At 40.9% G+C, this 217,701-nt stretch overlaps 3 protein-coding genes across 12 annotated transcripts; 1 reads left to right on the forward strand and 2 right to left on the reverse strand.

Moving 5' to 3' along the window:
- Positions 1-45,978: 45,978 nt before the first annotated feature.
- On the reverse strand, positions 45,979-69,952 carry DBR1 (debranching RNA lariats 1). 2 transcript variants are annotated; one of them, XM_043873561.1, is made up of 9 exons: positions 69,669-69,952; positions 56,760-57,194; positions 55,798-55,922; positions 54,064-54,144; positions 52,229-52,314; positions 50,900-51,124; positions 47,747-47,827; positions 47,349-47,494; positions 45,979-46,876 (listed from the first exon to the last, which is right to left on the reverse strand). In XM_043873561.1, the coding sequence occupies exons 2-9, from the start codon at positions 56,954-56,956 to the stop codon at positions 46,183-46,185; spliced, it is 1,635 nt and encodes a 544-aa protein (XP_043729496.1). In that variant the 5' UTR covers positions 56,957-57,194; positions 69,669-69,952; the 3' UTR covers positions 45,979-46,182. The 2 variants fall into 2 exon arrangements, with proteins under 2 accessions (XP_043729496.1, XP_043729497.1); XM_043873562.1 differs by lacking the exon at positions 54,064-54,144.
- Positions 69,953-70,151: 199 nt separating this feature from the next.
- ARMC8 (armadillo repeat containing 8) lies at positions 70,152-173,958 on the forward strand. 7 transcript variants are annotated; one of them, XM_043873554.1, is made up of 22 exons: positions 70,155-70,281; positions 96,942-97,018; positions 108,745-108,816; positions 110,172-110,314; positions 110,419-110,516; positions 113,764-113,856; positions 117,576-117,656; positions 119,972-120,047; positions 120,144-120,234; positions 121,872-121,932; positions 124,534-124,734; positions 127,860-127,955; positions 146,913-146,995; positions 147,307-147,388; positions 151,055-151,141; positions 153,460-153,552; positions 155,885-156,034; positions 157,441-157,536; positions 161,646-161,741; positions 165,952-166,024; positions 167,391-167,484; positions 171,429-173,958. In XM_043873554.1, the coding sequence occupies exons 1-22, from the start codon at positions 70,237-70,239 to the stop codon at positions 171,460-171,462; spliced, it is 2,022 nt and encodes a 673-aa protein (XP_043729489.1). In that variant the 5' UTR covers positions 70,155-70,236; the 3' UTR covers positions 171,463-173,958. The 7 variants fall into 7 exon arrangements, with proteins under 7 accessions (XP_043729491.1, XP_043729489.1, XP_043729495.1 ...); XM_043873560.1 differs by lacking the exon at positions 124,534-124,734; XM_043873555.1 differs by lacking the exon at positions 171,429-173,958 and having other exon boundaries at positions 166,215-167,484.
- A 5,263-nt stretch (positions 173,959-179,221) lies between these two features.
- Positions 179,222-202,478, reverse strand: NME9 (NME/NM23 family member 9). 3 transcript variants are annotated; one of them, XM_043875255.1, is made up of 12 exons: positions 202,449-202,478; positions 201,971-202,007; positions 198,886-198,943; positions 194,006-194,109; positions 192,283-192,354; positions 190,573-190,689; positions 189,429-189,504; positions 186,684-186,766; positions 184,258-184,350; positions 183,203-183,357; positions 181,194-181,333; positions 179,222-179,439 (listed from the first exon to the last, which is right to left on the reverse strand). In XM_043875255.1, exons 2-12 carry the CDS (start codon positions 202,001-202,003, stop codon positions 179,342-179,344), a joined length of 1,029 nt encoding a protein of 342 aa, XP_043731190.1. In that variant the 5' UTR covers positions 202,004-202,007; positions 202,449-202,478; the 3' UTR covers positions 179,222-179,341. The 3 variants fall into 3 exon arrangements, with proteins under 3 accessions (XP_043731190.1, XP_043731191.1, XP_043731192.1); XM_043875256.1 differs by having other exon boundaries at positions 202,461-202,474; XM_043875257.1 differs by having other exon boundaries at positions 181,194-181,292; positions 202,461-202,470.
- Between the last annotated feature and the right edge of the window lie 15,223 nt (positions 202,479-217,701).

Raw genomic sequence — 217,701 nt, forward strand, 5'->3', positions numbered from 1 at the left:
AAGATGGCCAACACCATCACACAAGCGGTCAAGGTAGAGAGCAGGGAAGTAGTTGGTGATCTTTGTCACAGTCACAGGGATGAAGGTGAGCACGAGTAATGCAGTTAAATCTTTTTTTCTCACTCAAGGAATTTTATTTAATATTGGAAAAGTGTAAACATCAATTCATTACACCTTTACAAGTCTAGTATTTCCCCCCATCTATTAGGCTCACATTTGATATATTTTTTAAATTTTTAATTGGAGGATAATAGTTTTACAATGTTGTATTGGTTTCTGCTCTACAGCAACATGAATCAGCTACAAGTATACATATATCCCCTTCCTCTTGAGCCTCCTTCCTCCCCTCTAGGTCATCACAGAGTGCTGAGCTGAGCCCCCTTGTGCTATACAACAGCTTCCCACTAGCTAGCTATTTTACTCATGGTAGTGTAGTCATGAAATTAAAAGACGCTTACTCCTTGGAAGGAAAGTTTTGACCAACTGAGACAGCATATTAAAAAGCAGAGACATTACTTTGTCAACAAAGCTCCATCTAGTCAAGGCTATCCATACAGTGGTCAGGTATGGATGTGAGAGTTGAACTATAAAGAAAGCTGAGTGCTGAAGAATTGATGCTTTTGAAGTGTGGTGTTGGGGAAGACTCTTGAGAGTCCCTTGGACTGCAAGGAGATCCAACCAGTCCATCCTAAAAGAGATTAGTCCTGAATATTCATTGAAAGGACTGATGTTGAAGCTCAAACTCCAATACTTTGGCCACCTGATGCGAAGAGCTGACTCATTTGAAAAGACCCTAATGCTGGGAAAGATTAAGGGTGGGAGGAGAAGGGGACGACAGAGGATGAGATGGTTGGATGGCATCACCGACTCAATGGACATGGGTTTGGGTGGACTCCGGGAGTTGGTGATGGACAGGGTGGCCTGGTGTGCTTCGGTTCATTGGGTCACAAAGAGTAAGACACAACTGAGCAACTGAACTGAACTGAACTGAGTGTGTATATGCCAATGCTACTCTTTCAATTCATCCCACCCTCTCCTTCTCCAACCTGTATCCACATTTCCATTCTCTACATCTGCGTCTGTATTCCTGCCCTGATGCAGGGAAACCTTAAGCACAAAACATAGGACCTGTCTGACCAGGGACCAAGTAGAGGGTATAATGGAAAGAGCACTGAGCTTGGAATCGTGCCTCTACCCACTATAGGTCGAGGGGGCCAGGGCAAATCCCCAAGCTTCCCAGAGCCTCTGCTCCTCTGTACAGTGCTGATCTCAGGCTCATTGTGAAGACAGAAGGCTCTAAAAGCCAAAGAAGTGATTCCCCCTTTCCACCGAGGCTAAGAGGAGAAAAATAGAACACTAGTACTGTAGATGACATAGATTCCCTGATGATAAACATTAAGTCGTTACTGTTTTCAGATGAATGAAATCTTCATACTTTCCAGTGAACAGTTAAGAAGGAAATTCTCAGCCCTGTGTGAGAATTGTTGAAATGGGTGCAGAGGCCAGCAGTCAGCCTCTGGTGCCTGGGGTCTTTTTAGGATCACAGCGTGATGAACTTATAGAGTCTTTCCAAGGAGGTCTCCTGTCATCTGAGCTTCTCTACCAGGAACATCCCCAGATTCTCCCAGCCTTCCCTCTCATGTTCAGAGCAGAACTGCCTTCCCTTCTGTCTGCTCCCATGTCTGCCTCCTCTGGCCTGTACCACACTAACTTTCTGTCTGTGCAGCCAGCTGCCACAGCGGCAGCTCCTATCCCGAACTCCATAGACCCTTAGGGGCTCAAGGATGGGCTTCAGGAGACCCTAGATGCTGAAGCCATGGCTTCCATCAGTACCTTTACCCTGGATGCCACTTATCCACGGCTTCTCCTACCTATCACATAAGGAATGTCCCTACTCTTTGACCCTCTATGACATTAATTCTGTTTAAAATTCCTGCAGATATCTTCACCATCCAATCTAAGGTCTTCTCCAACCAGCCAAACAATCCTTGGGAACCTCAACACAAATATCTGAGTAGAGATGGTCCCAGAGTTCTTTATCTTTACGCAATGGTTGGGTCTGAATGCACTGGTAACAGTCACATATGCATCCAGGTCTATTTTGTCTCCTTTCCTAGAGTTTTGGCCTCCTGTAAGAGAGTTCTTACTTCCTATACTGCAATGTAAGACAGACTTGGTCAATCCAGTAGATTATGGAGCCTGGGTAATTGTTGCCGAGTGATGAGACCTTAGGAAATGTGGATTGGTGTAGCCTCAAATGGGGCTTCCCTGGTGGCTCAGAGGATACAGAATCTGCCAACAATGCAGGAAACCTGGGTTCAAACCCCGGTTTGGAAGCACACCCTGGAGAAGGGAATGGCTACCCACTCCAGTATTCTCGGAGCTTCCAAGATAGCTCAGACAGTAAAGAATCAGCCTGCAATAAGTTAACAGGATGCAGAGAAACTCTGAATCCATGTTCTTTCTAGCTTATAAGACTGTTCTTTGGATGCGTGAAGCTAGTGCAAAGACAAGGGAGTACAGGGAAGAAAATAAAAGAAGAGCCTAGTTTTCCCCCACTTTTTGGCCCTACAGATAACCTCTGATAACCTCAATTGGAAATAGTTTGGTGTTTGGATCTGAACTACCTCTATTGTAAAAGATCCACTGTGTCAAGAAGGAAACATTAAAGGAATTTTTAAACAATAAATGTTTGTCGAGTGCAATTACACATGGAAAGCCTACCTCTTAATTCTGTAGTTTCTTTGAACTCTGATTTACTGCAAGAAGGAAATATTCAAGCCAACAATACGTGTCCTGTTTTCTTTGGAGCCGTTGGAACCCCAGTTCCTGTTTTTAACATATGTGTCAGACCAGTGGGGCTGATAAACTTGTTAAAGCATTTAGCTATTAGCAGGGTAAAACCAATACACAGAGTGATATCTTATCAACCTTGCCAATTCCTTTCACCACTGTTCTGAAGCTGAAACAGAGGCTGGTGTGTTGGTTTTCCATGACTGGGGAGCAGATCGCTGGACAGAGGCAGTTCACTGCTGCAGACTGAGAAAGAATCCACAGCCTAACCCTTGGCACACACTGAGGAGTGACATTATCAACATCAAATCTTGAAAAAAATTTTTGTTACTAAAAATCAGTGAGTTTGTGCCAGAGTAAAATCTCCTTTTCCCATGGCAATAATTTAGACTATTCTGCATTTCCAAGAAAAATGCTTCTAGCCTCGTGTTTCTGGAGATAATGTTTTTTTTTCCTCCACACAGCCATACTAGTCAAACATGCTCCTGTTGACAAAACCTTATATAGCTACCAAGAATGTGCTCCTGGGCTTATCCTGGAAATTACTCTATTCACACATGTAATTTCCCCCCTTTTTAAATTTACTTGCAGATAAAAGAAAGGGTGGGGAATAAGGGCAGGGATACAAGGGGAAATAATTGCTCTCCATAAATCAGCTCTGCCACAGACGCCACTCTTCCAGGCTAGAGAACAGGATCTGCAAGAAGCCCACAAAAGTCAGTGCAACCAGCCTGATCCTGGTGGGTTGTTCAAAGGGACTTTGCTGTTAAGTTCTATTTGTTGTTGTTTAGCCCCTAAGTCATGTCTGACTCTTTTGCAACCCCTTGGACTGTAGCCCACTAGGCTCCTCTGTCCATGGGCTTTCCCAGGCAAGAATACTAGAAAGGGTTGCCATTTCCTTCTCCAGGGGATCTTCCCCACCCAAGGATCGAAACTGTGTCTCCTGCATTGGCAGGTGGATTCATTATCACCGAACCACCAGGGAAACCCCATTAAGCTCTAGAAGTCAATGCTTAATTTCTTCTTCCTGTAAGGAACTGGGGACATCTTGGAGCCATATATGCCAAGAGTCCACATGATGCAGGGCCTTTATAAAGACTGTGGCCTTGAGAGTGAACACTTCCCATTCTCACTGAAAGAAACTCTTATGGACTGAATATTTGTGGAGGATAAACTCCCCCACCACCAAAATTCATATGTTGAAGCCCTAAGCCCAATGTGATGATATTTGGAGGTAGGACCTTTCAGAAGTCATCAGGTTTAGATGAGATCATGAGGGTGGGATCCTTATAAGGAGAGGAAGACAGAGAGTTCCCTCTCTCTACAAGCACACACAAGGAAAAGCCATGTGAGAATACAGCAAGAAGGCAGCAGTCTACAAACTTCAAAGAGGGTCCTCACCAGGAATCCAGTCTGTACCTTGATCTTGGACTTCCCAGCCTCCAGAACTGTGAGCAGAAGGTTTCTGTTGAAGAAACCACCAGTTGGCAGTATTTCGTATAGCAGCCCAAGCTGACTAAGACAGAAACCTCACAGTAAGCTACTGCTCTCTGATCTCCATCCATATATTTTTCTGAGAATATGTTTTTGCAGTTGGAGCTACTCTTAAGGTTTGGAGGACTGACACCAAGCCTCCAGTGTGGAAAGGGCAAATTTAACTGCAACAGACACCTGTACCACCTGAGACTTCTCTGCCTTCCCTTCCTTTTGTCCTTCCACACACCCCACAATCTGCCCTTTTTACAACTTCTCTTTTTAAATGGAAATCCCTGGTCTCTCTCATCTCATGCCTGACAGTCACCAGGCACCCACCATCCAAGTCAGAAATCAGGGACTGATTCTTTTTTTTTTAATATTCTTTTTTAAATTGAAGTATAATTGATTTACAATATTACTTTAGTTTCAGGTGTATAACATTTTTATAGATTATACTCCATTTAAAGTTATTACAAATAATAGATATATTTCCCTCTGCTGTATCATATATCCTTGTTGCTTATCAATTTTATACATAGTAATTTCCACCTTTTAATGTGCATGCATACTAAATTGCTTCAGTCAAATAAATAACCTAACTCTACACCTAAAGCAACTAGAGAAGGAAGAAATGAAGAACCCCAGGGTTAGTAGAAGGAAAGAAATCTTAAAAATTAGGGCAGAAATAAATGCAAAAGAAACAAAAGAGACCATAGCAAAAATCAACAAAGCTAAAAGTTGGTTTTTTGAAAAGGTAAATAAAATTGACAAACCATTAGCAAGACTCATTAAGAAACAAAGGGAGAAGAACCAAATTAACAAAATTAGAAATGAAAATGGAGAGATCACAACAGACAACACTGAAATACAAAGGATCATAAGAGACTACTACCAGCAGCTCTATGCCAATAAAATGGACAACTTGGAAGAAATGGACAAATTCCTAGAAAAGTATAACTTTCCAAAACTGAACCAGGAAGAAATAGAAGATCTTAACAGACCCATCACAAGCAAGGAAATCGAAACTGTAATCAGAAATCTTCCAGCAAACAAAAGCCCAGGACCAGATGGATTCACAGCTGAATTCTACCAAAAATTTAGAGAAGAGCTAACACCTATCTTACTCAAACTCTTCCAGAAAATTGCAGAAGAAGGCAAACTTCCAAACTCATTCTATGAGGCCACCATCACCCTAATACCAAAACCAGACAAAGATGCCACAAAAAAAGAGAACTACAGGCCAATATCACTGATGAACATAGATGCAAAAATCCTTAACAAAATTCTAGCAAACAGAATCCAACAACATATTAAAAAGATCATACATCATGACCAAGTGGGCTTTATCCCAGGAATGCAAGGATTCTTTAATATCTGCAAATCAATCAATGTAATATACCACATTAACAAATTGAAAGATAAAAACCATATGATTATCTCAATAGATGCAGAAAAAGCCTTTAACAAAATTCAACATCCATTTATGATAAAAACTCTCCAGAAAGCAGGAATAGAAGGAACATACCTCAACATAATAAAAGCTATATATGACAAACCCACAGCAAACATTATCTTCAATGGTGAAAAATTGAAAGCATTTCCCTTAAAGTCAAAAACAAGACAAGGGTGTCCACTCTCACCACTACTATTCAACATAGTTTTGGAAGTGTTGGTCACAGCAATCAGAGCAGAGAAAGAAATAACAGGAATCCAGATAGGAAAAGAAGAAGTAAAACTCTCACTGTTTGCAGACGACATGATCCTCTACATAGAAAACCCTAAAGACTCCACCAGAAAATTACTAGAGCTAATCAATGAATATAGTAAAGTTGCAGGATATAAAATTAACACACAGAAATCCCTTGCATTCCTATACACTAACAATGAGAAAACAGAAAGAGAAATTAAGGAAACAATACCATTCACCATTGCAACAAAAAGAATAAAATACTTAGGAGTATATCTACCTAAAGAAACAAAAGACCTATACATAGAAAACTATAAAACACTGATGAAAGAAATCAAAGAGGACACAAACAGATGGAGAAATATACCATGTTCATGGATTGGAAGAATCAATATTGTCAAAATGACCATACTACCCAAAACAATCTATAGATTCAATGCAATCCCTATCAAGCTACCAATGGTATTCTTCACAGAACTAGAACAAATAATTTCACAATTTGTATGGAAATACAAAAAACCTCGAATAGCCAAAGCAATCTTGAGAAAGAAGAATGGAACTGGAGGAATCAACCTGCCTGACTTCAGACTATACTACAAAGCCACAGTCATCAAGACTGTATGGTACTGGCACAAAGACAGAAATATAGATCAATGGAACAAAATAGAAAGCCCAGAGATAAATCCACGTGCCTATGGACACCTTATCTTCGACAAAGGAGGCAAGGATATACAATGGAAAAAAGACAACCTCTTTAACAAGTGGTGCTGGGAAAACTGGTCAACCACTTGTAAAACAATGAAACTAGAACACCTTCTAACACCATACACAAAAATAAACTCAAAATGGATTAAAGATCTAAATGTAAGACCAGAAACTATAAAACTCCTAGAGGAGAACATAGGCAAAACACTCTCCGACATAAATCACAGCAAGATCCTCTATGACCCACCTCCTAGAATATTGGAAATAAAAGCAAAAATACACAAATGGGGCCTAATTAAACTTAAAAGCTTTTGCACAACAAAGGAAACTATAAGCAAGGTGAAAAGACAGCCCTCAGAATGGGAGAAAATAATAGCAAATGAAGCAACAGACAAAGGATTAATCTCAAAAATATACAAGCAGCTCCTGCAGCTCAATTCCAGAAAAATAAATGATCCAATAAAAAAAATGGGCCAAAGATATAAACAGACATTTCTCCAAAGAAGATATACAGATGGCTAACAAACACATGAAAAGATGCTCAACATCACTCATTATCAGAGAAATGCAAATCAAAACCACAATGAGGTACCATTACATGCCAGTCAGGATGGCTGCTATCCAAAAGTCTACAAGCAATAAATGCTGGAGAGGGTGTGGAGAAAAGGGAACCCTCTTACACTGTTGGTGGGAATGCAAACTAGTACAGCCACTATGGAGAACAGTGTGGAGATTCCTTAAAAAACTGGAACTAGAACTGCCATATGACCCAGCAATACCACTCCTGGGCATACACACCGAGGAAACTAGATCTAAAAGAGACACGTGCACCCCAATGCTCATCGCAGCACTGTTTATAATAGCCAGGACATGGAAGCTACCTAGATGCCCATCAGCAGACAAATGGATAAGGAAGCTGTGGTACATATACACCATGGAATATTACTCAGCTGTTAAAAAGAATTCATTTGAATCAGTTCTAATGAGATGGATGAAACTGGAGCCCATTATACAGAGTGAAGTAAGCCAGAAAGATAAAGACCAATACAGTATACTAATGCATATATATGGAATTTAAAAAGATGGTAACAATAACCCAATATGCAAAACAGAAAAAGAGACACAGATGTGCAGAACAGACTTTTGGACTCTGTGGGAGACGGCGAGGGTGGGATGTTCTGAAAGAATAGCACTGAAACAAGTATACTATCAAGGGTGAAACAGACCACCAGCCCAGGTTGCCTGCATGAGACAAGTGCTCAGGGTTGGTGCACTGGGAAGACCCAGAGGGATGGGATGGGGAGGGAGGGGGGATCAGGATTGGAAACACATGTAAATCCATGGCTGATTCATGTCAATGTATGGCAAAAACCACTACAATATTGTAAAGTAATTAGCCTCCAACTAATAAAAATAAATGAAAAAAAATTGAAGTATAATTGATTTACAATATTACTTTAGTTTCAGGTGTACAATATTTTTATAGATTATACTCCATTTAAAGTTATTACAAATAATAGATATATTTCCCTCTGCTGTATAATATATCCTTGTTGCTTATCTATTTTATACATAGTAATTTCCACCTTTTAATGTGCATGCATGCTAAATTGCTTCAGTCATGTCCAACTCTTTGCAACCCTATTCCATGGTCTTCTCCAGACAAGAATACTGTGGTGGGTTGCCATGCCCTCCTCCAGAGGATCTTCCCAACTCAGAGATTGAACCCACATGTCTCCTGCCTTAGCAGGCAGATTCTTTACCACTAGTGCCACCTGGAAATCCTGTACCTCTTAGTATCCTACCCCTATCTTGCCCCTCCTCCCTTCCACCATCTCGCTGGTGACCACTACTTTGTCCTCTGTATCTGTGAGTCTGTTTTGTTATATACATTCATTTGTTTTATTTTTCAGATTCCACATATAAACAATATCATACAGTATTTGTCTTTCTCTGACATTACACTAAGCATAATATTCTCTAGTTCCATTCACATTACTGCAAATGTGGCAGAATTTCCTTCTTTCTAATGGATGAGTAATATTACATTGTGTATATGTATATGTACACAATGTAATAATACTATATGTACACAATGCAATAATACTATATATATTATACATTACATATAATGTATATTATTTATAATATATAATATAATGTATATATATAATATATATACACACATATAGATACATCACATCTTCTTTATCTATTCCTCTATTGATGGATATGTATTACTTCCATATCTTAGCTATTGTAAATAATGCTGCTATGAGCATTGAGAGCTTGTACCTCTTTGAATTAGTGTTTTAGGTTTTTTTAGATGTATATACCCAGGAGTGAACTTGCTGGATTGCATGATAGCTCTATTTTTATTTATGAGGAACTGCCATACTATTTTCCACAATGGCTATACCAATTTACAGTCCCACCAGCAGTGTGCTTGGATTGCTTTTTTTTTTTCACATCCTTGCCAACATTTGTTATTTGTAGACTTTCTGATGTTAGACATTCTGAAAGGCATGAAGTGATAGATGTGGTTTTGATATGCATTGCTTTAAAATAACTAATGATATTTAGCACATTTGCCTGTTAAAAATCTGTATATCCTCTTTGGAAAACTGCCTATCCAGGTATTCTGGCCATTTTATAAGCACCTTTTATATGGTATTTGCTTTTTGGTATTGAGTTGTATGAACTGTTCATATATTTTGGATGTTAACCCCTTATTGATTATAATATTTTCAAATATTTTCCCCCATTTAGTATGTTGTCTTTTATTTTCTTGGTGGTTTCCTTTGTTATGCAAAAGCTTTTAAGTTTGATTGGTCCCATTTATTTATTTTTGCTTTTATTTCTTTTGCCTTAGGAGACAGATCCAGAATAATATTGCTACAATTTATGTCAAAGAGTGTTCTGCCTATGTTTTCTTCCAGGAGTTTTATGGTTTCAGGTTTTACATTTAGATTTTTAATGCAGTTTGAGTTTGTTTTTGTATGTGGTGTGAAGAAATGTTCTCATCACAGTCTTTCACGTGTAGCTGTCCAGTTTTCCCAGCATGACTTATTGAGGAGACTCTCTTTTCTCCTTTGTATATTCTCACCTCTGTTATTGTAGATTAATTGAACATGGATGTGTAGGTTGATTTCTGAGCTCTCTATTCTATTCCATTTAATCTGTTTTTGTGCCAGTACAATGCTGTTTTGATTAATGTAGCTTTGTAGTATAGTCTGAAATCAGGGAGTATGATACCACCAGGTTTGTCCTTTTTTCTCAAAGCAATTCAGGGTCTTTTGTGGTTTCACATAAATTTTAGGATTATTTGTCCTAGTTCTATGAAAATTTTCTTCTTTTGATAGAGATCATCTTAAATCTGTAGATTGCTTTGGGTAGTATGGACATTTTCACAATATTAATTCTTCCATTCCAGGAGCACAAGATACCTTTCTATTTCATCTTATTATCTTTGATTTCCTTCATCACTGTTTTACAGTTTTCAGAGTATAGATCTTTCACCTCCTTGGTTAAGTTTATTCCTAGATATTTTTTTTAAAGATCATGGCATCCAGTCCGATCAATTCATGGCAGATAGATGGAGAAACAGTGGAGACGGGGGGCAGACTTTATTTTGGGGGGGTGCTCCAAAATCACTGCAGATGGTGACTGCAGCCATGAAATTAAAAGACTCTTGCTCCTTGAAAGAAAAGTTGTAACCAACCTAGACAGCATAGACATTACTTTGCCTACAAAGGTCCATCTAGTCAAAGCTATGGTTTTTCCAGCAGTCACATATGGATGTGAGAGTTGGACTCTAAAGAAAGCTGAGTGCCAATGAATTGATGCTTTTGAACTGTGTTCTGGAGAGTCTCTTGGACTACAAGGAGATCCAACCAGTCCATCCTAAAGGAAATTAGTCCTGAATATTCATTGGAAGGACTGATGTTGAAGCTGAAACTCCAATACTTTGGCCACCTGATACACAGAGCTGACTCATTTGAAAAGACCCTGATGCTGGGAAAGATTGAGGGCTGGAGGAGAAGGGGAAGACAGAGGATAAGATGGTTGGATGGCATCACTGACTCAATGGACATGAGTTTGAGTAAGCTCCGGGAGTTGGTGATGGACAGGGAGGCCTGGTGTGCTGCAGTCCGTGGGGTCACAAAGAGTTGAACACAACTGAGTGATTGAACTGAACTGAACTGAATCTGATTTTAAACAAGATTGGTTTTTTGCTTTCTTTTTCTGATAGTTCATTATTAGTGTATAGAAAAATCAACAGATTTTTGTATGTTAATCTTATATCCTGAAGCTTTACTGAAATCACTTATTAGTTCTTATAGCTTTTTGTTGGATATTTTCTATATACAGTATCATGTCATCTGCAAACAGTGACAGTTTTACTTCTCTTCCAATTTGGATGCCTTCTATTTCTTTTCCTTACCTGATTGCTGTGGCCATGGCTTCCAGTACTACATTAAATAGAAATGGCAAGAACAGGAATTCTTGCTTCATTCCAGATTTCAAAAGAAAGGATTTCAGTTTTTCATCATTGAGTATGATATTAGCTGTGGACTTGTCATAAGTGGCCTTTATTATGTTGAGATATGTTCCCTCTTTGCCAACTGAGATGAGAGTTCTTATCACGGAATGATGTTGAATTTTGTCAAAAGCTTTTCCTGCATCTATTGAGATAATCATGTGATTTTTATCCTTCCTTTGCTAATGTGGTTATCACATTGATTGATTTGCAAATGTTGAGCAATCCCTGGCATTGATCATGGTGTATACCTCTTTTTATGTATTGTTGGACTTGATTTGCTAATATTTTTTGAGGATTTTTGCATCTATATTCATCAAGAATATTGGCCCCTAATTTTCTCTATTTTTGTTGTATCTTTGGTACAGGGTTATGGTGGCCTTATAGAATGAATTTCGGTGTGTTCTGTCTCTTCTATTTTTAGGAATAGCTTGGGAGAATAGATATTAGCTATTCTCTATATGTTTGGTAGAATTTACCTGTGAAGACATCCAGTTCTGGACTTTGGTTTGCTGTGAGTTCTTTTTTACTACAAACTCAGTTTCACTACTAATGGTCAGTCTGTTCAAACTGTATTTCTTTTTGGCAGGTTGCATTTTTCTAGAAATTATCCATTTCTTCTAGGTTGTCCAATGTGTTGTCATATAACTGTTCATAGAATTCTCCTATGATTTTTTTGTCTCTCTGTGGAAATGGTTGTTATTTTTGTTCTTTCATATCTTATTTTATTTATTTTGGTCCTCTCTCTTCTTCTTGATAAGTCTGACTAAAAGTTTATCAATTTTGTTTATCTTTTCAAAAAATCAGCGATTAGCTGAACTCATCTTTTCTATTAAGCCCAACTGGTCTGTTGTGTCATTTATGGCTGTTGCTTTATTGATTTTCTTTTATTTTTTTTTTAATTTTTTTGCCATCCTGCATGGCATGTAGGATCCCCAACCAGGGATCAAACCCATGCCCCTGGCACTGGAAGTACAGAGTGTTAACCACTGGAACTCCAGGGAAGTCCCTATTGATTTTCTTTCTAGATGATCTGTCCATTGATGTAAGTGGGCTATCAGAGTCCCCTACAGTTATTGTGTTATTATTAATTTCTACCTTTATGTCTGTTAGTATTTGCTTTACATATTAAGGTGCTCCTCTATTAAGTACATATATGTCAATGAGTGTAATAGCCTCTTCTTATATTGGCCCCTTTATCATTATATAATGCCCTCCTTTATCTTTTGCTATAGCTTTTGTTTTAAAATCTACTTTATCTGATATGAGTATTCCTACCCCTGTCTTCTTGTCATTTCTGTTTGCATGAAATATCTTTTTCCAGCCCGTCATTTTCAGTCTGTGTGTGTCTTCAGCTCTGAAATGTGTCTTTTGATGGCAGTATATAGAAGATTCTTACTTTCTTATCCAATTAGCCATTCTCTATCTTTTGATTGGAGCATTGAGTCCATTGACATTTAAGTAATTATTGGTAAGCGTGTACTTATTACCATTTTATTACTTGCTTTCTGATTGTTTTTGTAGTTCTATGCTTCATGTCTTTTTCATTTGTTTGTTTCTTCCCTTGTGGTTTGATGATTTTCTTCAGCAGTATACTTGTATTTCTCTCCTTTAAGTTTCTCTGTATCTATTACACCTTTTTAATTTGTAATTACCATAGGGTTCATATATGTAGGCCTATAACTATATCTGTTTGCTTTAACTATAGTCATTTAAGGTCAAACACATTCTATAAGATCTACCTTTTTTACTCCCCTTCCCATTTTGTGTTTTTGATGTCATGTTTTACATCTTTGTGTTTATCCCTTAACTGCTTATTGTAGTTATAGCTACTTTAACAATTTTTTGTCTTTTGATATTCACACTGGCTCTTTTAAGTGGTTGAGCCTCAATCCTAACTATATATTACCCTTTTCTACTGGGATTTTCCCCTTTCCTACTACTTCTTACTTCTTTTCCACTTAGAGAAGACCATTTAACATTTATTTTAGGGTAGATTTAGTACTGATGAACTGTTTTCCTTTGGGCTTGTCTGAGAAATTGTCTCTCCTTCCATTCTCATGATAATCTTCCTGGGTAGGGTATCACAGGTTGCAGGTTTTTCCCTTTCAGCACTTTGAATATATCATGCCACTTCCTTCTACTTGTGAAGTTTCTGCATAGAAATCAGTTGATAGCCTTCTGGGGATCCCCTTTTACATGACTCTGTTTTTCTCTTGCTGCCTTTAGATTTCTCTCTAACTTTTGCCATTTTAATTATGACTTTATTGGTGTGGTTCTGTTTGGATTCATCTTGTTTGGGACCCTCTGTGCTTCCTATGATACCTGGATAGCTGTTTCCTTCTTTGAATTTGAGAAGTTTACAGCCATAATTTCCTCAAACACGTTTTTGACCCCCTTCTCTCTCTCTCTTTTCCTTCTAGGACCTCTACAATGCAAGTGTTGGTATACTTGATATTATTCTAGAGACCTCTTAAACAGTTATTTTTATTTGTTTGGTTTTGGTTTTTTTTTTTTGCTATTCTGGTTGGATGATTTCCAACCAGATTTGGAAGGTTTCCAAATCACTTGTGTGTTCTTCAATATCACTTAGTCAGCTATTCATTCCTTCTAGTGTGCTTTTCACGTCAGCTATTGTATTCTTCAGTCCTAATTCATTCCTTTTTATATTTTCTGGTTCCTTATTAAAATTCTCACTGTTTCCATCTGTTCTTTTCCATAATTCAGTTGGCTGTCTTATTACTAGTGCTTTGATTTCTTTATCTTAAAAATTGTTTATTTCTGTTTCATTATTTTTTCAGGGGTTTTCGCTTGCTCATTCAGTTGAGACCAGTTCCTCTGTCTTTTCATTTTGCTTAACTTTCTCTGCCTCTATGAATTTAGGTGAAACAGTCACCAATTGCAGGGGTATTCTTGAAGGGGTATTCTTTGGGGGCATCCCTATGCAATCTGTGTGTTGTTGTTCAGTTGCTATGTTGTGCCCAACTCTTTGTGACCCCATGCACGCCAGGCTTCCATGTCCTTGATGTGAACAGGAGAATTGATGTGAACAAGAGTCACATCAGCTAGATTTGATGTGAACAGGAGTCACATCTCTCCTCAGGGTGTGCTGGCAGCTCTCACCTTGGTAGGAGGTAGGGCAGGAGATGGAGGGAGCAGGGCCAGAACCAGGTATGAGGCAGTGCTTCTCCTCTGCTCAGGGACCATCACCACCCTATTGGGAGCAGGGGCAAATCCCAAGTTGATTCAGAAGCAGGCCACCAGATGACATGAGACTGAGATGAGATGAGGTTAGCTGTGCAAGGATTTTATTAGGAGAAATGCCAGCATGAGAATAGGAAGCAAGATGTATACAGCTGGGAGAGCTGTCAAATCATGGGGCAAGTCTGAGAGAAGCTGGAGTGGAAGTGTCCTAGGCTGTCTTGCCCAAGGCTGTGCTTGTTTAAGGAAGGCTCAGCAAAGTCATCAGAGTCTTCAAACCAAAGTCAGCCACTAGAGGGGTCTTGTGTCTCCCGGGAATGAGTCCCACACACAGTGACTTCTGGGAAAAGCTGGTGGAAAGAGTGGCCCCAGCACAACTCAATGATGTATTTCATAGTGCAGTAGCTGGGGCTGTTGGTCACTTGTGCTCCCTCCAGTTGGAAAGCCATGAGGCACAGTCTCACAACTGCCACAGTGCACCCCTTGAGATGCACACATTTACTTTTCTGGATAGTTTCAGGGAGCAGTGTTTCCATGGTTCCCACGGACCTCTCTTACTGAGGGGAAACTAACAAGAAGCAGGTTAGAGCAGTGAACTACAGGCCCTGTCACTGTAGTTGAAGTTGATCTCAGGGCTGCAACTCATCCTCTCCCTCGTCTAATGTCCATTGCCTTCACCCCCAGAGATCACCTCATCATAATGTAGCTGGTTGTGCAACTTATTTCCCTGAAGTGCCTGGACCTTTCATAGTCATACTCTTCCTCAGGTCAGGGATGCTGCACCTGCCTGTTAATTTATCATGGGGCCAGGGAATTCCAGGAAGCCCCACACTGAATCTCCTGAGTTCAGTACATATTCCTCCCCGGTACCGTTATGTGAAAGTAGCCTGACCTCCTCCTTCTCATTAGAGTCAATTACCTTCACCAGTGTAACTGTTCCCTTTACTTGCTGGTCTCTGGACACGAGAAGTCCAATGTGCCCTTGCAGCAATTTGTAATTCAATGAGACACTTGCTGTATCACCTGGCAAGAATCTGCTTTACTGGGGACCAGAACCTATAACACTGAAGAGTCCAGATTTACAGGACCAGAAGCACAATATCCTCTAATAAGGTCATTTGGAGTGGTGATCAGTGGGCCCACTCCTATTTACAGCCCTTGATTCCCAGATCCATCTATGCTTTCTATTAGGAACAGAGCATCATACACAAGTCTCTGAATTGACATGAATATGCTGTGTACTGAAGGATAGTATTCAGTTCTCTCATAGTGTTTTCTCCAAGCTAGAACTTCAGCTGCTCCTTTAAGAATCTCTTTTCAGAAAACCATCCCTGGATGGTGCAAAATATGACACAACCAGTAGATCCCATGATAGTGGAGCCACTCCTGCACCTCCATAACTGCAGAGTGAGTCCTCTGTTCAAATGCTATGCTATATGAGATCCCGTGTCTGTGGATCACGCAGTACATAACCCCAAACAGTGTTGTAGCTGAAGCCTACAGACAGGAAAGGCAAACTCATACCTGGACTATTCATTCCTGTGACAATGAAGCATTAGTGCTTCCAATGGAAGGAGCCTGATACAGTCAACCAACTGGGCACCAAGTAGCCAGCTGGACTCAAGAAATAATGCCAAACCAAGGATTCGGTGGTGATCTCTGTTGCTGACAAGTTGGATCAATCTTGGTAAGTGGGAGTCTGTACTATTGGATGATGTATGGCTGCTATCTTTGTCACCATATCCATCCTGTTGGTGTGCCCATTCACGTGCCCATTATGCCAGCTCGAGGCTGGTAACCAGTTGTTAGATTGTCATCAGTGCACCGGCATTCTGTGAGGTATCTCACCATTGCTGTGAATTGCACTTCTCTGATAACAAATGAGTTTGAGTACCTCTTCACATATGTTAGCTATTTGTTTTCCTCTTCTATAAATTGCTTTCCCATATGCTTTGCTGGTTTGTCTGTCATTTGTTTTTGCTCTGCCTTCTTCTTATAAATCTACAAATCCCTTGTGGAATCTAGATATTAGCTTTGTGTTGTTTTAAACACTGTAATACTCTTTTCCCAAAATGTCATCTGGATTAATTTGTCTTTGATGTCCTCTATTTAACACATATTCTCATCTTGATGCAATAAATACAGCAGTTATATTTTGTTGAATGATTTGCTTTTGGGGAATCCTATTAAAGAAAACCTTCCACACTCCTAAGTGACAAAGATGTTTTCCCACATTTAAAAATAGTTTTTCTTTATGTCATAGTTCACATTAAGTTTATTCATCCACTTGGAACATACATTTATACGTGGTAGGATATAAAGATTGATTGTTCTTTTTTCTCCATGTAATGAACCAGTTTCTCCAACATCATCTACAGTATAGATGTGCTTTCTCCATTGGGCGGTGATAGCGCTGTCATGCAGCAAGTCACCACATGTATGTCCCCATATATATGTATGCACACCTGGCTTTGAGTTTTCCCTTCTGTTCCACCGGTCTGATTCTTCTGTTCCCATAACTGTACTTGTTAAATTCTGTTGGCTTTTTTTTTCAATCTGTGGTAGGCATTGAAGAAGTACTCCCTTTTCTGATTTCCCCACAAGCCTTTGGAGAAGCTGCCCTGGCAGCACAAAATAGCTGGAAGAATGACGGTGAAACTTGTCCTTAGAATAAATTGATGGAAATAAAGAGTTAAGAAACAGGCAAAAAAGTTGTGACTGGATGGAACATATTCTTGGAGGAAATGAAAGAGAAAAGAGGAGGGGGCAAAAAAGGAGAAAAAAGAGCAAGCAACCATACCTTCTTGGCGGGGGTGAAGAATTTGAAGAAGAATTTAAATTATGCAGAAGGAGAAAACATTGGTGAACTATTAGTGAAAAGCAGTGGGCCAAAAGAAGTACATGACATGATAAAAACATAAATTCCTCTTGAGGGATTTCAGCAGGATTCTGGGAAAATGATAATAGCAGCAGTGTAAAATCTAAATCCAAATCACTGTGTAAAAACAGGCAGAACAACTAAATTATAAAGTCAAAAATCCCACAGACAACATTTACAGCGAAACTAGGTGGCAAGGTATCTACTTAAATCCCAGAATACAAGTGGATGGTGACAAATCACCAGTAGCCCCCAGAGCTCCACGGTTTCAGGCTCTGTGGTAGAGAAGGCAGAGGGAAGCAGCCAAACCTGAGAGGAGGGAAAAATCAAAGTATCCAGTTGATACTTACTGGAAAGAGTGGCCGCACTGAGACAGGGAGGTGTTTTATCCAGTATGATAGTAGATGAGGCAGGACTTCCCTAGTGGTCCAGGGGCTAAGACTCCACATTCCCGATATAGGGGGCCCAGTTTCAACCCCTACCCAGGGAACTAGACCCCACATGCCTCAACTAAGACCTGGCACAGCCAAATAAATAAATAAAAACAGGGACAAGGGCAAGGATGAGGGCTCCCAGTAAGATCTGAAGCAGGTGGAACAGCTCTGTGAGCTTTCTCTTCAACACAGAGCCTCACACAGAGGAGATTACTGATATGAATGGAACAATCAAAAACACACAGGATAAGGAATTCCATTTCCAGAGGCAGAATAAAGGAACCAGGCTTATCCTCCCACCTGAAACAAACAAAATGTAGAACGTATGAAACAGTGATTTTCAAGACACTGAGCATCAGGCAATAAAAGACAATCATCCCTGATCAATGGGAAACGAACAAGGTAAGCCTGGTTAACCCACCTTCCTGAGAATTTCTAGCCTCAGTGCAGAGTGGGAGCCCAGGCAGAACCCACATTTTGTACTGGGGAGAAAAAAGAGAGCTGAGAATCCAAAAGACTGAGGTAAGCAGAGTATTAGAGAAGAAAGAGTCACAGAGCAAAAATTCCAGAGACCTACAGACAGGGTTATGCTTGAGTATTCAGCAAAGCAGTAATCAGAGCAGGTGTGTGAGATAACCATCTGAGGCTGAGGAAAGAACTACCAAAGGGGATCAGAGGAAGAGTACGTGGCATTCACACAGGGCCAGAAATAGCGCCCGGGCCCACCAGCCAGGCTGAGAAACCTGATAATTCATAGGATATGGGGTAGAGAACTCAGAATGCTCTTGTCTCAGTACTGGGGGAAAAAATTACCCTTACACTAAACACAGCTCTGATGCTGCCAAACAGATTTTTTTTTTTTTTCTGCCTAACAAATTCTAAAAGCAAGACCTGAGAGGATGGAGCAGAGGAGATGGCCAAGACGGCAGAGTAGGAGGACCCTGAGCTCAACCCTTCCCACAGGCATGCAACATCGCAACTATTTACAGAGGAACTATCACCGAGAATGACATGGAAACTAACAGAAGAGATGGTCAGGGCTTCCGTGGTGGCCCCGTGGTTAAGAATCCACCTTGCAATGGAAGGGATACCCTGTTCAATCCTTGGGTCCTGGAAGATCCCACATGCCGCAGCACAACTAAACCCGTGTGCCAGAATTACTGAGCCTGCATCTAGAGCCCCACAAGCTGCAACTACTGAGACTATGTGCTGCAACTATGAGCCTGCATACCCTAGAGCCTAGGCTCTGCAGCAAGAGAAACTGCTGTAATGAGAAGCATTCTCTGCAACTAGAGAAAACTTGCATGCAGCAACGAAGACTCATCACAGCCAAAAAATAAATAAATAAATCTTTGGAAAAAATATTTTAAAAATCTATTAAAAAATTTTTTTTTTCCACAACTAAAAATATAAAGAAGAAACACAGTCATTCGGATAACAGAGGTGAGATGGAGTATAGTCAAGACCCACACCCCGGGGAAGGCAACCCACAAGAGGATAAACAAAATATGAAGGGTTTTCCCCGAGGGAGGGGTCCAATCAGGCTTCAATCAGGCTTCCCAGCTAGGGGGTCCTGCACCAGGAAGATGATTCCCAGAACATCTAGCTTGGAAGGCCAGTGGGACTTCTGTTTGGGAGAGGCAGAGGTCTGTGGGAAACAGAGACGCCACTCTTAAACTGCACACAGATCTCACACTCTCTAAGAATCAGCACAGAGGCAGTAGCTTGAAACAGCACTGAGTCAGACTGACTTGCTGGTTTTGGATATCCTCCTGGAGAGACAGGAGGCAACCAGGACTCCCCTTGGGGACATAGACGCTGGTGGAACACAGCTACCACAGGGAAACAGGTTCTAGCAAGTGCCATACTGGAGTCCTCCCTCTAACCTATGAATGCTGGGGGCCTACCTGCTCAGCAGCAGCCCAGAAGCAGTCCTGGGCCTCCCCAGCCATCCAAGACCAAGCCCTTCTGATCAGTGGGCCAGCATCAGTGCCAGCCCACTCAGGCCCCCGGCCAGATGCCCCAGGTTCTGGCCCATCTCCCAGGAGGTAAGCTCCACTCCCAGAACCCCAGGCTCTGTGGCCAGCCACACAGGGCCCAACCCTGCACACCAGTGAACCAGCCCTGGGATACTACCCCACCCCCCAGATACGTACCCAGCCACACCAGGACCCAGCCTACTCCATAGAAGGCCAGTACCAGCCTGGGATATCCTGGGCCACACAGTCAGACATAACAAGACCCAGCCCCACCTACCAGTGCACCCACATTAGTCAGCCCAATCACAGCAGAAGGGCTCTCTCAGCCCAATAGCTGGCACTCGTACAGCATATAGCTCTGGTGAGCAGAGAGGAGTGTGCTGCTGGGTCCCCTAGGAAGTCTCCTACATAAGACCACTTCTCCAAGATCAGTAAACATAACCAACCTATCTAATACACAGAAAAAAAGCACAGAAAATTTGGCAAAATGAGGAGACATTCTTATATATTTCTCTAAGAAGACAAAGGAATATGTTCCAGATGAAGGAACAAAACAAAACTCCAGAAGAAGGACCAAGCAAACTGGAGATAAGCAGTCTAACCAATAAGGCATTCAAGGTCGTGACCATAAAGATGCTCCACAAACTCAGGAGATAAACACAGTGAGAAGCTTAACAAAGAGTCAAGAAATACAAAGAACAGCCAAATAGATTTAAAGAAAAAAGTAACTGAAATAAAAAATACACTGCAAGGAATTAACACTAGGTTAGATGATAAAGAGGAATAGATTTAAAAAAAAAAAAAAAAAGAGGAATAGATCAGTGAACTGGAAGACAGAGTAGTGGAAGTCACCCAAGCAGAAAAGAATTTTTTAAAAATGCTAGCAAGATCATTCTCAAAATCCTCCAAGCTAGGCTTCGACAGTACATGAACTGAGAACTTTTAGATGTAGAAACTGGATTTAGAAAAGGCAGAGGAACCAGAGATCAAATTGCCAACATCCATTGGATCATAGAAAAAGCAAGAGGATTCCAGAAAAACATCTACTTCTGCCTCATTGACTACGGTAAAGCCTTTGATTGTGTGGATCACAAAAAACTGTAGAAAATTCTTAAAAGAGATGGGAATACCAGACCACCTGACCTGCCTCCTGCAAAACCTGTATGCAGGTCAAGAATCAACAGATAGAACTGGACATGGAAAAACAGACTGGTTCCAAATTGGGAAAGGAGTACATTAAGCTGTATATTGTCACCCTGCTTATTTAACTTATATGCAGAGTACATAAAGAGAAATGCCAGGCTGGATGAAGCACAAGCTAGAATCAAGATTGCTTGGAGAAATAGCAATAGCCTCAGATATGCAGAGGCTACCACCCTTATGGCAGAAGTGAAGAGGAACTAAAGAGCCTCTTGATGAAAGTGAAAGAGGAGAGTGAAAAACTGGCTTAAAACTCAACATTCAAAAAACTAAGATCATGGCATCTGGTCCCATCACTTCATGGCAAATAGGTGGGGAAACAGTTGAAACAGTGACAGACTCTATTTTGGGGGACTTTAAAATCATTACAGATGGTGACTGTAGCCATGAAATTAAAAGGCGCTTGCTCCTTGGAAGAAAAGCTATGACAAACCTAGACAGCGTATTAAAAAGCAGAAACATTACCTTGCTGACAAAGTTCTGTATAGTCAAAGCTATGGTTTTTTCAGTAGTCATGTATGGATGTGAGAATTGGACAATAAAGAAAGCAGATCACTGAAGAATTGACACTTTTGAGCTGTGGTGTTGGAGAAGACTCTTGAGAGTCCCTTGGAAAGCAAGGAGATCAAACCAGTCAATCTTAAAGGAAATCAATCCTAAATACTCTTTGGAAGAACTGATGCTGAAACTGAAGCTCCAATACTTTGGCTACCTGATGCATAGAGCCGACTCATTAGAAAAGACCTTGATTCTTGGAAAGATTGAAGGCAGGAGGAGAAGGGGACAACAGAGGATGAGATGGTTGGATGGCACCACCAACTCAATGGACGTGAGTCTGAACAAGCTCCAAGAGATGGTGAAGGGCAGGGAAGCCTGGAGTGTGCTGCATCCACCAGGTCGCAAAGAGACACTACTGAGCTACTAAACAGCAACAACAATATACATGGAAACTCCAATAAGCTGACTTTTCAGCAGAGACTTTATAAGCCAGAAGGGAGTGGCATTAGAAAATCAAACTAACAGGAGAAAAAAACCTACATCCAAGAGGTTAAGGGAAACATCCTGCAATCCTTGACTTTGAATTGGAAGTATCAGTGTGAATGTGTGAGGTGGCTTTTTTTTCCCCATTTATTTTTGTTAGTTGGAGGCTAATTACTTTACAGTATTGTAGTGGTTTTTGTCATACATTGACATGAATCAGCCATGGATTTACATGTATTCCCCATCCCGATCCCCTCTCCCACCTCCCTCTCTACCCGATCCCTCTGGGTCTTCCCAGTGCACCAGGCCTGAGCACTTGTCTCATGCATCGAAACATGTATATTATCTATGGTGTGTGAGGTGTTTTGATGTGTGTGTGTGTGTATATACACTTTTCCTAGCTCTGTCCATTTAAGAGGCCTAGAAACAATGACCAATTCAATCATAAGTAACTATCCTTGTACTCAGATTATGGTCTTGAAATATCATGTCTCACCAAGAGAAACAAGGACTTTTGGGGGAAAATGATTCATTTCATGCCTGAGGCAGAAAAACATATAAGGTAAGTCTGAAATATATTCTCATACCAGATAGCAAGGAAAGAGTCATGTAAGATGATTCAGTGATAGGGGTTTCTACTAACAGAAATTGGATACTCTTCTATTTACAAGGCATAAATGAAACTGATTGAAACTCAGTATGTTTTAACCCATAGGTTTTAAAAACTTATTGACCAGTTTTAGATTGTGGTGGTGTTGTTCAGTCACTGACTCATGTCCAACTCTTTGCAGCTCCATGGACTGCAGCACACCAGGCTTCCCTATACTTTACTATCTCCCAGAGTTTGCTCAAACTCATGTCCATTGAGTCAGTGATGCTCTCTAACCATCTAATTCTCTGTGCCCCTCTTCTTTTTCTGTCCTCAATCATTCGCAGCATTAGGGTCTTTTCCAATGAGTCAGCTCTTCCCATCAGGTAGCCAAAGTATCAGTTTAAATTTTAGCATCAGTCCTGCCAATGAATATTCAGAGTTAATTCCTTTAGGATTGACTGGTTTGATCTCCTTGCAGACCAAGAGACTCTCAAGAGTCTTCTCCAGCACCACAATTTGAAAGAACCAATTCTTTCATAGAAAAAGCATTCAGTCTTTTCTATGGTCCAGCTCTCACATTCATACATGACTACTGGAAATAACTTTGACTATACAGCCCTTTGTCAGTAAAGTGATGTCTCTGCTTTTTAATACACCGTCCAGGTTTGTCAGAGCTTTCCTTCCAAGGAGCAAGTGTTTTTTAATTTCATGGATACAGTCACTGTCTGCAGTGATTTTGGAGCCCAAGAAAATAAAGTCTATCAATGCTTCTACTTCTACTTTAGATTGTGATAGGGAATCTATTCACTATGTGAAGATTTGTAAGAGAAAGAATCAAATATTCATCCTATATTTCCCATATAAAATTGCACTATTGGTTACTGGCTATATAGATAGCATTGTTATAAAAGATATTCCAACTAATAAGTGAAAAATACATTCTTGAATTAGAATATCACTATTTTTCAACACCCAATAAATGACTGGATCTATGCACTGGGCATGAAACATAGCTAATATCACAGAAAGAATGAAAACCAGACATGTGTACCTGCTAATGAAGGAACACAGCACCACCTATGGTCTTTTCAAAGGAATTTCCCCTTAAGTCTGATAAAGCATCTGGCCTCAGCTGCCAATTTGCAGGAAAAACAGATAGGGGAGTATGTTGAACTGCAACAAAAACCAAATCTACATTGTGGGAAACTACACATCAAAGTCATAGATTTTTTCATCTGAAATATCTAAATAAAAGCAAAAATAGACTGAAGTCCTGAAGATTGAAAGCCCTTTAAACACATAATTTTTGAATGGACAAAACTGTAGTATCAAGGATTGCTCACAGATGAAAAACTACAAAGAAACAATAGAGTGATTACTATAAAAGACAGGATAATGGATACTTTTGGAAGAAGGAAGGGTATTGAGATCAGAATGGAGCCATGGAATGGAGCTTCTGGGGCGAATGGCAAAGTTCTAGTCACCTGAGTGTCCTAGATTATACTTATAAGGTTGTTCACCTAACAATAATTCAGTAACAACACCTTTGTCTTATGAGGTATTCTGATTCTGTGTTTTATTTGATTTTATAATTTTATTTTATAGAAAGACCTGCAGACCCTACAGTGATTACAAACTCCTTAATAATAAGTCAGAGATAATCAAATTGTAAAGTTAAAAATTGCCTGTTATATAAAAATTTTATAAATAAGTAAGAAATTAAACTTCAATTCAGTAGAAAATTAGGGAAAAACTATGACCAGGAAGTCTACAGTAAGAGAAATCCAAATAGATTGCAATATATGAAGACAGTCTTACTCACAAGATAATTAAAAGCTGCCCTGAGATACTATTTTTCATCTCTCAATGCCTATTAAGTTTAATAACATAAGGTGTTGGGAAACGTGTGGAGAAACAGTCACTCACAAGTTGCTGGGAGCATAAATCTGTATAGCTTCAGCAGAGGACAGTCAAGTTCTACTTATCAAAATTACAAACCAATGTATCTTATGTCCAGGAATTCTATTTCCAGGAATTTGCCCTAGAAATCTAGTTGTACCTGAGAGAAATGATATGTTTTCATTTTTGTTGAGTTTATGTTCAAAGGGTTGTAAAAAACTTAATGTCCATCAAATGACCTGGTGGCTCGGACAGTAAAGAATCTGCCTGCAATGCAGGAGACCAGGGCTCGATCCCTGGGTTGGGAAGATCCCCTGGAGAAGGAAATGGCAATCAACTCCAGTATTCTTGCCTGGAGAATTCCATGGACAGAGGAGCCTGGTGGGCTAGAGTCCCTGGGGTCGGAAAGAGTCAGATACGACTGAGCAAAACACTTTCACTTTTGTAAATTTAGAAGCATCCACACAATGGAATTGGAGGAGGAAATGGCAAACTGCTTCAGTATTCTTTTCTGTGAAATCCCGTGGACAGAGGAGCCTGGTGGGCTACAGTCCATGGTGTCACAGAGTTGGACATGACTGAGCACACACACATACAATGGAATAATGAGCTTCCATAAAAACACAAGGAAAACATTTTATATAGAGACATGGAATCATCTCCAAGATATATACTTTAAGTGATTAAAAAAAACACAGTAAAGAAGAGAACCACTATCATTCTTAAAAGAAAACAAAGCAATCAAGTGACTCGGAAATAGACACACAAAGAGATTTTTCATCATATGCATCTAGTACTATTGGAATTCAATTCTATATGAATATATAAGCAATTCCCCCAAAAAAAGTTTGAGTAAGAGCAATTGAGTATCCCAACAGAGTGATAAATGGATTTTATGATAAGGGTTCAAAAGTTTGGTACAATTACTAGTGAAGGATTCAGGAAATCATCAGGAACTTCCTATCTTGGATTCAGTAAGTCAATAGGTAGAGAAGTCCAAAGTGGACAAAGCAAAGCAACTGAAATGCTTTGGAATCCTTTGATATTCTTCCCTAACCTTTCCTCAGCAGACTGGTTCCAAATCGGGAAGGAATATGTCAAGACTGTATAGTGTCACCCTGCTTATTTAACTTATATGCAGAGTACATCATGCAAAATGCTGGGCTGGATGAAGCACAAGCTGGAATCAAGATTGCCGGGAGAAATATCAATAACCTCAGATATGCAAATGACACCACACTTATGGCAGAAAGCGAAGAACTAAAGAGCCTCTTGATGAAAGTGAAAGAGGAGAGTGAAAAAGCTGGCTTAAAACTCAACATTCAGAAAACTAAGATCATGGCATCTGGCCTCATCACTTCATGGCAAATAGATGGGGAAACAATGGAAACAGTGACAGACTATTTTGGGGGGCTCCAAAATCACTGCAGATGGTGACTACAGCCATGAAATTAAGACACTTGCTCCTTGGAAGAAAAGTTATGACCAACCTAGACAGCTTATTAAAAGTAGAGACATCTACAGCATACTGACACATATATATGGAATTTAGAAAGATGGTAATGATAACCCTATATGCAAAACAGAATAAGAGACACAGAAGTACAGAACAGACTTTTGAACTCTGGGAGAAGGTGAGGGTGGGATGTTTCAAAAGAACAACATGTATATTATCTAGGGTGAAACAGATCACCAGCCCAGGTGGGATGCATGAGACAAGTGCTCGGGCCTGGTGCACTGGGAAGACCCAGAGGAATCGGGTGGAGAGGGAGGTGGGAGGGGTGATCGGGATGGGGAATACATGTAACTCCATGGCTGATTCATGTCAATGTATGACAAAACCCACTGAAATGTTGTGAAGTAATTAGCCTCCAACTAATAAAAAAAAAAAAAAAGTAGAGACATCACTTTGCCAACAAAAGTCCATCTAGTCAAAGCTATGGTTTTTTCAGTAGTCATGTATGGATGTGAGAGTTGGACTATAAAGAAAGCTGAGTGCCAATGAATTGATGCTTTTGAACTGCAGTGTTGGAGAAGACTTGTGAGAGTCTCTTGGACTGCAAGGAAATCCAACCTGTCAATCCAAAAGGAAACGAGTCCTGAATATTCTTTGGAAGGACTGATGCTAAAGCTGAAACTCTGATACTTTGGCCACCTGATGCAAAGAACCAACTAATTGGAAAAGACCCTGATGCTGGGAAAGATTGAAGGTGGGAAGAGAAGGGAACAACAGAGGATGAGATGGTTAGATGGCATCACCGACTCAATGGACATGAGTTTGAGTAAACTCCAGGAGTTGGTGATGGACAGGGAGGCCTGGCATGCTGCAGTCCATGGGGTCACAAAGAGTTGTACACAACTGAGTAACTGAACTGAACCTTTCCTCTTCACATTTTATACATTAAAAATGAAAATAATGGTCACATCAATAATTCACAGCATTCTTCCTTGTTACCATACTTTTATATACTGTTAGGAGCTGATTCTGAGTCTTCTTTATAATTTCAGTACTATAATTTATATTAAAATTTAATTTTCCAGATTTGTTAAATTCCCAGGATGGAGTCAATATTTTCTCCCAGTGGTTTGGGATAATTGGTACCTGTTGATACAGCAAAAATTGACACCTTTACAATGTTAAGCTATCACATCTGGAATCCTAGACCATTCCCTCATTCATTTAAATCTTAAATTATTTGCTTTAAAACAGTTTTTGGTTTTTCCCTACTGAAGCCTTGTGCAATTTTGATAAATTATTTTTCATAAATGTTCTCATTTTTCTTGTTGCTGTGCTGTTATATCTATCTATCACTTTTGCTGACTGATTATTGCTATTTTAGAAAATAAACACTGGCAGTCTGGTGTTTAAGACTCCATGCTCCCAATGCAGGGAGCACAGCACACAGCCAAAAAATGTTTTTTTAAATGCTATGATTTTTATTTATTTTTTTAAGACATTAAAAATTTTTTTTCATTTATTTTTATTAGTTGGAGGCTAATTACTTTACAATATTGTAGTGGTTTTTGCCAAACATTGACATGAATCAGTCATGGATTTACATGTGTTCCCCATCCTGATCCACCCTCCCACCTAACGCTATGATTTTTAAAGTTTTCTTTGAACTGGCAACTTTCATCAATCTTGTTCATTTCTATAAATCTTTCTATTTTGCTTTTTTCCTTTCTGTATAGATGATCTAGATATAGATGGTCTGCAAATAATGATGCTTCTTTTCCAAACTTCATATATTTTCTTTCCATTTTTTAAAGATACATCTTATTATTTTATATCTACTTAGAGCATAAATATACATTCATTTGCTTATCTTTTGCTATATGGCAAAGCTTTTTTTATTTTTATATAATTTTTAAAGGTTACTTTCCATTTACAGTCATTACAAAATATTGGCTATATTCCCCATGTTATACAACTTTCCTTATTTTATAGCTTGAACCAAGACCCTGGTCATTTATATTATACTGTGAATATATCTCTCCTTTTGATTTGCTCCTATGGTACTGTGTTCCTCTCATTTGTCACACTGCCATAGCTGGAACTCAGTTATTGATGTGATTAGTTAATTAATGTTAAATTCCCTCATTGTACTTTATATAACTCCATGAAAGCTGGAGTTATAACCAGGTGTAGTGACTGGGACATATATCCCTGGTGTAGGGACTGGGACATATTTACCTCAATAAATATTTCTTGAATGAATAAATAAATAAATGGCATAAGTTGATAAAGAAATGCATAATAGATGGCCTGACTTTTCTTATTTTGCTTTTTCTTCGCCTATTCCAGTTACAACCCCATTAACATCCAAGAGCATATGTATCAGTCAGGATATTTGCATTGCAAGCACCAAACCTCATACTGACTAAATTAAATAAGAGGAGAGGACTGGGGCTGGGGACGCGGAGGGCGGAAGGCGCGCGCACCCGACTGGCGCCAGCGGAAACTGAGACTGGGTCCGCGGAAGGGAGTGAGTGCGCCACACCTGGGGATAGCGCGCCCACCAAGCCCCTCGCTGCCTGGACCGCTCTGACGGGGAAGGCACAGAGAGCAGGCGCAGCTTTTCCTTCCGCGCTTTTGTGTAACATCCGAGGGCTGGAACCTAGCGCAGCGCGGGGCGAGCTCCATATAGAACAGCCGGGAGCCTGAGCAGCGCAGACGGAGAAAGCAGCATCAGCCCCTCCCGGCAGCGCCAGCCCGCCCCCGCAGGGCCAGCCCCTCCCCGCAGCGTCAGCCCCGCCCCGCAGCGCCAGCCCCGCCCCGCAGCGCCAGCCCCTCCCAGCAGCGCAACGGAACTAGCTACCTGAATAAGAGTCCACCTCCGCCCGCCTGTGTCAGGGCGGAAATGAGGCTCTGAAGAGACCGGCAAACAGAAGCCAAATAAACAAAGGGAACCGCTTCAGAAGGGACTGGTGCAACAGATTAAAATCCCTGTAGAAAACACCGACTTCACCGGAAGGGCCCTGTAGATATCGAGAAGTGTAAGCTGGAACGAGGCGCTACCTGAAACTGAGCCGAACCCACACTGACCGCAACAGCTCCAGAGAAATTCCTAGATATATTTTTACTTTTTTTTTTTTCTAAGTAAGGAAAAAAAAAAATTTTTTTTTTCTTTTTATATTTTTTCTTTTTTATTTTTTCTCTTTTATTTTCCTTTAAAATTCCCTATTACTCCCCCATTACTCCTTAACTTTCGTTTTCATAGATTTTTACGATTTTTTTAATTAGGGGAAAAAAAATTTTTTTTTTCTTTCTTTCTTTTTTTTTGTTTTTTTTCTTTTTTCTTCTTTTTTTTTCTTTCCGTTTTCTCTTTTATTTTCTATTTTTCTTTTTCTCTTATTTCTTTTAAAGTCCTCTAGTACTCCTCTACTACTCTTCATTTTCATTTTCACTACACTATAACCTTACAAAAAAAAAGAGAAGCCCTATCTTTAAACCAAAGATTATTCTCTCCCAATCTTGACTCTCTGTTTTCTACCTCAGAACACCTCTATTTCCTCCTTTCCCCTTCTCTTCCCAATCCAATTCTGTGAATCCTTGTAGGTGTCTGAGATACGGAGAACACTCTGGGAACAGACAGCTGCGTAGATCTGTCTCTCTCCTCTTGAGTCCCCCTTTTTCTCCTCCTGCTCATCTCTATCTCCCTCCTCCCTTTTCTCCTGTTCATGTAACTCTGTGAACCTCTCTGGGTGTCCCTAACGGGGGAGAATCTTTTCGCCATTAACCTAGAAGTTTTATTATCAGTGCTGTATAGTTGGAGAAGTCCTGAGACTACAGGAAGAATAAAACTGAAATCCAGAGGCAGGAAACTTAAGCCCAAAACCTGAGAACACCAGAAAACTCCTGACTACATGGAACTTTAAGTAATAAGTGACCGTCCAAAAGCCTCCATACCTACACTGAAACCAACCACCACCCAAGAGCCAATAAGTTTTAGAGCAAGACATACCACGCAAATTCTCCAGCAACACAGGAACATAGCCCCGAATGTCAACATACAGGCTGCCCAAGGTCACACCTAACACATAGACCTATCTCAAAACTCATTACTGGGCACTCCATTGCTCTCCAAAGAGAAGAAATCAAGTTCCACACACCAGTACACTGACGCAAGCTTCCCTAACCAGGAAACCTTGACAAGCCAATCGTCTAACCCCATCCACTGGGTAAATCCTCCACAATAAAAAGGAACCACAGACCTCCAGAATACAGAAAGTCCACTCCAGACACAGCAATCTAAACAAGATGAAAAGGCAAAGAAATACCCAACAGGTAAAGGAACATGAAAAATGCCCACCAAGTCAAACAAAAGAGGAGGAGATAGGGAATCTACCTGAAAAAGAATTTAGAATAATGATAATAAAAATGATCCAAAATCTTGAAAACAAAATGGAGTTACAGATAAATAGCCTGGAGACAAAGATTGAAAAGATACAAGAATTGTTTAATAAAGACCTAGAAGAAATAAAAAAGAGTCAATTAAAAATGAACAATGCAATGAATGAGATCAAAAACACTTTGGAGGGAACCAAGAGTAGAATAACGGAGGCAGAAGATAGGATAAGTGAGGTAGAAGATAAAATGGTGGAAATAAATGAAGCAGAGAGGAAAAAAGAAAAAAGGATCAAAAGAAATGAGGACAACCTCAGGGACCTCTGGGACAATGTGAAACGCCCCAACATTCGAATCATAGGAGTCCCAGAAGAAGAAGACAAAAAGAAAGGCCATGAGAAAATACTCGAGGAGATAATAGCTGAAAACTTACCTAAAATGGGGAAGGAAATAGCCACCCAAGTCCAAGAAACCCAGAGAGTCCCAAACAGGATAAACCCAAGGCGAAACACCCCAAGACACATATTAATCAAACTAACAAAGATCAAACACAAAGAACAAATATTAAAAGCAGCAAGGGAAAAACAACAAATAACACACAAAGGGATTCCCATAAGGATACCAGCTGATCTATCAATAGAAACCCTTCAGGCCAGAAGGGAATGGCAGGACATACTGAAAGTAATGAAAGAGAATAACCTACAACCTAGATTACTGTATCCAGCAAGGATCTCATTCAGATTTGAAGGAGAACTCAAAAGCTTTACAGATAAGCAAAAGCTGAGAGAATTCAGCACCACCAAACCAGCTCTTCAACAAATGCTAAAGGATCTTCTCTAGACAGGAAATGCAGAAAGGTTGTATAAATGTGAACCCAAAACAACAAAGTAAATGGCAACGGGACCACACCTATCAATAATTACCTTAAATGTAAATGGGTTGAATGCCCCAACCAAAAGACAAAGATTGGCTGAATGGATACAAAAACAAGACCCCCATATATGCTGTCTACAAGAGACCCACCTCAAAGCAAGAGACACATACAGACTAAAAGTGAAGGGCTGGAAAAAAATATTTCATGCAAATGGAGACCAAAAGAAAGCAGGAGTCGCAATACTCATATCAGATAAAATAGACTTTCAAATAAAAGCTGTGAAAAGAGACAAAGAAGGACACTACATAATGATCAAAGGATCAATCCAAGAAGAAGATATAACAATTATAAATATATATGCACCCTACATAGGAGCACCGCAATATGTACGGCAAACACTAACGAGTATGAAAGAGGAAATTAATGGTAACACAATAATAGTGGGAGACTTTAATACCCCCCTCACAACTATGGATAGATCAACTAAACAGAAAATTAACAAGGAAACACAAACTTTAAATGACACAATGGACCAGCTAGACCTAATTGATATCTATAGGACATTTCACCCCAAAACAATCAACTTCACCTTTTTCTCAAGTGCACACGGAACCTTCTCCAGAATAGATCACATCCTGGGCCATAAATCTAGTCTTGGAAAATTCAAAAAAATTGAAATCATTCCAGTCATCTTTTCTGACCACAGTGCAGTAAGATTAGGTCTCAATTACAGGAAAAAAAATTGTTAAAAATTCAAACACCTGGAGGCTAAATAACACGCTTCTGAATAACCAACAAATCATAGAAGAAATCAAAAAAGAAATCAAAATATGTATAGAAATGAATGAAAATGAAAACACAACAACCCAAAACCTATGGGACACTGTAAAAGCAGTGCTGAGGGGAAGGTTCATAGCATTACAGGCTTACATCAAGAAACAAGAAAAAAGCCAAATAAATAACCTAACTCTACACCTAAAGCAATTAGAGAAGGAAGAAATGAAGAACCCCAGAGTTAGCAGAAGGAAAGAAATCTTAAAAATTAGGGCAGAAATAAATGCAATAGAAACTAAAGAGACCATAGCAAAAATCAACAAAGCTAAAAGCTGGTTTTTTGAAAAAATAAACAAAATTGACAAACCATTAGCAAGACTCATTAAGAAACAAAGAGAGAAGAACCAAATTAACAAAATTAGAAATGAAAATGGAGAGATCACAACAGACAACACTGAAATACAAAGGATCATAAGAGACTACTACCAGCAGCTCTATGCCAATAAAATGGACAACTTGGATGAAATGGACAAATTCTTAGAAAAGTATAACTTTCCAAAACTGAACCAGGAAGAAATAGAAGATCTTAACAGACCCATCACAAGCAAGGAAATCGAAACTGTCATCAAAAATCTTCCAGCAAACAAAAGCCCAGGACCAGATGGCTTCACAGCTGAATTCTACCAAAAATTTAGAGAAGAGCTAACACCTACCTTACTCAAACTCTTCCAGAAAATTGCAGAAGAAGGTAAACTTCCAAACTCATTCTATGAGGCCACCATCACCCTAATTCCAAAATCAGACAAAGATGCCACAAAAAAAGAAAACTACAGGCCAATATCACTGATGAACATAGATGCAAAAATCCTTAACAAAATTCTAGCAAAAAGAATCCAACAACATATTAAAAAAATCATACACCACGACCAAGTGGGCTTTATCCCAGGAATGCAAGGATTCTTCAATATCCGCAAATCAATCAATGTAATACACCGCATTAACAAATTGAAAGATAAAAACCATATGATTATCTCAATAGATGCAGAGAAAGCCTTTGACAAAATTCAACATCCATTTATGATTAAAACTCTCCAAAAAGCAGGAATAGAAGGAACATACCTCAACATAATCAAAGCTATATATGACAAACCCACAGCAAGCATCACCCTCAATGGTGAAAAATTGAAAGCATTTCCCCTGAAATCAGGAACAAGACAAGGGTGCCCACTCTCACCACTACTGTTCAACATAGTGTTGGAAGTTTTGGCCACAGCAATCAGAGCAGAAAAAGAAGTAAAAGGAATCCAGATAGGAAAAGAAGAAGTGAAACTCTCACTGTTTGCAGATGACATGATCCTCTACATAGAAAACCCTAAAGACTCTACCAGAAAATTACTAGAGCTAATCAATGAATATAGTAAAGTTGCAGGATATAAAATTAACACACAGAAATCCCTTGCATTCCTATATACTAACAATGAAAAAACAGAAAGAGAAATTAAGGAAACAATACCATTCACCATTGCAACAAAAAGAATAAAATACTTAGGAGTATATCTACCTAAAGAAACAAAAGACCTATACATAGAAAACTATAAAACACTGATGAAAGAAATCAAAGAGGACACAAACAGATGGAGAAACATACCGTGTTCATGGATTGGAAGAATCAATATTGTCAAAATGGCTATTCTACCCAAAGCAATCTATAGATTCAATGCAATCCCTATCAAGCTACCAACGGTATTTTTCACAGAACTAGACCAAAGAATTTCACAATTTGTATGGAAATACAAAAAACCTCGAATAGCCAAAGTAATCTTGAGAAAGAAGAATGGAACTGGAGGAATCAACGTGCCTGACTTCAGACTCTACTACAAAGCCACAGTCATCAAGACAGTGTGGTACTGGCACAAAGACAGAAATATAGACCAATGGAACAGAATAGAAAGCCCAGAGATAAATCCACGAACCTATGGACACCTTATCTTTGACAAAGGAGGCAAGGATATACAATGGAAAAAAGACAACCTCTTTAACAAGTGGTGCTGGGAAAACTGGTCAACCACTTGTAAAACAATGAAACTAGAACACTTTCTAACACCATACACAAAAATAAACTCAAAATGGATTAAAGATCTAAATGTAAGACCAGAAACTATAAAACTCCTAGAGGAGAACATAGGCAAAACACTCTCCGACATAAATCACAGCAGGATCCTCTATGACCCACCTCCCAGAATATTGGAAATAAAAGCAAAACTAAACAAATGGGATCTAATGAAACTTAAAAGCTTTTGCACTACAAAGGAAACTATAAGTAAGGTGAAAAGACAGCCCTCAGATTGGGAGAAAATAATAGCAAATGAAGCAACAGACAAAGGATTAATCTCAAAAATATACAAGCAACTCCTGAAGCTCAATTCCAGAAAAATAAATGACCCAATCAAAAAATGGGCCAGAGAACTAAACAGACATTTCTCCAAAGAAGACATACAGATGGCTAACAAACACATGAAAAGGTGCTCAACATCACTCATTATTAGAGAAATGCAAATCAAAACCACAATGAGGTACCATTACACACCAGTCAGGATGGCTGCTATCCAAAAGTCTACAAGCAATAAATGCTGGAGAGGGTGTGGAGAAAAGGGAACCCTCTTACACTGTTGGTGGGAATGCAAACTAGTACAACCACTATGGAAAACAGTGTGGAGATTCCTTAAAAAACTGGAAATAGACCTGCCATATGACCCAGCAATCCCACTCCTGGGCATACACACCGAGGAAACCAGATCTGAAAGAGACACGTGCACCCCAATGTTCATCGCAGCACTGTTTATAATAGCCAGGACATGGAAGCAACCTAGATGCCCATCAGCAGATGAATGGATAAGGAAGCTGTGGTACATATACACCATGGAATATTACTCAGCCGTCAAAAAGAATTCATTTGAACCAGTCCTAATGAGATGGATGAAACTGGAGCCCCTTATACAGAGTGAAGTAAGCCAGAAAGATAAAGAACATTACAGCATACTAACACATATATATGGAATTTAGAAAGATGGTAACGATAACCCTATATGCAAAACAGAAAAAGAGACACAGAAATACAGAACAGACTTTTGAACTCTGTGGGAGAATGTGAGGGTGGGATGTTTCAAAAGAACAGCATGTATACTATCTATGGTGAAACAGATCACCAGCCCAGGTGGGATGCATGAGACAAGTGCTCGGGCCTGGTACACTGGGAAGACCCAGAGGAATCGGGTGGAGAGGGAGGTGGGAGGGGGGATCGGGATGGGGAATAAGTGTAAATCTATGGCTGATTCATATCAATGTAAGACAAAACCCACTGAAATGTTGTGAAGTAATTAGCCTCCAACTAATAAAAAAATTAAAAAAAAAATAAGAGGAGAATTTAGTGGAAGAAGATCAAATAGGGGGTCGGGATTAGAAGATGAAAGGAAGGCTGAAACACTAGGTTAAGAAAAGAGTAATTCTGAGGGTGTGGAGCAGATAGTAGAAACTGCTCCAGAGTATTGTCTGGGTACTGCCACTGGAACAACTATTTTCCTCCTTTTCTCTCTCTAATCAAGAGCCATATTCCAAGGAGGGAGCATCCAACTGGTGTCACTTGAGTCACATGACTGTCTGTGGACAGCGAGGGCAGGGCACCAGTGCAGAAGTGGTGATTCCCAAAGAAATAATGTGTGGTGCCACCACCAGAAAGAGGAAGTGATCCTTGCAGGCCATAAATCAATGGGCTCCACAACTTACAAGTTTTGGGTGTCTACCACTTTAAAGATCTACCTGGAATATCATCATTTCAGACACTAGGATAAAATAGAAAATAACAAAAAGAGTTGGGGAAGAAAAAAAAAAAGAGTTGGGAAGGAGTAACAGAATGAAGAGGCTCAGGATTGAAGGAAGACATCTCTGAGTATACCTTTTAAATATAGTTTGACAACTACATTAAGGTGTCACCTCGCACTGGTCAGAATGGCCATTATCAAAGTCTATCAGTAATAAATGCTAGAGAGGGTGTGGAGAAAAGGGAACCTCCCTATACTGTTGGTGAGAATACAAATTGGTGCAATCACTATGGAAGACAGTATGGAGGTTCCTTAAAAAACTAAAAACAGCCACATATGATCCAGCAATTCCACTCCTGGGCATATATCCAGAAAAGATGAAAGCTTCAATTCAAAAAGATATATGCACCCCAATGTTCATAACATCACTATTTACAATAGCCAGGACATGGATGCAACCTAAGGGTCCATCAACAGATGAATGGATAAAGAAGATGTGATATATATATATAATGGAATATTATTCAGCCACAGAAAAAGAATGAAATACTGCCATTTGCAATAAGTGGATGGACCTAGAAAATACCATACCAAGTGAAATAAGTCAGACAGAGAATGACAAATGTTATACGATATTACTTACAGGTGGAATCTAAAAAATAATACAAATTAATTTATTGACAAAACAGAAACAAACTCATAGATACAGAAAACAAATTTATGTTTATCAAAGGGAAAAGGAGGGAGTGGGGAGGGATAAGTTAAGAGCATAGGATTAACAGATACACACTACTATATGTAAAATAAATAACAAGGATTTACTATATAGCACAGGAAACTATATTCAGTATCTTATAATAACCTACAATGGAAAATAATCTGAATATATACATATATATAAATCACTTTGCTATGCACCTGAAACTAACACAATATTGTAAATCAACTACACTTCAATTTTTTTAAAAAATGTTTTGACTTTTGAGGCATGTAAATGTTTTACAAATTCAAACCTAAAAGAGAAACAAGGAAGCAAGGGAGTGAAATTTTCCTCCTCACACGAAAATATACACTGCTCTCTACTTTGATTTTTTTAAACTTAATATAACCTAAAATTCACTCTGTATCAGTTCATGAATCTCCCTTTTTTTAGTGTACAATTCAATAGTTTTTATATTCACAGCATATTCACAGAGTTGTGTAAATGTTACCATAATCTAATTTCAGAACACTTCTGTCACCCCAGGAAGAAATCATATATCCATTAGCAGTCATTCCTCATTATTACAGACTCCATTCCCCAAGTCCTACTGCTGCTGCTGCTGCTAATCCGCTTCAGTCGTGTCCGACTCTGTGCAACCCTATAGACGGCAGCCCACCAGGCTCTGCCGTCCCTGGGATTCTCCAGGCAAGAACACTGGAGTGGGTTGCCATTTCCTTCGCCAATGCATGAAAGTGAAAAGTGAAAGTGAAGTTGCTCAATTGTGTCCCATTCATAGCGACTCCATGGACTGTAGCCCACCAGGCTCCTCCGTCCATGGGATTTTTCTAGGCAAGCGTACTGGAGTGGGGTGCCATTGCCTTCTTCCCCCAAGTCCTAGGCAACCAATAATCTACTTTCTGTTTCTATGGATTTGTCTATTGAGGACATCTCATATAAATGGAAATCAATTAACAAACAATTCTTTTTGTATCTGGTTTCTTTCGTTTATCATAATGTTTTCAAGTTTCATCCATGTTGTAGCATATGTCAGTACTTCATTCCTCTTTATTGGTGAATAATATTCCATTGTGTTGATATGTATTTTATGTATTCATTCATCAGTTGATGGACATTTGGGTGATCTCTACTTCTGGCTATCATGAATAATGTTGCTATAAACATTTGTGTACATGTTTTGTGTTCCACGTTTTTTTTGTACTAATCTCTCAAACTTTTATTAGTGAAACAGATTTTTTAAGCTTTTTATTTTATATTGTAGTTGATTAACAATGTTGTGTTAGTTTCAGGTATACAACAAAGTGATTCAGTTATACATATACTTGTATCTATTTTTCAAATTCTCTTCCCATATAGGTTGTTATATAATATGGAGCGGAGTCCCCTGTGCTATACAGTAGATCTTGTTGGTTTATTTATTTTAAATACAACAGTGTGTATATGTCAGCTTCCCTGGTGGCTCAGTGGTAAAAAAACTCGCCTGCCAATGCAGGAGATGTGGGTTGATCCCTGCATCAGGAAGATCCTCCGGAGAAAGAAATGGCAACCTGCTCCAGTATTCTGTGAAAATCCTAGGACACAGGAGCCTGGTGGGATACAGTTCAAGGAGTCACAATGAGTCAGACACAACTTTAGTGACTGAGCACACACAGAATCACATGTCAACTCAAACTCCCTAATTATTACCCCCACCCTCCAACCATAAATGCATTCTCTAAGTCTGTGAGTCTGTTTCTGTTTTGTAAATAAGTTCATTTGTATCATTTTTATTTTACCTTTTCCATATAAGTGATACAATATTTCTCTTTGTCTGGCTTATTTCACTTAGTGGGGTTTCCCTGTAGCTCAGCTGGTAAACAATCCACTTGCAATTCAGGAGACCCTGGTTCAATTCCTGGGTAGGGAAGATCTGCTGGAGAAGGGATAGGCTGCCCACTCCAGTATTCTTGGGCTTCCCTGGTGGCTCAGTTGGTAAAGAATCTGCCTGCAGTGCAGGAGACCTGGTTTTGATCCCTGGGTTGGGAAGATCCCCTGGAGAAGGGAACAGCTGCCCGCTCCAGTATTCTGGCCTGGCGAATTCTATGGACTGTATAGTTCATGGGGTCAGGAAGAGTCAGATGAACGTGACTGAGCAGCTTTCACTTTCACTTTTCACTTCATTTAATATGACAATCTCTAGGTCCATCCATGTTGGTGCAAATGGCATTATTTCATTCCTTTTAATGGCTGAGTAATACTTCACTGTATGTGTACCACATTGATTCTTTACCATCTGAGCCACCAGGGAAGCCTCTGTATCCATTATATAGATGCAAAAATCTTCAACAAAATACTAGCAAACTGAATCCAACAACACATTAAAAGGATCATACACCATGATCAAGTGAGATTCATCCCCAGGGATGCAAATATTTTTCAGTATCCGCAAATCAGTGTGTAATACACTATATCAACAATTTGAAGAATAAAAACCATATCATCATATCAATAGAGTCACATTCTTTCTTAAACCTGTGTGTACATCACGGTAATCCAAGCCTACGCCCCAATCAGTAATGCTTAAGAAGCTGAAGTTGAACGGTTCTATGAAGACCTACAAGATCTTTTAGAACTAACACCCAAAAAAGACGTCCTTTTCATTATAGGGGACTGGAATGCAAAAGTAGGAAGTCAAGAAACACCTGGAGTAACAGGCAAATTTGGCCTTGGAGTACGGAATGAAGCAGGGCAAAGGCTAACAGAGTTCTGCCAAGAGAATGCACTGGTCATAGCAAACACCCTCTTCCAACAACACAAGAGAAGACTCTACACATGGACATCACCAGATGGTCAACACCGAAATCAGATAGATTATATTCTTTGCAGCCAAAGATGGAGAAGCTCTATACAGTCAGCAAAAACAAGACCGGGAGCTGACTGTGGCTCAGATCATGAACTCCTTATTGCCAAATTCAGACTTAAACTGAAGAAGGTAGGGATAACCACTAGACCATTCAGGTATGACCTAAATCAAATCCCTTATGACTATACAGTAGAAGTGAGAAATAGATTTAAGGGACTAGATCTGATAGACAGAGAGCCTGATGAACTATGGATGGAGGTTCGTGACATTGTACAGGAGACAGGGATCAAGACCATCCCCATGGAAAAGAAATGCAAAAAGGCAAAATGGTCATCTGAGGAGGCCTTACAAATAGCCGTGAAATGAAGAGAAGCGAAAAGCAAAGGAAAAAAGGAAAGAGATTCCCATTTGAATGCAGGGTTCCAAAGAATAGCCAGGAGAGATAAGAAAGCATTCCTCAGCAATCAATGCAAAGAAATAGAGGAAACAATAGAATGGGAAAGACGAGATCTCTTCGGGAAAATTAGAGATACCAAGGGAACATTTCATGCAAAAATGGGCTCAATAAAGGACAGAAATGGTATGGACCTAACAGAAGTGGAAGACATTAAGAAGAGGTGGCAAGAATACACAGAAGAACTGTACAAAAAAGATCTTCACGACCCAGATAATCACAATGGTGTGATCACTCACCTAGAGCCAGACATCCTGGAATGTGAAGTCAAGTGGGCCTTAGAAAGCATCACTACGAGCAAAGCTAGTGGAGGTGATGGAATTCCAGTTGAGCTATTTCAAATCCTGAAAGATGATGCTGTGAAAATGCTGCACTCAATATGCCAGCAAATTTGGAAAACTCAGCAGTGGCCACAGGACTGGAAAAGGTCAGTTTTCATTCCAATCCCTAAGAAAGGCAATGCCAAAGAATGTTCAAACTCCTGTACAATTGCACTCATCTCACACGCTAGTAAAGTAATGCTCAAAATTCTCCAAGCCAGGCTTCAGCTATACGTGAACCGAGAACTTTCAGATGTTCAAGCTGGTTTTAGAAAAGCCAGAGGAACCAGAGATCAAATTGCCAACATCTGCTTGATCATCGAAAAAGCAAGAGAGTTCTAGAAAAACATCTATTTCTGCTCTATTAACTATGCCAAAGCCTTCGACTATGTGGATCACAATAAACTGTGGAAAATTCTGAAAGAGATGGGAATACTAGACCACCTGACCTGCCTCTTGAGAAACCTGTATGCAGATCAGGAAGCAACAGTTAGAACTGGACATGGAACAACAGACTGGTTCCAAATAAGAAAAGGAGTATGTCAAGGCTGTATAGTGTCACCCTGCTTATTTAACTTATATGCAGAGTATATCATGAGAAACGCTGGGCTGGAAGAAGCACAAGCTGGAATCAAGATTGCTGGGAAAAATATCAATAACCTCAGATATGCAGATGACACCACCCTTATGGCAGAAAGTGAAGAGGAACTAAAAAGCCTCTTGATGAAAGTGAAAGAGGAGAGTGAAAAAGTTGGCTTAAAGCTTAACATTCAGAAAACTAAGATCATGGCATCTGGTCCCATCACCTCATGGGAAATAGATGGGGAGACAGTGGAAACTGTGTCAGACTTTATTTTTCTGGGCTCCCAAATCACTGCAGATGGTGATTGCAGCCACGAAATTAAAAGACGCTTACTCCTTGGAAGGAAAGTTATGACCAACCTAGATAGCATATTAAAAAGCAGAGACATTACTTTGCCAACAAAGGTCTGTCTAGTCAAGGCTATGGTTTTTCCAGTGGTCATGTATGGATGTGAGAGTTGGACTGTGAAGAAAGCTGAGTGCCGAAAAATTGATGCTTTTGAACTGTGGTGCTGGAGAAGACTCTTGAGAGTCCCTTGGACTGCAAGGAGATCCAACCAGTCCATCCTAAAGGAGATCAGTCCTGGGTGTTCATTGGAAGGACTGATGCTGAAGCTGAAACTCCAATACTTTGGCTACCTCATGCGAAGAGTTGACTCATTGAAAAGACCCTGATGCTGGGAGGGATTGGGGGCAGGAGGAGAAGGGGACAACAGAGGATGAGATGGCTGGATGGCATCACCGACTCGATGGGCATGAGTTTGGGTAAACTCCGGGAGTTTGTGATGGATAGGGAGGCCTGGCGTGCTGCTATTCATGGGGTTGCAAAGAGTCGGACACGACTGAGCGACTGAACTGACTGACTGATTACTCCATTGAGTATTTGTTCAATCAGTCCTCTCCTGGTGAACATTTAGACTGTTTCCAATAGTTTGTTATTACAAATAATGCTACAATGAATACTCCTTATGCTTCCTTTTATTTTGAAGACAGAATGGCAGCCCACTCAAGTATTCTTGTCTGGGAAGCCCATGGACAAAGGAGCATGGCGGGTTACAGTCCATGGGTCACAAAGAGTCAGACACAACTTATCGACTAAACTACATCTTTAGGACCTATCCTACAAGTGTAATTACTGGGTCTATATAAAGAGTTCTTTATGTTTTGCAAAGATGACCCCTTTATCTGTGATATGAGCTGTAAATATATTCTTCCAGCTTGTCATTTTTCTTTTAACATTGTTTATGGTGCTTTGTTTTGTTTGCCATGAGAAAGGAATCTATTTTTGTATATAGTCACATGTGTCAGTCTTTGTTTCTGGATTCAGAGACAGAGTTACAAAAGTTTTCCTCAGTTCCAGACTATAAGAAAATGTACCCATGTTTTCATCTGATATTTTTATGGTTTGATTCTTTACATTTACCTCTCATATTTTTGGATTGAATTTTGCTATATGAAAAAAAAAAAAAAAAAACATGTTTCTTTCCAAGTGGATATCCGGAGAGCCAATCTTATTTATTTAAAATGTCACCTTTTCCCCCACTGATTTGAGATGCCATTTGAATAATATATTAAACTCTTATATATGTTTGGGCCTATGTCTTGTCTTTCTGTTCCACTGGCCTGTCCACTAATGGAATAGTACTGCATTGTTTAATTACTATAGAGGCTTTATGGTATGTTTTAATAACTGATGTGGCCAGGATACGTCCATTACTCTTTGAGGGGTGGGATTTTCCTGTCTATTTTAACTTATTTATCCATATGCACTTTAAAATCAACTTGTCTAGCTACAGAAAAGCAAACAAAAAAGCATGTATTGTTTTGATTTCTAACTAAAGCTAAATTTATGTATTGAGAATTGGCATCTTTACAGTACTGAGTTTATCTATCCAAGAATAAGAAATGGTTTTGTATTCAAGTCAACTTTTGCATTTCTGGGGTACATTTTAAGGGTTTCATTGTAGGCTTCGCACATTTCTCATTAAGTATTTCTTGTTATTGTTTTGCTTATACCATGCCACTCATTGGTAATTTCATATGTGAAAACCATTGATTTGCAAGTTAATTTTATATCTTATTACTTTGCTGTACTGCTTTATTTACATATTACTTTAGTGGTATTGATATATTAGGGTTAGTTTTGATATTCTGATGTTTTAATATTCCATGGAAACATTCAGGTCATCCATATAAAGATGTTTTTGCCTTTGCAATTCTGATTCCCCTCATTGTTTTATCTGAGTGCTTTGCTCTTTTCACCAATATTAAAATATAATGGAGATAGTAGGTATCTTATTCCTTTATTTCATTCTTACTTTCCTTTGATGGGAATGCTTATAGTATTTCCCTGTTAAACAAGATGCCAGATTTTACTTTTTAAAAAAATCAGAGGGTTCACCTTTGTCAAAGGCCTTTTCATCATCCATGATCATATTTGTCCTTAGATCTATTGATATCACTGTGTAAATTCTATGAACAGATTTTCTAATATTGAACCATCTTTGTATCAGTCATGCTGTATCTTAAAATGTGCTATAGATTCTGTTTATTAATATTTTATTTAGGACTTTACTTAGGACTCAATATTCATATGTAAGATTGGTTTGTAGTATTTTTGTACAATCTTTGTCAGATTTAGGTATCAATGTTATATTAGCTTCATGAAAAGAAACTGAATTTTCCTTCATTTTCTTTATTTTGGAACACTTCACATAATGTTAGGGATTACCTGGCCTTTAAAAGATTTGGTAGTTTCTCCTGAAACCATGTAACAAGTAGTCCCTTGATAACTCTATTCCCTCTTCAGAAATTATTTTCACTTTCTGCCTCCACTAGGATTTCAGTAAATTCTATTTTCCTATGAAATTAATCATTTATTTAAAAAATTCACTTGTACCAAGCTATGTATAGTAATTCTATTAGTTTGCTTGAATATCCTGTTTCAGTGGCCATTTCTCACTTTTATTTATTCTTTTGGTATTTGTGCTTACTCTTTCTTGATTGGGTAAGCTAGGGATTATCTTTTTCTTTTTTTTCCTTGAGAACCAGAACTTATCAACTCTATTATTTATTTTATATTAATTACTTTCTGCTTTAAACTTTATTAAAAATTTCTGAAAAAGAATAATTGAAAAAAAAAAAAAAGAAGAATTGTCAGAGTTTATGGAAATTCAATTATATCAGTGATGGGGAAAATCCATAGTTTTAAAATATTTTATGTGAGAATTAAAATCAGTGAATTATTCAACTCAAAAAAGAAAGTAAACAAGAAGATGGAAAGCAATAAAGATAAAACTCCCAAAGTAAGACCTTTTTCAAGTCAGATGTTGACAAGACAGAAGCAAGTGCCAGCACATTCTCTTTGATTAGCTCCTGAATTTCAACTGCTGTGGGAGGATGGAATCCTGGAACAGTCTTTGGATTCCATGAGTTCTGACCCAAGTGCTGGGTGACAATCTCCTCTGGTGGCCCAGGCATTCTAACCAGAGACAGAACAGAATGCAGTTTCTCCACATGGATCTTTACACAGTCTTTAATATTAGTAACCTGTTATGCAGCATGAGAGGCAGCACTGATGCAACTCGATCCCTACTAATAACTTCTTTTTAAATGTGGTGTTAGATCATAAATTTTTTTATTTTTTTAATTGAAGTATAGTTGATTTACAATGTCATGTTAGTTTCAGATATACAACACAGTGATTCAGTTTTGTATGTATATATATATATATGTGTGTATATATATATATATATATGCTTCTCTTGTGGCTTAGCTGGTAAAGAATCCGCCTGCAATGCAGGAGACCTGGGTTTGATCCCTGGATTGGGAAGATCCCCTGGAGAAGGGAAAGGCTACCAACTCCACCATTCTGGCCTGGAGAATTCCATGGACTGTATAGTTCATGGGGTGGCAAACAGTCAGACACGACTGAGTGATTTTCACTTCACTTCATGTATATACATACATACATATATTCTATTTAAAATTCCTTTATAGGTTATTACAAAAATTTTTTCTAAAGAATTTTATTTTTGGCTGTGAGGTCTTTGTTGGGCAGGCTTTTTTCTCTAGTTGTGGAGAGCGGGAGCCACTCTATAGTTACAGTGCAAGGGCTTCTCATTGTGGTGGCTTCTCTAGTTGCAGAGTATGGGCTCTAGGACACACAGGCTTCAGTAGTTATAGCTCCCAGGCTCTAAAGCATAAGCTCAATAGTTGTAGCACATGAGCTTAGTTACATTAAAATTAAAGCTAAAGTTAAATATAATATGTAAATGTCAACAGGTTTACATTAATCTCGGCAAATAAGTATACGATTTTATGTTTGCCAATGTTGAGTACTTATTTCCTGAAATCTTACCTACCCTCTTCAGTTTCAATTATATTTGACAGACATTAATGGGGAAACAGTGGAAACAGTGGCAGACTTTATTTTGGGGGGGGAGGGAAGCTCCAAAATCACTGCAGATGGTGATTGCAGCCAGGAAATTAAAAGATGCTTACTCCTTGGAACAAAAGTTATGACCAACCTAGAGAACATATTAAAAAGCAGAGACATTACTTGCCAACAAAAGTCCATCTAATCAAAGCTATGGTTTTTCCAGTAGTCATGTATGGATGTGAGAGTTGGACTATAAAGAAAGCTGAGCACCGAAGAATTGATGCTTTTGAACTGTGGTGTTGGAGAAGACTCTTGAGAGTCCCTCGGACTACAAGAAGATCCAACCATTCCATCCTTAACCAAATCAGTCCTGAGTGTTCACTGGAAGGACTGATGTTGAAGCTGAAACTCCAATACTTTGGCCACCTGATGCGAAGAACTGACTCATTTGACCCTGGGATTAAGAGTCCCACGCTCTACCAACTGAGCTAGCCGGGCGCCTTGACTCGTTTGAAAAGACCCTGATGCTGTGGAAGATTGAAGGCGAGAAGAGAAGGGGATGACAGAGGATGAGATGGTTGGATGGCATCACCGACTCAATGGACATGAGTTTGAGTAAACTCCAGGAGTTGATGATGGACAGGGAGGCCTGGTGTGCTGCAATCCATGGGGTCGCAAAGAGTCAGACACAACTGAGCAACTGAACTGAACTGAAATGAAGAGCTGACCAGAGAAAATATTTATAACAAATGAAAAGAGAGCACATATAAGTATAGATACAATAATGACTTAACTCTGTAAAACAAAATATAAATATGCCATTATTTTATACACCAAAATACTTAGAGTGGTAGTAACTCTATGAAGGCAAGAATCCTTGTCTTACTCATCCCTGTAGTGCCATCTTATAGAAAAGTACCTGATACAAAGTATGTGTTCAGTAAGTGCTTGCTGAAAAAAAATGAAAGTGAATAAGTTCTCAGAAAAAGGGGTACTCAATCAAGTAAATATATGAAATTTTAATATCTTTTTCATCTGAAACATACAAAGTTCAAAAGATAATACCTAAAGTCAATACCTAACTAAAATCTTCTTATATAACTTCATTATTACAAACTTAAGTCTTGAGTCAAAGATCCAATTCTAAAAATATAGTCTTAAAAATCATGTATCTACATATAATACTAAGACAAGTAAACTGTCTCAGGCTGTACCATTATCATCCACTGCAGCATAGATGGCTTGATTCCTTCTCTTGATTTTCTTTCTTTGTTCAGGTTCATGTTCATCACTCAGCCTCTTCAATGGCACCGTGGTTAAGTCCTTTCCATCCCCCAAGTCCACAGGGTCACCGGAATTCCCCTCCTTGCACACTGGGGACCCTGATGTATCGTCAGAAGATACAGTCATGGAACTTGGCAAGATCCTGATGTCAGAGAAGCTTGCAGAAAAGTCAGAAGCTTGATCAGAAGACAGCTCTACAGACGGTATATTCAAGTCACTCTGTGCACTTACAATACTATCATCACACTCCTCTTCTTCATCTAACATGATCTCATCTGGATTAATAGAGGACAGGGCAGATGTGTCTGTGTTATATTCACTAGGCTCTTCTCCAGAGTCATTACCCTCCACGTCATCCTGCCCTTCATAGTCACCACACAAGTGCTGGTCTTCCTTGGCCTTCTGAAGCCTGACGTTAATGTCTGTGATGCCAAGTTGGGCACAAAATTCAGTCGTCTGAGGATTGATCCTATGAACCAACTGCATCTGTGTCTGTGGCTTGCTAGGGTCATAACAAGCAGCTGTTATACTAAAGTTATTTGGAACTTTGAGGTCATGATTCAATTTCTCCAGTACTTCGTTAATAGCTTCTTTTGTTGCACTGTAATCCCATCTAAAAAGTTCAAAACAATAGCTTTTTACATTTTATCAACCTCAGCAATAAATGATGAGATCTAACTATGGACTGCAGGTGCTAGAATTTAAAAATTAACCATAGTTCAAAATTAATAAAATTATAGTTAACTTAGCAAAGGGCCATTTTTTAAATTAAAACAATTCTTAGAAAAAGCTGTCCTTAACTCACACCCTAAAACAAGTACAAATTATTTTAATGTGTGAACCAAATCTCCACCATCTTACAGTTTGATGCACTTATACACTTGTTAGAGCTGGTGCTCAGCAGTCCATTTTCTTGGATTTCTTAGATGGAAAACATGCAGTTTTCATACCAGTTGGTAAACTCTGAATTGTTTTGACAGTCATTTAACAATAACTCCTTTGATTAAAAAAATTATAACAAGGTGGAGGGGACAAAAACTGTGCATACAATGGAGATAGCAAATCCTAAATAAGGCCAGACCTACCTTGTATGCAGGCCATTATTTTCAGGCATATTCCACAGGCGTTCAGTCACATTAATAAGATCATTAGTAGCCCTGAGAATAGTGAGCCATTCAGCATCATATTCCAAGTAATCAGGAGCACTGGGGTCATGTTCTACTTCTATTACCTACAGGAAGAAATCAGTAATTTTAAGAAATACATGCCTATTCTTATATTCTAGGAATATCAATATAACAATACAGTTTAGGAATTTAATTTAGTAGCTTAAAAACATTAACATAACTTAAACATTCCCAAAGAAATCTCAGAATATATAAATTACAAAGAACAACAATAAATTCTGAAAGAATAGTAATTTTTTTTTTTTAATCATTGGAAGAGCAAACTACATGGCAAAGCTATTTCATTTTCTCTTTACCTGAAGAAAGTCTCTGTGTGGTAAGCACTTGTCCAGGGCTAGAAATTTGGTTGCTTTGGTTGACTGTCCTTTATCCATGGTCTAGAAAATATGAACCATGATTTAATAAATAATGTTAAAACATTACCTCAGGTGGGTGGGGTGGGGAGAGGTCATATATACCTACGGCTGATTCATGTTCCTGTATGGCAGAAACCAACACAACATTGTAGAGCAATTATCCTCCAATTAAATATTAAAAAAAAAAATCTCAGGCAAGTCATACATTGAATAGGACGGAAATAGTCTTTATTACCCATACCTCTAAGTTGTGTGTTAAAGGAACTGTTACTTTTCCAAAAACAAGTTAGCTCTATTTCTACTTGTACAATGGCAAGCAAGGCACTTACATTCTCTGGGCTTCAATTTCCTTACAACAGGACTTCCCAGGTGGTCCAGTGGTTAAAAGTCTGCCTGCCAGTGCCGGGGACACAGGTTTGATTCCTGGTCCAGGAAGATCCCACATGCCACAGAGCAACTAAGCCGGGGTGCTCCAATTACTGAGCCCACACACTGCAACCACTGAAGCCCACACACCGCAACTAGAGCTGTGCACCGCAACGAGAGGAGTCCAGGCAAAGCAATGAAGACCCAGACAGCCAAACGAAAAAAAAGTCCTTACAGTAGTCAGAGCAGAAAGTAACGGTGGTAACGATAATGTTAAAGCAAGTAAAACTCACAAACCAAAGCATATAACACAAAGGTTAAAGACCAGACAAGAGAAGAGCTTAAAAGTAAACTGGCAGAGCTAAAACCATAAAACTTGTAGAAGAATTAATAGAAAATTTTTGTAATCCTGGGTTAGGCAAAGATTCTTAGATATAACACCAAAGTAGATATAGATATATATATCTCCACACGATAAAATACTATTCACCAATAAAAATGATAGAAAGAGTGACACATGCTACAGGAATGATCCTCAAAGCAAGCAAAAGAAAGAAACCAGAAACCAAAGACTATATATTTTATGATTCCACTTATATGAAATGTTCAGAAAAGATAAATCCACAGAGATAAAAAGCAGTGGTTGGCTGCAGCTGAGGGCAGGAACACAGATTGACATCAAAGAGGCACAAAGGATCTTTTGGGGTGATGGAAATGTTCTAAAATTGGATTATATATGATATTTGCACAACCTCTGAAAATGTACTAAGAATCACTGAATTCTACACTTAAAATAGGTGAATTTTTTGATATGGAAATAAAAATCCAATAAGGCTCTTTTTAAAAAGTGAACTGGCAGAAAGCAACATGGGGGGATCACAAACATGAAAGTCACACTGGAAGAAGTAAAAAGTGACTCATAAGAACAGCAAGGAAGCAAGCTCTTCGATACCCTGCTGAGAGTTTTGATTCCGTGGTGGGGAGGGAGTGGGCAGCAGGAAGCACGGAGACCATGGGCAGATCCGGGAAGTAGGGTGGTTCTGAGGATGGATGATCTCTGGTGTTGGTTAAAGAGCTCAAACAGAAGACTGGTGAAGTCAGAGGTGCCAAGAAAAAGGAGATCAAACATAGCTTTAATTCAGAGACACAAGCTCCTGAGGTTGATACCAGAAGACTGAGTTGGGCAGGTGGGGGCGGGGGTGGAGTATCAAGCCAGGTGCTTCAGTAAGAGTCCAAGAAAGTCACAAGCCCAGAAGAGATTGACAGAGATGCGATGAGGGGCAGGTGACTGACAGAAACAGAAGACTTGGAGGTGAGGATAATCACGTTGGCAACAGCCCAAAGGAAAATGAAAGAGGTCACCTCGCCTCCTTCCCCCAGTGAAGCTGGGGAGTGAGAAGAAGAGAGGGCCCACAGGCATGTTTTCAGGCAGAACCTTCCAGACTGTGTTTGAGGAGCATCACTGAAGTACGCCTCTACCATAGCAGAGGATTTGGTCCAGGAAGTTCAGGAAGCGCTGCATACCCCATCCCTGATCCTGGAGAAAGGTGATGCCCATTAGGACATTAAAGACTCCCAGGTTGACTTCCCAGGTCGTCCAGTGGTTAAAAAATCCACCTTCCAATGCAGGGGACACAGGGGTTAGGGTTAGGGAAATAAGATCCCACGTGCATGGGGCAACCAAGCCCACATTGCAACTACTGAGCCTGAGAGCATGCTCTGGGGCCCATGCACCATAAACCAGAGAGAAGTCCAAGTGCCATGCACAATCCCACGTGTTGCAACTAAGACCCAATGCAGCCAAGTAAATAATAAAGATGCTCAGAAATTCTAGAGAAGCTTCTGAGAAGGTACCTCTGTTAACCCAGCATTTTCTAAACATTTTCCCTAGGGAATACTTTATGGGAAAGTCAGAATTAAGTCAGAATTGGAAGTGAAAGGAAGAACCATGTATTTCCATAAAAGCCTAGCTCTGAAGTCTGTATTATCTACCTGCCATCAAGCACAATCAGCTATGCAGTTACCCAAGGAGCACTCTGGGAGGTTTCCTTCCTCTGTGACTAAATCCTGATGATTCTGCTTCCAAAATCTCTCTGGAGCCTGTTTCGTTCTGTGTTCCCTTTTTGCCATAGGTTAGAACCTCATCTTTTACTTATATAGCCCCCTCTGTCTCCCACTTTACATACTCCAACCCACACACAAAACTGTTGCCAAACTAATCCTTCTGAAATGAAACTCTGATTATCTCCCAACTTTCCCAAACTCCAGGGCATGGCTGGAAGGCAGCTATGATCTAGCTCCAGCTCTATCTCTCCCTGTGCCTCAACCCTAGAGACAAATTGCACTTCCCCAAAGACACCACACTCTCAGACTTACAGCCTGTGCACACACTGGCCCCTCGGCCTAGATTACCCTGATAACCTACTTCTTCCTGGCAACATCAATTCCTTTCGAAAACCTCCTCTATCCCTTCATCTCTCTGTCCGCATCCCCATCTTACCATGGCCTGGTTTAGGAGTTCCCACAGTACCCTAGCACTTTTTGTCACAGACTTACTACACTATTCTATAATTGACTGCTTGTCCCTTCTCCCGATTGGATGCTGAGTTACTCACAAAAGGAAACTTATCTTTGATTTCTTTCACTGACTTCCCAACTGTGCCCATGGTACCCATAGACGTTCAGTAAGCGCTTATTAAATCAAAGAATAAGCATTTTGGTTCCTACCTGGTGCTGCATCAAGGCTGCAAACTTTACATGGAGATGGGCAGAAAACCAGTAAGTAGGTTTTAAGTGCTCTAAAAGCTCGGAGGCAGCAGGACTTCCTAGTGTGTTATTTTCCACTTCTTGTCGGAAAAAAGATTTAGTCTTAAGAAGTTGCTTCTTGTTTCCATAATGATAGATACTTCTCGGCCAATCATGAGATAAGAATATGTCCATAGGCTGCTTCAGCTTTAACAGAAAAAGAAAAGAAAGCAAGCTCTTAAAAAGAGATTAAACAAAAGGAATTCCCTGCCTTCCTTCTGCTACCACACAACCACTTACCCATGGAGTTCTCTAAATTTCAGTGTAATTCATCCTAGGGACATTTTAATGAAGTTATAGAAATACTGAGCTACTCACTCATCAAGGCAAAGAGAAATAACTTTCTCTCTACCTCATAAATGATCCTTATTTTCTATGGCAAGGCAGCTCAGTAGAGACACACTTTGATTAGACTGCCAGGCTCAGTTCAGCCTAGCAAACTACCACGTAACAGTTCGGGAAGTCTCCGGCAGGTGACTTTCCCTAACTGAGCCTTGGCCTCTCACCCTTAGTGTGACAAAGTTGAGTAATATATATCTCACAGAATCTGAGTGACATTTATATGAACTATCACAGATGAAAATTGCTAGCCCAGTGTTAAGCACTGAAAAGTGAAAGTGAAAGTCAGCTCAGTCGTGTCCAACTCTTTGTGACCCCATGGGCTACACAGTCCATGGAATTCTCCAGGCCAGAATACTGGAGTGCGTAGCCTTTCCCTTCTCCAGGGGATCCTCACAACCCAGGGATCGAACCCAGGTCTCCCGAATTGCAGGCAGATTCTTTACCAGCTGAGCCACAAGGGAAGCCCAGGCACTGAATGGGATCACAAACAAAAACCTAGTTTCACCCACTATTCAATTAAGCCAGTGTTTCAATATGACCTTCACGATTTTCCCATATCCTCTACTATCACTATTATTTTCTATTTAATATCACTATTTAAAATAAAAAAGTAATACTTGCTGTAAACTATCACTTTTTTCCAATATATATTCTTCAACCTTACCTTAAGGAATAGTAGCTGAAATCATGGATCAAATATTTTATTATTAATCACTAAAATAAATGTATAGTCATTAAAAATTTATAAATGTTCATCTGTGAACCTCCTAAAAACAACTCAAGATCCAAATTTTAGAAATACAGGATTAAGCTCTTCTTGGAAGTAGTAGACTAAACTGATCAAAATACATTCTGGTACACAATTTCTTTACATTTTTTCAAGTCTGCCATAGTGTAGTTTTTACATACCTGTTTTAATTTGTAGACTTCAATATTTCTCACATGATATATACTCCTTATTGTAGCTGCATTATAAGGGGGGCGCTCAAAATGACCTTAAAGAAGAGACGTTGTATTCAACTCCTTTAAATACTGAAAATATAAATACATACATATACTTCTCCAAAACTGATGTTTGTCATCAATATTTTTGGTTCTTAAAAATTTTATTTGAAAAACCCTGCTCTCAAAATGCTGGTATTTTCTAATAAGTAACCACAAAGTATAAATCTAAATGACTAGAGGGGCTTCTGATTTTTAAATTAAATTATATTTAATTTTGGAATACACTGACACTGTTTATTCACATAGTTTAAGATTTGAAAGATACCATATGAAAGGTATAGGGGAAGGCGAAAGAGAAGTGAGGGAAGGATGGATGGGGAATTTGGCATATGGCATGTGGGATCTTAGTTCCCTGACCATGGATTAAACCTAAGCCCCTTGCAGTGGAAGCTGGGAGTCTTAACCACTGGATCACCAAAGAAGTCCCTATATCATGATATGCTTAATTAGTTCCCATCTTTTGCTATTACAAAGAAGACTGAAATAAATAAATTTGTTTATATCATTTTGCACTTGTGGACTATATCTGTAGATAAATTCCTTGGTCAAAATACTTGTATAATTTCCACAGATATTACCAATTATCCTCCAAAGAGTGGTTTCTATTTGCATCTACACCTGCTACATATGAGATGGCCTATTTTTGTAGACCTGTTCCAACAGTTTAGAACAGGGAGCAGGGCAGCAAGGAACAGACTTGAATTTAACAATTACACTGAGGATATAAATCTTAGCTGCCAACTTAATTCATGAAAGTTTAAAATCAATGGGAATCCAAGCTATTTCTTTAAAATCAAGGTATGATTCATTCAGATACAGTGTGGTATACTTATACAATGGAATACTATTCACAAATTAAAATGAATACAGTTACATGTATCAACATGGATTTCAAAAACATATAAACAAACACATTGCAGAAAAATATATGTAAAATGATACACTTATAATGAAGTTTAGAGTATGCTATATAATACATTGTTTAAAGCTATTAACTGATATGGTAATGACATAAAATAATCAAGTGAATGATAAACACCAAATTCAGAATAGGGACTCCCTGGTGAAGTAAGAGAGGAATAAAGGGGAGAGATGGGGCTGACGACAGACAAAGAATGAATTTTGATTTTATCTGCACTCCTTTTTTTCTTAAAAATCAAAACTGAAAATGGCAAAATACCAAATAAAACTAAAAGGTGGATACACAGATGATACATTCTAATGTTCTGTATGTTTTCATATGTATATAATATTTTATAAATTTAACAATAAATCTGTTCATAGAAGAAATTCAATGAAAAAGTCAAACTATATATTACGTTTAAGTTACTGTGCGGCATACAAGTTCTAAAGTTTAAAAACAATTCTCAAGGGACCACCCTAGTGGTCCAGCGGTTAAGAATCCACCTTCCAAAGCAGGAGACATAGGTTTGATCCCTGGGTGGGGAACTAAGGCCTCACAGCCACGAGGCAACTAAGTCCACAAGCCACAACTAGAGAAGCCCCCACAATGAAACTAGAGACACCCTCACACCACAACAAAGACTAGAGCAGCCAAAAAATAAAATAATAATAAAAATAAATAAGAAGAAATTAAAACAATGTTCAGAATAACAATACCCACTTAGCTGTACACCTGAAATTAATGTAACAATGTAAGTCAAGTATACTTCAATTTTTAAAAAAAGAACACAATGTTTTCTGTTTTGTTTTTGTTTTTTTTTAAAGGATAATAATACCTTTTCGATAGTCATGAGACTTAAAGATACCAGAGATTCCACCAATCCTTACTCCTCGGTATTTTACTACTCCTGCCAAACCTGAAAAATTACACAATTAAATAAAATTACTATGGGAAAAAGCAATCTCTTTACTAACTGAACGGTTTAGAGGCCAAGAATACCATTCAGTCCTAAAATTATGTGAAAATTAAGTATCATGATGAGGTTACCCTTTTACATAGAAATATGCCAACAATATATAAGGTGGACTAGGAAGAGGGGACTAGAAGCAAACCAGGCAAGAAACTGAGCAGAGAGGAAGGAACAAATGAGACAGGGTGTGTGAAGAGGGAAATTGCTGTTTTGTTGTGTAGTCATCAAGTCCTGATCGACTGTTTTGTGACCCCATGGACTGAAGCCTGTCAGACTCCTCTGTCCATATGATTTTCCAGGCAAGAATACTGTAGTAGGTTGCCATTTCCTTCTCCAAGGGGTTTTTCTCACCCAGGGATCAAATTCATGTCTCCTGCATTGGCAGGCAGATTCTTTACCACTGAGTCACCTGGGAAGCTTGGTACCTAATGGAATATGGGGATGGGGTGGGAGAAATAGGGGAAATGTTCTATGATGGATTTATATGTTATAAACCTGAAAGTCAAAGGTGTAAAGTATAAAGAACCTGCAGTTTCTATATTTCATTTCTGATTGATCATCTTCAATTTCACCTTTTCACAATACTACAATTGTCAAAAGAAGATCAATCAGTAATAAAGAAGAATGAAGTTTCTAAAGTTTAGAAACACCTGTAAACATTTAAATAAAGACATGAAAAGACTGTATAGTTCAAAAGGGTTAAAAATGAACCTGAACCTAATCAGGACTATAAACCTAAATGCAAATTACAGGCAACACACAGGATAAAAGGAGTGCTAAACAACACGAGGGAATCCAATCAGCTAAACCTAGAAAGCAGGAAAGTCAATTACAGCCAGATAAATTCCCCATTTTCTTCAACAAATAAATAGCATGGGGGGTGGGGAGGAAAGTGAAAAGGGACAGTTATGAGATTTCAGAATCATGACAATCAAATAAAATGTGCAGACCTTGTTTAGATCCTATGTGAATAAGTCAACTGTAAAACAGACTTCTTTGTGATAATCAGGGAAATATGAACATAAACTAGGTAACAGATGATAATAGATAACTGGTGCAATCCTGGTACTGCAGTAGTGGTATTTTTAAAAATCTTCATCACTTAAAAATATGTGCTAAAGTATTTACAGGTGAAATAATCTGATGGCTAAGATTTGCTTTAAAATACTCCAATCACCTCCTCCCACAAAAGAGTTTAGTGGGGTAAAGAAGGAACACAATGATAATCGTTGTTAAAGCTGGTTAATAGGTACAGAGATTCATTATACTGTTCTCTATTTTATGAATGTTTAGCAATTTCCATTATTAAAAATTTGTTTTAATTTAATAAGAGGAATAGGAAAAATATAAAGAAAATGCAAATAGGGTAGAAGCTCTTTGCAGTTACATTAAGCATTGCTTAAAACACTAAATGATGCACAGGCATATTCTCAAGATTGCCTACTTATTTGAAATATTTTAGTTAAATTTTCATAATTAACTATTTAAATCAAGAGAGTCCCCAAACACCACACATCTCAAGACGTTGATCAACTGATATACAAATCCTGGCAGGCTCTTCCATGCCATCAGACCAATAAATTACCTATAAATACATACCTAAATAATAAATGTTTGGTGCTACCCAGCCACCATAGGGTAACTCTTGCAAATGATTTGAGGCTTCATGGTTTCCCCCAATGAAAATCGTGAGAACTGGGGCCTTTTTCTCCCCAGAGTAATACCTAGAACATAAAGGTAAAAGTTGTCAATTGGTATTGCAGAAATGAGACACAGAGAAGAGCAAGTGGGCATGCCTATACAATTAGTCACAGCAGAAAAGCAAAATGATCTCAAGGAAAAAAATCTGAGCTCATCATAAAAACTTTAAAAGCTCTTCCTAAACGAATTCCCCATCCTTTTCCTTAAGAATGAAGAGCTGCCACTTTGGGTTTCAAGCCAACGTATGTTCAGTGAGGTCAAAAACTTTTGTCAGTTCACTGCTCATTCCAGAATGAGGGCTGTGCTGTGTGTGCTGTGTTTAGTCCTCAGCCGTGTCCGACTCTTTGTGACCCCATGGACTGTAGCCCGCCAGGCTCCTCTGTCCATGGAATTCTCTAGGCAAGAATAATGGAGTGAATTGCCATGCCCTCCTCCAGGGGATCTTCCCAACCCAGAGATCGAACCCAGGTCTCCTGTATTGCGGGCGGATGCTTTACCGTCTGAGCCATAGGGCAAGCCCTGAATGAGGACTAGCACACAGCAAGGGTCCAATAAAAACTCTTGGATCATTAAATGAACAAGTCCCAGAATCTTATGCATTAAGGTAGAGGAACCTGTCAATTTCTTTCTTCAGGTGTCCCTCTCAGGCTGCGATTCCTTTCGAAACAAATAAAACAGATGAATAGAAAGAAGAAAAGTGACATTTACTAAGCGCCACTTCCTAGATACACAGCACGAACAAAGACGAGAAACGAGAACTAAGAGAGACAGCTGGTCAGAGGTAGGCAGACGGGATTGGAACCCAGCCCCCACCGCTGCTGCCCCATACCTCGTACCGCGGGCCGGGCCGCGTCCCTCACCTGTAGAAGGTTTGCATGTGGCGGTACTTGGGCGGCACGGCCATGCAGCGCAGGTCGGCCTCGTTGCGCACTGCCTGGAAATCGCCGCAGCAGAGCAGAAGGTCTATCGGCCCCGGGCCGCGCCGCTCCGCCAACGCCAGGGTCTCATAGATCTTGTCCAGCTCGCCGTGGCAGCAACCGGCCACAGCCACGCGCATCCTGCCGGTCCGAAGAGGGGAGCGCTGGCCGCAACCCCTTAATCAGAGCCAGCCCAGGACAGACAGCGAAGACCAGACTGAGCTCAGCACCCGCCCGCCTTTCTTGACATGCCGCCTCCTGCAATTGAGTCTCCAGTAGTATAATTCACTTCCGGTTTCCAAATCTCGCGAGAAAGGGATCGGCAGGGCAAATCCACTCAGGGATTCCAGGGAACTTTCAAATAGACTCGGATTTTGCCTGTCTTGGCGGGTTTTAGAGTCCGAAGAGATTGACAGATGTTAGAAATTAAAACCAGAAAAGTAAAATAAACATTCCCGGAAATAGTAGTTTGATAATATGAAACCAAACTTGTGTACCCTTCACGGCAAAGATAGTTGCCTGAAAGTGATAAGAAATTAAAAGGTTTCTAAGAGACACTCCAAAATAAAAACAGATTTAAAATAACACTTAAAAACCCACCGACGATTTTGAAATTTTCTCTTCGAAGAGTTTCTAAAATTGTCAGGTTTTTTTTTTTTTTTTTTTTTTCAAAGGGGACCGGGGACTCTTCATTTTCCTACCAGTTGTTTGCATAACTAGATAGCAAACTCAATGAAAGCGGAAGAATGTCTCGAAAACATCCAGGAGGGAAAAGGACCAGATTGACAATTGATGAATTAGTGGCCAAGGCAGAAACAAGTAAACAAATAAAACCCTTATGGCAAATTTAATCAAAAAAGAATCGAACTTCCTGAGATCAAACCCAAGTTTCCTGCATTGCAGGCAGATTCTCTTATCTGAGCCACCAAGGAAGCCCAAGAATACTGGAGTGGGTGGCTTACCCCTTTTCCAGGGGATCTTCCCAAGGCAGAAACAAGTAAACAAATAAAACCCTTATGGCAAATTTAATCAAGAAATTAATCTATTCGAACTTCTCTGGTGATCCGGTAGTTAAGACTCTATTCTAACCTCTGTCACCATGGATCAGCTTTACTTGTTTTTAAATTTGATAGAAATGTTAGTGTATATTATGTATTCTTTTAAGTCTGGCTTCTTTCACTTAATACCTGTGAAATTCATTCATGAATCTTATGTAACCAAGCAAGACTATGGGGTCTTCCTAGGGCAGAGGACCACACCCCCCCACCCCCAACCCCCACAATGTCCTCCGCCTGCACCTTGCTTGTAGAGACGCTAGCCTCCTAGGTCTACCCCAAATTCCAAAGAATACATTTAATTAAAGTGAGAAAATGTGGAAGCAAAGGGAAGCAATCAAACAAGACAAAATAATAATTGGTTAGCTGTTAAAGTGAGGGACCTTTAGTTCCTCAAGGACTATTAGAGATAATATCTTGAGCCATACCCTTTGAACTGTTTTGCAGCTACTGAAACCCCAGGTGGAAGAGGTTAACTGTATGCTGCCCACAAGCACAGAGACCTCAGGCTGGTTGGAACCAGAAGGTTGATGATATGTCTCCTGATTGCTTCACCACCAACCAGTCAGAATGTCCATGAGCAAATCATGCACCCCACAACCCTCTCCCTCAGCCTGTCTTTAAAAACCTTTCCCTTAGCCATCAGGGAGTTCGGATCTTTTGAGCACTAGCTATCTGGACTCCCGGCTTGGCACTCTGCAATAATTGCTGTTCTTTCCTTCCTCACAACCAATAGATTTGGCTTTACTAGAAACAGGCAAGCAGACCCAAGTTTGGTTTGGTATCATCTTTACTATGGATAGATACAACCATAGTATGCTGTTTTATATTACTGTGTAGCATTCCATTGTGTGAACATACCACAGTTCATGGATCTATTTTTCTGTTGAAGGACATTTGGATTGTTTCTAACTTGGGGCTGTTATGAATAAAGCCACCATTCATATTTGTGTAAATCTTTTGGTGGACATAGCACTTTTTCTCCTTGGATTATGGCCAGGAATGGAAGCTCTGAGTAATGTGATAGGTATATATTAGTCCCTCAGTTGTGTCTGACTCTTGGCGACCCCATGGACTGTAGCCTACCAGGGGAGTTCTCCAGTCAATAATACTGATTCTGATGGGCCAAAGAACTAAACAGACATTTCTCCAAAGAAGACATACAGATGGCTAACAAACACATGAAAAGATGCTCAACATCACTCATTATCAGAGAAACGCAAATCAAAACCACAATGAGGTACCATTACACGCCAATCAGGATGGCTGCTATCCAAAAGTCTACAAGCAATAAATGCTGGAGAGGGTGTGGAGAAAAGGGAACCCTCTTACACTGTTGGTGGGAATGCAAACTAGTACAGCCACTATGGAGAACAGTGTGGAGATTTCTTAAAAAACTGGAAATAGAACTGCCATATGACCCAGCAGTCCCACTTCTGGGCATACACACTGAGGAAACCAGATCTGAAAGAGACACGTGCACCCCAATGTTCATCGCAGCACTGTTTATAATAGCCAGGACATGGAAGCAACCTAGATGCCCATCAGCAGACGAATGGATAAGGAAGCTGTGGTACATATACACCATGGAATATTACTCAGCCGTTAAAAAGAATTCATTTGAACCAGTTCTAATGAGATGGATGAAACTGGAGCCCATTATACAGAGTGAAGTAAGCCAGAAAGATAAAGAACATTACAGCATACTAACACATATATATGGAATTTAGAAAGATGGTGACAACCCTATATGCAAAACAGAAAAAGAGACACAGAAGTACAGAACAGACTTTTGAACTCTGTGGGAGAAGGTGAGGGTGGGATGTTGTGAAAGAACAGCATGTATATTATCTATGGTGAAACAGGTCACCAGCCCAGGTGGGATGCATGAGACAAGTGCTCGGGCCTGGTGCACTGGGAAGACCCAGAGGAATCGGGTGGAGAGGGAGGTGGGAGGGGGGATCGGGATGGGGAATACGTGTAAATCTATTGCTGATTCATGTCAATGTATGACAAAACCCACTGAAAAAATAAATAAATAAATAAATTTTAAAAAAAATACTGATTCTGTCAGAGCAAAGACAATATCTAGATAGAGGCACTCATTTTGTTTAGTCACTAAGTCATGTCCACTCTTTTTTGACTCAATGGACCATAGCCCACCAGGCTCCTCTGTTCATGGAATTTCCCAGGCAAGAATACTGGAGTGGGTTGCCATTTCCTTCTCCAGAGGATCTTCCTGACCCAAGGATCGAACCTGTGTCTCCTGCTTGGCAGGCAGATACTTTGCCTCTGAGCCACCAGGGAAGCCAATACTCAATGATGAGCAAAATGAAAAAAGAAACCACATGTGAACTATGGAAACATGCTAAAAAGAACCTAATCTAGGGTAAATCTGAGCAGATATTAATTAAAACTTTGTAGATACAACCAGACCTTTCTCCTCTAAATCAAGTCTGCTTGTTGAAGCGGTTGATTCCAAGGCAGAGAAAGTACATGAGTCTGGATCATCTTGTGCCACAAAACAAAGGTGTGCTCCTTGAAAATATGTGAGTTATTTTCAAATATCTTTTGATATTAATTTCTAACATAATTCCACAGTGATAAGAGAACAGAGTCTGTAGGATTTCAATAACTTTAGACCATGAAATTTTTGCACCTTGTTTTATGTCCCTGGATATGTCCCCTATTTTTCAGTCTATGGGAACTTGAATAGAATTTGTATCCTACTGTTGTATGAAAATTGTATTTTCACCTAATTGTGCTTTTTAGGCCTACTGTATCCTTCTACATTTCTGTATATTCACTCTAATAGTTTTTAAGAGTTTTATAGTGAAATTCCAACTAAAAGTCTTAATTTATCTACTTAAAAAATAATTGTAATATATAGTGGAACTGTATGTAACTCTGTTCTGTATTTTCCAAGTCTCCTATAAATGTGTTATCATACTTTCATAATTTAAAAAATAAAAAAGAAAGAAACAAAAAGAAAATGAAAACAGGGAGTTCTCAAAGAATCTGGAACAGCAAAATGACATTGACTGAAGGCTTTCTTACAGGCCAAATCTGAAACAATTTCAGCATCAAAATGAAATTATAGTAGCAGACATTAGCCTATTGAATAAAGTAAGAATACACTATTTCTTCCTGGCAGAAGTAAATAAACAAATGTGTAGGAAAAGAGAATGCTTATTTACATAAGAATGCTGATTGATAAATGTAGAAGGAAAGTTGGAGTTAAAAATTACCATTTACCATCATCATCATCATCACTGTTTCAAGCAAGAATTTTCAATGAATGTTAAAACACCTGGGAAAAACTTTGAAGAGTAACAGGATACTTATAGGGCTTCCCTGGTAACTCGGCAGTAAAGAATCCACCTACAATACAGGAGACACAGGAGACCCAGGTTCAATCCCTAGGTTGGGAAAATCCCCTGGAGGAGGGCATGGCAACCTACTCCAGTACTCTTGCCTGGAGGATGCCATGGACAGAGGAGCCTGGGGAGCTACCGTCCATGAGGTCGAGAAAAGTCAGACACAACTGAAGTGACTGAGCACACACGCACATACACACACACAGGATACTTATATAGTCTCAACATATCTATTATTTGAAGCTATTTATATGATCTCAATTATTGGAGAAGGAAATGGCAACCCACTCATTTATTCTTGCCTGGAGAATTCCATGAACAGAGGAGCCTAACAGGCTGCAATCCATGGGGTCACAGAGTCTGACAGGACTGAGCCACTTTCACTTCACTTATATGATCTCAAAGTATCTTTCCAAAAGATACTTTTTTTAACAAAGAGACAAATAGGGGTTTTACAGGAGAGGAACCTGACAGACACCACTTAATACAGTGATCAAAGTTAATCTCAGTTCAGTTCAGTCGCTCAGTCATGTCCGACTCTTTGCGACCCCATGAATCGCAGCACGCCAGGCCTCCCTGTCTATAATAAACTCCTGGAGTTTACCCAAACTCATGCCCATCGAGTTGGCAATGCCATCCAGCCATCTCATCCTGTCATCCCCTTCTCCTCCTGCCCCCAATCCCTCCCAGCATCAGGGTCTTTTCAATGAGTCAACTCTTCGCATGAGGTGGCCAAAGTATTGGAGTTTCAGCTTCAGCATCAGTCCTTCCAATGAACACCCAGGACTGATCTCCTTTAGGATGGACTGCTTGGATCTCCTTGCAGTCCAAGGGACTCTCAAGAGTCTTCTCCAGCACCACAGTTCAAAAGCATCAATTCTTCGGCGCTCAGCTTTCTTCACAGTCCAACTCTCACATCCATACATGACTACTGGAAAAACCATAGCCTTTGGACAAATCCATATCATGTGCCTCCTGAGATGACTTACATTATTTCTGTGGTATTCCTACAAAAAATACATAACCATAATCTAATCTTGAAAAATAGGAGATAAATTGAAATTGACAAAAAATATTAAACTACCTGGCCCGTCTTTTATTTCTAATATGATTGTTGTGAAATACAAGGACAGACTGAGAAAGATTAAAAACTAAAGGATACTGAAGGTTTGTGAGAACTGAATGCTATGTGCTGCTATAAAAATACATTATTAGGATAATTGCAAAATCTGAATAAAATTGGTAAATTTGATAGCACTGTATCAGTGTTAATTTCCTGATCTTGATCATTTTACTATGGCTACATAAAGGATTCCCTTGTTTTTAGAAAACACACACTGAAATATTTAGAAACATATGTATCTGCCCATTCCTGTGTTGCAGGGGCTAGAAGCTAAGAAACTACATTTCTTAGAGTCCCTTGCCAGCTGAAGTCTGGATTAGGTTTTGCAAATGAGAAACATTTGTGTAAAGTTAGAAGGTAGAAGAAAAGTAAAAACTATTTCTTTTCTCTCCTGGCTCTGGCAACAGTTGTGGCAGCTCAGAACCCCAAGCTCATTTAGTGATGGTAAATTTGCTGTTCCTGATCTCCAGTAAACCATTCCCTCCCTGTTTACCCAATAATTTTGTAATCTTTTTGCTTAAAATACCTAAAATGGGTTCTGTATTCTTGTATGTTATACCAGCCTAGATATCATTCAAGTTAAAGGCAACAAGCAAGATATTTTCAGCCATGAAAAGCCTCCAAGGAGACAATACCCATGAGCCCCTCTTGAAAAAAAAAATGACTTGACAATGAAATCCAGCCAGATAAGAACTGAATAAAAATAAATGACACAGGAAGGAAGAACTGCATTTAAAAGATGGATGATTTAGAACAGAGTGAGGGAATCAGAAATGCTGTGGTAGGGGTAGGGCACTTAATGAATATAGGGTGGTTCTGCAAGACTATGTTGATAGGGTGACATTGAGCTTCATGAAATGAGAGAATGAGCTATGGAGCTATCTGGGCAATGAGTTTTCTAGTCAGTTTATAAATAAAATGTTATAGACATTGAGATAAAACATCCATCCCTGCTATCTGCATTTTGTAATTGAACTAGGTGATTGTGGCACATACCAGACCTGATGGCAATACACTACTTGCAAGAAACAAGTGAGCAAGTCTGCAGTGGGAAAACTAGAGAGGCAAACATCACAGAGATATATTAATAAAAAGAGCTCTGTGGCGACTGTAGGCTCTGCATTTTTAACTTGTCAGACATTCCATCCGACTTCCTGATTTTATCAGACTTCTTTATATAAAGCTAGCAATATCTCTTGTTTATAGATTTGATGACTTCCAGATTCCATTCCTGTCTTGTAAATGGTGAAGATTGGATTGACTTTGCCTAACTTGTCACCTTTACATCTCCATTTTCAAACTCATTTGCCTACCATGGTCATTATCGCTTGGGGTGGGGGTGTGGGTGTCTTTTAGTCCCCAGTAATCCAGAAGATTGGTAAGCCATCTGAAGCCCTGCTGGTTTTCTAGTGTCTCTCTTTTTTTTTTTTTTTTAGTGTCTCTTTTCTATAAATAATTGAGGTTCTTGTCCTAGCATCGATCTTGGAAGATCTGTCAGTGTTTCCACAGCTAAATGCAGAGAAATGGTGTCTTAATTGTTTCATTAGACTAATATCTATGGAAAAGCCAAGCTCTGTGTGGAGCAGCACATAGAGCTTTGCCTGGTCTGTTTCTGTTGACCCTTTAGGTCAGAGCTTGGGAGCCACCTCTACTAGAAGGACGTCTTACGACTTTAGCCCTGATGAGGTATCCTCGTAGACCCTCTCTTAGCCCCACACCCTTTCACTAGTCATCCTACATTCTAATGACTTGTCTCCCTTCTTCTCCACCCTCCCCCAGACAGTGCCACAAATGTGATCTTAGTTCCCTGACCAAGGATTGAACCCATGCCCCCTGCAGTGGAAAGTGGAAGCAGAGTCCTAACCACTGGACCACCAGGGAAGTTCCTCTCTTTTCCTTTTTTGAAAGCTCTGTGATAACAGGGAATGTGTCTCTCTTGTTCATTGTATTACCACCCCTGACCACAGTTCCTGGCATATAGTAGGTACCTAATAAATACATTTTGTTGAGTGAATTAATTTCCAGGATCCTTGGTCTTCTGATTATTATTCTCTAAATGAGTTCCTTTCTCATTATTAAAGAAAAAACAGTTGCTTAACCCACAGTGACACCGTTTTTACACTTAAATTCTTCACTCTGTGTTCCCTAAGAACAAAGATATTTTCTTCATAACAGTACAGTTATCAAAATCAGTACATTAACAATGATACCTCATCCACAGAATTTGTTCCCACTTAGCCAGTGTTCCCATTTATGTGCTATGTAGCAAGAGGGAATTTGTGTTTTTTTGCAAGAGGGAAATTTTACTTTTTCAGGATTCAATCCTAGAACACAAATTGCATTTAGTAAATGCCATGTCACTTTAGTTTCCTTTAATCTATAACAGTTTTTCAGCTTTTTTTGTCTTTCATGCCAGTTTTGAAGGATGTAGATGTGTTGTTTTATTGTATATCCCTCAAGGTTTGTCTGATGTTGGCAGGAATACCACAGAACTGATGTTATATCCCTTTCAGTGAATAATACCATGGGATGTCCATTTATCCCACTAGTGGTATTATTAATTATAATCACTATAATAAAGTGGTATCTACCAAGCTTTTCTACTATCATTAGTAACTTGTGGGGAGGTTCTGTTTCTCATCGTATTTCTCCCTATTAGTTTGAGCATTCATTGTTGACTCTTGCCTCAATTATAACTCCTATGGTTGTCAAAAGAGTGGTTTTCAAATTCATCATTTCTTCTATATTTGTAAGTTGAAATTTAGCCATAGCAGCTACCTAGTTATAAAAAGTGCATTTTGTGGACTTCCCTGATTGTCCAGTGGCTAAGACTGTGCTCCCAGGGCAGGGGGCCTGGGTTCAACCTGTGGCTAGGGAACAAGATCCCACAGGCCACACCTAAAAGATTCCACATGCCACAACTAAGACCCAGCACAACCAAATAAATACAGAAAGAAAACAAAAAGTGCATTTCCTTTTTTACTGTTGTTTCTAAGACTTTTTAAACGTCTTACTAATTCTGCTTTACGTGTATACATGTTTTACATCCTCCAAGCACCTGAATTATGGATGCATTATTTCTCATTGCAAAGCTCTTGTAGATTTTCTTTAATTGGTTGCTTGCTTAAGTGCTCTGTAATCCCATGTGGGAGAGTCCTATTGGGTCCCAGAAGACTTATGTATTACAGAGCAAAGTACTGAGCCTCTCAGAGACTCACTCTTTTTGCTGTCTGCGTGAAGGCAGGAGCCACATCTTTATTCCACTTTGAATCCCTAGGACAATGTGTGCACCAGTAAACCCACAGTTAGTGTCTGTGGAACTGAACTATATCTCCTCTGTACCACTGTTAGTCCATTTTTTTCTTTTTAATTGATTTAAGAAATCTCTTCTGTTTTCAAATCTTTTAAAGGGTCTTCTAAATTCCTTTTGGGATCATTCCTTTTTTTGTTTAGTCGCTAAGTCGTGTCCGACTCTTGCAGCCCCATGGACTGTAGCCTGCCAGGCTCCTCTGTCCATGGGATTCTCCAGGCAAGAATACTGGAGTGGGTTGCCATTTCCTTCTCCAGGGGATCTTCCCGACCCAGGAATTAAACCCAGGTCTCCTGGATTGCAGGCAGATTATTTACCAGCTGAGCTATGAGGGAAGATCTTTCTACACCAAAGCTTTCTTTATAATTTTTTTTTCTTTATCATAGGTATGATTCTACTTTCAAAAATATGGCTTAATTTTTCTACCCTGGGAATTTGCTTTAGACATTTATAAATACTTTTCAGATTTCATTCCTGCTGTGCTGTGCCTAGTTACTCAGTCACATCCAACTCTTTTTGACCCCATGGACTGTAGCCTACCAAGTTTCTCTGTCCCTGGGGATTCCCCAGGCAAGAATACTGGAGTGGGTTGCCATGCCTCCTCCAAGGTTTTTTCCCAACCCAGAGATCAAACTGCATTGCAAGCAGATTCTTTACTATCACCTGGGAAACCCAAGAATACTGGAGTGGGTAGCCTATCCCTTCTCCAGGGGAACTTCCTAACCCAAGAATTGAACCAGGGTCTCCTGCATTGCAGGAGGATGCTTTACCAGCTGAGCCACCCTTATTTTCAGTTGTGTATTCCTACTTTTTCTTTATTAAACTCACACATCGTTGCAATTTTTTTCATAAATTAATACTGCTCTGAGAAAGGGAAGGAAGGGGTGAAATTTCATTCCTATTTGTTGAGGAGTCTGTGTGGCTATTCCCAAAGTTAACTGTTTTGTTGTTGCTGTTCCATGGAGGCTGAAAAAATTTTTTTAAATTACCCCTAAATTTCTACTCATTATTTAGGTTTGAAAGATGTACTTAAGATTCAGTTCAGCTCAGTTCAATTGCTTACTCGTGTGTGACTATGACCCTGTGGACTGCAGCATGCCAGGCTTCCCTGTCCATCACCAACTCCCAGAGCTTACTCATACTCATGTCCATTAAGTCGGTGATGCCATCCAACTATCTCATCCTCTGTCATCCCTTTATCCCCTCGCTTAAGACTATTTATTAGCAAAGTTTGGACTAGAAATGGGATGCCTGATCCCCAAGCTTAGGGCTTTGCTAATCAATACTTCCTTCCTGTAAAACAGCCGTGTCATATTCTAGAAATAAAACAGAAAAGCCTGGATGTTTGATTTTAGCTGCGGCTGTAATGAGGGTTCTGTTGCAAGTTTAGATGCATGCTATCTAAATGCGTGCATGCTCAGTCGCTTCAGTCATGTCCAACTCTTTGTGACCCCATGGACTATAGCCCACCAGCCTCCTCTGTCCATGGCAAGAATACTGGAGTGGGTTGTCAGGCCCTCCTCCAGAGGAACGTCCCGACCAAGGGATCAAACCTATGACACCTTCATCTCCTGCACTGCAAGCGGATTCTTTACGGCTGACCCACCAGGGAGATGTTCTCCACATTCTACCCCAAATGTGAGCCTGCACATTCTGCTTTTCTACATCAGGTTAGGGAATTCCTCTCTGTTCTGTGCATAAGTACAATCCAGGAGGGTAGAGAATTAAAAGCTGTGGGAAACCCTCAACCAATACAGGATGGGAGTGGTGGATTAATGCTCCAACCTCACGATGGCTATCCAGGATTGGGGGCATGCTGTATGTTTCCTTAAGGAATAAGCGGTGACTTCAACAATGGACCCTTATACTGACTTTTTCTTCTTTCTCATCTCACTCTTTCTGATCCATCAATTCTGTTCCATGGAAACACTTTCCAAATAAACTAGATGCACCCAAATCATTGTCCCCAAGATCTACCTTTGGGAGTGCCCAAACTAAGCCACCTGGAGGAGGGCAAGGCAACCCACTCCAGTATTCTATACTGGGAAATCCTGTGGACAGAGGGGCCTGGTGGCTACAGTCCATGGGGTCACAAAGAGTCGGATATAATATGAATGCAAACTAAGCCAACAATTCATTCAACAAACATTTACTAAATGACTTTGTTGTTGTTTAATCACCCAGTCGTGTCTGACTCTTGCCACCCCATGGGCTGTAGCCCACCAGGCTCCTCTGTCCACAAGATTTCCCAGTATAGAATACTGGAGTGGGTTGCCATTCTCTTCCCCAGGATATCTTCCCAACCTAGGAATCCAACCCATGTCTCTTGCATTACAGGCAGATTATTTACCATTGAGCCACCAGGGAAGCCACTAAATGACTAGTCTATGATAAACTAGTGCCTGCTCTGAAGTGTATAACAGGGAGACAGAAAAGTAGAACATTACCTCAAAGTTACAGTCTGTTGTTGGAGATGCTATGTTAGAGGCAAGAACAGAATTATGCATCAAGACATAGGGTAGTTTATTTGTAAAGTGTTTCCGCAGAACAGGATTGATGGATCAGCAAGAGTGAGACAAGAAAGAAGAAAGAGTCAGTATAATTAATGAATTAACGAATGAGCTAATTAATGAAATGTGAATCAAATATACATCAACAACTGTACACCATGCAAATGACAACTATTGAGTTGATACCTTTGTATGCTCTGTATAGGGCTTCCCAGGTGTTGCTAGTGGTAAAGAACCTGCCTGCCAATGCAGGAGGTGCGGGAGATGCTGGTTGAATCCCTGGGTCGGGAAGATCTCCTGGAGGAGGGCACGGCAACCCATTCCAGTATTCTTGCCTGGAGAATTTTGTGGACAGAGGAGCCTGGCGGTCTGCAGTCCGTAGGGTTGCAAACAGTTGGACATGACTGAAGTAGCTTAGCAAGCACGCTCTGTACAAGGGTTATGCTCTGCTCTTTTGTGGTTTGTGGTGGTACATGGTATGAACCTAGGTGATACATGGATGGACATTTAGACATTTTTGTAGTTATTATGTTAATGTGTACTAGACTAAAAATACACTTGACTTTTCAGAGCCTTATGGTTTAGGATGAGGCTAAAATTAATGAGTTGAAATTGGTTTTAAAGAAAAACACTGAGGGAATAATACCTGGGTGCAGACTGGCAAACATTGTGTGGGTGGTATGCAGGGTAATGAAATGTGGGAAATTTCTTCCTGCAGGAAGGAAACCCGAAACGAAATCCCTGCTTTCTAGAAGGTCAACAGTGAGGGAACACTGGGCCACAAGCAAGAATGATTAGTACCACAATAAATTTGGAAACCAAATACAGGGAGAAGATAGGAAAACAGTGAGGAGCAAAGTGAAGGCTATACTAGAGCTACAACCTCCATCGGAAGGCTATTACTCCAGTCCAGGGGAGAGGTAATACCAGCTTGCATTAGGGAGTGTCTTCAACAATGGCATAAAGACGAGTAATATAATAGGTTCATTGCAATCATCCTGTGAAAACCTCGCTGGTTGCGAACAGCATGAAGTTGAAACCTGTTCAGCCAAATCCAGAGCAGCTTTGTCCACATATACACACAACCACACAAATGGAATGAGAGAGCTGAATTCGTCACTCAGAAAATAGAATTAGAAGCACATTTTTATTTGGCTTCAACGATCAGAGCGGTAGTGTGAATTAGTCAGATTCTTGCCCCCATTCTTTTTTTTTGTGTGTGTGTGTGTACTTGACTCAGAGGCTCGAGAAACGCTAACACATTTACAGCGCTTTCTATGTCTCAGGCATGTTCTAAAAGCTTTACATTTTCCATTCTTCTAACCCTTTATTTGACACAAGAGGAAACTGAAGCACAGGAGGTCCCCAAGTAATGCCTCTCTGTGAAACAGCAAGGATTAAACTCAGGCATTCTGGCTCTAGAGTATCTATTCTTTACACTAGAATGAAAGAGTCGGATAATGCTGAAACAGCTCACCCTTCAGCATCGGATCGTGAAACACTCTTACTTGGCTCTGGGATCACAGTTTGTCCTTCTGTAAGATGAAGATAATAACGACGCTAGGAGTTTGGTGCAAAGAAGGAGTGAGATAATGAATGCGAAAGTGAACTTCAAATTATGTAGGTGGCTCCACACACCAGTCTTTTGGGATAATGAGAACGGGAACTCAAGAAATTGTAACGAATCAATCTACGAATCTTGTAGCGAGACTCCGCCCCTGACGCTCCGCCCTCCGCGAGCCGCAGGTGGGGCCGGCCGATCTTCTTTGCGCATGCGGGAACTGCTGCCCGCTCCCACCTCTATCCCAGGCTGAGAGTAGCTGCCGTTTCTGAGAGGACGATTCGTAAGGAGACCCCTGGCGCGGTTTCCCATTGCTCGTCCCTCTGCTGGCTTTGGCCATAGTTCAGCGGTGTCTAGAGGGTGGTCTGTCCTCGTCTACCTGCCAGACCTTCTGCAGAGGTACCTGTGGTTGGCCCAGTAGTCGGCTGTCGAAAGTGCCGGCCCCCGCGCCGGCGCCGGCTGTAGCCGGGTGGGAAGGCTCAAGATGGCGTGCCTGTTGGAGACCCCAATCCGCATGAGCGTCCTCTCGGTGAGTGACCCGCCGCAGCCGCTCGCTTGCCCGCGCGGGAGCTCGGGCCCAGCCCGCGCCATTCACCAGCAACGCCGTCTGCCTCTTGGGCACCACCCCTTGGGGTGGCCTCTGGCTCAGGTCTGGGCCGGGGAGTGAGAGAGGGTGGGCGGGCGGGATAGACTGGATCCCAGCCGAGCCCGAGACGTCTCCAACTCCGGGAGCGCTCACCGGTGCTGGTTCTCAGGACGGCGTCCGGCGGGCGGGGTGGCTGGGCATACGGGCAGCTGGCCCAGCGGCGCGGCTTGGGCTTTGCCAGTTGTTTCACCGAGCCCTCCTCTTAGCGATGCCGCTTCCCCGGGGCCGAGCACTCTGCTCCGTGAGGCGCCCGGCTTACCGCTGACCTGGGGATGAGTGCCCACTTAGCCACCCCATCCTCCCCACCCCCAACCGCTGTGGCAAAAAAAGATAGAGGCTCCTTGGCCCCCACAGACTCGGGGCTACCACGCCAGATCTGTGTGGCTTCTATCGCTTCCCAGCACCCGGTTACGGGCTGGAGCTGCTTGCTTCTTGGCAACGGAGATTTCATATCAGTTGCAACGTCTCCTAGTCTGTATAGTTATTTAAGCCCCCTTTCTCCGCTCTGCTGTGACGGTCTCAGCCCTGTGAGTCTGCAGGAACCTGTGCCTGGCATTCCTTTTTCCTTCAAGAGGAGTCAAACGTTAAAAAAAAAAAAAAAACACGAATGTATTGACATGCCAGCAAGCAAACCTAGTTTGCTTGTTGAAGTTTAAAAATAAAACCAAATCGCGACTTTCACCGTTTACTGTGTTGCTTTTGAGAGAACCAGGACCAGGGGTGAAAGTTACTAGAAGGTACCTTAGAAGGGTTTTGCAACAAATGAGAGCTGTCCAACTGAGAATCGTCAGTTTACCAGAGGCCCATTTGTTGTAGTTGGAAACCAGCCGGCAAAGACTGGTTGACCATCTTTTAAACTTCTCGTGGAAGTCAGTCTGATGTTGAGACGGTGGCTGGATTGTACATGACTTGTCAGATTCCTTGAGTCTGTGGCTCCAGCTGGTTCCTTTTCTATTCAGTGGCTTCTCCCACAAACATACTCACCTGTCTGGAGGCACTTAGCTCACTTGCAACAATTCGCGGTTAGAGCATTGTTGTGGTTAGAGCATTGTTGCAGTTACAGAACTGTGCTATATTCCACTTTGATTTTTTTTTGGAAGGGGGTGAACTGTACAGAAATATTTTCTCTGATCCATTTTAGTAATCCCTTTTTTAATTTTTAAACTGTGACTGGGGAAATACTGTTCACCTAAGCATTGAATTAGATTCAGTTACCACACCTCTGACTGACCTAGTAACACACCTAGTAACATTTTATGGGAGAACAGGCCAATGTCTTTAACGTCATTATGCTCCTGTTGTTTTTAAGTCACTTTTCTCAATTCCCTTTAATTATTCTCATTTATCCTTAACTTCACTTGAAGCTTTTTTATTTTTGTACATTGTCAACTCGTATAGTGTACAGTTGAATTTTTTGTTGTTGTTTTTTGTTTTCACCCCCTTAGTAATATTTCCTATTTAACTTTGTGCAAAAACTTCTTGAAGAGTGTTCTCTACTTCTTGTGGGGATTTGCTTTAGCCCCAGTCTCATTGGGCCTCTCTTCCCTTCCACCTCTAACCACTTTTTTTTTTTTTTTTAAGGTTTTCAGAGTCTCAGGGTCTGGTCTTTCAGTTCATCAGTTCTGGTGCCTTGGGAAAGCAGAGCTTTGGATAAATGATTTAAACTGTCCAGACTTATTGATTATAATAATTTCAACTGAAGCCTGGATCTTTCAAAGTTCTACCTAGGGCACCACTTTTTGAAATACAAAGTGCAGATGGACCAGGAATTAATAATGAAAAATTATCTTGAAAATAATTGACCCCTTTAATAGGCTACTTATTTTGCACCAGCTGTGTACAACACTGTTTAATGTATGCTTTAGGGTATGCTTGATTGAGCTCAGCTATACCCTCAGGGAACTCACTGGTCTGAATGACTCCATAACTTGAAAAACATAATTCACACCAGGGGCAGATCAAATGGTTTAGAGAATTTCCCTTCAAGGCCCTTTATATCTACTTCTCTCTAGTGGCTTAGATGGTAAAGAACTCTACCTGCAAGGCATGAGACCCGAGTTTGATCCCTGGGTTGGGAAGATCCCCTGGAGAAAGGAATGGCAACCCACTCCAATATTCTTGCCTGGAGAATTCCATAGACAGAGGAGCCTGGTGGGATACAGTCCATGGGGTCACAAAGAGTCAGACATAACTGAGCAACTAACCACAACCTCTCTGAGAGATCTTATTCATTCTAAAATGTTAACTGTAGTCAACTCACACATCTGCATTGTCAGCCTTGGCTGTTCTCCATCTGGTGTCATGTCCTCAGTTGTGTGGATGTTAGCCATCACTTCCAACAAAGCACATTCCTTCTCCTAAGAGAACTTAGTCCTGACTTCCCATTTCTGTTAATGGTACTGTCTTTCATGGATCACCCACCATTAAACTGCTTGAATCATCTTTTTTTTTTTTTTAAATTTATTTATTTATTTATTTATTTTTTCAGTGGGTTTTGTCATACATTGACATGAATCAGCAATAGATTTACACGTATTCCCCATCCCGTGCTTGAATCATCTTTGACTCTTCCCTCTTTCGTGCCTCTGGAGCTAATCAGTCGTTAAGTTCTTTTAGCTCTTCATTCTCGGTGTTATCTGTCTGTTCCTGTGACCACCTTCTCTTTCAGGACCTTATCATTTTATGCCTGCATTACCACAGTTCCTTGCAGTTTATTTTACAGCCTCTAATAGTTTGTATTGCCTCTAGTAGTCCAGTTCTCCACATTAATTTTCCTATACAGCACACAGGACACACAGTTTCCTTGTTTCAATTCTTCAGTGGATTCCTATTGATGAAAGGATGCTATTCCTAGTCAGTTTTGGATATAAGATTCTTTCTCCTCTGCATGAACCTCCTATCCCATATAAACTGGCTTTCTCAAGTTAAAGTGGTCTTGGATTCTTACAAACCCCAGTAGCCCTTGTCTGCCTGCTCATTTGCACACATGAATTCTAGCTTTGTATGTAACACATTTTGAGCTTCTGTCATTTGCTGAGCTTGGCATTGGGTTTGGGAATACAGTGGTGAACTGCACAGACTGTCTTTGCCTTCTTGGAGATTAGTCTAATGGGGGAAAGAGATATCAAAATGTCACAGAGTTCTTTGTGAATGATGATTAGTGTTACGAATGAAAAATATAGGGTGCTGTACCAGCATGTAATAGAGGAATGTGTTCAAATATGGAGGTCAGTGAGCTAGGAAAGGTTTCCCTGAAGAAGTGACAATGAGCTAATAGTTCAAGGACAAGTAAGAACTAACTCGAAAAACAGAAGAGCATTCCAGGCAAGCTGGAATCCAGCTGAAATCAAGATTGAAATTAAGCTGGAATCAAGATTGCCAGGAGAAATATCAATAACCTCAGATACGCAGATGACATCAGCTTCCTGATAGCTCAGTTGGTAAAGAATCCACCTGCAATGCAGGAGACCCTGGTTCAATTCCTGGGTTGGGAAGATCCACTGGAGAAGGGATAGGCTACCCACTCCAGTATTCTTGGGCTTCCCTTGTGGCTCAGCTGGTAAAAAATCTGCCTGCAATGCAAGAGACCTGGGTTCGATTCCCGGGTTGGAAAGATCCCCTGGATAAGGGAAAGGATACCCACTGCAGTATTCTGGCCTGGAGAATTCCATGGGCTGTATAGTCCATAGGGTCATAAAGTGTTAGACACGACTGAGTGACTTTCACTTTATGGCAAAAAACAAAGAAGAACTAAAGAGTCTCTTGATGAAAGTGAAAGAGGAGAGTGAAAAAGTTGGCTTAAAACTCAACATTCAAAAAACTAAGATCATGGCATCTGGTCCCACCACTTCATGACAAATAGATGGGGAAACAATGGAAACAGTGACAAACTTTATTTTCTTGGGCTCCAAAATCACTGCAGATGGTGACTGCAGCCATGAAATTAATAGACATTTGTTCCTTGGAAGAAAAACTATGACCAACCGAGACAGCATATTAAAAAGCAGAGACATTACTTTGCCAACAAAGGTCGTCTAGTCAAAGCTATGGTTTTTCCAGTAGTCATGTATGGATGTGAGAGTTGGACTATAAAGAAAGCTGAGCGCCAAAGAATTGATGCTTTTGAACTGTGGTGTTGGAGAAACTCTTGAGAGTCCTTTGGACAGCAAGGAGATCAAACCAGTCAATCCTAAAGGAAATCAGTCCTGAATGTTCATTGGAAGGACTGATGCTGAAGCTGAAACTCCAATACTTTGGCCACCTGATGCAAAGAACTGACCCACTGGAAAAGACCCTGATGCTGGGAAAGAGTGAAGGCAGCAAGAGAAGGGGGTGACAGAGAATGAGATGGTTGGATGGCATCACTGAGTCAATGGACATGAGTTTGAGTAAACTCCGGGAGTTGGTGATGGACAGGGAAGCCTGGTGTGCTGCAGTCCACGGGGTTGTAAAGAGTCGGACATGACTGACTGAACTGAACTGATTCCAGGCAAAGGAAACTTGTGTTTCAGAGGTCCTAAGGCTTTTAGTAATTATTCTGTTTTATCTTCTTAGAGAGTAAAGTAATTCAGAGGTAAATGCTGGACCTTGCCTTCTTTTTAATCCAGCTACCCTTTATAGAGCTTCCTTGGTGGCTCAGATGGTGAAGAATCTGACGGCACTGCCGGACACCCAAGTTCGATCCCTGGGTAGGGAAGATCCCCTGGAGGAGGGCGTGGCAACACACTCCAATATTCTTGCCTGGACAACCCCATGGACAGAGGAACCTGGTGGGCTATAGTCAATGTGGTGGCAAAGAGCCACCACACAACTGAGCCACTAACACACTTTCACTTTCTACAGCACTGTGTCTTCTGTATGCTAGATTCTCAATAAATATTTGATTGAACTGTTTATTTGGAGGAATTGGATGAAATCTCCAGGTGTCTTTCTTGGTCATGGCCATGACCACCCTATCCCTCTTTGGTTTGCATTTAGCATTACGACGTCACTGTTTTCAACACCATTTATACATTTCCCCAAACTTCTGGGTGGTTTTACACTGATTGCATTTTTAGAAGTTTTTATTTTGAGATAGCTACAGATTCACAGGAAGTTGCACAGATAGTAGAGAGAGATGGTTGTGTGTACTCTGCCCAGCTTCCCCTTTGGTCACATTTTATTTAAGTGTTGTATAATATCAAAACCACATAACTGTTGTTGGTATAAATATGTATGTACTTCTGTATCATATTATCACATGTGTATATTTGTATAACAACACAGTCAAGATCTCCCTCATGCTACTTCTTTATAGTTACACCTTCCTACTCCCCCACACCCAGTATCTCTAACCCTGGGCAACAATTAAACTCTTCTCCATCTCTATGATTTTGTCATTTTTCTATAACGTTACTTAAGTGGAGTCATATGGCGTGTGACCTTTTGAGATTGTCTTTTGTCATTGAGTGTAATGCCCTGAAGATCCATCTAAGCTGTTGTGTATGTATCAATAGTTCCTTCCTTTTAATTGCTGAGTAGTATCCCATGATATGGATTTATAATATGGATGTCTGAAAGATAGTTTGCTTAACTGTTCTATTAGAAATTTCGGTTGTTTGTAGTTTTTGGTTGTTAAAGCCTGCTATGAACAAACATGTACAGGCTTTTCTGTGGACATAACTTTTTGTACCTCTGAGATAAATGCCCAGTGGTGCAATTTTAGGTTGTGTGGTCAGTGTATGTTTAGTTCTTAAAGAAACTGACAAACTTTTCCAGAGTCACTGTACCATTTTACATTCCCACCAGTAATATAGGAAAGATCCAGTTTCTTTGTGTGCTCACTAGCATTTGGCACATCATTAGTTTTTATTTTAGCTGTTGTAATAGATGTATAGTGATATCTCATCATGGTCTTTAATATACATTTCTGTAATGTCAAATATATTTTCATTACTTGCCATTCATATTTTATTGAAATATGAATAAAATATTGTAGTGAAGTATTTTTTCATGTCCTTTTGCCCACTTTCTAATTGGACTGTTTGGTTTTTGACTGTAGAGTTTTGAAAGTTCTTTGTATATTCTAGATATGAGTCCTTGGTCAGATAGGTGCTTCAGAAATATTTTCTCCCAGTGTGTAGCTTATCTTTGCATCCGCTTAGACATAGCTTATAAAATGAACTTTGATCTCAATTTCACACCAGAAATTAATTCAAAATGGATCATAGATTTAATTGTAAAATATAAAATAACACTTCTAGAATAAACAGAAAATTTCCAGAACCTTGGGTTTGGTAAAGAATTGTTAGATATAACATCAAAAGCAGGATCTGTTTTTTTAAAAAATTGATAACTGGACTTAAAATGAAAATTTATGCTTTTTGAAAGACCCTGTTAAGAGGATGATTACACTGTGGTCACTTTGTAATGGTTTGAGAGACAAAATGATAAAATACCTTTGAATCATACTGTAGGCTGCATAGACAGGTAAGGCCTTCCTTACAATCTTTTTCCATTGCCATTATGCCTATTTGATAAGCAGCTATTTGACCTGTATAGGATATTCCAAATCTGGATATTCCTTGATTTTGTTCTGTTCCTGATGATTATAAACATTTGTTGGTCTAAAAGTGCATAGTGATTTGCTTTCTTACATGGACAACTGACAAGAGTTTTAAAAAGTTGTTCTTTTCTGTGAAGTTAAGCCCAACCATCCTCTAAGTATGAATTTGGTCTCTGGGTTTTTAGCAGTAAATGCAAAGTAAAATCTCATAAGCACATTTAAAGTTTTCTCTTTGCTTACTCTACAAAACACCAGTGAGCACAGGGTATGTCAGGAGTTGGTGCTAAAAGAAAACCAGTATGAACTTCCTAATCTTTAATGGGAATGTGTGAAGAACAGAAGATGCTCATTCTATGTTTTTGGACATCTTGCTATCTTTTTAAGTAAAGATTGCCACCTGAATTCAGACATCAAATGCTCAAGAAGTCATTTATGCTTTACCAAGAATTAGGTAGGGTCTTCCAGTTTCACTTGGAGATCTGGTCTTATTTCCTCCTATTCTCATCAAGAATTTTTAAAGTAGTGCCAAGAGCCAGGAATTTCAGTTACTTTGATTTTTAGCTTTTTGATTTCAACAGTTGTTTTGCAGTGCTATGTATCGTGTTGGCTTCTAAGTAAAGGTGTGGAATTATTGACAAAGGAGGATTTCTGTTATTTTCTGGAAATTGGAGAACAGCTACCCTCACTGAGCAGTAGTGCTGTGATCCTTAGGACTATTTAGATAGGAATGAAAAGTATTCCAAATAAGAGCTGTTTTGCAGAAACAGCTCCCACTTGTCACTTCAGTAAAAGAAAACTGTTTTGATCTCATTTCATAAACTCAGAAGAATAAAGAGTTAGCTGCATTCTCTGGTATAGTCATAAAAAAGTTATTGGGGGAGGGGAATGATGAGACAGAGTTGTGCTTTCTATTAAAAATGAAAAGTTCAGATTCCAGCCTGTAGAATCTGTTAACATTTGGAAGTCTTTACCACCTGCAGAATGATTACAGAATACACAATTCTTTTGTTTCAGGAAGAATTTTTTAGGCTTTCAATAAGTTGTAAGACATGACTGATTGAATAAGGGGAATGAAGAAAAGGAAAGAGTCATAATCATGATCAAGTATGATTGGCAAGATTTTTAGCTTTATATCTAGGTGATATCCTCTACTGAGATGGTGAGGATTAGAAGCAGAACATGTTAGAGGAAAGTGAAAGTGAAAGCCACTCAGTTGTGTCCGACTCTTTGCGACCCCATAGACTATATAGTCCCTGGAATACTCCAGGCCAGAATACTGGAGTGGGTAGCTGTTCCCTTCTCCAGGGAATCTTCCCAACCCAGGAATCAAACCCAGGTCTCCCACATTGCAGGCGAATTCTTTGCCAGCTGAGCCACCGGGAAAGCCCAGAAATACTGGAGTGGGTAGCCTATGCCTTTTCCAGTGGATCTTCCCGACCCAGGAATCGAACCAGGGTCTCCTGCATTGTAGGCAGATTCTTTACCAGCTGAGCTACCAGAGAAGCCTGTGTTAGAGGAATAAGGAAGGAAAATGAGTTTCATTTTGGACATGCTGCGTTTGAAGTGTTTTCTGGAAATTCATTTAGAGGTGTCCAATAGGCAGTTGGATATTCTGAAATGTTTTCCATAGCAGTTTTCTCCAGTCCTCTATGGATATCAGCTAGGTGCCCTACAGTTTAGCCCAATTCTGATACTATTTACATGGAAATAGTATCAGATTCCACAGGTTAAGTCCTGCAAGACTGTCCCCGCTTCAGACAGCAGTTGCAAGTCCACATTGTTTTCCTGTCCTCTGACTGACCAGATATAAATCAAGGGATTGTACTATTCCCTTCTTGGATTCAGTTATTTGTCAGAATGGTTCACAAAACTCAGCAAAACACTTACTTCTGTTAACCAATTTATTATAAAGGATAGATGAATAAATAGCCAGGTGAAGAAGTACATAGGTCAAGATCTAGAAAGGTCCCAAGTTCAGGAGCTTCTGTCCCTGTGGAACTGGGGTGCAAAATCTTCCTGGCCTGTGGATCCATTCACCTACCTGGAAATTCATTATGTTTTATTCAGGAATGTTTACAGAGCTTTAATCTCCAGCCTCCATCTCTTCCATTTCCCAGAGGTTGGTGAATGGGACTGAAAGTTCCAGCCCTCTAATCACTTGGTCTTTTTGGTAACCAGTCCCATCTTGAGGCTGTCTAGGGCCCCAGCCTGATCATTCATTAGCATAAGCCCTTGAAGGGTATTCCTTATGAATAAGTAAAGACACTCATATAATGCAGGAAATTTTTCAAGAGTTTTCAGAGCTTTGTGCCAGGAACTGGAAGAAAGACTGGATATACTGGGATGACCCAAAAGTTCATTCAGGAATGGAAAATCGAATGAACTTTTTGGTTAACCCATTATTTATTAAGCTACAGGTATAAAGGTCTAGTGGGCTTTCCAGGTGGCACAATGGTAAGGAATCCACCTGCCAGTGCAGGCGATGCAGGAGACACGGGTTTTGATCCCTGGGTCGAAAAGATTTCCTGGAGGAGAAAATGGCAACCAAGTTCAGTATTGCCGGGAAAATCCTGTGGACAGATGAACTTGGTGGGCTACAGTTCATGGGGTCACAAAGAGTTGGACACGATTGAGCATACATAAAGTTCTAGTGCTTAAACCTGGGGAGATGATTATTATTGGGAGTCATCAATACATTGATCTGTGGATCTTCGCCTTTTAAGTTTTAAGAGGCTCAACACCATCTTCCCCAGAAAAACATGCATCTGCCTAAAGAATCACATAATTTCAAGAGGCTTATGAATTCCCTGAAACCCACACATAAATCTTGAGTTAACAGTTCCTATTCTTTATTCATTCCAGTCAGTCAGAAAAACATATCACAAAATTTAAAACTCATTTAGAATAATTTTAGAATGGTAAAAAATTATAACACAGGGTTTTAAAAGTCATGTAAGGTACCATATGGGAGACTTGGCTCTGAAGAACTATAATCTTTTGCCCAGAATATACCAGTGATCTTCCCCAAGGTGCACTGTATCTGCAGAAAGGACTTTGTTGTAGCAAATGGTGTAGCAGACCTGGGAGACAGAGCTAGATGAGAAATTTCAGTAGGACAAAGTAAGTTCTGGACTCAGGCAAAGTGGAATAGATTAAAGTTACAAGTGGCCCATGATATTGGCATAATAGTCACAGGCCTCAATGTGGATGATGGTCAGGCAGATCCTGAGTGGTACTATGATCGGAAGGTTAATGCAGCAGTTGCTGGAAGGGACAGACTGAGTATGGGTCAAGCACCATGGATAGCTCCAAGGCAAGGGTATTTACTACCTCTAAAACTCTGAAACAAATAAAGCCTTTTTTTTTTTTTTTTTTCTTTTTTAAATAAGGAGGCAGGTAGCCTGTCTGGACTGTGTCACCTCTGAGGTGTACCTTGAGAGATGGTACCTTGGATCTCTAAGTCATTACATGACTTTAGTCTTGAAGAATAATTCAAACTATTCTTATGGTCAAGGACGATATCACACCCATGTCTGAATAGCCTCACTCTGTTATGTCAGGATTGAGAAGTAGGCATTTCAATGCCCCCTACTGAATTTCCTGGGCTATCTTAACATCTTATTTTATTTTATTTATTTATTTATTTTTCTTTAGTTACATCTCAATTTCTCTTTACTTAGTATCTCTCATATTAAGCTTCTATAGAACAAGCAAAAAGTGAGCGTGTGTCTAGTCCCTTAGTGATATCCAACTCTAAGCGGCCCCATGAACAGTATAGCCCCACCAGGCTCCTCTGTCCATGGGATTTCCCAGGAAAGAATACTGGAATGAGTTGCCATTTCCTCCTCCATATCTTAACATTGTAGAAGGCATCTAAATAAACCTTTGCCAACTCAGAGGATATCTCAATCTCTGTAAAACTCCTCACAACCCTTGTCACTCCAGTGAGAAGGTTCTTGCTCCCTTGAACTTCCAGATTCTCCTGTTTGGCACCATAAATCGTTACATGATTCATTTATTCTATCCAGAGGGATCTCTTCTTGGCCCTCAGTCATCAGACATTTTTGTCTACACTGAAGAGTAAATGAATAGAATTTAATAATGAGAACGAATCTTAAAAATCATCTAGACTCAAATATATAAAGAAAGCTGAGTGCCGAAGAATTGATGCTTTTGAACTGCGGTGTTGGAGAAGACTCTTGAGAGTCTTTGGACTGCATGGAGATCCAGCCAGTTCATCCTAAAGGAAATCAGTCCTGAACATTAATTGGAAGGACTGATGCTGAAGCTGAAACTCCAATACTTTGGCCACCTGATGCAAAGAACTGACTCATTGGAAAAGACCCTGATGCTGGGAAAGATTGAAGACGGGAGGAGAAGGGGACAACAGAGGATGAGATGGTTGGGTGGCATCACTGACTCAATGGACATGAGTTTGAGTAAGCTCCGGGAGTTAGTGATGGATAGGGAAACCTGGCGTACTGTAGTCCATGGGGTCACAGAGTTGGACACGACTGAGCAACTGAACTGAACTGAGACTCAAATAGCTGTTTGTAATTTGTACCATACTTTAAAAAGATAAACATTGCAGTACCTGATTAGAAAGAAGCATGCATATTAAATTGCTTCCAGTTCTTCAGACCACCTAAGCATACTCACAACATTTTGATACTATATGCAAGAGCTGTAATAATATTTTATTACATTAGAAACTCACTACAGAAAAAGTAGAGGCTGTTCTTTATATTTCTTTTTATATTTCTTTTAAACTCTCTTCTGATTTTCCTATTGTGAAAAAAAATCCTCTCTGTGTGAGTAAAATTATGGAATCTTGGTGAGAAAGAAGCCTGCAGACAGTCTTTAGTTTGTCCTAGTTACTTTCTTATTGGGAAAAACTGAGAACCAGAGAGGTTGGCCTGTCCACTGTCGTATACTATTATCTATAAAGTGTCAGAGTCAGGTTTCCAAACACATAATTAGAAAAATATTTTGTGTGCACGACCTTACATTTTAGTATTTTATTTTCAGACTTTCTGTGAGTATTGACTGACTTGCTACTTATCTTAAAATAAGTTCTTTTAATATGTAAAATCTGATTTTCAGTCTTAATCATTTACTAAGAATTCCAGCTGCCTCTTATCCAAGTAGGTTAAGTTAAAAATTACATATTTAAGTATTTTCATGATTGCATTTATGAGATTGAAACAGATTATATTCTAGGAATTTTGGCTGTCATAAGTGTGTTATATTCTATGTGGATGGGATCTGGCCAGACTCAAGTGCCATTTTGTAAACTTTGAAAGTTGCTAGAGACTGCAGAAAAGAAGGGCTTTGGTGAATTTTGGGAGGGAGGATGCTTCAAACCTCTAGAATCACCAGAGAATGAATCCCATGATTTTTTAAAAAGTAAAGATAAAAGTAGTTTAAAAAATACTATGTGATAGGTCTGCAAAAACTGAATGAGAATCTGATTGAGTCCTAATCAGGCTAAAAGTTTACTAGAATACAGAAAAGTAAAGAAAAACCAAAATAGCTGCAAAATTTTGAATTTACTTAGGCATTTTCTTCTAATTTTTATTCCTTTTGGAGGCAGGTGGGAATTTTTTTAATATACAGGAGTGTATGATAGCTGCAAGGAAAAGGTCAGTCTTTGTTGATTAGAGCTGAAACTCCAATACTTTGGCCACCTGATTCGAAGAACTGACTCATTTGAAAAGACCCTGATGCTGGGAAAGATTGAAGGCGGGAAGAGAAGGGAACGACAGAGGATGAGATGGTTGGATGGTTTCACCAACTCAATGGACATGAGTTTGAGTAAACTCTGGGAGTTGGTGAAAGACAGGGAGGCCTGGTGTGCTGCAGTCCATGGGGTCGCAAAGAGTCGGACATGACTGAGCGACAGAACTGAACTGTTGATATTATCCTTTTTTGTATTGTTCCAGAGGGAGGTAGATTTTACCCTGTCAATATTAGGGAAAAAAATTCTCCAGCTGTTAGTTTTCTTTAATGGTGAAATTAACTCTATGGCAGAGAAATATAGTGTCATTAGAACTCTTCAAGTAGCAATGAGGCAGTATTTAGGATATTGTGACTTTATCTCACCAGAACACAGTCAGAACATGGGGAAGGGGTGGCATATGATTTGATAGTAAAGCACAGTTGAGTAAAATTTCAAAGTATCAGATTTCTGATGTTCTGGATTGTGACAGCCCGAATCTCTTTAGTGACAATATACAAACACATCAGGGACTTCCCAGGTGGTGGTAGTGGTAAAGAACCCACCTGCCAATGCAGGAGACCTAAGAGACACTGGTTCGATCCCTGGGATCAGGAAGATCCCCTGGGGGAGGGCATGGCAACCCACTGCAGGATTCTTCCCTGGAGAATCCCATGGACAGACGAGCCTGGCTGGCTACAGTCCATAGGGTCGCAAAGAGTCGGACATGAGTGAAGGGACTTAGCACACATGCGTGCACAAACACATCAAGTGTTCTTGGACTTCAAAATGAATAATTGTGAATCTGTGACTGATCTAGGCAGTACAGTTATTTGGGAGTTCAGAAAATTGGGAAGCATTTGTTTGGACTGAGTTTTGGAGACATCAGAAAATCATATCTTGGCTTTAAATTGGGATGGAGAAGAGGTTCTGAAGCTTGCAGTTGACTGGAGTGTTAAGAGCTGTTTCATTTAGTGGTTCTCAACCCTACCAGACTCCATACCCTCTTCTTAAAACATATTTAGAAGCACCTCTTTGGCAGTCCTGAAGTGAAATTCATTGGTAACTGTTCTCACGTGTAAATTTTTAAGGGTTGGCATGATGCCTCAGCTGTGTTAAGGGAGAAAGAGTAGGAAACTATGCCATTTAAATGAGTAAATACTCAGGTCCTGGAAAGAAGTAATAAAGTAGTGCTGTGCTGTGCTTAGTCATGTCTGACTCTTTGCGACCCCATAGACTGTAGCCCACCAGGCCCCTCTGTCCATTGGGATTCTCCAGGCAAGAATACTAGAGTGGGTTGCCATGTCCTCCTTCAGAGGATCTTCCCAACCCAGGGATTGAACGCAGGTCTCCCACATTGCAGCCAGATTCTTTACTGTCTGAACCACCAGGGAAGCCCAAGAACACTGGAGCGGGTGGCCTGTCCCTTCTCCGGGGAAACTTCCTGGTCTGGGAATCTAGCTGGGGTCTCCTGCATTGCAGGTGGATTTTTTACAAGCTGAGCTACCCAGGAAGCCCAATAAAGTAGTGATATATTTGCATGTAAGGTTAGTTTAGCTATAAATATGACTGCTGTATGACAGATTGATATAGGTATGGTGTGTATATATGGTAGGTATAGGTATATATGTTACTTAAATGTAATAAATGATATTAATTTTGATGTGACTTTCTGAAACAAAAGGTACTTTTGGTAAAGTACCTAATAAGACAAAGTTCAAGTCCAGCCTTTTCTATTTTCTTTTGGGAATTGCATTTTTGGAAAATGTTATAGTAAAATGATGCTGAACACATATTGTGTTTATATGTAAAATGGAGTTAGAGTCTAGGCTCAGGATATTAAAATAAAGTTTATTTTGCTACATGACTATAATGGAAAGACTTTTGGAATGTGGGCCTGTTGTCCCACTCACAGGACATGTAGCGCCCTCGGTGCTTGCCCACTAGATATTAGTAGCATCTACTGTCGTTTTGACAGTCCCAAATCACTTCCATAGATTTACAGAACGTATTTTAGGCAGTAGTGCTGTCCCTGTTGAGAACCACTGAGATGCTGAAGGTATGGGGTTCTCTGGTGATGCATGTGTATTAGTATGCCTCCCTCTTTCTCTTCTGCACTTCCCTCCCCCCAGCTTGTGCAGTGTATAGTATAAGGAGGTGGAAAGAAAATGTGCTGTTAAACATTTCCCCCCATAGAATGTTTAGCCCTCTAATATCCTGCATCTTTTATTTATTATGTTTATTGCTTTTTATCATTCTTCCCTTGCTGAAATGTCAGTTCAGCAAAGGTGGACATTTTTTGGTCATTGCCTAGGCTGTATTGTTGTTTAACTCTTTGTTGACTGAATTAAAGAGTACAACTTTAGCTTTGTTTTGTATTCCCAAGTGTATACTATACATATAATATGTATACTATATATATATATAAAAGTATATATACAGTGTCACTGTAGTACTAAATTGCATTTCTCAAACACACCAGATTGCTTCAGAACTCTTTTGCATGTGCTATACTCTCTACCTCGAGTCCTTGTCTTTTTTCCTTTCCTTTTCACCTAACAGAATAATATTAGTTTTTCAGATTAATCATCCTGCTGCTTAGATACCGTCTCCCATTCCACCTCTAACTTCTGCACTTCAGTTAATTATATCTTCAACTTTCTTTTTATTTTGTGTTCATTTTTATAGTTACACTTATCCTGTGGTAGAATAACTGTAACTTACTTACCTGTTTCCTTTCTGTGTTGTGAATGCCTTGAGGGTAAGGGACTGTATCTTATCTCTGTTATCAGCACCTAGTAAATTAAAGATATTTACATGTTGAATTTCAGCATGAAATAGTTTTTAAATGAATCTTTGTAGAGCTTAGACATTCTATTTTTGGGGTTGTATTCCTTTCATCTCTCCCCTAAACCAAGGTTTTCCCTGACCATGCAGAATGATCAACATTATGAACAATTTTATCTTGAAGTTCCTAGTAGTTTGTGGAATAATTGACATACTAAATTTTGATTGGCAATAACCAGTTTAAAATTCATTTCTTAGGGGTCAGAATTCCCCATTGAGAATTAGAATATTTTAGTTTCTAAAGAACACATGAATTAAATGAGAAAATGGATATGAAAATGCTTTGTAAACTATAACTTGCTAAACAAGTGTCAGGTATCATAAAAATATTTGTATTCTGTCTACCTTTTCTTTCTGGGTTGTTGTATGGGAACGAGAACACTAGAGATGGTTCCTCCTTGGAGCTTCCCAGGTGGTCCCGTGGTTAAGACTGCAGCGTGTGCAGGTTTGGTTTCTGTTCAGGGAACAGATCCTGCATGCTGTGCACTGTGGCCAAAAAAAAAGAAAGGTTACTCCTTGACCTGTGTATTGATGTTCTTAACTGTGATCAAATATTTTCTGAGTCTTTTGTTATACCTGCAGTTATAATGAAAGTTAGTAATAAAAAGTACACTAATGATTACTTTTAATGATTCTTTTCTACATTTTTAAGTTTTTAAAAAATTTCAAGTAATGAAAGTTTAGAGTTTTAAGTTCAGCACTCGAATGCATATTTATTTCTTACTAAGTGCTTAGTTTGCTCTGAGAATAAGGCTGTTATCAGGTGAGGACCGCTATCTGTCTAAACGTGCTGTGCTTGGTCACTCAGTCGTGTCTCACTCTTTGAGACCCCATGGATTGTAGCCTGCTAGGCTCCTCTGTCCATGGGGATTCTCCAGGCAAGAATACTGGAGTGGGTTACCATGCCCTCCTGCAGGGGATTTTCCCAACCCAGGAATTGAACCCAGGTCTCCCACATTGCAGGCGGATTCTTTACATCTGAGCCACCAGGGAAGTCCATCTATCTGAATAATTAAGCTTTAACCATGAATATGAATATAAATACCCGAGAAGAGCATTTGTTACACTTGAAAAAATTATATTTTTTTGTACAAAAATAGAATTTTCCTGAAATCAGTATTTGTATGGATCATTTACAGGGGTTTTTCCTGTAATACATACAAGTGTATTATCTCATTTGCTCCATACTCTGAACTATGTGGTGACATCACCATTTTATACTTGAAGACAACAGTCTCAAAATTTTGTTTTTGCCCTGAGTCATGACATAGTAGAACTAAGTTTCAAACCCATCTTCTAATGCCAAATCATGTGTTCTTTTCTACCATTCAATGCCTGAATATGGTAGAAATAAAGAACATACTATTTTAATGAAATATACATAGAACAATATTTTAATTAAATGAATTTGTTTGATATTTTCTTATTAACACTTAAACTCACACTGTTCGTTGTCTAATAAACCCATTGCTTCATTTCAGGTTTTAAAACTTCAGTTGAACACATATCCTTCTAATCTTTGAGTTAAATCCTGTTCAAGTCTAGGACTTAGTAATTTAGTATTCAAGACCTTTCCCAAAGAATTTTTTTTTCCCCAAAAGTTAGGGTTTTATTCACCCCAGCCATGGGTAGTTTATTCAGAAGGGCAAGTAGAGAATGTTCTAGTGTGCCTTTTCAGCATGTCTGACCAGTTTTCTGAGCTATCATTAAGTTTTTCCTCTTTTGTGCTACTAAAGAGGAATAAAAGGTAGGGTGAGCATATAGCCTGGTTTGTCCCCAACACTCTTCATTTATGTGTTATCTGTGATAAGTATTAATAGTGCTCGCTTTCAGTCCTAAAATTATCCTGGTTTGGATGATAAATTTGAAGGTCTATTCATTGTCTATGTATTGTTATGTAACAAATTACCCTAAAACTTATCTGCTTAAAACATTTGTTATCCCAGTTTCTGTGGGTCAGGATTCGGATGTGGTTTAGCTAGTGCCTCTGCCCCAGAGTTCCTTGTGAGGCTGCGGTCAGGGTGTCGACAGGAGCACCTCTTCTCACCTGAAGACTGAGTTGAAGGGGCATGCACTTCCAAGCTCACTCCCAGGGTTTTTGGCAGGATTTAGTTCCACATGGGCTGTTGAACTGAGGGCCTCAATTCCTTGCTGGCTCTTGGCCAGGGGCTCCCCTTAGTTCCATGCCATGTGGATCTCTCCATGGGGCAGCTTACAACATGGCAGCTGGCTTTTGACAGAGGGAGGGACAGACAGACACAGACATGGACACAGAGAGAGGGAGAGCTCTGCAATGACATTATATCACCTCTGCTGCTTTCTTGCTAGAATCAAGTCACTATGACCAGTCTTCACTCAAGGGGAGACATCACACAGGACTTGAATACGAGAAGGTGGGGATCACTGGGGCCATCTCAGAGACTGCCTATCATGAATAAAAGGGAAATTGCTTCCACGTAATAGTTCTCCACAGTGGAATGCAACTTGTTATTTGTTTCTGGCTTCCTTCAAAAAGAAATTTGCTTCAAGTGTCTCATCTTTCTTTAATGTTTATTACCTGTTCATACATATGTACATTCAGCTCTACTTAGAATTAACACTAATTCACAGATTTGGCATATATAAACTTTCTGCTTGAAGGGATCTGTGTACATATTCACATAATTTGGAGGGGTGCTATTAAGCATAGAAATGGAACAGGTTTTTAATACATACATTTGTGATGGCTTCTGGAGCTTTGAATGGGTAAAAGGAGTTTAGAGCTGGGTTTTGAGGGCTAACTAGGTCATTTGTTTGAAGCCTTGTGCCAAAAGGCAGAGGTCATAGTGTGACCCTGGCTAGCATTGCTTTCCTTCATGGGCACAGACTGTACCCTGAGCTTCAGCTGGCTCCTTGGCACATCCGCTCTCTTGGTTGGGAGGATGGAGGATCACTGTGTACAATCCCTTCCAGCTCCTGAAAGCTATAACTACAGTTGAAAGGGTATTGGTGCTTTGAAGTGAGCGTGAAGCCACTTCTTGAGAGGACAGATCATTGGAAACTCTCCTAGCCTTTTGGCCTCTATGAGCAGGATGGAGGAAGGAACTCTAGTGCTTTTCATATTTCAGGAGTAAATAAATGCCCAGATGAAACTGTCCGTCACCAAAATCCGCGCTGTTGCTGGCAAGAATGAAAGAGCCCCCAAGTCCTCTTCACCCCTGCCTACCCCAGTATCACAGCCTCACTCGTCCTCATCCAGGTTAAACTCTTATTCTCTGTTTACATTAACCTGCATGTGAAGCCCAGGACTCTAGGGTCCTTCCTCTTGCCCATGTGTCTCTGTCCATTTACTTTTCTAGCCAGATTCCTTGCCTCTTCTTTCATGGGATATCCTTCTTTCGTGGGATTTCCCTTATCCTTAGCCTCTTCTCTAAACATTTCCCTCATCTTTCTGTTTAGACTGAAACTGAGCTTTTCACTTGTTGACATCCCTTTCCTCAGTTTTCTCCTGCAGTCTTCTCAGCTAGTGGCTCTTTTCCTTCCCATGCCCCTCATATCTCTAGGAGGTACAGGAGAGAATTGTTCCCATGGCTCTTTTCAGACCCCTCTCTTCCCTTTTTCCAAACATTCCAGCTCTGAATCTCATCAGACTCTACCTTGTTGTAGTCATCGCTAGATCCCCTGGCTTCCCAGGTGGCACAGTGCTAAAGAATCCTCCTGCCCATGTAGGAGACACAGGGGATGTGGGTTTCATCCCTGGGTTGGGAAGATCCCCTGGAGAAGGGAATGGCTACCCACTCCAGTATTCTTGCCTGGAAAATTCCATGGACAGAGGCGCCTGGTGGGCTACAGGTCATGGGGTTGCAAAGAGTCGGACACGACTGAGTGACTGAGCATGAGCATAGATCCTCTGGATCATTCCCCCTCATTTCTTTTAAGATTTGAGCTCCTAGCTCATGATCCCTTTTTCCCTAACACTATTTCTGTGGTAATTTATGCAAATTTCACTAACTATATAGACAATTTTTCTAAAATTCTAGACTTCTCCAGTGATCATATCCTCTGTCCTACCTTGAGGTATTGTCCTTATGGTTTTTTCCTAGACCTTGACTTTCATATGATAACTAAATCACTTCACTAACTAAAATCCCTTCATAATCTCAATTTTTCACATCCTGGCCACCACCTTCTGTCCTCCCTAACCATTCCTCCTACTACCCAAACACCTGCAACCCTTCTTCAATTGCCTTGTTACCTGCATTCTATTAATTCTCCCACTTTTTCACTGGTCTTCAGTAGGCCTGTCATAATCACAACCATGCGTATACTCTCAACTCAGCTGACCTTTTCCTCTGGCTTTGTCATCCTTGCCTGGTGAAATTCCAGCTCTGGTTAAACCCAGCTCTCTTATTCATGCCTACTTCTGTATATTTAAATGTAGTTGGAGGAAAACACAGCCATGCTCACTGGTCTCACTTTAAATTCATAATCATGAGCCTCAGGAAGGTTAAGTGCTGCCTGGCAGCGCTGATACATTTTCTGGCCCATACAGTGTCTTATTCTTGTCTCTCTTCACCCACCCTCACATCCATCCCCGCCATTTTAACTTTAAAAAAATAGAGATAATCGGAGAGAATGCCCACACGCTTCACCACCATGTCCACCTCGTTAGTGGCCTCTGGCTATTGTACTTCCCATGCTCCACTCGGTCAGTAAATCCACTTTCTTCTCAGTTATTCATGAACATTGTTCCAGAAGTTCTCCCCCTACCCCAATGCAACATGTTTTTCTTTATATCAAAAAAATTCCCTGGAGAAGGAAATGGCAACCCACTCCAGTATTATTGCCTGGAAAATCCCATGGATGGAGGATCCTGTTAGGCTACAGTCCATGGGGTCGCAGGGGGTCAGACACGACTGAGCGACTTCACTTCAAAAAAAAGAAAAAAAAAGAGAAAAAGAAAAAAAAAAAATTCCCTCAATGAATAAATGTGCTTTAATTTATTCCATCTTAAAAAAAAAAACTCCTGACTTCACCTCTCTAACTACTTCTTTCTTCTCTCTCCGTTACAGTGAAACTCCTTGAAAGAGTTGTCTGTGTTTACTTTCTCTAATTCCTCTTTATCCATTCTCTCTTAACCCTCCCTAAGCAAGCTTTGGCCCCACCACTCTGCACATACTGTTGTTGTCAAGATCACTGATGATCTCCATGTTCCTGAATCCAACTTTTGTTATTGTTGTTCAGTTACCCAGTCGTGTCCGACTCTTTGCTACCCCATGGACTGCAGCACGCCAGGTTTCCCTGTCCCTCACCATCTCCCGAAGTTTGCCCAAGTTCATGGCCATTGCATCAGAGATGCCATCCAGCCATCTCATCTTCGGATGCCCTCTCCTTCTTCTGCCCTCAGTCTTTCCCAGCATCAGGGACTTTTCCAGTGAGTCAGCTGTTTGCATCAGGTGACCGGAATACTGGAGCTTCAGCTTCAGCATCAGTCCTTTCAATGAGTATTCAGGGTTGATTTCACTTAAAGATTGACTGGTTTGATCTCCTTCTCGTCCAAGGGACTCTCAGGAGTCTTCTCCAGCACCAGAGTTCAAAGGCACCGATTCTTTGGCGCTCTGCCTTCTTCCCAGTCCAGCTCTCACAACTGTATGTGACCACTCGGAAGATCATAGCCTTGATTATACAGACCTTTGTCAGCAGAGTAATGTCTCTGTTTTTCAATGCATTGTCTAGGTTTGTCATAACTTTCCTGCCGAGAAGCAATCATCTCTAATTTCATGGTTGCAGTCACCATCTGCAGTGATTTTAGAGCCCAAAAGAGGAAATCTGTCACTATTTTCTACCTTTCCCCCTTCTATTTGCCATGAAGTAATGGGGCCAGATGCCATGATCTTAGTTTTTTTAATATTTAGTTTTAAGCAGACTCTTTCACTCTCCTCCTTCACCCTCATCAAGAGGCTTTTTAGTTCCTCTTCGCTTTCTGCCATTTCTGCATATCTGAGGTTATTGATGTTTCTCCCGCGTATCTCGATTCCAGCTTGTAACTCATCCAGCCGGCATGTCTCATGGTGTATTTAGCATATAGGTTAAATAAACAGGGTGACAGCAGACAGCCTTGTTGTACTCCTTTCTCAGTCCTGAACCAATCAGTTGTTCTATACAGAGTTCTAACTGTTGCTTCTTGACCCACTTACAGGTTTCTCAGGAGACAGGTAAGATGGTCTGGCATTCCCATCTCTTTAAGAGCTTTCTGAAGTTTGTTACGATCCACATAGTCAAAGGCTTTGGCATCGTTGATGAAACAGGTAGATGTTTTTCTGGAATTCCCTTGCTTTCTCTATGATCCAGTGAGTATTGGCAATTGATCTCTGGTTCCTCTTCCTTTTCTAAACCCAGCTTGGACATCTGGAGCTTCTTGGTTCGCATAGTGCTGCAGCCTAGCATGCAGTATTTTCGGCATGACCTTACTAGCGTGGGAAATGAGTGCAATTGTTCAATGGTCAGCACATTCTTTAGTGCTACTCTTCTTGGGATTTAGGATGATGATTGACCTTTTCCAGTCCTGTGACCACTGTTGGGTCTTCCAGATTCACCGACATTGAGTGCAACACTTTGATAACATCATCCTTTAGGGTTTTGAATAGCTCTAATGGAATTCATCACATCCACTAGCTTTATTAACAGCAGTGCCCATTTGACTTCACACTCCCGGATGTCTGGCTCTGGGTGACTAACCACACCGTCCTAGTTATCTGGTTCAGTAAGATTTTATTTTTTTGTACAGTTCTGTGTATTCTTACCATCTCTTCTTGATCTCTTCAGCGTCTACCAGGTCTCTACTGTTTCTGTCCTTTATTGTGCCCATCTCTGGGCAAAATGTTCCCTTGATATCTCCAGTTTTCCTGAAGAGATCTCTAGTCTCTCCCCTTCTGTTGATTTCCTCTGTTTTTATGCACTGTTCTCTGAAGAAGGCCTTCTTGTCTCTCATTGTTATTCTTTGGAATTCTGCATTTAGTTGGATGTACCTTTCCCTTTCTCCCTTGCTCTTTGCATCTCCTCTTTCTTCAGCTATTTGTAAAACCTCCTCAGATGACCACTTTGCCTTCTTGCTTTTCTTTTTCTTTGGGATGGTTTTGTTCACTGCCTCCTGTACAATATTATGAACCTCCATCCATAGTTCCTCAGGCACACTGTTTACTAGATCTAATCCCTTGAATCTATTTGTCTCCTCCACTGCATATTCATAGGGGATTTGATTTAAGTTGTATCTGGCTGGCCTAGTGGTTTTCCCCACTGTCTTTAAGTTTAAGCCTGAGTCTTGCTATGAGAAGCTGATGATCTGAGCCACAGTCAGTTCATCAATCCAACGTTTAGGTCTTAGTTATTATCTTATGCTACACATCCATAGCATTTGGCATAATTGATTACTCCCTTCTTAAAACATTACCTTATCTGGCTTCTTAAGACTTCTTCCCATCACACTGGCTGCTTGTTCAGGTGCTTCAGAATTCAGTCGTCTGGCTCTGCCTTATCCTAAGTGAACGTATCCTGTTTATGCTACTCCTGTTTATACTCATCTCCCTAACTTGTATCTCCCACTTATAGGTCTCTCCTAACCTCTCGACATCTATTCAGCTGTAACTTGACATTCTCACTTGGAAGGCTAATGAAATTTTCAGTCCTAACAAAAACTGAACTTTTGATCTCTCACTCAGAGTTGCATCTCCCACAGTCTTCCCCATCTCAGTAACTGGCAGCTCAGTCTTTCCGGCTGCTCAGGCAGAAACTTTTAAGTATTATCCTTGGCTCCTCTATTCTTTCACATCCCTCATCTATTCCAACAGCATATCCAATTTGATAGTCATTTCAACTTTAACATTTATCTGGAATCTGAGTGACTCTTACTACCTCCAAAACTCTTGCCCTAGTCCAGGCTTCCTTCATCTCTCTGAGATAATAGCATTTCTGATTATTGAAACAGTCTCCTACCTAGTCTCCTTGCTTTGTTCCCTAGCCCACTCCACGTATTTGTGTGTTTCTATAATTGCAACTAGAGCATTCTTTTAAAGCAAGTCAGTTCATGTCTAATGGCTTCCCAACTCACACCATAAAAATAAAAATTCTTACAATGACTAACAAGACTCTATACCATTGTTGTCCAGTGTAAAAATAATGCAAGGATGTACATAGTTTAAAATTTTCTAGCAACCATGCTGTAAAAGTAAAAAGAAAACAGATGAAGTTAATTTTAATGTTAAATCTAATTTAAACCTATATAAGAATATTATTTGAATATGCAATTAATGTAGGAAATTGTTAATGAAATTGTTTACTTTTTTTATATCAAGTCTTCAAAAATCTGGTATGTATTTTACACAATTTTGATGCCAAATTTTGGTTGGAAATACTTGATTTGTATTTTGCTTGGAAATACTTGATTGGTATTTAGGTTTCATGAAATTTACAGTTGAATGTAGATTTACATACCCAAGTATTTCTAAACAGTCTTAAAAGTTTTCTAATAATTGAATTCAGCATTGATTTTTAAATATTTAATTTTAATTAATTAAAATTTTAAAAAATTAATTCAATTTCTAGCCACATTTCAAATGTCCAATAGCCATATGAGGCTAGTGGCTATCATATTGGACATCGCAGCTCTTTACCATCTGGCCCCTCTTCTCTGAACTCATCTCCTACTGTTTTCTCCTTTGCTCATTCTGCTCCAGCTGTCACAGCCTCCTGTTCTTTGATCCCCTCAGACACTTCCCATTTCAGAGCCTTTGCATTTGTTGTTCTCTTTGCTTAACAAGCTTTGCTCCCAGATAGCTGCATGACTTACTCCTTGACCTTTTTAAACTCTTTGCTCAAGTGTCACTTTTTCTCTGAGCACCTATATAGTATCTGTACCAATTGCCTTCTCTCTCAAAGTCTTTTATTTTCAGACTGCCTTTTTTTAAGATATATATATATATATATATATATATATATGTATGTATTTTTATTTATTTATTTATTTGGCTATGCAGGGTCTTAGTTGTGGCATGTGGGATCTAGTTCCCCAACCAGGGATCAAACCCAGGGTCCCAGCATTGAGAGAGCTCAAGAGTCTTAGCCACTGGACCACCAACGGAGTCCCTCCAGGCTGCCTTTTGAAAGACGAGAGAAGAGGGCTGAAAGTGGAGAGATGGCCTGATGTACAAAGGAAAGCAGAGAAATATGAGAAATGTCCCGTACAAACAACTAAATGAATATGTTAAGCAGAAGCATAGAGTAAAATCACTTTGAACAACTGACTATATCCTCTCAGCTTGCTACTGTGTAGGCAGCTCAGAGGATCCATTTTTGTACTTAATGACTGACCCCTTTATAGGTGTAAGCTCTATACAATTCCGCCTTAACTTCTTCTTGTATCTCTTTGGCACCTAGCATAGAACTTTGACCCAAAGGCAATCTAATGTTTCAATTATTGGCTACCTGTTGGTTAACTTTTTCTGCTTTATAGTCTGCCCTTGCCTTTCTACCCTCTGCCCTTCTTTTTCAGTGCCAGCAACTGGTATCCTTGCTGATGGTATTTGTGTGTTGGTTTCACTTGCCTTATGGCTGTGGTTGTGACCCTGATTTTTTCCTTATCTATTCTTGTGCACTCTTACTCATCTTCTAAAACCAACTTCTCTAAGAAGTCTTCATTGATTCTCCCAGTTTATTAATACTCTCCTAAGTGCTACCTTTATGTGTGTATACTTCTGTTTTATATTCTAATAGGGAATATAAACATGTAAGCATAGTTACAATAGAATATGAATTCTCGAAGGGAGAGACTGTACCTTTTTTTTTTTTAACCTTAACACTTTCCTCAGTATCTTGCCTATCTTATTAATAGATAGGCAGTGCTTATTAAATGAATGTGCAGAGAAGTAGTACAGAGAAGTAGACTTGCTATTAATGGGAGAAATTTATTTAAAATATAGGTTTTAAAGCCAAATACCTTTTTAAAAACCACACTGAGAGGCAAGAGACATAGAGCTGTGGAAGAGTGTGTGGAGACAAACTGATCAAAGATCAGTCCTTACATAGCAGGGAATCTTAAGAGTCTGAAGTTCTCAGACGGACTTAGCGTTGTTGGAAAGCCAAGAAAGCACATGTGCTCAGATGAAGTGAGGAGACGTATCTCTATTATGGGAATGCTATTTTCAGTTTTATCCTGGATTTTGCTCTAGAGTATATTATTTTGAGGAAACCGACCCGTTAACAAGTACTTTATGTTACCTATTAGGCATACGAATTTTCATCAGTTTGTCTTATTTGCTGCCAGTTTGTTCTTTATAAATGGAGTATGTATTAAAAATAGGTATTTGAGTTGCCTACAAGGATATTTTTTTTGCAAACCCATAATATGAAAATACAGTTTGATTTTAGCTTCACTATATATTGTCTGAAATTTTTTCCAGAGTTATTTTTGGAGACTCAGAATTTTAAGCTGACACTGTGTCTTAGCAGTTAACTCTTTTCTGATCAGGGATTCTGGGTAAACTGGAAAAGTATTTCCTCTCTATAAAAATTTATTGCTAATGGTTGATAGTATATGACCAGCATATTCCAGCAGGCATCAGAAAGAAACAGCAAGGGATAAAAGTTCTTTCTCTCTGGTTCTTAAACATATGTTCTTTGTTTTAAATAATGTTAAGCATTGAAAACTAAATATAAAAATAAGTATGCCCCCAAGTAAGTATTACAGGAAATAACATAATAGAGCAAACGCCAAAATACAAATGAAAGGAGGTAAGTGTCTCCCTTGTTCTTCATATTCTAATTCCTCCCTCTTCTGGTCAGCTTTAGCCAATTCAGACTGGGTAACTCTTTTGGACTTGATAAATCACCCTAATGTTTAATTTTTTTTTTTCCTCACAGAAAGTGTGACAACTCCTTTATATTAGTTTTTATTTTTTACATATGTCTGCTTCTTAGCAGTAGAGCTTCTCTGTGTCACTCTGAGGGTCTTCCCTTCCCTGAGACTACCCTTCATAAACTGTCAATGAAGTCCTTTCCCATTTTTCCTTGCTGAGATCAGAGTTTCCCTCCCTTTAGTGGATATAAACAGAAACAACATCCGGATCTTTTTTTCGTATGTAGGTGACATCCAGCACTTAATTAAGAAACTTAGCTTGCTTCTTAATACTTAGGCCCAGTTCTGTTGGCAAAGCTTGCAGTGCTCACCACAAAGGTCCCACTGACTAGTTATGTTAGAGAGAACCGGGTATCTATTTCTTGCTCATCTTATTTTTTATCTTGTCACAAGATTTTCTCAGATTGATTTAATATGATAAGTATATATAAAAATTTGAATGCTTCTGCTTTAAGTTAGATTATATAGCTATTTGATGTTATAGGTGATACTGTGAATTTGTGACTTGCATGGCTTCAGATGTCATAATTTTTCCCCCCACTTTCTAGGAAGTAACAGCTAGCAGTCGCCACTATGTTGACAGGCTATTTGACCCTGATCCCCAGAAAGTTCTACAAGGTGTCATGTAAGTAGTATGTATTTAAGAGTCTATCAAAAAATCTTGTTTGTTTTATGTTTGAATCTGTTAAGTATTATAATTCTGAAAATGCAGGGTTATAACTTTTCTGTTTTGGAAAGACCCGTTGACATTCATGACTTTAATATGATCCTGTAAAGAATTGTCTGTTGGGTAGTTAACTGACATGGTTAGCTTCATTTTTTGTAGAATACTTGCTTTATGTTTTTAAAAATGTTTAGTTTGGAGAAGGCTTTTGTTACTTTACTATCCAGTAAAAGCAAGAGAGTAAAATTTGTGATTTTTTATCATTTGAAAAGGGTGGGAGAATAGGTCATTGGGGTTAGAGGTGGTTTGGTTTTGTTTTTGGTTAACTCATTGATGGTCTCTAAGGTTTGGATTTCCTAGTGATGTTTTAAATATCAGGATTTAGAAAGCAGTCATTAGAAAATTTAAGTAAACTCTTGATAACCTTAATGTCCTTCTTTTCTCCAGAATTGCCTCATGTTTAAAGAGAGGAAACATTTTTAAGCAACATATCTGAGGTGATTATACTTAAAAATAGTTAAGTGATACAAGTGCAGTAAGATTGCAAATGATTGAAAGACTTCTCTCTTCTAAGAGCAGGTTTTTATGCTCTTGTCACATTACTTCTAAGAAAGAAAAAAGTGAAAGTGAAAGTCGCTCAGTCGTGTCTGACTCTTTGCGACCCCATGGACTGTGTAGTCCATGGAATTCTCCAGGCCAGAATACTGGAGTGGGTAGCCTTTCCCTTCTCCAGAGATTCTTCCCAACCCAGGGATCAAACCCAGGTCTCTTGCATTGAAGGTCTAGCCTAAGACAACTCATTGGGTTGGGAAACACAGAGCACCCACAGGGGTGAGCTGTGTCCTGGGGAAGGAGGACCCCAAAAATATCAGGATGAGATATATTTGGGATAGCAGTGAGGGCACTCATTTGTCCCTTTCTTCTTCTTACCCTGTTAGTGTTATCAGCAAGATAGCATCTTTAGCTTAACTCTTGCTCAACAGCTAGGATACTTTGTTCATGGAAGTTTCTATGGACTGTAATTCTTATTCAATGCTCACCCCTCCACTTTCCAAAAAACAAAAGGGCTCTATACAAGGGATGTCTTGAGCCGGGTTGGGGGGGGGGGGGCGGTTATTTCTAAAGTAGAGGCAAGATAAACAAGCAAGGCTGCTTAACTGTTCAAACTGATCTAGAAGGAAAGGTGAGGAGGAGCTGAGTGGAGACCCACGTGGGATATTTGACACCTTCTTTTCGTGTCTTCTCAGTTTACAGAGACAGGAGATGATAGTTCTTGTTTACTCATTATGTTAACTTTGCCTTTATCTTCTTAACTAGGCTAGGAGACTTTATAATGGTTTAATCAACCCCTTTAAGTCTAGTTTGATTAATACCAGGTTAAGTGGTATTACGGCCATCTGTTAAATCAGTTTGGGTGTACCTACACACACCAATTAGTTGAAGGGATAGGTCAAATTGACATGCTTTCTTAGACAAGCAGACACTCCCCCCTATACAAAGCCAATTGATAATCCTAGATATCACTTAAGGTTCCTTAATAAACAGTTCAGTTGGAAATGTCAAACTCATTAAGTGTTCAGTAAATGATAAAGATGTTATTGTTGTTGTTGTTTTCATTATTTCTGCTACTATGGTTGTTTAGGAGAAAAGCTAAATTTCTAAGTTAAGGATTCTTCATGAAAGACTTGTATCTTGAGTTGTGTCTGATATATGTAGCTAATTCAGGTGTTAATTGTCACTGTTAGAAATTTCTCATTTACCCAAAAATACCATAGCTTCTTGAAAGGTGATAAAATATCAAATAAAGCATAAAAAACACTGGTGAGAGTGTATTATTACAAACCAAGTAACATACAGTTTGATAAACTTAGTGCCTCTTAAGAAATTGTCAAGTCTCAGACACTTAGCTGTCAGCTAAGAAGATAAGAGGGAGGGAGGGATAGTGGAGTGGAAAGGATATGGGCTTTCAGGCTGGACAACTGTAAGTTAAATACCTGCCTCTGATATTTCCTAGTAGAGTCCTTTTCGAGTGTAATGTTTAGGCAAATTATCTCATTTCCTTGAGTCTCAACTTTATCATCTGTAAAGGGAAAATAATACTGCCCATTTTGCCAAGTTGTTAAGGATTAAGTCAGAAATATAAAATTCAATACCTGGTATGTTGTAGATACCCACAAATTGGCACTTCAGTAGTTAGTAGTTATCAGCCCTAATTTAAAACAACTTCAAAAGTAAGATGATTCTTTTTAAAGAAGAGAAAGAAAAATTCAAAAAATATCAAAGAGATAAAACAATTCCCACCAAAAGAAGAGGGAGAGCTAGAAGTTTTGATTCAGATAAGAAAATGTGAGTGATAACATTTTCCTGTAAACATGATTGCTACCTATAATTCTTAAATCTATTTTAAGTTTGAAATGGACAGATCAACCCAACTCCTATCACTTTATGGCCTTCTAGAGGTGTGTGTAGTATGATTTGATAAAGCTTTCTTTACCCCAGAGAGAAAAAATTATTTTTTCTGACTAATTCTTGCCTGAACTTTGTTACTGCCTGAAAATTAATTGTGCATAGTCAGGAGAATGAAAACTGAATTACATTTTAAACATTTTATTCATTTTTAAGTAACCTCATCTAATATAAGAATAATACAGTATTGATTGACAAAAAGAGGGGACCGAAATGATGTTTAGGAATAGAGAGTTGACCAGTTCTTTTCTTTTAATACACATTACACAGCCACTGTTGAGTCATTCACACAGAGACCATTACTAGACCAAAATAAGCAGGTAGAAGGGAGGTGACCACAGATCGTAAACAACCGAAGGTAGATTTCTAATTTTAGAGAAGGAAAAGAACAGAGGCTGAAGTAATCTGCTTTGAATCTAAAATATCCAATGAGAAAGACATAAAAGAATTGACTAGCTTTAGCTATAAGAGTTCTATCATTTTTCTAGCAATATTCATCTGATTTTTCATTAGTGGGAAAAACAAAATTGAAGAAATTAAAGATGAATTATAACTTTTCATCATGACCAGTAGCTAATTTACTCTGTTGAGTTAGAGCCATAGCCTTACTTGTAAACAGAGGGAACTTTGTAGATAACCTGTGTTGTGAAGGACCGTTTTACCTAGTTAGTGATGATTGAGGATTTATCGTAGAACAACTTTTTTTTTGGTTAATAGTGCAGTATTTAGCATATTTTTGAATGGTCCTATTATATTAAGGGTTGAGAGCACTAGACCACTAGACCACCAATGACGGTATATTAAAGTGTTGAAAACAGAATTAGGTCCTGAAAAGCAAGGTTTCAAATACATAACTGAGTAGTTGTGAAGTAAGATAGGAGTCAGACAGATATGCTTAGAGAGAACAGGGAGGTCAGCTGTGTAGGTCATAAATCTATATAGCCTTTGCAACTACAACAGAGTGGGTACATCAGATAAGCTACATTCTATTGCAGATTTTGAGCTTCCTCTAGTGTGGTGATCTGTGTGTGACTTAAAACAGTTAGAGATATTTTTGGTGCAGTTACTCTGGTGTTAACTGAACCATGTTAAATCTCATAGTTGTAGACGAATAGCTGTTGAAATATTTTTGTAGGTCTTAGGTCAAAGCTGCTTAAACATTGTGCTTTTTGACATACCTAAGTTAGAGCACCTGAATCTTGTTTTTATATTAGTGATTCTCCATGAAAAAAATTGGTATCCCTCTGTGGCCTTATGTTGATATTCCCTATGTTGAAAGGCAAAAGATAGTATAAGCAAATGTGGCTAACTTTATAGTTTCAAGGTTGAATCAAAGTAGAGAACTAGATAACTAGATAATCAAACTCTTCCTGATAAACTAAGGCAGGCAGTTGTGGATACTGTAGAATTGTGTGGTTTTCACCAAGTATCTGTTTTGAAAAAGTATCATCTGAAGTGTTTTACTGTATTGATGAAATCATTTGGTAATGATTTTTCTGTACATCATTTTCTGGTTTCAGGGAAATAAATACCTCTGGTTTCAGTAGACTATAGACACTTTTCATTTTCTTGCATGAGCTAAAAATATGAGCTGCCATAAAAATGAAGCCTCTGGCTTTTGGAAATTTCAAGTTAGAGGATAAGTTTTAGGATAATTCAAAAGAAATATCCTGTTAGTTAATCTAACAGTTAAAAGTTAACTTTTAACTTTTAAAGGTGTTACAGGTAAACACAAATGAAGATGACCTTAATACCAAATGAAATGGAGTGATTCCTGAGAGTTACTTGTTTAAAACTTTGTATTCTGAGAAAGTTTAGTCTGGTTAAAAGAGTAGCAAGATTTTCCAGACATTATTAGAACAAATTGACATAGTTTTGTGTCCAGATATTTAAGCTGTTTATATATATATATTATGTTAACTTTGAACATAAAAAATAGTGGAATATTTGTATGCATATGTGTATATATATATTTTCATATTTATAAGCCATTTAACTGTATGCTTGCATATTCATAATGTTCTAACACATTTTTTATGTTCTTTGGCATGCTTACGTATATTAAAAATATTTATTAATGTACTGTAAAAATATTTTGGCATTTATTAGTGCAGTTATTACATTGCACTTTTCATTTTTGGAGAATGTAAGGTGATTTGTGACCATATATTGACAAGACAGAGTTAAATACAGCTCCTAATTTCTGAACTAGTGTTTATACAAATCAAAACTGTAACTGATACTCCTTACATTCCACAAATATACACCTCAGATTAATTTGTTTATAAGAATGAACTAAATTACTGTCAATTCTTAATTCTGTTCAGTTTATATATACAGTAGTTGCATAATAAATGACTTGAAGTTCACTATAAGTCTCAAGTGCCTACTGAATCAAAGCCTTATATTAAAAATAACTTTAGTTTGAATAATAGATCATCATTATCTAATCCTTTTAAAATTGACAGTTTACATATGGTAATGGTGATTCTAATTGGAATATGAAGAATCTCATTCCTTAACCGTGTTGGTTGTTAGAATGCTTATTGTACTTGGATATTTGGATGTTACATTCTCCAGAAAGAACATCATAGCAATTATTATTACAGGGTCAGAACAGTGAGTATGTTTGGAATTTTCCAAGTGCAGAAAATTTTGTTAAGGTGTTTACCTTGTTCCCTTATTGTAGCTACCCACAAATATGTATTTTTTTCCTTATGTCTTGTGAAAAGTTAGTTTTCATAACTAGGTCAGACTTTATACTGAGATTGTAGTTTTCCATATCTACTGTACTTTTTTGCTATTTCACACCAATTATATCAAGAATGAATGTACATATTCCAAATAAGAGCTGCTTTCAGGTAAGTGAAAAGTCATACTGGTTCAGAATGAAAATGACATCATTGATCTTTAGGTTTTGGCTCTAGCCTTCAATGACTTTAAAGATAATTTTCTGGTTTTAGATGCTAACTAGGTTTTCAGTTAAAATTTATGCTATTTTTACTTTTTAGGACTAAATGTGCTCATAGTTGATTGACTTAGACTTTGTTTTTCCAACGGGTCTAGATTCCAATTATTATTATTATTTTGCTTTTTCTACTATTTTAATGGCAACATGTGGTTTTACTTTCTCTCTTGGTTTTGATCACAAATCATAATACTCTGGTTTACATGTATGCTATAGTAGGCATTATACATGTTGCTTTCATATTCAAGATCTTTTTCTCTACCACACTAAAAATTATTCACAGAAAGAGCAAAGAAGGAATTTGAAAGGTTAGCCTCCATGTAAAAGTGGGTACATTTTGAGTCTGCTTATTAGTGGGCAGGTTTAAGATTTTAGCTAGATGTTAGCTGAAAATGTTCCCTGATAAATGCATTTCTATAACGTCTTAATATTGGCTCCTTTTCTCCCATCCTCAAAGAGTAGACTATCCCCAAGGCTTACATTTTAGCTTTTCTATCTGGATATTCTTATCTTCAAAGATAATTCAGTATGTATAAAATCAAGATAGATCCTTGTCTTGCGAAGGGAATTATTCTCCAAGCTTCCTGTGTTCCCTGTACCCAGGCACCTAGACTTGAAGTAGTCATTTAAGACATGTCATATGTCACTTTTTCTCTGCTTATAAAATCATCTTGTTATCTGCTTCCTTAAAATGTCCTCTCTATTAATGATTCCTGTGGCTGTTACTTAGTCAGTCTCATATAACCAGATACCTGGGTGGAGTAGTTTCTGTAACAAACATTGAGTGCCAATCAGGTGCTAGGTAGGCATTGTGCTGGTGTGGGAATATGTAAGGGTGAAATAATGTAGTTTCTGCTCTGGGGAGTGTCTAATGCAGGAACCAGATAGCTAAAGAGATAGTTCACTACAGTTTGATTAGTGAATGCTATGAAAATGATAAGCACAGGGCGTCTTGGACCACAAAGGAAGGGCATCAGCCATTTAGTTGCCACTCTTGACTCTAGAATTATTGTATTCCAATCTGTTCTACATTCAGCTTATCCTCCTTTGTCATTGCTTCCTTCATGTCCTTTTTGTGATCAAGAACATGATTTCTCTTTAATCTATCTCCCTTTAGTTTGTCTCTTCTCCCTGTCACTTTTCTAACTTTGTTCCAGACTTAATGTTCCCACCTTAAAGGGAATCTTCTTTTCAGTCCTGGCTCCTAGTGCTGCCCCAGAAATATGCCATATTCCTTTTCCAATATGATTCCTTTTGCCCTCCTCATCCACTTATTTAAATCCTAGCCATTTCCTAGGCTAGTTCATCTTAGTTCCTACCATTGCCTCAAAACCTGTTAAGCTTGTCTTATCTCCTTTTCTCAACCCTCTAAGCCCAGTGTTTATAAAACAGCACTGCCTTAAGTGGTTAGTGTTACTTTTGTCTCCTCAAGAAGATTGTAAACTCTTCAGGTCAGGCATCTCATTATGTGATGCTTTTGTGTCCTTCATAGAGCCTTGCACAGTGCTGAGCCAAAAAAAATAATCATTGAATTTCGGTAGTGTATAAGCAGGACGTTCCCCTCCCACCATCAGTATTAAAGACTGGTGGACGTGAGATTATATATTTTTTGATCTACTGGGAAAAGGATGTCTTTGACTAAAAGACAGGCTTTTATTTTATATAAATTGAAAGACAGAAGAAAAAAGAAATACATTTACTGAATTCTTTTGTCTTTTCAGGCAGTTTGTTCTGAATGCCTGATATGCTGGAGTTGATGGAAAAAACACTTGGCATAAAAGACATGGGTTGAGAATGGCTCTGTTATTTATTATGGGGCTCTGAGAAGTGCCCCGGACCTGAGTCTTAGCTTCCTCATTTGTAAAGTGGGGTTAATATTACTTAAGGATGTGATGAAGATTAAATAATAGATATGGAATGCTTTGTAAACTTCAAAGCAGTGTATAAATCTTGTAGTAGTTTTGTTGTGCTCCCATCTTTATAGTTGTGAGTTTCTAGTTTACAAACATATGGATTTCTGTATGGTATGTTTTGTGATCCATTGATAGTAACTTCTCTGATGTTTCCAGGTCATACTGGTTTCTTGCCCCTGAATAGGAAAAAAGTAATGAGTGTGCTATGATAAAGCGCACTAGGAAGGATACCTACCCAGACCTGGGAGCTGTGAGGGCATGCTTCCTGGAGGATGACACTGACATATAAGCTCAGACCGGAAAGATGAGTCAAGTTAGCCGCGGAATGATATAAGGGAGGGGACAGGGAATGAGAGAGAGAATAGCTACACTCTGGAAACAGAAAGAAGCTTCATTTGGCGGCTCTGAAATCAAATCCAACACTGTAAGACCTAAGAGGTCTGCTAAGAATGAGTATATGTGTTGATTATTGTCTCTTGCAGTTTTTAACTCCTTCATAGAAATGATCTGGTATCCTTTTATATTAATGACTGAATAGAATTTATTTGCAGGGCATTAACATCTCTTCTTTAGTATAGATAATATTTTACTAATTAGAGCCAGAGCAAGAATTGTTTTCTTTAGACATTCGTCCATTTAATTATTTTAAAATTTATTTATTTATTCAATTTTTGGCTATACTGAGTCTTCGTTGTTGCACTTGGGCTTTTACTAGTTGTGGCGAGCAGGGACTGCTCTTCATCGCAGTGCGTGGGCTTCTCATTGCAGTGGCTTCTGTTGTTGCTGACCACAGGCTCTAGGTGCAGAGGTTTCAGTAGTTGCAGCATGCAGGCTCAGTAGTTGTGGCACATGGGCTTGGTTGCCCCATGGCATGTGGGATCTTCCCAGACCAGGGATCGAACCCATGTCTGCTGTATTGGTCGGCGGAGTCTCAACCACTGGACCACCAGAGAAGCCCCATTGGCACATTTTATTAATTGTGTTCTCTTTAGTCTGCAGTTACCCTATAATTACCAGCTGCCTCCTTCATGTCCATTTTGCAAACTAGTAAGGAAATTGGAAAATTGGTTTTGGAGGAGTTTTGTTTGCTTTTGTCTATAAAAACATTTACTCTGGCATGGTTTTAGACATTTGGGTTGTATTTATAAGGTTAGGGACACTCATTTCTGCTCAGTTTAGGAAGAATGGGGAGAAATCTGGGAAAATGTTAGAACTAGAAATTCCATAATAGAGAGCCTCTAGAATGGCACCTGGCAAAAGTAAACTTTCAGTAAGCTACTGGATGAATGAATGTGCTGCGTTAGTATAGGCAGAACACATTAAGAGAAGGGAAGAAGAAAGAAAATGACAGACTGCTAGGTTAGAGTCTATAAACTGACAGTTGGGAAGTAAATCTCTAAGAAAACAGCAAGCATCTATAAGGAGGTAGGAGCCTAGATGTACAGGCTCTCATTGACTGTGTTTTGCTCAGTGAAGCTTCGATATCACATGAATTTTAAAATCATATATCAGAGCTCGGTTAAAACCCTAGTAAGCTTCATTCAATTTAGTCTTCATGAGCAAACAAACAAACAAAATACTCCTGCTTATCCACTATAAACCATATGGAAGATCTGAGGGATATTTAGAGAGAGAGAGAGGGAGAGAAGGCCCTCAAGCACTGAGCTGAAGGAAGAAGCCTAACAAGTACAATGTTTGGCTCAAGACTTGTGAAAATGCTATTCAAAACCTTATGGGGAGGATCAACTTTCAGCAGACCACCACATTGTAACAGCACTTTCCTGTAATAATCAAAAAAGATAGTTATGGAGAGGGGTATTATCATTACCAAGGTTTTTAATGCTGATGAAATTGGTTGGTATTGGAAACACAAGCTGACAATAACATTAAGTCATTGATTTTAATAACTCCCTCTCCACCCCCACTCCCCCAACCCTACCCCCTGGTTTTCTATCCTGTTTTTCTATAAGATCATAGTTTGTCAATTACAAGACTTTTTTAGGAGTATAACTTTAATGGTTGACAAAAACTTTCTATATGTTGTAGAGCTCTGCCACCTAAACGAGAACTCAGGAGAGATGCTCAGCAAGTAACTAGGGGGATGTATTTTGGCATATGAAAGAAAGATAACTTATAATGTTTCAATATGTTAGTGCTTAAACATGATTATGTTAGAAAACTTAATGAGGTATGAAAGCAAGAGCTGAAACTGTGGACTAATACTGGTATGGTATTGCTGACCCCATCTACCATGAGTGCCACTTATTTGATTTTCCAAAATGAAGTAACTTTTGATAAAAAGTTTAATCTCCCTTTTATTTACAAGGTAGGTACAATACTGAAAAGTCCAGTTTTCTTGAAGATTGTGCAAAAACTGCTTTCTGTTTTAAAACTATGGCCAGAAATTTCCAGACATCTTCATAAACTTCTGAAACGTCCCTGGGAGGCTCTGATGCCTTCTTCCACAAGAAGAAGAAGGTTTGAGAACCATAGTGTTTTTATATTAAGATAGCACTACTGACCAATTACCTTGTTTTTTTTTTTTAATTAAACATTTTAGTAATACTGGGTTTGCTGCTGCTACTGCTAAGTCGCTTCAGTTGTGTCTGACTGTGTGTGACCCCATAGACGGCAGCCCACCAGGCTCCCCTGTCCCTGGGATTCTCCAGGCAGGAATACTGGAGTGGGTTGCCATTTCCTTCTCCAATGCATGCATGCTAAGTCGCTGCAGTCATGTCCAACTCTGTGCAACCCTGTGGACAGCAGCCCATCAGGCTCCTGCATCTACAGGATTCTCTAGGCAGCAATACTGGAGTGGGTTGCCATTTCCTTCTCCAAGTACTGGGCTTATTTTGAGCTATTTATTTTTTCTCTGCCTGTCCTTTGAGAATAAATATGTTTGTGAACCAACTGGTCATTGATAGAGATACTCTTATTGTGGAAAAGAGTTTCACTCCCAGAGAAATGGAGATCTGAATGTAGCAAGAGTTAAAAATACTGGTGAATAAATGGAAAATATAAAAGATATTTTCTGGGACTTCCCTCGTGGTCCAGTAGCTAAGACACTGTGCTCCTAATGCAGGGGGCTGGGGTTCAATACCTATTCAGGGAACTTGATCTCACATGCCACAACCAAGACCTGGTGCAGCCAAATAAATAAATATCTTTAAAATGTAAATAAAAGATGTTTTCGTGTTTTTAAATCTCCTTAAAAGATAAGTGACTGTTTAAGCAAAAATTGTACAATATAAAGAATTCCCTGGCTGTCCAGTGGTTAGGACTGGAATGCAGGGGTCATGGGTCCAGTCCCTGGTGGGGAAACTACAATCCCACAAACCTCATGATGCAGCCAAAAAAAATAGTACAATATATCATGTTGTTTCTAACTAGTTTAAAAATGTATAATAACAGGTCAAAGAATGAATGGGAAGATGGAAGTATGTTTGCAAGGCTCTTATAGTTCACATGAAGTAGGACACTATCCCTTGAAGACTGTGATAAGTTAAAAGGTACATATTGTAAATTGTAGATCTATAGCTACAAAACAGCAAAACAAAACCCAAAGAGGTACAGCTAGTCAGAAAATAAAGGAGATAAAATGGAATCACAGAAATATTCAGTCCAGGGAAGTCAGAAAAAGAGGAAAGTAAAATCATGGTCCCTGAAACAAGGTCAGGTCCATTCCTTGGGCTGGCTGCTTTTACTGCCTACTCCCAGAGCTATGCATGAGAAGATGGCCTGTATTTCTTTTTATTCAAAGGATTGGTGGCCTTTTTTTGAAGAACTCAGCTTTCTTTGTATTGATGATCTGAGAGAATCGCATCGAAACATGTATATTATCTAGTGTGAAACAGAGCACCAGTCCAGGTTGGATGCATGAGACAAGTTCTCAGGGCTGGTGCACTAGGATGACCCAGAGGGAAGGGATGGGGAGGGAGGTGGGAGGGGGGTTCAGGATGGGGAACACATGTAAATCCATGGCTGATTCATGTCAATGTATGGCAAAAACCACTACAATATTGTAAAGTAATTAGCCTCCAACTAATAAAAATAAATGAAAAAATAATAATAAAAAGAATACAGAAACAAACAAATAAAAAAAAAGTCTTTTGCTGATACACAAGCTATCTCTCACCCCCCCTCCACTGCTGCTCTCCTGTTTCATAGCCCCAGGTTTACACAGCCCCGTCTCTGTCCCTTCTCTTTAGCACTCCACGTGGAGAAGCATCAGGGTTTTACTTTGTCACTGACATCTGTACTTGACAATCCTAGATGCTGTAAAATAAAGATAAATTAATATCTCAACACATCTTACCCTTTTCTCTTTTCCTTGAATTCAGAGACATGAAAAATGCTGTAATTGGAAACAACAAGCAGAAAGCCAACCTCATTGTTTTAGGAGCTGTTCCAAGGTAAGTTTGCTATCATCCCCTTTTCTGCTATTCATATGAAGTTTCAAATGTGTTCTCATTCTCAATCATAAGACCCATCTTTTTTCTGTATTGTCTGTCCTACTTTTTTTTTTAAATAAATGCTTTGAAGTATATGAAGCATCTCTTTAAAAAAAATTAAGGTACCAGGGAGTGGAATATGAAGCAAATATATGAATACTTTTTAGATCTTTCGGAAGATCATTGACCCTGCCATAAAAGGACACGTTGGGTAGATAAGCAGTGTACACCGACCTGATTCTTCCCTGTCTCCTCAGAGCTCTGGCAACTTTTATATGATTGGATAATAATTTCTTAGGATTCTCAAAACCTCTTTTGAAATTTAAAAAAAAAAAATTTTTTTTTAACCCCTGCTTTTCTAGTTTTAGAATTTGCTGGCTTTTAAGTTAACATAGAAAGTTTCATGTCTTCTAATGAAACTGTTAAGCTTCTTTTTGGCAGACAGTGACAATTGTGTAACTGCTTCTTTGCCTTTGCTACCCAGAACTAAGTTTTATGTGCAGTTATAAACTTTTCGTTCAGAATTTTTAAATGTTTTGGTCTTCTCTCTTCTCTTTTTTCTTTTCTGTCCTTTAATGTAGGATTATTAATGGTTTTGTTGTTTTTATTATAATCAACCATTGGTAACTGTAAGGCTGTCAGCAGCCTTTCTTAGGGGACTAGTGCTCGGTATATATAAATACGCTTTAGGGAGCATGACGGATGTACCTTAGAACATGAAGGAGATAGTCATATGTTGTAGACAATTGGAATTTGGGGAGTAGTTTTTTGACAGGCTAGCCTAGAATAGAGATAGGATCTTTTGATGCTCCAAATAGGAGAACTAGAGAAAGAAGAGAACTTCCCTTGTTTGAATAGCTGTACCAGGACTCTTGAGTATTCCCTCAAGGCTAGACCTCTGTGATCTCTGAACTTTAGTAGTGGATATTCAGAGTCTTTAAGATCCACCAGCACTTGGCTTTGGGAGTCTTCATATCTTGGAGTGGCAGATAATGTGGACTGTTGTGCTGGCTGTTTCCACAGACATCGCTTGTGGGCAATTCTCAGATTCGAAGTTCTGATACACTAAGATTATATGATAATTCTGTTGTTCAAAAAGAAGAAAATCTCTTTTATTTCTCCCCACTGCTGATATTCCTTTATTAAATTAACAGCTTATATAAAGATATGACCATTTCCTAGCAGCCTGTAAACTCACCTACCATATTTTCAGTGTGTGGGATGTATTGGTAGCCTTTTTCTGTAGCATTACTTTTAGCTAATGTTTACTTTTAAGTTTTTTAGTCTCTTCTGTTTATCAAGTTCTTTCTTTTTAGATTATTGTACTTGCTTCAGCAAGAAACCTCAAGCACAGAATTGAAAACTGAATGTGCAGTGGTATTGGGAAGTCTTGCTATGGGTACTGAAAACAATGTTAAGTCTCTACTAGATTGCCATATTATCCCTGCCTTACTGCAAGGTATGTAAGGAAGTCATTTTTATACAGGTAAAAAGTAGAATCAGTTTGCAGCGTTTTAAATATGAGTTGAAAGCATGAGTCTCAAATCTGTTTTCTCTTAACAGGACTACTGTCCCCAGACCTGAAGTTCATTGAAGCTTGCCTCCGATGCCTGCGCACCATCTTCACCAGTCCCGTCACTCCAGAGGAACTACTGTATACAGTGAGTTTTAGGTGTTTTTCAGTCATCAAGTTACATTTTTACTAACAGCATACTTCTGATTTACTTAGCATCTCATAACTGATCTTAGCTGTGATAACTGTGTTATAGAAAAGTCTCAGGAGGTATTTGAATTGCTAATTTGCAAATATCAAATGTTCTAGGCTTTGTAAAGCAGTGAAAGATAGTCTCAGACCTTGAGAAATTTATAAGCTGGGGTTTTTTGTTGTTTTTTGTTTTGTAAACACCCTTCTTAATTTCTTAATATGTATACATAAAGGAAACACATGTAATGCACTCACTATAGGTTAAATCTGGTAGAGGAGTCTTTATAGAGAAGGTAGAATTTGACCTGGTCTTGAATAATGGATAAGATTTCAAGAAGTGTAGAGAAAAGAAGCTCTTCTAGGACACATCTTTGAAAAAGAGAATATGCAGGACAGTGGACAGAATAGTTTAATGCAGGAAGGGAATCATTGTTCATTTCAGCTGGAGAGGTGAACCAGAAGCACTTGTTAGAGGCTTACTTACCAGACTAGAATCAGAGAATACATGTGAGAGAATCTAAAGATCTTCGGAGTCATTCATTGGTTTTCAAAAACTTCAGGGATTATTAGGGTGTATTTTTATCTGTTGCTCATCTGGGGCTTTCTTAATAAAATTATCAAGGCTAGTATTTTTCAAATTCTCTTATCCGCAATTCACAGTAAGGATTATATTTTCCACTGCCACACTGTGTGTGGGGGGTGGGAGGTGGGGACGCAGAGTGGTGGTGGGAGTATCTTGAGATAGTCTTCACAAAACAGTCGCATAAATGTGGTGCCTTCTGACTTGGATTCTATCCTTTTTCATTTTAAAAAATGCTGGTTGTGATTCTCTGAGCTGAGATGCAGAATCATAGTTTCAAAGTGGACACATATGTATTAGAGATCTTGTCCAGGGTCATGTTCTAGAAATACTTCAAGAATATAAGTAGTCAAGAGGCACAGGCAAAGCAAACAGAGAGAGAGGGACATGTCACGTGCCTCCAGAGTTTGTTTTTCCTACATTAGACACTTGCTCCTCTGGCCTGTAATGATACCTAAGGTCTGTAAATGAGGCTTGTGGGTCATCTCACACAGCAGGAAGCCTCTAAATTATGAAGCATCTCGATTTTATACCTCAAGGATTTGTGTAACATTCTTTGGGAAGCCATGCCTCATAAATCCATAGACCATTTACTACAGTGGTTCTCAAACTTGAGCATGCACCAAAATTACCTGGAGAGCTTATTAAACACAGAATCCTGGACCCTACCTCCAGAGTTTATGATTCAATCAGTGTGGTAAGGGGCCTGAGAATATGCATTTCTAACAAGTTTCCCAGTAACTGAGATGCTGCTGGTCCATGGACCACTCTTTGAGAACCACTGGTTTACCGTAAGTACTTATAAATTGAGGAAGCATTCTCACAGCATTCTATATAGAACTCTCCATCTGAATATCAGTCTGTTTACTTAAGGATTTCCAATTGTCATTTTTACAAAGAAATTAAGGCAATCACTCATATTCTTTACCCTAGAAATTTTTCCCTAACCCTCAGCCCATTAATGGGGAAGGAATTGACCCTGGTAAATTGATTCAGCTCGTTCCTTCTCTCTCTCTAAATTGATTTCATGATCCACTAATGGATTTTGGTGCATAATTTGGAGAATGCTGTTATATACCAAGTTAACTTCTTTTTGCAAGAAAAATTAAGAGAAAGGGACTTAAGGGACTTTCATAGGATACCTAAATTATGAAACAATTTTTTGCCTCAGAGACCATGGAGACTCTGAAAAATGTTGGGTGGGATAATGACAGAGAGTAGTATTTCAGTGTAACTAACTGACATCTGTGGGTAGGATTGTATAGAGACCAGCTGCCATAGCAACTCAGGCACTAAACTAATGAGCACACAATCCTGTTGAAGAGGGCAGAATGTCTAGTTTGAAATTGTTTATCAGATGAGTGACTTTGGAGAGATTATGTAACTGTTCTTTGCCTTGTTCGATCAACCAGAAACTGCAGATATGTAACACAGCAGCTTGCAGTATCTTAGTTCCCTGGCTAGGGATTGAACCTTGGGCCCACAGTAGTGAACGCCCTGAGTCATAACCGCTGGACTGCCAGGAAATTCCCTCATTTTGTGTTTAAACTGCTTATGACAACACAGGGTTATAACAAGCAAGGGGAAAAGATTCTATTTGTAGACATCTTCTACAAAAATAGCCTACTATTTTCCTACTTAGCTTTTATGTATCTTGGGCATTCTTTTCGTACTGAGGGAAACCCCAAACCTTGTTTATCCCAACAGTGGTATTCTTTTAAGTTTCCTTCCTCGCCCTCTGTTGTCTTTTGTGTGGTCTGTGGACCAGCAACATCAACCATTAGTTGGGAGTTTGATAGAATGCCAAATCATAAGTCCTGCTTCAAACCTACAGAAGCAATCTATACATACACAGTATCCCCTGAGAACATATATGCAATGCACGTTCATATCTGAGAAGCATTGCTGTAGGACTTAGGACAGCACTGACTAGGGCACACGAGCTAAGTCTCCTTCTCCACCTGTGGTTTGGCCCAATATCTTCTCAGTGTTTAAATCATGAAAGAGGAGATTTTTGGAAAGCCCTGAGGCAGATTGGGTGGATTCTTCTTTCTTCTGTACCATCATGTGTGTTGTGAAGTGTCAATAGTAGGCAGAGAGTGGGCTGTAAGTGAGAAGCTGCTATTATATAAACTGTCTTGTCTTGTGAAGACTGAAATTAGCTCACTACAGTTATTAGAAGTGTTAATCTGTTACTGATACTTACCATAATATCTCAGACTTCAAAATTGTCAACTTTTATTTTAATACAATAATTCCTCCTTATAAGCTATGTAGTAAGTATTTATCTTATTAATTATGTCACGTTTTGGTTTTGGAATAGATTATGTCAAGTCTTATTGAAATGATTTTGTTTTATTGTGGGGATGTTTATGGGAGAGAAATTGAGAATTTCCTGTTCTTGTATTTTATTATCAAGCATGAAAATTGAAGCCCCTTTCCTTGTCCTTTGCCTAGACAGTTTTGATTACGTGTTGCTTTTATGTTGCTGTGTTCCTTAGACTTGATTTACTGTCATTAAGATAAGAGGCTTACATGTGTATCTGTCCTTGGAAATCAGTGTTAAAGACACTCACCAAGTCTGAGTTCCCTGTTGCTCTGCTCTTCTTCCCTTTCACTCCAGGATGCCACGGTGATACCACACCTCATGGCACTGCTTAGCAGGTCCCGCTACACCCAGGAGTACATCTGTCAGATCTTCTCACACTGCTGTAAAGTAAGAACCAGGATAACTGTTCTCTATAATGTAAACACTTGTATGCCCTCAGGAGCTGTGCCTTCTTGGTATGTCCTCTTGGAGCTAATCTATACACATATAAGCAGCCCTATGTATATAATTTCCCCTCTTTTTTTTTTTTTTGACACAAATAGTACAGACCATACATACTGTTCTGTACCTTGCATTTTTTACTTAACGTTTTGAGGGATATTCCATATCAGTACATAAGGAGCTTCCTCTTTCTTTTTTAAAAAGAGATGAATAGTATTTTATTGTATGAAAGTGAAAGTGAAGTCGCTCAGTTGTGTCTGACTTTGCAATCCCATGGACTATAGCCTACCAGGCTCCTCCATCTGTGGGATTCTCCAGGCAAGAATACTGGAGTGGGTTGCCATTTCCTTCTCCAGGAAAAATTTTGTTTTTTTTGTATGTACAATAATTTATTCAACTTTTTTTCTACTGTTGGGCATTTAGCTTGTTTCCAGTCTTGTGCAGCCAGTGCTGCAGCAAGTACCCTGTATGCAAGACATTTTTATAATTTACAAGCACCCTCATGCCACTGACAGAACTCAGCTTTCTCTTAGCCTAATAAGTAGCATTTGCCAGCTCTGTTCAGGATTATCCATCAGTTTAAGTAGTTAAATATAACTAGACTTCAGGAAACGTAGCATGTATAAACCCATGTAACAGTGACAATAGTGAAAAATCAAAATACAATATTGATTTCCCTACTGATAACTAACAACATGTGTCTTTGAAAACAACTGATCTGATGATCTCTGTATTGTCATTAATTATAAAAAATTTTTATTTTTGTATTGTTTACGTACAAGCCCCAAGTAAAATTTGCAATAGCATTTTAAGACTGATCTACAAATTTGCATATACTAGTAGCAATATGAAATAAATTTACATACTTTGGGCAGGGGAGATAAAGAAAGAGGTTTCTAAAACATTTGTGCTCTAAGCTAATCATCATTAAAGTTTTGAAATTCTCTCCTTGATTTATTAAGAAGCAAAAGAAGGCTAGTAATAATATTGATTGAAATCCTAACTGCTAAATTATTGCCACTTCCTAAGCAGTTATTCAAATTTTTAGACCAATTGTTTGGAGTTTAGTTTAGGAACATAAGGGCTTATGTACTTCCTACCCTGAGGAGACTGCTTTACTAACTCCAGGTTCATGCAGATTGATTTGGAGAGATTCAAGAGAGACTTAATAAGAATAGAACAATAGTTCCTCCTCTTTAGTTGGCTAAGCCACTAATTCCTTCATTGTAATTGTTTTTACACAATCCTGTCTACAACCACAGAGAGAAGAAAGAGGTTCTTTTGTAACATATTTGCTGCAATTTGGACAAAGAATGTGAGGAATTAAAAGGTACAATACCTTGTAAGTGATGGAGAACAGTTATGTACAGAGAATTGCTTTGTGTTTCACCATAATTTCTAAACATAACTCCAAGACTGCAAGCAATCTAAATGTCTAACTATATGTGTATACATGTAGTATTTATATGGGGCCTCCCTGGTGGCTCAGTGGTAAAGAATCCACCTGTCAATGCATGCATCACGGGTTCAATCTCTGGGTTGAGAAGGTCCCCTGGAGAAGGAAATGGCAACCATTCCAGTTTTCTTGCCTGGGAAATCCAATGGACAGAGGAGTCTGGCAGGCTACAGTCCATGGGGTCAGAAGAGTCAGACACAACTTAGCAACTATACAGGTATTTATATATAGTATTTTTTATGTATAAATATATAGTATTAGTTTACCATTTGTGTTAAAATGGGGGAGAGAATATACTTGGGTATTTGTTTGTATACATGTAAAATGTCTTGAAGAATATAAAATAATCTGTTAGTATTAGGTCACCTGAAAGCGGGAGCAGATTTGCTGAATACAGTGGGAGAGCAGTGAAGTGCAGGGGGTAAAGGCAGCCCCCTGCTCACGTCGCTGTCTGCTGAGCATTACCTTTACCTGTATATGAGTCAGCAGGTTAAAATTTGTAGGCCGAGGCTAACTGAGGCTTATCTTTGTAATTTATTCTAGTTATGTATTTATTAATTTATTAATACATAAGAAAAAATGGATCAGATTCTTAGGAGACCCTTCTTATCCTTGGCTTCCCCATCGTAGTCTCCACCACTACCCTTATAATGAATAAGCCAGAGACTCATGTTTCAAATGAGTCAATTCAAGTAGAGCATTTAGAGCAGGGCCCCACATGTAGCAGGGACCCAGTAGGGAGTCCCTGTAATTATAACTGCAGATGCGTGGATGAGAATGAGCTAGGAAAAGAATACACTTCAAGCCTGTGCCCTGGGAATGTCAGTATTTTCAGTTATTATAAAAGCAAGTTTGTACTGTTCTGAATGGATATATACTGATAAATAATATCAAGAAATTGTACTCTGGGAATTTGTCCTCATACCCTAAGGATCTGCACTGAGATGCAGCTTTACTAATATTCAACAGAACATTGTTTATAATAGTGAGACATTAGAAACTACTTAAAATATGTAGTGGGGGTTTGCATGAGTAAACTGTGGAATATTATGTGGCGATTAGAGTAGAAGTTAGAAAATGTATAGGATCAATTAAACTTCAATTTTTTAAATGTGTGGAAATTAAGAGAGAAATTGCTGTGTTTTTTCTTTTTTTAAAGTACTCTTAATAATAGGTAAAATGTTTAGGAGCCTATAAAATAGAATATGGCTCTTTTACTACTCAGAGGTGAGAAAATACTAATCTTCCCCCTTCAAATGATGGATATTTTGGTCTAAGAAAGAATGAGCATCTGCAAGATCATTATTAGCTAAACAGTGAATTGGAGAAGCTGGTCTGGGAGCTCTTTTTCTACACTCGGAACTGGTTTCTTCTGTTGAACCCAGACAGATAGCCTCCTTTTTGATGCTACACTTTTATCTCTTAAATAATAATAAACATGAAATACCATCCTTGTCTTGGCTTTAATTGGCTTTTCATTATTTGAGTGGATGGGTGGGACATAAAAGAAATGAATTAAGTACTGGGAAAATTGAAGCCTTGCGTTAACCTTTAGTCACTTTGAAGATCTTTGGTAAATTGATTAGTAGAAAACAGAGTCAGTAAAGAATAAAATACCTGAATTTTCCTATTTCTTCACCTACTGACTCTAAGAAGTGGTAATTTTAAAAGAAATGAGAGAGAACTAAAACATATTTACTTCCCAGTTACAGAGTGTTGTTTCCCACCATCCACTGCTCAGACCTCCCTGATACGTTGAGGTAGCTTGGGCTCTGGTCCAGTTTCTCTTGCAGCTAAGTAGTTTTAGACTTCTTCTGACTAAGTCATCAGTCTTAAGTTGTAAGAATGACCACACTGTCTCCTTGGGCATAGGGGATAAGGGTGTGCAAGCGAAATGCAGAATTTGGAGTGCTTCTATTGCTGTGATGATGTGAGGGCCTATGTCAGAATATTCTGTGCCCCCTTCCTTATTCTGGAGAGGTAAGGGGCCAGCGAGCTGTTCTAGAGAACTGGGATGAGAGGTAAACTGTGACAGCCCTTTACAAGACTAAAAACAGTCTTGGGAATGGGAATGGGTTTATACAAATGTAGAACTGAAAATTCTACATTGCAGTGAATGTGGTTTTCTCCATTTAAGTAAATGTATTATTGGAATGAATTATTCTTCTTCTTAATTATTCTTCTTCTTCTGTTTTCTCTTTTCCTACAGGGTCCAGATCATCAAACAATTTTATTTAACCATGGTGCAGTTCAGAATATTGCTCACCTACTAACCTCAGTATCTTACAAAGTAAGATGTTAAAAATTATGGCCAGATTTTTATATTTTATTTTTGGTTTCTGGAGTCTTGGTCTGGAAAAAGGCCCACATATTTTGTTGTTTCTTTGATAGATATTGTGATCAAGAGTCGTATTTTATCAGTAAAATGCTGTGAGGAATTGTTTTTCCTATAGAATGCTTTTAAAAACAGTCTACCTTGCTTTTCCTTTTTTTTTTTTTTCTTTTTTTAGGATATGGTTGTGGTATAAATTGCTGTTGGTTTTTACTTGTGATCATTAGTAGTCTGTATGGTGTCAGTGCCAAAGTTGCATGTACCTTGAAGTATGTAGGAGCAGTGGCTCGCTCGCTAGATCAGGAAAGACTTTGGATTGATTTCCTATTTGAAACCTTTATTTAACCACATTGACTCAAACTTCCAGCATGGTGATGGTAGTTTAATTGCTCAGTCATGTCCAACTCTTGCAACCCCATGGACTGTGGCCTGCCAGGCTCCTGTATATGTGGGATTTTCCAGGCAGGCATACTGAAGTGGGTTGCTGTTTCCTTCTCCAAAACTTATAGCATATACCCGCATATACATCAACATTTAAACTGTGTTCTATTTTGTATTTTGAGTTTAAAAAAATCAAGGGTTTTTTGGTTTGTTAATTTAATTTCTTTACTATCTTTTATATACAGGTAAGCAGTGTCATGATATTCTATCAGGTATTTAGTTAAAACTTTGATCATTTCATTATTGTCCCACTAGTAAGTTGTAGCAAATATTGGGACATTGTCTTTCTTGTGTCACATTAGAACTAAGTATGGTAGGAATTTCCTTTAGAGCAGAGAAGCAGTCAGTCATTCTTGTCTTCTATCCATTTATGCTGATCCTAGTCTGCTGTTGTGGTCCTTAGCTTTATTGCAGGTATGGCCTGCTAATATGTATGTTTTCCCTATCCCAGACATCCAAAGTTATTAATAGATCTTGGTGAAGATCTCACAAGGATAGGAATAGGGACTGGAACCAGCTTGAAACTGGCTAGAGGCAAGGGGAAGAAGTACATGCTAGAACTGCTCCCTCTGCTCTGCACAGAGCGTTGTAGGCTGAGACCAGTCAGCACCTGCACATCAACAAACAGTTGCTGGGGTGGTGATCTATTGTTCTTCTTCTCCGTCCTCTAGCTTCATTAATTCCCCTAGTTCTTCCTCCATTTCTTTCATTTTCCACACTAGACTTCCTTACCTACTATGACAAGTTACAGGTTGTGGAAGGAAAAAGATTTTAATAACTACTCTTGCCAAGGTTTGCTCCACTGACAAAGTGTTGTGACCATATTCTAGGTTCCACCTGTGGGCTTGTGTTTGTGCTGTGGAGCATCACCCAAATGAGGAACAGGGCTTCCTCACATCCCAGCTACCCATTCTGCCACTCTTGGGCTCCACAGAAGAACCTTAACGGCTTAGAAGTGAGGATTAGGTCATCTGGTGAAAACTGAACAGAAAGAATGAAAACTAACAACTTAATAAACTATGTTGTGTTTGGTCAAGAATTTGAGCCTTGATGTCATCCCAGACCAATAACCTAGTTTTGAGGTATAGTAGCATAATTCATACAGGTTTTCCTGTTGGCTCAGTGGTAAAGAATCCACCTGCTAATAAAGAAGATACAAGTTTGATCCCTGAGTTGGGAAGATCCCATGGAGAAGGAAATGGCAACCCATTCCAGTATTCTTATCTGGGAAATCCCATGGACAGAGGAGCCTGTCGGGCTACTGTCCATGGGGTCGCAAAGAGTCGGACATGACTTAGCAATCAGACAAAAACAACAGTACACAATTCATAAGTATTTCTAAAGTTGAATTAGTTAGTCCTTTTTTGAACTTTTTATATCTTTCCTGTTATCTTCCCCCACTTCCCATGCCATACACAACTATAAGAGTATTTTTTTTGGTCTTCAGTTCTCTGGTTTGCAGTTTGGGGAGAAGAAATGTCTCACTTGAAAAACAATTAGTTATTATTGTTATTAAGTTCCCTTTGCCTTATCAGCATTGTATTTTTTACAGCATTCTTTTAAATTTAATTAGGATTTATCTAGTTCAGTTTTAGTTGCTACTTCTTTCCTGTTCTTTCTTTTCCATTATTTCAAAATTAATTTTAACTTTTTATAATTAATTTTAGTTTACTGTACTCTTCAGATATACAAGTCTTATTTTTATTCCCTCAAACCCTTCCTTTAGTACTTTAAGCAGATTTAAATAGTTATTTCTTCAGAAGAGTTTAGAATCTGAGAGGTTAAAATTCATATTTGCAAAATTAAAATAAATGCTTTGTTTATTTTTATAGGTTCGAATGCAAGCACTGAAATGCTTCTCAGTTTTAGCTTTTGAAAACCCCCAGGTATCGATGACCCTGGTAAATGGTAGGCTGGAACTTTCAGTGGCACCTACATGATTTAATTTATGAACTTTGTAGATTTAAAAAATTCCTTACTCCTTGTTATTTGTTTTATTTCTAGTTTTGGTTGATGGAGAGTTGTTACCACAGATTTTTGTGAAGATGTTACAGAGGGATAAGCCCATTGAGATGCAGCTGACATCGGCAAAATGGTAAAAGTGAAGATGGTGTGGGAGAAAAACACAGCTTTACCTATCTACTGTGGGGAGAGAGACAGCACTTTACCTGTCTACTGTGGACGGCCTAGTCAGCTCACTCTCAATCCCCATCTTGTTTGGGGATTTTGAAGTTTGACAGTCATGGGATTATGTCATATCTTCTTAAATGGTTATGAGTTTTGTACTCAGTTTGCACTCAAACCAAGAACTCTCATAACATCTAAGACTGCCTACAGAAAATTACTTCAGTATATTTCTTTCTCCTTGTATTTCAGTTGAAATAATACAGAATTAGATCAGATTTAACCAACAGAGATTATGCTAAGTATTGTCAGGAGAATATAAAGAAACAGAATTAGTTGAAATTGATAACCAAGGTATGATTTCAGGGAATATGACTTCCTCATCTTCAGAAAAACAAAACAAGGATTCCTCATAGAGACCATTTATAAGATAGTTATTTAAAGTTCTTATTAGCACAGTTCCTGGCTCATGTAAGCACTCAATACATGTTAATTCTGTAATTATCAGTTCATTACCAGATAGACTTAATACCTGTTGTGTAGGGTTCTGTGCTAAGTGAATGGTTTAGTTGCAATATTTAAGAAGCTATGACTCTAATATTTTGGCCCAGATGAAGAGTTTTCAGTGAACCATCCTTGCATCATGAATTTTCTGTTTTCTATTTATTTATGAGGTTTGTATTTTTTGTTCATCTGCTTTTTGTCTTCAAAACAGCATTTGCCTTTTTTTAGTAAGGTAATGGTCTCATGGAACTGGCTTCAAAAAACAATACTGTAACAGATCTTAAGATAATGATAACAGTAATAAAGAATTTAACTCCTACAGTATAATTAAGGAATTTGACTGGTTTGTTTAAAGCTTTCCCTCAAAGCCATAACATGGGGTATTTTATTTTATATTTTTTCCTTCCTGAAAAGGAATCTAATTCAAAATGGAAATTCATTAATTTAAGTGCTTCAGTACTTGCTTAGAGAGGAGAAAGTAATTTTATTCATATTCAAAGTCAGATATATTGTGAAGGTAAATTGTTCTTCAAAAGAACCAAATCATTAACTAATTCTCAAAGCCACTACTGGTAACATCTGACTAGTTAGTTAATATCTTAGGGATACCTGTAAGTATTACAAGTTAAATGCTTCTTCTGTGATAATTCTACTGCTGTTAGATTTGAAATATCCCAATTTAACCTCATTTAAACTTAGATACTTTGTAAACTTTATATTTTACTTAAAAATTTTTTCCTTTTTGTTAAGGAAAATTTCAAACATAAAAAGTATAGAGAAAGGTATAAAGGACTCGAGTGTGCCCAATACCTCGCTTTAATGTTTATCCACTAATTTGGCCATTCAATTTTAAAACAATTTTGTAGCTATTTAAAAAATATCTGGCTTACCATCTGCATATATCAAATAGTTTTCTTTGTTTAATTAACAGAATCTCAGGTAAGAAAGTGTCAAAACCTTCTCCCTCACGATAAGAGTAGTTATCCTTTTTCTCCTCTATAATATCTTAAAAGCAAGTAGAGTTGGTTTTTTTTGTTTTTTTTTTGGTTTTTTTTTAAGTTTTAAAATACGAGCAAAAACTTACTTTTTGCCATCTTATTCCAGTTTAACTTACATGTGTAGAGCTGGAGCAATTCGGACAGATGACAACTGTATTGTATTAAAGGTGAGCTAATTAATTCTTTCTAAAAACATGTGAAAATTACCCAGCTATTTAAGCGTTGACTATAAATATTGATGTTCCTTTTTCCTTTTACATATTTATCACTACAGCATTTGAACACAGCAAGAAATAATATTAAAACATCATGCTCTTCAATGGGATGACTTGTAGTTTTTAAAAATTGGTTTTAGATGTGTTTGGAAAGTCAAAGCAAATCTTTACTTGTCAAACTTTTTTCACTTTTATGGTAATTAGAAGGATGTAAATACTATAAAAATACATAAGATTCAAGTTAAATTGAAAATATATTTTAATACTTGATTTTCATTGTTTTCAACACAGTTTTGTAGGCGAGCAGCTTGCTAACTCTTCAGATGAAGACTTAATTTCACCCTCATGGCAGATAATAAAAAGGCATAATGAGAAAGAATAAGTAAATAACACTTGAAAGCAGTCATCATTATTGTGGTGTGTCAGATGCAACTAGAACTCAGAAAAGCCCAGATGAAAGACTAGCCCTAAAAGTCCTAAGACCTGGATTCTGGTTTTAGCACTTCCACCAGTGACTGGGTTGGTAGCCTTGGGCACATCCCTTATTCTTTTGGTGCCTCAGATTCCTAATTATGAAAATGGAAGCAATAATTCCTGCTCATCTATCCCACAGTGTTATTGAGAATAATAATAATATATTAAATGCATTAAACTTCTTATTAATTTTAAAGAACAGAACAATTGTAAATAGTGTGTCATTTTATGAGTGTGAAATCTCTCATTACCTGTGTTCAAAATAAACCCAAGGATAAAACACCATGAAGATTAATGTTTCCTTTAGTCTTTGGTGAAGCAGACAGTTGATGTAATGAGATCTGAGGAGCCCTAAGTAGGTAGCCCTGCATAGAGCACCGAGTGCTTCCACATCCTTACTTAACTGCTCTATCCCTACTTTTCTTTCTCATTGATAAACTAGGTTAATAGTTTCTTCTTTGGGTAGTAGTTGTGAGCATTAAATTGAATAATCCATGAATTTATGGTATTGATCAATGTTGGTAACTATTCAAAGGAAAATAAGAATAAGGCTTTCTTCTTGGAAACCTAGGGTTGTATCTTAAAGATGGAACCAGCCTGATAAGAAACCAATAGTGAACAATTAAGTGTTGAACTCTGTGGTAAAGCTATGATAGGAACTTAGAACAAAACATAGTTGACTGTGGTTGTAGAGGAAAGCTTCATATAATTCTAACATTTCAGTTTCCACATCAACCTTTGAAGTTAATTCTTCAGCCTTAGAAATATAAACATGGGATATTTTTAATGAGACCCTAATGTAGGGCTTCCCACATAGCTCAGTCAGTAAAGCATCTGCTTGCAATGTGGGAGACCTGGGTTCAATTCCTGCATCAGGAAGTTCCCCTGGTGAAGGAAATGGCAACCTATTCCAGTATTCTTGCCTGGAGAACCCCATGGACAGAGGAGCCTGGCAGGCTACATACAGTTCATGGGATTGAAAGAGTTGGACATGACTTAGCACTGTCTTTATCTTTATCTTGCTGCTACTTGACTACTTCAGTCATGTCGGACTCTGTGCAACCCCATAGACGTCAGCCCACCAGGCTCCCCCGTCCCTGGGATTCTCCAGGCAAGAACACTGGAGTGGGTTGCCATTTCCTTCTCCAATGCGTGAAAGTGAAGTCGCTTAGTCGTGTCCGACTCTTAGCGACCCCATGGACTGCAGCCTACCAGGCTCCTCCATTCACGGGATTTTCCAGGCAAGAGTACTGGAGTAGGGTGCCGTTGCCTTCTCCATATCTTTATCTTAAGGTAGGTTAATTACCAAGCCAAGATTTTCAGAGGACCTCAGAAGTAAAACTGATATCACAGTCACTCCAGGGAGTTCTTTGGAGAACCAAGGAACTGTGATTGGTGCATTTTACTTGGATTAGAGGAGAACTGGTAGAATCTGAGCAATGGGAAGATCACTGAATTTTTAAAGCTGTATTTTGTTTTTGCAATCTCTAAATAAAAAATTGAAAGTCATCCCAGCCATATCACACTCATTAAGGAAAAGATTCTGGAGTAGGAAATGGCAACCCACTCCAGTATTCTTGCCCAGAAAATTCCATGGAGAGAGGAGCCTGGCAGACTGCAGTCCATGGGGTCTCAAAGAGTTGGACGTGGCTGAGCAACTGAGCACAAGGAAATGATAGCATGCTTTTTCTAAGGCAAAATTTTTCCTAATTAAAGTGCTGAATTATTTTAGGTAAATAAATACATAGACAGGGCAGAAGCATCGGCAGTGATATATTAGGGATTCTTGAATGTCTTTTGTAAGGGTGTATGATAAAGCTTCAGTCTCATCAATCACAAAAGCCTAAAGTGCTTTGAATATGTGCGAGTTTAGTGTGCCAGTGTAAATGACTAATGCGCACTGAATTTTGTTTTTACATTCCAAAAAAAATCCTTTTATTCTCTGAAAGTCTTTATTGAAATATTTGATTACAAACATGACTCCCAGTAAAAACCATTGGGTCGATTTAGTTACTATATGATCTCCATCGTGCTTTTCCCTTTACCAAAAAAGCAAATAATTAATTTCACTCCTTCCAGACATTGCCTTGTTTGGTTCGAATGTGCAGTAAGGAGAGGTTACTAGAGGAGAGAGTTGAAGGAGCTGAGACACTCGCCTATCTGATTGAACCAGATGTTGAGCTGCAGAGAATTGCTAGCATTACTGATCACCTCATTGCCATGCTTGCTGATTACTTCAAGTATCCCAGCTCTGTGAGTGCCATCACTGATATTAAAAGGGTATGTTCTCTTTTCCTTTTCAGCAGCTCAAGAGAGGGATTTTTAAAAAGATTTTCTTACTGTTCACCACTTTGAACCACTTGATAAATTACAGTTCAAAGCCCTTTTAAATAAAGAAATCTTTTACTTTTGGTAATGAAGATGATGTTGCTTTGTGAGTTTTTGAATTCAGTTTGTTAAGTTTTTTAGTAAGGAGGTAATCAAGAAATTTCATCCCTGATTCCCACCTAGCCCCAAAATAGCAGAGTCTCTAAGCTAGGGTTATTGACGTTATATCAACATCCTCTAATCCTTTTCAAGTTTCCAGAATCATCTCTGTTGCTATATTCTCATTCTTTAGAACAAAGGTAATCTTCTGTTCCAGGAGACTGAGTGGCTTTATTTGACTCTCTGCCACTGTTTTTTCCTATCTTTTCTTCCAATTTTTGCCATCTTCTCTTTCTTTTCTGCAGTTTCATACTGTGTTTTGGGCCTGGTAGTTGACAGTAAAGCACCACCTAAAAGCATCAAGGACCAAATTGTGTTAAGTTTTTCTCAAACTATCAGTTCCTTGGAATGGTAGATATTCTTTTTGGCTTTGTTTTTCTCAACCTGTTTGTTATATGCACTTCTCTAAGAATGAGAGATAAACATTCTGCTAGAGATGGTTTATTTAAGGAGGTCATAGTAGAGAGAGCATTGCCTCTTAAATAGTAACCAGTACTGTGTCACATATGTGGCTGTGTTTTTGATGCCACTGGTCCCAGTGGTAAATTTTTAAAACTATTCTTTTGACCTCTCCCATGCCCTCGGGTTCCAAAAAACTTCATCTGGTAGGCAACTGTTCTTCTGGCATTTAACACTGAAAATAAAACAAACTATTAAGGGTGTACCTTTCTCTGTCTCAGAAACAGCCTAGAATAACTTCATTGATATTTGTATTAATGTACTCTGCCCTTTATATATTAAAGTTTTGTGCCTACTCTTCCTTCAATATAGCTCAGTTGGTAAAGAATTCGCCTGCATTGCACAAGACCCCAGTTCAGTTCCTGGATCAGGAAGATCCACTGGAAAAGGGATAGGCTACCCACTCCAGTATTCTTGGGCTTCCCTCGTGGCTCAGCTGATAAAGAATCCACCTGCAATGTGGCACACCTGGGTTTGATCCCTGAGTTGGGAAGATCCCCTGGAGAAGGGAAAGGCTACCCACTCCAGTATTCTGGCCTGGAGAATTACATGAACTGTACAATCCATGGGGTTGCAAAGAGTCAGACACGACTGAGCCACTTTCACTTTCACTTCCTTCAATAGTATTGTTTTTCTAGTAGAAGCGGTAGGTTATATTGAACCAGCTTGCCTTGTCTATTTTCCCTGTGACTACTTGCTCAAACTGACACAGTACTTCCCAGTACAAAGATATATGAGCAAGTCCTAACTGTAGCCTCTTGAACCCCTTTAGTTGACCACCCAGCAAGGCAAATAGAACACTTTGATGGATATGAAGAGTGAAGACACAGTTATAAGAACTTCTAGCCTACATATGTTCAAAACATTTAACTGGTATATAGATTATCCCTTCTCCTAGGGTTTCTCCATCACAGTAAAACTGGAATAATAATGACTTTTAAAAATCTCCTAAACTTGAATATTAGTTTGTTTTGTCATCTTTATTTTTGATGAGAGAGTATCCAGTGGTTTCTGACATAAAAGTGTGGATACTAGACTGAAAAGGGACTTTTTGCAAGTTAATAAATGTGTGATTTTCATGATACTTTATTTAAGTCCAAGTCAGTATTCTAGTGAGTTATGACTGGAAAGTAGTTAAGACATAAGAACACATATTTTAGACCTTACACATCAAAATGAATGTTGTATATTGGGAGATTCCTCCCATAAACCATCTGTGCCTGCTTTGATCAAGATATTTTTGGAGCTATGCTTAAGAATTGCCTTTAGAACCACCCCATCTGAGTTTCAGTTTTTTTTACTGTGGAGTTTTTGTTGTTACTCTAAATGACATTACCCAGCTGGGTTTCTCCACCTTCACACACCAGTGACAGTTAAAACCATCTTAGTTGATGAAACTATGTTATTGTCAAGGTTTTCTTGCTAGTATGCCATTCAGTTCTTTAGGAATTTTCAAAAGAGGGTCTCAGAATATTATGAACAACACCTACATCTTTGCATAAGGGTGAAGTTTTCCAAGGCAACTCATTTGGAAAAAGTTGCTGTCATTTGGATGAGTAAGTTATATCTCTTAGTTGTGAAATTATTTATTGATTATGCCTTATAAATTTACTGGTTCGTAATTTAGTCACTGAAAATGTCCTAAGAACATACTTCTTTTTTATCTTTTTGGTAGTTTGGTGATAAATCAGGTACTTGGAAGAACTGATAACTGAGAAAGCCAATTATGTATGTGAAAGACAGCATTAATTATTTCATACCTGTAATTTTAATAAATTTATCCCAAAAAAGTCTCCTGAAAACAACTGTGAGATAGCTGCAATAGACAGATAGTAATGATTACCATTTTCTGTTGTTTATTAAGTATTTTTACAAAGATTTTCCTGCTTCTAAAAAGCTTTTTAAATGCTAAAATTTGGCTAGCACTATTGATGTTTGGGAAAACCTTCTCAAAGATTGCAGCAGCACTCAAGTTATCAGCTATATTCTAGGGCTGGAAAGACCTGAGTATGCCATGTTTGTGAGAGCATTTCAAAGAGCTGGTTGGGGAATTCCCTGCCGGCCCAGTGGTTAGAACTTCATGCTTCCATTGCTGGGGCCGCAAATTCAATCTCTGGTTGGGGAACTAAGATTCCATAAGCCATGGCCAAAAAAAACCCAACTGGTACAAGCAAGCATCGGTGCAACTAAAGAAACATTGAATTTTTAGGGCTCAAAGATCACAAAGGCTTTTCATATACCAGTGTTATCACATTTTAGACAGACGCAAACTGCAAGAATTCCAGGTCTTCCTGACACAGACACAGCAAAGTCTCAGTCATATGTGAGCCAAACCCCAAAATAACCAACACTAATATGTTAGTAACTGCTAAGCATTTTTTTTCCCTTCAACTGTGTTAGTTTTATTGAAAATTTAATTTGTGGATTGGGTTGGAACACATCTTTTTTTCCTCCTGTAGCTTGATCATGACTTAAAGCATGCTCATGAACTTCGCCAGGCTGCATTCAAGCTCTATGCCTCTCTCGGAGCAAACGATGAAGACATCCGGAAGAAGGTGAGTCTGGGAGAGGGGCGTCCCCCAGTCCTGACAGCCAGCAGGCAGGGAGTGACGTCAACCTGAAAGTCGTGGTGAAGAGCACTAACAGTGACTGTTTGAATATAATAAAACAGAGTGACTAAAGGCATAATTGAAGAATGAATGGGACCCGGATTTGGGGGGTTGTTTTTTTTTTTTAGAACATAGAGTGGCATGGCCGTGCTGGAATGACAAATAACCGGCGTGCTTTTTTGTGTCATTAATATGGATTATTATGTTGCACATTTTTGCATGTGTTCTGATAAAAATCAATTCTAGCACTGTGAAGCTTCAGATACCTTGAAAGACCTAACACTAGAATTGTAAATGTTATTTATGGAAATCCTTTCCAATGCCATTGAGAAATTCAAATCTCTATTGTATATTGTTCTTTGATATGTGGCTTAGTTATGTTTTGATTTTTTTTGCTACTGTGCAAGTTTGATGTGAATAAAATCTTTGTGGAATAATGGTTTTATGTTTAGTGAGTGGTCATCTGAATTTTCCAGCTCCCAAAAATGTGTCACTGGTATAGCACCTTATGTTATTGCAGTCTAGTCCAACACTGAGCTCATGGTCTTCATGAGAATAGTTCTAAGCAGGGAGTAAAGTATTGTAAGCTCTGATCTGGCTTCCTCCGCAGACCAAAAGGCTGGAGCTTACTACACAAAAAAGTGTATAATCTAATAAATTATGCACAAAACTTTAGGAACATCAGTAAATTAATTCATATGTTCTGTCTTGATGAGCCATAGCAGAAAGTGAAATGTGGCAGTTTACTAAATCTTCCTGTCCTGTATTGGTATTTTAAGGAGCCCTGAGAGAGAAATCACAAGTGTTGGGACTTTAAAATGATTTAGAGAGGTACTTTGAGCTTGTAGAGAGAGAAGTATGGAATTAACTCTAGGTTTATTAAAATAAATTGGACCACTGTTGGAGAAAATTGAAATTAATAGCAATAAGATTAGATATGTAAGTAGCTTTGATTTAAAATCTGTGCAGAAAACACAACTAAGCTGAATGTTTTCCATGTACCTCAATTTAGTTCAGTTAACAAGATGTTTTGACCTGATATGTTTTAGCAAATACCTATGAAAATCCTTTTCAACACCTTTAAGCTTTAATTTGTAAACTGTTACTTCAAGGCGGACATACTAGTGATACGATATTCCCTCTGTCTAAGCATGATTTATGGATATTGATGTTCATATGTTTCATTCAGTTTAGGAACATGGTATGTTGCCAAGGGGAGAGGCTTTTATGGCAATTCATATAGATAAAGCATTTTAAAAATTGACATGGACTGTGTAACTTAAATACATAATGGTTTGTTTGGGGGTGGTTTAGTAGGGCCCAATGGAAAGAGAAGTATTTTACCCATTCTTTTAGCTCAAGAAGGCCATGCCATGGACTGAAAGGGAGATAGACAGATGGACCGTAATGAGGGGGAAATAGGATGTCCATTTGTACTTCTTTGTACTTTTTTGTTAATAAACTGTTGTTTTGGAATTAATGACTTTAATTTGTGATATCGTGTTCTAGAAATACAACGTAACAGTCTGGTGATTAGTAGTCTAAACTTGTATTTATAATGTGTATAATTTCCTGGTAAGGCTAAATCCTGATAATTTCTGTAGAAAGATGACAAATAAAGAATAAGTTATAATTATTATAGTTTTTTTTGTGTGTGCTGAAGAAAAGATACTGTGGTATGCTGATGTAATGGGGATTCTATAGGGTTTTTAGGAAGATATTTAATTTCTGGGGAATTAAGTGAATAATTTACAGTTCATAGCAACTACTGAAGAGAGAAATTGTAAACTGAAAAACATAAAATAATTTTGTGATAAAATCTGCATGAAAACAGTTCCTAGTGGAGAATTCTTATTTTCAGTGTATAAAAAATGATAAATGATAACTCTTCCTTTGAATGCATTTATTTCTATTCTACTTTTTGTTGAAATAATTATTTGGATAGATTTTTATTTACTTTCTCTATGAAATATTTATTTACTTTTTACACTTATGCCTTAATGAACTTTGATTGTATTTCATTTTTCGGTGTAGCTTCTTGAAGTACAATGTTTATTATTGTTTTATTTTTTAATGCAATTTTCATACATGCCAAGATGGAATTTTAGTTTACTGAGTTAATGAGTAGGTAATCTCTGAAAGAGATTACAAGGACTATAGACCTATTTCCACCCTCTCCTTTTCCCTCTCCCCAAACAAAAGCAACAGAAAGGCTTTATGTTTGCTCCAGGATACAAATAAGAGGTGATTGATTGGTCTGCCCTTTAAATTGAAGATAGTAATGCAATTCAATAAATATAGGAAGTAACATACATCCCATTGACTTTTTATGACCAGTTGAGGAAATGAGGGAGAATGAAGAAGAGAAAACTGGAGGCAGTGAGAGGTATACACAGAAGTAAAGGAGAAAGACACAGGCCTCCTCTCTCCATGGAGTTACGGTTCTCTCTATCTTACTGCTTCTAAAGACTTGTTAAGGCCTGCTGTGATTTCATTTCTTGATACCTTCTCTCTGGGCTACACAAAATTAAGCTGAAGACTGAATATGACCTATAAGCCAGAGATTTACCAGTCCTGCTTTGAAGCAGTGTTGGTGTGTTCCCATTTAAAGTACTAACTGTGTAACAGTTCCAGAACCTCATAAGCACTCAATGATATTGTTGAATGAATATATAGAGAGAAATATAGAAATGAAAATGCAGAAATCATATGCAGAGTGACATTTCCTTTAATACCTCTGGATCTTTCGGTATCCTATGCAGAACAAAGTTGGTATCTTTATTCCTAGCTTGGCATCCTTTAACACTGTGGCATACCTACAAATTCCCTGATTTCCTATGGTGTCCTGTCAGTGAAAGAGGGTGGAAAGTGTCCTGCGTTGAAAGTGGAAAACATTACCATTAGCTGTGACATGAAGAGGGAGAAGAAGCCCAAGAAAAGATGAAGGACTGCTCAGCTTGACAACAGATGTGGCCTGGCCATATTAAACTTAGATAATTCACGATTTTGGTTAGAGAAAGCAAGGGCAGAGTAGGAATTGAGAGCTCGGTAAAAGAAGGGTCCAGAGCACATTATCAGTGCCTGCACTGACAACTGTGCCAGGTGAAAATTAAGTAAAATGCCAGGTAATCTTTGCCATGGGGAAAGTCTAGTTTCTAATGATAACCTTTACCACATAGTAATGCTGTCTAAGAAGTATAAGTTCAGTTAATGAGATGGTAACAAAGAAGTTAGGAAAAGAACAAATTATTTCAAGTACTGGTATCCCTATCAAAACCCCAGTCAGTTGGTTAAGTCATGCAGAAGCAGCAGTGGCAAACAGTCCCATAATTGTGGAGTCCATTGTTTTATAACAAAGAATTGCTTTTTTGAAGACCATCTCTTGATTGGTACCTATTGATCATCAATTAGGTTGGAAATTTAAAAGGATTGTCTCTCTTACTTTCTTCAAAGAGGTTATAGAATTTAACAGAAACAGCTAGGAAGTGTAAATTGAGGAAAATTAGGAGTATATTAAATATGAATAAATTAAAATTTAAGGAAATTAATAAACTTAACTAGATGTTATTTTTATTTTTGATAAAAATAAAACACGTTACAAATGTTAATGTAGTACTTATTGTAGCCTTTGCTCCTTTGAGATATCAGACTAATGGAGCCTTTCAGAAAGCTTTCCTCTTGAATTTTGAATACTTTTATTTTAGCTAGAGATCCCCCTTTGAGGAACTAGACTGTAAGCCCCACGAGGGCAGGGATTTTTTAAATATTTTGTTCCTCACTGTATTCCCAGCATCTACAATACTATTGAGTACATAGTTGACACTTAACTAGTATTTGAAGAATAAATGGATGAATGGAAAAAAAAAAAAAAGACAAGCAGATAATTGAACCATATTGCAAAATTGCATTGTTAAGCACTGTTAATTGTATTATAAATGGGCCTCTCTGCATTAAGAACTTTCATAACTTTACTAGCAATTCTACAGGTATGTGAAGAGAGGAGATTTAAGATAGAGAAAACCTACATCTGATCATATAGGCAAGGGGTTTCACTATACTTAGCATAGAGAGGATATAGAAATTTTCTATTTTCAAGAGGCAGACAATTCCAAGGGCATGTCTTCTGCTTACTTTGATACAGATCAAAGAGAACATGTTTTATGATATGGTACTTGTTTAATTTTTAAATAATTTTTACCATTTCTTAGTTTTTTCCTTTCTAAATGTCTGATTTTTAAAGATGTATAGCACTCACAAACATGAATCTGCACAATTTTTTCCCCTAGGGATAAAAGTATGATTTGGTTTCTAGAAATTAGCCCAATTCTTAGAAATCAACCTAGTCTGTAAAGTGACATACAACTGGATAAAATAATTCCCAATTAATGAACATCAGATTTTTATGAAAATCATAATTAATGAAGGTCAGTTATTTAATTCTACATAGATTGATTGAACTGCCCTACATTGTATGAATAATGTCAGATGGGTGGAGAGAGGGGGGAAAACAGCAGGTGTGATAAAGAGAAGTAAAGACACAGCCTTAATATTCAGAATTTATAATAAAACCTTAGTAAGTCAGAGAAAAGTAAGGAAATGCCAGTAAGAATTTGCAAGGGGCTCAAAGAATTATCTGGAACCAATTAAAGTAGACATGGTGGTATCAGTGGACCTATCCTTGAATCAATTTGGAAATGAATAATTTGATGTTTTCTAAATGCCTGTTCTATCTTCAAGAATCAAAAACATGAAATCTTAATTTTCTGTTCTTTACAAGGGGAAAAAGACTAGTCACAGTGCTTTTTACAAAACATATGTGAAGAAGGTAGCCAAGGGTGAGATATATTTTCTTCATAAACTGAACAATTTTTTTGAGAAGTATAGGCAGAGAAAAATGAGGAAAGGAAAGTAAAGAAGATTGAGACTTTGTCTTATACCCTCTTTTTCCTAGCAGAGGAAGTTTTATCTGCAGGGACATTTTAGTTTGAGATATGTATTTGAAATATCTAGCATGGGGCATGTAGGTGCTTAGTAAATGGAAGCATTTGTTAGAATACCTTCCATGAATAATTTTATTGGAAGATTAAAGATAAATATATTTATAAGTGTATTAGGGGAAAAAATTGAATGATATTGAGGCATAAATAAAAAGGTTTATAGTGAAGACTGCTTTTATGCTATAAATTTCTAAGACTACTAGTTATTTGTTTTAGTAAAAAGAATATTTATAATTCAGAAGCATAGGTTCTTTCCTTAGTTTATCTTTTATTACTAAGTTGTCTTCCTACTCTTATAATGATATTTTAAAATATATTTAAAATACTCAATTTTCAAGACTTTCTTGTTGCTATACCATGCCCTCTGAAGCACACATACACTTTTGATTTTCTTGGAATGAAATAGTATTCACAATATAAATCAATAATTGGTTAAAATCATAGGTAGTAGATGTCTTGAGCAAAGTAAGGAGGCCAAATTCTATCTAACTTTATCTAAGTATTAATTATTACCGTCTATGATTGCCATAGATGTCATTTCTCCGAAGAGTCATCATTCTTGTGAAACCATGTCACAAATGCACATATTCAAATTTTGAACAAATGTAAATCTTCTGTGTTTTTGTAGTTATATGATTTTAAAGTATATTTGTAAATTTAGGCCAGTTTTTCTTACTATCTTTCAAATATCTCAAAAATTTAATAAGCACTTCACTTTGAACTTTTTTAATCATTTGTTGTAGCTTGACTTTATTATTGGTCTTCTGTATAACAGTATAATTGTACCATGAGTTTATATTTTTAAATATTTTGTGAAGTTCAGTAATTCTAAATGGTTATCTAAAACGTACACTGTCAAAATTCTGTATTTGTCTCTGCCATGAAATCAGGCAGATGCAGAGAATTCTTTCTAAGCCTTAGTCTGCATGTTGAAACAAATGCCTTGAACATTTGAAGGTTTTCGACGGTACCACAGAAATAGCACCCTTCAGGACTTGGTTCTGCTACTGAATAACAACAAATTCATTCAGAATTCAGAATTACTTGATTTAATCTGTGGTTAAATTGTTAGTTATCATCTGAAAGCTAATCTACTAAAGAATTTTAAATGAACTCTGCAACATTGATGCATGATGGTAAGTATCTGTAAAGAGTTCACCATGACAGGACCAGGTTTTGCCACTTGCCCACAGTATTAAGACCCTTGGCCTTCAACATACTGAAAGAAGCAAACCTGGGAGCAAAATGCTATATACAGAATAGAGGTATTTATACAACCAAGTAATGAACTTACAGAGAGTGTCATTAAATGGAGACATAAAGTTGAGAGTTATACTGTTTTTGTGGTATTATAGTTGCATAAATCATTGATTTACAGTTCTTGTTCTTTTTTTAAATAAGAAGTACAGACTGGTTGTTTCATTAGTTGTTTATAATTAAGACAGATGTCTAATAAACCAAGAAATGGGCTAAAATATGGTATATATTAAAGACCATATTATATTGTGGTCTGTGTAGAGCTAAAATTAATGACTTGGTTGGATTTTCAAGAATGTTCTATCTGGAAATGAATAAATTGTTCAGGATGATAAAATATTTGTGGAGAAGTAGACCTTGAGAATGGAGAAGGAAATGGCAACCCACTCCAGTGTTCTTGCCTGGAGAATCCCAAGGACAGAGGAGCCCGATGGGCTGCCATCTATGGGGTCGCACAGAGTCAGACGCGACTGAAGCGACTTAGCAGCAGCAGCAGCAGCAGACCTTGAGAAGATTGAGTTTGTGATGAAGAACCAGACTCAGTGCTTCACACTTCCCTATATTGATGCTAGCACAGGAGTCGGCAAATTATATCCTGTGGGTACTTATCACCTGTGTAATAATTCTGTAGCCTGTGAGCTAAAAATGGTTTTTGCATTTTTAAATGGTTGGAAGAAGAAAACCAAAAGAAGAGTAATATTTCCTGACATGAAAAGTAAATTAAATTCTAATTTGTGTCCATAAAGTTTTTCTTCCTCTGTATCTTTTTTCAGCTTTATTGAGGTATAATTGATGAAATATCTATCAAGTTTTATTGGAATATAGCCATGTTGATTTGTTTATGCATTGCCTGTGGCTCTTCTGCACAATCACATGGCCCACAAAGCCTAAAAGTTTACTGTTTGACCCTTTGCAGAAAAACTTTGCCCACCGTGTGCTAAAACTGCATCGCTAAATAGAAACACCCATAAACCAGTTTGATGAAAAACTGTATTTCTCATTCACCTTTTTTACCGGACAGTAGAAAGAAATGGGGCCCTACCAAAACCAGAGGAGAGGCGGGGGGGACTTGGAGATCAGTTGTCTGACTTCCTAAAAGAGAGGCGTTGTCAACTGTTGACAGTATAACATTGTCACTGGATGCTGTCCTACATGCTGTTTCCCTTGTTTGAATGATTTTGGCATGTGACAGATCCCAGACAAATTGGATGGTAATTACGGCTTTTGGTTATGGTAGGAAACTTAGATTCTGTGTATTGATTAGCAAAGTTGTCAGAATAAGATTTTTCACCTTGCCAAAGAGAAAAATTAAGATCCATCCAGTTCCATTATTAAGTAAATATCTGTTTAGCCTTTACTACATTTGAAGCATTGTGTTAGGTGGTGGTGTTCAGTCACCCAGTCGTGTCTGACTCGTTGCAACACCATGGACTGCAGCACGGTGGTATGGGGGCATGTGAAAATTATGTAATTCAGACATTTACATCAAGAGATAATCTGTTTGGGAAACCAAACTTAGCAGAACTACCATTTATTGAGCACTTACTGTGTGCTGGGCACTGTGCTGATAAAGGTGCATTAGCAGATTATCTCCCTTAAACCTTATACAACCTTGTAAGTTAAGCTGTTGCAGATCGGGAAACAAGTGGTTTGACCAAGACCATCCAGCCAATAAATGGTAGCCCCTAAATTGTGTTCCAGGCTCTCTCACTCCAAAGCCTTGCTGTTAACCACTTCATTACTTTACTCACCTAAAGTTAAATACCCACTAAAGCCAAATTTTGAAATGGCAAGAAATTTCACTGGGAGATGTGTGATAGTCTGAAAAAAAAAGTGCTATGAATTCAGAAAACTTAATCATCTGTATTAAGTGGTTGCAAAGTATAAGATGCAGAAAATGTGTTTTTTCTCTCACGTAGTTTTTGGTACAGAGTGGCTAATGAGATGCATTAATCACATCCATTTATTCATGTGGCATTTATGATAAACCTCCTCCTGTATTACCAAGAATGAAGCACTAGACTCGTGTGTAGCTTGTGGGAGCCTACAATTTAAAGCAGTTAAGGAATGAGACACTAAATTGCTGTGTAGTAATTCTAGTGCCTCTTGTGTGTGTAAAAAGTCTCATCTACATTGAAAGCCAGTTTTGCTGTGATCCACTGAGATATGATTAAAATAAGGCTGTAGTTGAAGTCCATTTATATATTATAAAGAAGTTTACTTAAAAGCATTCTCATCTTTCCCTTCTAAGATACTAAGTTCTGAAAGATCTCCATATCTGTTTTCCTTCTGCATCCATTGAAGATGTTAGTTTCTAAGGCCACTATCTTGATATGACTACACTGTAAATTAATATTCTGGAAAGGAAGCATCCAGAGTTAATGATGTCACCTCAGAATTTTATTTTGTAGACAGCTTCCTTATGGAATAGATTTGAACTTGAGGCAGCATTTTGAAATCTTCTTTTAGTGGTTATCTCTTATCAAGCTATAATGTTCATAACCTGAATGTAAGCTCCATAAACGCAGTACTTGATAGATAGCTATGCTTGTATTTATTGAGTAAATTGTGTATGTCTGGACATCAGAAGTCAGCCAGCCAACCTGTAGGATATTTAAGACTGTTGTGTGCACAGCTTTGTTCTGAGGAGCAGGGGCTGAGCGAGCCATTGTGTTGCATGGTTCTTGGGGCAGCACATCATTCAGACCCCGGAAAAACAGTAGGAGATGGAGGGGAAGTTTCTAGTTCTGTTGTTTGAATAGTCACTTATAATGGTTTTGTCTATATGCTAAAATAAAAGTGTAACTCAGAAACTGTTTAGGTTTTGTTCTGCCATAAAGCTAGTGGTTGAACTTTTAAAATTGAACTCATGTATAGAGAAATATGTTTTTGACTGAGGAAGTGTTGATCAGTTTTTAGATGTTATAAGTATTTCTCACACACTGTATTTATATTTTTGGTTTCAAGAGAAGGGCAGTTTGGGCCAAGAGAATTCTCCTATTTTTTTCTCTATAGTATAGAAAAGTTTAGAACTTTGGAGTGTTTCTCTTAAACACTTAACATAAATGAAGTTTCCCAGCTGTTAAGAATCTGCCTGCAATGCAGGAGATCCTGGTTCAATTGCTCGGTAGGGAAGATTCCCTGGAGAAGGGATAGGCTATCCATTCCAGTATTCTTGGGCTTCACTGGTGGCTCAGACGGTAAAGAATCTGCCTGCAGTGTGGGAGACCTGGGTTCAGTCCCTGGGTTGGGAAGATCCCTTGGAGAATGAAACAGCTACCCACTCCAGTATTCTTGCCCGGAGAATTCCATGGACACTGGAACCTTGTGGGCTACAATCCATGGGGTCACAAAGAGTCGGACATGACTGAGCTACTTTCACTTTAAGAAGATAAAAAGGTCCAGAGGTAGAAATGACAAAATGCCACTTAAAGAGACTTAAAAGCAAGAATGAAATACAGAAGGCCCACCCTAAGAAGCCCCTCCTCTTTGTCCTCTACTCCTAAAGCAGTGATACTGTTCCCAGGCTTGGACCTGCAGGAGAGCTTAGATGTTAATTTAGTTCAATGTCTTCAAGAGAAAGGACCAAAAGGAGGCCCTGCAGATCAACTCTTATGATGTTTGGTTTTTCAGCTTCTGTGGCTGAGAGGACGTATACTATTTCCCCAAACCCCCTGCCTCCCAAGATTGTGGAGTTAGAGAAGTTTGGTATGAATGTGGAAATGAAGAGCAATGGAAGACTGAGAGAAGGGAAGAAATGCCTTGTAAAATGTTTACTGAGACTCCAGGATATAATGTTTTCATCAGTAATCTGTCTTTAGAGAAACTGTGTATCTTTTAGAGAAAAAAAAGTCTCTGGTAAAAATTACCCTTTATTCTTTAAATATTTGCTGGAGGAAAATGTCAAAAAATCTTGTATTGGAGCAGTGGCAAAAATATGACAGAATAGGCTGTAGTTGGGGAAAACCTGCAGGTCTCATCCAGAGCACATGGGGCTTGCAGCCTGAGTACAGTAGAGTATTAGTCTGTTTGGTTGGTATCTGCTGAAGCTGGGTCTTGATTCTAGAATGGAGATCAGACTATAAGGGAATTGAATTTCACAGTCAGTGGAACTCACTCTGATGGTTTCTTCACGGTGTTTTCTTAACTTTTCTTCATTGACTTGCAACCTCTCTGACCTTTGGCATTTATACTCCCAACCCAGGCTGAATGATTTGTCATTTTTCTTTCATGTAGGTGTTGTGAACTGGACCTTTTCTGTTTTCTTTGTCTAGCTTATTAACAGTGCCCTCTCTTGCCTTGTATAGTATCTGCTAATCTTTATTGGCCTAGGATGTCAATATGTAATCTGTAGTTCCTACAACCCTGAAGACTTTTAAGTTCTCTTCATTTCTAATTTTCAAACTCAGGCCTCAGCTTCATAACTGAGGCTAAGCAAATATCTCATCCTTAAGCACAGTGAGCAGAAAGGACCTCAAACTAGAAGTCAGAAAATCAGGTGGAGTTGACTTGCCAGCTCTGCCCCAAATTTGCCTAGAGAACCTGAATCAGTGACTTAATCTTTCTGAACTTTGAAGACCTCATTGTCAATAAAGAAGTTTATTTCTAAGACCTCTGTAGATTTTAAAACCTTTGTAGAGTTTATTTCTAAAACCTGTGTAGATTTGAACATTATTCAAGTAGAAATTAACAGCCGTAAATTGATTTAGTTCTTTCAGAGAGTTATGTCTGCTGCCATTAATGCCATGCAGAAGAATGCAGTAGGAGGGTCAGGTTTCCAGTTGAACCTGTTTAAGAGCCGGCACTGCAGCTGCCATTGCTTGATTCATGGCAGGCCATGTACTGCTGGGTTTTGTTTGTTTTGTTTTAATAAAGGAGTAATGGCATGAGGATGTACTCAGGAGTTACAAATATTAAGTGCTCAACATTTCCGTGATATGCATGGCAGCATATCCTTTAGTTAAGTATTCTGTGGCAAAATCAGTATGCTCACATCCTAAAACCTAGGAGCAGTTTGATATTCTACTTGTAGGAATAGATCCCTCCCCAGTCCGCTGCAAATACTACTCAATCTACCAGATCAGCTGGCTGTACTTAACTCATTCTAGTGTTTACTTTGTTATCTCTTAACCCCTTTTCATCCTCCCAGCCTTTACCTCGTTTCCAAAGCCAGTCAACTGCACTGTCATCTGATCTTGTGTTCACAGGGCTCATCTTTTAAAAAGATAATGTAGATGAGGGGCTGGACCTTATGTAAGTGGCCACAAGTAGGAAGGCCCAAGTGTGTGCCCTGAGACTGACACTTTGAGACTGAAGTGTTGACATAACAGATTCAGGACTCTTGTAGATCCTTTTCCCTTGCCAGACCTACTCTTTCTCCCTGACCTCCTTGTGCTACAGTCTGCTTGACTGCTTAGTCCTTGCTGCTTTAACTAGACTTTCTAGATTTGATACTTTATCATCTTAGATGGCAGTCTCTTCTGACTTAAAAGTTTGATTCCAAGTCTTCACTCTTTCTGGACAGTTCTGTTTTGTTACCCTCTGTTGGAACTCTTTCTAGGAACCTTTCATAGAAGCCCATTTGGAATTAACTTATGTTTATCTGGCCATTGTGCACATTAGCATAAATAACTGAGCCCACCTGCTTTGAATTGTCTAAGAAGTTTGGTGACGCCACTAAGAATCTGCCTGGTTTCCATTTCCACATCTTCATCTGGTTTCATCACATTTCAAAGTCCACTCTGAAGATTGTAGTACTTGGAAAATGCTTCATCCTGGGTCTTGCTGGAAGAGTAGCTGTGCTTGTTTTGTTTTTGTTTTGTTTTTAGCTCTCTGACCCTTCAGTTCTTCAGTTTTCTGAAAAAGAGGTGGTTTATGACTTGGCCACAGCTAAGTTATAGATCCACTAGAGCTCATGGAGGGCTGGGGAATTCCCTTTTAAGCCAAGGCCACATGGGGCTGCAAAGAGTCTGAAACGACTGAGCGACTTTCACTTTCACCTTTAACTTGGTGATATTCCCGTGTATGCCATGTACCTCTGCCTTAGGATAACCTGGGCTCTACATTTTCCCCATGACCCTCTAGGCTGACCCCTTCTCTCCCCCAGGCCATAGGGATCTCCTGTCTCAAAACAGGGGCCTCACATGCTATTACAGTAGATGTTCATCTGCCCCTACAAGAGCTCCAGTGTCAGAGACAGAAAGCTTACCAAAAGCATGTAGTGATGAAGACACCAGCAGAGGGTACATAGAACCTAGCCCACTGACCTCAAATGTGGTCAGTTTAGGGTACAGCGTTTTTTATATGCTTTAATTCTGTAGTTAAATGTACAAACCAGTCCCCTTGAAGAGCAGGGAAAGAGAGATGACTCTATTCTGAGGATTCAGTCCCTTACTAATATTCCTCCTGGCCAGACGCAACGTCTGTGTATCTCTGTCTTAGAGCGGATTCAATAAGCTATGCCACAGGGCATATTTGCTGAGCTATGGTGAGGAATCTCCAAGAATCATGAGGCAAAACAACTTCAGACCCCACTTGGCATTGCTTTTATACCTGGAAAGACCTAAAGATCCTCTGCAGGGACTAGGACTTGGCTGTCCATCATTATCAACTCTACAGCACAGTACTAGGGTCATTGAAAGACACCTTGGAGAATGTGTTTTATTGTATTTGGCTTTCCAGCCCCACATCTGAGAACCTGTCCAGTGCTCTGTTAGACCTTCACGTGGGTCAGAGAGCTACTATGGCAGTGGCTACTGCCAACTCCTTCTAAGGTGACCTGAAAATTGTTTCTCTGGATTTGATTCCAAACTTTTTCCTACCTCTGAGAAGCAACAGTTAGACCCAGACATGTAACAACAGACTGGTTCCAAATTGGGAAAGGAGTACGTCAAGGCTGTATATTGTCACCCTGCTTATTTAACTTATACACAGAGTACATCATGTGAAACACTGGGCTGGATGAAGCCCAAGCTGGAATCAAGATTGCTGGGAGAAATATCAATAACCTCAAATACACAGATGACACCACCCTTATGGCAGAAAGTGAAGAAGAACTAAAGAGCCTCTTGATGAAAGTGAAAGAGGAGAGTGAAAAAGCTAGTTTAAAGCTCAACATTCAAAACACAAAGATCATGGCATCCAGTCCCATCACTTCATGGCAAATAGATGGGGACACAATGGAAACAGTGAAAGACTTTATTTTCTTGGGCTCCAAAATCACTGCAGATGGTGACTGCAGCCGTGAAATTAAAAGACGCTTACTCTTTGGAAGAAAAGCTATGACCAACCTAGACAGCATATAGCTATAGCTTTTTAAAGCAGAGACATTACTTTGCCAACGAAGGTCCATCTAGTCAAAGCTATGGTTTTTCCAGTAATCATGTATGGATATGAGAGTTGGACTATAAAGAAAGCTGAGCACTGAAGAATTGTTGCTTTTGAACTGTGGTGTTGGAGAAGGCTCTTGAGAGTCCCTTGGACAGCAAGGAAATCCAACCCATCAATCCTAAAGGAAATGAGTCGTGAATATTCATTAGAAGGACTGATGCTGAAGTTGAAACTCCAATACTTGGGCCACCTGATGTGAAGAACTGACTCATTGGAAAAGACCTTGATCCTGGGAAAGATTGAAGGTGGGAGGAGAAGGAGACGACAGAGGTTGAGATGGTTGTATGGTATCACTGACTCAATGGTCATGAGTTTGAGCAAGCTCCAGGAGTTGGTGATGGATAGGGAGGCCTGGTGTGCTGCAGTCCATGGGGTCGCAGAGTCGGACGCGACTGAGCAACTGAACTGAATCACATTTTAACCCTTGTTTTGGTCAGCGTGTTCACCACGGTGCTCCTTTTACCCCTGCACAGATGTCTCAGTACGCTCAAGGCTACAGTTGCAGTTAGATCCTGTTTCTCATTCACGTAGCCTCTCAGGGCACTCTTTTGGGTTTGAAATCTAGGTTCATTCACATTCTGACTTTGCATCATTTTTACCCACTTGCTCCCCGACTGATACCTTAATGGAAAAGGTAGATCAGACACTTAAGTAGTGTGCTTTCTGGAACCCTAGCAGGATTCCGCTATGATGAATTTAGTTAGAAATCTGGGCTTCCTACTGCAGACATGTTGATAGACTATGACCAATAGTCTGAAGGAAATGTACTTCCAGATAGTTCTACCACTTTATATCCTAAATCAGGAGCGAGGTTTTCCATCTACCTTGTAGTTGCCCTCTATCCCTGAAGCGTCAGCCACCACACCCCCCAGGAAACTTGAAAGAAAGTTCAGAGCTCCACTCTGTGTTTCACTGACTGACCACTAGCACAGTTCTCCAGTGTTCTCTGGTCTGAGCCAGAACATTTTCTTCTCGAATTAATGTCCACTTCCCAGTTGATAATAGAACTCCCATTCCTGAATGGGCGTTTTTCCTACTTACCTTTTGTACTTATTTCACTCTGTTTGCCTTAGCCCCGTGACTTCTGTCATTCCTAAAGTGCTCTTACTGAAGTAGATTCAAGTGCCAAAGCACTCATTAAATAGTTGATTGCACTTGCTTATTCAACACTGTAGGTTTATTGGGAACAAGGGCCCTCTCTCCCCCATCACTGTATCTTCAAGTTTTAAAACCATGCCTGTCACTCAGGGGGCACACAGATTTGCTGAATAGGTAAATGTGGGCATGTAAATAGGAGCTGTGTCCTGTTTGCCCTTCGTTGCCTGCTCCCTGATTTTGTCCCCCTGTCCTGTGCTATCTCCAGTCTCTTCTAACCAACCTGGCTCCCCGTGTCATTTCTGAACATCACGGCAGTTTTGCCCAGGCAGACTTACATGATTTTTATTTCCCTGACTGCAAAGAATTGGAGGTAAGATAATTATTGCTGCATCCCCTTGTTTTACTGAAGGCCCAGAGAGGTCAAGCAAGTTGCTCAGACGCAGGAATGGATCTGTATGTCTACATGATTGCTACACCTGTCCTGTGCCTTGGCAGATTTACATCTTTGGTGGGATGCGGCTGGTAAATGTTGTCCAGGAGCCTCTCACAAGTCTGTATTTACTGTGCCCAGGTTTCTTAAGCACCAGAGCCAGTCTAATAGTATTTCTCAGTTCTTGGAGCTTAATCAGGTGTCCCTGCCCCTGTGCCTTCCCTAGCCCTCAACACTTTATTTTCTGGTAATGTGATTACACTGAATACAGGGAACTGCTTCTCCTAAGCTATCCCTTCTTATTCTTTTTTTTTTTTTTTATTAGTTGGAGGCTAATTACTTCACAACATTTCAGTGGGTTTTGTCATACCCTTCTTATTCTTAAGTAGGAATTATTTCCCAAGTCATGGAGAAGGAGCTTTCAGACTTCTGCATCTAGCTACTCAGTGCTCGAGACTTTTGCCCCAACTTTTAATTTCCTTCCCGTGCCGAAGGTCCTGGTTTGGCCTTGCCTTTCTCAAGAACAATGGCTAGTGCTTGATTGAAGAAACCTGTCAGTCAAGCAGTCTTTGACAGTTGCTGTAGCACAGAAGATTAGATAACTTGGGAAAGACTGTAATCCCAAAGAAATAGTAATAAGGTCCTAACAAGTTTATTGAAGTGAGATTAGTAAGAGAATGAATAAAAGGTGTAGAGTGCAAAATCACTTGATTGGGTGTTCAGTAAGAGATGGAGTCAGAGTTAACAAATGTAGTGCCTGGGTGATCGGGAGAATAGTAACACCCTTAACAGAGTGACAGACAGACAGACATGGAGAAAGAGCACATTTAGGAGGGAAGATAAACTCAGCATGGGACATAATGGGTTAGACTTCATGGAACTTAAGTTTGCATTGAGCAGGCAGTTGGGAATATGAAGCTAGAGTTCGGGAAAAAGAAGTATCCATAGCGAGCTGATTTCAAAGTCACAACCTTTTCATTTATGTAGAGTGAGGATGAACCGAGCTTTGGAATGCATGTCCATTTAAGGAAGGGAAGGGGTGAAAGGTCTAAAGTTTGGGCACTTATGTCTTTTAAATAGAAGTGGGAATGGGAAGTGGGGCAGACTGAGGAAGAGGACTCAATGGGGTAGGGCAGAGTAAAGATTCAAGAAGAGGAGTGGAGAAGCAAGAAGGGCTTTGAGCTGGAAGTACCCAGCCTCAACAGGAGTGAAGAAAAGTATGGAGACATGTTAATGAGAAGAGGGAAGTTGAGGCAACTTGTGTCCCAAAAAGAAAGCAATATCCCTGGAGAATGAGGTGAGCGCAGAGGGACTGAGAGTGTGAGGGAGATAAGAAGCCCTAGAAGGAGGAGATAAACATCATGAGAAAAATGGTGTCTCCTGCAGTGGAGTGCAAGGCTCGTGGGCCCACAGTGAGCAGGGTGGCATGCCCTGGGACCAGGCAGGCAGGGTTGGTGGTTTTTCTATTCTAATATCAGCAGGGTTTTGTTTTTTGTTTTTTTAAATTGGAGGAAAATTGCTTTACAATGTTGTATTGGTTTCTGCCATACAACAACAAGAATCGGCCATGCATAAGTCGCCTCCCTCCTGAGCCTCTCTCTCCTCCCCGCATTCCCCCTCTCAGTCATCACATAGTGCCAGACTGGGGTCCCTGTGCTATGCAACAGCTTCCCACTCATTATCTGTTTTACACATAATAGAACATACATGTCAATGTTACTTTTCCCATTCATCCCACCCACTCCTTTCCTCGCTGGGTCCGCAAGTCTGTTCTCTACATCTGCATCTCCGTTGCTTCCCTGCGAATAGTTTTCATCAGTACCATTTTTCTAGATTCCATATTATGTGTTAATATACAATATTTGTTTTTGTCTTTCTGATTTACTTCAGTCTGTATAACAGGCTCTAGGTTCATCCACCGCACTACCACAGACTCAGATGTATTCCTTTTTATGGCTGAGTAATATTCCATTGTATATATGTACCATATCTTCTTTATCCATTCATCTTTCTGTGAACATCTAGGTTGCTTCCATGTCCTAGCTATTGTAAATAGTCAGCATTTTGGGATCTGAAGCAGGACTGAGTGGTGGGAGGACAGTGGAAAGGAGTCTACTATATGGAGTATCTGAGCATGACATCCAGGTCAAAGAGAAGATATATGAGGGTCAGGTTGATCAGTAGACATTGAGAAGGGTGGTGTTCAGGGGCTGGAGATGACAGTGAGGACAGAGGGTGGATGTGCACAAAGGTAAGGATGAGATGAGGTTTGGTCTAGGGTGAGAAATAGATCAACATGTAAGTTTTCATCAACCACTTTGGAACCGGCAAATCATTACTTTTTTTTCCCCGTTTTTCTTTTTTAAGTGAGCATTCCTCCTGCCCTATGACTGCAGTGTGGTTGCCTGTTTTTAATAGTTGATGGTCTCTCTCCCAGGCACCGTTCATTTCAATTCTGTTTTCTTCTCTTCCCGTTTGGCTTGAACATTCTGAGATTTCCCATCCTCTCCTGTTCTGAGGTCAGGCTTCTAACGCCTCTCATTTTAGTCTGGGTCAGTGACCCTCAACCTCACTGCACACTGGACTCTAACTGAGGAGCTTTTTAAAAACATACGGGTGCCTGGCCCAGCACAGAGAATCTGATTTAATTGGCCTGGGAATTTGTTAAACTCCACAGGTGATCTTTGTACATGTTTCCCCAACCAGGTGTTCTCCTGGGTGAAAATAATGACCCAGCTGTCTTGCCCGCACTGGGAGCTGCCTGATGAGCACAGACCCGCCCCTTCTCTAACCACGGCAGCATTACAAGTGTGGCTGCGCCTGAGGACTCCAGAGTCTGATGCCTGGACTCCTGTCTCAGCTCCGTGATCCTAGGCAAACTCTGAATTATCTAGACTCCTCAGTCTCCTAATGTGCTGCTGATGGGGAATAATAATGCCTACAAAAGGCTAAATTCTCAGCATGTAACATACTTATTAGCACAATGCCTGCCGCATAGAAGTGCTCAACAAATATTAGTTGTTTTTGTTAATATTTGTGTTGTGATTGCATTAGCTCTTTTTCTAATATGCTCTTTTTCCACAGGACCACACAAATTAATTTCTTCCACATACTATTTTGTGCCTCTACATTGTTCCTTGATGGAAAATCATAGGCTGTCTTTTTTCTAAATTTAAAAAATAATAAAGCTTCATGACTGTAATGATTACAAGTAGCAGGACTTGGTGTTACAATGAAAGTTGGCAAAGATTACTTTTCTAAATATTTAGCTTAGTTTCAGTTTGCTTGGTAAGAGAGTGGCCACAGGGTGGCTCTGTCAAAAACCCACAGATTTCTTAAAGACTGAGTGTGGACTATGATTTTTCGAGAAACTCACTCTGGCAGGAACCTGCCCAATGGTAGTTCAGTTATATCTTGCTTTTTCTCAAAACTATTTATGCAACACCATCACAATATTTTTCACATGTAATTATTGTTTTAAGTGTCTTTAAAAATAAAGAAAACATAATCTGCCCCTTACGCCTACCGTTCTGCCTGGCAGTTCCTTGGTGGGGTAGTACCACCTTTCTGATCAGCTGTCTGCCCCCGCTGCAAAGTGATTGTTCCAGAGGCCAAAACTCTTGCTAAAAACAACATTAAACGTAAAATGGACATTAACATACTTGCATTTACAAGCGGTGAAATTTGTCATCTTCGTGTTGTTATTTATGCAGCATTAACCTTTTTCTCCAGATCATTGAGACTGAAAATATGATGGACCGAATTGTGACTGGCTTGTCTGAGTCTAGTGTCAAGGTGCGGTTAGCTGCCGTCAGGTATGAGCTTTAAATGGCCTGAATAAAAACCCTTTGCCATGTGTTTAACCTGTTTCCTTTCCGGACCTTCACCGAGTAAGCACAGAATCCAAATGTTACTTGACAGTATTCTCAGGTGAATCCATACAGTGTGTAACACTATTTAACAAAGAAGTTAGCTTGAAAAGCCCATGAAGTCCTGAAGTAGTTGAATTAACGATGTGTGTAGATAAACTTGAAATGTGTATTAGTAATTGTGGAATGCCCAGCAGTGTGTTTTAAAAGGAAAAGTTTTGGCTTCTTGTGAAGCTAATTTTGATTATTCTTTGTAGATGTTTGCACAGTTTATCTAGATCTGTGCAGCAGCTTCGAACCAGTTTCCAGGATCATGCTGTGTGGAAACCTTTAATGAAGGTAAGAAAACATCAAGTCCACACCTGTTCCTGCAGAGCCATTAGTGGGCGTGGTAGCTGACGGCTCTCCCTGATCTAGGAGTGTGTCTGATTTTTATGTTAAAGCGTTGTGAACATTTATCTCCTCAGATCGGATGTTCTAAGCCTCTTTAGAACATGCGGACTGTGTTTCTGAGGTCAGCATCTCATGTGTGACAAGGGAAGTAGGCAGCTGGCTTTCTTCCATTAAATAAAACTTCAGTTACTCATCTGATCTCCCTTTGTGACTAGTATTACACTTTAGACGTATATCCAGAGTCATCTTTGTGATTTTTAGTTATAAAAAAGAAAGGAATCAGCCATTTACAGATATAACCTGTTCTTAGTCTTTTGGCACTCCCTTAATATTTTTTAAAAGTTCTTATACTTCCTGCCTCTCCACTCCAGAAAGACTTCTTTGTTGAGAACTAAAGGTCTTTGCTTTGAGGGTACACACACAAAAAAGGATGGTTTAGGTCAAAGAATTATCTGAATTGAGACTTAGAATATGCATCAGGTTTCTGCTAATAATGTTATCTCTCATACATTACAGAACCACAGGTCACTGTGGTCTCAGTATCTTTTTTCTTTTTTTCTTAAAACAACTGTATACTTTGCGTTTGATCTGCGGATTTTTTTGGTCTAAGTTTTTGGCTTTTTGTTTTGCTTTTTAGCACCTACTGTGAAAGCCTCTGGGCACAGTAAGTCAACCAAAAATTTGTACTCCAGAGCTCTTGCCCTCAGCTTAAAGCCTCGGTTACAGTAGAGCCTTCTGTGTGGTAGACTTAGTCAGAATAGTTGGGGGAGGCTTCTGTCAGATTATAAAGTGACTTTGAAGGCAGAAGGAAGGCAGGAGGATTTCCTCGAGAGGAACAGCCTGAAGAGCAGGAGCATTACACATGGTGTGTGAGGGTGGTGGAGGGCGCACGGTGGGCACCAGCTGGAAGGGTAGGACCAGTGCTGTCCCCAGGAAAGGGGTTTTCCTGTTGCCACTCTTTCTTGTTCTTAGATTGCACCTTTTTTGTAGCAACTTAATCTTAGTTTATTGATTCTGTCCATTCAAGATTTTTTTTTAAGTTCTTTCCTATTTCCCAAAATAACTTCCAGATATTTTCTCTGGAGCCATTTTCTGATTGCTTAGCTCAGTACCCCTCTATCATATGAATCAGAAATGGAGCAACATGTGGTTTCTGACTAGTTCTGCCTGGGCACAAGTTGGGTGAGCAGTCCAAAAGGATTTGTGCACTTGGGTACATGTGGGTGTAATTACCATCAAATTATTACTGTGTTGCACATTTAATGTGTAGTATTAAAAGCCTGAAAGTAAATGAGTGATTTATTTCAGGTACTTTTAGGTTTTTCTTAGTTCAGAGATTGCTTGCATGTCTATTGATTCTTTTCCTCCTTTTTCTTGTCTGTGTTTTTACATGTTGATTAGCCAGCTATAGGAGAGTAGGCATTCAATTTTAACTAAAACTTTCATTTGTGGATTATTTTTTGTTCTTGTTTTGGTGAAATTCTGTTTGGTCATTGTTGGATGTCAGCCTCTAAATTTCATGTGTTATATCTGATACTGTACTGAGTAAATGCTTTCAAGAATTTCTTGAATTTTTCTAGCATCTCTTCTGTTTTATCATTTAGTGTTATCTAATTTGAGAATAAAACTTGGTAAAAGCACATGAATTTCTATAAAACAAATAGTATTTTTTAAAATGAATCATAAAAGTAAAGCAACTTTGTAAAACTAGTAGTAACTATTTATTAATGGTTCTTTTTAAAAAAATACACATTTTGAAAGTCATTTTTTTTTCTTAACAAGACACAGAATGTCCCCTCTTCCTAAAATACACTACCCTGCATTCATATTATTGTAAATTCCTGAACACATAGACCAGAAACAAAGCAACTTTTTAAAGCCTTGTTTGGTGCTCACTTATTTCAACCAATGATTCTAAGTAGTATAATTTTGGAAAATCATTATTTCTCTTAATTCATAAGCATTCTTTGAGTACCTACTTTGTGCAGTGCCTCTTAGGCCTGGATAAATTAAACTATAGATATTATTATAGATTATTCTTTCAAAACACTTTAGTTTGTAAGTAGGAAAGGAGAGTGCCAGGGAATTTGAGTAGTGGACGGTAATACGGGCCCTAAGAAAGGTCACAGACAGTAGCAGTGGATACTCAGGAAGATAGAATGACTTCTTTTTGAAAGGGTTTCAGGAAGGCTTCTGGAATAAGATGACCTTAAAGCATGGATAGAGATGTAGGAAGGACATGACAAGGGAAGGGAAGGGTGAACAGGGTCTTAGAGTAGATTATGGCGAACACAGAGATTGGCCAGCAAAGTACATGAGATTTGATCTTTATCACCCAGCTAACAATTCACAGGAGAGTTTAAAACACAGTGTTTTAGGAGAATTGCTTTGATTTTGTAATTCTTGTTTGTTCTTAACATGGGAACTTCAGACTTGATTTAGCTGCAGAGAGCAGATAATCATTTAACTCTCTGAATTTTTTTTTTTTAATGATCCATTTCCATTTTGTGTAACTAGAACTCCTAGGATTCCTTTTGGGGTCATAAGCCTGATCCTGGTCTGATTCCAGGTGCAAAGGATTTCTTTGAAGTGGTGCTTATGAAGCCTTCTCTCTTTGAATCTAGAAGGAAGGGGTTCTGATAATAGCTAATGGCAATTAACCTTTGTCATCATGCTGTGTTGTCTTCTCTGAGTTCAGCAAGAGTCCGTGATAGTTTGCTGTATAACTTGTATGAGTCTGATATGTGCCTGATAGCAATTATGGCAAGGGGTTACCTTTTTTAAACCTTACTTATGTATAGCCATTACTGTGTGATAGTTACTGCTCTAAAATCCTTTTATATATTAATTTTCATACAAATCCCTGAAGCAGACTCTGTTATTATCCCATTTTACAGGCAAGGAATTCATAAACTTATTAAGTAATTGAACTGAAATTTGCACTCAGGCATTCTGCGTTCTCATTTCCATGCTATGCCACTTCCCTTATTGTTCAGCAAATGACATTTAATCTTAAATATTCCCATCCAGGAAGTGTTGTTTTCTTCAACGTGAGGTCTCAGAGAGGTTAGGAAATGTGCTTAAGTTCACACGTCTGGTAACTGGAGAAGTGACGGTTGGAGCCAGGACTACGTGACTCCAGTCCTGAGGACCAGTCCTTCACCTTGCTCTTCCTGTGTCATAGTTTGATCCATCAACATTGCTGTTCAGACAGGTCCTTCCAAAAGCAATGGAAAGGTTCAGGCCCTCGGGCAGTTCTGTGGTTTCATAAGTGCCTGATGTGGTAGAATCAGTTGGGTTAACTTGCCTCATTGCAGTTCTCTGGCCTTCAAACTTTTTACATAGAGCACCCCATCCCTGACTCGTGTCTGTCTCCTTTTCCGTGTAGCGGTGAGCTGTAGTTCTCCAGCAAGACAGACCTGAGGGCCTCAGTCAGTCATGATGATAGCACTAGGCAAAGTCTCACTCAGTCAGTGTCAAGTGGATCTTTCCTCTCTCTCCAAGATGAGAAATCAGATTAAAAAATAAATTGTTTTTGTTCTCATTTATTCTAATGATCTCACCTGCATGATTGCAAACTATTAATAGTATCCTTTTTTTTTAATTCCGTAGGTGTTACAAAATGCACCAGATGAAATCCTAGTAGTAGCATCATCCATGCTATGTAATCTTCTTCTTGAATTTTCTCCAAGCAAAGAGGTTAGTGTTGATTTTCTCTTCCTAGATGACTTCTGCCCAGTATCGAGCTTAGTTAAATAATTTTCACAGTAGTTGACATTAAAATTTGAGGATTGGGGTTTAAAACTACTTCTGAATTGTTTGGATGTTGGATGTTGAGGGGGGATTAAATTAATTTTAAAATATAGTTGTCATTCCCTGTTATCCCTTCTCTGCCTGGCATATACAGTTTATTTTAAAGATATTATAGCTTATAGTCAATCTGAACTGTCTAAAATTGTAAATGTAGAAAATAATTACACAAGTCATAGACTATTTTCAAATTATATTTATTAAAGAATAAATTAAGACCCAAGTTTGTAAACCAAGATTACATACCATTGTAAGGGGATAACTGCTGGCACTGGAAAGTAAAATCTTTTTTTTTTTAAAGCTTTATTTTGAAAAGTAATCTTTTTAATGTTAATGGTACTTACTTAGGGAGGGTTTACACTTGGGATTTTTTCCCCCCTTATATGCATTTTATAAATTGTTTGTGCATGCATTGTTTTTATGGTAGAGACAATGGAAATAAAAAGTGGAAATCAGCTTTAATAAAGGGAAGAGGTTACCTGATAGAATTAGTTTTACAGTGTTGCAATATCTCTGGTCTGTCTAATCATGAACTAGGTTTGGACACCATCCGTTATTAAGTGCATTTAGTGTCCCATTTTGGTGAATTTCTTTCCTGCACTGTAATACTTCAAGCTTTGGACTGGTATTTAGGAAGACGTTAGTAATGAGGTGGCGGTTCAGAGACCATCATTCAGCAAGTAGAAATCTTAGGACAAAGTGGGAGAGACTGGTAGTTGTTCTGAAGGAAGGAGAGGCAGGATAGGACACCAGAGCGCCTGTCTCTGCTGAGGATGATGTGGTTGCAGTCAGTGTGACACTTTTAATCATCCTGAACAGCTACCTTCAGAATATTTAGGGTCTAGCTAGAAAGGAAGGTAGATGGGCTCTGGGGTAGAGTCATTAATATGATTGATTTTTTAGTATTAAAAATAAACTGGATTCTTAATTGGAAGGGAAGGAAATGGTATAAGCATTAATTGGGCTAGTTGACACAATTGGAATATGGACTATAGTTTCAATAAAGGTACTGTTTTACTGTCAGTTTCTTTGAATTTGGTAACTGTTCTATGGTTATCTAAGAGAATATCCTTGTTCTTAGGACATACTCATTGAGGTATTCAGGGTAAAGTGGCATGATGTTTTCATTCTACTTTTAAATGGTTCAGAAAAAGGATAAATAATGTGGATATGGGTGTATAGAATGTGAGATATAATGATAAAACAAATATGGCAACATGTTAAAGATAGGTGAGTCTGGGAAAAGAATATATGGAAGTTCCTTAAAAAAAAAAAAAAAGAATATATGGAAGTTCCTTAAATTGGTCTTGCTACTTTATAAGTTTAAACTTATTTTAAAATAAAAAGTTTTTTAAAACTGTACAGTTTGTACTAGTAAAGTTTATCTTTCTTCAAAAATGTCATCTTGAAAGGCACTGACCTTTGTCTTAGTATGCAAGTCTGAATTGCTTAAGACATTTCTAGAACCCACTTCAAAAATAGACCTTTTAAGCATTCGTTGGTGATGGTAAATCAGTCCTCTAAGGTTTGAATTTTTTAGAAACTATCAAAACCTATTTTCAGCCAAGTATCATAAATAAAGCAAATTGCCAGACTAATACATGCTATTTTAGGTATCACATTTAATACCTAAGATATTTGGCTAAATATTTATACCTGTACTTGACTATAAAAGTACAAGACTATTTTGCTTGTATGATTGATAGGTAGTCCCGAAAGTAGTTTCAGAAGCTGAATTCTGCAGCACATTGATGAATAAGAGTAGCAGTTTGGAAGGAAGTTAGTTCTGTTCTAAACCAGCCATGTCACGTCATAGTCACAGTTTGTGGAGAACACTGGGACGCATGCTGCACAGAGCGGGGAGTGGCTGTCTCGGGAGCGTGGGGAGAGTGTGGGACTGGGTAACGGATCATAAGGGCAGGAGTGAATGTACACAGGAGTAGGATATCTCCTGAGTCTTTCAGGACTACAGGGGAAAAGACAACAGGCTTTACTTTGGCTTTTGGATCTGTGAGAGAGTCATTGTCCCTACACTTGCCCTTCTCAAAGTGATTTTTGTGGCCATCTAGCTCCCTGCCTTGTGAAGGTTGCTTGGAATTGGTAAGAGGAGGAAAGAAATCATAGGCAGAGTGCCAGGCTGTGTGTATTATATACACTTCATTTACAAACCTGACTTTAAAACTGTTTTTTCTCCTTTCCAATCACAGCCAATTTTAGAGTCAGGAGCTGTAGAACTACTTTGTGGACTAACCCAAAGTGAAAATCCTGCTTTACGAGTGAATGGAATTTGGGCTTTAATGGTATGTTTCACAAAGAGGAGAAAGCAGTTACTGAAGTTAAAACTGAAGAATGTGTTATTTGAAATGTCTGAAATTTTCTTTTTTAAAAATCTTAACTGTTTTGGCTCAGTTTTCTAAAGACTTGGGACCTAAAAGATTTCATTCACCTTTCAGATTCGAATATAAGCAAGTTGCTTGGCCACTGTGTTCCTTGGTTCTCCTATTTATTAAGAAAAGTAGAATTTTGGGGGAAAAGTTTTCCTCATCATGAACTCATTGATACCTGTGTAGAGCTACGTACTTTACAGGGTGGTTTTGTGTCTCCTTTAAAACGTCTTGGTGAAGTAAGCTAGAGAATACGTATTTTACAGATGATAAAACTAAGCACAGAGTGGTTGAACAACTTGCCCAAGGTAACAGAGTTAGGGTATACATGCTCGATAATTTCATAGCAGTTTCTAGTGAATAACTTGTAATAATCTGAATTCTAAAACTATGTAACTATGAAGCCAGAAAACCGTTTTTCCTTAAAAATTTTTTAAAATAAAATATTGAAATTGAAAGTAAAGCATAATTCTACATGAATTTTTTAAACATAATTATAGCAGTTATAATTCAATCCAATATTCCAGAAACTAAGCTAAGAGTTTATACTTGCTATCTGTAATTTTTATTTTACATTGTATTGGTATAGATCCACCTTCAATTGGGAAAATGGAATTTAGAGGGTAAACGAATCATCTAAGGCCTCACAGCTAATACATGCTAGAAATGGGTTCTGGGCCTGTCCCCGGCCCGTGTTCATCCTCTGGTACTGTGCTGTGTCTGCTGTCTTTTCACCCAAATTTTGGAATGGAAATAATCATCTTTCAGGAAAGCACTGAGTGTATCAGATTCAATTATTTTTCTTCTTAACAGCTTTTGGACTTCTCTTTCTTGAAACTCTTTCCCAGGAATTTTTTTCCCCCTCACTTTGTACTCAACCTCCTTTTCAAGCTTTTCTCAGGAGACGTTCCCCCAAGTTTCATTTCCCAGTTCCCACTTTCCTTTACACTGTAGTTTCAGGGGCTCCATCTACTCTCATGGTTTCAGCTCCCCTCACAGAAGAGGTTGCTTTGGAATGTTCACATCCAGAAAGGATTGTTCCCTGTTTCCCAGGTCGTCACTTCAGTGGCTAATGGGACTTCATTTGAGGGCTCTGTAACAAGTACGGTTTTAATGCTGAAAACTAAACTTACCCCAGTCTTCAAATTCATATTAACTGTCTTATTCTCATCAATCTCCTTATTACCAGCTATTATGTTCTCGTTCACAGAATATAAAACCTTGGAATTCTCTTTGGCCTGGGTTTCTTGACACCCAACCCAGTACTCTTTTTGCTCTGACATGTTGCCTGTATTTGGAATTTCATCTTTCATATGTCTTAGATCCTTAATTTCAAAAAGTTCCTGGAGGGCAATAACTACATTATAGTAAGTCTGCAGTTTACAAGAGATTTTTAAACCAGAAGTTGATTTATGAATTATTTGGAATTTGCCTTTTTTTTTTTTTTTTTCCCCTTCAGACATGTTGTTATAGTTTCACGTTAAGCTAGGGTAAGCTATAATATGTCCAGAAAGGAGAAAAAGGATCAAAATAGCTCCTGGTCATCTGGGGCTGCTGGTCTTGGGTACATCTCCACCCCCGAGAACCTCCTGCATGGTATGGCCAACCGTAACAGCACTAACAGAGAACTGTGAATGCAGTAGGTAGTTTGTGCCAGTAAAGTTAACAAAACCCAGTGTTTATTTTCATGCATAATAGAGGAGTAGCTTTAAGTCCTTCTCAAAGTACTTGTCACAGTTTAGTTGTTAGAAGTCATTTTGTTATTGAAGTGCACAGAAAGCAACTTGATAGCCGGAAGGGTATTCTCGAAAATAATAACCAAGCTCATAGATACAGAGAACAGATTGGTGGTTCCAGAGGTGAGGCTGGGGATGGGAGAAATGGGTGAACTGTTGTTGTTGTTGTTGTTGTTTTTGTACTTTAAATAAATTGAACTAAATAAATGAAATTTTAAAAATTATAATAGTAGATTTTGTTATTTATTTGAGAAATCTTAAGACATGAAAATGCCATGTCAGAAAGTGGTTGTATTTCTCACTGAGGAGTATGTATAGGAGTGACAGTTAACTTTTCTCTTGACAGACAGAATTATATGTGATTAACAGGAATTAGAAAAATAATGTGGCTTATCCTTAAGGATGTTCTGCAGATTCTGTTTATACTTCAAAAATTATGAGAATTACTATTAAAATATAATTTAATAAAGCAAATGTAGACGTGATTCTTGAAACTTCTTTAATCTTTCCAGAATATGGCATTTCAGGCTGAACAAAAAATAAAAGCAGATATTTTGCGAAGCTTGAGTACTGAACAGCTCTTCAGGTTATTATCAGATTCAGACTTGAATGTGCTGATGAAGACATTGGGACTTCTTAGAAACCTACTCTCTACTCGCCCTGTAAGTAAAATCACCCCAGTTTCCAGATTAACTAGCCTGGCATATACATTACAGAGCACTGCCCTGACTCTCTGCTCCCATCAGCATCTGCCCAGAAGTTATGATCCAAGGATTGCCCCTTGCCAGAGAGGCCAGGAGTTGATATTTAGACCTGTCACCTTCCTAGGTGTTCTGGAGCTGCTTCACCGTGTGGCTTCCAATCCTGCACTGCCTGTCCTGTCTCCCTCTTGGTCCTACGTGCTGGATGGGAGCCTGCCTTTGTTGCTTTATTCTGACTTGGTTTGCCGGCCAGAATGGGTTTTCTCATCTGCCTAAATCACTTATCTCTGGGGCCTGAGCTGCTGTCCCTTGAGAGACTCCCCAGTGCCATCTCCTTGCCCACATTGACTGGACTGACCTCTAGAGGTGTCAGCATAGAGAGCAGTGGGCATGTGTCAGAGCCGGAGAGGCTGAGCCTTGTTGTGGGGTCTTTCTTACTGTTCTCTATAATGTTCCCTAAGCAGCAGGGTCAGTGGCCTTCAGGCAAATAAAGAAACATGGGTGGTTCCCTTCGGTGTGCATCACTTGTGTCCTGAGTCCTTTCTGTACATTTGTGCCCCAAAAGAGCATTAGTAAATCTACACCATATTTTCCAGGTCCCTGGCTTCTCCCCCTCCCTCATCCATTTTTTAGCTTCTTTTCTATTTAGTATCTTTGGGCTCAAGAATCTTCAGTGATCGCAGTTCTATATTCTGTCAGGCCAAGTCTCTGCTATCTTCATCTTGAAGTCATCAACAGCAAAAAATTGAAGGCAAAATACAGCTTCACAACATAATACAGGCACACCTTGGAGATAGTGCTGGTTTTGGTTTCCAGACCACTGCAATAGAACAAGTCAGAAGAATTTTTTTTTTATTTCCCAGTGCATATAAAAGTTACATTTACACTGCACTACAGTCTGTTAAGCATGTAATAAGCATTATGTCTTAAGAAGAAAATATATTGTTAACATGCCCTAATTAAAAAATAATGCTGTTGGGAAAATGGCACCGATAGACTTGCTCCACATGGTTACCACAAACCTTCAATTTTTTTTTTTAATTAAAAAAAAAACCCCACAATATATCGGCAGCATGCAGTAAATTGACTTGAATTTGAGCAAACTCTGGGAGATAGTGGAGGACAGAGCAGCCTGGCATGCTGCAGTCCATGAGGTTGCAAAGAGTTGGACACAACTTGATGACTGAACAGCAACAACATACTTATAAACACGGTTCTGTGGCCTCTGGTCCTATACTCATGGTGTTCTCTTTGAAGCAGATGTGTAGTGCACTGTATTCTTTAACTTTTGGAAGCCTTCTGTTCTTTCCTATTGTCTTTTTCTTTGTTCTCCAGATGGTAATTGTGGATTTCCCATTGTTTTGCAGCACATAGATAAAATAATGAGTACTCATGGAAAGCAAATTATGCAAGCCGTCACCCTTATTTTGGAAGGGGAGCATAACATTGAAGTCAAAGAGCAGGTATGTGTTCCCTTTTTTTTTTGAGGAATTTCTTTTGAGTGTGAGTACCAAGAGGAATAGTAGTTAGGAACCTCCTGAGTTACTCTGTTGCAAAAGACTGTGCTGAGTTCAGAAATGCTATAGACATGGGAAGGGTCTGAAAGAAAAGACCCTCAACCACCCCTGAAACTCTTTTCAAGAATTCTTCCTCCTGGAATGGAAGAAGACATGACCAGAGTCTATAGTTTTACCTTCTGTGTCATGCACTGTACATACTGTCTGTCTCTGTGGGGGATGGACACCTCTGACCATCTTAGAGTGAATCCTTTTCCCAGGATTCACATTTCTAGCCCTCCATATCACTATGCTCTGAACCAAATTCCTGCAACTTCCTGAGTAAAACCCCTTATGCTGGAGACATCTTTTATTTCCCTACTCTCATACATCCCTCTTCCTTATTTCTATCCCATACCCCTTCTTCCTGTTGTGTTTCAATAGGGCAAGTTTAGGATAGACATGAAAATACAGAGGCTGTATGTTCATTAGGGAACAGTTTGGGAATTACTTTTCTCTAGTTCCTGCAGTTTATTACAAGAATTTTAACATAGTATATATGACATTTTGTCATATAAGAAAAAGTCACCTGCACACATATTTTTAACACAAGATCTGAGATAATGGTAGTGTTCAACTTTCTGACTTAAATGTTGGCTCTGTGGGCGTGGTCGTTTCACAGTTCATTGAGCTGTACACTTACACGTGTGGGAGAAACTTGCCCAAGGTCGTCTGCGGAGAGTTGGACCCAAAGTCTGACTGCAGGGCCCACTTCCTTACCCTCTGTGTTCCCGAGTTAAAGCAAGTCACCAGGCTTCAGAAGAGCAGTCCAGGAGGCAAGAGTAGTAGGACCTGGGAGCCTTGTTGGAATTTGTGAGCAAAAAAGGTGATAGATTTGACAAAGTGATTTTAGACAGACATTTTTGGTGATTCTTATTCAAATTCAGTAATGAACAACTATGTTTTTTGATGAACAAAAATTGAACACAGAAAAACTATGATCTTGTAGGCATCACTAAAGTTAGGGTAGATGAGATTTGTTTCTAGAACACAATAAAGAAGACACAGTGTTCAAAATAAACTATTCTACATGGAGAGCATAGAAATTTGTCTATAAAGACAGTTCACCTAGATAGAATTTCACTAACTTGAAAAGCTAAGCAAGGTAGAAAGGTGAGGCAAGATTCAGATGGGGGTAAAAGAAAAGACCAACAACAATAAGGTGTTTCGGCAGAATCCAGTGATACCCACTCACACAGGTTTGGGTAATGGGAAGTGTGGGTGACTATGGGGAGGCTTAAACTGTCTGCTTTTTAGCTAGAAGTTTAATTCTTCTCAAAAGAATCAAAGATACATTCTCTTTTTCTATTTTATTGAGGTATCAGTTCAGTAGCTCAGTCATGTCCAACTCTTTGCAACCCCATGAATCACAGCATGCCAGCCCTCCTGTCCATCACCAACTCCCGGAGTTTACTCAGACTCATGTCCATCGAGTCGGTGATGCCATCCAGCCATCTCACTCCCTGTCGTCCCCTTCTCCTCCTGCCCCCGATCCATCCCAGCATCAGGGTCTTTTCCAATGAGTCAGCTCTTCGCATGAGGTGGCCAAAGTATTGGAGTTTCAGCTTCAGCATCAGTCCTTCCAGTGTATATTGATATATAATAAGGTACATATATTTAAAGCATACAATGTGATAAGTTGACATATGTCTCTGCCATGAAACAATCACTGTGATCATGATAGTGAACATATCTATCTGTCCTTAAAACAGGAATACAAAATATGTTCCATTCTAACCACTTCTATTCAGCATCATACTAAAACTGCATTATCCATTTCAGGGGTTTAGCACACTGTTTCTGCAAAGGGCAAGGTAAATATTTTAAGTTTGCAGGCTATACAGTCTCTGTAGCAACTTCTGATCTCGGAAGCTAAGCAGGGTTGGGCCTGGTTAGTACTTGGGTGGGAGACCGCCTGGGAATACCGGCTGCTGTAGGCTTAGTCTACGGCCATACCACCCTGAACACGCCCAATCTCGTCTGTAGCAACTTCTTAACTGCGGTGTTGTAACCTGGAATCAGGTATAAACAATATGTAAGCAAGTAGATGTGGCTGTCTTCCAGTAAAACTTTATTTACCAAAACAGGTATTGGGTTGGGTTGTATTCAGCCCACAGGCCATAATTTGCCAATTATTACTCTGTATCATTGATTTCCAGTTGTTCACATGAAAACATGTATGTTTGTGTGTGTTGCTTTTATCTCTGCTCCCTAGCTTATGTATTAAATTGGCTTGGCCCAAGAACTAATTAGTTCTCTTTAAGATTTGGTGTCTTGTCTCCATCAGAATACTCACAGTAGGAGTGTGTGGGCTTGAGAGCAGAACTATAGCTCACTCTGCCATGCTGGACAAGCCTGAGGATGCGTGGGTGTATTCTAACCTGCAAGAAGGGGAATCACTTGCCTGTCTTGCTGGCCTAGTCTATTCTGAGGGCTGTTTCCTGAAATCCTCCCTTTTATCCCTTGTCCTAGTAGGTAAGAGAGAGGTAGTTCTTCCCTAGGTGAGTCTAAATTCTTGTCCACAGAGTCCAGTCCTGTTTTTCCCCTTTGCTGTCTCCTCAGTCCTGAAAAATTCAAGGGTGTTGTGCATGTCAAGACTTCTGACAGGCTCACCATGTACCAGGTCACTGAAATCTGACATCTTCCTCAGGTCATCTCTCTCCTACTTGTGGGCCATATCAGAGTCTCCTCACTATGATCTAAGCACCCTGGAATGAGAGTCCCCCAGGGCCTTGGATCATAAATGGTCCGTTTTCTGTTTGCTGTATCCTAGGGACAACCTCAGTCCTCACTCCTTAACAATCTAATCACTGTGGTGTTGTTAACCCAGGAAAAATAAGACCATATACCCTTTAAGATATCTGAGGGTTTGGGCCATAGGAAGAAAACATCCTCCTCAATTAGCTATAACCTGTAAGCTTAACTAACTAAAGTCTAGCAAAGAAAAAGGTTAAAATTGGAGAAAATATATCTGAATTCAGACCCCATCCCCACATCTGGTCACTTTTCTCTGAGTGATTCCTTACTGTGCTCATGGACTTGGCGTCGCTTCCTTCCCCGGCCCTCCCCTGCCCTCGTGTCATCACAGATAGACTTAGTGCTTTCTCAGTCCTGTTTTCACCTCAGTTGCACCACAGTGAAATGTAACCGTGTGTTTGCCTTTGGAGTTGGGGCTGTGTCCTGTTCCTAAGTCAGCCTGTTGCCCAGTGGAGTGGGCCGAGTTCAGGCACATTACAGGTGCTCAGCCAGTGTTTGTGGAATTGCTGGGGCTGGCACTGGCTCAGTACCACCTTTACCTTAATCCCTGCCACCTGCTGGTCTGGCTGTGAGGCTGTAACAGCTGACAAGAGCAGGCCCTTCTTCCAGTACCAGGGTGGGCAGTGTCCTCAAGAGTGCCAGCTGGCACAGGCCCCCTCCACCCTCCACGTTAGGCCAACCCGCTCCTGCTCACACTTTGCTTCCCTTTCTGTTCCTCCGGTAGGATTCCAAAAAGTCAAGAGGTCCTCATCTCATGAGGCTAGTGGACAGGGTCAGGCCTTTATCCAGAAGGTCATGGGCTTGGAAACAAGTGGCATCTGAAAGGAGGGGTAGAGGGAGTTATAACACTTACAAAGCTTCTACCCAAGAGACTGCCGCTTTGAAGAAACCTTGTGGGTTAGTACCCTAAGAGTGCCTCTTAAAAAATGAAATTTTCAAGAAAATAATAATCAATTACATTTTCCCTTTGATTTATGTGATAACATTACCATGGCTGCCTTTGCCTAACAGTGATGGCTTATGCCCAGAAAGAAGCCTCTGAAACATTTGGGTTCTCATCTACCTAAGGCAGACTTTTCTTAGGTGTGGTTACTTTTTTGGGCAGTGTCTTTAGGGGATGAGAAATCAGGGCATTTAGAGGGGAACGTGTGATTATCAGGAACGTGTACTGCAGGTGGGAAATTGCCCAGGTTCTTGAAAGAGCTTGAGTCTGGGGACTTCAGAACTTTCCTGACCTCCCGCCCTTTGTTCTTTTCCAGACACTGTGCATCTTAGCCAACATAGCAGATGGGACAACGGCAAAAGAACTTATTATGACCAATGATGACATCCTACAGAAAATTAAGTATTATATGGTAGGCCTTTGTCCCTTGCATGACTCTAAACTAGCTGCACATTAGAAGGTGAGGATGGGTAGTGCTGCTAGCTCAAAACAAATTGTGCAGAAATTAAACAAAGAACATACTCCTCTGTAACCAATTCCAGAAATCCTCTTCCATCCTGAAAAATGAAACACCATCAAGCCCTTGAGGCTTGCACCACTGGGCAGGGTTCCCACTCGTCACCCCTTTTTTCACCCTGTCATCTGATTGCACCCTTCTTACACAGTGAAGAACTTGGGCCCTTGGCCTTCTCTCAGTGCCCCTAATCCTGTCTTCCATCTCAAAGCTTCAATCCTGTGCAGATGAACCCTCTAGTTTCTGGTACCTCTGGCTCTTGTTCTTTGACCAGTTTGCTTTCAATTATAATCTGCTACCTACTTGTAGACACCTCAGCTATGTACTGCCAAAGCCTTACCCGGGATCTTGTCATCACCAGAAACTGCCCCTTGCCAAAACCTGGAAGTTAGACATGCTTCCTCTCTTTATTCTGTCAGTGTCCCCTAGAGAAACCCTAACTGTGGATGAACCTGTCTTCTCTTTGCCTGCCTGGCGGAGTTAACAACCATACAGAAAAGGCACAAAACCAGACGGACTGGTTTCTTGTTAAATTCACACCCACGCGTGCACTCTGCACTGCTTGGTGTCCCCCTCTGCTTCTCCAGCACGCTGGGGCCTCCATTCTCCACAAGAATGGGCTCTTAGACCTTCTCATTCTTTTGACCTCACCTCCTCTCTCCCTCATCACTCCTGGGGGTGACTTCACCTTTTGTTTTATGAAGGAAATAGAAGCCAAAGTCCTTCAGTGGTTCCCTATTGCACCTTGAATAAAATCCGTCCTCCCCCCACCTTTTGCTGTCTGTGAAGACCTACATGACCTGGCTCATCTGTGCCCCCAGCTCCTTTCTTTCCCCTCATACCTTTGTTCACTAGTGTGGCCTCTTTTTGTTCTTCAGAGAGGCCATGCATGTTCTTTCCTGCCTCAGGACTGCCCCATCACACATGCCCGCCCCTCCGCCTGGAGCATTCTTCTCCCCATTCCTTCATGGGGTGCCTTCTCACCTGTTGGATCTTAGTTCAGCTGACACTTCCTCCTGGACTCTTGTCTGCACAGGTTATTCTTTGTTACTGCATTCTGTTCCCTTCAGAGCATGTAGCTCAATTATCACCCCTTACAGTTGTTTGTTAGTGAACCTACTGAGCATAAGCTTCACGAGGGCAAGGATTGTGTCAGTTCTGTGTACAGTTGTATATCTATCACCTTGTACAGTGCCTAGCCTTTATGCTTGGTAAGTGTTTGATGGAGAAGTACAACTTCAACCAGGGACTCCACCACCTTTCCAATACCAGATCCACGTAGGATCGCCGTAAAGGTTTCTCTGGACTTCCCACGCCCATCAAGGACACCTGTCTCTCTGCTGCTGTTCAGAGCCAGACTTCTCAAGAGCATCTTCTGAATGTGCTCCCTCCTTCCTCACCTCTAAATTCACTCTCTAGTCCTCTTCCTCTGGCCTCCACCCCCATTGCTCAACTCAAACTGTTCTGGTTAACGTCACCACTGACTCCATGATGCCAAGTCCAACGCTAGTTTTCTTTCCTCATCTTAGCTCACTCACAGCAGATTTCAACTCAGCTGGCTGTTTCCTCCTCCTGGAAACCTTCTTTTCCCCTGGCTTCCATGACATTATGCCTCCCTTCTTAACCCTGGACCCTCTTCTCTTCTCTTCCTCATATGGTCCTGAGATTGGCGGTTCAGTACCTCTGTTGCATGGTGGAGGGAGCTTGCAAAGACTGTTGTTTTGCCTCTTTCCTCACGAGATTCTGATTTAATAGTTCTGGGGTGTAGCCTGGGCATCAGTGTTTTTTTAAAGTCCCCCAAGTAGTTCTTACGTTTAACCAGAGTTGAGAACCACTGGTTTAGGGAACTTCATCCACTCCCATGGCTTTTACTGTCATCTCTATTCTTTGTTTGGTTTCTGGGCCCCAGTTCAGTAGTCAGTTCTGATAGGCTAGTCATTATAGTTTTTACGTTATAGTTTTTACACTGTCATTATAGTGTTATAGTCATTACAGTATTTACATTGATACCAAGCAATGCAAAACACAACAGCATGGCCTTCAAAAGCCCTGACAAGAAGCTACTCTGATGGTGTCTACAGTTTTACAAATGCTGGTTCTTTTCTTCATGAGGGGAGCAAGATCCAAGGGCCACATGGGGGGTACACCTCTAGCCTAGACCTCTCTTCGGAGCTCCAAACTCACATATCCTCCTGCCTCCTCCACATCTCCATGTGGCTGTCTGAGGCCTCTTGACATTGATGCTTAAAAATCAGTTCTTAAGTATCTCCCCTAAACCTGAATTTCCCCATCCTGACCTTTTCTGTCTCAGTATAGTGGCTCTGCCATCTATGCTGTTGCTCACATCTAGGAGTCAATCTTGATTTCTCCAGCTCCTTCACCCCATTAATCCTGTTTGTCAGTAGGTCCTGTTACCCTTCCCCAAGACCAATCTGTATGCTATTGACTTTTTTCTGTCACCACAACCCTCACCCTAGTTCAGGCCATAGCCTCTCGTGCCCTATTGACCATAATAGCCTCCTAGACACCTCTGCACTATCATTCCAATCCCTTCAGCCTGGATGATCTTCTAAAAATGTAAATCAGATGTGGTGCCCTCCACTGCTTAAATCCTTCGGGGCTTCCTGTCAACTCAGTGAAATCCATCCTTACTCTGGCCTACAGGGACCCAAAGTTAGCCATGTCTGCTTCTCCACATTTTACTCTGCTTTTCCTTCTCAATATGCACAGCTTTACAATTTCTTCTTACTGCAAACCCTTTCAGGAACTTTCCCTTCTTCTTGGCACCTCTTGATCTTTGTATACCTGGCACCTTCCTATTTTTTATTCTTCCTCTGCAAAAGTATTGCCTCCTTTAAAGAGATCTTTTCTGTATGTTTCACTTAAAATTAGTGAAAACTTCACCCTTCAGTTTTCTCTATCAAGCAATTTGTTTTCTCAAAAAAAATTCACTGAGTGAATGCTGGATGTAATACTTAGTGTTGCAATATAAATAAGTTTGTTTATTCAACAAATATTCATTCATGGCCTGATGCTGGGAGTAGATGATGCATTTTGTTCTGTTTTGTCTTAATGGAGCCTAAACTGGACAGCTCTGTAAAAGCCTTGGCAGGTAGGAGGGAAAAAGAATCACCAGCCATAGAATTCTGATGAAGGAAACCACGTCCTTCGTCTCTGCTTAGTTCAGATACAGTTTTACATGGCAAGAAGAGTCTGTCCCGGCCTTCAAGAAACTGTTGAGCATATATTGTGTCATGGTATTTCCCAGATATGCATGAGTTATTTAAATGTAGTGAGAACTTTATTTTTTTAATTGGCCAATTGAAAAATCATCTGTATGAACTTCCCTGGCAGTCCAGGGAAGGACTCCATGTGTCCACTGTAGGGTGCAGATTTGACCTCCGGCCAGGGAACTAACATCCCACATGCCACATGGTGCAGCCAAAAAATCATCTGTAAAGATGTTTAGGGTCCTCTTTCATTTAAGAAAAAGCACCCTATGTGGATAAATAATAACTTCAGCAAAAATGGTTGTACTTTCAGTACATGAAGAGAAATAAATGAGAGTGTGTTTTAGAAGAATAAGGAGCCTCCTTAAGAATAGTAGAAACTCAGTCAAGTTTTTTATGCTGTTCCTAGAGAAACAGGAGCAATTTGAATCAGATAATCAGTAGCCAAAGGGATAAATATTAGGTGCACATCCATCTAGTTTATTTTCCCTGAACGCTTCCTGATGTAGACAGAGAATAGTCAAAAGCATAGACTTGTCCTAGGCCAGTGTTCCTGTGTGTATGGGTTGAGTTTTGCAGACTGCACCTGTGGCCCTTGAGGTGTTTTGTTTGGCCAGCCAGAGGGTCTCTAAAATTTGAGTGTGGAGTCCTGGCAAGCCTTCACTCCCTGGTGTACCAGATTTCCCACCACTCTCTGTTGTCTTTAGCCCAACCTGTTCACCCATTAGCACTAACTTTGTACCCCTCAAGACATTTGGATTTGAGGCCCCTGCTTCAGACTTTTAGGCTATTGGAATAGCCTGTGGTATGACACAAAAAATTACCTCAAATGAGAGTACCTCCTTTTTTTTTTTTTTTTCTGTTTCTGCATCAAATAGGGTCATTCACATGTCAAATTGCAGCTTGCCGCTATGTTTTGTATATCAAACCTCGTATGGAATGAAGAGGAAGGTAAGAGATTGGTGAGATTTGTTCTGAAAAAAATTACGGAGAGGAAGGTGTCAAACAGGGACAGCATCAGCTGCTCCAAAATCCTGGGTAGAGGCACCACTCATTGGGCCCTAAGCACCCAACAAAGTCTCCTAGGTATGAATGAGAATCTGCTGGCTTAGCTAACATTGAGCCCCCACCTTGGAGTCAGCACTGTTCCAGAGTACTGAGCGTGGGGATTGGAGGAGACCCTAGAGAAGTGACAGCCCTTGCCCTTGAGACAGCTGAGGAGGAGGATGGTGAGATGCACTTGAAGAAGATGAGAGGTGAGAGTGGGCGGGAGGGTTGACCCTTCACTGTGTGCAGGGGAAGCACATCGAAGGACCACATGCAGGTAAGCTTAATGGAGAAGAGGGTGGCTGGTGAGAAGGGAGAACTATACTGTGCCTGGTGAGGCGACCAGTGTGTGAGGAAGCCTCTATAGCACTCTGCCTTGACTGTGCATCAGAATCACCCAGAGATTTTTGCATCAGCCAATTAAATCAGAATCTCTGGGAGTGGGCTCCAGGCATAAGTGGTTTTTTCAAATTCCCCATGTGATTCCAATGAACAGCCAAGGTAGCGAGGAGTGCAGTGGGCCTGTGTTGGATTGGCTGCATGAGCATCACCTGAGGGACTTGGTGAAATGCAGGTTTCTGGGCACCACCCCTGGAGATTCTGGTTCACCGAGTCTCAGGGAGGTCAGTGCATGAGAGTCACTGTGGGCTCCTCAGTGAGGAGAGAATCTGGAGGAATTACACTTTGCAGTGGGTCCAGAACAAAGCAGAAAGAGGAGCTGGATTCAGTGTGCAGGCCAACAGACCACATGCCAGCCCAGGTGCCAGGGAAACAAGCTGCCCTCAAGGAGGTCCTAATCTAGTTGGAAGACAGGACAAAGCAGTGTGGAGTTGGAGCTGCCATGGTCTGAGAGGCAGCAGGAAGTGCTGGGAAATCAGAGGAGAGTGGGAGGGAATAGAGAGGGGTGGGAAACGAGACTGGTTTGAAGTAGGAAGAGCCTGGCTAAGTCTGTCCAGAAAAAAAGTGATGAAGATGAGGCCTGATGACAGGGCCTTGTGCCCAGCTGAAGACTCTGACCTTGACCCTGTGGTCTGTGGAGAAACTGATCCAGCAGCAGAACCCAGGGAGGAGGGTCCAAGAGGCCAGTTGACCAGTTAGAACACTGTTGGAGAATCCCAGCACGAGGAGATTGGGTTACACTGGGGGGAGCCAGTTTGAGGGGGATGGAGGGGGCAAGAATACTGGTAAGGCTCCAGACTGTTGGCTGTACATTAAAAAGAGCAATGGCCTGGGTAATGTTCCCAGTAACCTGCTAGCTTTCATCTCTCAGGCTCACAAGAACGCCAGGATAAATTACGAGACATGGGCATCGTAGATATTCTACACAAACTGAGTCAGTCATCAGATTCAAACCTTTGTGACAAGTGAGTATCAAAGTTAAAGGTCCTTGCTTTGAGGTATGTTGAATTCTTTGATAAAAAAGTTTAAATTGCTTAGTAAGCCACAGGATCAAACTCAAAAGTCTTTTAGATTCTTGGCTTCCCTTTTTAGTAATCTGTGAGCCAACTGTGTGACATCTGAGTAAGAGATAAACCAATAATTGGCAGATTATTAAAGATTTTCATCTCACTATGAATGAATGTGAGCCTGGGCCACCGTAATGGGAATCTGGAAAGGATCCTGAGGCCATTCCCTTTCAGTCTCTTGATCCTTAGAATAGAAATGCATGTGGTTTTTTGGAGAGCAGAAATGAGGGCTAGTTATAAAAGCATTCATTAGCTCAGAACCTCACTAAGTGCCTGCCTTGTGCCAGCCCAGCCTGGCTGCTGGAGGTGCAGCTGTGACCATTAGGGAGTCCCTGTCCTTAGTGAGCTCACCATTTACTAGAGGAGGTGAGAGTCACAGTCTGAGACCCCTCTAACCTTTAGATAGCCAAGAATGTTTTTCCTGGCTGTGAACACTTCTTATAATACAGCCTTCACTTTCCAGCTCACTTTCATCCTGCAGACTCTTGAGCAGGTCTCAGAGTGCTCCGTGGTCTGGCCCTGCCTTCCTCATGCTCCCCTGTCCCCATGTCTACTCTGTGCTCCAGTCACACGTGCCCTCTTAGAGGATCACATCTTCATGTGTTTACACATTCTGTTCCACCAGATTTGCCATCCCAGTCCTCTCTCCTCTGACTTCCCATTCATTCAACAAGTACTGTTTTTTTTAATACTGACCTCTGCCAGGCATTGCTTCAGCCCTCAAAGATACAAGGGTGAATAAAATTGATGAAGGCCTTGCCCTCATGGAACTTACGTTCTAGTACAGAAGACAGACAGTAAGCAAATGAATATGTAATGTGATCACAGATAATGAGAGGTACTGAAGGTATAACCAAGATGAGGGGATGGAAAGTAAGAAAGTTTCTTGTCATATAGATTAGTCAGTAAAAGCCTCTCTAAGGATGTGACATTTGATCTAAGACCTGGGTGAAATAAGAGGGTCTGTCCAGCAGATGTTTAGAAGAATAGTATTCCAGACTAGGGGACAGTGGGTTCAAGGTCCTGAGGCAGGAATAAGCTTGAGCATTCAAGAAACAGCAAGAAGACCAGTGGGACTGGGGAAAAATAAATGGGCGGGAGAGTGAGAGGAAGTGGATGCAGGGAGGCAGTAAGAGCCTTGTAGGCTGTAGTGTGAACTTTGGCTTTTATGCAGAGTTTAATAGGAGGTCATGGAGGGTTTTGAATGGAAGAGACAGTATCTGATGTGAATTTTTAGAAGCTGGTTCTGGTAACTCTGTGGAGAATGGTTCGCAGTAGAGCAGGAATGGAAGCAGGGAGACCAGTCAAGGCTGTTGCAGCTGTGTTAGGTGAGAAGGGAGGGGGGTAGTGGTGGGAGTATTGAGAAGTGGTTGGATTCAAGATTTAATATAAAGGCAGAGCCAACAGATTTGCTCATGGATTTGATGTAGGATGTTAAAGAGAGGAAAGGAAAAATGCCTAGAGTTTTAGCCTGAGCAACTGAATAGAGGTCTACCAAGATGATCATTTGCCAAGATGCCAAGAAGAACAGAAGAGAAGGATAATCAAGTCTTGGAGAATCAAGAGTTGTCATTTGGTGTGACAGCTTTTGGATGCTATTAGCTGTCCATGGGACTCAGAGGAGAGGGGCTGAAGATATGAATTGGGATGGTATATCTACCATGGAGCTGCCTGAATCACCTAGGGAGAATAAACAAGAGGAGAGAAGACAGAAGGGCTAAGGACAATGGACTGGAATACCCCACCTCCACCCCAGCACTTAGAAGACAATGAAAAACAGCAAAAGGTCAGAAAGAACAACCACTGGAAGAGGCAGAGACCTGCGCACATAGGTGTCCTGAAAGCAAAGGCAGAGAATGCCTGGACAGTGACCATCCGTCCTTCAAATCAGGTTGTCACCTCTGTGGAAAAGTCTTGCTGGATCCATTCTCCACCCTGGCCCCCAGACTTTGCTAGGGACCCCTCTGTGCTCCCGTAGCGCCGAGAGAACACACCAAACTGTGTCACGGATGTCAGCTTGCTCATCTGCTCCAGGGAAGGGAAGAGGCACTTGTGTAACGGCTCCTCGAGTAAACGGCTGGGCCAGATGGAGCACACAGAGCCAGGCTCCTGCCTCCCTGAAGCTTGCTCTCCAGGGGGTTAAAGAAGACAGATCCCCAGGCTGCTGCTCAGACGAGTGTGCCATCGAAGGCACATTGAAGTCAGGGCGGCGCATGCTGAAGGCGGGATTTGAGCTCCACCTTGAGAGCGGGAACCTCTGCCTCCACAGCAGCAGTAACAGACTCTGTCAGCCCATCTCTTCTGGCCAAGAGCCAGGCTGTTCCCAGGGTTTTTTCTTGTGTTTGTTCAGAAATTAAAATAGTTCTGCTTAAAACCCTCTCTGGAACAACCTGAAAAGAGACCTCACCAGTATGAAGTGGGGTAGGTTTAAGCTCTGGCCTAACATTACTTAGACCAATCTAGTATTGTTGCCCAAAATCTGCGTGGCGCATACGTTGTCAACATTTCTTAAACCCCATGAAAAGAATCAAGGTCCAAGCTACTCTACCTCAGTCCATTTAAGGAAAGGTGACCTTGCCTTAAAGCCATCCATTGGAAAGACTCCTTAGATAGTAATAGGTAGCAGAAAGATCATGAGGGCATAGTCTCTGAGGTCCAATATAATCAAACATAGCCAAACCCTTAGAAAGATCCACAAGGAGTCTGATTTGGTAGTTTTAAAGAGTAATGCAGAATTTTGATCAAGACCCTCACGTAGACATTCCCACCATGGCACGGTCTATGACCTAACAGCAACATCTCTAAGGTCCTTTCTGTCTTCAAGGCTGTGTGACCTTTAGACTTTCAGACACTTAACAGATGTGCAGCTATTGCCAACTAGATCTCTCCACCCCAGGCTCAGAGGGCCTCGGTTTGTGAAGTTATGGCCAATGAGAAGTAGCCTGTGGCATTATTCAGAAACTGTTTCCTACGAAAACGACCTCATAGAACCCAACTCGCTTATAACCTGGAACGGTTTCTGTGGAGCTTTCTATTCTAATGGATTGGACTGCTTGCAACAGTCATCTTTATAGAGTCTTAAATAATTACAGGAGTATCCCTGAGCTGACCTCTTTTAAGACTATGGATTGTATCCATTACTAAACCAAAGAAACTGCTTGAGTCCCGCTTATTGCATGCCGTGTCTGCTTTGGTATACAGCTAATAGTAACAGAAAATCTTAGCCTTTTCTTCCCATAACTTTGAAGGGGAAAGAGACCATTGCTAAAACCTGACTTCCACAGTTGCAGCCTTGACCAAGTGCATGATGGGAGAGTAAAGGAGGCCTTCTCAGTGCCAGCTCAAAGGAAGGCACTTCTGCAAGGATCAGGACAGGTTAAGGCATGGCCTACGTTACAGAGTTTCCTCTTCAACTAACTACCTTCCCCAATCACCATAACAACCCACATCAGTCAGTGTCGTGGACAGGATAAAATCATAACCTCCCTACTTCAGTTTTGAGCCATGCGACAGCCTCATCCCCTGAGCTCTTGGCCCCTCCCACGCACTTTCTAATCAGCACCTCCTCACCCCTGCCTGGGTCAGGTTTGATAAAGGAGAACTATAGAATGTCTGAGTTGCAGCAGCTGTAAGGACAAGAGCAGGACCACAGGAAGGGGATGTAGCCAGCATGAGTTTGCTGTGTGTGCTGACCACAGATCTTTGTCCCTTATATAGTAGGCATTCCGCTGGGCTCACCCCAGTTCCCTTGGGGGAACCTATTTTTTTACTTTCCCAGCTGCCATCTTTGAGCCTTGATTACACTTCTGAGATGATGGCTAACAGAAACTCTGTGATTCCAGGGCAAAGACAGCGCTGCAGCAGTACCTGGCGTGATGAGAACACCCGGGGCACCTGCGGGCATCCCACATCCTTGTTAAAGGAAGTACAGGAACTAGCCTCATTTGATTCCTTCTATTTGCACAAGTCACCTTGGACTGCAGGGAGCTGTTTTGCAAAAGCAATTTGGTAGGCTTAGATCTCAAATTCATCTTGAGAACATTTTTTTTTGAGGTAGTAATTTTCTCAGAGGACTATTGTGTTTTGTTTTGTTTCTTTCTGAGCTACCTGGACTCTTTATTAGAACAATCAATTATTTTCCTTTGGACCTACAGTTTTTTGCCTATGCTGCAGCCACTTTGTGAGTGAGAATGGATGTGTGTGTCTGTGTGTGTGAGCACGCATGTGTGGACGAAGGTAAGAATGAATGAATATGTGTGTGTGTGAGGGATACCTCAGAGTTTTCTTTTCTTATTTTGTGTGAAAATCTCTTTTCTACAGATTTTCCAGGGTTTAAGCATTGCTTGCTGTATAAAAAAAAAAAAAATTTACTGAATTATATACAGTTTGAATGAAATGTTATTTTAAAAACAAAACAATTGTTAAGTGTTCCATAAAGGTTATGTTGAATTTTGGTCAGATAAATATTTGTAAGTAAAAAATATATGCATTTCTGAACCTCAACTTACATAGATTTTCTTTATAAAAAAACAAAAAACGAAAAAAAAGAAAAAAAATTTAAAAGAAAAAGAAAAGGTTGGCTATAGTTGGCCTGAGTAACAGGCATGACATATGGTGCTGTGCAAAATAGTAAGCTAGCATCTTACTGCCGTCAATATCAGCAGGTACAGAGCCTCTTTTCAGCCTAATTCAATAAGCTCTCAGGCTTCCAAGTCAGATGGACAGGTTGGAGTGGAGTGAGGCGACAAATACAGACATCAAAGGGAAATGTAACTACTGATAGTGGAAACCCAGCCATGACTGGTGGACTACACTTGGCAGGAGCTGGGCACCAGGAGCCTCCCAGCTGCCCTAAGCCCCGTCACTGGTGTAGCCGTAGATGGCAGGATTTAGATCCAGTCGTGGAAACTTGTGCTCCAGCTGAAGTAGGTCACCACTTCCTGGAAACAAAGTCCAATCACCTTGTGCTTCCTGAAACAGCATATATCACTGTGAAACTAAAGAACGTCCTGCAGACGCATCTGTAGGAAGCAGCAGAACAGAAAAGCCGCTTTCTCTCGGCTGTACTCAGCAACTTCTATACACTTGTCACTCAGGACTGCTATCCAGTGTGCTTTTGTAAAGCGAGATGGAAATTTTAGTAAATGACGTGGCTAAGATCTTTTCCTGCATGAAGCCCAAAGCACTGAAGTTTGAGAGAAGGGAAGGGGGTCCCCTTGGGAGGACTGAAGATGACAGCTTTTTCCAGTCAGGACTGCTTTGCCCTTTGGCAGCCCTTAGCTTGGTACCTGCTCCTACTTCTGGGTCAGCTTCAAGGTGAACTCAACATGATTACTCCTGACTGTTTGAAGGTACAACCAACCTTCCTTTTCCCTTGGCTATAAGAAGTTCAGAGGCATCGTGGCCAGGAAGCAGGGTCTGTGCTCAGAAGCTTGCCCTGAGTGTGTGCACCCGATGGGCTCCCAAGCCCGCCTGCCAGTCCTGACGGAGCTGCCGGCGGTGCAGCCACTCCATCACCAACCTGCTCCTTCCTTGGAAGATTTAAATATGTTTGATTGCAAATGAATGTTTTTAAAATGTATTTAACGCCATTTTTTTTTTCTGTTCTCAACATGACCACCCAAGATTCAAACACAGAGATTTCCAAGTTGTATTTTTTCTTTCAGAACATTACTGATTTAAAAATCTGTCCCAACAGGGACTTGGGTTTTGTGCAACCATCAGAGTGCTAATGTGCAGAAGCCAGTTTAAAGAAAATGGAGTGTTCTGGGGATAAAAGCCTTATTTAGGCCCACTCACTGACATTTCTAGTACTGAGAAAATATCCTTGGTTGGCATTTGTAACACAAAACACTATAGAGTTGGTATTTTTGAGTACCAGGTAAATATAAATAAACCAATAATGAATTGCTGAGACAATCTTGAACCCAGATAGCATTAGAAAGCTGAAAGTCCAATGAAATGACACTTTGACACTTAAACTCTGTGGATAAATCTTGCCTGTGGCTATAAACAGATGGTCAGAGGAAAAGTGCTTTATGATAATTAACTTTTCTGATTTGAATGAAGGAAAATGTATTTATTAAAACAAAGCTGTTTGCTGCTTTATGCAGATGCAGTGGGGGGAATGGAACGTGGGCTTGTGTCTCCACCCAAGTTCTTAACTAAGCTTCTCGCTCTCTCTAATACTGCATTCTGTTTCTCCTTTTGTGCCCTGATTGTAACCCAAAATTTATGAACTAGAAAAGAATGTCCAATTTAATAAGTTGCATTTTTTTTCTTAAGCACTTTATGCAGAACAAACCATGTTCTTCTGGTAGTGTTTGGATAATATGATTTTAACACATGCTAATAAAAGCCAAGAAAAAAGCATGGCAACTTCTAAAAAGGAGTCTGTTTTCCAAATATCTAGAACAATAGGAAACCTTAGAAGATGATGTGGACTGGCTTTCAAAACCTGGGATTCTTGATGAGTGAGAGGCTGGGAAGTGACTGCATTTCAGAGCTAGGACTAACTAGGTCCTAACTAACTAGGACTAACTAGGTCCTAGGACTAACTAGGTCCTAGGGTAACTGTGGCTTCCGGGAGCCTTTGCAGCCATCTGTGGCCCCCTTTCCTACTTACAGGTGGCCACTCCCAGGGCTCCCCCTCCATCCTCTCCTCTTCTCTTTCTGTATGCCCCTCCCCGCCACCACCCACTGGACTCAAGCCCGGAGCTTAGCAGATGACCACCTGCACAGACGCTCTGCATTTCCGGCGCGCCACCTCCTTCCCCTCCTCCCCCGTGTCTGAAACATAGGGACACACCACCTGTCTCTTGGCCTCACTAGAATCTGAGAGAAAGCCAAGGATGCTTGCCCTAGAGCGTGAGGGGGAGATGGTGAGGTGGTTGGTGGGGGAGGCAGTTCCCCTGCCACAGGGGGAGCTTGGAGGTGAGGCTTGGGAAAGCAGGGACTGACCCCTGATCCTGCTGGAGAGCTGACAGAGAAGTCCCGGGACCTTGCCACCTGGGGTGGGGCTAGTGCTGCCCCCGTCCTGCCCCTGGCACTGACCTCCCTGGATGCTGGGCCGGAGGCGTGTGTCCATTCCCAGCCTGAGGAGGTTTTGGTCCTGACCTGGCTTCAGGGCAAGCTGAGGGAGCCATGCTATGGCCCCCCACGTGCCTTCCTCCCTCTATCCCTTCAGCTCCTGGCCTTGGCCTTGGCTCTGCTGGACAGTCAGCCCTCTGGCTGAGTGGAGGGCCTGAGACAGTGAGGCCACCTCCTTGACTTAGTGGGGCCAGGCCTACCCTCCACCCTGTCGGGTGCTCACACCCAGGAGAAGCCTTAAGACCTAAAACAGCGCCCATCCCATAGGCCCAGGGTATCTACCAAGGAGTTCCCTCCTCTGTTGGTGAGCAGACATTTCCATCACTTTCAGGAGCTTCTCTTTCTCTCTCTTCACCCTACCCTCATTCCTTCTGCCAGGAACTGTCTGGACTCTGAGAAAAGAAGCCCCCTTGTAATAGAAGAAAGGGGTGTGTCACCACACCTCCTACCCCAGCCCTGTCACCTGTGTCCTCCTGCTTTCCCCATCCCAGCCCTGCCATCCAAGCCACATCCTGGGAAGGCTGAAAGGTCATCACAGACACCTACAGACATGGGCCAGTCCCTCCATCTGCTCTTCTCTCCCCTGCTTTCAGAGGCCTTGGTCACTCCATTTCTCACCTCTCCTCTCTCCAGTGATGGAAGCTTGGCATCCCAGCTTCTGAGGAGACCAGATAACTGTCAACTGTGTGTACCCCAAGCTGCTCATTCAGAGCCAAACCGCACCCGTGGTGTGGAAGGCCAAGTGTGGGGCTCTGGAGCCAGCTCAGAGGTGAGCCCAGACTGACAGAGCCAGCCGCCCCATCTTGAGACCACTCACAAAGGTCAGAGCACAGCCCTTTGGTGGGCTGTGTGTCTGGGGGTGTCTGCCTTGGCGGAGTCAACTTTCCTGACAGAGTCTGTCAGGGGGCGCTCCACTGAGTGTTCTCACGGGGCCTGTACTGATGGTGCCGAGTACGACAGGCAGGCAACTTTCCATCCAGAGGTGACCCAAGGTCGTGGGAAACACCAAGACTCTACATGTACATCACCAGATGGTCAGTATCAAAATCAGATTGATTATTTGATTATATTCTTTGCAGCCAAAGATGGAGAAGCTCTATATAGTCAGCAAAAACAAGACCGGGAGCTGACTGTGGCTCAGATCGTGAGTTCCTTATTGCCAAATTCAGGCTTAAGTTGAAGAAAGTAGGGAAAACTACCAGACCATTCAGGTATGACCTAAATCAGATCCCTTACAATTATACAGTGGAAGTGACAAATAGATTCAAGGGATTAGATCTGATGACAGAGTGCCTGAAGAACTATGGACAGAGGTTCGTAACATTGTACAGGAGGCAGTGATCAAGACCATCCCCAAGAAAAATAAATGCAAAAAGACAAAATGGTTGTCTGAGGAGGCCTTACATATAACTGAGAAAAGAAGAGAAGCTAAAGGCAAAGGAGAAAAGGAAAGATATACCCATCTGAATGCAGAGTTCCAAAGAATAGCAAGGAGAGATAAGAATGCCTTCCTCAGTGATCAGTGCAAAGAAATAGAGGAAAACAATAGATTGGGAAAAACTAGAGATCTCTTCAAGAAAATTAGAGATACCAAGGGAATATTTCATGCAAAGATGGGCACAATAAAGGACAGAAATGGTATGAACATAACAGAAGCAGAAGCTATTAAGAAGAGGTGGCAAGAATACACAGAAGAACTATACACAAAAGATCTTCATGACCCAGATAACCATGATGGTGTGATCACTCAACTAGAGCCAGACATCCTGGAATGTGAAGTCAAGTGGGCCTTAGGAAATATCACTATGAACAAAGCTAGTGGAGGTGATGGAATTCCAGTTGAGCTATTTCAAATCCTAAAAGATGATGCTGTGAAAGTGCTGCACTCAATATGTCTGTAAGTTTGGAAAACACAGCAGTGGCCACAGGACTGGAAAAGGTCAGTTTTCATTCCAATCCCAAAGAAAGGCAGTGCCAAACAATGTTCAAACTACTGCACAATTGCACTTATCTCACACGCTAGCAAAGTAATGCTCAAAATTCTCCAAGCCAGGCTTCAACAGTATGTGAACCAAGAACTTCCAGAAGTTCAAGCTGGATTTAGAAAACACAGCAGAACCAGAGATCAAATTGCCAACATCTGATGGATCACTGAAAAAGCAAGAGAGTTCCAGAAAAACATCTACTTCATTTTATGCCAAAACCTTTGACTGTGTGAATCACAACAAACCGTGGAAAATTCTTCAAGAGATGGGAATACCAGACCACCTGACCTGCCTCCTGAGAAATCTGTATGCAGAGCAAGAAGCAACAGTCAGAACTGGACATGGAACAACAGACTGGTTTCAGATAAGGAAAGGAGTACATCAAGGTTGTATATTGTCACCCTAATTATATAACTTATATGCAGAGTATACCATGCAAAATGCCAGGCTGGGTGAAGCACAACCTGGAATCAAGATTGCTGGGAGAAATATCAATAACCTCAGATACTCAGATGACACTATCCTTATGGCAGAAAGCAAAGAAGAACTAAAGAGCCTCTTGATGAAAGTGAAAGAGGAGAGTGAAAAAGTTGGCTTAAAGCTCAACATTCAAAACACAAAGATCATGGCATCTGGTCCCATCACTTCATGGCAAATAGATGGAAAAACAGTGGAAACAATGGCAGACTTCATTTTTGCAGGGTCCAAAGTCACTGCAGATGGTGACTGCAGCTATGAAATTAAAAGACGCTTGCTTGTTGGAAGGAAAGCTATGGTGAAACTAGACAGCATATTATAAAACACAGATGTTACTTCACCAACAAAGGTCCATCTAGTCAAAGCTATGGTTTTTCCAATAGTCATGTATGTGTGTGAGAGTTGGATTATAAAGAAAGCTGAGTGCTGAAGAATTGATGCTTTTGAACTGTGGTGTTGGAGAAAACTCTTAAGAGTCCCTTGGACTGCAATGAGATCAACCAGTCTATCCTAAGGGAAATCAGTCCTGAATATTCATTGGAAGAACCGATGCTGAAGTTTAAACTCCAGTACTTTGGCCACCTGATGCGAAGAACTGACTCACTAGAAAAGACCCTGATGCTAGGAAAGACTGAAGGTGGGAGGAGAAGGAGACAACATAAGATGAGATGGTTGGGTGGCATCACTGACTCGATAGACATGAGTTTGAGTAAACTCCGGGAGTTGGTGAGGGACAGGGAAGCCTGGCGTGCTGCAGTCCATTGGGGTCACAAAGAGTCGGACACGACTGAGTGGCTGAACTGAACTGAACCCAGTGTCACGGACCTTGATCCCAACCTTCTAGAGCCTGACTCATCCTTGTGTCCCTGTCCCCAGTCCTGAAGGCCTCTTGCTACAGGCTGGAGGACAGAGTAGTGTGCCCATAAAAGACAGTTTGTCGACACAAACTGTCCATTTAGACAGCTTCTTCAGGTCATAAGCACAAAGTCACCTCATGAGAAAACCAGCCATTTGCCTCATGGTGTAGAAGAACACAGCCTTTTCCCAAGTCAGAGAGAAAAGAGTATGCCCAGGCTCAGTGCATTTACAAATAAACCAAAGAACAAACTGATAAGGAGGAGTAGCTGGCATGTTACTACTCACGGGAGTAGTGATAGTTACTGAACAGCTCCTGTGACCCATGAAGGGACAACTAAACTAGGCAATTGTGTGAAAGCTGGTGCCACCACGAGGAGCTCTCAGGTTTTAAAATTAGTTTTGGTGATTCCCTGGTGGCCCCATGGATTGGGAGCTTTCACTGCTGGGGTTTGATCCCTGATTGTGGAGCCAAGATCCTACAAGCCCATGGTGCAGCCAAACAAAAAAATTTTTTAAATAAAACACAATTCAGCTTTAGCCAAAATCAGAAACCCAAGAAATGAGGGTGGAACGGCATTAAGAAAATCAGTTGAACCCTGGTTCCAGATATAACCCCCATGCACTGTTTTCTGAACATGCTCTGATTCATGGAGAACCACAGATGGTGAATCAGCTTATTCCAGGACTGCCCGTTGTAGCCAGAGCACATGGCATGAATTAAAGCTGATTTATATCTGCCCCCATAAGCCCTGAAGTGTCATGTCCAGTCCTGTTGCACTGATTTCAAGTTCACTGTTACCAAGTTAAGCTTTAAAATTGTTTCATCCATGGGACTTCCCTGGTGGTCCACTGGCTAAGACGTCATTCCCAATGCAGGGGACCTGGGTTCGATCCCTGCTCAGGGAACTAGGTCCCGTGTGCTGCAACTAAGAACTGCAGTTAAAGAGGCTGCATGCCGCAGTGAACACTGAAGCTCCCAAGTGCTGCAAATAAGACCTGGCGCAGCAAATAAATTTTTAAAATTTTGTCTAAAAAATAAAATCATTTCATCCATAATGTAGATTTATTCCTGGGGAGACACTGTCCTCTAGCTCAGTAAGTATCCCCTGAGATCACATCGTGTCACAGCAGAGTTCAATGACTGATGTCCATTTATTTTCTAAAATGTCAAAGATGGCCCCCCAAAAGTACATATTCCACATTCATACTATTTAGTAAGGCAGGAAAGTGGGTACCGTTATTTTTATTCATGAAGGATAGCTAAATCAAGAAAGTATTAGTGCTCAAAAGAGGAAGTTTCAGTTCCAGAAGTTTCCTTATGTGCAGCAGTTATAAGCATTCTGACTTCAGCTTGTGGCCTCGCCCTGGTCACGGGCTGCCTCATCCATGTCCTCCGGGGAGCACAGCATTTTGCCGGGGCCCTCTGCTCCTTCAGCCTCACGGCCTGTGGGATGACAGGCATTTTGTAGGACTTCTTACAACAGCCCGGTCCTGCTCCCCCACCCACAGACTGCCCACCAAAGAACAGTAGAAAGACAGACGGTGAAAAAAAAAAAAAAGACGGTGAAGCTAGGGGTCAGGGTGGACAGAGCAGCAAAGAGGCCCTAGTATGTGGGTGAGGGACTAGGGAAGAATTAGGAAAGGAAGTGACACTGGCTAAGCACTTGTGTCAGGCCCCAGGCTATGAGCGTCACAAGAACCCTCTGAGAAAGATGATGATTATGGGGCTATAACAGGTCTCATCACCTCCATCTCACAGACGAGGCAACTGAGGACCAAAAGAGTAACCTTCCCTACTGTTCCGCTAATAAATAGCAGAGGCGGGATTCAGACCCAGGACTGTCTGTCTCCAGAGCCCAGAAAAAGTGCTGGGTACACGGAAAGCACACTCTTGTCCTGACGGCTGAGAGGGTGCAACACATACATCAGAAAAGGGGCAGAACACGAGCACCCCAACCAGGCTACTTCCGGGTCATCCCCATGGGAAGCTGTGCACTTAGCCCAGGTGTGATCCAGGCTCAGACCCTTCAGCTCATTATCACGGGAGGTCAGGCACACACTCTCCCAGTTCTCCCCAGTGAGTGTTCCCCAGCCAGTTCCCTCTCCTCCTTCCCCAGAGTCATACCTGCTTGTTCCAGTCACTACCCCAAATGGATGAAGAGGTCCCCTGAGCACATGTCGAGGGCTCTCCGTGAGGGCAGGTCCCTTGAGTCAAGCGGTCTTCCCAGTACCGCCCGCACCAGAGTGAGAGTTCCTTCCTAAACTCCATCTCACTCCCAGTTGTCCCTCAGCCAGTAGCAGGCTGCACCAGGATTAAACAAGGGCCAGCAGGGGCAGCTCTCACCCTTCCTTTCCTTGCCTTCGGACCACTTATACTTACTTGGCTGGATGTGGATCTTGAGGAGACCATGATGAACATAAACATTTAGGGAAGCATTTGGGTGAAAACCCCTAACATGCAGGGACATAAGAGGTTATTACTGTTTCAGATCTGCAAGCAGCCCTCTCCCAAGAAGGCGACCTTCACATCCTTTGCTTTTCCCAGCATGTTCACTCCCAGCCCCTTCCGCCTCACGTCAGGCTCAAACAGAGATGTGCAACTCGGCAGGAGAAGCACAGGCCTTGTTCTCCCACTCATGGAGTGGGGCAGGTCACATGTGCTCTGAGCCCCGGGGGTTTCTCACCCTGATTTGGAAGGGATGCCTCCAAAAAAGCCCAGCACCCTTAACCCAAATGTGGGTGCTAAGGGATACGAGAGCCACAGCAGCTCCAGGTGGAGGGTACTTCTGTATAACCCTCTATTTCTCGGCAGCCCCATCAAAGGCTTGGTGGGGCCTGTGGAGCTTGGAGGAAGTGACTGAGTGACTGTCTGGCCTCTGCCTTGGAAGTTGCCTTCTGGAAAGTTAGTTACATTTTCCTGTGGTTTCCAGGGGAGAATGCAAAGTAACTTTGCAATAAGAGTTTGGCTTCAAAGTGAAATATGCAGCAAAAAATGTAATGAGGTATTAAAAAGCAACACTGTTACTCTGAAAATAAAACAGCAGGACAGTTGCTAAAGTTTCCTAAGGGGCCCTGTTTTTCCTGAAGGTGGTTACCACATAGTAACTATCAGTAACCCCCGCTCCAAACACACACACACACACACACACACACACACACACACACACACACAAGACCAGATCTGCCTGGATGACTTACCCAGAGGGGCGGATTCTGGAATCTGGTCTGAAAACTGAAAACTGGGGAAGAGCAGGGCCAGTTCCCGACGGGCGTCTTCTAAGTCCCAGCTTCCATGGACTGCATTAAAGGGCATTTCCGTGCCATACTGAGCCCGGAGACTGGCAGTATGCAAAATGTACAAGAAAGGTCTCATTTGAAAAGAAATGTTTTGATCTCTGGCAACAAGGCCACCAGCTACCCATCAACAGGCAGCATTTCTGTGACGCGGCTTTCTCTGCTGGAAGTGCCAGGAATGGCATCAAGGGTGATGGTAACCAGTGGTGTTCTGACCTTGTTTGATTTGTGCAGCAACCCTGAGAGGGAGACTAGGGAGACCATCATGACCCCCACTTTAAATATGCATGAGTCAGGACTTCCCTGGTGGTCCACTGGTGACAAACCTGCCTTGCAATGCAGGGGATGTGGGTTTGATCCCTGGTTTTGGAACTAAGATCCCACACGCCATGGAGCAACTAAACCCATGTCCACAACTTGAGAGCCCATGTGCCACAACTTCTGAAGCTCTTGTGCTCCGGAGCCTACACGTGGCAACTAAGACCTGATGCAGCCAAATAAATAAATATTTTTAAAAGGGGGTAAATATGCATGAGTCATGGTGTGAGCCCAGGAGCTGTCATTTTGTAGCTGTTACTACTGGGGGCTAGGCAAGCACCCTGCTGAGGGCTTGATACAGATTGGCATAATCAGTCCCTCAAGGTTCCCTGCTGCTACTGCTAAGTCGCTTCAGTCATGTCCGACTCTGTGCAACCCCATAGACGGCAGCCCACCAGGCTCCCCCGTCCCTGGGATTCTCCAGGCAAGAACACTGGAGTGGGTTGCCATTTCCTTCTCCAATGCATGAAAGTGAAAAGTGAAAGTGAAGTCGCTCAGTTGTGTCCAACTCTTAGCGACCCCATGGACTGCAGCCCACCAGGTTCCTCCATCCATGGGATTTTCCAGGCAGGAGTACTGGAGTGGGGTGCCATTGCCTTCTCCTCAAGATTCCCTAAAATAATACTAATACTGCTAAGATTTCCTCTATCTCAAACAGTGTTCCAAGTTCCCTCTTTCTCTCTCTCTCTTAATCTCAGGCAGGTCCTTTCCCATTGTAGTTCCCATTTTCCAGACGAAGGCATTAAGACAGAGGGATTAAAGCACAGATGACCCAAGACCACACAGTTAGCAAGAGGAAGAAGAGAGATTCTAACCACAGCACTCTAACAGCCTCCCAAGATAGGTGCTCACAACCCCATTTTATAGATGAGAGAACTGAGGCTCAGAAAACCTAAGATCTGAACTCTGGGCTGTCTTTCACCAGCCCCTGCTGCCTCAAACATGAATGTTCCCAGCTCCCTACAACTATAAGGTACAACTGCAGTTACTCAGTCTCTTGCTAATGTCTTTCTTGTTGGCAGGGCCTCTCTCAGCTTCAAAGGCAAGACAGTGGATTTGGCAGTGGTGGTGTCAAGCTAAACATTCACACAGGGTCAGGGAGCCAAACAAGGCAGCCTAGGGCTGGGACCTCAGGACATCTTGGGTAGGGAGTAGGGGATAAGGGTTGGGGGTCTGAGTCCTCACTGCCGATCCCTAGGCCCCACTCAGAGTCCCTGACTCAGCAGGCCTGGGTGAGCCCTGGAACCTGTCCTTCCTGAGTCAGGGTTTCAGATGGCTCTGGGGCCACAAACCCTTTGCTACAGAGAGAACAGTGAGGACTGGGCCCACAGCAGCCTTCAGAAGAGGGGAAGAGGCAGCAGCAAGCAGGCATCCTCTGAAGGGCTGGGGTGGGATCAGACGGGGAGGACATCAGGGTCTCCTCAAATCATAACAAAGGGCAGGGACTCCCCAGCATATAACAAAGAGGGAGCTTCGTGGCCAGCAGAGTGCCTTCTGTGTTAGCCACAATTCTGGGCTGAACCCCTAGCAGGGCTCTCAGCTTCCTCGGATGCAGGTGTTGAGATGCATGAAAGGACCATTACTGGTGACATTACCTGTCAGGCTGCTCCCTCCTCGCCACATGAGGGTCACAGGGCCCCATGAGGGTTCGCCAGGCAGTGACCACGTCCTTGGTGCCCTCAGTCCTGGTAAGGATCAGGAGGTGGCTTGGTCCACTGCACATGTGATGTACCAGCTTCTCAAATGTGTCCTAGTACAGGGAGGGAAGGGAGTGAATCAGGCCAGGGGCCCATCCCACCCACAGGATGGGAGAGGGTCTGTGAGCTGCCTCACTACCAGCCAGTATACCCTGGAAGACCCCAGGGAGGGGAAGTGGTACCCAAAGACACAGAGAACCCAGATATAAGTTAAAGGCAGGAAGATGAGGCTCTGAAATGACATGTTTGGGGTTGAGCATGAAATTATAAGAAGTTAGATAGCAGCATTTAGAAGACCACACACATGGAAACCAGAGGATACAGCTGAGACTTCTTTGCAGCATCTTGCAACCTTTCCCCCCTCTTCAAGTAGTAGCACTCAAGCTTCCTTTGGGGAGCAGCCCTTCCCCATTTCACTCAGTCCTAGTCTGGCCGACAACCACAATGCCTATCCACCCCTCCCCACACACCTGAGAGGTGGGGCCCAGGCTAGGAGACCCTGTCTCCCAGGTGGGTGAGTCAGAAGCAGAAACAGATGGAAAGTGCTTGGATCTGTCACCCAACAGGAGCACCTGAAGTGACGGCCTGTGAGGTTTTGTTCCAGAAATCCATACCCCTGCCTTGGTTCTTCTTGTCTCCACACCTTCTCATGCAACTCCTTCAGCTTTCTTTCTTCAGTTCTGGGAGTCACAGAGTATCCCCCCAATAAATTCCTTATTTCATTACTTAAGTTGGAGTCAAACTCTAGTCTTTGGGAGCATACCAAGCAACATCTCCCTGACACAGCCTGTAATCATTATGCTGAGAGTAATTTCATGGCCCACTTGCTGTTCATAATCTTGTTCTTCATAATAGTCTAGTTTCTCCCAAACTAATATCAATCTATAAACATAAAGTTGGAGAAAGATAAAGAAATGCAAGCATGTTGGATAAATGAAAACTGAAAAGCTGACCTCTCCAGCTCTGAGTTGGTAGAAAAGTCGCATTTCTGCTTCTGTCATGGTTCTCTCTTCATTCATTAAAATGTCAAACCCAGCTTCCTGGATCTGTAGGAGATATACACACATATATGGTAAAGAGCCAGACATCCTGGAATGTGAAGTCCTGTGGGCCTTAGAAAGCATCACTATGAACAAAGCTAGTGGAGGTGATGAAATTTCAGTTGAGCTATTTCAAATACTAAAAGATGATGCTGTGAAAGTGCTGCACTCAATATGTCAGCAAATTTGGAAAACTCAGCAGTGGCCACAGGACTGGAAAAGGTCAGTTTTCATTCCAATCCCAAAGAAAGGCAATGCCAAAGAATGTTCAAACTACAGCACAATTGCACTCATCTCACACGCTAGCAAAGTAATGCTCAAAATTCTCTAAGTCAGGCTTCAACAGTACATGAACCGTGAACTTCCAGATGTTCAAGCTGGATTTAGAAAACACAGCAGAACCAGAGATCAAATTGCCAACATCTGTTGGATCATCAAAAAAGTAAGAGAGTTCCCAAAAAACATCTACTTCTGCTTTATTGATTATGCCAAAACCTTTGACTGTGTGGATCACAACAAACTGGAAAATTCTTCAAGAGATGGGAATACCAGACCACCTGACCTGCCTCCTGAGAAATCTGTATGCAAGTCATGAAGCAACAGTCAGAACTGGACATGGAATAACAGACTGGTTCCAAATGAGGAAAGGAGTACGTCAAGGTTATCTATTGTCACCCTGGTTATATAACTTATATGCAGAGTACATCATGTGAAATGCCAGGCTGGATGAAGCACAAGCTAGAATCAAGATTGCCGAGAGAAATATCAATAACCTCAGATATGTAGATGACACCACCCTTATGGCAGAAAGCGAAGAAGAACTAAAGAACCTCTTGATGAAAGTGAAAGAGGAGAGTGAAAAAGTTGGCTTAAAACTCAACATTCAGAAAACTAAGATCATGGCATCTGATCCCATCACTTCATGGCAAATAGATGGGGAAACAATAGAAACAGTGAGAGACTTTATTTTGGGGGCTCCAAAATCACTGCAGATGGTGACTGAAGCCATGAAATTAAAAGATGCTTGCTCCTTGGAAGAAAAGCTATGACCAATCTAGACAGCATTAAAAAGCAGAGACATTACTTTGCCAACAAAGGTCCATCTAGTCAAAGCTATGGTTTTTCCAGTAGCCATGTATGGATGTGAGAGTTGGACTATAAAGAAAGGTGAGCACTGAAGAACTGATGCTTTCGTAGTGTGGTGTTGGAGAAGACTCTTGAGAGTCCCTTGGACTGCAAGGAGATCCAACCAGTCCATCCTAAAGGAAATCAGTCCTGACTATTCATTGGTAGGACTGATGTTGAAGCTGAAACTTCAATACTTTGGCCACCTGATGCGAAGAACTGACTCATTGGAAAAGCCTGATGGTGGGAAAGATTGAAGGCAGGAGGAGAAGGGGACGACGGAGGATGAGATGGTTGGATGGCATCACCAACTCAATGGACATGAGTTTGAGCAAGCTTCGAGAGTTGGTAATGGACAGGGAAGCCTGGCATGCTTCAGTCCATGGGGTCGCAAAGAGTCGGACACGACTGAGAAACTGAACTGAACTGAACTGAACTGAAAGCAAGCATGAATTCACATTTCCACGTGTTGAAAGTAAAAGATGATGGAAAGACAACATTACAAGCAGCAGAGACCTTCATTCTCATCATATCTGACCTGATTCAATTTAAAAATTGTCATTTAGGACTTTCCTGGTGGTCCAGTGGTTAAGAAGTCCACCTGCCAGTGCATGGATACAAGTTCGATCCCTGGTCTGGGAGGATCCCACATGGCACAGGGCAGCCAAACCTGTGCACAACTACTGAACCTGTGCTCCAGAACAAGAGAAGCCACGGCAATAAGCCCATGCACGGCAACAAAGAATCACCCCCACGTGCCGCAACTAGAGAAGAGCCCTCACACAGCAACAGAGACCCAGCACAGCCAAAAATAAAGAAAGAAATATTGTGATTTACTTCACTGGAATTTTAATTAAACCAAATTTTAATAATCAACAGTTAATTATTTAATTATTAATTTTATTATTATTATTAATTAAATAAAATTTTATTAAATTCTTTAGAGGCCTCTTCCCCCAGGACACTGCTACACTATGCCCCAGCCCTGTTTTTCCACCAGAGAAGACACGAGGATAGTCTGTAAGGGAAATGTTTTCTCTCTTGCTGCTGGGCTAGGTCTTTCAGTCATGTCCAACTCTGTGCGACCCCATGAACTGTGGCCCACCAGGCTCCTCTGTCCATGGGGATTCTCCAGGCAAGAATAATGGAGTGGGTTGCCATGCCCTCCTCCAGGGGATCTTCCCAACTCAGAAGTCTCCCATTGTGTCTCTTACCTTCATGATAATCTCATCTGTCTTCCCATGGACCACCGCGTCTGGTTTAATGATGGCCAAGGTGCAGGCCTTCTCTGATGACACTGCAACAAGCCAGGGATGGTGCTGTCAGACCCTGGACTCACAGGAGGCTCTCAGGACGCCCTCCACAGGAACTGTGCAGCTCCACACAGCCCCCACCTCCCTCCCCCAGCCTCTTGGCTGAGCTTCTGCTGACCTGGACTCTAGTGGATGCAGGGGTCTGGCTCCAGACCCCAACCCCAGCCTGGCTGCAAGCCGCACGAACTGGGAGGGAGAGTGTGGGGAGGGAGAAGAGTATGGGAGGTGGAGAAGGAAATCAAAGACGACTCAGGAACAAAACCCAGAAACAACCAAGTCAGCCTGGAGAGGGGACAGAGCTGGAGCAGAGGCGAAGCAGGCCAGGACACTCTCATCCCTTTCTGTCACCCCCTCATGATTCTTGGTCTCTAACTGCAACCAACTGTGTTCTCTCGGTGCGTCTTTCTGACTTTCTAGCATGTGGTCAGTGGTGGCTTCCCCAGGTCCCAAGTCCGCTCAGGGCTGGCACGTCCTACCAAACTCCTCTGTCTCTGTCCCATTCTCCTGAGAATCGGCCGCCTCGTCGTTTGGAGCCCAGGCACCAGTCAGAGCTCACTGGCCAGGCTACTGGGTGGCTGTGTCCACAGGCCAAGCAGCTGTGGTGATGAGGGAGATGCTGCATGGCCACCGTCCACTGCTCCGGCCCACAGACGCCTCGGGGGAACCCACATCTGTGCACCAACCCATCCCTGTCGGATTCCTGTTTGTATGGACTTGGCCTTGGTGAGCTCTGCACGCTGTCCACAGACTATAACGGCCTATTTTCTCTTTTCAACTTTCTCATCAGTTGTGTTGACTCTGAAAATCTCAAAAATGTGGGCTGAAAAAGTGCTGATCATGTTAAGCAGCCAATTGGTTCATTCTTCCATGAGCACTATTTCTAACATCCTATGAATCCTTGGACTTTAAATCCCCTTATAAATTGACCAATTAATGAGACCGCCCAGAGGTAAAGGTGAGAAGAGAAGAGGCCAGAGCAGGAGCCCAAGAACTCCAGTCTGAAGAGAGAGCAAAAGAAAAGCTGAGGACGGGGAGGCTGTGGACAGGCCAGAGAAAATGAGAAGGAAAATGAGAAAGGTTGAGATGTCTCAGACACCAGACAAGAAGAGGGGTGTTTTTGTTTTTGTGGGTTTTTTTATGTGGACCATTTTTAAAGTCTCAGTTGAATTTGTTACAATATTGCTTCTGTTTTGGTTTTGGGGTCACAAGGAATGTGGGATCTTAGGGTTTCCCAGGTGACACTCGTGGTAAAGAACACACCTGCCAGCACAGGAGATATAAGAGATGCGGCTTCAATCCCTGGGTTGGGAAGATTTCCTGGAGGAGGGAATGGCAACCCACTCCAGTATTCTTGCCTGAAGAGTCTCACGGACAGAGGAGCCTGGCGAGCTACAGTCCATAAGGTCACAACGATTTGGACATGACTGAAGTGACTTAGCACATGCGGGGTCTTAGTTCCCCAACCAGGGATTGAACGCATACCCCTTGCATTGGAAGGTGAAATCTTAACCACTGGACCACCAGGAAGTCTCAAGAAGAGGGTTTTGAGTAGGAAGACGCTGTGGACGGCAGCCAATCCCGCAGCAGGACACCACAGGCTGACTGGTAACTGCCTGCTGGATTTGGTGCCAAGAAGGTCACTGGAGCCCTGGGAGCGCCGATGGGCAGTGACAGAGGAGAGGGTGGCCCAAGGAGTGTGGACCAGGAAGCTGAGCTGGGAAGCGGAGCTGGGAGGAGTGGAAGGCTAAGGGCAAGGGCAGACTTTGTGTAGTTTCCTAAGTGGAGAGACTGGATTTAGGATAAAATAATGGGGAAGAGAAGAAGTGATAATCCATAAATGAGACAACAAGTGTTTCCTGCAGAAGCCAAATCACTGACTTCTCTTTCACACTTGAAATTTCTTGCTCTCCTAAACTGCACCACATCCCGTATTAGAATCCATCTCAGACAGTCCTCGTGATCCACACATAAATAGCAGTTATTCTCACTCAGGCAGTAATCAGAACTTCCTCCTCTCTCCTGCTTATCTCCTGAGCCACATCCTGGTTTCCTCTTGTGTCTCAGGGACCATCAGGAGCCACCTTGCCAGCAACAACCTTTCTAACTTCTAGCTTCTCTTCCCACTGTCAGATCAAGATGTTCGCATATTAAAGGCTCAGGAAGAACAGTGATGCTCAGGAGTGTAAAATCCATGAGCTGATACTTGGGGACTAAGAGGAAGAGGGTACAGGGCTGTGGGGAGGGAAGGGGTTCAGTACAGCTGACCTCACACTTGAGAAAAATGGTTAAAGAAACTCAAGTTCTTAAATAAGGGCTAAGGAAACCCCAGCACCTCATTACTTTACCTTATTAGTGTCATTCCCCTCCACTTTATTAAGAGAGCCTTTCCTGATGCTCAGTAATTGTCATGAAAGTCACACTTGTTATAGTTGAACATGATCAGAAAGACACTTAAGATGCCATTAAAGCACAGGAGGTAGATTAACACAGTAAGTTTGAAGGCAGGTGATTGGAGACGAAATGTTTTATGAGTTATTTTCCCAGGGTTCAGATTATTCAGTAAACTTACTACTCATATATTTTTTTAAAAACACATCAAGTCCAAGTCTGCACTGCCTTTTGCTTGCTTGTTGGTTCTGTACTCACCCAGGTCCTCACCATCACCATCGTTCTTTTCATGAGAAAAGCATTCATCTTCATCAGAAAGAGCTTCATCTTTAACCTAGTACAAATTGGTCATGGACAGAAAGTAGATAGCTGATTAAAATTCCACAAAGACTTTCAACAACCAACAGAAGCCAAGAAGGTAAAGGTTACAAATGCAGAGCAAAAGAAGAGGGTCAAGATTATCAGTCTTGGAAACTTTTCAAGGTCCTTTTGAGTAACTGGATGGTGGTACAGGGTGAGAGCAACTGAACACAAGGAAATCCATGCTGATCTTAAGGTTTAGAGTCTGCCTGTTCAAATCAAGTAGAAACTAAGGAAGAAGAAAGATGAAGTAGAGAGTTGACAAGCAGACAAGTGAAGAATTGAAATACAAATAGATAGAAAGCAACTGGCTACACTGTCCGGGGAAGTAGTAAAGACAGATCATTTATCTGTGGAGGAGGCACAGGTGTTTTCTTTCTTGGGGAAAATTTGCCAGTTTTCTGGGGGAAATATATGATTTGATTCCAATCCATTCTATGAGAACAGGGCTTTGCTCTTTGGAATTGAGTGTGGAATTTTGAACACTGGACACTGAACAACGTCAAGCCTCCTGTGGCAGCCGCTCAGAGCACAGGAAATATTTCTTTCTAACTAAAGGGTGTCACTTTTCAAAGGCTGCCGATTCTTTATGAAAAATTCACAGTCCACGTTATCCTGAAAATATTGTACCTAAATCACAAACAGTGCTTGCTGATCCTATTTCTCAAAGTAATGACCCCTTTCTAGTTAAACATATGAACCCCCAGGGGTCACAAATAAAACCCAGGAATGAGAGCGGAGGGCAGGTCACCAGGAGAGATGTCCCCCTGAGGCTGACTCCTCCAACCCACTCTTGGATCCATAACTTCATCTTCATTCCTGAATTTGCTGTCAGGGTTACAGAAAGCCCTGTTGGGAGATCAAGTGGGGATGAGTGAGAAATAGATGAGACACTAAAGTGTTCTGGAAGAAGAGGACTTCTTCAAAGACTTCCTAGTGGGCCTTGCACCTCCCCTGAGCAGACAGGCATTTCCTGCAGCTTTCCAGGGATAAAGAGGACACTGGTGGGGCAGGGGAGTGACCTGCTGGCCTGGCCACTTACCACTCGCCGCTCTCTGCCTTCAGCCAGCACCTTCTTTTCTGCCTCCAGCTGCTCACGGATGGTTTTCTCCAGCAGCGGGGCATTCGCTCCTCTCACCATCGCCACCAGCTCTCCTCCCTGGAACACAGCACAGAGGTCCTGCTCAGATCACACGACAGCAACCTCTTTCAAGAGTTGGCGAGTGTCCAAGGGCTTTGTTTGGGAGTGTGCCCAAGGTCAAGGTCCATGGACCCCACGCCCACAGCCTCCAGTCACTTCTCTGCCCCCTACCCCATGTCCCCCCTCCCTTCAAAACTTCCTTGAGGGCAGCGGGGAGTTAGGTGGGGGAGGACCAGGGCCATAGGTTGTGAGTCACTAAGTATGGACTCTCTGTGCCTCCTTCATCCAACAAGTATCAAATGAGCACTTACTATGCCCAACACCAAGACAGAGGCACAGAACGTAAACCCTAAACATGGAAAGACACAGACACCACCCTCAGTGAGCTGGGTGTGGAGCGGGGAGGGAGATGGTGGTGTCAGAGAAATAACGACGACAGCATAAGACCATTGCATTAAGAGGGGTGCTTGGGATTTGGGGCAAGAATCAATTCCCAACTCCATCTGGGGTGATGAGGGTGAACCTCACAGTGGAGATGCTGTTTGCAGTGAACTGGAGCTTCCCATCTTTGATTCTTCAGGAGTCTGCATGCCCGTCACTCACAGACCATCACATACACTGGGTCCTCCTTCTGTCTCCATCCCACCCATCCCACCTCTGTGTGACGATGGTGACAAGTTTCCACGTGTCCCCACATGGCCATTACCACTGATGCTTTAATCCACATGCTCCAGGCTCAGGCAAGCCAACCACTGTGGTAATGATGCCTTTTCTGCCACTGAGCTCTGATGCCATGTGGCTGGGGGCATGTCCATCTCAGCATCTCCTGCTCCCCCTCCCTCCCCCACCATCAGATAACTTCAACCTCCCTCCTGAAGGCCGAAGCTCAAATGAGGTTTTACCAGAAGCTTCCAACTTGTGAGACTTGCTGCCGAGGGCAGGAGCCCGAAGGTTTCCAAGGTAAACAACCCTGTCCCTGGTGAGCAGACCCCAGTTGCCCTGACTGTGTGACGGAGCGCTGCACTGAGTAAGGAGGAGAAAATCAACCCGTTGTCTTCAGGGCCTGGCAGGTGACCTAAAGCCAGGAGCCAGATGTGAGATGGCGGGCCCTTGGGGGCCGGGAGCCCCACGTGGATGTCATAGCTGAAGGCAGCAAGGCCGTCTTGCAAATGCTGGACCACCGGTTGTCATCCATCGACCCTCTCATTTCCAACTTTATGTCAACATATCCTCACATTTAATGATGAAACAAAGGTAAATACAGGCGCATTCATGTTCCCTCTGTGGAGCACAGTGGGACTCGCCAAACTCTGTGCTGGGAGTGAGTCTTCAGTCAAGAGTGCTCACGAGCTAGAAGGTGCACAGTCATTCGAGGGGATTGTCCTCTGTCCCGAGTCCAACCCTCAAGAGGCCTGCAGCCCGGAGTGACTCCCCAGGGTTCTGCCCGCAAGCAGTGCTGTGATTGAGGGCATTGGTCCTCGGCCAAACAATAAAGAGTCAGGAGAAGCCAGCACCTTTTGCTGGGAGCAGTGTGGGCTCTTGGTGAGAGGCGTCCTTCTGAACCCTCAAGGGTGCAGCCATGGGACCATCCGTGACTGAAAAGGTACTCACGGCATAAAACAGAAAGGTTGGCTCGCACCTCCCTCGGTATCTTTCGAGCACATCAAGACAGTCTGCCTCTGCCTAAAGGAAAGAGATGGTCAACAGGATGATGGGAGAACTGCGTGGGACACACATATCACACACGCATCTCTTACACACACACCCCCTTCATCCCCCACATCACATACCACATACAAACACACAGACACCACAAACACACATACCCCTCATCCCACACAACACACACATACCACATACCCTCACATACCACACACACACACACACCTCATCCCCATACCACATACACACACACACACATACCACACGCACCACACACAGACATCACATACACACATACCCCTCATCCCACACAATACACACACATCACACCCCCCACATACCACACACACACATACCCCTTATCCCCATACCACATACACACACACACCCCCACATCTCACCCCCACACCACATATCACATACACACACACAACACACTCACCACACACAGACATCACATACACACATATTCCTCACCCCACAAAACACACACACACCACATCCCCCCTACATACCACACACACCACACCACACACACCAATACTACATACCATATACCACATACACACACACACCACACAACATGCACACACATACATTATACACCACACATACACCACTCAACACACATACATTACACACCACACCACACACAGTGCACATAACACACGTATCACATCACACACATACATTACGCATAAGTCACACTCTACATCACACACACATACCACACACACACATTACACGTAACACACATCGTGCACATACATCACACATAATACAAACTACATAACACACATATGTTACACACAACTCGCCACACACATCACACACGCATGCGCACACACACACACACGAGTGATGCCCTCCCCAGGTGGAGCCCTGGCTTTTCACTCTCATGCTGCGCCTTCTAATATCTTTTTATCAGAACCTTAACAAGTGTCCTGTCAACATATGGGTAAAATGTGTTGCTAGTGTAGTTTTTTGAGGAATAAAATACGGAGGAAATGACAGCTTCTCCTGCTCCGGATCAAGGGAGGTCCTCCGCTACCATCCCACGTCTGCTCCTAGTGGCTGGGACGCAGGAGGGTCCTTGAGCTCTGCCCCCAGGTCGGATTCAGGCCCCTCCTGCGCTCCTCCACCGAAGCCTCACAAGCCGATACCAGGAGGAGGGCAGGCCCCGGAAGCCCAGCTTCTCCAGAGTTATCGCGAGGGAGCGTCGCTCCTGTGTTCACTGGCTGAGCCTCACCCCTTGCAGCTCCTCCCGCGTCTCCTACGCGCGTCTCCGGAAGTGCTTCCCATCTCCATCCACCGACCCAAGGAAACTTGCTGAAAGTCCCCTTTAAGGAGCAAGGATAGAGATCTTAAACCCTGTGCTCTGGAAGTGAGACTCCAGGCTTCACAGTGTCAGGGAGACAAGGAGGAGCCCTGGCCTCAGAGCAGCCGAGCAGTCCCCGCTCCAGCGCCAGGGGTGGCCGAGCCCACCGGACTGCGGGAGGCAGGGTAGGCAGGAAACCTCCTCCCTTGAGAAACTGGCATCAGCAGAAACTCCACAACGGATCTGCCTGCTCCATGATCTGCCAAAGGGCCCTCAGGCTTCCTGTTCCTGTTTTTCAATGTTTTAAGTTTTTTTGCAACCGTTGTTCGACATTCTGCTGAGAGAGGATCTTACTGATGCAAAATGCAGAAGGTCCGGGCCGACCTCCACCCTCATCTTCTGGAACAGGCTCACCACGGGCTTGCAGGGGCCACACCAGCCTTGGTAGACGTCAACAACTGCGGAGAACCAAGAAGCCGGAGCCCCGGGCAATGTCAGGCAAAATTGATACCAGCACATTTCCACCCACTCCGATAGCCATCTTTATTTGCTGTGGTAGTTTAGTGGTTTAGTCCTTCACATCCAACTCTTGTGACCTCATGGACTGTAGCCCGCCAGGCTCCTCTGTCCATGGGATTTCCCAGGCAAGAATAATGGAGTGGGTTGCCATTTCCTTCTCCAGGGTATATTCCCAACCTAGGGACTGAACCCAGGTCTCTTGCATTGCAGACAGATTCTTTACCAACTGAGCTACAAGGGAAGCCCCAATTGCTGTTAAGAGGATTTATTCTCCCAGCAGAGCATGAGCAAGAGTGGAAATACAGCATTCCTTTATGAACTCAGTGTTCCAAATTCTAAGCTCAATGAAGTGAGTAGAGTGAAAATCACTTACTTAACATGCATCCTTTACCACAAGGAGTTTGCAGGCCTAGCACAGACAGGCCCTCTGTAACTATTTGAATTGGACTGAAAGTATCCCTTCTAAAAGGAACAGTAGGTGACCTGTCAACATACAATCAACTCTTAGCTAATAAACACAGCATTACCCTTTCCTCCTGACAAGTTAAAAGCCACTTGCTTTGGGTAAAGGGGAATTTTACCTACTCTATCAAATCAACATTATTCTCCCAGACAGTGAACCTAAGAGAGACCTAGGTGGAAACTGGGGTGCCTGTTTCTGTCTTGGTCCTTGTCTCTGGAGTGTGGCAGGGACTGGATAGGAGGGACTCTCTTGTCTGACAGCACTAGACCTCGAGGCCTGCAAGAAGCTAAGCGACAAAGCCAACACATGTGCAGCGGACACACATAGGACCCACCCAGCCCAGTCAGACACTGCGAGTAAGTGCTAGATGGTGACGTCCTAATGGTCACATTTTAGAGAAAGGATGTCTTCATGAAGACCTCAGCAGTCAGAGTTCATGCCAGCAGAGCCGTTTCTGTTCAGCAGCAGGAGTGCATGGTCATGGGAAGGGAGTACGGACACTGCTTATAAACTCTCAGCTCTGCCAGTTTTAATAGCATGCAATTTGTGATTTTACTTTTTGAAGATTCACATTTCAATTTTTCACATCATATGAGAACATTTATTAATAAAACATGGTATAAATTATCTTTTTTTCCGTTTTTTGGCAGTGCCATATGGTTTACAGGATCTCAGTTTCCTGACCAGCAGTTGAACCGAGGTCCTTGGCAGTGAATGCACCGAGTTCTAGCCACTGGACTGCAAAGGAATTCCCTAAATTATCATGACTGAAGTTAGCATAGCCTCTGGCAGCACTAACACTGTACTGTAGGAATTGAGAAGAGGTTACCCAGTAGAGGGGTGACTTGCATTGGACACTGTGGAAATGCCAGGCTTGGGTGGGCAGAGAGGGAGCCCATGGTGGGAAGCATGGTAGGGGTGTCCAGGGGCCACTAGGATTGGGCTGTGGGAAGTGGTGACAGAGAACACTGGACAAGCAAGGAATGTGGGTTTGAGGAGCTCCATCCTGATTTACTAGGCAATGAGGACTCACAGTACATTTTTAGAAAAGAGAGTTGATATTTACTAAGCAATCTGCACTTGGCTTTTCTCTCAAAAAATCCAGCGGAATAGGTATTTTTATCCTACCATAGAAATAGAAATGAAATAACCAACCCAAGGTAAAACAAAAATTCTCAAGGAGTAGAACCAAGTTTTGGACTGAGGTTTGTCTGATGCCATAGTTCATGCGTTTTCAATGACTCTAGCAATAAAGATGCACAAATTCAAGAGTATGAGTCAGTTCAGCTAAGCAATATAGTTTTGCAGAGATAGTGAGAATCAGACTGGGTTTGGGAGGGATGGGGAAGCCAGACACAGGGGTGGTAGTGTCAAAGGAGGGATGGAAGGAATGGAAGAATCCCTGAGACTTTGAAAAGGAAGTGGAAAGACTGGGGGGCGACAGTCCTGCGGGTGTGAGAAAGACCCACCATTGAGCCCAACGGAGAAAAAGAACTGAGTGAAGGCAGGGAAAGAGTGTTTGGGGAGGGAGGAAAGTGAACTAATTCCAGATATGCTGTATTTCCAGTGCCATCCAGAGAGTCTAAGCCAAATGGTCCCAAAGGCAGTTAGACACCAGCAGGGGCAAGACAGAGGGATTTGGTCCTTAGCATCCAGGCAGAGGATGAAGCTCTGGGCTTCCTTAAGGATGACAGCTTCACAGTTGAGCAATTTCAGGAGACCACAGTAATGGGAGAGAAAGGCATTGGGTCATATTGGGGAAAAGTCATGGAAGACTCAGATGACCCTGTATCCAAGCCCACCAAGGAAAGCAGGTTCAAGCTCTGGCAGGTAAAAAAAAACTGGGACACAGTTAGCTACCAATGTCTATGCAGGATTTCCATTGATAGGTCAGCCCAGTCATTTGTACCAACTTCCCATCTCCTCTTGCACTCCCTGGCTCTCCAAGGAGTGCTAGGGACAAAATCACACTTGTGATGGTTATGGGGGAGAAGGGACTGGGGACTGGGGAGAAACTATATGAAGAGATTGGATGGCAGGAAACAGAGAAGGAAGGAAAGAAATGGCAGAGAAATGAAAAGGGGGGGGGTGTGTGTGTCTGTGTGTGCACAAACCTGAATAGACTTTTGCATGTTTGAAGGCAGATGGAAGTGAGCCAGCCAGAGTTCCAAAATGGTGGTTGACTTTGGGCACAAATCTCTGCTGGCTCTAGAAAGATTCATGTCTTCCCGAGACTGCCTGATGAATGGGGCAGATGAGCCCCGGCTGCCTTCAGTCCACATGATTCCCTCGTGTTGCGCTTAGCACTGGGCTCAACAATTCCACGTGCCACAGATGGCAGCTAGGATCACGTAGCATGTCTGGAACATGGCAAATCCTCAAAACATGATGAGTTTGTGGTTTTCTTACTTATGAGTAGTAATAAACTCACTTTCTTATGAGTTTGTTGTTAAAGATATAGAAGTTTTGCCTGGGAGCCGTGTTCTGATTGCACAGACAAGCCATATGGACAAAATAGTTAAGACCTGGCACCACCAACAAAACTTTGTAACCCCTCAAGTAACAGAGTGTGGCCAGACTCACACCCCATCCTGGATCAATGCAACCGCATTTATTAAGTACCCACTCAGCCCAGGCCTGGACACGTGTGCTCCAGATAGAGATGAAAAGACAACGGCCCTGTGTCTAGAGCCTGGGTACAGGCATGGAATGTCCAGCCACACAGGGGCCACACAAGGCTGGCTGTGTGCTAGAAGGTTGAGACAGAGTCCCACCCCAGATGCCCTAGAGACACCAGGTGGAAGTGACCACATAGAGGTTCAGGAAAGATTTCATTCAAGGAGGTTGCTTTAGAGCTGTCTGAGATGGAGAAAGATTTCAACAGTCTGTTGGGGGACCATGATACTCCAGGTAGTAGGAACAACATGGATATGAGTGAGGAAGTGGGGAAACTAGTGGCATGTGCTGGAAACAGGCTGGAGGCCAGGACACACCCCAGGGCACAGTGGGTGACAGGGCTGCAGAGACAAACTGAGTCTTAAGAGAGGGATAAGGGATGGGGGTTTGAGTGCTTAAGTCCTGGTGTGGGGGGCAGTGAAGGAGAGAGATGAGAGCAGATACAAGTTGACAGAGCAGGTGCATTGATAGAGAGAACTGACCAGACACAAAAATAGAGCCCTTCTAGAAGAAAAGAAGTGGAGAAAGGAAGAGTGGGGAGCAGCTGTGCTGGGCATCCTCTAAGATGCCATCAGTGGGCCCTGTCTCCCAGGGTTCACACCTTTGTGTGGTCCTCTGCCCTTGAGTGCAGGCTGGACCCAGAGCTTCTAACAAATAAACAGGGCAAACGCGATGGGATGTTACTTTTGAGATTAGGTTACATGAAGACTGTGAATTTCACCTCTCTTGTGTACTTGCTCGCTCTCTCTTTTCCTCTCTCCCTGAACCCTACTTTGGGTGGAGAGGCTGGGGGGAAGAAGCTACATGTTGTGAGAAATTGATGGCAAGAAATGGATGTCTCTGGCCAACAGCCAGTAAGGACCTATATCCTGGCAATGGCCACAGGAATGGACTTGGAAGTGACCTTTGAAGATCTGCCAAAGCCACATGACCAAGTTTGGAAGTAAGTTAAACTCTAAGTTGAGCCTTGACATTCTTGGTCTGACTCCTTAGCTGCAGCCTGGTGAGAGACCCCAAGCCAAAGGCACCCACCTAAGCAACTCCTGGATTCTGGATTCACAGAAACTGTGGGATAATAAATTTTGAGTGCTATAGACTGCTAAGTTTTAGGGTAAATTGTTACTCAGCAGTAGATATTGATCCAAGGAGGGTAGGGGACCAGGAGGCTGTGTTGTTTCCTAGTGATTGTGCAGCCCCTGGTTCTACTCTCTTGGGCTACCTGGCTCTCCTTCCAGCCCTTGAGTTCCAAGGGATCCCCTATTCAGTCCCTTCCCCTTTTGTGCCTCAAGTAGTTAGAAGAGGTTTCTGTTCCTTAATACCAAATATGCCCTGAGCATGACAATCAGCTCTAAAACAAGGGAACCCTGCTATCCAGCAGTACTGACTAGTTTCCTGAATTGGACTAACAGATGTTGAAACCAGATATGTATATATACACAAAAGAATTGCCTTCTTCTTTATTTATGAAACTCAAGGTTATAGGGAAATGATGCTCTTTGCAGGTTTTCCCTCCATGGTTCAATATGCCATTTAGGAATTTTGAAAAGAATGAGTCTAAAAAATCATCTTAAATTACCAGTTAGTCCTTTGGAACTGAGCATTTCCTCCCAGAGTTCTTGGGTGCTGATGTTGACCTAGCATCAGAGAAGAACAAATGCTGTATTACTGAAGGTACCAATGGGGAGGCAATCTGGTGCATTTGCTCTAGGTTATCTACTAATGTCTATCAATCAGGCCTCTCTCTTCTCTCTCCATCTCTTTCTCAATGAAATACTTACAAATACAGCTAAAGCTTCCCTCTTTGCCCGGTCTTCTTTTTTCCTCTCCTCCTGCCTCCAAGAAAATCTCATTTTAAAAATTGTTGGGACTTCCTTGGTGGTCCAGTAGTTAAGAATTCGCCTTCCACTGCAGGAGACATGGCTTTGATCCCTGGTCAGGAAACTAAGATCCCACATGCCTCGGAGCAATTAAGCCCAGGCACCACAACTAGAGAGGCCCACAGGAGGCAACTGCTGAGACTGTGCCCTCTGGAGCCCATGCTGTGTAACTGCAATAGCCTCCCATGGGCAGCAACTAGAGAAAAGCCTGCATGCCACAATGAAGACTTAGCGCAGCCAAAAATTTAAAATTTTTTTAAATTTAAAAAATCATTTTTACTTGTTACTTTGCCAAAACAGTATATAAAATTGTTTTGTGTACATAAATAGGCATAAACAGTGTCATATTGAAGATCTCCTTTTGCAATTTGTGTTTTGACTCAACATTAAACTTTGACATTTATCTGAATTTATGTACAGGGAGGTACTCATTTGTTTTTGCTTTTTTGTCTTTTTATACTGTATGGAGGTATAAAGTATATACAGTGAGACATACAGAATGAAACTGTTACACATGAGAGTTTTAACAAATGCATGTACCCAGGTAACCACACTTCTATCACAATACAGAACATTCCATCTCCCCAGAAAGTTCCCTCTGGTCTCCTCCCGGTCACTCCCTACTCCTCTCCCCAGATAAACAGTAACCTGCTTTCTGTCATAACAACTTAATTTTACTGATTCTAAAACTTCATATAAATGAAGTAGTACAGCATGTCTTGTTTTGTGCTGGTCTGTTTTGCTCAGCTATTTTGGGCATTCGTCTGTGTAATTGTATCTCAGTACTTTGTTCACTTTTATTCTTGAGCACGTTCCATTGTATGACATCACATTCTGCTTGATAGATGATTTGGAGCTCTTATGAATAAAGACTTCCGAACATTCTTGTTAAATCTTTTGCATTCACCCTTTCATTTATCTTCAGTAAGTAAATACCTAGGAGTTATATTGCTGGGAATATTGGGTCAACTGAGGAACCCAAATAGTGTTACCTAGGGAGAGGACAGGGTTCCTGGTTGGTGGACCCTAGAACACTGTTTTCAAGGAATTGACCTGGTAGAGAAGCAATGCTTACACAGAGGCCTCGGTGCATAGCAACCCCCCACCCCCTGCCTCAGCAAAAGGGAGTACTTCCTTTGAGCACCACAATGAACTCAGAGCTCTAGGGAATATGCATGAAGAAAAAAATGATAACAAATGTTATTACTCTCCAAGGGAATATCAGACATAGACACATGAAGAGACAATCATATGGGGCCAAACTTTTAGAGCCACAAGCCTGGACATATCTAAAGGAGTCTCATCACAGCTCTGCCATGTATGTATCATCCCTCCTGTTTACACAAAGAATAAGGAGGCTCAGAGAGGTTGAGGAAATTGTTCACAGCAATAAATGATAGGACCAGGTGCTTAGAATTGATTTACAGACACAGAAAAAGCCTCATAATTCTAGAGTACTAAAATCTCAGTGCTGGAAGCCCCTTAGAGATAATTCACCCAACGATGTCCTTCCACAGATGTGCAAGCTCTATCCCAGAGCAGTTAGGTGATTTATCCGAAGTCCCAGAAGAGTCAAGAACTGCATCAAATCTTCGACTTCCAGACCAAAACTCTTCCCTTCCCTGCCCATCCAGCCCCCTGCACACTATCATTAGCCTGATACTGCTTTCTTCTTTTTAAAAATCACATGCAAATTCACATGTAAAGTGCTAATGCCACAGAGAACAATAAAGGAGAAGTCAGATGCCTGGAGACCACTGCCCATCTACTGAGAGGTGCCTAGGGCCTGACCATGAAAAAATTTTAAGTTTACTTTAAAAGGCACCCATATTACATTATGATGATAAAGCCCTCCATCCAGCATCCATCCCCTTCCATGCCTGCTTTTTTTTTTTTACCATCACTTTAGAATCAACCAGTACTTATTGTCTAGGGCCAGGACAATAAGTAGTTATTGTCTTATCAATTCACTTGTCACAGCTGCAAACGAAGTAAAGGAAAGTATAGTGCATAAAATATCAAAACATTTTTTGAATAAGCAAATGATTTTAAGAAAACAGTGATGGGAGAAGTGGGTCTTCAGAGAGGGCACAGTTACAGACATATGCCCAGACTCTAAGAACTTATAACGTATTCTCTCAGCAAGTCATAACTATACCTTAACAAAATATATGTCAGATCGAATTATACTGATTCATATTTTCTTGCTATTTTTTGTTTTATTTTAATTCATGTTTCAGTTTCATGGTTGCATAAGCATTATAAACATAAGCAGCTTTTATCCAAGTTTATGATTATATGTTTATATTTGCATGCATAAGTTGCTTCAGTTGTGTCCAACTCTGTGCAATCCTAGGGACTATAGCCCGCCAAGCTCCTCTGTCCATGGGATTCTCCAGGCAAGAATACTGGAGTGGGTTGCCACGCCCTCCTCCTGTTTATATTTAAGTGCACACACAAAAAATTGTCATTACTAGAGGTCAAGATAAGCTTTTATTCCTTTAAGGCAGAAGGGTACAATATTCAAGTTTGTGAACACTGTTATATGCTACATTTTTAATAGTACATTTTAATTTTTATTTTTTGCTCACACTGTGCGGCTTATGGGATCTTAGTTCCCCCACCAGGGATAGAACCCGTATCCCCTGCAATGGAAGCACAGAGTCGACCACTGGACCACCAGGGAAGTCATTTTTATACTGTACTTCCCATTCCAGACTATCCTCCCCGCCCTCTATTCCACCCCAATCAACTGCTGGAAGCCAACTTCGCCTTGAGACTTACCTGCAGGGCAATTTCTCTTTTCTTGCTGCCCATGGCTCTACAAAGAAAACAGAAGCTCTGTTATTGAGGGTTCAGGTCATTCTGGCCGCAGCCTCACGACAAAACATTGAGTAGATCTGCAAGCCTAGAGCCTCCTCCAGATAGAAAGCCCACCTCCCCATCTCCGCTCCTTCAAGTTAATTATGAATGGCAGCAAATAAACGCAGTGATCCAAAATGAACACTCCACGGGGAAAGCTGAACTTAAGCCCGAGGGCTCTTGGCTCGCCAGAAGGTTTTCTGTGGACATGCGGAGTCGCTTCCCCTTCGGGAGCTGGCGGAGGGGCGCGCGCGGAGGCCCGAGTAGGGGCGCGGGGCCACGCAGCCCATCAGGCCCCTAAACGCCTGCCAAGGAATTTGGACGGAAAAAGCCTACAGAACCCTGCCATCTCTACTGTTCCCATTTATTCCTGGGAAACTGGGCCCCTGCAAACAGGTACCGGGTCCTCAACCTGCAGCAAGAGTTTCCAACGGAGTTTGCGGCTACCCAGCCACGGTCGTCATGGCAACACTGCGCGGGGTGGGGCGGGGGGGGGACTAAGGCGGCCAAGAAATGAACCCGAGTACCCATAAGCCACGCCCACTCTGGACTAGCTCAAAGCCAGGAGGGTGGCCCGCCTCTTGCTGTCAGGACTGGATTGCAGAAACACTTTCACTGGCTGAAGAGTTTGTCTTGTCTGGTTCTTTTGCACTCACCAAGCACAGATCTGGTGCATCATGTACTGTAGAGCTCCATCTTCCATTCCTGCATCCCTTCTGTCCCACCAGGACTGGCATGCAGCTTTTCTATTATTACTGAATACATGCTGGGCAGGGGTGGCTCCCAGGTTTTGACAGATCTGAAGAGGTTTCCTTCAAGATAAAGAATACAAAATTACAAATTCAAAATTAAGTATGAAAGTCAAGTGGAGAAAATAGAAACAATTATAAACATGGTGTGAATGATCTACACCAATAAAAAGAAATTGCCAGGAGATTAAAAAAACAAGGCCCAACTATACGTTGTCTTCAGCAAATCCACTTTAAATATAAAGCACAGGTTTAAAAGGGTTTTTTGCTTGTTTGTTTTTAAAGACAGAAGTAAAAGGGTGGAGAAACTACACCATGCTACAGTAATCAAAAGAAAGCTGGAGTCACTATACTAATCTCAGGCAAAGCAGATTTCAGAGCAAGGAAATTTATCAGGGATAAAGAGATGGTATTACATAATGCTAAAGGGATCAGTTCTCCAGAAAGACATAACAATACTTGTGTATGCACCTGACAGCAAAGCATCCAAATCCCTGAGGCAAAAACTGACTAAACTGCAAAGAAAAAGTAGATAAACCCAAATTGGAGGCTTCCCTTGTAGCTCAGTTGGTAAAGAATCCACCTACAATGCAGGGGACCCAGGTTTGATTCCTGGGTTGGGAAGATCCCCTGGAGGAGGAAATGGCAACCCATTCCAGCATTCTTGCCTGGAGAATCCCGTGGACTGTGGCCTGCCAGGTTCCTCTGTCCACGGGGTCGCAAGAGTTGGACATGACTTAGCAACTAAACCACCACCACTATTATAATTGAAGACTTTAACACCATATCTTTAGGAATGAGTAGATCCAGCAGGCAGTTGAGAATGAATATAGTTGAACTGAATAACAACATGTCAGTTCAGTTTAGTCACTCAGTCATGTCCAACTCTTGGCAACCCCATGGACTGCAGCACGCCAGACTTCCTTGTCCATCACCAACTCCTGGAGTTTACTCAAACTCATGTCCATTGAGTCGGTGATGGCATCCAACCATCTCATCCTCTGTCGTCCCCTTCTCCTCCCACCTTCAATCTTTCCCAGCATCAGGGTCTTTTCAAATGAGTCAGCTCTTTACATCAGGTGGCCAAAGTACTGTAGTTTCAGCTTCAACATCAGTCCTTCCAATGAATAGTCAGGACTCATTTCCTTTAGGATGGATTTGTTGAATCTTTTGCAGTCCAAGTTACTCTCAAGAGTCTTCTCCAACACCACAGTTCAAAAGCATCAATTCTTCAGCACTCAGTTTTCTTTATAGTCCAACTCTCACATCCATACATGACTACTAGAAAAACCATAGCTTTGACTAGACGGATGTTTGTTGGCAAAGTAATGTCTCTGCTTTTTAATATGCTGTCTAGGATAGGATGTTTGTGGATAGGAAGAATCAATATTGTTGAGATGTGATCTATGGATTAAACACAATTCCAATAAAAACATCAGCAATCTATTTTGTGGATATCAACAAACTAATTCTAGAGTTTATATGAAAAGATAACAGATCCAGATAGTCAATACAACAATGAAGATTAACAAAGTTGGAGAACTGATATAACAAGACTACAAGACTTACCAATAAGTCACAATAAGTAAGACAATATTTTAGTGAAAGGATAGATATATACATCAGTGGAATAAAATAAAAAGTGTAGAAATAGACCTATACAAATGTAGTCAACCAATCTTGGACAAAGGAGCAAAGGAAAGTCAATGTAGAAAGATAAGTCTTTTCTAAAACTGGTGCTGGAATAATCACACATCCATTTGCAAAAAAAAAAAAAAATTGGACACAGACTACATTTTTCACAAAAATTGACTCAAAATTAATCATAGACATAAATATAAAATGGAAAATCATAAAATTTCTAGAAGAAAACATAGGCAAAATCTAGGTGATCTTGGGTTTGGCAATAACTTTAGATACAACATGAAAAGAATGAACCACGAAAGAAAAATTAGATGTACTTTAAAACTGGCTTCCCTGGTGGCTTAGACCGTTAAGAATCTGCCTCTAATGCAGGAGACCCTGGTTTGATCTGTGGGTTGGGAAGATCCCCTGGAGAGGGAAATGGTAACCCACTCCAGTTTTCTTGCATGGAAGATTCCATAGACAGAGGAGCCTGGAGGGCTACAGTCCATGGGGTCACAGAGTAGGACACAACTGAGCAACCAACTCCTTTATACTTACTCAGGGCTTCCCAGGTGGCGCTAGCGGTAAAGAACCTACCTGCTAGTGCAGGAGACATAAGAGACACGGGTTAGATCCCTGGGTCAGGAAGATCCCCTGGGGCAGGGCACGCAACCTACTCCAGTATTCTTGCGTGGAGAATCCCATGGGCAAAGGAGCCTGGCGGGCTGCAATCCGTAGAGTCCCAGAGTTGGACACAATTGAAGCGACTTAGCACACACACATACTTACTCAACTGATTTGAAAATTTAGGTGGACACAAAAACCTGCACATAAATATTTATAGCAGCTGTATTCATAATCACCAAAAACTAAAAGCAACCAAGATATCCTTCAATAGGTGAGTGAATAGTCTGTGTTATATCTATACAATTGTATTTGTAAAACACAACATTACAAACTGGGTTTACTAGGTGCAAGTGAAGACTTGTTTTTGTTTGTTTGTTTGTTTTTGCTACATGATGGTGGTTACTCAAGCTCTTTAATAGTTTGAAATCTCCTTTAGATCTTAGTTCCAAAAATAAAATTCAGATCAGTTATGAAACTCCTCCTGCCAGCACACTGAGAAATAAAGACTTTTTATTCACTTTAAAAGGGTTAGATTTCTTACCACACAGTGTCTATAAAATGTAGTCACAACTTTGCCAGGCTAAACCACACAAACAATTTAGGGGAGACATGTGTCTTCACACCCTGACCTTATACCTGCTGTCCTCTGTAATTACTAATAGCAGCCCGTTTTACTTTCAAAAGTGTACAGTTCAGACAACATGGAACCTCTTCAATTTTTTCTCCAAATGGATCACCTTAACTTTTACTATCTTGTTTTAAAGAAATTTCCATCTTTTTCATATTTTATAACATGGGTCAGTGATTTGATTGCTTTGCTCAAAAGCTATCTTTTTCATTGATATCTCTTTTATTTAAGCCTGTCCTAAGGAAGGTACTTTTCTGGCTTGTTTTGTTTAATGCAAAAATTTCCAACTTTAAGGGTTACCACTGTGTTTTGGAGTATGAAAGACAGGAAACAAACAAACAGAAACCTTTCTTGGTCCTGCAAGTTATGCTCATTGCCACAAGGTGGTGGTTTCCTCAAGGGAAACCCTTTCTGTGATCCCGATTGAACACCAGGAGCATGTTCTCTATTAAAACATTTCAGAACTGTGATGTGACTGTGTAAAAGAAGAATGAACCTACTTGCTTTAAGAGCAAATCACAAACCACAGCAAAAATTTTCCCCAGACAACTTCCAGTTTTCCATGTTAGACAAGAATTTACATTTTTTTTGTCTAGGCTGACAAATATCTCTGCTCCCAGATATTGTTTTCTTTTTCCATGAGTACCAGCATGTCCTTACTGTAAGTTGTTCTGAGGAAGGCAGCCAGACGTCTTAGAACTGGGAACTTTCGAGTCTCATAGGCTTGGGTTGGGCCCTGAACCTGCCACCTACTGCCCGTATGAGCTTGGGTAAGTCACTTCAGCTTCCTCAGCCTTGGTTTCTTTGTCTTTAAAAGAAGGAGTATAACACCTCCCATTCGGGGATGTTGTGAAGAGAGACAATGTCCTTTAAATTTTCTTGACAGCAAAGCCATTATTGGTATTGTTAAAGTATCACCTTCTAAAGGCAGTTTCCCAGTCAAGGATCACAGTGGCTGCTCCCTCCCCTGCCCCCAGATGGAGCTCTCTGATTAATTTCCTCAATGAGCCTGGTACCTTTGCAACCAAAGTGATGAAGTATCCGGTGTAGAATTCACACTCTGACCCTAGCTGCCAGACTGATGCTGTTACCAGGTTGGATTTAATGACCATAAATTTTAAATTTTTGAGAAGATTTAAGACTTTTTAATTGTATATTGTTTTCTTTGCCCTAAGAGATCTTTTCCTAAGGAATTTGCCTAGTCCCATGAAGTTATTTTTTAATTATAATAGAAGGAGTTATTTAAAATTTACATGTAGGCTTATGAGCCATCTCAAACTCACTTTTTCACTGAAATTTTTGTTGAGAGAATTGTAGATTCATACAGTTGTAAAAACCACGCTAAGAAAATCTTTGTATATTGTGGCAAGTTTTCCCCAATGGTGATATCTTCTATAATTATAATATCACAACCAGGATATTGACATCAATACAATCCACCCATCTTACTCAGATGTCCCTAGTTTTAGTTGTACTCATTTATGTGTGTATTCAGTTCAGTTCAGTCGCTCAGTCGTGTCCGACTCTTTGCAACTGCATGAATCCAAGCACGCCAGGCCTCCTTGTCCATCACCAACTCCCGTTTACTCAAACTCATGTCCATCGAGTTGGTGATGCCATCCAGCCATCTCATCCTCTGTCGTCCCCTTCTCCTCCTGCCCCCAATCCCTCCCAGCATCAGAGTCTTTTCAAATGAGTCAGCTCTTCACAGCAGGTGGCCAAAGTATTGGAGTTTCAGCTTCAACATCAGTCCTTCCAATGAACACTCAGGACTGATCTCCTTTAGGATGGACTGGTTGGATCTCCTTGCAGTCCAAGAGACTCTTAAGAGTCTTCTCCAACACCACACTTCAAAAGCATCAATGCTTCTGCGCTCAGCTTTCTTTATAGTCCAACTGTCATATCCATACATAACCACTGGAAAAACCATAGCCTTGACCAGACGGACCTTTGTTGGCAAAGTAATGTCTCTGTTTTTTAATATGCTGTCTAGGTTGGTCACAACTTTCCTTCCAAGGAGTAAGCATCTTTTAATTTCATGGCTGCAGTCACCATCTGCAGTGATTTTGGAGCCCAGAAAAATAAAGTCAGCCACTGTTTCCACTTTTTCCCCATCTAGTTGCCATGAAGTGATGGGATCAGATGCCATGATCTTAGTTTTCTGAATGTTGAGCTTTAAGCCAACTTTTTCACTCTCCTCGTTCACTTTCATCAAGAGGCTCTTTAGTTCTTCTTCACATTCTGCCATAAGGGTGGTGTCATCTGTATATCTGAGGTTATTGATATTTCTAGTACATCATGTGAAATGACAGGCTGGATGAATCACAAGCTGGGATCAAGACTGCCGGGAGAAACATCAACAGCCTCAGATATGCAGATGACACCACTCTAACGGCAAGAAATGAAGAGGAACTAAAGAGTCCCTTGTTGAGGGTGGACGAGCAGAGTGAAAAAGCCAGCTTAAAACTCAACATTCAAAAAACTAAGGTTATGGCATCTGGTCCCATCACTTCATGGCAAATAGAAGGAGAAAAAATGGAATTAATGACAGATTTTATTTTCTAGGGCTCCAGAATCACTGCAGATGGTGACTGCAGCTATGAAATTAAAAGATGCTTGCTCCTTGGAAGAAAAGCTATGACCAACTTAGACAGCATATTAAAAAGCAGAAACATCACTTTGCCAACAAATGGCCATATAGTAAAAACTATGGTTTTTTCAGTAGTCATGTATGGATGTGAAAGTTGGGCCATAAAGAAAGCTGTACACTGAAGAATTGATGCTTTTGAACTGTGGTGTTGGAGAAGACTCATGAGAGTCCTTTGGACTGCAAGGAGATCAAACCAATCAATGTTAAAGGAAATGAACTCTGAATATTCATTGGAAGGACTAATGCTGGGGCTAAAGCTCCAATATTTTGGCCACCTGATGCGAAAAGCCCCTGATGCTGGGAAAGATTGAAGGGCAAAAGGAGAAGGGAGCCACAGAGAATGAGATGGTTAGATAGAATCACCAACTCAATGGATATGAATTTGAGCAAACTCCAGGAGATAGTGAAGGGCAGGGAAGCTTGGTGTGCTGTAGTCCATGGGGTCACAAAGAGTCAGACATGACTTACTGACTCAGTAACAAGAACAACACCAGTACCTCTCTGACTTGATTGTTATATTTGTATAGTATTATGGACTGAATTTTTGTGTCCCCTCAAAATGTATATGTTGAAATCCTAATCCTAATGGGATGGTATTTGAAGGTGAGGCTTTAGGAGGTAATTAGGTTATGAGGGTGATGCCTTCCTGATGGGATTACTCCCCTTATAAGTAGAGGCTAGAGAGCTAGCTAGCTCTCTTTCTGCCATGTGCCATTCTAAAATAAGTGTGTTGGACTTCCCAGCGGTTGGGACTCTGAGCTTCCAAAGCAGGGGCGTGGGTTCAATCCCTGGTTGGGGAGCTAAGATTCCCACATGCCTCAGGGCCAAAAAATAATAATGATAAAAATTGTGTGAACATCTAAAGTCTTAATTCTAAATGGCCTCTGAGTTCTCCAAACTTTGCAAATATTTATCTCAAAGATTTGTGTATTTTGGGATGCTATCATATCCATTTTTATTTTAATGTAAAAATGTTTCAAAATCTTAACCATCAGAGATCTAAAATTCTTCTTTGTTGACAGGGGTTGATGCTATTGGATTTCAGAAAATTGGGCTAAATTGAAATAAGCCAATATTGTATTTTCAGTTTCAAAATCAGGGAAATTTCCCCTTTTCTGACTTGGAAAACTTCAAATCCTAAGGATACTTCAAATCCTAAGGCATGAGAACGTGAGGCTACAAATGATGATCATTTCCCCACCGTTTTGCAAGCTGGGGCTGGGGATTATTTAGAAGTGGTGCTCAGGATGCTGGTCCCAGGCTCTGAGCTGCAGAACGATGTCGGGGTTGACTCCTGTTGAGAGGCTGGCCACATTTTCCACATGGCAGGGAATGGCTTTCATTCAGTCAGCTTCTAATCAGCTGCCAGGAAATGTTCATCAAAGGGTTTTTTTCAATGTCTGATGCTTAAAATTTTATTTTTCACTCTGCTGTCAGCAATGTAACTATGATGAGTCTGCCTATAGTTTTCTTTGCACTTAACTACATGAATTCCTTTTGGGAATTTATCAAACTCCTTGAATCTATGGATTTATGTCTTTCATTGGTTTTGGAAAAGTCTCTCCCAATGTCTTTCTGAACACAGGCATTCCCACTTTTTGAAAGTTCATTTTAAGCCACTTTGCTTTTATGAAAGACTACATAAATACATGTTTTTACTAACAGAAAGAAATCCATAGAGAGTTTTCGAAAAAAGGCAAAAAATTGAAAATAACATTCAGCATTTGTTTTGCAGGGAGCTGTTACACAGGCAGCAAAAATGGCATTGCCAAGCTCCTTTCCCAGAAACTACACCCAACATCTCAGCATCAAGGCATCATAGCTTTGAACAGTGTCTATGAGCATCTCTGCTTTATCTCAATTTATTTTGTGCATCCATTAGCACCAAAGTAACTGATATTATGAAAGGTTTCATAGGAATGCTCTACTTTCAGATAGTGGGGGAAACCTGTATTGCTTCTGTGCCATTTTCTCTCTCTTCTCTCCTTCTGGTAACTCGGGTGATAGGAATGTTAAACATGTGAATATGCCCCACATATCTTTCTGATGCTAGTTTCTCTTTTTCTCTCTATCCCCCCCACCCTCATGCTTTAGCTTCAATGTATTCTTTTGACCTGTCTTTAAATTCATTCATTTTGTGCTCAACAGTGTTCAATCTGCTATTACTTATCCAATGAGTTCTCAGTTTCAGTTCTTCTACTTTTTAATTTCTAGAGAGTTCATTTGAATTTTATTGCTTTGGATTTTTTTTTTTTGGTAGATTCCACTTATCTGGTGGCATTTTTATCCATCTATTTTATTAATAGCTTTTCCTCCACATTACTCAATATATTAATCTAAGTGGAGATACTATGAGTTTTTAAAGTATAGTTTACCCTTGAAAGGCATGGATTTGAACTATATTGGTCTACTTATACATGGATTATTTTCAATAAATATACAGTTGGCCCTCAGTAGCTGTGGGTTCTGCATCTACAGGTTCAACCTACTGTGAATTTCAGACTAAACACATACTCAGAAGTTCATTGAATCCACAGATGTGGACCCAACAGATATTGGAGAGGGCCGACCATGGAGCTTGGATTATCTGTGGGTTTGGGTATCCATATCAAGTCCTAGGTCAGGAAGCAACAGTTAGAACTGGATATGGAACAACAGACTGGTTCCAAATTGGGAAAGGACTACATCAAGGCTGTATATTGTCACCCTGCTTATTTAACTTATATGCAGAGTACATCATGAGAAATGCCAGGCTGGATGAAGCACAAGCTGGAATCAAGATTGCCGGGAGAAATATCAATAACCTCAGATATGCAGATGACACCACCCTTATGGCAGAAAGTGAAGAGGAACTAAAGAACCTCTTGATGAAAGTGAAAGAGGAGAGTGCAAAAGTTGGCTTAAAGCTCAACATTCAGAAAACTAAGATCATGGCATCTGATCCCATCACTTCATGGCAACTGCATGGGGAAAAAGTGGAAACAGTGGCTGACTTTATTTTTGGGGGCTCCAAAATCACTGCAGATGGTGACTGCAGCCATGAAATTAAAAGACACTTACTCCTTGGAAAGAAAGTTATGACCAACCTAAACAGCATATCCAAAAGCAGAGACGTTACTTTGCCAACAAAGGTCCGTCTGGTCAAGGCTATGGTTTTTTCCAGTGGTCATGTATGGATGTGAGAGTTGGACTGTGAAGAAAGCTGAGCACTGAAAACTTGATGCTTTTGAAGTGTGGTGTTGGAGAAGACTTTTGAGAGTCCCTTGGACTGCAAGGAGATCCAACCAGTCCATCCTAAAGGAGATCAGTCCTGGGTGTTCATTGGAAGGACTGATGTTGAAGCTGAAACTCCAATACTTTGGCCACCTGCTGTGAAGAGTTGACTCATTTGAAAAGACCCTGATGCTGGGAGGGATTGGGGGCAGGAGGAGAAGGGGACGACAGAGGATGAGATGGCTGGATGGCATCACCAACTCGATGGGCATGATTTTGAGTAAACTCCGGGAGTTTGTGATGGACAGGGAGGCCTGGCATGCTTTGATTCATGGGGTCGCAAAGAGTCGGACACGACTGAGCGACTGAACTGAACTGAACTGATCAAGTCCTAGAACCAATCCCCTGTGTATACTGGGGGATGACTGTGTAACACACATACAGTGAAATGTGAAAAGTGTTCTTATTGTTCAGTCACTAAGTTGTATCTGACTCTGCGACCACTGTGGACTGAAGCACACAGGGCCCCTCTATGCTTCACTATCTCCCAGAGTTGTGAAAAGTGTACTAATCATTAATGCTCAGCTTGTTGAATTTTCACGTTAGTGTATATCCTTGTAACCACCACTCAGATTGAGATACATAACATTTCCAGCACTTTTTTCCCACCCACGCAGTTCTCATTCCTCTCCCCCAAGAGAAAACCACTATTCTGACTCTAATCACCATCAATTAGTTTTACTTTTTACTGGACTTAGTATATGTTATCTTTTGCATCTGACTTCTTTCACTTAATATAATGTCTGTGAGATTCATTTCTGTTTGTGTATCATTCTTAGTTATTGTAATAGAATATTCCATTATATGAATAAACTACAATTTATTTATTCATCCTGTAGTTAATAAACATTTGGATTGTCTCCAGTTTGGGGGCTATTATGACTAAAACGGCTATAAATATTCTTAAATGTGTCTTTTGGTGAATGTACTAATTTGTCTTTAGATATATACCTAGGAGTGTTAATAAAAAATTTGAGTCCAAAGGTATGCTTAGTTTTAGTAGAGTCTACTAAATAGTTTTGCAAAGCCAGTTTCGTCAGTTACCGATTTATTACCTCCAGGTCCATTCTCAGTTACCTGCCCTGTTCTAATGGAGCTGGGCCCTGCCAGCATTTCTCCTTTGCCATCCAGCACAGAGTCAAGGTTTGTCAGTAGGGAGCAATGGCAGCCGCTGTAGGAGAAAGAGGCTTCTCTTCTGGTTCTGATGTCTTCCTTGGCAGTTCCTGAAGCATATGGCAGTCAGAAATACAAAAGCATATCTCCATGTGCAGCATCCTCCAAAACCCCAGAGGTTGACTTCCCAGTGTATCACGCCTGTGGGAAGTTTTCCAGCAGTTTCCACAGTGTGACTCCCTTCCATGGATGACTTCCCTCAGCACCAAGAGGAAAATGCTTTCCAGTAAATTCCATCTGCATGGACCTTCAACAAAGGGCCTGCCTTGTTTTTGAGACAGGCCGTTCTTCATCATCCAGTGGGTCATGGCTACATACTCTCCAACAATGGAGATTCTCAGCCCTGTGGTAGAAGGTGAGGACTGGGACTCGTATAGCCTTGTCCTCCTTTGGGTCCTCTGCCTCAGCCCTAGAGGCTACTCCCGACATCTGCTATAACTGTATTCTTTAGGGTTATCTTTTCTCCTTAGGAGGCATTCTCTTCTAATGCTTAATAATTCTTTATATTAAAATTTATTATTTATTTTTGGGGCTGTGTTGGGTCTTCGTTGCTGTGAAGGCTTTTCTCTAGTTGTGGAGAGCGGGCACTACTCTCTCTAGTCGCATGGGCTTCTCAGTGCAGTGGCTTATCTTGTGGCAGAGCACAGGCTCAAGGCACACAGGCGTCAGTAGATGTAGCACGTGGGCTCCGTAATTGCTGCTCCTGGGCTCTGGAGCGCAGGCTCAAAAGTTGTGGGGCAGGGGCTTAGTTGCACTGCAGCATGTGGGATCTTCCCCCATCAGGGATCGAACCTGCTCTCCTGCATTGGCAGGCAGAGTCTTCACCGCTGAGCCACCTAGGAAGCCCCTTAATAATTCTTCACAGGAAAATTTCCTGTGTAAAGTACTGTGCAGTTTCTCTATCCTTAGTGCACTCTGGCAGATACACGGATTTTGCACTTCCTCCAGCAGTGCATAAGAGTTCCAGTTCCTCCATTCATTATTATAAAGTTCTGTCTACTGACTCCGATACCTGAATGATTTGTGTGTCTGTTGTCTATTTTTTTCTGTTATCAATTATATATTCATGCCTCTTCACAAGACTAGTTATGTTTTCCTATGAAAAAAAAGTGAAAGTTAATCGCTCAGTCGTGTCCAACTCTTTGCGATCCCACAGACCATAGCCTGCCCGGCTCCTCTGTCCATGGAATTCTCCGGGCAAGCATATTGGAGGGGGTTGCCATTTCCTTCTCCAGGGGATCTTCCCTACCAGGGATCGAACCTGGGTCTCCAGCACTGCAGGCAGATTCTTTTTTTTTTTTTTTACCAACTGAGCCACTGAGGAAGCCCCCAGTTTTCTTATACACAGACTCTTATTGTATGTAAGAGGTAGGGAGATCCCAGATTAGGTCATTGGCCCCACAGAGTGCACCCTCTTGCTTCTCTTAAGCAGGTGAGGTTGAGGCGTGATCATCTCAATCCATGGAAGGATCGAGATAGGTTGCGACTAGGTTTTAGTTTTTGCAAGACTCACCCTATCTCTGGTTTACCCCTATTTCTCACATGTGGTTTTTGATTGACAGCCTTGAAGATCTGTCTCCTAAGACGGAAGGCTGGAAAGAATCAGCTCTGCCCTTCAGAAGTTCCCAACCCTGGGGACTTCTTCACCTGGCTAAGCATCTGTCTTGCAGTGCAGGAGGTGTGGGTTTGATTCCTGGCTGGGTAACTGGGATCCCAGCTGCTCTGGGGCAGCTAAGCCTGTGCCACAACCACAGAGCCTGCACACCCTGGCAAAAGATCCCTCGTGCCACAACTAAGGCCTGACGCAGCCAAACAAATAAATAAATACATTTTTTAAAAAAGACATTCTCTTAAGGAAAAAAAAAAATTCCCAACCCAGCTGTCTGGACACTGTCCCCATGGAGTTTCAAAATCTGGCAAATCTCAGGAGGAGGCAGGAACTGGGCTTGGTTTTGAGGCGGGCCGTTCCTTCTTGGGAAAGCTTTATTTTCTAAGCACTGCAGTACTTTGGAAGATTTCAGTCTTTTAGATGTATTCTCAGGCCCAGAACTCAGCCAATGTCATGTGGAGAAAATTGGTCATGTTTTTAAGGCCTCCTATTTCCAGTTTGTCATTCTAATACCATGTAGCTCCTAAAAACTTTACTGGGGTTTCTCTTTATTCCATTAGAAGTCTTCCTTCTGGGCAAAGAGTGATCATCAGCCGGTGTCCCCAATTAGCAAATGTCCTTGGGGAGGGGAGAGGGCACAGCTGAAGAGCCTCATCTCATTTTGTTGCTGGAGAACTAGCCTACCACAACCTACACATCCTACCTAGAAGAGGAAATCACCTGAGGGTGATGCCTTCCTGCATGGGATTATCACTCTTATAAGCAGAGGCCGGAGAGCTAGCTAGCTCTCTTTCTGCCATGTGCCATTCTAAAATTTGTGTGTTGGACTTCCCTGGTGGTCCAGTGGTTGGGACCCTGTGCTTCCAAAGCAGAAACTCAGAACCCTTTTCAGATTATTGTCCCCAGCATGGGTTTCAAAATCTTGGAGTAGAATTTTCTTTCTTGACTAACTTTTATCATGTTTCTACCCTGAGGCTCCAGGAGTCAAAACGTGATTCAATGGTTTTCAAACCGTAGGTCACAACCCATTTATAGAGCATGAAATCAATTCAGTAGCTCTCGCTAGCATTTTCTCACCAAACAGAATGGAATAGATCAGAGTGCATGGCACACAGTAATAAGTATTGTTTCATAAAATTTTTGTTTCATGTCTGTGTGTCTGTTCTGGTTTGCAATGTCAAACCTCTTTTTTCCTATGGGTTGCAGGACAAAATGTTTAAAAATTGCTGGACTTTAAGTAGAGGAGGGACCAAGGAGAGAAAAATAAATGATCAGAAACAAATGTTAGTTGAGTGTGGACAACTTTGGGGAGAAGTTTGGCCATGAGTGGGAAGTTGACTCTTCTGGCCCCAGAAAGCAAGAGGGAGCCCTCACAAAGGATGGACAACAAGCATCAGTAAGCATAAGCATCAAAGAAGAAAATCTTGTGAGGCCTCCCCAAATGGGGCTAAGACAGGCATGGTGGGTGCAGAGCAGGTAGCAGAGAGAGCTAAAGATGAGAGATGGCTGAACCTGGGCTGGGAAAGACCATGGCAACCCTGAGAGAAGACTGTGTATAGCTCTTGGCACCAGATCATGGGCGGCCCAGGGGAAGAAAGGCCTTGTACTTGGCAGAGAAGAAAGGTTAGCTAAGGGGAAGAACAGGCCTGGGGGTGGGGTGAAGCTCTTCTGCTAAGTCATGATTGGTGCTCCAGGGTCAGCAAGAGATTAATTTGGGCCACAGGCCTGAAGGGACTAGGGCTGGGATGAGTGCTAGTGTTTTCTTCACCTCTGCCCTGCTTTCCCAGCACACACACACACACACACACACACACACCCCTGACCAACTGACCTGCCACTGAGGCCACCAGACACCAGAGAAAGAGTGGAGGCTCTGTGGGCGGAAGGCCCTGACGCTCGGTCCACTGGGTAGGATTGGGCTTGTGGTCCTCTTATGTCTAAAGCAGGGCGGGTGAGACCTTCTGCCCTGGGCCCTGGGAGGCGTGCAAGTCATCACTGTGCCCGTGTGAGGCACAAATGTGTGTTCCAGAGCCCAGAGCTGCTGGAACCCCCAGCGGCTGCTCTGGGCAGAGAGTTCTGGAGGGAGGTTGTGCCACAGTGACTTACTTGGCTGGCTCCAGGCCCTGAAGTCTGCAGCCCTGCTCCTCCAGGTTTGCTTCCTGAACCCCAAGACACCAGCTTGGGTCTGCTGTGAGGCCTGGTGCTCAGCAAGGCTCAGGCAGAGGCAGACACGGGATGCACCGCGACCCATCAGGTGTGTTTGCTCTTGTCGCTGAGCGGGGAAGTTCTCCTCTGGGTCACAGCTCTGATCTCTGTCCTATTTTAGGAACTATCTCCTGGCCCCATGGCTGGCCTTAGACCTCAGTGCCTGAAACTTGGGCTTGAACCCTGCCTGGGTTCTTGGCCACAAGCCTAGCTTTCTATCATGCCCCAACCACACCTGATCGGCTATAGGGTTCTGCTGGAGATTGGGAAAGACTTCAACTCAGCCATACCTCAGTCTATAAGGTTTTCGCCCTCCCCTCTCAGCCTAGCTGATTGGTCTTTGTCCATCGAGCCCTGGTTTCGTCATCACCTCTCACAGAAAATCTGCCCCGGGTGCTTGCCCCTCCTCTGGGCTCCGTCAGCCCCCATGCCTCTCAATTCCACACCATTCCCCCCTCTGCTGGCACTTGGCACATTGCATTGGCACGTGGTAGGTGCTATGCTGTGCAGTGCTTAGTCTCTCAGTTGTGTCTGACTCCTTGTGACCCCATGGACTGTAGCCTGCAAGGCTCCTCTGTCCATAGGGATTCTCCAGGCAAGAATACTGAAGTGGATTGCCCTGCCCTCCTCCAGGGGATCTTCCCAAGCCAGGGATCAAACCCAGGTCTCCCACATTGCAGGAGACCTGTCTGAACCACCAGGGAAGCCCACATAGTAGGTATACTGACAGTATTTACCGAATGAATGAACCATCAACCCCAGGCCTCACTTTTCTGCTCAGTGACCTTGTTCTTTGAAGCTCCTATTTGCTAGCAGCTGTTTGCTTTAGTTCAGGGCTCAGAAAGCAGAGCAGGCAGCCCAAGTGAGACAAGTGCCCTGTTGTAAGACTCCAGTGTCAACCTGAAGTGTCTAGTCTCACCCTTAGAGAAACCCGGGTACTTATGTGTTAGTACTAACTGCTTAAGTTCCACTTTAAAGGGAAACAGGTTATTAAAGATTTGTGTATGAAAGTGGTATAAAGATAAACCTTTGAGGGACTTTCCTGGTGGTCCAGTGGCCAAGACTCCACATTCCCATTGCAGGGGGCCCAGGTTTGATCCCTGGTCAGGGAAC

Source organism: Cervus elaphus, chromosome 19 (assembly GCF_910594005.1).
Source record: "Cervus elaphus chromosome 19, mCerEla1.1, whole genome shotgun sequence".
NCBI classification, from domain to species: Eukaryota; Metazoa; Chordata; class Mammalia; order Artiodactyla; family Cervidae; genus Cervus; species Cervus elaphus.

Bases quoted from the DNA above. Each gene is read 5' to 3' on its own strand.
- DBR1 (XM_043873561.1), bottom strand. From the start codon at position 56,956: ATGCGCGTGGCTGTGGCCGGTTGCTGCCACGGCGAGCTGGACAAGATC. The intron at 52,315-54,063 runs GTATTATTATCC...CTCTTCTTTAAG, and splicing joins GTCTCATGACTATCGAAAAG to GTCATTTTGAGCGCCCCCCT. The intron at 47,495-47,746 runs GTAAAGAGAAAA...TTCTTCCTGTAG, and splicing joins CACACAGAGACTTTCTTCAG to GTAATAGAAGTAGAACATGA.
- ARMC8 (XM_043873553.1), top strand. From the start codon at position 70,237: ATGGCGTGCCTGTTGGAGACCCCAATCCGCATGAGCGTCCTCTCG. The intron at 117,657-119,971 runs GTAAGATGTTAA...TTATTTTTATAG, and splicing joins TAACCTCAGTATCTTACAAA to GTTCGAATGCAAGCACTGAA. The intron at 156,035-157,440 runs GTAAGTAAAATC...ATTGTTTTGCAG, and splicing joins ACCTACTCTCTACTCGCCCT to CACATAGATAAAATAATGAG.
- NME9 (XM_043875255.1), bottom strand. From the start codon at position 202,003: ATGGGCAGCAAGAAAAGAGAAATTGCCCTGCAG. The intron at 198,944-201,970 runs GTAAGTCTCAAG...CTCTGATGCTAG, and splicing joins AAAGAGAAATTGCCCTGCAG to GTCAACATCAGCACCCAAGA. The intron at 183,358-184,257 runs GTCAGCTTTTCA...TCCCTGTACTAG, and splicing joins ACCAACTCAGAGCTGGAGAG to GACACATTTGAGAAGCTGGT.